This window comes from Danio rerio, chromosome 15, assembly GCF_049306965.1.
Source record: "Danio rerio strain Tuebingen ecotype United States chromosome 15, GRCz12tu, whole genome shotgun sequence".
Classification (NCBI taxonomy): Eukaryota; Metazoa; Chordata; class Actinopteri; order Cypriniformes; family Danionidae; genus Danio; species Danio rerio.
This window is the reverse complement of record NC_133190.1, coordinates 26,235,357-26,492,500: the sequence shown is the minus strand read 5'-3', so window position 1 is coordinate 26,492,500 and position 257,144 is coordinate 26,235,357. Positions and strand designations below refer to the sequence as shown.

The 257,144-nt window shown below is 35.9% G+C and overlaps 8 protein-coding genes across 79 annotated transcripts in view; 5 read left to right on the top strand and 3 right to left on the bottom strand.

Annotated features, from left to right (window-relative positions):
• myo18ab (myosin XVIIIA b) overlaps positions 1-76,915 on the bottom strand; it is a 173,054-nt gene extending 96,139 nt beyond the window's left edge. For 12 of the 50 annotated variants that reach the window (XM_073923711.1, XM_068213726.1, XM_073923733.1 and 9 more), the window contains exons 1-13: positions 76,836-76,915; positions 72,276-73,434; positions 21,588-21,830; positions 21,049-21,095; positions 18,569-19,765; positions 17,848-17,940; positions 17,580-17,645; positions 15,202-15,324; positions 10,796-10,861; positions 8,098-8,185; positions 7,582-7,688; positions 4,659-4,835; positions 1,170-1,380 (exon numbers count right to left, since the gene is read on the bottom strand). In XM_073923711.1, coding sequence (XP_073779812.1) covers positions 1,170-1,380; positions 4,659-4,835; positions 7,582-7,688; positions 8,098-8,185; positions 10,796-10,861; positions 15,202-15,324; positions 17,580-17,645; positions 17,848-17,940; positions 18,569-19,765; positions 21,049-21,095; positions 21,588-21,624 — 2,212 coding nt within the window. In that variant the 5' untranslated portion in view covers positions 21,625-21,830; positions 72,276-73,434; positions 76,836-76,915. Of the gene's footprint in view, positions 1-1,169; positions 1,381-4,658; positions 4,836-7,581; positions 7,689-8,097; positions 8,186-10,795; positions 10,862-11,984; positions 12,174-15,201; positions 15,325-17,579; positions 17,646-17,847; positions 17,941-18,568; positions 19,766-21,048; positions 21,096-21,587; positions 21,831-25,175; positions 25,312-72,275; positions 73,435-76,835 lie in introns of those variants that run through there. The other 38 variants (XM_073923744.1, XM_073923750.1, XM_073923745.1 and 35 more) reach the window with 12 other exon arrangements.
• A 5,150-nt stretch (positions 76,916-82,065) lies between these two features.
• On the top strand, positions 82,066-102,702 carry appbp2 (amyloid beta precursor protein (cytoplasmic tail) binding protein 2). Of its 2 annotated transcripts, none has more exons than XR_012390372.1 (13): positions 82,066-82,433; positions 88,805-88,893; positions 91,149-91,300; positions 91,393-91,516; positions 92,887-93,055; positions 93,135-93,224; positions 93,304-93,371; positions 93,456-93,561; positions 93,652-94,682; positions 95,353-96,698; positions 96,866-97,056; positions 99,434-99,599; positions 101,638-102,702. XR_012390372.1 is itself a non-coding variant. In NM_212633.1 (13 exon segments), coding segments are annotated over 13 exon segments (1,761 nt in total). In that variant the 5' UTR covers positions 82,120-82,295; the 3' UTR covers positions 101,895-102,680.
• Positions 102,703-105,845: 3,143 nt separating this feature from the next.
• Positions 105,846-113,245, bottom strand: si:ch1073-145m9.1. The gene is made up of 6 exons (XM_005157607.6): positions 113,023-113,245; positions 112,771-112,866; positions 111,193-111,305; positions 110,984-111,107; positions 108,593-108,765; positions 105,846-107,073 (listed from the first exon to the last, which is right to left on the bottom strand). Exons 1-6 carry the CDS (start codon positions 113,060-113,062, stop codon positions 107,008-107,010), a joined length of 612 nt encoding a protein of 203 aa, XP_005157664.1. The 5' UTR covers positions 113,063-113,245; the 3' UTR covers positions 105,846-107,007.
• Positions 113,246-116,329: 3,084 nt separating this feature from the next.
• Positions 116,330-208,439, top strand: usp32 (ubiquitin specific peptidase 32). Of its 21 annotated transcripts, none has more exons than XR_012390853.1 (35): positions 116,330-116,520; positions 132,705-132,832; positions 142,055-142,160; positions 143,595-143,713; positions 149,265-149,424; positions 161,071-161,202; positions 161,457-161,564; positions 164,484-164,599; positions 164,941-165,003; positions 181,331-181,414; positions 181,553-181,614; positions 182,060-182,162; positions 183,842-184,025; positions 185,354-185,532; positions 186,407-186,547; positions 187,087-187,204; positions 188,510-188,664; positions 189,358-189,439; positions 189,582-189,656; positions 190,025-190,163; positions 190,856-190,961; positions 191,046-191,219; positions 191,358-191,532; positions 191,615-191,766; positions 194,354-194,465; positions 194,563-194,759; positions 194,840-195,024; positions 196,100-196,186; positions 196,279-196,399; positions 197,038-197,229; positions 198,586-198,838; positions 201,581-201,999; positions 202,084-202,176; positions 205,722-206,213; positions 207,797-208,439. XR_012390853.1 is itself a non-coding variant. In XM_073923707.1 (34 exons), exons 1-34 carry the CDS (start codon positions 116,463-116,465, stop codon positions 205,893-205,895), a joined length of 4,752 nt encoding a protein of 1,583 aa, XP_073779808.1. In that variant the 5' UTR covers positions 116,330-116,462; the 3' UTR covers positions 205,896-208,439. The 21 variants fall into 21 exon arrangements, 7 of the variants coding, with proteins under 7 accessions (XP_073779808.1, XP_068069824.1, XP_686236.6 ...); XR_012390851.1 differs by having other exon boundaries at positions 205,722-206,317; positions 206,826-208,439; XR_012390852.1 differs by having other exon boundaries at positions 205,722-206,388; positions 206,892-208,439.
• A 661-nt stretch (positions 208,440-209,100) lies between these two features.
• On the top strand, positions 209,101-217,834 carry si:ch211-167j9.5. The gene is made up of 11 exons (XM_688510.9): positions 209,101-209,186; positions 210,384-210,465; positions 211,133-211,334; positions 212,691-212,829; positions 212,908-213,006; positions 215,183-215,343; positions 215,447-215,584; positions 216,694-216,805; positions 216,894-216,993; positions 217,413-217,512; positions 217,598-217,834. Exons 1-11 carry the CDS (start codon positions 209,171-209,173, stop codon positions 217,649-217,651), a joined length of 1,203 nt encoding a protein of 400 aa, XP_693602.5. The 5' UTR covers positions 209,101-209,170; the 3' UTR covers positions 217,652-217,834.
• Positions 217,835-232,065: 14,231 nt separating this feature from the next.
• Positions 232,066-235,393, top strand: tmem97 (transmembrane protein 97). Its single transcript, NM_001326398.1, has 3 exons — positions 232,066-232,288; positions 232,378-232,522; positions 234,830-235,393. Exons 1-3 carry the CDS (start codon positions 232,175-232,177, stop codon positions 235,102-235,104), a joined length of 534 nt encoding a protein of 177 aa, NP_001313327.1. The 5' UTR covers positions 232,066-232,174; the 3' UTR covers positions 235,105-235,393.
• ift20 (intraflagellar transport 20 homolog (Chlamydomonas)) lies at positions 235,278-240,635 on the bottom strand. 2 transcript variants are annotated; one of them, NM_001001833.2, is given in 5 exon segments: positions 235,278-235,966; positions 236,766-236,869; positions 236,939-237,024; positions 237,135-237,305; positions 240,568-240,635. In NM_001001833.2, coding segments are annotated over 4 exon segments (399 nt in total). In that variant the 5' UTR covers positions 237,262-237,305; positions 240,568-240,635; the 3' UTR covers positions 235,278-235,884.
• A 323-nt stretch (positions 240,636-240,958) lies between these two features.
• rad1 (RAD1 homolog (S. pombe)) lies at positions 240,959-244,978 on the top strand. Its single transcript, NM_200898.1, is given in 6 exon segments — positions 240,959-241,021; positions 241,655-241,859; positions 241,943-242,051; positions 242,126-242,384; positions 243,677-243,775; positions 244,145-244,978. Coding segments are annotated over 5 exon segments (840 nt in total). The 5' UTR covers positions 240,959-241,021; positions 241,655-241,664; the 3' UTR covers positions 244,323-244,978.
• The last annotated feature ends 12,166 nt before the right edge of the window (positions 244,979-257,144 follow it).

Here is a 257,144-nt window from a genome sequence, read left to right as displayed (position 1 = left end):
ATTGTGTACTTCATAGTACCTTAAAAGTGTGGTCCTCAACCATTAGGTTGCAGACTGGTATCGGTCCATGAATCAATTGGTACCGGGCCACACAAGAAATCGTTAATTATTTCCGTTTTATTTATTATCCGAGTCTGAACGATCTTTAATTTTGAAAAATGACTATTTTTCCGCTTACATCTCGGCCACTTGGGCGCCCATAGTTAAGCCATAAGCAGCAAAATGAGCAAGAATTAGACATCTTTGGTAAGTTTCTTAGCTAAGGGGAAAGGGCCAAGTGAAGGACCTGTTAACTGCCAAGGAATGGATTCGAAACCTTTTTGCCCACAAATCAGTTGAATCCACCATGTCTGTACAAGATCAACTGTCGGATATTGCAAATGAGGGCGGGCTTTTAGGGGCCGTTCGCGAATTACATCTTAACTAAAGTTCGCACAAGTTCGTTATTTCCAGTGGAGGTTTGTGGTTTGTGCACACTCATGTCTTCCAGATGCACCCATGAATGAATGCCACAAGCACGAGCGAGTGACAAGAACTGACCGATCACATTCATACTTTGTAAGAAATATACACATTTCGGTAGACTAAATCTCAAAAAAACACAGAACACTCGTGCTCTGTAATTTTCTCTTTAAAACTTGTATCCGAGTGACAGCAATGTTTTGTCAACTTGTCATCCTCTGAGAAAACGGTTGACAGTCACCTAGCAACCTACAAACCACCTCCGCTACCCTCCCTGGTCCACAGTAAAATTGTAAGCTTTGATTGTTCCACGGTGATAAAAAGGTTGGGGACCAAAAAGGTTCAAAAGCGTACCCTACTCTACAAAAAATGTCCTTTATGGTACCAATGTGCACCTGTTGGGTACTAAACTGTACTTTTTAAAAAGGTACTACCCCAAGGCCAGCTTTTGTTCTTTTATTTCTGCGTGTGTAGAATAAATAAAAACTCAAACTGAATTTAAATTAAAAAGCTAAAATATATTACAAAAAATATGGAGGCTTAAACATATATAATCTTTTCGGAATTAGGTTCATATATATCAATAAAATTCAATAAAATTTAATAAAATAAAATAAAATAAAATAAAATAAAATAAAATAAAATAAAATAAAATAAAATAAAATAAAAACTATAGCGATTAGTACGGGTAAATTTTCCATACGTACCCGTAAAGATCTTTCCAGTGCTGCCTGCTATAGACACCAGGTACTGGACTAAATGCTGGCAGTTTGTGGTCTTGCCACTGCCGCTCTTTCCCAAGAGCACGATGGACTGGTCCTGTCGTGTTGTCAAAAGGTTTCTGTAGGCGGACTGGGCCACTGCATATATATGAGGAGCCGTGTCCTCCCGTCGACAGCCTTTGAACATGTGCATCACCTGAAACCACAAAAAGAAAAATAAACTTCAAGCTCACTAACAAACACATTAATATCCTTAATGCCTCTTGTCCAAGTCAAGAGACTTGCTTAATGAAGATCACTGTGGGAAAAAGGAAAGCAAGTAGCTTACAGGCCAAGCTAATAATCGAACAATCTAAATGTATTACAGTGTTTATTTTTCTGTACAACAGAAAAGTCAATAATAAAACCGTAAAGCCTCAAATGCAAACCAATAAACATTCATTTTCCAATGAAAGGGAAATCAATAGCTGTTAATTTGAAAAGAAACTTGTCGTGGACTGCCTCTCCAGCACAAATGCAATAACATTGTCAAATACATCATAGTTTCAGCTTCAGAATGCACAAAACACTCCACACAGCCCCTAATTAGCTTGATCCATAATGCAAAGTCATTTAATTGGGACCGATGACCGAAAAAAAACCTCTCCTCTGGATTGTGATTGCATTTTATGGGTAGTAGTTTATCTTGCATGTAATCCAATAAAGCTCATTAGCAGATTTCAGTCGCACATTTCCCAATGCGTTTAACTGATGAAGGGACAGCTGTATAAAATATAGTACCCATAATGCATTACATTCCTTCACACGGCAGAGCAACATGTGGTAAATGGTGTTTTTTTTTCATGTTAAAATGGGTTTTGTCTTAACCATCAGTGATTAAATCGATATTAAATGCGACAAACATTAGTTTGAATAGAACTAAATAGAGTCTAAATTAGATTATAACCCTCACCATTTATGTTGAACATGTGCGTTCCACTACACTGAACTGTCACTCAAAGCAGTTGCCATGGATACTACTAACGTCTGGGGAAGGTGCATTAATTTCAAACTTTGATCAAAATCAAAGCCCCTTTAAGGCAAGTCATTTCATTTGACAGCCATCTTTGAAACGCCTCTCGGGCAGTGTGCTCGGGCATTCTGTCTGAATGAGGAAACATCAAATTATCCAAAACTGTTTGCCAAGCTTACGATTACATTACTTATTTGTAATCACCAATAAAATTAAAGAACAACCGTCTCATACTTTATTTCTAAATGTTTGACGTTCTTAAAACTGACTTCAAGGTCATTAGTGAAGAGAGAATCACATTCTTGAAAGAAGGCATTCATAAAAATGTGCATTGGCATTATGAGATGCCTAAGAAATGCTTATTCTACCAAGTAGCAAACAATTGGCTGTGGCTAAGAAAAGGATGGCTCAAGAGAAGGATGACAAAGGATGAAAGGTATAAGAAACAGTAAAAGGAATTTATGAGCGAGATCATTCAGAGAGGAGATGCTGAGGAGGTGAATGGGATAACGCTAAACATGGTAAGCTAGGTAAAACACACCAACAAGGCATAGGTATGGACAGGGCCGGAGCAAGCTGAACTGCTGCTCTAGGTAAAGGATGGTCACGCTGCCCTCAACCCTAAAGTGAAAGCGGGTAGGGGTTTGGAGTGTGGGTGAAGAGGGTAGTGTCGCGGACGCCGCCCTCTCTACTCTGTTGCCCTAGACGCAGATATATCTGAGGGCGCAGGTGGTGAGGGTAGTGAGCGGACACTGCCCTCTCTATTCTGTCGCCCTAGATGCGGATATAACTGATGGCGCGGAGGGGTGAGGGCAGTGTTGGGGACGCCGCCCCCTCTATTCTGCCACCCTAGGCGGCCGCCTAGGTCACCTCTATGGACGCGCCGGCCCTGGGTATGGGGCTGAATCATGGATTCCCCCATTTATGAGTTTTATTTTCTAGCGTTGATTAAAGTTTGTTGATTGTTGGTATAGTGCTTCAACTTTCGAGATTCACTTTTTTTTTTCTCTCTAGTTCTTACAGTGGTTCATCATGATACTTTATTGTGTAATGGTTTTATAGAATGTGAACAATAACTGAATTGTGAACTATTAGTGAAAGAGCTGATCATTGTTTTAACCAGGATGCTACATGGCGAATCTCCTCCAGGAAAAACAGAGACTCTTTGTTTACAAGTTTTTTGGGTGATTTGAATAGCTGCTATTATGTGATGTGCGTTTGACAGAATAGACTGTACCTTGCGTTAGTTTCATACAGATTACAAAACTTTCCAGTGTAGTGGGTTCATTTAAATGTTTCTGTAGTGTCGCATTGTGTATGGGTAGACAGACTAATTGTTTGTAGCAAATTTGTCACTTCACGTTACGTCAAGTTAGGACCAAGCGGCTACATCCCGCTTTACCTCGTGAAGCCAATACGGATGTAATTGAAACTGCAATTCACTGACTCGCCTTTGGGGGCTGGCTCCAGGATCTCCAAATATTCACTGGCTACAATGCTAAATTGGCCAATTTTACAGCTGATAAAAACATGTTTACAGCCTGGTAAAAAGATGGTTTTGATGCACATAACTAATATTATCCTTGAATTTTTTTTATAACTCATCGGTTTCGTTTTTATTAAGTTATATTAGGTCTGCATAATTAAGAGCGTGGCCACTTGAGTGACAGCTCTTACTGATCACCGCCACGTCATTTCAGCTGATTCCAGCTGATTAGCCCATGAACTCGGCATATATATCGTATTTTTGTTTTGTTTTATGTGGCTTTTTTTGTTAGATTTACACTGTCAATTGCTTTTTGGAATTTTTTCCTACAATTATCAAAAAATATGGCATGCTGTGCACTTGTGTTCACAAACCATTCAAGTTGCCTCCATTTCCCAGGTCAGAGAAATTATATACTTGTATACAATATCTATAAATATATTTGTTTTTTTTAAGATCATGTATCATTTCTATTTTTCTTTAGACCTGTAACGCACTCCAAAATCTGACAGATTGGTTAGCTGTAGGCTATCAAACAGTCATCTGAAATGTTGTCATACAGTTTTATGCCTGGATTCCATAAACAGCCTTGCATTTATTAACACAGACTTTATTTTAAGTATTTGAAAGTAATTCACAAATAGTACAGTATAGTACACAACAAAGCACATGTGGTCAGAACATAAACGAGCAAAACACTAGCAGGCTTCTGTAGCTCTGCTCACGCTCCGCCTCTGGCCTTTTTAGATAAACCCCAGTCGGTGCGATGACACGCAAACAAAATGGTGACGGTTGGCCACGCCTACTTGTAGCTTTATTTGTGTTCTTCAAAAACCCATGGTTGACATTGCGGATACTACATCCATATCTCTTACAGTCTATGGTTAGGACATGAAAGAAAGCAGGTTTTTTCACAATTGATTGCATTTTTGGATGCTACATAACACAAAGTCATATTTGGATGCAGGGGTCTCACCTTTTCGGAGTACATGGATGGGGCGCTGATAGGGTTGACAATCACCATGTTGGGCCCGGCGTGTGTGTGGATGAGGTTTCCTCCATAGCGCTGACGCAGGGAATGCATGACACTAGATTCATTCAGGTAGAGCAGAGCTGCCAAGTCCTCACAGCGGTCAAATGACGGCGGGTTCGCCTGGATTGAGGGGGATCAAAAATTACAGGTCACAGAACTTAATAAGCTGACTGCTGATGAATTAAAAGAGTGGGAAATCTCCTTAATATGACAAAAAAAAAGAGAGAGTGTAAGAGGTTTTAAATTGATGTGCCTAAGTCGTAATAGCCTCAAGACTGGATGCCAAGTCTTTAATGCAATTTAAAAAGTTGTCAAGCTCAACTCTGAATCCAGCTTCGCAACTCCCTCCTCAAACAGATGGTTCAAAAACTTGATTAGAGGTCAGTCTTGACATTATGGAAATGATCAGCTTAGAGCTGCCCTTCACCGGGAGGCATAAAACACTGTGCCAAGCAGAAAGTGAAGTGACAATATCTCCCAGCATATGTCTCATCAAGGCAGAACAGTGCAAACACTGAAAATGGCTGTGCTGACCTGCCAAACGATTCTATTAAAACTTGTATGCGAGTCTGGTTTAAAAATCAGGCCAAATCCCACCTGTTTCTCTATGACCCATATCCTGGCATCATTTTCTACCACCTGTGCCTGTCTAACCCTCACATGACTTTGGTTTCAGGCCAGATAGTAGCCGAGTTCCGCAAATAACCCACTGCACGAGCCCTGCTGACCTGAAGATTCATCAAAACACACAGATATTCTGATGCTCAACTGCACAGACAAAAAGAATCACTGTTTTCCATTGTGAATGGGCAATCTCTGAATGTACTGCATGGCTTCTGCTCCATTTTAAGATTGGAGTCAAAAACAAGCTAAAATAAAATATTTTAAATTGAAATTATTTTCAATTAAATTTAAAAAGAAAGAACAACTTGTGTGCTTAAAGAGTAATGAACTCAGTACAAAAATAACGGCAAACAAAACATCTTGCAAATGTCCAATCCCAAAGCTTAATCTTTGGTTCAAAAATAGACTATATTAAAGCCAATCTGCCAAAACGACAGGAATTTTTATATTCACACATTAAATACTTTGTCTCCTAGGGGGTTGAATTTGGATTTTGAGTTGAAAAGTTTTTGCAATTGTATGTATGTTTATGTATGTATCTATGTGTATGTGTGTGTATATATTTTTGCTGTCGTTTTCAGTTTTTTTCAATTTGTGTATTTTGTTCTTCTTTACTTACTCATTGGTTAATTGGGATGATTATTGTTTGCAAGTGTGATGTGTAAAGTTTGACTATGGCTGAATTCGAAATCGCATACTTCCATACTATATCCTCTTAAAGCCCAAAGTGTTTTTTTTTACATGCATTTTTTATTTCTCTTTGCTATTTGGGCTTATTGGAACTTAATTAGAATAAAAATAAAAATAAAAATTATGTCCATATATGTGTGACTCATGGTCTGAATTGACATAAAACACTTTTTCCTGAATGTTTTTTAATGCATATATAACCGAGTTTTTTTAATGAACTTGCTTTGAATATCAGAGAGTCAAAACTAATTTTTTTTAATTATTTCCTGTTTGACCTAATGAAGGCCTTGCCCTATTATAAAATATCTTTCGAGAGGTAAAGTGGCAGTGTGCAGGTTTTTTGGACTTTTTCTATTGTGTTTGGCTTGATCGAGCCAGCCCCTTCAGGAATTTCCTAAATAGGCACATACTGATGCTTTTCTCTCCAAATATATTACATGACAATGTTGCTAAACTCCAGATCAACCACAGATTATCACTGCATGTTTAGCTCCACCCCCAATTTCCATATACAGTAGCTTAACAATAAGTAAAGCAAACAAATGGCTTGCAGACAATAAGATAGCTCAGAATTTTATAGAAGTATATTAACTTTATATTTAATGAAGCTGAAAATGCAATGCTGTGCTGATGAAATTATATCCAACACTAATGCAGGAGTAGGGCATATATCGAATTGCAATAAAACTGATGTGGATAATAATAATAAGCTCTGAACTTTTTTAATTCTATGCTGATCTGAGAGCCAATTATATAGCAGAAATGTGCAACAATGGGAATCTAGAAGTGTGCTGATATTAGTCATGTGCCGAAATGTGATGTGCCAAAAATGATCAACCACCGAATATAGGTTTTGTTTTGGACCCTCTAATTTTTGTGGCTTCAGTCAGTGTTGGGATACTCTTTTAAATCTGGAAGCATTAACAACTGACATCCAAATATAGAACGTTATTGTTCAATATGGAAAATAATTAATCAAGATTGCATTTTTGCATATAGCCCAGCGCTATACTCAAAATTGTCTGTCTTGTGTTGTAACTATTGCTTAGTCTCTTATTAAAGATCATTTGGTATGTGTGTACTTGGTATTTATGCAGTTTTACCCTAAATCATTGCAGCGTCTGTCTAAAAAGATAGTAGGTTGTCAAACATCCATACAGTGGTTTACAACAGCATGTAAAAACAGTGACCCTTTTAAATTATTTTACATTTCCAAACTGTTAGACACTGATATCAGAGGTTGTTTACTTCTAAGCCTATACCATGACTATTTAAATTGTGCGATTCGAAGAAGCAGTTCAAAACAGTGCAGAAAATAACTTTTTTTTTTTTACACACACAAATCTTAATTGTTTTGGTAATAAGGTTACTGAAGGTTCCATTCAGTTATGCTATTTTAATGAGGTCAAAACCTGCAGGGAACAAAAAAACAATGAAATCTATGACATGCATTAAAATAGAATCCATTTCAATCTAATAACAACCCTTGAATAAAATATGTTATGTGTGCATACTGAAATGCCAGTAATGTGATGAGCATCGCAAGACTGACCTTTTCTACGTCATCCTCATCCACATCCAGTACAGTCCCATCGTGCTCCAGTTTGATTTTCACTTTCCCCTCGGGTAGACTGCCAGCTTCTGTCTTCACCACAGTGGCTGCGAGGACAACAGAGAACATTGAGGAAATGCACACAATATCAAAATGAAACAGAATTGTAATAGTCTTTTAATATACTCCTGCCATTGAAGCCCACATTATGTTAGAATCAAAATCGACCCCATTTTCTTTTGATAATAAATGTCCCCAGTATTATTTTGTGTGAAACATAAGTGCACAATATTCCAAAGAAGAAAACGTTTCCGTAATCTTTCATCAAAATGTAATAACGTTCTCCATCTCCAGACGACGTTATATTCCACTCTGGCTCAATGTTCTTTTTTTACACAGAAATGTGTCAAATTTTATAAGTTAAATGAGCAGGGAATGCTATTTCATGTTGTCTTCAACTTAAAATAACAGCGTTCTAGTAATATAGATATCATTTCGCATGGCTTTTATACTAACCCAGAGAGAATCCATCCTTGTGGACCAGCCACACTTTCTCCGAGCCATACCATGCTTGCTCCGCAGCAATCTGCTCCTCGGTCTTCACCTGTAAAAGAGAACAACACCAGTCAGACTCATTATTGATGACTTTACACAGGCCCTTTGACCAGCAGCAATGTCACTGATGCTTTAAACCCACTCCATGCAATGGTCCACACTTATGGGATGAGGATAAATATCATTTAATGGTTCTTTTTACCCTGATTGGAAACGTCTGCTGACAGTACAGCTAACAAAAAGGCATTGTTCCCCAACATCTAAACTGGAAAATAAGCTTAAAATGTGGTGGGTTGTCATGCAAGACGGGGTTGAGTTTAACTGCAGGTATAGACGAAGCCAACTCGGGCTTCAAATGATAGACGGGGTCAGATTACAAGCCTGATGTTCTGGTTGTCTGGGCATGTCTGATTCCACCGCACTCATGCTTGACCTACACACACTGGTCTGAACATGAACTCTGCTGCGGCGAAGGGCTGACAGTGAGAGATAGTATATCAGTGATCCATGATGGGATGGAGTTGTGTTCCAGTTCACATGCTTCTCCTCTGGTGTTTGGTTAGTATAAGGTGTTATGATTGAAGATAAACCAGTGCGCTCTACAATTACAGTTGTACGGGAGGGGTAGAAAACACTACAGTATGACCACTCTCAGTGCAAGTTAAAGCTGCAGCCTGTAAGTTTTGTGTCTTTTATTGTCATCTCTGTTTGAAACCTGCAGTTGTGGATATTTGCCAATGTGGATACTGCATTTTGGAGGAACTAATTCTATCTTTATACTCAGTTTCACCCAAACAAGAATTTTCACCAGAGAATGTCATCAGAAAACAGTACAGTTCCACTACTTTTGTAACTGAGGTAAAAAAAAAAAAAAACTGTATTGCTAAGAATAAATAAAACTAAATACTAATAGCTAATAAATCAAACTATGACCAATTAGCTTATATAATATTAAACATTTAATTTGTATTGTTGGACAAATGGCACCACGCTTTTTTTCATCAAAATCTACCTGTGCAATATGATAATATATATCATAAAGTGATTGTTTCACTTTATGTGCTATTATTTATTCTGTGCTGTTGCAAAATGCATGTTAACTGTAACATTTTTTTGTCATTTGAATAAGCACAATTTTACACTAATTTACAATAACTATTTCTAAATACATTTTTAATTTGAAAAACAGCTTTTTTTAAATAACCACCAACCATTAACAATCCTAAGCATGTCATTTTAAAGAAAATCGTGAAATGAAAAGGGACAATTAATTAATTGACAATGTAAGCCTTTGACAACTAGCAACTAATTAATTGACTAAATATACTGTAAATTTACCTTTTTATTTATAACCCTTTGTTTACCTTAGGTGGCCAAACAACATGAGACAACATTTTATTTAAACTAAAATAATAATATCAGAAAGAACATCTTACAACCACATTAAATCAACAAATTCCTCTTGACACAACAAAGATGGCCAAGAAAAAACATTTTTTAAGTTAGCATTTAGATAAATTGACTGTTTATTTATAAACTGACTGTTAACAAAGCATAGGAGATGGCATGAATACAATGAAATTAATAATATTGTCATGAGATTTTAAACTAAAACCACCAATAGGTGGAGTCAAGTCTTCGTCTTTGTCACTGAATGATTCATTTAATTGAGTTGTTCAAACAGCTGATTTATTCACAAATGTCTTTCTGAATGGACAACTGAATCATTGTCTCATGTAAAGCTCAAGATTCATTTAGAAACAAAACATGGAATGGAGATGTACAGCGGCTGAGCTGTTTGAAAGCATTTAAGACATTTGGACAACAGTGATTCTAAAAATACATTGCATCATTTACGTTGTCATTTTAGGGATAATAATGGTTCATTTTAGAAACAGGGAACCTAAAAATCATCCGTAGCTTAGATATTAACTTTGTTGCGTCTCTGAACTGCTCTCTTAGATGTTGTGAAAATTGTGCGAAATGACGCAATGAACTGTATTGCGATTGTGCATGGCACCTTATTTCAATTCCGAGTTCTGATTGGTCAATCATCATTGTTTATAAGTCATAAATTACCATAAATAGATCATTTTAATATTTAATGTGCATGATAAGTTTTACATTACATACACTCTGGATAGATCTGGATAGTAAAGGGGAGGTGGGGTTTAAAAGGGGATGTCATTTTTTGTCCATAAGGGGGATGCCATCCCCCCTCAATTCGAGCACTGTGTATATTAAATTATACTGTAATATGAGATGTTTGTCATATCACCCAGGCAGTCCTACTACAAATACAACTCCAATTATAAAACATTATTTACAAGCGCACCACTGTGAATTGGGCTAAAGTAAGAAGACAATTTTGAACACTGGCTGGTCTACCAAATTTCATTTTATATCATTTAAATGTTACGGGCTGCAACTTTAATAACAATCCAATGCTAATTAAGTGTTAGATGAACCCACATATTTAATTTGGCCAGATTGTCTGATCTGATAACGGCAGGCAGCTCTATTTCTGGGGTTTGGGTGCTGTCAATGAAATGGGATGGGCAAGAACACAACACTCCACAACACAAGGGCAAGTCTGACACAACAGGTCAAGGGTGGGATTATGAGGGTCACTACAGCACACACACAGCAGAAAGCAGACCTTAGGATGAGCGGCAGCAGCATGGTCTGCTTTTAGGATTGCCACAGGATCCTCCTCCACCTGTTCCTGTGAGACGGCAGGTCAGCATGAAGGGGCAAGAGCAGCGTTAGACATCATAACACTTTATTACGGCATCTCTCAAGCACACACTCATTTATCAATTTAACAGCCCAGCTCAGCACTGCACATTTAAAGCATCCTGTAAATAAAAAGGGTTATTGATCATGTTATATAAGGCACTGCAGACATCTTTTAGGAGGTAAAAGAAATTAAAGAGCCCATATTATACATGAAATAGGGTCATATCTTGGTTGTAAGGGTCTCCAACAACAGTCTAATATGCATGCAAGGTCAAAAAACACTTTCATGGTCTTATAATCTGCATTTATTTTTATCTAATTATCCCAGCGACTCCTGTATGAATCGTCCAGTGATTCATTTGTTCCCAAACCCCTCCTTAGCGCGAAGCTAATCTGCGCTGATTGGGCCGATGACAGTCTGTCGCGATTGGTCGACTGCCTTCAGTCAGAGAGGGAAATGGCCAATTGCTAATCAGCAATTTAAAAAGTAATCACAGTTCATACACGCTCGATAGTGTAGGCGTGGACATTAGCTGCCACACTATGGCGAGTGGATAGTGCCACGGATAACCGAACGAAGGAGACAGTCGTGTACTCGCCATACCACACACACACAAAAACACACACACACCTCCGGATGACAACGCTCCCGCTTCAGCCCGCACCCGCCAGGTTTTAGCCTGAGAACCCGCTCCGTTTTCTGCCCGCCGCGCCCGGTCCCGCTAGAGCGGAGAACACAACCAAATATCACCCAGTATACAGTCCAGACAGCCAAGCTGTCTGAATAAAAACACACACACAGCACAAAGTACACAAAGCTCGTTCGTTCGTTCGCTCTCCCTACCGCTCTCTCTCTCTCTCTCTCTCTCCCCGCGCCAGATTTCTGCGGCGCGGGAATACATTTCCGAATAAATCGCGGGAGCAGAACTCTAGCACGGAGCTCCATAAACAAACAGCACGCGTCGCGTTTTTAACGTGACTTTGCACGCGATAAGATAATATATCCAGTTAACCTGATACAGTACACGCGGTTACAAGTAACAAATCACAACTAAATACATTTGCAAGCTAGAGTAAACGAGGCAACAACTTTAACCGCACGTACTTACACTTGAGAAATGTAGGAAGAAACCCATCCTGACGTCCATCAGTTACTCTTTACTGATCCTTCCTTTAACAAACTCAGATGAAGTATTCTTTGTAGCATGTTGCTTCCAGAAGTTTCCAACTGCTTGGTTATAATGCTGAGGTTTCATCTTTGGGTAGAGACCAAGTGTGCCGCAAGCCTACGTTTGAGTGAAGGTTTCGGCCGTTAGATCGCCCCCTGGGGGCTGGCTGCAGTACAAGTCATAAAGCCCGCCTCCTCCGTGTTAATGAAGGAGACTTGAGCCCAAATAAAAAAAAATATTACACTTGCAATAAAATGTCCCGAAAGATAGTTCTGGTCGATTAAGGCACTGGTTATTGTGCTGAAATAGGTGCAGATCTTCATTTTTGTAAACAGTTTGTTTTTAGCAGTAATTTAATGCTGGGCGTGTCATCGTGATTGACAGCTGTGATTTACAGTTTCTCAAAGCGCGGCGTCTGAGCTTCGGCAGGAGACTGAAGTAGACTGAAGTGTTATTATTCGATTTCTGTGTTATTTTACCATGACAAAATGAGTTCAGCAGTAAACTATAGTTTCTGACATACATGATCCTGGTGGAACACTGTTTATTCGCTAAGTTCAGGGCTTTTTCGGGCTTTATTAGTTTGCTGATACACGCCTAGCCACCCAGATAGCAAAACACAGTTCCGGCTAGATTCTCGCCTGCCGGAGACTTATCTCTTAGAGCTCAGACTGACTAATGTTACCTCTGCTGGACCTACTCCGGATGCCTGGACTCACTACCCAATTCCAGCCCGAGTCACTCGAGCCAGATGCGGCGGCCAAGCGAGCAGGCGCTGCCGCATGCGAGCCGGAATCAGCCCGCGACGCCGCGAGTAAGTTATGCGCTGCGGCCCGGAGCTGGCGCGATTGAATATATAAAACCCTCATATTTGTTAACGTTATTACATCCACTTGTGTTGATATGACAGCAAACGCATGCTGAGAAGTTCGGGGGGCGTAGTTGATTTTACATAAAGCGTTTGATTGGAAGCTCGACTCTGCTCATTTTCGCGGCTCCTCCTCTGGCTCCATCAGACAGTCCTTCTGCGCATGTCTGGCTCCAATTTCAGCAGTCTTTTGCGACAGTTTGTGCCCGTCAAGCAGGCGTTTTACCCTCAAGGCGTTCAATGGGAAAAAGGGCTGTCGCGTCGTCCATATTTTTTACAGTCATTGGTAGAGACTCAATATATCCATCTGCAGTGTGACTTCAATCGACCGGCATGTTTGTGTGCGTGTGTTTGTGGGTGTGCGTGTGTTTGTGGGTGTGTGTGTGTGTGTGTCTGGGTTACTGCGTCAGAGGGCGGGGCCTCAGGTTTGAAATCTCCCGGGTTTGCGCGTGCACGTGAAAAACTTTGTTTCGTTCGTACGTCATGGCGAAACACCTAATGAGTCGGTATCAAGGCGACTCGTTTGAAGCACTATGATTCGACTCTTTTATAGATGAATCAACAGTTTTAAACACTGTATTCTTACAGATTTAAGCCTTAGCTGGATACTTCACTTCACTTAGAGCTGTGTTACACACTACATGGAGGGGAATTTTCAAAAACCCATAATATGGGCTCTTTAAATAAATATTACGTATGGAAAAATCTCATGAAAGCAGTCAAATACAGGTCATATTTAACATGACACAAGTCACATTTAACCCTCATAAAAACTGCGCTTAAAAAGCTGTCATGTTTCCAGACATGTTTATTTACATTTTTAGACAACACAATACCAATGCAAACTTCGGAAGAGTTTGGTGACCCAATAATAGGGCTGGGCGATTAATCGAAAAGTAATCGTAATCGACAATCAGAATCTATAATCAATAAAATTTTTCCAGGACATTTTTTTTATTACTTTCCCTAACATGTGTAGAGTCACATGACCCCGCTGTGTTAAGGCTGAATTATACTTATTATATTATGAATTATACTTATAATATTATACTTCTGCCAAGGACACGAGTACAGTCCGGAGCAGCCTTTGCATACCCACGCACCTTTTAAAAAAAATTGACTTACACATAATAACGACAAGTAGCTCAAGCTTTTGTGATTGGTTGGTTTGGTAGCTGTGATGATGCATAGAGCCGCATTTTATGCAATGTGTGTTTTAATTTTAGTTGCTTAATTATTTTAAAATCAAGTAATGCACTCTTCATTCAAAAATCTCTCACTTGTAATATGTGAGCATATTTACTGTACAAAACTTATCAGTAAACCATGAGGACAAAAACATAAATTAAAAAAATAGAATAATCATTCATTAATCATAATCCAGTTAAAATGTTCAATTAATCGAGATTTAGATTTTAGGCCAATTGGCCCAGCCCTACCCAATAATGACATTTATTTTTGTTAAGGAAAACAAATTAAGACAGCTTTACACCTTTAAGATAATGAAAGCCTTAAATTAAATTATGCAATGTAAAAACTAATACATTAGGGCTGGGCGATTAATCGAAAAGTAATTTGACATTCATAACCTATAATCAATCTAATACTTCCAGGTTGATTTTTTCAAATAATTAATGAATCGTAATCAAGTTAAAATGTTCAATTAATCGAGATGTTAGGCCAAACCGCCCAGCCCTATAATATATGATTGTACGCATGTATATGACAATTTTCATGAGATTCACCCATGCAATTATTTGACAGCTGCATTCAATTTCAATCCACATGGTCTGAGTGACTATAGACATCTACTGTAAAAATACAATAAACAAAACCAACAGCATTGTTAGCACATATGCACACCAGGATATAAGACAGTATATTGGTGATATGAGGTAATGTATAACTAAGGTAATGTAAAGCATGAGGCATCAAAAGTTGATATTCATGAAGACAGCAACCAATCAGAGAGCACACCCACAGCTATTCAATAAAAGCGGATCAATTGTACAGAAGCAAAAAATGACACATTTTCAGGGTTTCATGCAGTCACCATGCACCTCATAAAAATGCTAGCTTAAAATGATCATTCATAAGCAACACACAAACAAACAATCCAAAATATGTTAAATAAGCAAATACTTCCTTTCAGCTAGCTAAAATGCTAACATCTAGCAGTAAAGTCATAAATCATTTTTGTCAGACAACAGTTGACAATGCAAGCACAATTGCATATATAGTCATGATGAGGGTGGGGGGGTGAGTTAGAAAGAGGAACAGAGGGCTTACACTCCAACAGGTCATACGAGCGCACACTCCTGCCAAGCCATGGAGGGGCGCAGTGGGGGAAGAGCCATCCCTAGAGGGGCCCTGTACCTGAGACGACGCAGAGGCACTGGCCACAGGTTCCAGCTACACCAGCCAGCCAAACAATCACAGCCAAAGTGACAGCAGTAGATGAGAGAGAGAGGAAGAAATGAGACTTGTATCCAGATGAAAAGACAGCAGGCACATGAGGGTGAGATGGACATGCATGAACTGATGAAAACCTGTTTGCTAGAAGCTGTGCAGAAGACAGCAAACATGAAAAGGGGATAAAATAGGGCCTAAAAACAGACGTGGGGTTTAAGAGACCCATCACTAAAACATCAATGTCTAAGCTCAGTAGAGGATGCTAAGGCTTTTCCAAAAGTATTTCAGAAAAGGAAAAACGCCTATTTATTGGTCTTAGCAAAGCAGCCATGATGCATAATACAATACAAGCTCATGTCTAACGCCTAGTGAACTGCTTTGTTGTATACTTTCTTCTGCATATAGGCACTTACACTATAAGGTAGCATCCCAAATATACAGGGCCTTGAAAATGACAGAATTGGGCTGAAATAGTCCAAAAGATTAGCGCCAATAATCTAAAAGTAAGCTATATAGACAAAAAATACATAGTATATTTTAGAAATTTGGGTAACACCAAGTCCAGATGTTTAAAACTATGTAATTCATTAGAGCAGTGGTTCTCAAACTTTTTTCATCAAGTACAACCTCAGAAAAAAATTGGCCAAGTACCACCATGACGGCGAGGCAGATTAATTCCTATCATAGGAATATTTGTGGCAAGGCGGTGGCGCAGTAGGTAGTGCTGTTGCCTCACAGCAAGAAAATCGCTGGTTCGAACCTCGGATGAGTCAGTTGGCATTTCTGTGTGGAGTTTGCATGTTGCCCCCGCGTTCGCGCGGGTTTTCTCCAGGTGCTCTGGTTTCCCTCAAAAGTCCAAAGACAAGTGGTACAAGTGAATTGGGTAGGCTAAATTGTCCGTAGTGTATGAGTGTGAATGAGTGTGTATGGATGTTTCCCAGAGATGGGTTGCAGCTGGAATGGCATCCGCTGCATAAAAACATATGCTGGATAAGTTGGCGGTTGATTCCGCAGTGGCGACCCCAGATTAATAAAGGGAGTAAGCTGAAAAGAAAATTAATGAATGAATGAAGAATATTTGTTATTGTCAGCCAATTTAAACATTATAAATAGTTTGAACATTAACACTGCACTGTGCTTATAGGTAAAAAATAAATGAATAAATAAAAAGTCTAATTTTAAAATGTGCTTTTAAAAGTTAACGAAAAATGGTAGACAACAGTTCTTAAAGTAAAAAGAAAACTGCTCTGCTTAAATGTAAAGTATTCACAAATAGTAACCTATTCATCAAAACCTGAAAAATGTTGCTTTGACCTCAAAGATATAGGCTATATGTCATCATATTCATATATAAACCATTTTTAAAACCATAACACTTTTAAATATGTGTTGCATGTACACATGACATTTGTATATCTTTGAAATCGAAACATTAACTAGCGTTTTAAAATAAATCATTTGGAATTAGGCATTTAAATTAGAAATTAGATCTGCTGCACGTCATTTACAATTCACAATTCACAATTTATACATGATTTATCCATTCATCTTAAGAGAACTGTGAAGATTATGTTAACCGCAAACAGAGACTAACTTTAATTAGGCTATATTCTAAAAAGTCGCTTGGGTCTACGTTCTGTGTCTTGCGACATTTGAATCACATCCAGATAAATTGTTGATTTTTAGCATCTGATAATGCGATGAACTAAAGTAAACATTCTAAGAACACCGATGTGATCGTGCGCTTTATGGCACAGCCGGAGCTGATCACATCAGTGTAATCGTTCATGTCAAAGGGTCAAAAGTGTGTTATTATTTTTTTCTTTCATTATTCAGTATTTCTTGGCGTACCACTAGAAGGAAGCACATATACCACACAGTTTGAGAACCACCGTACTAGAGCTTTTGAATATAGATATAAAATAGTTCTAAATACTGAGAAAATAACTATTACATATGAAGGCAAGATGTAGTTACTCTGCTTGTATTAATGTCCTTAAATCCCCTTTTCCTCATTAACAATGTAGTGTATTAAACCGTTTCCCCTTGAGTATTTAGTCAGCATAAAAGCTGTCAAGCCTTAAAGTGCCTTATTTATAAGCCTACACTCAGTGCAGTTAGAGCCACGTAAAACAGTCTTGATAAAGCACATTTTAGCAGAGAGAGAGAGACACAGAGATGAAAAACACCAATCAGCAGAAATGAAGAAACAGAAAGTGAACAGAAGAAGAGGAGAAAGAATGGCCAGGCATTACAGATGCAGCGAAGATCCTCTCCAGCCGTCTCTGTGCTTCTTCTGTGGGACTCAGTGGCGGACTCTCCTATAGGTCAGACCACCAAGAAGGGGTGAGTCTAACTATGCACATGGCTGTGTTATTGAGAAATGTTATGTAGCTGACAGCAATTTATTCAATAGGATAAATTGTAAAAGCTTTACAACAAAATCTGGATGGAAGCAAGCAAAGTGTAGTGTTTATGTTAGCCATGCTCCACTCCGCAAAATGCATGTGCACACAAACACACCTTTTTTGACAAGGTTGGTAGAGTGGGTTTAGAAATGTTTCCAGGAAAAGATCTCCCTGCTGAAATCGGGGGCATATGTGCAGCTGTCTTCACCTTCAAATATCATGTCCAAACCACACACAAAGTAATAAAAGTCAAATCCTTTAAGGGATTGATGTCAGTAACCAATCAAAAATTAGTCCACCAGCTTTTCCTGGCCATGCAGAGAACCAAACCACAACCAAGCAACAATCAAGCTTCCATTACACTGTTCTTTGAAACAGAAATAACACCACCAACTCCTAAAGATGTAGTCTACTGTCTATAATCTTGCTAGGGTCCACACAGAAGCAAGTTTCTCTTGATCTTGCCCAAAACAAGTTAACGAGTTTCTGAGGTTGACTGATCTTAACACACTCCACTACTGAATTGAAAGATCTGCTAAAGCTACAGAGACAAGAAAGGCCACTCAGAAAAAAAGGAGAAGAAGGTAGTAACAACATATGTCTTAATCATCAATACCTCCAAGAGATACAAACCACAAGAATATAGACAGAAGGTGATCTGTGTACTAAGGAAACAATGTAATCAGCTAAAATTAGAGTAACATGCTCATTTGCAGGCAAAACCAGGTGGTACAACTCCAGAACTACTGGTACAGGGCATAAACATTAGTACACTCATCACACGGTTAAATTAAGTAAAGCAACCCATGCATCCAAGTTATTAGCGTGACCAATACCTCTGGTTTCTTTACAGGCATCTGTTTTTGGGTGGGAATGAACCCTGTTGGAGGGGCAAATGGATCTTTTTTGGCAGCTGGGGGGTTAGGAGTGTTGCATTTACCAGAAGCGATTGGAGCAGAGGTAGCAGCTGTTTTGGGGACAGCAGGTATAGAACTAGAGATAACAGGCAATGTTTTGGGATCTGGAATTGGAGTTGAAATGGTAGGAACAGAATTTAAAGAAGCTGCTTTCTGTGTAGCAACAACGCCTGAAGGAGAGGAGAGGGTCGGTGGTTTTGAGTTGGAGATAAATCCTAATGGTTTGGGTGCAGGAATAAATCCCAATGGAGAGAGTGGATTGGGTTTGGGGGGTGGGATGAATCCCGCTGATGGAGAAACAGGAGACTTTGTAGTTGTTGAGGTAGTAGCAGGTGGTGATGTCTGTTGCTCTTGTTTTAGAGGCTGGGAGGGCTCCATCTTGGGCCCAGTTTTATGTGGTGCTGGTCCAGAAATTTCCTTCTCTTGAGATTTTTCTACAGGTTTTACATCTTTTTCTACAGGATCATCCTTGCGGATCCGTGGACGAGGTTCCCTAGTTCTGCCTCTCGTCATCAGGCTGGTTAGTCCAGCAGCAATATCGTCTCTTTCCTCCTTCTTTATGGTATCATGTTTGAATGAGAACATGGGCACCTTCACAGCTTTTGGTACAGATGCTGGTTCAGGTTTTGGTGGTCCTAAACTGTGTTTAGGTTGTTCCGGGACCAAGGCTGCAGGTTGAATTGGTGTGTCTTCTTCACAAGAAACTACCCTTCTAACAACTCTGCGCATTACCTTCACCACGTTCTTACGTGTCCCATCCTGCAAGTCCTCTACGAGTTCGGGTTGGCTGGTAAAAGGTGTAGTCTTGACACTGCCATTGACAGCACGATTGACTTTGCTTTCACCATTCAAAAAAGGTTCAGGACTTAAGGAGTACCGAGGAGGCTCTGGGCTTTTGAAGCGCTCTGGCATCTTGGGCACTTCAGAAAACCTTCTGGTCGCCATCTTGTCTCTGTTGGGTGAGGGGCTTTTAACACGTCTGAACTGAGGCTGGGACTGGACCTCTGCTGGCTTGTCCTGAACAGGCTGAGGACTCTTGGTACGCAGAAGGCCTTTGCCAGGCTCTAGGCTGGGCACTGACTGGGAGCGGCTACTCAGGCTGCCATCACTGTCAGACTGTACACCCACACCCAGACACAGTAGATGCAGAAAAGTCAAGAAGACAAACAGATTTTGAAATCAATATATTAAATCAATAAACAGAATGTGATCAACACACTCAAAGGTTTGTTTCAGTTATTTCCTGTTTTATGACTGAAGCCCTAAATTTTTTTTCTGATGGCAGCCTTCCAAACAAAAGTTAACACAGTAAATATTGTATATTCTACCCAAAAGACAAAACTAAATGAAACCAATATGCTGCCCAACACAATAAACTAGGTGAAAGGGAAGAAGAATGCTGATTTCTATTGACATTACACAACAGCTCTGTATTCAGTAGATAAGCAGAGGAGGTGAACTGCAGCATAATTCACTTCATGCACAGAACATGTTTTCAAGCTTTGTACACTCAGACTGAAAGTACACCCTTTCACCCTACCCTGCTGTTTCTTGACTCCTACACACTTATCCAGTAGATTCTGTCACTGTATTTATGATATATACTGAACACACATAGACAAAGATCTGTCAGCAGTAGTATGTAGCTCATTGCTGAATACTATTTTAATGCTACTATAAACACTCTGCTTATTACAAAACCTTTTAAAATGTAACAAATTCCTCTTATAAAAAGAGAACACAAATGATAGATGGAGGCTTTTGTTGAAAATCCACTAACACTTCAAATCACACTGAGATACTGACTCAGAACTTTAATTAAGGTGGTTTACTGATAATAAGTTTGCTTTTCCAGGGTCTTAATTTAACCACAAAAGCACAGCTGGTGAAGCACAGCAGCTGCACATCAATCAACAGAACAACAAAGATTCAAACAAAATGTCTCCATCTTCAAAACCATTTAGAGACGAATTACTATGCAGCAGGTGTGATTTTGAGAAATCAATGGTTCATATACATTAAATAAATTATGTTTATATAATTCTACTGGGAAATGATCGGCTCTTAAAGAAATAATTTTTCTTTAAGTGTGATGCCACCTATACAGGCTTCCTGTGACAACAATTTAGCATCATGTGTGAAAACATAAAGACTTGGAGCTAAAAAAAAAATAAAAAAAATAAATAAATAAAAAAAATAAAAAAAATAAAGACTTGGAGCTGGCAGTATATCATAATGAACATAATAACTGCAAATTTCAAATTAGATATGTGCAACTAACAATAAATAGACAGAGTGCTTTTCAATTTGCATTTCTTCTGTTTCAATAAGAACATCAGTACTCTCTAAAAGTGCTGCAATACTTCATTTGTTAGTATGCAGAATATCTGGCCACTTACATTGTCTTTTGAGCCCTTGGGGATTGGCTTGTTCTCTTCTTTGATCTATAAACGTCCATGTGAAAAGGTCATTAGCATTTGACTAAGAACAATAAGTCTATGCTGTGCTAATTATGCAGATGAATCCAACATATTTCATGCAGGATATATATTTTTCAAGGAAGTATAACTAAATTGAAGCTTAATAAGGCACCAATTTACAGTGCCTGCCATTTCTAATTATACATTTTAAGCAGAAGCATCAGTTTACTGCCATGTGTGAGTCAGTGGCAGCTTTTCAAAATGTAATCAAAAGAGCAGTGTCAGAGAGGTACACTCTCCCATGACGATGAAGCATTTTCACACAGCGATTCGAGTTTTCCATCTGCCCTGAACACATAGATACACATGCATGCCTTGAACAGAGACTGTTAGAAACTGTGCAGTCATGAACCGTGCACATGGCACCACTGTGCATTGCTACACATTTCATGCACACCACCTAGCTGATGTCACACAGTGCAGAAAGATGAAAATGGAGAATGGAACATCACTTTCCTTTTGCTCCCAGAAGGAAAAGCGTGATGAGAATGCCATGCTGGCAACGCTGCTGTCATGGGCTGGGCCGGGTAAGGGTTTGATGAGGGAGGGAAGACGGGGTGAAAAGATGAGTGACAGATGGAGCGACCAGCAGACAAGAGGCTGCCACAATGGATGCTGGTCTTCACAGTTATGTTATATGAGGTCACAAACTTCAGATAAACAAGACCCACAATGCTGGAAAGAGGAGGCGGTTCTTGGCTCTGTTGGGTAAAAACAAGTGGTTAAACACACTGGGATCTGCCTCAAGTTGCATAATAATTTACGTTTGACATTAAGGAAGGATTCAATATTGTAATTTTAAGACATGAAGGCTCATTGCACAGCTGCGGTCTGAATTCAGTGACTATCAGTGCTGTGGACGCTGGTTAATAATGACACAATTCAAGTTCTCTCTAAAGGACCCACAAACTACTTATATTTCACATTTTACATATTTAACCCTGCCAAGCATTGGTTGAAAGCCTATAGTGTATCAGACAATATTTTATGATTCTTTTTGGACGTATAAAAGTCCCTGATCACCTTGGACTTGTTACACCTATTAGGCATGTTTTTCAAAATGGACAAACAGGGTCTTAAAAGTTGAGCTTGTACAATTTCAACCACTCCTAGTGGTAGTAAAAAATGTATTCGGCTAGACTGCTTTCAAAGAGCAGACACCCTTGTAGTTGACTGCATTTGAACAGCTATCTACTCTCTGCTTAGTGATCTCATTCTTAAGAGAGCTTTACGGGACCTGCTGTTAAAGTGTACTAGCTAGACACGACTCTAAGACATTGCGTGCATTCATTTTAAAATGGCATGTTAAAATTTAAAAAATGATCCTTCTCCAGACTCGGGTGTCCAAACTATGCTGCTTTATGATGAAACCTGCATTTTCTTATATATTTATTATTTTTTTAAACACAATTGTTTGTAGAGCAAGTAGTTTGACCATTTACTGCTGTTTATTATATCGACAAATAAATCGGAAGTATTAAAACAATCCCAGAAAAAGCTGCCGCATTGCAGAATAAAGAGTGTACAGACAAAAAAAATCATGATACGTGACTAATAATGCTCATTGGGCATCTACAGTATATTTGAGGTCTACCATAGGGCTGCACAATATATCGTTTCAGCATCGATATTGCAATGTGTGTGTCCGCAATAGTCACATCACAAGATATGCAACGTTGAGTTGGGATTATAATTGTATAATATAGTTATATTATATCATATTATAAAACCATAAAGCACTGTTTATTTTACTTTTTTTCGTTGCTTTATTGTAATTACTCTTGCGATTTTATTTTTTATACATGATTTACACCCCTATTCAATCAACCCAATCTAAATGAATGATTTTTCACAAATAGAGCTATTCCAGCCATCTAATGAAATTGTTTCCATATCAACATATATAATCGCAGCTAAGCAAAATATCGCAATGAGAGATTTTTCCAATATGATGCAGCCCTAGTCTACTATTTTCTGGTGTAAATGACATGCAAGTGTGGTCTGAAAGTTGAAAAGCACCATGTTCTCTTACTGGTCATGATTACAACACACCAACAGTGATTGGCATAGTTTTTCAGAGGTTTCAGCAAAAACAAAAAACTGTGGTTTTCTGAATAACATGCCATTGCCTCGTTTACATATCAAAGTTTTGCAAACTTATTTCACAATAACAAATTCAATCAGAAAAGGCTTATCTACACAACCATACACCTCAAAAAAAGTGTTCACGTCAACAATAGAAAACTCCAACAGTAAACAAAAACTACTTGTAATCCAATTAACCAAAAGAGATCTTGAGCCTTATTTATTCAGTTACACTATTTTGGGATGATACATGGGTGATTTAACAACAGAATTTACTTTTACTTTCAGCCAAAATTATCCAGATAGCTTTTGCTTATAAGCACAAACAGATTTCAGTCATTTCCACGCTACCAGTTCAGTATGAGCTGCATGGATTACTCTGGGATCCCCCATTAGGCCATTATGCTGTAGCAGCCGTTCTCTCCTCTAACCCCATTTCCAGATCAGCACCCTGGTCTCCACTAAAGCCCCTCACGCCACCAATGACCCTTCCCCAGCCCTCCCAGCCATCAGACACACTGCAGCTATAAAAAGTTACCCGTGGCATGCTTATCTGTTGACAGAGCACTGTGATACTGACAGCAGACGTTTTTTAAGAGCAGCCACATGGGCATAAACCAGCTAACATTATACAACACACTGTAGGCCAGCTGCAAAAACAATACTTCAACTTTACTATTATTATTATTATTATTATTATTATTATTATTATTATTATTAATATTATAAACAGCAGATTAACACTGAAAATGAAGCATTAATAATGCAGTGTAGTTTATTTCGAATGATGAGATGTATTTATTCCTTGCTAGCTTCTAGCATTCAAACTGTCAACAAGTCATAAAGAAGACTTTAATGACATATTATGCATTGGAACTTAGCTAACGTTCAAAACAAAAACCAAAACCCTCTCAATCAAACCAAGCCTGTGTGAACACCGTAAATCTACTGGCTAGAACTGCTGAAAACCCCAAATAAAACTTTTCAGATTGTATAGATCTGGATTCTAGTATTATAACATGTAGTATTACCATTTTAATAGGACAAAACATAATAACAGATCATTTGTCCATTTACAACAAGATTACATATAGTATATATAAATTAAAGTGGCTTTATCAGTTAACAGGGGACTTTAGAATTAAAAACCTAAGAAATTAAGGACACAAGGTTACACTGTAACAAAAAAACAATGCAACTAATGCCATGCAGATTTTAACCAACAAAACTAAATTAAAATCCTGTACCAAATTATAGTTGACCTGATAAGTAACCTATACCAAACAGACTAAATCCAGGTCAGCGATAGCAATTTGGCTCAACAATGCAGACATAAAATGATATAAATGAACAGCTGAAAGTTTATGGCCACATCAATTAAAGCTTCAGCAGACAGACTGTGAAGCATATGATCCAATGCCTGTATACACAAAATAACCCACTGACTTCATCTATCAAACACTTGACAGTAGCTGTTTTGAAGTGAAGCATTGGAAAATAGCCGCAGAAGTCCGAAAAATAAGGCCCATTTGAAACATTCATCTCAAGAGGCCAATAACAACCAAAACTTAACAGCTAAAATGCCACTACCTTTTTCCACATGAGCAAACCAACTCAAACAAAAGCCTCTATTGAGCATGGCAGACTTCAGCACAACAACAGAAATGCCAATCGAGCACTTCATTCCACTTTCGGAAAAACACAATGACTCTACAGTAGGAGAAAACCTCTCTTTTAATTCACATTTTAAACAAAAAATATATGAGACTCACTGGATTTAGCATTAGCACTTGCTCACCGGTCACTGGTCCCAGCATGCCATCACACACAAGCCTAAAAATAGGTGACAAATCAGGCCTGAGAGCAGACCACAGCAGTGCACTGAGCCCCACAAAACTCTTCAACAGGTCTAGATCTATTGATGCCCCATTCAGGACCATGAGCAGCACTCGCCGCCTTACCTGAGATCCCTTTACAGCAGCTCCAAACAGTCAGCGTACCTCTCTTACCAAGGTCAGAGTAGAGCCAAACGCCAGCCTAAAGTGGCGAGACGCATGTACGAGACAGTCCTGAGAACCAAAAGGCCCACGTCACACTAACCGGCAGCCTTCGGTGCAAAGCGATAGGCTATTCCTGACGCTGCTCTGTCAGAGGAGGAGCAGGAGCAAGACAGCTGTCGTGGAAGAGGGTCTAAATATAAAGCCCCAAGTACCACCGCTGGTACTTTCTCCCCACCCCCAAGAATGCAGGCCGGGAGATGGACAGCTCCACAGTTGCTTCTCCTGCTCAGCTGTTCCAGAGAAAACGTTGGTGCGATGCAGACGTGCACATGTGAGGCTGTCAGAGGATGTTTTGAAGGCTGCGCTGCTGATGCTCTTAAACTTTGAATGACGATGCAAATTTGATTGCTGGAAGATTCGGAGCGAGCATCAAGGAGTTCGCTCTTCTTTGTCAGATACAGAGGTGTAGGGCGGAGAGGGGAAACAGAAGCGCCGAGAGAGAAGCTTGAGGAAATGACGCAAGGCCTTGGCACTTCCTATATACAGTCAGAGTTCAAACACTGGAACGTATATCAGTTTAAGAGCAAAGACTCACCATTGTGCCACTCCACACCTTTGCTGTATACTAAGATTGCATAGTTTATTTGATCCTATAAGATCTGAGTGATCTGTTAGGTTTGTATTCAGTGAGCATTTCTGTAATGTATTGAGATCTTAGGCCATTTAGTGATTTATAGACAAGTAGTAATACTTTAAAATCTATTCGAAATGCAACTGGGAGTCTGTGTAAGGACCTGTGGACAGGTGTGATGTGCTCTGTTTTTTGGTTTTGGACAGAATCATGGCAGCAGCATTCTGGATGAGCTGCAACTGTCTGACTGTCTGTCTTTTTGTGAAGACCAATGCGGAGGCTGTTACAGTAATTCACACTGCTGCTGGCAAAAGCATGAACAAGTCTTTACTGGAAACAAAGCATCTAATTCTTGCAATGTTTTTGAGATTATAGAATGCTGATTTAGTTACTGCTTTGATATGACAATTGAAACTCCGATCTGACTCCAGAATCACACCAAGATTCTTGACTTTATATTTTGTTGTTTGAGCCTTAGAGTCAAGGTCTGCATTCTCTGTTCCCAAACGCAATGACTTCAGTTTTCTCTTTGTTTAACTAAAGAAAGTTTTGGCACATCCAACTGTCAATTTCATTAATGCATTGGCAGAGGGTGTCAATGGGGCTGAAGTCATTAGGCAGTAAGGCTAAGAAGATCTGAGTATCATTAGCAAAGTAGGAGATTTGGTTCTTTCTCATTATTTGGCTCAGTGGGAGCAAATAAAGGTTAAACAGGAAAGGTGCCAGAATTAAACCTTGAAACTATAACTTACGATAACAATCCAAAAACTAGTACACCCAAATGTGTGTGTTATAGAAAAAATATTACATAAAAAAAAAATCAAAAGCAGCAAAATAATAGTAAAAACTTTTAGAAATTTTGTAGGTTGATTTTTGTTTTTTGCAATATTTTGCTTTACTTTAATTGTATTATCTTTCAATTTCTAAATATTTTTGGTGACTAAATATTATTTTAATAAATATATCCGTTTAATAAATCTGTTTTGATTAAATGCACCTAATACATTGCCTATATTTACTGAGAAATGGATACAAATATTCTTTTTTTTTTTTAAATGGGATGTACTCCATACAGTTATGCGGAGCACTATATATTGCAATATGACAATTTCACCAAATGACTTGATGTCTATTTGGAAAGAATTGATCATTTTAGATGGATTGGGAATCTACAGGCATAGATAAACAAAATAAAAAAAAAAGTTAGAATTGAAATTAAAAGCGTTTTTTTTTCGTTTTCCAGTCTAACACTATTTAATTAAATAAAATAATTCAATTGTTCATTCACTGATTAAAATGTTTTAGTTACAAACATTTTAGTTACATCGTTCATCGCTTTTAAAATTACAAATGGAACAATTTCTTATGAATGCTTTACAATGCATAATACAATCACAGGCCTAAAAAACACATGCAAATAATAAATTAAAATCCAGACTCGACATTGCATAACTTCTGATGTGACTATTGCGTATGATCACATTGCAATATGCTAAAACTATATATCGTGCAGTCCTACTGTATGAGCACAGAGCAAATAAAAAAGGTTATTTTTGAAGTATATCTCCAACTTTCAGAGTTGGCATTCAAATTTCAAAATGACTAAAAGATGAACAGTTCTGAAAAATCCAAACCTAGGCATACACGAGTTTTCTTCTTCGGAAGAACAAAATGTTAGCTGAAACTTTGGATTTGATCATTTATGAAATAGATTTCAACAGCTACAGGCAGATTGAAAGTGAAAAGCATTTCTTAATTTTTTTGTCAACTATCCCTTTAAATTCAACAAAAGCAACAGCGTGTATGTCATCGTATAATCCTGTATACTTGTCAGTTATATTCTTTATTAATTAATTTTCTTTTCGGCTTGGTCCCTTTATTAATCTGAAGTCACCACAGCGTAATGAACCATCAACTTATCCAGCATATGTTTTACAAAGCGGATGCTTTTTTAGCTGAAATCCATCACTGGGAAACATCAATACACTTTCATTCTCACGCATACACTACGATCAATTTAGCTAACCCAATTAACCTGTACCACATTTTTGGACTTGTAGGGAAAACCGGAGCACCCCCACGTGAACATAGGGAGAACATGCAAACTTCCCACAGAGATGCCAACTGACCCAGCCGGGGCTCAAACCAGCGACCCTCTTGCTGTGAGGAGATTGTGCTACACACTAAGCCACCATGATGCCATTTATATGCTTTATAAGCCTTTATATATATATAAGCCTTTAAAACTATTCACAAAAATATTTTAAATAAAGCCTGTTCTTCTGGACTTTATGTAGTATTAAAATAATATTTAATAAGAAATATTTTTCAAAATATTACTCTGCTTTGGTGCAAATAAATGTGGATTTTAAAACAAAATATATTACTATACTCAAACCTAAACAAAACCTGAACAAGTGTGAATCTTCACATAATCCATGTGAGTGCTAATTCACTGAATTAACAGTCACTCCTTGCTAACATTATTAATTAATACCATAGGCATTTTCTAAAGTATAAAAAAAAGCCCAGAGAATTAATTAAGAATCTCTGCTCAAAGCGTGGCTTTCTAAATCAACAGGAAACTGCAGAGCTCCACTGAGCTTAGACCATTCTGCACAATCCATGCTTTTAGCCAGGAATCACTGCCAAAAATCAATCATTTCCTCTGTGGTAAGAGGAGAGTCACTGAAGTAACACCATCACCCACCACTAGGAGGCAAAATTTCCAGTTTCAATTCTCACCAAGTTGTCATTCAAACTAACAAGCACAAGAGGGCACCACAACCCTTCTGAAAAGCCCAGCAGTGGTCAACAACACACCCTTTCAAAAGCGACCGATTGTTTTCACCTCTTTCACTTGTGTATTTTTCACTCCCAGTATCGTTTTCCAGGGTATTGCAATAATAACAATAGCCTGGGGATTCGGTGTCGTGTCTCGCATTCAGAAAAGGCTCTGTGGGACATAGAGGAGGTGATGGCACAGGCTCTGCAGATGGTGCTGGTACAGGCCTGTGGCGGATTGGGGTGTGGCGTCTGTGCTACGGCACGTCCTGAGGAGGACACGACACACCCACCCGTGGCTGTGTGAATTAATAGACCACTTTGACGGGGGAGGGAGAGGCAGACAGGCTGAAGCGGAGCTGACACTGCGGGATGATCTGAGAAAGACAAGAGAAACTGCATTCGGATTGGGTGAGGAATGTGAGCTATGAGGCTGTCAGTCGGGGATAATGAGCAGAGTATGCAACACTGAACAGCCAGGAACAAACGAGAATACTCTCACCTCTGCCCAGTGCTGTCAGCACCAGCAGGTCAATGACACCTCACTGTGCTCTCTGATGATGCCTGGACAGATCTCAATTCTGTCCCAACAAGAGGTTTCATAGTACAATATTATCTGCGGAATGCACCTCAGATATTGTGTAATACTGTATTTGAATTGCTGACATCATTATACAATAATTCAAAACAAGAGCCGTCCGAAATCTTGGCCTTTTTTACGATTAGTACTTTTATAAGAATGCATTAAATTGACTTAATGTTTTTATAATTTTCGGCTTTTCGGCTTAGTCCCTTTATTAATCTAGGGTCGCCACAGCGGAATGAACCGCCAACTTATCCAGCACATGTTTTACGCAGTGGATGCCCTTCCATCTTCCACATTCATTCACACACAAGGTACACACACTACGGCCAATTTAGCATATCCAATTTACCTGTACCGCATGTCTTTGGACTGTGGGGGAAGCAGGAACACAGAGAGGAAACCCACACGAACGCAGGGAGAACATGCAAACTCAAGAAACACCAACAGGCCCGGCCGAAACTCGAACCAGCAACCTTCTTACTGTGAAGCGACAGCACTAACTACTACGCTACTGCGTCACCTATGGCTAATTAATCTAAGCAAAAATGATTTAAAATGCAGGTGTGATTCAAAGAATGAGATCTAAAAGTCATGAACAACAGCTTTATCTTACATAACGCCCAGAGCAATTACAGTAGCACTAGTATAAACCACAGAAGCGGGTTCTGCTCAAACACACACAGCTGCACAAAATCTCCACCACACCCAGACAAAATCCCTTTATCATATATGCAAATCATCTTCCTGTCGCCAGAAACTCAAGATAAATGCATTCATCTCACTCCAGAGCTGCAGACAAGCAAAACACACATCCACGCAGAAAAAGAAAATCAAGATCATGGATAGCATGAGGCACTAAATCAATGACGTGATGCCAATTCAGAGGGTGTGAGTGAGTGGACAGAGCTTGTCTGAAAACCCTGACAACATCCTGAGTCATGCAAGAGCTGCTTACAGCCAGAAATAACTAACTGCAAACAAAGATCTGTAAAACCCCCTGGGTGGACACCACAGAGAGGGTCAAGAAGACAGACGAAGAGGGAAAGTTAAGCTAAAATGATAAATAACAGATGAAGAGAAAATACCTGCAGCAGCATTAGTCCATGAAAAGAGAAGAAAGATTGCGAGTAGTGGCTCAAAGCTGAAACCAGAGAATCTGAAAGCCAAGATGGAAAATATACATAACGCCCACCCGTACAGAACCAATGCCAACGTTGGCCTCATTTTTCCCTGATCATTACTGCTAGACATTCTCATTACCAAAAGACGCTGAGAGGAAGTGACCTCAAGAATGGGCAGCAAGTTAAAACACACACACACACCTTTCTTATGTTCTGCTGTCCCAGCAACTGCAAACTGAAATGTGACCTTAGATGTGAGGGAAACAATACAGCTGGCATTACACATGATGGTACAACATGATGAATGTCTGATCCTTCTGATCTTATCCTCAGGGGGTGTTTGACAACTGGCCAATGTAAATGGTAGGATACTGAGAAAATGTGTGATATGCAATACTGTTGTTGAGTGTTGACAACGATATTTCTTACAAAATAACTAACTTTATAAACATTTTTTTATTATCAATTTAAAGAAATCATTTATTTATTTAATGATAACACTAAAATAAACAGGTAACAGATCATTTTCTGAGCTAATTAAACACACAAAAACACATTTAGACTTTAAAAACATCACAAATGACTAAAAAACCTCAGCGGACATTCTTATTCCTTTTGGCTGTAGTAAATTTTCTTTCTGGTCTCCAAGCATTAGTATTTATTTTCAGCTTTATTTTCAACTAACAGGACCTACTGGGGAGGCAGGGACAAAGGCAGTAAAGGCCCCATTTGATTGGTCAGATTTGGATAAACAATGCATGCAGCACACAAATGCTTAGCACATAAAAAACAAGAAGACTTTAGACTTATTAAATATGTCTCAATCCTGATTTTGTACCCATTACTGTTTTTATTATAGTTTACCTTTCGGTTTGGTGGATCTCAGGCTTTGTTGTATGTATTTCAAAATCTAAAATGTTCAATAAAAAAATATTTAAAAAACTATAAATAAAAGAACACCTCAGACTGGCCAAAGATAACTGCACATACTTTATGAATGCTGGTCTTTCTATTTATTGTAAAATGAGGAAATGCAACTTTTGGATAAACAACAGAACACAAATGCTTGGCAGAAAATATATTGAATTTATTGCACTTCTCTTCGATATTGATATTGCATATACTATTATCATGATAATGATCCTTTTTTAATATACTGTATGGCACAGCCCATTTAACAGGCACATTTTCCCTAGACATTGAGCCTTTCAGTATATCACAACAAACAGAGAAGAATGAAGGCTTGTTCATGACATGGATGCGGCAAAATGTGCAAAATAGAAATGAAGCCACATGACTTAAGACGGTTAGGTTTTCTAGGTTTGCTTTAACCAGATCCCACTGCAGAAGCATTACTACAGGCATCCAAGATGAGAGCACAGTATAATTAGTGACTTGATCAGTCACAAGACTACACACCGCCTTGAATAAAAAAGGGTGACATCAGCGATTGGAGAAAATCTGGTCCAGCAGAACTGATCTCAATTTCATTGTTTCTTTATGCCATTTACTTTTTTTTTCTTTTGTAATAAAATATAATAAAATAAAATTATTAAATTATAAAAAAAATAATAAAATAAAAAATAAAGATTAAAAAATAATATTAAACAATTTTTTATTATTAATTTTAATTAAATAAATAAATAAAAATAAAATAACATTTTAAATATTATAAAATAAGTAAATAAAATTAAAAATGTAAATAAAATAAACATTTAAAAAATATATAAAATAAAGAAAAAAATAATAAAATAAAAAGTATTATAATAACAATAAAATCTAATCTAAAATAAAGTACAAAGAGCAAAAGGCAAAAATGAAAGGTAATGAAAGAAAATAAAGTTGACTTTACAAATGAGGAATAAACAAAAAACAAAAAAAATCAACAATTTTTAAGTAAACTAATATTCTACTATTAGTTTGGTTTGATATTTTTTTTAACCCTGAACCTAACCCATAACAAAAAAAAAAAAAATCAAAAAAATTATGAAACAAGCCCAGACCAGCACTCCTTACTATACACGTTTACACTTATGACAACAACCAAAAACACCACATTATGCCTAACCTGAGCATAGAGTAAATGAAGTGGAAGGTGAGTATGAATGACAGAGTAAAGAGAACATGAGAAGCAGGACTGTTCGGCTCCACTTCAAACGCTTCCCGCAAACTCTTTTCAAACAATGAACATTTCTGTGCATAACTGGGTAATTTATATGAAAATGGTTATAGTCGTGATGTGCCGGCAAAAGCGAGTTAAGCACACCTCACTGATCCAGTCATGTTTTGGCACAGCTCAAGGGTACCGGCTGGCACATCTGGGTCAATGTTACGAACAGACCCTCCTCCTTCATCACAGGATGTGACTCAAGATGTTGGATTCCTTAAGATATACACATACACACAAAAGCAGATGCAATGCCAAGCACTTATTAAAAACCTGTCACTAGCTGCTAAGTAAAGCAGTTAATCAATCCCATTCATCTGATGCTGCCGTCTGCTTGGCAGCTAGAAATATAAAAAGACAGATGAGAGGAAATTGCTGTTTATGGAACAAATTTTAGATGTTGAAATGTTCTGGAAATTTGTAAGATTACCATTTAGCATACTGCAATTTAAAAAGGTCAATCTTTTTTTTAAGCAAGAACACATTAGACTGCCCAAAAAAAAACTGCACAGACTTCTACACTTCAACAACGCTTTACTTTTGAACTTTCCATTTGTTGTAAAATAATGAAAAGCAACTTTGTCTCACTATTGTTTATACAGCACAGTTTTTTATTATTAATAATAAGAATTCATCAAAAGCATATTCAATGCATATTCATCTATTTATTGCTGCTGAATCTTTCATACCACAAAAATCTAATTTTATAACCAAAAAAATACATGTCTTTGAAAATTACAGCATTTGTGCCTCAAAACGCTGAAAACTTAATTATATATATATACACACCCACACATAAACATTTCTGTGTGGAGTTTGCATGTTCTCCCCATGTTCGCGTGGGTTTCCTCCAGGTGCTCCGGTTTCCCCCACAGTCCAAAGACATGCGCTATAGTTGAATTGAATAATTTAAATTGGACATAGTGTATGTGTGTTAAAAAGTGTTTCCCAGTGTTGGGTTGTGGCTGGAAGGGCATCCGCTACGTAAAAACGTGCTGGTGGATAACTTGGCGTTTCATTCCGCTGTGGTGACACCTGATTAATAAAGGGACTAAGAAGAAAATCAATGAATTGGCCACAAGTAAAGAACTAGTTATTTTTTACATTTTAAAATGTATACTCATTACTCAGTCAAAAATGTACTCATATGATAATTTTTCAAACTTTTTGAACTTCAGGGCAAATGTTTTTAAATATTTTAAAATATTAAAATCTATGACTTAAAATACAAAAATATTATAATACAAAAGTATACTATAGTTTATTGCTGTCAAACATTTAATGTCACCCAAGATAAAAGTTTGTTTACATAATATATATATTTACACTGTGTTTTTAATATATATTTAAATTTATGTATATGTATATTTATATTTATATATATATATATATATATATATATATATATATATATTCACACACACACACACACACACACACACACACACACACACACACACACACACACACAAACACACGTTTAAATACACGCAAAAAAATAATAAAAATATGCAAAAGTATTTTGTAATAAATATATGTGTGTGTGTGTGTGTATATCATTCATTAACATAATTTTATAATATAGTTATTCATGTATCCAGTCATCCAATATAATCAATAATAAACACAAAAATATACACGGCATGTACAAATATATTTTGTAAATATTAGCTTTTATCTTTATATTATTAGCTTCATCTTCTGCTACATTTATTCTGCCATGGAGGGGTGCCACACCAAAATTCATTCCCTCTACGATTACATTTCAGCTTCTCATTCATATAAGCGAGTTATAATCGAACCAAAACGTATTAAAAGGTAAGTGAATTACAGCTGAGCAAACTTTTTGTAATAGTAGTAGTGCTGTGCATTATTTGTTTAACCCTTTATTTATTTTATTTGTTTAACCACCGCATAGCTTTCATTTATAATAGATAACAACACAACTCACTTTAAGAACACAGTTTCCATAATTATACTTTATTTATAGATAAAGGTCTATGGAGCTGCACATTTTAACTAGCTGGAGCTTGACCGTATCACTTTACTTCAGGATGCATCAATGCCATTCTGTAGGCCTATGGTGACATTCATAAATATTTCTAACAAGCGCAATAAATGCTGGAGACATATTCGTTACATAAACTAACTGATAATGTAAAATAAATGTAACCCTGTGACATTTCATAAATAGCCAACTTCTTGCGCATAGGTAGTTAGAAGATCTGAGTAAAAGACCTGCCACCACAGCTGGAAAAAATCCTAGAGGAACCATCATCATATGAAACAATATACTTCTTATTTTGTCCATACAATATGTTATCATACTGCAGCCCTATCCCCAGGTCAACAACAGCGGTGTATTCATTGTGTGTCTTTGCCTATGTTTAGTGCCAGACTCTTTTCCTGTGCACTACATTATACACAGGCTGTGTAAAGTGTGGATTAGCTGATGAAGAGCAGACCTGTGTAGAGCTGCTTGACAGTAGCCATTAGACCAGATAAGCAAGACATTTAAAGGTCCTGTAATGTGCATATTTTTTATTCGATGTTTGACTGAAACACAAAGAGAGGGCGGAACAGAGTTGCTCCTCCCCTAGCGTTTGGTCTTTCTCACAGCTCTGCCAGTGAGAGTCTTTGAGCTCAAGCACATCAAATGAAAAGCAAACGAGAAATGTCTTGAAGGAGCGGGGCACGTCAGATACTAGAGAAGATTTGATTTGTCAAGATTTGATGAGAAACTGAATTATGATGTGCAATGGCAATGTTGTCATCATCAACTTTATAATACCTCCAGAGAGCAGATATACTCAAGGTTTCTGCTTCAAGCTGCTTCTGTGTTCTACTTTGCTGGCGTTTAAAGGGGACATATGGTGAAAAATCTACTTTCAAGCTGTTTGGACAGACATATGTGTAGGTATAGTGTATAGACCATCATATCGGGGTGATATAAACACACCCAGTACTTTTTTTTCTCCATTTAACAACACAGAAATGGTGGACCAATTGGAGCGGTTTTCAGACCGACTGCAACTTGACGTAGGAGTGCGGTCCCCCCGCCCATCAAATTGATTGACAGCTGTGTTCTAACATGTCCTGGTAGTCACGTGTATGATCACGTGTGTGTGAACTTTGTAACGACATTGTGTGTGACTCATCGTTGCAACTCCACAACAAATGCATTAAATACTCATTGGTAAAGTTCTTACTGTAGTATTTCTCACAAATGATAAGCGAGATCTTCCTTTAAGTCTGTCGGTTGTCTGATGCAGCCGAGGGAGGAGATTAAGGCACGCTAAAAGGCACGTAGAAGCGGTGGGCAGCAAGGACTAGCCTTAAAGGCGCAGTACAACAAAACCGCTACCTGATGCTAAAAGGTATCAAATAGAATTTAATAAAAGGTATGATATAAATCTGATGGGTGTTTTAAGCAGAAACTTTACAGACACATTCTGGAGACTCATATTAAATCTGGAAAAAGGGGCAACCTAGGTGCCCTTTAACCAATAGCATCTCTGCAACTAAGTGATGTCATTCCGCACACGTTGCTGTGTGTGAAGTCAAGAAAGAGGTCTAACGCTGTGCCACCGCATAATTATAGATGTGTTAAATAATAATCAGAATTTATTTCTGATCAGTAGGTAATGTCTGATTTTGATCAAGTCTGTAACCGCATATTTAGGCCCGATTTCTGATCACATGATCGGATCTGGACATCGCTATAATTTATAGTAAATACTTTAGTGTTTTTTAACCATACTGATACCGATACCTCCAACAGAGATAGAAATGTAGCAGCTAAAATGTTGCTAGAATTGTTTTTTATGTATGGGCGATATATATATTGCATCACCAAAAATGATTGAGATGATATCCATGTGTTGTGTGATAAGTCTATATATTGTTTATTGTGACTGGCCTAATGGTTAGTTTTGATTTCATTTGCACTTTAAGAAACTGTTATAAAGTCAAGAAAACGTGGTGAAGACTCTCATCGCTTCGACTTTACAATTCCGGTTTGGCACCAAATTCAACGTAACCCGAAACAAGTTTGGATTTTGCTGGTGTCCAACATAGACCCCAAATGTGGTGAGTTTCAGCCTCTTTATAGCCACAATAAGCATTTGTTTAGCGGCCAGGCTAATTCTGCCTGTCTGTGCTAATCTTTGAGGAATGCAGGGGGAAATACGGCCACATTTACAGAACTTAAGGAATTTAGCTGGCCCTTCACCCCAGCTCCGGGTCAAAGGTTAGGAGTGCGTTTAACAGGCATGAGCGCATCAGGGACCAATCAAAAGTTTGCTGGACTTTGTGTGTGTGATGGGTTCACTCCAGTAGCAAACTCTGTATCAAACTGACAGCTCATCGGCTGGAAACATATTGAACTTGTGGTATTACATAAACGCCAGTAAAGCGGCGGCGGTTCCCCCGTGAAGCAAGCTAGCACATGTGAACTCCAGCTCAAGAGCTCTCAAAACGTCCGCTTGGAAACACTTCTTCTGTTCTAGGAAAGAATCTTCCCAATGTTTGGAATAACAAAGAATAATTGTAATCACAATGTTTGAGTATCGCTGTGGAAAGAGCACAATGAGTCAGAAGTGAATTGTTTGCGGAGCAGCGTTTGCTCTGAATGTGCCCTCAGATGAGGAATGAACGTTTCAGCTGTTTTGGCGGCACTTGAAATGTCAGGCTGCTGAACTGGCGCTGGGTTCGGGATGACAACACTAGGGTTTTTGAAGCCAGGGTCAGTTCCGCTATGAGGATAAACCACACCACGCTGCACTGTGTCTGGACTCTAGAGCCCAGTGCATTCTGGGACACATAGCTGTGGTTACAGTAATAGAGTGAGATTTAACAGAGCAGAAACCAGAACCAAGAAGATACTATTATAAATGAAGAAAATCACTAATGCAATATCTGTAAATATTACTAATAACATTCAAAGTATTAAAATGCAAATACATTTATGTAGCCTATTTATAAATATTTGATACGTCATTTAAGGACTACATTTCTACCATAGAAACATTCACTTTAACAGTAACATTAAAAAGAGTGATAATAATAATATAAAAGTGATAAACTATATTACACAAATAAAACCAACAAATATATAGTAAGAATAACATTAAATAAACTCTGATATGAATAAAAATGACTCAATTATTAAAATAATATAGCAATGATTTATAACAGATACATACATAATCACCAATTCAAGTATGACACAAAATATTTGTGTTCTAATTAATTAATAATAATAAAGTTAAAAATTAAAATAAAGAAACAAGTAAGACTCTATAGGTAAAGGTGTCATTCAATTTGCTCATTTAAATAAATAATAAATAATAATAATAATAATAATTATCATTATTATTGTTGTTATTTTATTATTATAAGAATATTATTATAAAATAAAACAGAAACAAGACTCTTTAGCTAAAAATCTAAATTTAAAAATGCAAATTTAAATAAATAATATTAATAATTATTGTTATTTTATTATGATAATTCCTATTATTATTATTATTATTATTAAGTTATAAAATAAAACAAAGAAACAAGTAATACTCTTTAGTTTTAAAAAAAGCTATAACTAAAATGGCAGATTTAAATAAATAATTAATAATATTATTATTAATAATTATTGTAATTTTATTATCATTATTATAAACTATAAATAATAAAACAAAGAAACAAGTAAGACTCTAGGTAAAAAAAATCTGCATTTAAAAATTGCTAATTTAATTAAATAATAATAATAGTAATAATAATAATAATAATAATAATAATAATAATAATAATATTAACAGTACATTAAAATAATATAAAAATGTGTGCGTGCATGGTAAAATACACATGATATCAGTATATTTATATGATACGCGTGTACATATTCATGTCGTCGTAGCATCTAGTCAGCGTTTTGTTTTTATTGTCTGTATTGTTTTCTGATCCAGATATTGATTACTTTCAGCCGAATATTTGGATTTCCTGTGCTGGAAGCTGAGTGGAAATCACACAGAATGACAACACACAAACAATCCGAAATGCAAGGCACATCTCCATTTCCCTTGACCCAGAAACACATGATCACATGGACCTTTCTGAACACACCCATCTAGTTTCAATCATGCTGAACAAAGCCACAATTACCATCATAATTGCATTTTGCCACCACGCGGTCACCAACCGTCTGCTCATCTCTTTAATAGGCTCGGATGAAAAGGATGGCTTTATCAGACGTACGTCACATTACCATACAGCGAATACAAGACTGTTAAAGAGAAGAAACCTTGCGTCACTTAAATTCATCAGTAAGATGACACACAGACTATTTTCCAGCTCAATGACAGCCTTTTGTCCACATGTAACGGACTCTAAAAGCCTTCATCTAGGATTCAGTGTGGTTTTATGCCAGCGTCTGTTTAGGCTGAGACACTGGCACTTAATCTAGGCAAAACCAACTGCTTCAGGCCTCAGATTCTCTGTCAAAAGCCCAAATTCACCACAAAAGTGTTTCTCATAAGTTTTTCATTGGTAGACACTGGAAGAAAGAATAGCAGAGATGTCATTTTAATGAATAAGGAAAAATGTAGGTCATATAAACTTTTTTTTTAATTCAGACAAACAATTGTTGAAGCATCCCACAAAATACGTTTTGATTATTAATTTACATTTATAAATACTTCATTTATTATCTTAAACATATCATTATTACAATTTTATACATATTTTTTTATTTTTACATTATTTTATAATGAAAAAATATCATCATCATATTTTATCTAAAAACCTACTCAAGAAATTATTGATTAATAATTATTTATATTTATAAATACAAGTAAAGAATGAAACAAAGAAAAAGTGTTTTTTTATGAAAAATTTTGGTCTTATAAACATTTTTTTAATTTTTTTTTATCAAACAAACAATTGTTGAGCCAATCATTAATAAAGTATGGCACAAAATATGTTTTTATCATTCATATACATTTATAAATACTTCAATTATTATCTTAAATATATTATTATTACTACAATTGAATACAATATTTTTTATTATTTTTACATTATTTACTATAATAAAATAATATTAATAATAATAATAATTAGTAAATATTTAAGTAAATAAAGTAATAAATATTTAGATGGAATATTATTATTTTGACGGAACCGTCTGACTTTTCTCTGTGCTACCCTCAGGCAGACGGTTCAGCATCCTTCCACACACCAGCCGACAAAAGGAAAGTTTCTTTCCTCAGACTATCAGGCTGATGAACACTTAACACACCTCACACAGACTCTTCCATACCCCTCTCTGCACACTGTCAATATGTAGCATGCACTGCACTTTAACCAACCCATCCTTAAAACAATACTGCCAACAACTATATGTACACCTATTCATTGTACATCTCGCAGCTTACACTGTCCTGTTTGTTTGGGAGTATGCTGTTGTATTTTGCACTGTCCTTGTATTTGCACTGTCTTTATTTTGCACTGTCTGTAGCCAGCACCTAAGCTTTCCACTCATCATAGCACACGTGCTGCTGATGATGTGACAATAAAAGTGATTTGATTTGATTATTGTTATTAACAATAATAATAATGATAATAATAATAATAATAATCATCGTCATTGCCATCATCATCACCATCATTTTTTTATCTAAATGCCTAGTCAAGAAAAGATTAAATAATAAATATTTGTATTTACAAATTGTGAAAAATACTCTTATGGTTTTTTTAAGTGCTTCTTTAAATGTAAAATTGTGGTCTTATAAACATTAATTAATTTATTTTTTAATCAAACAAACTATTGTTAAACCAATCATCCAAAAGGTGGCCCTAGACAAGATCCATTTTACAAACAGACAAAACTGAAAATAAGCATATTGATTTGATTAAATTACATTAAAAAATATTAATAATTTATTTAATAATAAATAAATTGATAAGGAAAAAAGTATTTGTTTAAATAATAAATGTATTTGAATTTAATATTTTAAATATAATTTTTTTTTTTTACTAAATTTAACAATTTTTTGTATAAATACAAAAAATAGATATTTATTATTCAATTTAAACAGCAGAAAAAAGCATAATTTAAATGAAAAACAAAAATAATAAAAGAAATAACAACATTTGAAATAAATACCTTTTTAAATTAATCCGCTGACTAGAACAAAACACAAAGAATAAAAAATTAAAATTAAAATTAATTTTATGAAAAAAATGCATGTCAAATTATAATGAATGAACAAGTGAAGGGAAGATTAATGAAATCGAACTTTGAAACAACAAGCTATTTTAGTTCTCAATTGATCATACTGGTGGATGAAAAGCGTGCTGCTACAGCTACAGTTCCATCAGGCATTAATTGATCGCCCCGGCTTGCGATGTCAACCACTGTGCCGAGCGCAATATCCAGCTATTGAGCAAATATCAAATACCAGCACTATCCCTGAACCCTTAGAGCAAGCTACTGTTCCCAAACAAACAACCCACGTTATTTGTTTTCCATGAAAGAGAGAGAAAGTGAATCCATGTGCTCTGTATTCTTTCATTTGAAGTTGCTCTCAGTTGACCCTTATTAGGTTTTTGCTTTGTGGTCATTTCAAGTCACGATACAGTGGCATAAACAGGAAGAACACCTGCCGGTTCCTCAATACATGAAGAGCATCCCAGGCAGAAAAGAGGAGCTTCCTGTCCAGACTGAGATACACAGCAGAGGCGCTAACTGCGTAATAAATTTCCTACTAACACCATTGACAGAATCATATCCACATCAGCTGCTTGGCTAGCTTTACTCTCATCTATGTGAGCAAATTATTGTATGAGTGCTTTATGTTCTTTTGTGTCAGCGTGTTTATCGACCCCACTTAAGGAGTCATCTAGATTGCATTGTAGCGCTGAACCTTGAAAGTGCTACTGTAAGTACATCAACCATTGCTGAAATCTGGAGAATGTAACATTTAAAAAAATATTTTAAATGATTTGCAAAAAGAATATAGTAATAGTTTATATTATTATTATATATCAAAACAATTCAAAATTTAAATTGATACATCTAAAATATGTGCCTTTACTGAATGTGCACTGTTACATCCGGCAGATCACACTATTATGTCTTTCTTTTCTTTTTAATTCCTTTAAAACATTCAATTTATTTTATTCCTTTAGTTTGTTTTTTATTGGTTTTTAAGAATTTCTATTCTTTGTTTTTATTTCTTAGACTTTAAATTAGACTTGAAATTGTGTATTTTTTGTCCTGTCTCTCTAATTCTGTTGCACTGTAGAAGCTCTGTCACGAAAACAAAATTCTGATTCTGAATCTGAAATGCGCTATATAAATAAACTTGCCAAAAATACAAATAAATAAACAAATATTTTTGAGTTCAGAATATATCTCTGTGTTTTTCCTACAGTACAGCAATATTCCACATTTTAGTAAAATTGCTGCAAAAACACTTGAGTCAGGATTTTTGGGTTATTCATGGTCTGCTGAAAGTAATCTGATAATTCTAATAAGTTTGCTTAAAATGTAATTTAACATTGCTGATATCTGAAGAATGTATGAACAAGTCATCAATTTTAAATGATTTGTAGCAATAACAATTTATATTATTATTCATTCAAACAATTGAGAAAAATTTTACTGAAATATCTCAAAAAAATATTATATACACGCACGCACGCACCGCGCACGCATATTTTATTAACATAATATAATTTCTAAATATTTGTTTGTTTTACAAGCTCTTAATAAATGTAAAAAAACATTTGTAATTGTGATTTGTTATATTAAATAAAACTAAGTATTAACAATACATTTAACCATGATATTTAACAGATCATAGTACAAATGGTTCACCAATCAGTATGAAACAAAAAATAAACATTTTAAAATGTGATAAAAATAAAGATGTTTAAATATTAGTTTAAATCCAAAAGTGAAAATATTTTTAAAAAATCTAAATTCAAAATAATATTTGCACAATCCAAATTTATGTACATATATTTTAGATAATATATAACAAATCATGTCACAAAGTGGGTTCACCTATAGTGTTCATTCATTCATTTATGTTCTTTGTAGCTTAGTCCCTTTATTAATCTGGGGTCGCCACAGCGGAATGAACCGGCAACTTATCCAGCACGTTTTTACGCAGCGGATGCCCTTCCAGCTGCAACCCATCACTGGGAAACCCATACACTCTCATTCACACTCATACACTACGGACAATTTAGCCTGTACCCAATTCACCTGAACCGCATGTTTTTGGACAGGGAAAACCGGAGGAAACCCACGTGAACAGGGAGAACCTGCAAACTCCACACAAAAACGCCAACTGACCCAGCCAAGGCTCGAACCAGCAACCTTCTTGCTGTGAGGCGACAGCACTACCTACTACGCCACTACGTCGCCCACCAATCAGAGTTAGAAACTGAAATAAATGTGTAAAAAAAAAACATTTTAATATTTGTATTATTATTATTATTATTTGTTGCTAATATTTAAATATATTTTTAAATACAGTTAAAATAAGAATTATTAGCCCCCATTTATATATATAATTATATATATTATATATATAATATTTTAAATGATGTTTCACAGGGTAAGGAAATTTTCACAGTATGTCTGATAATATTTTTTCTTCTGGATAAAGTCTTATTTGTTTATTTTGGCTAGAATAAAAGCAATACTACATTAAAAAAAAAAATTATATATATATATATATATATATATATATATTTTTTTTTTTTTTTTTTTTTTAAGGTCAAAATTAGCCCCTTTAAGCTATATCTTTTTTTCGATAGTCTACAGAATAAACCAAATCGTTACAATAACTTGATAAATTACCCTAACCTGCCTAGTTAACCTAATTAACCTTGTTAAGCTTTTAAGCTGTATAGAAATGTCGTGAAAAATATATAGTAAAATATTATTTACTGTCATCATGGCAAAGATAAAATAAATCAGTTATTAAAACTATTATGTTTAGAAATGTGTTGAAAAAAATCTCTTTGTTAAACAGAAATTAGGAAAAAAATAAAAAGGAAAGATACTTATTCAGGGGGTTAAATAATTCTGACTTCAATCGTACATATATTAATAATAATTATATATTATATATAATTATGTATGTATATACAATATAACATCAAACAGGTAAAACTTTGTCCCAAAAGAGATCAAGTCTACATAAGGCTAAAAATTCCTGCTCTAAATGATAATTCAATTTCATGATTACATCAAGAATGGCACAAACAACTGTTTGAATGCTGAAAGCAGAAAACACGATGAGCAAAGAAAAAGCACAAACAGAAGCACAAGGACATGAGGCGTTTGTGTTTGAGCAGTTTCTCCTTCACGACTGCGCAGTTTCAGGTATCAGCTGCACAAAAGCCCTTCATTAAACATGACAACCTTCACTTACTCAACACGTCAAGTGTCAACAAACCTAAAAGTGGTCTGTTTATAAAGTGACCAATAACACATACAATCCCATCCACAAGGATTTTTTCACACAAGACTACTGGTTTTTAAATGATGGGTTGAAACTTTCATTTAAAGCAACAGAAACAAACGAATAATTTTGAATAGGGTTCAGGCCCGGATTAAGAATTCAGGAGCCCCTGGGCACATTGTCTTGTAAGGCCCCCTACCTGGCCGCACCCCTATAATTGAATTAAAAAATAAGAATAACACAAAAAAATGTAATAAAATGAGTTTAGAATTTTATAATTTAAATAAATGTTATAAAGTACATATTTTTATAGTCTACAAAGATTTAAATTATTAAAATACTAATAAAACTAGTGAAAATTCACGTTTTTTAGTATACTTGTTCAAGTTCACAGAAACAGTACTAATATATATATATATATATATATATATATATATATATATATATATATATATAGACACACACACACACACACACACACACATATATATATATATATATATATATATATATATATATATATATATATATATATATATATATATAATTTTAAGGGTATTTTTAATATATAACTTCTACAAACTTACAAAGCATATTATTGGCATAGCATGTAACACACAATGCCTCTCCAGTCCAGTTCTATGAGTCTGAGTCTTTCATAATACACATTTATTAATGATTTACTGTCTCTCTCTCTCCTCCTCTCCCTGTATTTTCTCTACTCTCCTCGTGATGAAGAGTAGACAAACAGCATCAATCAACTTGATTATAAACCTTAAAGTATCCGAAATCATACACACACACACACACACACACACACACACACACACACACACACACACACACACACACACACACACACACACACACACACACACACACACACACACACACACACACACACACACACACACACACACACACACACACACACACACTACCTCTTCTCTCCTGTCTTTCTCCCTTTCAGGGCCTTCGCTCTCTCTCATTTTTCTGTCTGTCTCTATGACACAATGAATCCAGTCAGCGCTGCCATTTGCCTCCTGGTTAATGCTAGCTTACTCATCTAACGTTACCATAACGTCTTCTTCTCATTGATGATGAACAGAGTTCTGAAAAGAGCGACTAACATTGTAGATACAAATCAATTCTATTAAGATGTTGCTAATGTTTAACACCAGGTGGAAAATAACTGCTTATAGAATATTATACATATGAAATAGGATAACAATATTAACTAACCCATGAGGCACTTGTGACTTTATTTTTATTTGTAATAGGAAGGATTTTTTTTAAATAATGCAAATGTGATATATTTACAATCTGATATGTAATGGGGAGAGAAAAGTAGCATGAGTTCAGCAGATGGTGGATTCAAATCGGGTTGATGACCGATCGCTTCAAAAGATGCTGCCGTGCGCTTTATGAGTTACGCCATTCATGCTCTTGTTTGCTGCACTCTTTTCTTAACTAGTCTCTGTCAATCAGACATAGATGTGCGGAAACTGTAAATATAGCTTTTTTCCAACTAGGTGCTTTATTTGCACTTAGCCTAAAAAGACACTCCGAAATTGGCTCTTTTTTTCCCCCTGCAGGGGCCCCAATTGCACACGGGGCCCTGGGCCTGTGCCCATAAGGCCCATTGGTTAATCCGAACCTGATTGGGTTGAGCTACACTTTTACACTTTTTTTTAAACACTTTTTTTGCTGTTACGCTTGATTAAATTACATTAGTATTACAAGCACATTTAAAGATTTTTTTTTGAGTTAACTACATTTTTGTTCGTCCAGATTATTTATCTGTTTTTCCTACATTAGTGTAATATTCAATACTTTAGTTATATTTCTGCAAAAACTCTGTTTTTTTTTGTTATTAATGGTCTGCTGAAAGTAATCTGATAATTCTAATAAGAATTCCAATATAATAATTCCTTATAATATTGAATATACACTGTATATTGTGTTCATAAAATAAATAATAGCACCTCAAATGTATACAGTTTTTTTAAACATGCATGACCATGAAGTGTTTACAACTCGTCAGAAAGCAAAATGCTGGATATAGAGATTATGCAATTATTCAGCGCCACCTAAAGAGGCACAAGGTCAGTTGAAATGTATCTTTTGTTAGATTGATGTGCATATTGTGAAATTTGTGAAAAATGTTTGTAATGAGGCAACAAACACATGTAAACAACTGAATATAAGTGTTTAATGGTTTGCATTGTCATATTACTCTGATTTTTATTCAGTGAATGGATGCCAATAAACTTTATAAAACTCCTCTTTCATGCAGAGGATGATATTAATTCCTGCTATTTAAAAAAATTATTAAATCACAAATACAACACTAAACAGTATAAGTAAACCATTATATCATCCACAACACAACTCAGGAGCAAACTTACTCACTCTGGTGGCATATAAATAGCTCACTCACTCCTTCTAGCTAAAATAAACTTCTCTACCAATTGAAAATCTGCGCTTGTTAACAGTGGATAATGAGTTCCTATGAATAAACGTTTTATTTTCATTTAAACAAACCTATTATGCCCCTTGTACAATATGTTAAATAAGTCTCTGATGTCCATAGAGTGTGTATGTGCAGTTTCAGCTCAAAACACCACACCAATAATGCTTTATAACTCTTTGAAACTGCCTCTTTTAGGCTTTGATCCAAATTGTGCTATTTTGGTGACTATCGCATTAAAGTCAATTAAGATTGAGCTCTTTTCAGAAGAGTGTGGAGCTACAAATGCCTGTGTGTCAGCATAGTGGCAAATTCAAAAACAAGACTAATGTCTTACACTAATGAGGGAGAGATTATTATTAATGGGCGGAACTTTCCTCCGTTGACAACATGTACAAAAACAGAATGTTAATCAAAGTGTTTCCTCAGACTGTTGTGATTATAAAAAAATGAAATCAATAAGTTTTTGTCATTAGAAGCAGGTTATACTTACAGACTGTTGCCACACAACTGTTAAAAGCCCTTAATAAAGTGATTTTTAACTAATGTTAACAAACAGTTTATCTAGTTATAACATTATTTTAATGTGTCACAGAAGTAACTCCCATAATTTAGGCACATCATCATGGTGCTTAGAAAAAAGGTGGATTACTCATGTTCCTAATTTCCTCTCTTTTCCTCATAGCACAGCTTGCATGCCCAGACTCGCTCTTTCATTATTCAGTTTGCCTGTAGCAGGTCTCTTTAAATAATTGACACTGGCAAAGACTAAAGCGGTACGTCAGAGATCCTGAAGTGCACCCTGAAACCCCATAACCCATTTCAGCGAGGCCAGACCACCAAGCCTCGCCCTGGCGCAAAAAAAAATGCATCATAACCACAAGGGCTTCAGATGCACTGCCAGACACCCTCAGTGAGACATGCATGTCCCATAATGACACGACACTGAGGCTGACAGAGCGGATCTGACACAGGGCAGCCAGCGGGACAGATGGGTTTGAGCTGGTAACCCAGTCTGTCTTGTGGATGCTAGAGACACAGAGTGTGGGTAATAGAGAGAGTGTGTGAGTTTTTTTTTACTGTACCCATAGTGCACTCATTCACCTCCTGTAAAAACCTCAGGTTCAAACCTCAAACTGAATCAAGATGAAATTATGGTTGTGATCCAGTATTCTTTTTTGAAGAAACACCAAAGTTGAAAAAAAAAGTGAAAATAACTATTGAAATGAATGTAACAATCAATGCTCAGTTGTAAATAAACATTTAGATAGTAAACAACACCATTTTATGCCAATTTTTATGACTTTATGTTTTTTGTTGATTTATAAAATTTAAATAGTGGCAGGAATAACCACACTGTAAAAACAAAATTGTAAATAGTTTTCCGTATTTAGTGATACATGTTTTGCACTAATTTATGCTTTTTAATTGCATTTTGGGGTCTTGATTCTTGAACTTTCCTCAAAAAGCATTTAAATGTTAAAAATTTTTAAAGTGATATTTGTTCATTTTTTAAATTGTTTTAAGTTATATATTTTCTGCGTTTGTGTTGTAAATTACAGTACAAAAACCTGGTAACAAACCGTCAGTACTTTTTCCAGTTATTTTAAACTCAAATATCCATATATTATTTCTTAAACTATATCTCGTCTCAAACAAATGTCAATAAACGTCACTGTTAATCTGTAGAGTTTCAATTTTCAACAAGTGCTGATATAAAACTCCCATAATGCAATTGACAACCTTAAAAAAAAAAGAAAACTTCATGTGAACCACAAAATACAGAACCCATTAATTAATGTATATTTTTACAGTGTAGTTTTCATAACACATTTATGAAAACACACAATCAATTAATTATGGTAAATCGAAAATATATATTCATTATAGTGTATGTTAATCAAACTGCTTCTCTTTTGTTTTATCTTTCTAGTTGATGATCAGTCTATGGTTAATGAAAGGCTTTTGTGAGTAATCAGCATAGTAATCAGTAATTGGGTCCCTGTTCAAGTCATTAATTTTGTTCTTTGTGTGCATCAAAAAGTGCTTTGGTCAAAACCTTTAAAATGTCAGTGCATCATTTGATCATGGTGTGTTAGTTGTTACAGAAGGCAAAGCAACAACAAAGCACAGTAGTATTTAAATCACTAAAATATTTACGTGCTCAAATCAAAATATACAAAATAAATAAAATAATTATTAGATTAAAACAAATCATGTTGCACAAAAAATAAATATGTATTATCTATAAAGTAACATTTAAACAAAATTATTTTAAGTAATATAAAAATGGTCCAAAATTTTAATAATAATTAGCCCTTCCTCCTTTCCAGTTGCTTTGGACATATATTATAAAACAAATTATATAACATTTTTTAAATAATTGTTAAAATATTATTAAAATTATTATTTATATAAAGGAAAATAAACATGTGGATCAGACATAAGCAGGCCTCTTGATCACATGTTGGCTCTGTACTGCCATAATAAATGCTCAGTCAGCAGTACTCCTGGGCTATAAAAGCTGAAATGAGGATTTCCCAACTCGCAATCACTCTCGCAGTTACTGGAACATCTGGAAGATAATCCAAATAAAGCTTGTTTCCGTATTACACTGCTTTACTGTGGCTTATCTCCAGGGGAGGCCCTTCCTCGATTACAGATTGTGCCGTTTACCAACTGGGATGATAAAGACCTCCGTTACTGGGGTAAACTGGTGGAGAATAGCCTTAGAGAGATGCCAAGACTCGCACTGCTCCCTCCCTTGGATGGACGCTCTGATAAAAGGCCTTTTTTCAGGCCTCTCCAGTCCCATGATCAATGGTGAGGGAGTGATGTAGTGAGCAGCATCCATAATAAGCCACTAGAGTCAGCACAGGATATCACTGACACGCACTGCGTTTAATTTTAACCAACAAAGCCAAGCCTATGAGTCTTGGAACAACATCCAGAGAGAAACAATAAACCATGAGCCATCAGGAATCGCTGGTATTTGAACCCAGACCACAACCACCACGCTGGACTGCATGGAAAAGAATAAGCCCGGGGCGATGAGCATTCCTTTCCCTGCGCTCTCTGCAAATTGCTTCTATTTCCAGGGGGTTATAAATTGCAATTTATAGGACAGAGCGTCCATGTGAGGCTTTTCACAACATATTAAGTTATGACTGCATGGGGTTTGTTTCGGATCCTGTGTATTAGATTGCTAAAGACACATTCTGTCATGAATGCGTTGGATAAAATTTTTTGAAACTCACTGCGATTAGTAAAGATTGAGACAATCAAGCAAACAGTAAGCGTTTGTACAGGCTAGTGTGTTTGGTGTGTTCCAAACATCACCTCTTATTAAGCTCATGTCAGAGAGAGTTTGCCCAGCTCTTGCCCAGTAGAATCAGAGTCGACCATCAGTGAAAGACAGTGCTCTAATTGGCTGTTCAACTTTGAATTAGAGTGCAAAAACAATCATGAGGAAACTAAGCAAACATTGCAAGTCAAAAGACGAACACAAAGATGCCAGCTGTCATTTAATTATATATCCTAAATGTTTGTAAGAATTATGGATTATTAGACCTTTGGATGAGTAAATCCCGTTGTGGTGAGCGCGAACACTGTGAAAAAGATATTTAAAATGCTTCTTTGTTTACAGTTTGTAAGCATGAAGCATTAGTTCTGGATTGCCTTTGAGGAATGACACCTCTCAAGCAGGAGCAGAACAGATTTTTTAGCTTAAGTCTGCTGTCGTCTGTTTGGTGTGTTCATGCATAGCTTTTTGATCTAGACAAGACCTGACGCAACCAATGCGAGCAGACAACATGGTGGGTTTGGTGAGTCCCAGGTTTTAGACCTCTCCAACTCACAAACTTCCCTCCAATATTAATAATAAAATTGCACATTACATTGTGTTATTAACAATATTTCTACACCTACCCCAAGCCTAAACCCAACCCTCACAGTAGCATGAGTGTCACCATAGTGGGCGTTACAATGTCAACTACATATTGGACCTAATACAATACATCCTCATGCTAGAGATTTTAGCGAGGACATCTTGGAAAATCTTGAAAACAATAAGCATGTCAGTCCTAAATTTAGAGTACATTTCACATAGTGTTTTTTTTAACTTGCTCTTAAATCAGTAAAACTTTAGAAGAGAAGAAGACTCCTATTGGCCCGTTTCCCGAGAGTGGTAGAGTACGGTACGGGTCATCTTTAACAGGTTTGCGTTTCCACTGCCAAAAGGGTACCAAGGGTGTACGACTAAAAGTTTCAGTTGACCTCTTTCTTGCTTAAGGAAAGTCAAAGTAAAGCTGTACGGGTCGTTCATGTATCATATGAGAAGCTCTTCTTATAAAACGGATGCTTTATACGCATAAATACTTGTGTATAAGTGTTAAATTACTAAGCTTTCTATGAGCATGATTTGATTGTAATTGCAGATCAATGATAGTGCGAGCTAGAAAACTGTAATGTCTGCAATGATATAAAATAAATAAATAAATGCAACATATGTGAACACATACAGACCGTTACAGTCTCTGATATATTACCATTTACAGAAAACCTACACACAACATACATTTAGTCCTTATTTGGGTTCAAAAACAACATGCAACATATAACCCAGACATTGCAAACCTCTCATCTGTGTGTTTAATCTTCACCAGCACATGTAACCTCTGTTAGAAAGTAATTCTGTCATTCAAACTTCATAATAGTCCAAAAGGTGACAATAATAATTAAACATGGCAGTTTGTTCATGTTTTAAGTTGCTGAAACAATCATTTGCTCCTTTGTTTTGTCGGGCTTCTCTTTTGTTTTTTCACACGTCAGTCTCACGTTTGTCCGTTTCTGAAAGGATCGGATGTCAGAAGCACTTCATTATTCACGTGCACGTTGTTATCATCAGCTCAAGAAGTTTGTTATTTCAAATATAGACGCGTGGCAAGCACAAACGATAAAGCGAAACCACTCGTGCTTTAGACAGCCTTGTAAACAACTATGGGCAGAGGATAGATTCCGCTTTTCTTCTTGGCTTTGTGGCTGTTCATCAAAACGACGACAAGGTTTATTTGAGCTCGGGTCAACCATGGCTCATTATAATATGTATATATTATTATGATGTAACATCTCGGCTGTGTATTTAAAAATGCCGCTTCCTTTGTTGTCATTTTACTGCTCGTGCACAAGCTAGTGACGTATCTCTGTAAACCAATAGTGTTCAGCTGCGCGTCTGGCTCCGCCTTTAGGTACCTTTTGACGTTTAAAAATGGCCATAAAAGTGTGCCGAACCAAACCGTATCGTACCACTTAGTGAAAACTAACCATAAGTCACTAAGACTAACGACAAATATTTTAAAATGCATTTTCATTTTTTTTTTTATTGAATATGGCAACATTTTTATTTTGAAATGTTTATTATAAAATATCAATATAATAATCGCACTCCACAAAGTTCCTATCAGTAAGTCTCTGTCAGCAACCCTTCACCTCTCTATCAGCCAATCACTGTCTGAATAGTTAGTAATCGTGTTGACATCTTCCATACAAGGTCAACTCCCCCCACACTATAGCTCAAGACTTCTCTCTATTGCTTAGTAAAATTTTCTTAGCAGTTTTATGAAAAGGTTTTAAGAGAAATTTCCCATCTAAAAACTTCTACTGCTATTTAGGAGAACTCTTAATGGTAAGATAAAAAGTTTTGTTAATATGGGTTTTGGTCATGTGACATTGACAGATTTTAACCACAATTTTCTTGCTCAAACCCAATAAGATGTTTGTTAGAGCTTCCAGAAACAAAGAAAAAAGACACAATCAAACTTGTGGGTGAAAGCTTACTTCTAAAAGGCCAAATGAAAATGCATGTATGGCGTGCTGCTGCATAAACCCTCGGTGAGCCTTTAAAGATATATATTGCTGAGAGAAACCGCAGCTCTAGATGTTGAGAACGGTACGATCCAGCAGCCTCAAATAAATCCAGGCTGCAGTGAAAACAGCTGAGCTGATACATGAGATGCTGTGGGATGTAGGATGTGGAGTGGAAGGAAAAAGAGGGGAATTCTCCTTGTCGAGGCATACAGAGAGGCCTTTCTCCAGGCTGGGGTGACAGCCAATCACAGCGTTTTCACTAAGATCCTGTGCTGAGTGGGTCTGACCATGCAACACATGCAAAATGTTAATGTGATATAAAGTGGGCTTTCAATGGAGCTCTCTGTTGCTTTTTCATCCTGGACATTATGAGCAGACGGACCAAAATAAAAATAGAAATAGGGCTTTAGGGGATTTTTTTTTTATCATTACATTTTATAAATCCATATACCGTTCCAATGTTTGTGGCCAATAGGAAATTTTAAAATGTTCCTTGTGAAATCATAGTTTACAATGTTTCTTTTGTTTACTCACATTGATATTCTTTAGGTGAACAATTAATCTGTGTATGAATTAATCAAAATCTAACCATTTGCTTTCGCATGAGGGATGGTCCTTCTCCAATAAATTAAGGTTATTATGATGTTTTAAATATTTAGGAACATTTATTGATAATGCATTGACATTTGCTGCAAATGTAGAGTGCATTTTTTAAAAAGCAATGCAGAGATTATATCTCATTAGGAGGTTACAACAATTTGGTGTGAGTCAAGATATTCTAGAGAGGGTATACAAGAACTTGGTTGAAAGTGTTAAGGAATTAAGGAAAAGCAAAAACTATGTCTAGTAAAAATTGCAAGTGCAATTGTAGGTGAAGCATGAAGACAACCAAACTATATTATTCAATAAGAATTAAACAAAGTACCTTTTATTACTAAGCTATTGAACAGAATTATTGTTCCCATCCTTTAAATATAAAATTTCAGCTCTTGCCATCAAAAAGAGGTTTTGGGCAACCTCAAGTAAAGAAAAATGTGTATCAAATGTCCTTTGTGCTGACTGCCATTACAATTTTAAATACTGGGTTTTAGGTATGTATAGAGTTTTAATTAATAGAGTTTATAATGTAATTTAGGTGATGACATTGAATGTATTTGTGTTGCCTGTTTTATTGTGATATGTGTAATGTGAACGCTGATGTGGTTGTGTGGTGAAGCCAAAGATAAATTTCCACATGTGTACAATAAAGAAAGTAAAATAAAGTTTGATGGTTTCAGCTACAATATTCATAACCACGTCCTTTTTACTGTTAGTTTGCTATGGAATGACGCTTAAAAAGAAAGCTCAAAATTGCATTTCAGTTGGAAGTAGGTCTGTCACGATATCTATTTTTTGTTGTATGATATATAGCACCAAAATTCATTGCAATAAAGTATATTAGTCATTTTAAAAAGACCATTTTATGCCACTCATTTTATAATGCCAGAATGACAATATACCAGCATACTAATGCAAGTAGACTCTTCCAAAGAACACATTATATTTTTTGTTGAGAATATTTCATTTAATTATAGTAATTTAAACAATTAGGCATTGGAATCAGAATATAAAAAACACACATTATAAACAAATAAATAAATAATAATAATGATGATCAATGCTAATAAAAATGTTCAAGGTAAAAAAAAAAACTAGAAAAAAGGAAAAGATCTAGTTATCTAGTTTTCAGGCACCCATATGAAAATATACTATAGTAATTACCATATATTGACACTGACACCTCTAATACAGCAACAGAGATTAAGAGGTTGCAGCTAAAATTCGGCTAAAATGTTGCAGATATATCTAAAAAAAAAAATTGTATGTGCGATATATTATAACATATTTCTAAAAGGGTAAACTTTAAAAAAGATGATAATTTAAATATTACATTTAGTAATTTTTCTTTATTAAAGAAACAGGAAATTATCGGTGACAGGAAGTGACATCCTATGTCGTCAAATTCATAACTACACTAAATCTCCAAACGCTAAATTCTTATTGCGCAAACAAATCTCAATGCTTCATTTTGCTTTTGCGGACTTCCTGTTTTACAGTGTGGGCTGACAGTATGGGAGGGGTCTGACTGCAGCAGACCACTGTGAGACCACTTTCTCATGACATCGATGAAAGGTCCATCCTGACAGGAAGCATCGCAGCTCTAATGAGCCCGAAGTTGGGGTTGCACTGCTCGTCTTGTCTGCCCATTTCTGCTCGATCTCCTTCCTCTGGAGACTTCCTGTCTAATTGTGACCATGGAGAGCGAAAAACCAGCTGGCATAAACATTGAGAGCGTTACTTCACATGCATAAACTAAAACACACAAGAAAAATCTAACATTATAGAGGATTCTTCAAAGAATCCCACGATAATGTAATTTCTGTTATTATTGATGTAAAGTACTTCATCACCCTACATGCTCTAACAGTAACGCTACATCTACAGGGTCAATGCTGGAAGGGTCAATGCTGACAAAAATAAAAAGAGCTTGTTATGTAATCCATAACTGTTAGAACAGAATGGCATGAAGCTGAACATTCCCATAGAGTGGACTCAAGCGTAAAGATGAAAAATGTTGTTCTGGCTTCACCTCTCTCCATCTGATCCTGCTTTCTCCAGAGACCCAGTCGGGAAGTGTCATGTTTGTTCCAAAGCAAATTCCAAAAATACCAAGAATGGAACTTTAGGGAGGAGGAAACATTTCCAAGCCAGTCACAGAAACAAGCAACGAACGCAGCTCAAGTCATAATCCTTTTAAAGGGACAGCTCCCCCCAAGATCAAATCATGAACTCAAGCTCATGTCGAATATAAAACGCTTAAAGCTTCTGCAGGACACAGAAGGAACGATTTAATGTTAAACTACAGAAAGAAATTCACAGGAGTTTTGTAACAACATGAGAGCGAGCAAAATGACAGAACTGTCATTGTTTGATGAAAAGAACCATTTCGAAGCTGAACAAATCCATAGCTTTAATTAGTAATTTTCTTTAAATGTCAACTCTGGATGCCAGACCTTTAAAAACATTGACAGTAATATTTTCGGTTTAAAGTATTTAACTTAAATTTACAGAACAATTTGATTTCATGAACTGATACACGGTTAATATACCAACCCATCTAGGTACTAATATTGTCTTTATACTCTTGTTTACTGACAACTAGGGTTGGGTACCAAAACCAATCCGAATTAGGAAATGAATATTGGTGATATATGATTCAGATTCATCAACAAACATGATCACAACTTACTGCATTCATAGGGAGTCAGAATGATCGCAAACATTATTCCTCAATGAGAAACCTTGCATGTACAAATCATAGGGAAATGAGACCATTCTTAGTATGATGTAAATGCAGCAACTACACATCCTCTGATGGCAGCAAGTGGTCTAATTTTAGCTAAGCAGCTAGCTAGTTATAATAAAATCTGCGTAAACTAGAAGTTCCTTAGACTTCTATTTCAGTATGTTGATGGTCTTCCAACAGAAACTGAATATTGAGTAGGGTGCGAGAATGTCTTCTTGCTCATCATTCACTCATAGCAAACTAACAGTAAGAGAGGCGTGATTAAGAATATTGTTGCAGAAGCTGTCAAATTGACATCAACAGAGAAGCACCACCATTTTTCACCTAAAGAATACAAGCAAAATAAACATTGTCAATTTTTATTTTACATAAAATTTAAACATGTTTAAATTGTAATGGGGTATATGGGCTATGTCCAGGAATCAGAGAGTGAAATTCAATACATTTTAAGAGCTTTTTTAAGAGTCTTACTATACATTTTAAGACCTCATGACCACTAGATTTCAACCGGTAACATTGGCTACAATTTAACTTAAATATGTTTACTAAATAACTAATCCTAAACTCAACTGTTATTCATATACTGAACAAAAATGCTAATCCAGCAAGTGGCACCTAAAAGAGCATTAATAATGGCGTTGCCTTGGTTACTGCAGTAAACGAAGCAGTGTGACCTTAACTCTAGCAGGATGTTATCGATTTCATAAACTACACAGCATCCCAGTATTCACAGATTAAATTCAGGCAAACTTTAGTATACTGATTCAAATACCTTGTAACTCCTTAAAAAGTATTGAAAAATCTTAAATGTTATTTTATAAGGGCCTTAAATTCCTCTAAAATGATTTATCAACCTAGAATACTTTTCAAGACTCTGCAGATACCCTGTAAAATTCGTAAAACCATAGTATCGCTAACATTTCCACTTAGTGCCCTAAAACTTTTGCGATTAATTCAGCAAATTGTACGCAATCACCTCCTTGGCGCCTCCATGTGTTTAGCAGGATCTATAATCCACAGACTGCAGTGGCGCAGAGCAGAAACAAAGGATAATTATGTGTTTATCAATAGATTGTTATAATATCTGCATCTGTGCAGTTCTTTTTCATTTCATACAATTTAAAAGTAATGTCATTGGGATCAATAAGTTAAAGTTTACATTGCGCACACCATCAGACCACAGCTGTTTTCTGAGGTAAAAATGTATCCCTTAACACCTACAAACACATACCTTATACAATGATCATGTCACTATTTTAATTTAAAGTTCATCTTTAAATACAATACATTACAGTGCTGAGTGCATGTAGTTTTGTGAGGCATGGGATGATAACCGGTTTCAAGGTTTACTGCGGTTTGGAAAAGTCAAGGTTTTAATACTTCTAAAATGTTTTATTATATCCTTCCTGAGGTATATATAAGTTTTTTTTATGTGTTGTAAAGAAATTGGTGTTTTTGAAACTAATGTAGAGAGCAAAAATCAACGATTTATTATAATTATTTAGCATGAAAATTATGAATTTCAAATAAAATATATTGTGTTCAATGGGGGGTTTACTTAGACTTTTAAAAGATAACTTATTGTAAAGCAGTAATCACAATACCCTGGTTTTTTATCCAAGGTTATCATACCATTGGAAACTTATACTGGCCCATGCCGAGTAGATTTACCATACCGTCATGCTCTAAAAGATTAGACAACACTCCACACTCAAGTCGATGCCGTTTTACTGAATCGGAGTGATTGACAGAGATAGAAACATGAGCCGTTTTAGCATTAAGCCTAAATATAGTTTTGTAATAACTCAAATCATTAAATATTTGTAATGCCTTAGAGTAAAGGTTTTTAATGAGCTTATTTTTAAAACAATTATTAGAAATGCAAACAGGAACATTGTGCTTGTACAGTAAACAACCAGTGAGTGTGTGGGTTATCATTTTCAGCACTGCTATCGAAAAACCAAACGATACCCAACCTATCGACAACCAAAAACAGGTGTTGACAAGTCACATGATGAAGCAAAGCTCATCACAAAAAGCTTTTCCACAACATGGCAGCGTCATTCACAAAACTACTAAACACCATCATGGTAACACATTGAGTTTGTAAATTGATATTTTTAATAAAAAGTAACACATTAATGTACTAATGTGATGAACTAAAGTATTGAATAAACATTAATTTAACAAAATAGGACACAACCTCAAACCCTATTGTCCAAAACAAAACAAGAAAAAGTTGAAAATAAATGAACAATCAAATAAATGTTAGGAGTCATGCATGAAATTCTTATTGTAGGCCAAAAATAATTAATTTTTCATTTTAAAGGGAATTTTGCTTTTCAGTAAACTGTTCCTTTAACAGAGAAAAAAAAGACACAATCAAAAATACAAGCTACTGAGGAGAGCCATTATAAAACAATGCAGAAGGACTACTGTAAAGGCCACACGTCAGCTCATTCACATGAGAATAAATGCCATTTAAATCACTTTAAAGCTTATCTCAGATGACGTGACAGGCAAAGTATTGAGAGACTGGCTCTTTTTTCCCCCAGTTCCTGTGCGAGGGCTTCCTGAACACGCTCAATTACTTCCCTCATATCACACTCCTGCCTGGCACACCCAGCATTATGACACATGGCACTCTGCCCTAAAGGTCAGCAGTCAAATTATAACAGGATTACTGTTGGGGAGTAACTAACTGAAGTGTGACAAAGCACTACATCGCCCTTTTCTGACACACTGCATTATGATAGCAAATTCACAATTGAGCAGAATAGAAAGCAAACACACACCACTTAAAACACACTTAGCTTTGCAATAGCTTATGTATATTGTTCTGTGCATGTATTTTGTTTGATAAATGCAAAAAGTGAGTTTTCTTTGAGCAGGTAAAATAAAAGGTACAGTACATAAATCTAACCCACGCGAATGCAGGGAGAACATGCAAACTCGACAAACACCAACTGAGCCGAGGCTCAAACCAGCGACCTAGCAACCTCCTTACTGTGAGGCGACAGCACTACCTACTGCGCCACTGCGTCGCATCTATAGATATTTTTATACATTACAATACAAGAATTATTGTTTTGCTAAGTAAAATATCAAATTGTTTATGAAAAGTATCGTCAATGCACAGATGCACCTAGATATCGAATTGAACCAAATCGATAGCATGATAATATATCCTATTCCATGATAATATATATATATTTATATATATATATATATATATATATATATATATATATATATATATATATATATATATATATATATATATATATATATATGATAATATATAGCATGATAATATATATATATATGACACAAAAATCAACTTATTTCTCAATTTTGACTTGATGTATGTACATATGTTAAGACTAGGTTTAAACTTTTTTGTTCTCGTAGACTCATGGCTGTTAGGTGATATAATCATTATTCTTGGTCTGTTTCTGGTTGTCTGTCAGCTTCTGTTGTTTGTTGGAAAGCACATTGGCCAACAAAAGTTGTAAAAAATTGTCCTATAAAAATAAAATCATTGTTGCACGCACATTAAAAAAGGTAAAATTGTAGGTAAAGCAGAATAAGAGTTATTTAAATCTAGGTTACTTTATTAATGTGATATATTTTTTTAAACCATGCTACACTTAACATTAATAAACGCTGTAAAATCAATATTGCTAGTTTATATACCTCATATCTCAAGCGTGTGGTTTTGGAGAGATGCAATAAAACATTGCAGCGGTCCAGAAAAGGCTATTGTATAACTTCAGAGATCAGAAATGTTGAAAAGATTGAGATAAAATGAGAGCCAATCAAATCAGGATAGCTTCCTGAACAGAGCTCATGGTCTTGTGGAGTAAAACAACACAGCAAGAGCCAAGAGCTACACAGCCTGCACTGCACTCAGAGGATGGGTCTCAATCATGAGTGAATGTGTTTGTGTGTCCATATCAATATAAAATACATCCAGTTCAGTCTCTAAGATAGGGATGCAATGATTATTATAGATTTTGGTTGTAGGATTATAGTCTGAGGAATAATCATGGTTTCACAAGTATTATACTTTCATTAATTTCAAAAAACTACTTACTTTACAAAAATCAAATAAAAATGAAATGTAAATGTGATTATATCTATTTATTGCTGCTTAGTAACTAAATAATACAGCACAACAGAATAATAAAAATTAACAAACAATAGTCCATTTCTCTCTTTGAACCTAACAATAAGAGAAAAAATTTTAGATTTTAAAAATAAGTAATAATTGTACACTAAAAAAATTAATTGAATTAAAAAAGAACAATGAATTATTAAATAAAATTAATACTTTTTAAAAAGTATTTGTATAAATGTAAATCTACAATATATGAGCAAAGTTATTAAATGAACTTTTGTTATTATCTGTTCATCCATACATAATCATTTCAATAATTTGTAATAATTCGTCTAACACATCTTTTGTTTAAATTGCACTGAAAGCTGCTACAGCGTGAGATATTTTCAACTGGGTGCGCCTTGAAAGCGCATACCTATATGGGATATAATGAATCTGTGCGTGGAAAAGATGCGATATGTGAACAGCCTGCTACTGCTGTCTCAGCCATGGTTAATCCAGTGTGCATGCGTATTAGCCATACTATGTGCACAGTTGGCATAATTTTTTTTAGTTGCAGCAGTTTCGTTGCATGCAACAGAAACACAGCGTTGAGACGCCATTACGATTAATTAAAAAATAATTAATTAATTTATAAATAATTTATTTATTAATTCCAAAGCACAGTTAATAGGGAAATCAGTTAATCATTGCATCCCTACTCTAAAATATGACATGGTATTGGACATACTCAAAGTAATATAAATAATGATATACATACACACGAGATTGCAGACAATGACCATTGAATTTTGCATAAAACAAAACTTAAATGCACAGCCTCTGATAGCTTATTGCGTTAGTAGAACCTTTAATGCTGAGTGCATCCACAGTGAGGCTAAAGTGCTTATAGGAACTTGTTATACTTACAGCCATTGATTTTCCCCCATAGCCCATCCATTAAAAACACAACACATGACATATACATGAACACACTAAACTGTCTCTACTCTCAAAGCAGTCGCATTTCTATGATTCTCGTGAAAAGGGTATGCAAGAAAAAAACACACAAAGAGTAAAGTCATATTATCCATGGAGTGGTAACTATCATCATTGGTTGAGGGCCAGAGTGCAGAGTTGAAGATTTCCAGCATCTAGGATTTCTGTGGTTGTTATTTTACATACACTTGCATATGAAGAGCCTAGCTTGGTAAAATTGCTCACAGACTGTTCAGAAGCAATGCCAAGGCAACAGAAGTACCAGAACCCACAGGCAGAGAAAGCGAGCGAGAGAAAAAGAAACAAAGAGAGGGAGGAGAGTGGGAACGCTTCAGCCGCGAAACAATTTCTCAAGTTAAAATGGATGTTAGCAAATCATAGAGAGGAAAAAAGTAGCCAAAGTCACCTAATTAATAACAGATGACTCCATTCAAGCACACGCTCCAAATCCCCCTCCTGTCGACATGTCTATTTTTAGCACCAGGTTAGTGATGCAGAGGTGTTTGCAAGAGTTATGAGTTATTCAGAACTGGACTGAGAATGCAGTCCTATTTAGTACGAAGTTAATTTGGTTTGAAGTAGCAAACAAGGCTGTACTGCTATTCGTTATGTGCAGAAAAAATAAATTTTTTTACTATCTAAAGTTAAAATCTTTACTATCAATATTAAATATAAGAGAGACATTTTCAAGAGCATTAGACAAACTGATGATGGGACAACAGGTAGGCCATTAGACAGACTTGCCAAATGTCTAACAGAACAATATACATATAAAAAACAAAAATCACACAGAAAGAAAGAGAAAGAACTATAGACAGACTTAACTAAAAGACTGAGGGACCAAACAACATGGAAGGACTGACAGACAAAACACAAAGATAGACAGAGAAACACACAAAAAAACTGTTTTAAATGATTCAAGACCTACAACACAATATTTCGGTGAATTTAAGACTTTTTATGAACTAAAATTTTGTTAGTTCCCCTCTGACACCCTATGCCAGACATGCACTCTCAGACACAAGAGGCTTTTAACATCTAGGGCTCAACGATATATCCTTTGAGCATTGATATCGCAATGTGTTTATGCACAATAGTCACATTGCAGGATTATATTATTTATTTGTTTATACAATAATGATGACGTTGTTTTATGCTTGTTTGTTCAATTTCTGTACATTAATACTGTTAGACTCCACAGAAAACCATAAAACCACATTTCATAAAAAAAAGACTTGATCATCCCAAATCTATGTAAATGAATAAAATCTTTCCAAATAGAGCTATTCAATTCATCTGGTGAAATTATATTCATAATGCAAAATATAATGGCATTAAAATAAAATATCACAATTTCTGATTTTTCCAATACTGTGCAGTTATATTCTACACCAAGGGTGCTCAACCCTGTTCCTGGAGATCTACCTTCCTGCAGATTTCAGCTCCAACCCTGATAAAACACACCTGCCTGTAATTAAGTGCTGTTCAGGTCCAAATAAATTAGTTCAGGTGTGTTTGATCAGGGTTGGAGCTGAACTCTGTAGGAAGGTAGATCTCCAGGAACAGGGTTGTGCAGCTCTGTTTCTACATCTTTCCTGTCTTTAACCCTGCCCCTCACAGTCACCTCACTTGCTCTATTGAGTGCATGAGTTTGAGATTGAATGTGCTAGTCTGCAGCCAGACACTATTAGGACAGAAAGACAGACAAGCCTGTCGTACACTGCAACATGTTTAAAATTCTAAATATTGTTTACCATGAGTGTACACAACATCGTAGCTTTTCCGAGACTGAATTCTTGTCCAGTGTGCAACCGACTATACAAAGGGATTGGTTGCGATTAAGTATATTCAGTAAAAATCTAATTCCCCTTTCTGCTATTCAAAGTCACATTTGAATGTAAAACTCAAAACTCACTTCAAAAAGAAGCATTTTGTTCCCTAATCCCAGAACAGTTTGGAATGGAGTCGACAACAGATTAAAGACTGGTTAAACTGCATTGTGGTCAGTTAGCACAATGAAACGCATCAAGCTAAAAAAGGCCACAATTATTCCACAAACAGTGGAACAGAGTTTTGGATAGAAAACAATCATTCACTGACATCTTTTCCACTTAAGTCTTCACGTTAAGTGGAGAAGAAGGGAAGTACAGCAGTGTGGTGCAGAATGTCCCCGGGGTGCTGTGGGCCAGTCCTGCGGCAGGGATGGAGCCAGTATGGCCCTGTGTTTTGAGTGATGAAAACTACAGTACAATCACGACATGCCACACACTGCAGCCGATGATTACAAAAGCAGACAGCAAAACTGACATTTAGGATTGCTTATTAATTGTGATGAGACATACTGTGATTAGCAAATTACAACGTATTTGAACATTGTCAGAAGTGCGTATGTGGGAAAGACTCTTTTGAGAGACTGGTACGTTAATGAAAGCATAGCTGTGGTTTTGTTGCAGCCTCCACGGTGTACTGGTAATGATGGACCTCTGAGGTTTGTTAACTGCAAAGTCATGCTTTCACATTGCCCGTAAAACAGCATGATGGCACGTTGAGGGTGGGTGTCAGAATGTTTGCATCAGTTTGTGTGTGTGTGTGTGTGTGTGTGTGTGTGTGTGTGTGTGTGTGTGTGTGTGTGTGTGTGTGTGTGTGTGTGTGTGTGTGTGTGTGTGTGTGTGTATCTGTGGGCATCTGGTGCACAGCTGTAACTCTTCGGCTGACATGGTGGAGTGCAACCTTGCTGGAGGTCAGTCAGACGTAATGAACTGCCACCCATGACGATTCCTGCACAGTCACTTCAATGCAGCAGAGTCAGCAAGCAACCTTTAGTGCTGAAGATGCTGAAATACCTGCACTAACGGCAGACTTAACTACTGTACTTCAAAAATGCTAAGAAAACAAAACGGAAAAAGGGAAACTTACAATTAGATGTAAATAGAGCTAATTTTAAAGGATTAAAGCTGAATTAGCATATTTATTCATGCATATTCCTTTGGCTTAGTCACTTATTTATCAGGGGCTGCCAAAACGGAATGAACTGCCAACTATTCAAGCATATGTTTTACGCAGCAGATCCCCTTCCACCCACAACCCATATTGGGAAACACCCATACACTCTGACATTCACACACACACACACACACACACACACACACACACACACACACACACACAAAATCGACCTTCTTGCTAAGAGGCGACAGTGCTAACCATTGAGCCACCGTGCTGCCCCATATAAATAGCATATAAATTCATTTTAAAAGTTGATTTATTTTGTTAAATTATTATTTGAGTCAGTAGGCTTTTAATGTAATAATATGTTTTAGTTGCTCCACTGTTATGGCAGCTAATTTGTAAAATTGTGCATCATTTTACACTGAAAAGATTACAAAACTATTTATTTTTTAGACTTAAATCATGTTGTAAACTAATGTAAGTTACTGTTAGCTAAAATATTCAGTAACTGAAAAAAGTCAAAAATAAACTGATTAAATTTAGTTCAGTTATCTAAAAACAACTATTAGTGTTAAATTATAATGCTTAAAATAGGTTATATAAAATAAATAGAAATTGACAAAAAAACAACAATCCACTGTAACAAAATACAATGTATAAAGCAATTAGTTACATTTCTTAAAGGGAGCACAGTAAAAAATAAATCAATCAATCAATCAAAAAAGCAGGGTTCCACACAATTGATTTACAATATCAGAACAAAATCAAATCAAGTTAATTGTTTTTTAAAAATTTAGGTTGATTGAACATAATTAAAAACCGAAACACAGTTCTTTATTTTTATTTGGAAAAATTATTTTTTTTAAGTAGTTTTACCAAATATTTTTTAAACCAGTTGCCTAAAAAAGTGACTTAGTTGACTTAACTTGAAAAAAGTTGACTTAATTTTATGAAAAGCACAAGTACAATAATTATAGATAGTTTATTTATTTATTTCTAAGGAAACAGGATTCCTCACTGTTTTATGCAAAGTCAACTAATCGCTTTAAAAGCAAATTGTTTATTCACTTCTTAAAGTCAATTGAATAAGGCAATAATATGATTGATTACATAAGTTGCTTTAATGAATGTTTTTTTCATGATGCCATTTTACATGTTATAGCACATAATTTGGTAAATTCGATTTCGTTTTAGTTCGATTATAACTTTAGTCGGATTAAGGTAACCAAAAATCTGTTTAAATGGTAAAATCTTAATCAGAGTATTGTCTTAATGGTATAAAAATTCCATTATTGGTGTCCATGTAAACATACTCACTGAGTATTTTAACAAATTTGCCTCATTGCAGGATTGCCACTGATTTTTTTTAAGCAAAAGAAAGACAATTGGATTTTGATTTAATTAAACAAAACTGCAATAAAAAAAAATGTTGTTGAAGATACTTTGGGACAACCCTAAAAATGTCTTGCTCCTTAGGAAGTCCACAGACTACACCCTGTATGATGGACTTAAATGTCCACTGCTCAATAACCAGAAAAATGTGATTCCAGGCCTAGATTTGTGTCAAAATAGACAATTCGACTAGACAGAGAGCAGCTTGAGTGCTGAAAATAGCCTATTTGTACCTGTTTGTTTCAGCAGGGTTTGTGCTGTCTCTACTCTGGCTTCCTCACAGCCATCTCAGGACATCCTGACTACACTCCTCAATGCCTAGAAGAATAGAGGACTTCCTGCATGTTCGCTGCGTTCTCTTCTAAGGAATTGGGAACAGCAGGAATAACATGGCATTCTTCGGGAACTCCAAAGACATTCTTGCAATGAAGGGGAAGTTCCTATTTGCATTCTTCAGCAAACTCGATTACAAAAGAACGTCAAAAATATTTTCACCAATTAAAATAGCGTGTATGTTATTAGGGATTGAATTACCAAGCCAAGAAAAAAAGAATAGCTCTATAAATTGGCAAAATCACTCTTGAAGTAGATGGCTATCAATAAAAAAAAATCATTCAGAATTTACATTTCTCCTAGAAACAAAGTCTAGGAGAATTGTAGTAAGAAAAATCTAGAAGTTTCCTTACTACATAAGGAAAGTACTACATAGGTCTGTAAACTATGTCCTAAAAAAATGTGAAAAGGCCAAATTTCAACAACAAACCATAAGTCATAGAAAGTAAAAAGTCCATTAAGAAGTTCTCAATGACTTTCTGCCTGACATAACATATGGTTGCTGCCTGTGGTGAACTCCCTTCACTTGACTTTTGTTTGCACAGGACATGATTGTTTCACGGTCATCTTTATTTGAATTGATGATGAAGCTTTAGCTGTTTGTTTTCCAAGACAAAGGGGCGGTGAATGGCTCCCGCTGCTGTGTGAGGCCCACAAATCAGTGCAGTACTCCAGTTATCACACAGTCAAATAACCGTTTTTAGACTTCAGCATTGAATGTGAAAATGAAAGTGGAGCTCCTGCCACTATACATCAGCGGACACTGTGTGGAAAGAGTTCACAGTTTCAAATTTCTGGAAACTCACATTTCCAACAACTTCACCTGATCAGTCCACACGAAGACTGCTGTAAAGAAGGCCCAGCAGATCATGCACTTCCTGACCCTCATGAAAAAGAGTAGTCTGAGTGAGAAGCTGCTATCCACCTTCAAACGTTCATATACTGAGAGCTTCCTTGTGTACTAAGTAAAGGCAATCCAGAGAATAATGAACACAGCACAAACAATCTTTGGCTGTTCTTTTCCTCTTTTGAAAGAGATTGCAAACACAATATACCTCTCCAGAACACTTCAAATCTCCACAGACTGCTCCATCCTAGCCACTTACACTTTGAACTATTGCCCTCAGGGAGACTTGATGGGGGTCTTAAAACAAGGACTAACAGCCTGAAAAACAGCTTCCTTCCAAAAGCTGGCTGGTCTGAATTAATCAGGACATTTTAAATAATAGTATGCATGAATATTTATTTATTAAGAACTATGAAGCAGCTGATTTTAAAATGTAATTGTATTCGCTTGGTCCAATCACAATGGACCCTTTTCACAAGACTGTTATGATGCGTTTAACAATCATTAGCATCTTAAATCCTTTAAAGTTTTTAACATTTAGATTTTTTTTAAACGTATGTATATTTATATGTATTTATATCATCATCGTTGCATCAAATTACACAAAAAAACACGAATTACTGCTTATGGGAGGTGTTTCAAATGCAGCGTCTATGAACAAGTAAATGTGACGTTGTTCCCTCTTCTGGTTACCCTTATCAGTCTCACATTATTTTTTTCCTTTTTCTGAAAGTCTTGATAACACCCAGCAATGGTCTGAAACTTAATTACTGGAGGGCCGCAGCTCTGCATAGTTTAGGTCCAACCACTTCCAACTCACACCTGCTTAATAGTCTATAGTAGTCATGAACACATTGATTTGTTGGATAAGCTGTGTTTGATTGATGTTGGAGCAAAACTGTGCTGAGACCTATGCCCCACTACTGTAAAAAATATCTGAAAAGTAACAGTATTTTGTGATTCATGTTTTTATTTTTTTTATTATTTATGCTTTGGAATCACATTATAAGACCTCAATCTTTCTTCTGACAACTTTAAACTTTGATGGAAGAAGTCCCTTTTATGAACATTTTAATAGTTTAAAGTCATTTAATGTCTGGGTTGGCGTTTTATTTTATGCTGCTTTATTTTAAACCTCGTCATAAGCTGCCATTATACATTTCTTTTACGGACTCATTTATTTATATATTATTTCTTATAGTACATTATGTTATTTCAAGCTACTAAAATCTCAATAAAAGTCACTTTGTTCAACTGTAGAGTTGAATTTTTAACATCAAAAGTTGACAGAGTAGAGATCAAGGTCCTTTTTTACAAGCCCGTCATGACACGTTTAACAGTCATAAGCATCTTTAATCCTTGAAAATTTTTTATATTTAGATTTTTTTAAATGTATGAGCACATATGCATTTATGTATGTATTAAATCATCTTTGCTTCAAATGACAAAAAATGAATTATCGTGAGTTATTGTGCAAGGCGTTTCTAATGTTGCGACTATGGGGGAGGACAGGAAATTTTACATTATTCTCTCCTCTGGCTTGTGTTATCAGTCTCACACAATTTTTTTTTGAAAGTCATTATAACATCATCTTGGAGTTTTCCTTTTATTATTAAAGCAAATAAGACTGTAAAAAAAAGTTGTTGTAATCTCCTATTCACTGCGCTCTAAGTTTTCCCAAGTATGACGACTTCCGCTAGTGAGAAACAAGGAAAAGTGAAAAGGGTCCATTTGGAAATTCACAATTGTAAACAGACGGAACACACAAAATATGGAAACTGTTAATTAACAGATATTTTTATAGTGTAGTTGAGTTTTTGCTTTATTATTTCAGCAAATAGGATTGTATAAAAATGTTTGTTCTACTCTCCCATTCACTGCGCTCTAAGTTTACCCAACTATGACGACTTCAGCTGCTGAGAAACCCTGAAATGTAAAAAGAGTCCATAAAGCTTCATTCTACATCTACTCAAAGTAAAAAACAGAAATAAATAACACAAACACCGTACTTAAACAATGACAAGCATCAGTAGAATTCAGAAGTGACGTAAACAGAAACTTCATTTCAATGGAACTGTTTTGTTAGCCAGAATAGCCACAAATAATAATGATCTCATAGGCTGATATATTTTAGTCATTATAAACAATCACTGCTATTAGTTCCACGTACTAGAGTACATCCTGTCCATCCTTATTTTAAAACGGCTCCGCAACAAAAGCACTTCAAAATGAATGCTCTCAGAGGACATATTAGATGATCCAGACAATGCCTGTAGTATTATGGCTTGCCAAAAGACAGAACAGATTATGATGGTTGTCCGAGAGACAGCGATAGACTGTGGGGCGAGAGTCAGGGAGACCCACACTGAACACTCCCACTGACCTGAGGCCATGTAATCAACCATAATGAGTGCAGCGGGAGGCTGACTAAGAACTATGCAGCAAAGCAAAGTCCCTCTTGTTTGTTGGTAAAACCCAAAATAGCACAGCAGACCCACTCTGGTATGAGATGGAGGTGCTCGCCAATGGCCAATTTGCAGAAAACACATGATGAGCCGGCCGGTTGTAATTGTTACGAGATGGTCTGTTACCAAACGGATGAGTTCGCTCAAAACTTTAAGCTAAACAAATCTTGGGTTTCCTGGAAGTGCTTAATTCACAACAAATCTGACCTAAGAATGGAAGGTAAAACTATTGCATATAGGAAAAACCCATTAGGAAGCTCTTTGCAAACATGTGGTCGCATAAACAGACACCGCTGATGATCACTTTATTTTTCTAAGCCCATTACAGCACTATAGTTCCATTAGCCTGAAGTTAGTGCTCGGGTTAAGATTTATAATGGACACAAACTGTCATCTTGAGCGCAACTTTCCTTAGGCTACACAGATCATTTATATGTAGTAATGAAGTTGATGATGAAAAAGGTGCTTTGTCTTTTAGGGCTGTCAGGCACCTGTAGGTCCTTTCAGCCTGCAGGATTACAGCTGTTCTTCACCTGCTGTAGGCCATGACGGACTACAAAAAGACCAGGGTCTGTTCAAACACGTACAAAAACACTTAGGACTCATTTAATACAGTTCATTCCAATCTTGCTGTTGTGGTTAACACATTGTAAAAGTAATTTTCTAAGCCGGAGATGTTTCTTATCTAAAGCATTAATATACTGATTTCTTTTTTGCAAACACAACCGAATGGTTCTATTTAGATGTGAATTGATTTAATAATGTACTTTTTAATTAGAATAGCACTTTGAGCATGTATATACAGTTCAAGTCAGAATTATTACACCCCCTAAATTATAAGCCCCCCTGTTAATTTTTCCCCAATTTCTGTTTAACAGAGAGATTTTTTAACACATCTCTAAACATAATAGTTTTAATAACTCATTTCTAATAACTGATTTATTTTATCTTGGCCATGATGACAGTAAATAATATTTGACTAGATATTTTTAAGACACTTCTACACAGCTTAAAGTAACATTTAAAGGCTTAACTAGGTTAATTAGGTTAACTAGGCACGTAAGGGTAATTAGGCAAGTTATTGTGTATTGATGGTTTGATGTAGACTATCAAAAATATATATACAGCTTAAAGGGGCAAATAATTTTGACCTTAAATGTTTTTTAAAAAATTAAAAACTGCTTTTATTGTAGCAGAAATAAAACAAATAAGACTTTCTCCAGAAGAAAAAAAAATATTATCAGACATACTGTGAAAATGTCCTTGCTCTATTAAACATCATTTGGAAAATATTAAAAAAAAAAAAAAAAGAGAAAAGAAAATTCAAAGGAAGGCTAATAATTCTGACTTCAACTGTATATGTATATATGTCAAAGTAGTTTACTGACATTAGTGTGATGGCATTAAAACCAGTTACAAAGTTCTAAGGAAGATGATGTAATCACTTGTACCTTAGTTGTTACTGTCAAGAAAAAAATGTCAAAAATAAACCTTTAAAATTCAGAGCCTTGTAGGCTGTGCTCAAACATGTAGCTCAGTTGTACTTCAGGTAACCCGTGTTTGAGTCCTGGTCTCATCCCGCTCTCTATGGCACTTCACTTCTTGTCAGATTCTATACTGTTTTCAATGACAGCAACATGCCAAATCAGTGGTGTAGACAGAAATGTTATAAAATTAGACAAATGTGGAAACGAAAAGCATTAAATACATTACTCTGTGTTAACAGCATTTGGTGCTAAAGTGTGAATGTAGCGATATGTACAGTAGACGGAAATCCGTTATGTGTGCAAATAGCCGATCCGCTTACTTTAAAACAGGTTTAACAAGTTTCATGTGACAAAATGACTAATATCATTTATATTATATACAGGATTGGATTTAATTCAATTGTATAGGGCCATGCTGGGGTATGCAGCAAGTACAGAACAAGAACAAATTTACAAAGGAATAAAATGCTTAAACTATGAAGATTACCTATTAAAATAATTTTAACTAGATATGCTATTTACATTTAAATGACCCAAAAATTTAGAACAATAACGGTATAATATGTTAATTACATAATTCTTTTATTTATAAATTAAACTTTTAATAGTGGCCGTCCGTTATAAAATTATAACAAAATTAAATCAAATAAACATTAAATACTGAATTACATTTTGTAATTGAGCGATATTTCGAGAGATGAGATGTTCTTTAATATCAAACAAAGCCCAAAGCTCCATGTGAATTATTACAGTTGAGGCTACAAAGTTTTGGTAATTCATGAACTTAAAACACCGCTGAATAAAAGTATAGATTTTTAGGATTTAAGAATTGATAATGGTTTATCAAAATGAGAAATTTATATTCGTTTATGTAGCACAAGTACATACCCCAATACATTACCCCTAACCTCATTTCACATTTAATTAATAATTATTTAAATAATAATTTAAGTGCAAATACTTTAATGAGTTTAGTTTAGAGGTTAGCATTTCTAGCTCAAATAACCCTCAGGAGTTTTCTAAAGAGCCGTCCAAATGATCATGAACTTCCAATTGATAAAATTCTGCTTTAACCCAAAGAAATAGCAGTTGGAAAGAAAACCACCAACAATTTCTCTTACATAATTCAAATGAACTTTGATTAAGGCCATGGTTTCGAATCTTACTTGTGTCACCCCTCTCTTCTATGCACTCAAGTTTCACAGAGGTGTCATCAATCAACTTCAGAAGGTCTCCTAACCACGTTACTTAAAAGTGTTTACCAAGCAAATAAACATTGCTGCTGAATCCTAGGAATGCAATGAGCTGCTATCAAGGAGTCTTACATAATGCCCTCAGCAGTTATTGTAGGAGGAAGCTTTGCAGTCGTCCCAGAATCAACATGTGCAACTTGGCAGGACAGCACACTACATTGGATCCAGCCCAGTAGTGGCACACATGCTGAATAATAAGGACGCAACCTCCACCCATTTAATGAGTGCCATTCTTATCTATCAACCAACAAGGAAGCAGTGCATAACATGACAGATAAGTTTCAATGGTTTCACTCTGTCAAGGAAACACTAAAGAGATTTTGATTTGAAGAGATTCATCACTCATTCATCACACTCCTTTCACACAAGTAAGTGTGCCTGGACAATGTCTTTCTCTTAGTACCGACAGCAAGTGCAATTTATAGCATACCAACACTGTGATATTGCATGTGAAGTTTCTATAGGCAAAATGTCTGAATTCGCTGCCCAACTCTTGCACAACAACCTGAAGAAAAACACAAACAAAACCATTTCACAGCCTGTCATTAAAGTCATCACTTGTGGAAAGCTGGAGGGGGAAAAAAATTCTGTTAGACACATTGTGACAGATGTTCGTCCTAGAAAGGAGTCTGCTTCCTGTTGCACAAGAGCATGTTCATCTTAAATGATGTGCTTGTACTCGCGAAAAGAGCCAGTTGGCTCCACATGTGTAAGAGCTGGGCAGGCTTGTGGGGAGTTGCCTGGAAAGCCTGTGATCATGAACGAGAAAAGAAAAGAGAAAGTATGGACTTACGTCAAATGCTTCCCGCCGCAGCCCTTCAGTGTTTCTCAGCCAGCATCGGCTCAGCTCGCTTAACTCCAGGATAGGCTGAACTTTAAGGCGAACTGTGTCGCCTGACTGCCGAATCATCTCCACAATCTCATCCCTGTTCTTGTTCTCCACATTTCGCCCATTGATCTCCACCAACCTATCTCCGGGAACCAAACCAAGAGCCAAATCTTTGGTGCCAGCACCTGGCTCCGCAAAGTGGACCACACGTCGATACACTGCTCCATCTGTGCCGCGGTCCAACATTGTGGTGCGCCGCAGAGAGAATCCGAAATCTCCAGTGTTCCGCCTTTGGAGAACCAACTCCCGAACTTCAGGCGTCTGCGGTGGCACGACAGCAGGCAAGCGGAGATCTGCAGGAAAGGTCTTATCCACAATCTCAGGAATCTGCAACTTTTTCCTAGGAGGAGGCTGCTGCGGCTGCTGCTGAAGCTGAAGCTGAAGACTTGGCTTACGCTGGGGATCAAAGATCTTGGATTCCACCTGAGGAGACGGGGCAGCCGAGTTCTGTCCAGAAGGGGTTGAACCTTCAGACTGACTTTCATCTTTATTCCTCTGAGAAAAAGAGAAGCGCTTCATGATGGAACCCATTTGCGAGTTCTGCATGGCAAGAGAGCCAAACCTCGCTGCCCTCTCCTTAACAGAGCTCCTGTGGCCATCTTGGCTGTAATCACCCTTCAGATCATCGCTGGAACTGGCTGCGCTGAGCTGGTCTGCATCCAAAACCATGCTGCTTCGGTTGCTGAGACCATCCGACTCTATGTCAGTCAGGTTGAGCTCAGTGCTGCTGGCAACTTTAATAGGTATCGGGTTTGAGATCTCCAACTTGTTCCGGGAGTCCCGCTTGGAGCTCCGGTTGAGGTTGAAGAAGCCCCGTCTCATACTCATCTCATCAAGGCTTCGGAGCTCAGCTGCAGACATCCGTTCCCTCCGGTCCCTCTTGTCCTTTTTCTCCTTCCTAACTCCATCCTTCTCCTTGTCTTTTTTCATCAAGTTGAACATACTGTCCCCAGAAGTAGTCTACGTTCCACTAGAGAAGCTCCAATGTTTTCACAAGTTAGAGATTTTTCCATACAGAGACGGAGGGGTTTCTGTACGTCCAGAATGGATTATTAATGGCTCCCTGGAGAGGGAAAAAAATATCACACCATCAACAATTGTAGCACTATTTCATTTTTCTTTGCACTATGAAGAACTGAACTGCAATTGAACACTGCACTGAAACACGCAAGTGCTTTGTGTAAAGGTAAAGCTGTATTATGTAACTGAAATCACAGAGTGGCCCTCAAACAAGAAAGAACCTCCTGCAGCAATGGTTTGATAATATGGATCAGAACAGCAGCAAAATGTACCGTTCTTACTGTAATGAAGACACTGTGCTATTATTATTTCACTATAAGGATTTGAAAGAAGTTTAAGACATTAAGGGGGTGCAATGAATGCCACGGGCCTCGAACATTCCTATTTTCCCACCAGCGGGAGACTTCATCATCCAAACAAGTTCCATTAACAAGGGGCCAAATTCTTCCCCATAATACAGGAAGGCAATTCAGGCAATTCCTCCCCATAAAAGGCATGACGCAGGCTTAACGTAACATGATACTACCTATTACTACCTAGCTACTATACTAGTTCTACTACTAATTATAATTTTTTATTTGACATTACAATACAGAAGCCAGCAAAAATACTAGTTAACCCAAACTAATATAAATCAAGGGACTAGCATTTCATATGATAATTAATATTACTTTTTAAAAGGCATTAGCACAATAAATATAAGGGCAAATGATAATAATAATAATAATAATAATAATATGATTAGGCATGGGGCGATAACCAGTTTCAAGGTTCACCGTGGTTTGGAAAAGTCAAGGTTTTAAAACAGCAAATATTTTCTGTTATACCGTTCCAAAGGTTTATGTAAATTTCTTTAATTTTTTTTTTTTTATGTGTTGAAAATAAATCTGTTTTCTTGAAACCAATTAAGAGAAGTCAATGATTTATTTTAATTATTTAGCCCGACATGTTTACTTTTTTTAAATATTATAAATGTTTCCTAAAATAAAATATATTGTGTTCAATGGGGTAAAAAAGTAGTTTTTTTACTCATACATTTAAAAAGAACTTATTTCAGAGCAGTAATCATAATACCATGATATCGTGGTATTTTTATCCAAGGTTATCATACCGTCTGAAATTTATACCGGCCCATGCCTAAATAGAATGTCATTTTAAATCACTGAAGACATCAGTTGGCTCAATTTTAAGCCAAATGAGTTATTCTTATATTCATTTGAATGTCTTTTTAATAGCACAAAATATATATATATATTTTTTTTTTAACAAGCTCAACTGGCACAAACTACAAAAGTTAAAGATTATGGTTTTCATTTACGTCATTCATTCATTCTTTCATTCATTCATTTTCTTTTCGGCTTAGTCCCTTTATTAATCAGGTGATGCCACAGCGGAATGAACCGACAGCTTATCCAGCATATGTTTTTCGCAGCAGATGCCTTTCCAGCTGCAACTCATCACTGGGAAACATCCCTACACACTCATTCACACATAAACTACGGACAATTTAGCCTACCCAATTCACCTATACCACATGTCTTTGGACTTGTGGGGGAAACCGAAGCACCTGCAGGAAACCCACACATACAAGGAGAACATGCAAACTGCACTCAGAAATGCCAACTGACCAAGCCGAGGCTCGAACCAGCGATCTTCTTGCTGTGAGGTGAACGTGCTACCCACTGCGCCACCGTGCAGCCCCGGTTTTAATTTACATAAATTTTAAACTGTTTATAAATTATGTAAGATATTTATTTCAGAGACAGCAACATAAAAATGATTCAAACATAATTTTAATACATTGTTTTGGAGCTCAAGAGATGTTATTATTCTTGTGAATTGTTAAAACGAAATGTACGATTCATATTTTTGGTTAGTTTTGTCTAGAACTCTTATGTAATGTAACAACTAAAATGACTTTTTTTTTACTAATAGGGATATTTCTGGTCACTATACTTTTAAACGCTAACATTTACACCAACTCCTTGGCTATATTTGTAACTATTACAACTAGGGTTGCACAATATTGGAAAAATCTGACATTATTAAATTTTGTTTTTCTGCAGTATATCCTGCGATATGAATATCATTTCACCCGAAAATAAAGAAATCATTCATTAGGATTGATTGGTGAGATTTTTCAAGGTTGTAAATCATGTAAAAAAATTAACAAATTGCAAGTGAAAAATAAATACAATAGAACAACAAAAAGAGTTAAATAAGCGATGATTGACTGATTGATTGATTGATTGATTGATTGATTGATTGATTGATTGATTGATTGATTGATTGATTGATTTTCTGAAGAGTCAAACAGTATTCATGTACTGAAGTTGAATAATGAAATGTAAAATCACACTGTATAGACTTCACTGTATTAATTCAGTTAAATATTTTCTCATTAAAGTTACAAATGTAATTTTGTGTGTGTGTGTGTGTGAATATTTTAAACACTCTTGAAATGCCTTGCAAATGAAAAACTTTAACTCTGTTATGTTTATACTTTGCAATGCAAATCTCAAATGTTGTGGTGATCAACTCTAATCCCAAATCACCATTGCATATCCTGCGATGTGACTATTGTGGACACACACATTGCGATATAAATGCTAAAACGATATACTGTGAGGACAATATTTTTGATGTTCATAAAAAACATAAATAAAATAACAGAAATGTTGGAATATTGTAAAGAAAATTACTCAAAAATTACATTTTTAGTCTGACAGTCTCTGGACTTTTGCTTATCAATTTCTGTAAGTAGCTAAATCATTTGTTCCATTACCATTGATAACAGATCAGCAGACTCCATATGCACTTGACCACTGACATTGAAGTAAAGTGTGCACTGTCCTCTTTCTTTCACATGTATAACGCTACAATATATTAAAGCATTCTGTTATAATGTAGGCACTAAAGCTGCGGTTTGCTCCAATGTAACATTGACGCATTAAAGGCCAGACAGATAAAAAGCCAGACGAGAGATACATGAAAGGGAAACACGTGAGAACAAGAAACATTATATAAATTTGCCCGGTCAGTCAACCGGAGCAGCGACAGAGACTCGTCAGTCATTTGAAGCAGCAAAGCCAAACGCTAATGCTCAAGAACAGCCGCTAAGCCCTTAAATTAGCTGGACACCGACTAAAACTCTTCAACACAGACCACCAGAGTACGCGTATTTCTGCATGAAGCTACCAAAGCCGTAAACCCGTACGAGGAGTGAATGTAGATATTGTCCGGCTACAGTTAGCAGGTCGGTTAGCATGTGTAAAGTGGCTGATAAGGGTCCTTTCTTCGCCTCTATATCCAGCAGCGGACTGCTGTTGATCCCATGCTCACATCCCTGACATGAGATTCTACCTCCTGAAAATAACTGTATGTTATGTTGTTTAAGGAATTGAAATATACATAGATGAATACATAAAAGTCAGCTGGACTCACCGTTGTGAGATATCCAGTTTTTGTCAGGGAACGGGACTGTTTCTGTTCGCTGTATCCTCTAGATGGGCGCAGCTGAACGTGAGCGGGCGAGCACTGTTGTAAATATATAGTGATAAAGGCGGTAGGTTGGCCTCATGCTGCTTATTGTTCAGTTAGAAGAAACGGTGACCCCTGCTGGCTGCCATAAACAACTACAGATGTAGGGGCATGGTCAATGGAATACTACAGTATTAATATTATATATATATATATATATATATATATATATATATATATATATATATATATATATATATATATATATATATATATATATATATATATATATATAATTTTTATAATATAATTATAATATAATTTTGGTGGTGGTGGTGGTCAGCAGTCAGGTAACTCATTTCAGAATAGGTCCAGGGACATATAAAGCTGGCACTGACTATTATTATTATTATTATTATTATTATTATTACTATTTATTAATAAAACGAGAATACAAATATTTTTTATAAAAAATAAAATAAAAATTTGGTTTTGCTTTGGCAGATAACTAAAATAAGGTAAAGTTAAACCATTTTTGAAAGACATTCGTCCATTCATTTTCTTTTCGGCTTAATCCCTTTATTAATCTGGGGTTGCCACAGCGGAACGAACCGCCAACTAATCCAGCACATGTTTTACACAGCGGATGCCCTTCCAACTGCAACCCATTACTGGGAAACACCCATACACACTCATTCACACACATACACTACAATTTAGCTTACCCAATTCACCTATATCATATGTCTTTGGACTTGTGGGGGTAACTGGGTCTGGATGCAGACCTGGTACAGTGCAATCTGAGATGCATCCAATGCTTTTTAATGCGCTCACCCAATACCTGTCACAGTGATGTCACTCCATTGAGTGCATTGTGTCTGACATTGCATCACTGAGTGATGCAATCTCAGCTTGCATCATAAAGGCTGCATCCAGATACTATTGGAAACTGGAGCATCTGGAGCAAAACCACGCGAACACAGGGAGAACATGCAAACTCCACACAGAAATGCCAACTGACCACGACTTGAACCAGCGACCTTCTTGCAGTGAGGTGATTGTGCTACCTACTGCACCACCATGCTGCCCTTTTAAAAGACAATTACAAACTATTTTAAAATAAAGTGAATAATCAAAACTAAAATTGTACAAAATGCAATGAAGTTGTGGGCACCCTTTATCAATGTGTATAAGAGTGTAATGAGATCCGAAAATTTTGGAAAGAGATTCTTATCATGATTGGAAAATTATTTGAAGAAAATGTACATTTAGTTCCCAAATTATGTTTATTTCATATACACTAAACCTGGATCTGAACACAAGCAAACGCAACTTGTCCATTTTAATTTGCTCTAAGCGAAGCGTGTTATTGCTTTTAATTGGAAAAAAACTCAAAGGCCATCCTGTGTCCAGTGAATTAAAGAAATGACTAGCAATCCCTCTCTGGAGAAGCTGACATACACTATTGAAGGAAAATTACAAGATTTTTATAAAATATGGATCCCCTTTCAACACTTTTTTGAAACAAGTGGATCAGGCATTTTTGATGTTTGAGCTTTTAAACCCTTGTTGGTGTCTTTTTGTGTTGTTCAGATGTCCTACATTTCAACAACAATTAACACGTTTGTTTAACAGGTAACACTGGAAAGCTGTGAAATACAAGATACAAAAATGCACTGAAGATTGTTATTATAATTTTTTTATTATGTTATTTTTTATGATCATAAATTACATTAGTTTTTATTGTGTTATTATTACTGTTATTATGACAACGCAGTGATGCAGTAGGTAGTGCTGTTGCCTCACAGCAATAAGGTCGCTGGTTTGAGCCTCAGCTGAGTCAGTTGGCTTTTCTCTGTGGAGTTTACATGTTCTCTCTGTGTTCACATGGGTTTCCTTCGGGTGCTCCAGTTTCCCCCACATTCCAAAGACTTGCGGTACAGGTGAATTTGTGTAGGCTAAATTGTCCGTAGTGAATGAGTGTGTATGGATGTTTCCCATTTGTGTTGCAGCTGGAAGGGTGTGAAACATCTGCTAGATAAGTTGGCAGTTCATTCCGCTGTGGTGACCCCAGATTCGTGGGGGGACTAAGCCGAGAAGAAAATGAATGAATGAATATTACTGTTATTGTTAGAATTTATATAATTTATTTACATATTTATTTATTGTCTATTCACTTTTTTGTCTTTATTCATTTTATTTATTTAATTTTTTATGCTTTTTGTTCTGTAGTTAAAACAAAACCCAATAAATATATTTTGGGGGGGAAATGACAAAAGCACTTAACAAAAACAAATAAAATTAAAAAGTAAAATATGGCATCATGGTGCTCACAGCGATTCGAGTTTGATTCCCAACTTAAAGTCCTTTGCCGACCCTTTCCCTCTCTCTGCTCCAAATACTTTTCTGTCTGTAACCTCCACTGTCCTATCCAAATTAAAGGTAAAAAAAAAACTAAAAGAAAAAAATGTACAATACATTATTACTACATTATTATTCAAATATTATTAATATATTTAATATTTATAATATTAACTATTTTTTGTTTGATTTGTTTTATGCAGATTTTTGATATATAATAAACAATTACTAAATGCAATCTAAGTAGTATTAAAAAATTATATATATTTCTATGTTTAATTTTTAGAATCTGATTAAACAATGCAGTAATAAGTAATTTAATCATTTCCTACACTGTATATTTATTTTTTTATATAAATTTATATGAATAATTGCAATATTATATACAGTAAAATATCAAAGGTATTGTTGGTTTGAACTTGACCGAGATCTTGTGCTCATGGTGTTCATAATTAGATTAAACACTGATTAAACATTTTGCCTGCCTTTTCGCTTAAGCAATTATACATATGAAAACCAATATACACCACAGTAATTAGTTGAAATAAACTTCTGAGAATTAATATTTTTTATTTAAAAAAATTACTTAAACATTAAGTGACGCATTTTAAAAATAAATTGGGAAAGACATTTGAAAGTGATTCTGGTCATTTAAAATACTTCCAAATATTCAAATGATATATTTTGTCCTTTTGAGGCGCTGTGTGTTTGATCATAAATTAGTCATACAGTACTCTGTGGTCTGCTTTATATTTATTTATATCAATGATTAGCTAATAACCTTTTTAATTATTTATTCATTGTAACGTTAAAACCTTTTTAAGTAGTACATTTAAAGATAACTAAGAAATTATCATTACGCATTAATGAAAAATATTACTGTACTTAGATTAACCATGCATACTATCCATATGGCACTAAGGAATGCATAAAAAGTAATGGTACAATATATAATTTAAACGAATGGTATCCATTCATTTAATCTGAAATGGGGGCTTAGACAAAATATTTTTATGTTACAGCATCTGAGATTTTAACACAATGTATTTTAAAGATGCTGAAAAAAATGTATTTTACTAGTTGTGGCCAGCAGGCGATGCCCGTGAGAAACTTTCAATTCATTTAGGGAAAACATACATTCTGCATCTCCTTCTATTCTATTCTATTCTATTCTATTCTATTCTATTCTATTCTATTCTATTCTATTCTATTCTACTATTAAGCATAATTATATTGTTGAAAATAATATTTATGTAACATGTCTGCTGATCCAAAACATGCAATAGTTTAATGACATTTTTTTTTCAACAAAAAAATGTAAGTTTTAAAGTTGCTTTTTATATACTAGTGCTGCCTTTGTTCTATGTACAGGGGTTGGACAATGAAACTGAAATGCCTGGTTTTAGATCACAATAATTAGATAATATTTTGTAGAGCCTCCTTTTTGCAGCCAATTCATTATCAATTTGTCTTGGGAATAATAGATACAAGTCCTGCACAGTGGCCAGAGGGAGTTTGAGCCATTCTTCTTGCAACATAGTGGCCAGGTCACTATGTGATGCTGTTGAAGGAAAATGCTTCCTGACTCACTCCTCCAAAACATCCCAAAGTGGCTCAATAATATTTAGATCTGGTGAGTGCGCAGGCCATGGGAAATGTTCAACTTCATTTTCATGTTCATCAAACTAAAGTGGTTTGGTCATATTAAGATAGCGATTCTTGACATCATTCTTGACATAACTTTTTTAAAGATTTTAAGAATTTCAAGAAATTTACAACACTTTCCCGTGTTTATACACAGATGGCCAAAAATAAGAAACTTATTATCATTTACTCACCCTCAAGTTGTTCCAAACCTGGTATGGGTTTCTGTAGTAGTTATAAATACTTTAAATTTTTTTAAATGTTCTTAAGATTTGTAATTCAATATATTGCAATAGAAAATGTAATCTTATGTTTCTGTAAAATGTATCAATATATCATTTAATGCCAGAGGTTTAATATTAAATGGCCTTAAGTTGAGAAAAAGTTAATTAAATGTTTTAGAGATCTTTTTACTGTGTTTATTTCTGGGTTCTACCATTTTGACTTTTTTAATTTTTCTAGTTTTAAAATATTTTTATTATCAGAAATTTTAGAAGACATTCACCTCTGATTACATTTTTTTAAAGATACAAACATAAAACCTTAATTTTTACAATTAGACATTGAAAAAAAAGAGAGAATAAAAAACAACAGTCATGAAAAATATAATTCCTCCAACCAACCACCCACCAGTGCTATCCAGTAATAAAAGTAGATACTAAAGGCATAGAAAAACATTCATCACAAGTTTGTTGAGAGTAAATAAAAGGTGACCCAATTTTTTCAAATAACCAAATGTCATCTATTAGGGTATACCAGTTTTTTTTCCAGATGTAATGTACCCGTTAACTCTGTCAGTCATAATTTAAGAGTTGGAACTTGTATTTTCTTCCAAAACAAAAGGATACATTTCTTTTGGCAGAGATCAACTCATATGAAACAATCTGTTGTTGAACCCGTGTAAGTATCAAAAATTCTTCAGAAACTCTAAATATAATTAATAGAATCTGGACTTTTTACATTGTCATGCAAAAAAATTAGCAAATCGTAAAAACTATTTTTTAAGTTAGTTTTGACTACATCAGTACCAAAATTCCTAATAAATGTAAACTAACAGTCAGAAAGGTTCTGTCACAAACCTTTAATCACTTCTGAGAGATTTCTTCTGTCCTCCCAGCGGCAGTTGTTTTGAACTGCAATCAAATGCGCGTTCACTGAGTGCAAGCGCTACGTCATTGCCTAAAGTGTCATAGAGTGGGCGGGGCATCTCGATCGGGGATGAGCTTTAAACATGAGAGCATAACCAGGGGGTTGTGTTCTCTATCATAACAGCCCATTTCAACCTCAAAAAGCGCTTCCAGCCGCGGGGGTGTATGAGGAACACCAGAGTAAAGCGTTTTACCTCGATCAGGTAGCGAAGGAGGTGAAAGTAGGAGTGGAAGAGGGGGGCTGTGGTTGGATTTAGTGAAAGAAAACAATATGGCCGCGGTGGAGCTGGAATGGATCCCTGAGACCCTTTACAACACTGCTATTTCAGCCGTGGTCGACAACTACGACCAGTCGCGACGGGACATCCGATCTCTCCCCGAAAATATACAGTTTGATGTGTACTACAAGGTAAGAAGCACGATGATGGAGTTCAGGGCGGAACAGCCGTCAAAATCATCTGACACTTTTTTACTAGCAGTTAGGCTAACAAAAACTGAATCAACCTCTCAGTGGAGCACTGGTTAGGAGAAATTCGAGCTACGAGACCATTTAACCTGGTTAAATCCTGGTTTACGAGTACATTCATATTTCTGTGTGGCAGTTAGACTGTTAAAACCTAAGTGCCCACTGTTTAGTTATCCTAGCTTGTAGCTTATCTACTACTGTATGAGATACAGCTCTCTGGGTCAACACTAGTTAACCATACAGTACCATGACATTTCACTTTTTACCCTTTTAACCTATTTATGATTACTAGGTCAGTGTAATATTATGGGACGTTTAACCAAACCCGTGTTTTGAACGAATTTGGCGAGTGTCATCTGTAAAAACGGTTTGTTACCAACTGCTGTGAATACAATAAATGACCACTGTAACGTTACAGTAAGATAAAAACAGCAATGCAGGCATGGTAACACTATAACAAAGTTCCGTTTGTTTACACAACCCTAAATCTTTTCATCTTAATTAATGGAATTGTAAACATTTGACCCTCTAATACATTCCTTAAATTCAAAATATAAGTAACTAATAATACCTGAATACATTAACTTGTTATTAATACTTCACAGTTGCATTTGTATTTAACATTGTTGCTCATGGTTAGTGTGTATGGATAGATAGCACAGATGATGTATTTTTATCTCCGTATATTAATTTTTGTTAAATCATTTTACCGCTTTGGAATTACAATCGTCTATCTGCATAATGGGTGTTTTTAAGATATGTAAAGTTCCTGTGACTTCCTTATGGTGAAACCCATAGGAGAAACACTTTTCTAGATCTAAGCTCTTAAAATGTACACGAACACACCAAGTATGTGAATACATTTTCCCAGAATGAGAATATGTGAATGACTCATTTTTGACAAATATCAGTTTAAACCTTAATTCGAAAGTTGCAAAATGTTTTAAATATTCAAATATTACACTGTATTTGTGTTTTAGGGTTGTCACAAAACCATTAATTAATCTTACGATACTATACCAGCTGAAGTATCACAATAGCAGGCAATTTTGCGATACTGTAATTCATAACTCAAATTATAAAGAAAATGGTTAGAAATACTATATTTAATGGTTTAATAAGCCTACTTAAGGCCATAATTCATTATTCCCTTAAGGTCGAAAAGTATTCTTTGCACCCCACTTCACTAAAATCTTTTCATTCCTTTTGTTTATTTTGTAGATAACTGACCAACAAAAATACATTAAAACAAAGATACAAATTATACAGAGTGAAATTTGTTACAAAAGATCATTTTTCAATCAAAATTAGGCCATATGAAGTGGTCAAAAATTGTTTCAATGTCTCCTGTTGCTATTTTAGATTTTTCATCTATTCTTTTTATCAGTCTTATCAGGTAACAATCCAAAGTAATTCTAAATTTCACTTTGTGAGTTGTTCTTTTAAAGAGATTGTCGTGGTTGTTGTAGCTATTAAATCGTATTAACAGGAACAGAAATGAGCCGATTCAGATGTGCGTTTGAACTGAAGTGTTAGAAAACCTGCAATAGGCTACCAAAAAAGGCATGAATTATACACAGTTTTGCAACCTTAAAGGGCTCCACACACTATTCAAATAAAATGGTTTACTGTTGGACACAAACTTGAGCATTTTGGTGACTTTTCCCACATGCTACATTATCTATTGTAGATAGACAGTTAATGACAATACTACCGTTTACAAACTCTATTGGCACTTCCAGTAATTTAGGACCAAAGTATATCAATACCAACCATAGTACCGGTAAGCGGTGCAACCCTAGTGTGTTTTATTTCTACTTTGTAAAACCTGTTTGACTTTCCCTCTTATCGTTTTTTTTTCATTTAGGCCTGTCACGATATCTATTTTTTGTTGTGCGATTTATTTCACCAAAATGTATTGCGATAAACAATATTATTGTCATTTTAAGACTGCTCATTATATAATGCTTGAATGACAAGATAATATCATCATATTGCATGTGCACTCTTCCCAAGAGCACATCATATTTTATTCTCAAGAAGATTTAATTTAATTAGTCATTTTAACAGTTTAATAGTTGGAATCAGACTGTGAAAATGCATATCCTAAACAAATACATAATAATAAAAAATGTTTTCAAAAAAATCTGCTACCAGATCTATGTTCAGTTGTCAGACACCTACATGAAAATATACTATAGTAATTTATAGTAAATAACTACTATAATATAGTGTTATAATTTACTACATTTACTTTATAGAGTGTTTTTAACCATACTGTCACCTCCAATAGAGATGTTGCATAATCAGCTAAAGTGTAGCTAGAATTGGTTTTTATGTATGGGTGATATATATTGCATTGCCAAAAATGATTAAGGTCATGTCCATGTGTTGTGCAATAAGTCGATATATTGATTATTGTGACAGGCCTAATTTCATTCACCTTTTTTAGATGCTTCATTCTGACTGGACCGATTCTACTGTTTTGTATACAGTAACCATCAGAGTTTGTTGTCCAGAGATGACAACTCGCTGAGCATTTGCAGTAGTGTTCTGTGTTATGAAACTCCATTTGAGAGAGAGGACTCAAAGTACACTTCACAAATCAAGTTTAACTGGAACCCAAGAAACCTGGAAAGAAAGTCAATTGTTCTTTCTCTAGGTCGTTTAGAGACTTTTGAGCTGTTATTTACTTTTAAGAAAAGTCAGATCAGCTTATATGTTAGTGGACCTCAACCTTAGAAAACCTAAGACTAGAAATTATATAAAATAAAGTTCTTTGTTTTATTGTCTAGCGTTTTTTTTTTTTTTCAAGAGTGAAAAAATGAATTAAATCTAATAAGGCAGTGGATGAATTTCTAATTTTCTGTTTGTTCATTTAAGCTGTAAAATATGATATTTTGAATAAATGATAGGTAAACCTAATAATATCTTTTATCATACCAACAACACTGGAAAAACACTCAAAAGAACTTCTGAAGTCAAGAACTTCTAAAATCACTGACTTAGGATGGTTGTAGTTATTAGTTTGAGATTTGTGCCTGCATGGGTTAAATTTCTGTGAAATTCTACCCATTTAATCATAGTATAGTCGTCAGGCCGTTTTGTATGAAGGTAATTCAGTTGCGTAACTCGAGAGCTTGCAAATGTAAATGTGAGCACTTGTGATAATAATATTTGTATGTGTAGGTTGAAATGTACACTTACAGCTCTGATGTGAACAGCTGAAATCCTCGATTTGCACACACACACAACAATCCACACACTTGTGTTTTAAATTGGAAGTTGCAGATTAATAGTTGTGTATTTGTAAAATGTCATTTACAAATACAAAATGACAGACACACGTGTGCACGGCAAATTTGACTGCATCTTCGCTCTACAACCACAGGTCGGCACTCACAACCTCTCAGTTTTGTCAGTACAACTACAAATCTCCCGCGCTCTGACTTTTGCTACACATCTCCCGCGATCTCTGTAGCAGAACCCATCTGTGCACTTGCAAATGCAGAGGCGTGAGCAGCGCGGGGCGGGGGAGGGGCGGGGCAGGTGTAAAGCTGTTTGATTGGCTGATGCCTGACCAATGAACAATGCCAGCAGCCAACAGGACTGAGGTGCAAAATAATCATTTCCCACGATTATTTTATTATTTAGGGTTTATTTCAACTCTTTTCTGAAGAGATTCTTGTTAAAAATCATTAATTTTGCGGAAATGTACATACCAGTAAAAGAGCAGCAAAGCCAGTTTATTGGCTAGAGCCAGCCAATGAGATGGGGCGTTTCTGTTTGTCAGCACACAGGGCAGCTCACGTTGTTGGAGGCCTCGAGCAATCAGAGGGTAAGTTATGATTTTTAATAATTATCTATATGTTCAATACTGTTAGCTAAGCTAAGGACTGTGCTAGGTGCTTCTCTAGTTTGTTTTTTTTTATATAAGAAACAGTTATGAGTTATATATATATATACTTCAATTTATTAAAGTTGATGCTAGTTAATATTACAGTGTGCTGTTGCATTCATTAACAAAGTTGTAGATACTGCAGTATATACAGTATAATACAGTTTACTATAGTTAGTATGGTTCAAAAACGTAATATTATTTGCTATAAATACTATTACAACTTATTTCATGTGGGTTGAATCGTATCTTTAGAACAATATAACATGATAGAAAGCAACTCCTACATAACTCATAACTGTTTCTTATATAAAAAAAAAACAAACTAGAGAAGCACCTAGCACAGTCCTTAGCTTAGCTAACAGTATTGAACATATAGATAATTATTAAAAATCATAACTTACCCTCTGATTGCTCGAGGCCTCCAACAACGTGAGCTGCCCTGTGTGCTGACAAACAGAAACGCCCCATCTCATTGGCTGGCTCTAGCCAATAAACTGGCTTTGCTGCTCTTTTACTGGTATGTACATTTCCGCAAAATTAATGATTTTTAACAAGAATCTCTTCAGAAAAGAGTTGAAATAAACCCTAAATAATAAAATAATCGTGGGAAATGATTATTTTGCACCTCAGTCCTGTTGGCTGCTGGCATTGTTCATTGGTCAGGCATCAGCCAATCAAACAGCTTTACACCTGCCCCGCCCCTCCCCCGCCCCGCGCTGCTCACGCCTCTGCATTTGCAAGTGCACAGATGGGTTCTGCTCAATGACTGTAAAAAATATGGACGACGCGACAGCCCTTTTTCCCATTGAACGCCTTGAGGGCAAAACGCCTGCTTGACGGGCACAAACTGTCGCAAAAGACTGCTGAAATTGGAGCCAGACATGCGCAGAAGGACTGTCTGATGGAGCCAGAGGAGGAGCCGCGAAAATGAGCAGAGTCGAGCTTCCAATCAAACGCTTTATGTAAAATCAACTACGCCCCCCGAACTTCTCAGCATGCGTTTGCTGTCATATCAACAAAAATGGATGTAATAACGTTAACAAATATGAGGGTTTTATATATTCAATCGCGCCAGCTCCAGGCCGCAGCGCACAACTTACTCGCGGCGTCGCGGGCTGATTCCGGCTCGCATGCGGCAGCGCCTGCTCGCTCGGCCGCCGCATCTGGCTCGATTGACTAGGACTGGATTCGGGCAGTGAGTCCAGGCATCCGGAGTAGGTCCAGCAGAGGTAACATTAGTCAGTCTGAGCTCTAAGAGATAAGTCTCCGGCAGGCGAGAATCTAGCCGGAACTGTGTTTTGCTATCTGGGTGGCTAGGCGTGTATCAGCAAACTAATAAAGCCCGAAAAAAGCCCTGAACTTAGCGAATAAACAGTGTTCCACCAGGATCATGTATGTCAGAAACTATAGTTTACTGCTGAACTCATTTTGTCATGGTAAAATAACACAGAAATCGAATAATAACATTTCAGTCTACTTCACTCTCCTGCCGAAGCTCAGACGCCGCGCTTTGAGAAACTGTCAATCACAGCTGTGTATCACGATGACACGCCCAGCATTAAATTACTGCTAAAAACAAACTGTTTACAAAAATGAAGATCTGCACCTATTTCAGCACAATAACCAGTGCCTTAATCGACCAGAACTATCTTTCGGGACATTTTATTGCAAGTGTAATATTTTTTTTTATTTGGGCTCAAGTCTCCTTCATTAACACGGAGGAGGCGGGCTTTATGACTTGTACTGCAGCCAGCCCCCAGGGGGCGATCTAACGGCCGAAACCTTCACTCAAACGTAGGCTTGCGGCACACTTGGTTCTGCTACAGAGATCGCGGGAGATGTGTAGCAAAAGTCAGAGCGCGGGAGATTTGTAGTTGTACTGACAAAACTGAGAGGTTGTGAGTGCCGACCTGTGGTTGTAGAGCGAAGATGCAGTCAAATTTGCCGTGCACACGTGTGTCTGTCATTTTGTATTTGTAAATGACATTTTACAAATACACAACTATTAATCTGCAACTTCCAATTTAAAACACAAGTGTGTGGATTGTTGTGTGTGTGTGCAAATCGAGGATTTCAGCTGTTCACATCAGAGCTGTAAGTGTACATTTCAACCTACACATACAAATATTATTATCACAAGTGCTCACATTTACATTTGCAAGCTCTCGAGTTACGCAACTGAATTACCTTCATAGTTTTGTTTAGGAAGCCAGATACTTCATATCACAAACAAAATGTAATTGGCACGCATATTGGTCTTGCACAAACTCTTTCTCATTGTACATTCTGTCTTCATAACGGCTACTTTCCTGGATTTCAGGGTCTTGGTATCCTCAAGGGAAGGCTTGAGTTGTCTTTGTTGTGTCACATGTACAATAGGGTCAGCGGTCTCACATTTCTTCATGTGTTCCAGCTTTACCAGCAAGGCCGGCTCTGCCAGCTGGGAGCGGAGTTTTGTGAGCTGGAGGTCTTTGCTAAAGTGCTCAGGGCCTCTGACAAAAGGTAACCGAGTCCACTCTTGTCTGTTTGTCAAAGTAATAAAGTCCCAAAGCCATACCATATTGATGTATTTATGACCGTGCTGTATGACATTGAGTGTGTGCGTGTGTATTTTGAGCTGGTGATTCAAATCTCACATGATGTATGGAACAAGAGGTTATCCGTTTCTTTGTAGAGTAGTACAAATAGTGATAGATTTTGTCGCAATAGTGTAAAAAAGCTCATTTATTGATTCTCAATATCACAGCAATGGTGCAAATGTGCTTATTTATGCACTCTTTTAACTGATAATTCTAGGTAAATTTAAAAAAAGAATAGTACAGAGTTCATACGGTCATGGAAAACCTGGAAAAGTCATGGAATTTTGACATGTCATTTTTTAGGTCTGGAAATGTTTTGGGAAAAACAGAAAAGCCCACAAAGTTATGGAAAAGTCATGGAAACAATATGAATAGACATTAATAAAAGTGAGCGATTGCTCCATATTTGAAATTTCTTATTTTAAATGATCTTCTATTGGTCTCACGCAATCACCTGATGTGATTTTGCAGGTAAGAAATCACCCAGCTTGAACTTGTAAATGCAGTGAAATGCGAAACTTGTTGCACGTGCTTGTGTTCTGGTCCACCACATTCACATGCCTATGAATGGAAGTCTAAATGAATCGATTCTTGCAAATAGAGAGACTCCTATTTAAGCAATCTGGTGAAATGATATTTGTATCGCAATATACAGTTGAAGTCAGAATTATTAGGCCTCCTTTGAATTTTTTTTTTTATATTTTAAATATTTCCCAAATGATGTTTAACAGAGCAAGGAAATTTTCACAGTATGTCTGATAATATTTTTTCTTCTAGAGAAAGTCTTATTTCTTTTATTTCGGCTAGAATAAAAGCAGTTTTTAATTTTCTAAACCATTTTAAGGTCAAATTTATAAGCCGCTTTAAGCTGTATATTTTTTCGATAGTCTACAGAACAAACCTTCATTATACAATGACTTGCCTAATTATCCTAACCTAATTAGTTAACCCATCAACTGTCACCGGTACCCATCAATTCCATAGTAGAAAATAAATTTCTATATTCTCTAGCTACAACAAACTATTTTTTTCCTTGCCAAAAATGTTATAATGTGTCAAAAAAGCAAAACATAGCTGTATAAAATACTCTTTTTATTCAACAAAAATGTTTAAAAAAATATTTCCATGCATCTAAAACTATACACCGTAGTCTGTACTGGCTAATGGTCCCAGATCACCAGTTAACTTTATATAAATAGAGAGGTAATCTCATATTAAAGCAATGTTATTGTAAAGGAAGATAATTAAACCATATTAATAAAAATAACTGTAAGCAAAAGAAAACTTAAAACATTCTGTGTGCGATAATGAAAGGATGATCAGACTTACACGGTTAACTTTAGGCATATTATCTGTTCAAAGAATAGATGAAGTGAAAGCAGCAACCACTGCTGCTTACAAAAAATCTCAAGCTTTTGAAAGCACCAGGACTGTGGGTGGATGAGCAACACTTTTTTCCAGTCTATTTAAAAGAGACCAATCGCACCCGATGTGTTTTTAGACACGGTTGCTTTGCGCAAGGAAACGGGACACTGAAGCTTTTTGAGCACAGATGTGATGCGCGACACCAAAGCCCTCATCAGTGCATCAAAATCGCCTGTGTCTCACTGTGCGCCTGATTGTCCTCTCATTTGCTATTAATTTGCTTTCTTTTGCTCGCCTGAACAGTTATCATTCGTGCTGCTTCTTTTAGGGTAACATTTGCACACGTATCGACGAACAGTCATAAACTAAAATTCTTATCTTTAATGACGAGGCAGCACTGGCAATTTAAAAATTATTAATTTTTATTATTAATTTGGCTGTCTAACCCACCACAGCTGAAATCTGACACATTTAGCAGGTTAACAGGTGTTAATGTCAAGCCCTGGTTATTGTGCAAAGTGTATGGCATGCATAGTATATTATATAGGGCAAACTGATTTGAAAGTATCAGTTTTGATTACAATAAAACCCTCATATTATCCCAGTATTATCACCATTACAGAAATATTTCCCCTAGTAATATTATAGAATATTAATACATTATAGTAGGTGTCATTGCAAAGAGTAAGAGAAACATCCATGTTCCTTCTTTTAAATAAATATAAATAAAATAAACAATATTTTCTTATATATTTTTAAGGCTACAATATTTTTAAGTCTCTTTAATCACTGATTCATATTTGTTTTCTTCAGGCACCTCCTACACCACTGCTTCCAGGCGTTGATGGACCACGGTGTTAAGGTAGCTTCAGTCCTGGCAAACTCCTTCAGCCGCCGATGTTCATACATCGCTGAGTCTGATGCACATGTGAAAGAGAAAGCTATACAGTTTGGCTTTGTTTTAGGTATGCTGCTTTGTGACTCACTCTTGTGCACTTTCAGCTTGTAATGACAAACTCTTGTAATAATATGTTGTTGTTGTTTTTTTCCATCCCAGGTGGCTTTTTATCAGATGCCGGTTGGTATGGAGATGCAGAGAAAGTCTTCCTGTCGTGTCTCCAGCTGTGCACACTACACGATGAGGTTCTTCACTGGTATCGTGCCGTAGAGTGCTGTGTAAGGTGAGCTAATGGTCAGCTTCAGTTTCTTCCAGCTGTAAATGGTCATTTTAATGTTGGGTTAATGTTAATTATAGTGAATTAAAAAGATTGATTAATTGAATTTGTTGTATGGAATTTATCACACTTAGGCCCAATCCCAATTCTACCCCTTAGCCTACACCCCTTGTTTTGCTCGTTTACTTGAAGGGGTAGCATATGTTTTGATACATTCATCCTGGCGTTTGTGTTTTACTGTCATATTTTTTAAATATACCACTAAAATAAAAACTGCTAAATTTCGCTATTTATAATCCATAATAACCTTCTGTATAGTAGTCCCACAACATTCTGTCACTCAATCACACTCGAATACCCTGTCAGAAAAGTCTAGTGACTGGGAATGAGATTTTTACAGTGTCTGGTATAATGTTAATGTTGTTTTTGTGTGTTTGCATAGACCAATATGGCCACGGTGTAAATACACAGTACACTTACAAGCTTATTGCCGCATTATATTGTTATGATAACATGATATATGCCTTCTGTGATTCCCTGAAGATAAATACCAAAAAAAATAACGCAACTGGAATAACTACACCAGTCGCCATCATCAATCTCATATAAAGCAGGAGATCACGATGACATATGATGACGTGTGCATATGTTGTAGTGGTGTCCCATTTTTTAGGGGTAAATTTTGAAGCCCTTCCCCTTTACACTCTGTTTCAAGGGCCAAAGGGAAGGGGTACAAAAATAGAATTGGGGTTGCACATTAACTTTTTGTAATATTCCTTTATATTGCGATACATAATTTAGTGTTGAATCTGAAGATTTTTCTGTTCAATGGAATCTGTTATTTTCAAATTGTTTAGGATGAGGGTAGAAATTGAAAGCAATATTTTTAAACATTTTAATAGGCTTTAATTTATTTTTCTCAGTTGTTTTAAGTGAACTTGTCACCTATTGTTTTCATTGTTTTTGACGTTTGCAAGCAGTAAAATTATTATTTATTAATTTTTTTTATAAATTTTAAATTTATAGATAATTTTTTTATTTTTTATAATTATACGTATACTGTATCACTGAGCACTGTATCATCCTCAGTTATTTTAACCATGACTGTATATCCAATAAAACGATCAAAACAATTTAAAAGCCCAATAACTAATATCATTATTATTATTATTATTATTATTTAGAATTTTACATTTACTGTGTTAATTACATAGTTTTTATGGTCATTAGATCTTGGTTGTAAAAAAGCAGAAGAGTGTGTTACTTTGATATGTATTTATATGATATTGTATTAGTTCAAAATGTTAATCAATATTTTTGTAAAAAATAAACATTTTGACATGCAAGCTAATTTTATGCTGATTCTTATGTGCCAGGTTACTTCATGTGCGTAACGGCAACTGCAAATACCACCTGGGAGAAGAGACTTTTAAACTAGCCCAGTCTTACATGGACAAACTAGCCAAACACGGACATCAGGCTAATAAGGCTGCCTTGTATGGAGAACTGTGTGCCCTGCTTTTTGCCAAAAGCCACTATGATGAGGTGAGTCCCCTTGCAACTGTCCCAGAAGTCTGTTTGGAGAAGGCCTGTTCTACATTAATGTTTTCCTTGTGCATTTCAGGCCTATAGGTGGTGTATAGAAGCTATGAAAGAGATCACAGTCGGCTTACCTGTGAAAGTAGTAGTTGATGTTCTCAGACAAGCCTCAAAGGTCTGTTATTGTTGGATGTTTGAGTTATTCAATGTTTCTAATAATGAATCTAAAAAAGTGTCTACATTGATCTCTGCAGGCTTGTGTTGTTAAGCGGGAGTTCAGGAAAGCTGAACAACTGATTAAACACGCAGTCTTCTTGGCACGGTAAGAAATATCATGTGTAGTGAGAACTATCAACTTGAAATAGTTCAGTTTGACACTTCTGAAATATGTTCACATTTTTTTCAGGGAACATTTTGGGCACAAGCATCCAAAATATTCAGATACACTACTAGATTATGGGTTTTATCTCTTAAACGTGGATAATATCTGTCAATCTGTGACCATTTACCAGGTGAGAAAATAATCGCTTTAAATGTGGGTGTGTAAATAAGCCACTTTCTCATTTGTTTGAAAGACTAAAGGCATTTCATTTGTTATTCAGACTGCATTAGATATTCGGCAGTCAGTGTTTGGAGGAAAGAATATTCATGTTGCGACTGCGCATGAAGACCTGGCGTATTCATCTTACGTCCATCAGTACAGCTCTGGTAAATTCGACACAGCACTGTGAGTATATCATTTCTGTCTAGAGAATTATGAACTAATATTCAGCACATATGCTTGGATGTTTTTTAATGCAATCTCAGAGCAGTTAATAACCTTTTAATTTACTGGCAATTGGTATAACATTTAATACTAAATTACATTTTAGTACATTATGCTCATCCTCCAATGAGAGGCGTGGTTTGGGGTAGGCCTGTCACAATAAGGAATTTTTGTTGTGCGATACACAAGCGATATTATTGTCATTTTGAGATTTTATGCCACTGATTATATAATGATTATATAACAGCATAATAATTCAAATAGCCATAAACACTTATCATGAAAATACTTATAAAGCTTAGGGTTATTTATTTAAATTCTATAATTATGGTGGCTTAAGAAAGCCAACATACTGTTATACTACATAAACTTATTCTTCTTCTCTCGTCCTCTTCATATACTATTTTAAGAACGCATCTCCTTTTAGACCGTTCATAAAACAGCCACCAAACTAACTCCAAACCTCTAAACTAAATCAAGTTACTATATCTTTTCCAACTCATCCGACTTATGGTTTTCCGAAAACTGACCCAGAAAATTCTGAAAACTCCCATTGACTTAACATTGGACCAAACTTTGTGACCTCATAATTTTCTGTCAGACTGTCATACAGACTTAAGGTTGGGCTCATTTAACTCAGACTGCCAATCTGCCAATCACCTATGACTTTTCAACTTACTAGCCACACCCTATTTCCCTAGTAACTAATTACGGCACCCTAGCAACTGTCCCATAGATTATGATAAAAAAACTGCTTTTGGCGTTACATTGGACATACTACAAACATACTAATCCATACTAGAAACATACTAATCTATACAAGAAACATACTAATCTATACTAGAAACATACTAATCTATACTAGAAGCATACCAATCTATACTAGAAGCATACCAATCCATTCTAGAAACATACTAATCCATAATAGAAACATACTAATCCATTCTAGAAACACACTAATCCATTCCAGAAACATACTAATCCGTTCTAGAAACACACTAATCCATTCCAGAAACATACTAATCCATTCCAGAAACAGACTAATCCATTCCAGAAACATACTAATCCATTCCAGAAACACACTAATCCATTCCAGAAACATACTAATCCATTCCAGAAACACACTAATCCATTCTAGAAACACACTAATTCATTCTAGAAACACACTAATCCATTCCAGAAACATACTAATCCATTCCAGAAACACACTAATCCATTCCAGAAACATACTAATCCATTCTAGAAACAGACTAATCCATTCTAGAAACACACTAATTCATTCTAGAAACACACTTATCCATTCCAGAAACATACTAATCCATTCTAGAAGCACACTAATCCATTCTAGAAACACACTAATCCATTCCAGAAACATACTAATCCATTCCAGAAACACACTAATCCATTCTAGAAACAGACTAATCCATTCTAGAAACACACTAATTCATTCTAGAAACACACTAATCCATTCCAGAAACATACTAATCCATTCCAGAAACATACTAATCCATTCTAGAAACAGACTAATCCATTCTAGAAACACACTAATTCATTCTAGAAACACACTTATCCATTCCAGAAACATACTAATCCATTCTAGAAGCACACTAATCCATTCTAGAAACAAACTAATCCATTCCAGAAACATACTAATCCATACTAGAAACATACTAATGACATACTAATAACATACAAATGACATACTAAACATACTAGAAACATGCTAACAATATACCCAATCCATATTAAAAACATACTAATACTAGCAACATGCTAATTCGCATTAGCAACATGTTAAGTCATACTAAATTCATGCTAACAACATGTTTTTAGGTAGCTTTAGCAATGTAGAGTAGAAACATGCTAGCAACATGCTAATTCATTCTAGAACCATGGAAATTTATGTTAGCAACAGCCTTGCAACAACTCCCTGTATAGTATTAAATTTAACCTTTGGTAAATGTTCAATTATAAACTTTGTCACTGGTGAGATAGAATGTAAATGTCATTGTAAAATGGCTTTAACGTTATTTGTGAATTTGTAAATATATTTCGCAATGACAAAAATGATTGTGTTAATCTCCAAGTATTGCATGATAATTCGATATATTGATTATTGTGAGAGGCCTAGTTTAGGGCCATGCCTTCTTTTAAAAATCATACATATTCAAGTGAATGAAATCCTATGAATTTGTGCCAATTAGCCACTTGCTGACAATATCTGAAATAGCTGCATTTCTCATGAGATCGGGCGGGATTTTTCCCAATCAAATGAAAAGTTTGTAGATGATTCATGCACAGATGATCAGGTTATGGTTGTAGGTCAAAGACATTCAAGCATCAAAACAATATAAATCTGTAACCTTTTTAAGGATGTAGGGCTCCCCAATCTCAAAACAATTCACTAGGCAACACTGAAAAATACGTAATGGGTCGAAGTCGAAATAGCACTGCTGTTTTTATGAAAGAACACAAACATTCCTCTTATCAGGATCATCATGAAAACATGAGTAACTTTATTGGTGTCATGAGTCACTTCTTGAAAAGCAAGCTGCCACTTCTGTCGATTCAATTCAGTATAAAACAGTATTTTGGTTGTGGAGATAATCCAGTGTGAACTTTTATACCATTTTATCTGTCCCTTGAGTGTAAAGAAGTCCATAAAACAGATGGCCAGTATTTGCCCTTACCTTTAACACAATTAAGTGGTTCTTCTAGAACTGTTTTTCTGTCTGTTTTCATGGAAGTGTTTGTCAAATGAAATGTACCAGTTTCATACTTTGAATTGTACTTTTAGATTCCACGCAGAACGTGCCATAGATATCATAACTCATATTCTCCCTGAAGAACATCTGCTGCTGGCCTCGTCCAAGAGGGTGAAAGGTGAGGCTAGTGCTTTTAAGAGCTTTCATAACTACTCTCATTCACAGCTGCATTACTGAAGTGGCCCATGTTTAATGTATCTGTTCTTTCAGTTAGTTTCTCTACTTAATTTTTTTTAGAATCACGTTATTTTACGCTAATTTGTATTTCTGATGTTGCATCTGTAGCTCTAATCCTGGAGGAGATTGCCATCGATTGCCATAACAAAGAAACCGAGGAGCGCCTCCTACAGGAAGCCCATGACCTGCACCTTTCCTCCCTTCAGTTGGCCAAAAAAGCCTTTGGAGAATTCAACGTTCAAACAGCAAAACACTATGGCAACCTGGGCCGACTTTATCAATCCATGCGCAAATTCAAGGTTCTTATTCATTCGTAACCTCTTAAAGTGCCCAATATTACAGTAAGGTCCATAAATATTTGGACATAAATGAAACATACAAGTGTGTTTTAACTGCAGACTGTCAGCTTTAATTTGAGGGTATTTACATCCAAATCAGGTGAACGCTGTAGGAATTACAACAATTTGCATATGTGCCTCTCACTTGTTAAGGGTCCAAAAGTAAATGAACAATTGGCTTCCATGTTCCATTGCCAGGTGCGTTTGGAATCTGTTACTGTCAACTCTCAATATGAGGTCCAAAGAGCTGTCACTATCAGTCAAGCAAGCCTTTAATAGGCTGAAAAAACAAAACAAACCCATCAGAGAGCAGAAACAGAAAGCCATCAGAGAACAAAAGCTTTAGGCATGGCCAAAACAACTGTTTGGAATATTCATAAAAAAGTAAAAACGGATAAATGGATGAATTCTTAAATGTTTCAGGCAATATTTTCTGTTCATATTAAGCCAAATGCGTCAGAACTCATTGGACAGTGCTTTACAGTGCAGATGGTGAATGACCCAAAGCATACTGCAAAAGCAACCAAAGAGGTTTTAAAGGGAAAGAAGTGGAATGTTATGCAATGACCAAGTCAATCACCTGATCTGAATCCGATTGAGCTTGTATTTCACTTGATTATGACAAAACTTAAGGGAAAATTACCCAAGAACAAGTAGGAACAGCGGACCGGCCTGGAAGAGCACCACCAGGAATAAAACCCGGTGTCTGGTGATGTCTGTGCGTTCCTGTAATTGACTGCAAAGGATTTGGAACCAACTATTAATAAATGAAAGTTTGATTTATGATTATTATTCTGTCCAATTCTTTTTGGACCCAGAACAAGTGGGAGGCACATATGCAAACTATTGTAATTCCTACTGCATTCACCTGATTTGGATGTAAATTCCCTCAAATTAAAGCTGACAGTCTAAAGTGAAAGCACATCTTGTTCATTTCATTTCAAATCTATTGTGTTGGTGTATAGAGTACAAAATATTAAAAAAGTGTCGATGTCCAAATATTTATGGACCTAACTGTATGTTTTCCAACTGTGTGAGCTAAACGTAACAGACCCTGGTTATAGTGGAACTAACGGGTTAGTTGAGCCAAAACTAAAAAGTTCCTGCTTATTTACTCACTCTAGTAGTTTTGCACTTTTGTGAATTCCTTTGACCACAAAACAAGATATTCTGAAGAATGTTGAGAAAAGTAAAACTATTAAAGTCAATGGCTCGTCCTTTGTGTTCAACAGAAGGAAGAAAGGTTTGGAACAAGTGGAGTAAACAATGGCAGAATTTTTATATTGGGGCGAACTTTCCCTTTGTTTGGTTGATTGGATAGCAAGTAGATAGGATATTTCTATTTACATCTGTTTTGGGGGGCGTTTACTCAAAAACGTTTGGTTTTGTATTTATACATGTTGCCTGTCTGTTTAAACTGCAATGGCGTTTTGTAACTGAAAACAGGTTTCAAAGTTGACGTTTTTGAGTAAACGGTGACGTCATGTGCATGAATAGTACGTGTTTAGTGGAGTGTAGATTAAAGGCAAGCGTAAACAAACACACACCAATAGGGGAGTACATAGTAGTGTTGCTCAAGTGTTTGATAACACTTCATCAGCAAAGGGGGGATTTACTTCACATTACAACCAAAATGGAGATGCATCTTGCACACATGGCAAATTATACATGAACATAAGCATCAAGCCAATGACTGCCACTTCCTTACAGGTGCTGTCAACAGAGCCAAGTACTAGCTTGGCTTATGTGATGAAGTGTTTTTGGCGTTTTTATGCCAAACATTGTCATGTAAATGTGGAACGTTAAGGAAAGCAAACTTTTAAAATATTTGGCTACATAGTTGTCGTGTTAATGTAATTCAGCTGTGTCACCAGAAAAAAAATATATATATTTTATTATATATAAAGGTTAAAAATCTGATTTATGAATCAATTTGTTTGTAGTTTTTAATTGTATATTTATTAATGGCATGTTTTTGCCATGAAAATAGCCATTGTTGCTGACATGGCGTTAAATACACATGTATGATATGTCATATTAATGTAGATTTGATGTGTCTTATTTGTTATTGTCTATTATTGGCCCCTTTTATCTTGTTATCTTCTTCCCAGCAGATCTTCAGTGGTACCATTTATACTATGAATACAATCCTATTAAATGTGTTTTCATCTACCTTTGGATGGGGTTGAATGTGAACTAGCTCAAAACGTTATAGTTGCACCTTGTGTTTTTTCAGGGTCTAATCATATTTTAATGCCAAGTGTAAACGGGGCAAATGAGTGTTTTTAAGCTTGTCATTTGGTTGACTGACCTTTCTGTGGTGTGTTTTGTTATGCAGGAGGCAGAGGAGATGCACATCAAGGCCATACAGATCAAGGAGCAGCTGTTAGGACAGGAGGACTACGAGGTGGCGCTGTCAGTGGGACATTTGGCCTCGCTCTACAACTATGACATGAATCAGTATGATGATGCAGAGCGCCTCTACCTGCGCTCCATCGCTATTGGTGAGGATGCGTAATGCATTTTGGATGAAAATGTATGATTATACAGTATCATGCTAAAGTTTTACATTGTTTTACTGATGGTTTATGGATATATGTGACCTTTTACCAAAAGGGTCTTAGATTTGAGATTTATACAGGATGAATAAATGATCTTTCAATTGATGTATGGTTTGTTAGGATAGCAGTTAGGTTAGAGTTTGAATTACTTTGGTTTAGTTGTTTAAGACAATGCTGGAGAGAGGCTGTTTGTCCTGATCTGAGCTGCATTGCTACACTGTAAATCCCAACAGTCAACTTAATCAAATGAAATGCGTGTAGTTAACTGAAAATTGACAAAGTTAATTCTATTCATTTGAAAAGAGTTTTGAACTTAGTGTTAAAGGTAATGAGTAGGCCCACGCGGAATCTGTGATGGATTTTTAGTCCATCATTAAGTCTATTTATTAACTTGTGTAAATTGATATTTATTCAGTTTTTAAATACATTTTAGGAGTATTATTGGCTAATATGAAAGTGTTCATTTGATTTATTTACAATACAGCTTGTAAAGTAATATTTTCTGCCTTTTAGTAGATATATTGTATGATAGACTTGATTTCTTTACCAAATAAGTGAATCAATTTTGCATTGTAAACATTACGTAAAAGTTTAAAAGCTATTATTTTTTATTCAGCATATTAAGTTTTTAGTTTTGTTACTCACAAAATAATTCTGCATAAATCCGCAGATTTCTTACAAAATTCTCTGCAGAAATAGCAAAAAATGTCCGCGAATTCTGTCTGGCCCTAGTAATGAGTTAATTAAATACCTCATTTCTTAAACTTAAATGGATTAAGTTCACAGTACTCATTAAGACTGGTTTTTGAACTTAAATGGTTTGCTGCAATCCATTTCCTCAAATGGTTTGAGTTACCTTAACTCTTTGAGTTTTAGAGTGTACTAATGTTGTTGGCAATACTGTCTGAATTGATGGAATTGTGAATGTTTCAAAGTACAGATAGGTTTTAATGCATTATGCTAATCCTTCTAGAAAGGACTTCAGTGGTAGTTTTCATTTTCAGCATGATACTGATCAGGTAATTGCAGTGAAATCCTATTTGGAGAAAGAAAACAGCTGATGAAATTCAGGCAGTAATGAACTTGCCTCCACAGGGTCCAAACCTGAATATTGCAGAGGATGTATATGAGTCTGGTATAGTGCTTAAAAACGTTGCACCGTACTGTACATTTATCGGAGGTGGAGCAGTGGGTAGCAATCTCGCCTCACAGCAAGAAGGTCGCAGGTTCAAGCCTCGGCTGGGTCAGTTGGCATTCCTGTGTGGAGTTTGCATGTTCTCCCCATGTTCGCGTGGGTTTTCTCCGGATGCTATTGTCCAAAAATGTGCTATTAGTGAATTGGGTAAGCTAATATTGTCTGTAGTGTATGTGTGTGAATATGAATGTATGGGTGTTTCCCAGTGATGGGTTGCAGTTGGAAGGGCATCCGCTGCGTAAAACATATGCTGGATGGCGGTTCATTCTGCTGTGGCGACCCCAGATTAACAAAGGGACTGAGCCAAAAAGAAAAAGAATGAATGAATGAATGTACATTTATCGGCGCTATCAGTTATTGGGGTTTGTTATCTTTTTGGTTATTTGATTGGATATTAAATATCAAATAACTGAGGACCACAATGCAAACTTTTGGAAATGGAAATTGATATTTTTTGTATTTCAATTTTGACAGTTTTTAAAATATGTATGAGTTATTCCTATTGGCCTGTCAAATAAAAACAAACAAAACAAATATAGAGTCATTATGGTCAAAATAATTGGTCAAATTAATAAAATCAAAGATGTCAAAAAGTAAAGTAAAAAAATGGTTCATGTTTCAACTTCAGAAGTCATTCTAATTAGATTTTTTTTCTGAATGTTTAATTTAAGTTTCAAAAGAACATTTAAAAAAGTACCAAGTGTCTGTTCTGTCATTTTTAATGACTTTACCACATGTTTAAAATAGCAACCCCAGTCATTTGAATCTATCTGTTGTTTCCTTCAGGCAAGAAGCTGTTTGGGGAGGGTTACAGTGGACTGGAGTATGACTACAGAGGCCTGATAAAACTGTACAACTCAGTTGGAAACTATGAGAAGGTATTTGAGTATCACAATATTCTGTCCAACTGGAACCGTTTAAGGGACAGGCAGTTTGCCGTAGCCGATGCGCTGGAGGACGTCAACACAACCCCCCAGTCCACAGAGCAGGTGGTGCAGTCTTTCCTGCTTTCCCAGAGCCACGGAGCCGGACGCTTGGGCTAACACACCCAGCGTTCACTTTAAAAACACATAGATGTGCACAGCCACCCCCATTTCACACATTCACACCCATTTATTCACAAGTAGTCAAGGCAAGGAGGGGAAGTTTGGAGAGCTCTTGAACTGTCAGTTCACAGTTCCCATAGGCCCATTTTCCTTGAAGTGGGAACATAAACATGACCATGCTTAAACACTCACCATGGACAAGAAACCATTCTTCAAAGAACCATTGAATTATAAAAATAAAATAAAATGAAAAAGGAGCGAGGATGGAAATCTTCGAACCACCGCTTTTTTTTATTTTGTATTCGAAGGAGTGTTGCTCCACATACAGGAATACCTATCACTGCATCTGCTATTTGTGAAGAAAAGCACTCGACCGAGTGAAGGAACATCCGTAGATGTCCGTGTCCCCATTAACACAAGGATTAGCGCTTGACTTCATGTAATGCAAAGCTTTGCATTCGAGGATTACCTGCGTGCTCTCTGGGAAATGAGACCAGCCATGTTACATTATGGACCATTATGTTCATTTTTTTTGCTTTTTTTATTATTATTATTAATTCATGTCACGTGTGGAATTCATGGACCAGTGGATTTACGAATGCTCCAGCTACCTTGTTTTAAGTTCTGGTTTTGTATTCCCTTAGTACTGACATAGCTTGTTTTAAACTGCCAATAATTTATATGCAAGGTATGCTACAAGTTGTAGGTGTAACGTTGCAAGCGGATGAGCCAAACGGAGTTCTTTTATTAATAAATACGAGCTAATTGCCATATTATTAAAAAGACGAGGACGAGTTTTCACAAAGCCGGCTTTCTGTCACAGCGCCTTATTCACTCAAGCACACACATGAAATAAGCTGAAGCGGGGATAGCTTCGGGACCAGGTTTCCCAGGTCGCTGTTGTTTTCCTTTCAGAGCTCGGCCGCGGGTGGCATAGATTAACACCCCTGTCCCACTTCCAGCTGACTGGACAGGCTGAAAAAAGGGCTGAGCGCAGCACCTGTCATTGTAAAGAGGCTCCCTTGTAGAGGAACCTGCGCTATAGTGAATCCACGCACAATTGTGCAATATTTGCTGAACGCACCTGTACCACTCCAAATCCAATCAGTCGGACTCATTTCACTGCCGAATATATCCAAACGTGTAACCAAGTTGATTTAATTGGCACACTTTACAGAGAACTCACTTTTGTTTGTTGTCGTTGGCAGAAACAAAGCCTTGCTCCAGGCTAGTCATGTAGAATGTGATGTTAATGTCGTGCAGCTTTTGAGCTCCCGATCACTCCAGCTCGAGCTAAAGTCCCAGCCTTAGTCTTAAAGGACTCTCAGCTGGTGGGATCTACTTTTGTCAGCCTTTCTCAAGTCGCTTGCTTTGAGCGAAACCAGGTTGAGCCTACAACCCAAGAAGGAGATCGCCTAAAACATGAGGGACATTTTCACTCTTTTAAAAAAATTAAAAAAGAAATAAAATACATTGTTGTTGCATTTGAGGCTTGATCGTGAAGAATTCAAGATGTTAAGAGGAAGGGAAATGGAATAATATTGTAACTAAATAAACTGTGACCTCGCAAAACCCTTGTAAGCGAAATTCCGTTGGCGGTGTGTGGTAAATGGACTGAATGAGTTGGGTTTCTCATATCAGCCTACGAGTGGGAATGAAATGTGAAAACGGTGCACGTGAGAAAACAAGTAAGCTGAACGAATCTATAACGTAGCTCTGATGGCTTCTTTCTGAATGTCGATTCAAGGGCTCATTCGTCAACCTCAAGTGGCATTTCTTGTTCAAATCCAAACTGTTTCTCCATCAAAAAAAAAAAAAAAACGAAGGTGCTTCTGGGTCAAATGGTTCCTTTCTTTGCATGTTTAGCTAATTGTAAATAGATGTAGATGCATAGCTACGAGTGGTTCTTGTCCCAGTGAGCTCCAAAAAATCACATTGAAATAAGTGTTCAACTGATGGAGGGAATTAATAAATAGCATCTTCAGACAAGAAAACCAATCCTGACACTATATAGCCCTTCGAAATCTGCCCTTAGAGAGTTGGAGAACGGAAAGTATGGGTTGACAACTGTTTCAGCGATGCTAATTATCTTTATGAAGTCCTCAGATGTGCTGCCATGTGTAGATTGTGATTTAGCCAAAGTGCTGTTTAAAATGGACGATGGCGATCCTTGAAGTAACAACCTATGAGTGGATGTGATCTCTTACCATTTAAAAAAAAAAAAATTTAAATACATATTTCTGTCTATATCCATTGGAGATGCTCTGTTGATTGAGTCCAATGGCAAATTGTGTTACTATTTAATATTGATGCTGACTGTTACCCTGGAAATGTCAGTAAGTTGTGCCACAGTGAGCCTCTGCTTGGATTATTCTTCAGTCATTGGCTTTATGTAACTCACCCTCAGTAGAATCTGCTGTACATTGTACATCTGTAACCACCAAACCATTATTAAACTCATTTGTATCCACCATTGTGAAAATCTGTAACTAACTCTAACACGAAAACAACAACAACAAAACAATATTAAGCTGTCTTATAGACTACAATGAGCAATATTGCTTCTGAAGTATTAAAAGTTGCTTTATTTTTTGCCTTTACGTGATTTTTCTCCACCTGTGTGGAATGTTCGAGTCTTGGACTTGAATGTGATCCTATAAAAAACACTCTGTCGGGGTGGGTTGATGGCTGAACAGAAACTGAAGAATAAAAGACTGTACTCAGATTTGTAGAAGATGTTTACTCACTTGTTCACCGTAATTAATGTCATATTTCATTTGTATCATTTCTGCCAAATTGCTGAATTCATCCTAGAACCTAATGAGATATTTAATATGTAATTAATTATACACTACAGATCAGTTTGGGGTCAGTAGGAAATTAACACTTTTATTTAGCTTTTAATTTATCAAAATATACTGAAAATATATATATATATTTTTTTAAATATTATTTGTTTTAAAATTAATTTCAGAACTTTGGAACTTTCCATACTCTCAAAAAATTATTTTTGCTCCTTGTTTAAATTACTTACTTAAAATTTGCTGAAACAACACAATTCCTGAGATTTTTTTTCAACATGTTAGCCAGCACTCACACCTAAAGTTAGACATTTACACCACACTTTAAATCGTAACAGTTCTTGACCACAGTGAGCTACAAACAAAAGGTATTTTAGGTATCATTGGAAATTAGACGCTTTGAGCTTACTGTGGTTCATCTGGAAGGTTTCATGATCAAATATATAAAAAGGTATACATCAGGAAGTAATGAGAAAAAAATTGTACTGTGTTCAGTAGTTCAGTATTTGTTTTTTTTGTTTGTTTTTTTTTTCTTCATTATTTGACGGCATTAACATCCAAATCAGGTGAACGCTGTAGGAATTACAACAGTTTGCATATATGCCTCCCACTTGTTAAGTGTCCAAAAGCAACTGGACTATTGGCTTTCAAGCTGTTCACTGTGGTGTGTTTTTCACGCATTATCCCATTTACAATGAGCAGATAAAAGGTCCAGAGTTCATTTCAAGTGTGCTGTTTGCATTTGGAATCTGTTACTGTTAACTTTCAAGATGAGATCCAAAGAGCTGTCACTATCAGTCAAGCAAGTATTAAAAAGTGAAAGTTTGATTTATGATTATTAATCTGTCCAATTACTTTTGGATCCTTAACAAGTGAGAGGCACATACGCAAACTGTTGTAACTCCTATTGCGTTCACCTGATTTGGATGTAAATACCTTAAAATAAAAGCTGGCAGTCTGCAGTTCAAGCAGATCTTGTTCGTTTCATTTCAAATCCATGGTGTTGGTGTATAGAGCCAAAAATGTTAGAATTGTGTTGCTTTCCAAATATTTATGGAACTAACTGTATAATCACTGAGAGTTTTAATATAATATTTTAAAAAAATGTAAAAAGCATTTTAGAAGCTAAATAAATAAAACATACACATTTCAGATTTAAAGTAAAACGTAAAAATTTTATTTGCATACTGGTTATTTTTACATTCAAGCATTTAAAAGTTACTTACATTGCATATATGGGTATATATAAAGTCAAGCCCAAAATTATTTACACTCCTGGCAAATTCTGACTTGGTTACTTAACCCTTTGACTGCCCCTCTAGCAGATGATTGACCATGTTTTTACCGTTTTAAATAATGTCTGTTAAAGTCGTTTAAAGAATGACTGTTTTAAGTAAGCGTTAACAAACACAACATCATTGTTACAAAAATAATAATAATAATAATTGTGTTGCACTACTACACTTGATTTTGGTTTTATTGTAAAAAAAACAAGAAAACATTTTAAATGAAAATCTGAAATATTTTATGGCATTCCTCAAAAAATAAAGGTAATTTAGTATTCAGAAAATATTTTAGCAATTTTTTTTTTTAATAAATTGATCTTACACTTCATATTTTCAGATTTGTCATAGTATATATATTTATTACAGTACTTTTACCATAAATCGACATAAACCATTTGGTAGAGGCTTATATTTTAGAAATTATGGGATGTGTTGGAAAAAACTGCATCAAGTGTGTTAACTAGTGACATTAGGAGTTAAGAAATGCAATCCATTTTTCTCTTGGTGGGGTAGTAAAGGGTTAAAGAACTATTCTACTTAAACAAAAAAAGAAAATTTTCCTCGATGCCTGTTGTACATCATCTTATCTTTTGAGAGAAGCATGTGTCATTTCCAGACAAAAGTAATTCTTGCTGGTTAAATAAATGTAATTTGCCAGGGGTATAAATAATTTCAAGCTTGCTGTAGATGTAGTAACAAGTACATTTCATCAGTTTTTTCATATCCTGAGAATTTAAGCCATAAATTTGCCATTATTAACCCCATATACAATAAATATACAACAAATGCATTGACCAAACCTCACTAACAATGTATCTATTACAGTGCAGTGGGCTTCTCTTTCTAAACACTGCATTCCAGGACTCTGGCATAAATATATCTCACTTTAAAATATATTCAAGTGAAAACAACATTAGTACGCAGTAACATTACCTCCTTGATACGTTAGATTCAGCATGCTCACTCAAAGAGATGAAGTGCTTTTCAGGTGCAGTAGCCTCATAAAATATGAATCTTAGACTTTTAGTTGTTCTTTTCTTCCTCTTCATCTTTCAGTAGACATTTCAGGTGGGTTGAAATGCACCACATCTGCAAAATCACACATAAACAGTAGTGTATTTACATTCAGGTAACTCTATTGTAACTTAAAGCTTCTCTAATATGCTTTTTCAGAAATAATTTCAAATACAGTGTGTAATGAATGTAGCTTTTTGTGAATGTAGACGCCAAGAAAACACCAGTGATCGTCTAATTTACAGATGGAAGGAAAAATTATTAGCCCTCAAAAGATTTCCCAAGTAATGTCTAGTGCTGATGATACACAGGGTAATGTTTTGAGCAATGTTTCTGGGCAATAAAGGAGAGCACTGTTGTTTGACTACTTTATTATTAAGAATAGGCAACAATATTGAATTTTTGTATCCCACTGACCTACTTAGTGTCTCACCTGATTGCCCATTGACGGCAACATTGCTCAAAACGTTGCCCAGTTTATCATCGGCATAAGAGAACAGTGCAATTTTCACAGCATTTCCTATTATAGACCTTTTTCATCCTCCTTATGCATACACGCAAAGCATAATGGGTATATTTGTGTTCTATGAAAAATGTCTATATTTTCTTCTGGAGAAAGTCTCATTTCAGTTGAGTACATTTTACAAATATTATAGGGTGAATATTAATAGCCCTCTTAAGAAATGATCTTATCTCTTTGCTAAATAAGAAACCACTGTTTACCAATGACTTTCCTAATTAATCGAACTTAATTCGATTAAGACATGACGATTAAGACATGACGTAGGAGTGCGGTTTCCCAGCCCATCGAATTGATTGACAGCCACATATTAACATGTCTCTGTAGTAATGCCTATAATCATATCAACAAGACAGGATGTGCGCAAAGCAACTGTGATACAGAACTGTGATCTGTTCAGCTCACTGTGATGATCATCAATCTTCATCAAATGTGATCAAGTTTTACAAGTTTAAAACGTTTTTAAACCAGATTATGCTTCTATTGAATTACAGCGATTTTTATCGTCTTTACTTGATCACCACAGCCGAATGTCAGAACAATTATAAAAGAAGACGTTTCAATCCCGGTTTGTGGATGTTAAATCAGGTTTATTGTGTACATTAATATAACGTATGTCCATACAGCAGTGGATATTAACCTGTATCCTGTCACATTTGCCATATAAAAACAGTATAAAGTTAAACTCGCGCGCTGTGTGTCTGTGTACATGAACTTTGTAACGACATTGTGTGTGACTCATCGTAGCAGAAAGGCTTGATTTACTCCACAACAAATACATCAAATAATCATTGGGGAATTTATTTCTGTAGTATTTCTCACAAACGTTACTTGAAATCTGCTTCCTTCACGTGCTTATATTATATTAGACTTATATTAAGTCTTAAAAAAGGGGTAAAATAGGTGCTCTTTAGCTTAATTCCTTTGTTGTTCCAAAAAAATGTGATGGTGTAAAAAAACACTTTTTTTTCCAGCTACACCTAATGTAGGAGACTTTCAAAACAAAATTAGGAATGTCTATATATAACAGCCACTATTTTAATGTATAAAATGCTGGGTAAACATGCACTTCACCTCAACTGCAAAGCCCAGCACTCGTCCTGCTGCAAGCACCAGAATCCCCACAATCTGCAGCCAGTTTGGTGCACAGAGAGCCTGAGACAACACCTCATGCTGGAAAACATACAGCCACACGGGCAAAACATGGAGCCCTGCTACTGTCAGAATGCCCAACGGAGTCTTGAAGCCTGCATGAAGGATAAACAGGATTACATGAGGGCACAATCACATAAAAACACACCGTGTAAAAATCTGCATAATGATGATCTACTGATAATAATATGCAAATTACAGAACATTTACATATTGACCAGCATAAACTACCAAGAGCAGCATGAAAAAAAATCGATTCGTTAGTATATCCCAACTAAGACTGGGTATGAATTCAGACGTCTCACTTCGATTTCAATATGACTAGCAAGCTCTCCTAGCAAGAACTGCTGATTTTTTTTCTTGGGTTCCTAATTTGATTTAATGACAATATATTTGATATGGATTTTGATCATGAAAATTTCATCACATTTCAAAGCATGAACAATTAATAATCATCTTATTTTGCCAACATAGTACTTATGCAAAAAGCACTGCACTAGTGTATTTATTTATTTAGTATTTACTTCAAGAGTACACACTTAGCTGATGATTGGTAATGAGCTAGTTTGGCATGCTGTCCCGGGAGAGAGCCCTGAGCACATGAGATCCTCAAGCCCGGGGCTCCCTCCGAGGGGAGTTTGAGCTCAGCTAGATCTCCTTATACTATATCTTATGCACAAATAATAGCCTAATGTAAAATATAAAAGCAAAACATCAGTAGGCCATTTGTATTGGGTACACCTTGTAGTATTGAGGATGAGTCGTCTGCAAATGTCATATTAATTTGGACGGTCTCAGACATTTGTTAGCAAGAACTTTGGTGCAGATAATGCACTACGGCAGGGTCGAGAAAATTAAATAAAACCATATTTCAGGTAACTATCTTGGTGTTTCCAGGATTGCTAGCGCTGCGACCCAAAATGTTTGGAGCTTCCTCACCTGGGTCCAGTATGCTTGAGTCATTACTATTAACTGCTGAAGGTGAATCAGCAAGACTCTGGGCATACTCACACTAGGTACAGTTGCCTTGAACTGAGCCTAAGCATGCTTGTCCCCCCTCCCGTCTCCCCCAATGGCCCGCACTCGCATTACATTCAAGCCTGGGCACGCTTACGTCATCCATGACCTGCTTTCGCTTAGCTCATTGGAGATTTCTTCAGCTGAATCATTTAAGTCGTTTGACTTAACGACTTAACAATCAAACAGATCTTCCACTTTTGACGCTCATAAACAATCATTAAGCCCTCGTGCTGCAGGAATTAGGAGGTTTGCTGAAGGTGCAGCTGTCGTGCAGTGAGGGGTTTGCGTCTTTAATAAACTACGAGTTTGTGTTCGTTGAACAGTAAGAATGATTATTAAATACATATCAAACAGTCCCTTAAAAGTCACGTCTCGCTTTCAGTTTTGGGCTCAGGCCTGTTTTACACTCACACACAAGTGCCACGACAAAGAACAAGTGAACCGCACTCTGGCACACCTTTTCCAACCGGACCAGGGCCAAGTGAACCGTGCCTGTGCCCGATTCAGAGCACTCACACTTCTCAAACAATCTGGGAAACGGGCCTGGGCACGTTTCAGATAGCATAGAGTGAGTAGGCCCTCTGTCTTTTTTTGTGGAGTACGAATTACAAATGTGACCATTTTTTTTGTCAGCCAGGGGATAAAATGAATTTTTGAAACATGATCGTTCTCCTAAATGTCCATTGCTAATTTTTTTTTTAAATATGACAAGACCTCCACAGAGCTTGCCCCCCCCCCTTGTGGGCCGAGACCCCCCTTGTTGGGAACCGCTGCTTTAAAGTACATATGAAATAAAATAACCATATTGATTTTGTTAGCTCATAATGCTAGTTTTGTGGTGAACAATTCATCTTTAAGAAAAAAATGTCCTTGTAATATAAAAATAGAAATCTGTAAATGCACTTCCTATTAGTTTTCAGTTCAATTTTCAGGTCATGTCTGTCTGAGGTATTGAGTTTGGCTAACATTCTTAACCACGCCCCTATAACTGTCAGTTTTGACAACAAACAGAAATGGTGAGGAAGAGGTGTCTGTTAGCTTCTAATAGCTCTCTTCAAACACTTTTTCCTTTCTTTCTGAATGTAATGGCTACGTTTTGCAATAAAAAAAAACAAGCCAAGCCCACTGTTTTCTCATTTAACTTTACATTTCTCCAGGAACTGTCACAATACAAAAAATAATAATAATAATAATTATAACACGGTCATAGCTTCCGGTTTATGCAGACTTATACTAATACATACTATTATTATACTAATATTGAAATAAATAAATAAATAAAAATCAACATACCATTTGCCATCACAGCTTGCACCCAAACCGGACTCTCTGAGAAAGAATTCTTCCACTGTGCACCTCTTGCATTGTGGTTGCACACAAATACACACCACTCCACTGAAGACACCAGCCAGCCCCACTTCACATACACATAGCATACAGTCATAGTACAAATGCACTTATCACAAAAAATAGGCTACATGTCCCATACTGACTGAACTTACATCATAAAGCATGTTCCAGATCATCCCACGTCCTACATTATCAATGACCACGTCCAGCCATGCACCAAACCTAGAGGTCTGACGCAGTCGACGTGCCACCCATCCATCAACCCCTGACACAAAGATAACATAATAAATCAATGGGTGCACAGTAAAATTCTTTAAATACACTAAAACTAATAAGTGACCAAGTAAAAAATACTGTTTGCCAAAGGTCGTACCGTTAAGGTGTAAAAGTTAGCATTCGGCGGGACATGAAAACTTCCTGATAAGATTTATGAAGTTATGTGTTGCATGAACATATATTTTAGTTCAGTTAATTATAAACAGTTTAAGCTGTTTATGTTAATGAGAATGAAATTAAATGTAAAAAGATAATTAGCTATTTTAAAAATTAAGGGAGCACTTGAAAATTCTTAGTTTCTCTGGAGTTGGAGAAAACCTTTTTTAATTAATGAAAACATTTGTTATTTTACAATTGTTATTTTCTGAAGGACAGAAACTACATGAGAACATTTGTTTTATGTTTAATCAGATCTTTACAGAATAAAAAATATATATTTTTATAATGCATCAAATAAAATGAGTACCATTAGATAATTATATTTAACATCAAATTGAATAACATTGTTTATTTTTATATGTTATATTGCTGTAATACTTATTTTAAGACATCTTGTGGCCCTATTGGAAGTTTACTGAGGCCCCCTAGTGGCTTAGGCCCGTATTGAGAAGCATTGCTGATATGTTGAAGTCAGAATTATTAGCCCCCTTCAATTATTAGTCCCCGTTTATTTTTTTCCCCAAATTTCTGTTTAACGGAAAGAAGATTTATTCAGCACATTTCTAAACATAATAGTTTTATTAACTCATTTCTAATAACTGATTTATTTATCTTTGCCATGATGACAGTAAATAGTATTTGACTAGATATTTTTCAAGACACTTCTATACAGCTTAAAGTGACATTTAAAGGCTTAACTAAGTTAATTAGGTTAACTAGGCAGGTAAGGGTAAATAAGCAAGTTATTGTATAACCATGGTTTGTTCTGTAGACTATAGAGAAAAAAGCACTAGGGGCTAATAATTTTTACCTTAAAATGTTTTTTTTATTTTTATTTTTTTATGTAAACTGCTTTTATTCTTGCCAAAATACAACAAATAAAACTCTCTAGAAAAAAATATATTATCAGACATACTGTGAAAAAGTCCATGCTCTGGTAAACATCATTTGGGAAATATTAAAAAAACGAAAAATTCAAAGGAGGTTAATAATTCTGACTTCAAGTGTAAAAATAAATAAATAGGTCAAGAAATAAAGGTTCCACCAAGGGGTTCTTGTTGTAATTTCATAAAATGATCATTTTGAGTTCATAATTTAATAAAAAAAGTAAAAAAAAAAAAACATAATATAATATTTCAGTTAATTGTTTTGTCATTGAATATTTTACTAACAACAGAAGCTTTTACAATTTTGCATGGATGTTAAATGTTCTATTTGAAAGCACAAATGTCTGTAAAGAACCTTTATTTTTAAGATTGCATGTATTTATATAGTCGGATATGTGTAGTACTTACCATCCAGAATAACAGATAACACATACAAGGGCACAAAACAATGTGGGTCTCTATACAGAATCCAGGCAATGAGAACAAGAAGGATTCGGATGTAACCTGGAAAATCATGATAGTTAAACAAATTGTTTTACTAAGAAAAGTAATGTCATTAAAGTATTTAGGGTGATTTCAAATTTGCTAAACAAATTGTGCTGCGTCAAAAAAAAAAAAACCTAACAAAAAAAAACAGCAACATGTTATGGATTAACTCACCAATTAGGTTGGGAACATAGAGAATGACCTGGAAGCCCATTTTACAAGCGCTCCTGCAGCAGGCGCGTGTCTACAGTTACAGTCTTCTGTGTCATATTTACACAACCTTGCGTAATCTATGTGAATAGCAGCTATTCAAAATAGCATTATGATCATAAACGTTTATTTCATACTGCAGGTGCGACCTCTTCCCCATGTGTCATTTACAATAGAGCAGATAAACAGAGGTCACTTCCGGCTTTCTGACAGACTGTACACGCGTCATTTAGGTTGCAGTAAAAAGATGTCTTTAGATGGCGCTAAAAGATCAGCGCCTGAATATCAATGCTGAATATAGAGTTTTTGTTACTTTAATTGAGATTGATGAAAGGTTAGCGCTAAATGCATATGTGCAGCCTGCTGATGTATATCTGCATAATTACTTGTCAAAACTGATTTTAGGTTGATCACGTCCTTTAAGAACAAAAGTCAAGCCAAGCTAGTGATGCTTCTATTATGAACGAGATTAAAAAGTCTTACAATCCTTATTGTTAACTGAAATAAAGTTAATCATAAATAAAAGGTATTTTTTAAATCCTTAAATAACAATAAATAAATAAATACATAAGTAAGAAACTATTAACTGGCCAAACAAGTTATACAAATATTTTCTTTAAAATATGAAAATATAAGGTGTTTGCATGTTCTCCCTGCGTTCGCGTGGGTTTTCTCCGGGTGCTCCGGTTTTCCCCACAACCCAAAGACATGCCGCACTAATAGGTGAATTGGGTAGGCTAAAATTGTCCGTAGTGTATGAGTGTGAATGACTGTGTATGAATGTTTTCCAGAGATGGGTTGCAGCTGGACAGGCATACGCTGCGTAAAACTTATGCTGGATAAGTTGGCGGTTCATTCCACTGTGGCGACCCCGGATTAATAAAGGGACTAAGGCGAAAAGAAAATGAATGAATGAAAATATAAATAAAAATCCAGATATTAATAAATACATTATAATGGTCAATAATGAATATCAAATGTGCAATAATACCTATATAAAGAGAACCTAAAATATTTTAATAATTTGCTTAGGAAAAAAAAACATGCAGCTCCTAGTTAAAGCAAATTTAAAACAGAACATTAAAAATGTATTGTTAATAATAAGAGTCCAACAAGTTATAAAACCCACATTTTAGGAAGCTGATCAAATTTACTCAAAAATAGCTGAGGCTTTCTATCTAGAGCAAACATGTACTGCCTCCACACAGTACACAATGCCAGAATATTTTTTTCACCAGGAAAAAAAAGTTGACTCATGAAAGTCTTCTATGCAATAGCATGAAGAGCTTTTGCATGATTTCTTGACAGAACAACGGTTGTGTAGATGACACACAAAGTACACACAACGTTGAGTAAAACTAAAATAAAATAAAAATATGTATATGTTATTTTTATATACTCATTTATGAATTCAAACCACAATAAAACCAGTTGTTACTGTTTACTAAAACTAAAGGTATTGCAATTATTTGTTAATAAAAAAAAGTTTAACAAAAATATGATACTATAATACAATAATATTTATATAAAAACATTAAACATCAAGTAAAATTAAAATAAAACTTGAAAATATTTATACATTATTTCTATAATCATTCATTAATTTTCCTTTTGGCTTAGGCCCTTTAATCTAGGGTCGCCACAGCGGTATGAACCACCAACTTATCCAGCACATGTTTTACACAGCGGATGAGCTTCCAGCTGCAACCCAACACTGGGAAACACCATAGACTCTTGCACACACTCCCCACGCCAACATGAGGAGAACGTGCAAACTCCACATAGAAATGCAAACTGACCCAGCCAGGGCTCGAACCAGCGACCCTCTTACTGTAAGAGATTGTGCTAGCCACTGCGCCACGTGCTACCCATTAATTGTATATACTCATTTATAAATTAAAACCACACCCAAACCAGTTGTTACTGTTAACTAAAACTAAAAGTGTTAAAAAAATTTTGCCAATTGAAAAAAAAACCAAAACAGAAATATACTATATATATATATATATATATATATATATATATATATATATATATATATATATATATATATATATATTTATTTATATATATATATATATATGAAAATATATTAAGTTTATATACTCATTCATAAATTAAAACTTAAAGTTAGTTTAAATTTAAATTTAAACTTAAAATTAAAAATAAAGTTAGTTTACTAAAACAAAAAAATATTACAATTATTTTTGTCAATTAAAAAACTAAACAAGAGAAAAAAAAGTATATATATATATATATATATATATATATATATATATATATATATATATATATATATATATATATATATATATATATATTCATTCATTCATTCATTTTCTTGTCGGCTTAGCTTCTTTATTAATCCAGGGTCAGAATGAATTTCAGCAGAATGAACCGCCAACTTATCCAGCATATATATATATATATATATATATATATATATATATATATATATATATATATATATATATATATATATATATATATATATATATATATATATATATATATATATATACATGCTGGATAAGTTGGCGGTTCATTCTGCTGAAATTCATTCTGACCCTGGATTAATAAAGAGGCTAAGCCGACAAGAAAATATATGTATACACACACACACACCCTTAAACGTCAATTAAAATTAAAATGAAACTTAAATATTGGAAAAGATAATGCATTTTAATAGTACACGATCAATAGTGTTGTATAAATAGAACCAAAAACAATGCTACGTCAAGGTGGAAAAACTCTTAAAGCTACATTGTAAAACATAATAAATTAAGTAACGTTATAGGCTATAAAAAAAACTCGAATTTTAACCATATTTTTGGTATGTGATGAAAATAATGAAAAGCAATAGCCGAGGCTCTCCAGAGAAAGAAATTTGCTGCCTCCACACGGTGCTCCGTTCCAGAAAAAGACATTAAGTTGATCAGAGTCATCCTTTCATAATTCGCTTTTTAATTACAGCATTCCATTTTATTATCGCCCAGTATACACCATGCACTTTTAAAATAAAGAATGAGGTGTTGTTGAGCTGATGCAACGCGATGCAAGCCGGTTTAGGGGCCTCCTTACAACCACGCAAATTTCTAATATCTAAAATCAATCACGGAAATTAAAGTCGACTGCACAACAACCGGATGAGGGAAGCGTCAGCGCTGCGTTTCTTGCGCGAAACTGACGCTCATCCGCCCCCTGCACTATGATTGGACAAAACTCACGTGATTCAGTATGGAGGCGTCGGCGCTCGGACGCGTCACTCGTTGATAACGCAAAACTACCGCTTGACTTGATAGGAACACCATACCGAGGGTAAAAAAACAAAACAACGGAAAACAAGGCAACAGGCACCGGTCTCACTTTGCACATTTCTGACATTGCCATGAAATGAGGGCACCATGGGCGCCAAAGAGTCACGGATAGGCTTCCTTTCGTATGACGAGGCCGTTAAAAGAGGTAAGAGGTTTGAGCTTCAGCGATTAACGGCGGTCAGTCAGTTACGCGGCTGCGCTAAGCTAGCGTTAGCAGCGCTAGCCAGCTAGTTAAGCCCACATATTAACTCTTTCTGCGAGCTAACAAGCCTCGACCTGTCATTTCACAGAACTGTTATGCGAAGTAGCGGGTGGTAAATGTCTTGAGGGATGAAGGTGGGGCTGTTTGGGCTTGTCTTTGTTTTATTGGTGTAATGTTGTTGTCAGTGGTTGTGTCCCAAAACCCAGTGAGTTGTGTGCTTAGATTTTTCCGCATACTATTCGCATTCCTAAACTATCGAGATCCCCCAAAATCAGGCAATGTGAGGTTTTGACACGCAGTCAGTGTCTATCTAACAGCCGACTAGAAGTGTAACTAATCTGGGTGGTGCTGGAGCGTCTACACTGACAAAACAGATTTCCCTAATCTGTCAACATTTCTCAACACCACCGTGGTGTTTATCATGTACCCTGTCGCACTTTATCAGCTCTCTCTTCCTAAGCAGACAGTAGAAGTGCTTTCTCTGACACACTCAAATCAGATTTTTGCACTTACTACTGACCGGAGGATTTCCATCGCTTTACCTTCCGTTATTCTTGTGGTGGTGTTATTTAGGGGTGATTTTCACTTTCATAGGGAAGTGGGGTTTCTTCAAGGCTTGTTAAGCAACCGAAGCACCATTTAAGTCTTGGCTTATTTGATGCTGTTTTTGAAAGTCCGGTTGACAAGTCATTGACAGCTTAGCTGTGATCAGCTCAGATCGATCAGCTGTGAAATGTGTCCTCATTTAGGATGTAAACAAATATTTAAAGGGAAGTTCCTCCCTGTAATAAAGTCCTGCCACATTTACCTATTGTCATACTGATTTTAAACCTTTATGGCTTTTTGTTGGCTACATTAATAATACATTTATCATTTAAGCCTTGATTTAAGTGATGATGTTTTATAAAGTCATATTGACAAGTCATTAACAATTCCTATCAACTATGAAATGGGTCCTCAATTAGGATATAAACAAATATTTAAAGGGAAGTTACTCTCAGTAATAAAGTCTTGCCACATTTACCCATTCTCATATTGTTTTTAAACCCGTATGGCTTTTTTATTGGCTACATAAATAAGATTTTTCAAGACAATATTTAAGTTTTTTATAAGTTGTTATAATTATTATATATATATTTTTTGGTCATTTATTGTCTGAGTGGGTCACACTGAAATCACCCGAGGTTGAACAAATAATGCTAGAATTGTATTTTTGTTTCATTTGTCCAGTGACAACTGGTGATGATAAGGCATATATTTTGATGATGTGTATTGGAAAACTGTTTAATTAAAAATGTATCCTTAAAAGTGATCACACGTGAACACAAATTAATAGAGGAAGTAAATATAACTATTCAAATGATATGCACTACCTCTGCAATTCATTGGCCTTATATTGATAGATTATGTATTAGGCTCTATATGCAAAGCTAGAGTTTTAAAGCCAACGATAAACTTCTGGTGAAGGTTTAATGTGACTATTTTAAATTTCATAAGGTGTTTTTGCAGCATTTACGTTGTAATGTAATTACAATACATTCAGTTAAAGAGACTTAAGCATTCACTTAGTTGTTCACTTAGTTGTAAATTGTATTGGAAAAACTGAGGTAAAATATAATATTTAAAAGACATGGCGAGCGGAAATGGAGTTTAACGCAGTGCTTTTTATCCAATCTGAGACCCACTTCATAATGTATATCTAAATGACAGTGATATCACTGATATAATATCACTGATTTTTAAAGAAATCAGATCTTAAACATGACAAATTTGTAATGGAAAGACAGTTCACTGGAAGCCCTTGTGGTGCCTGGCTGAAAATTAAAAGTCAGTGTGCGTATAGCCCATTAAAGTAAAGATAGTTTGATTAAGTGTATTTGAGCCTACAGAACTCATCCACCTATTATAAATATGTATTTTCAGTGATCGAATCACAAGTGGACAGCCGAAATGCATCACTATTTCTACTTAGTTATTAGGTTGCATTCACATGCATGTCTTGTGACCACTTGTGTTCAGATCGTGGAGACCCTTCCTTCCTTATTTCATCAGGCTCAACATCAGTTTGACAAGAGAGCTGAGTGTGATGCATGACAACTATTGAATCCCATGTAACACAGCTTATGAGTGAGTGTGAAAGCCAGCAGAATGTGGATGACACCTGCATCTTTGATTGTAATCCATTTGTTTTGATATAACGCAGTGAACTCTGAGTACCTTGTTTTGATGCACTTTCTCTGAACAAGTCCCAAACTGATCACATGTTCGGTCAGTAGGCAGAGAGTAGGTGGTCTTTTGTCACTGTTTGAATACATTTGACCACATGAGCATTACCCTATGAAAACAGTTTGATCAAATTTTGATTGTGATCGTCACACAATGGGGTCGGTGCACAAACCAAAAATATATCATAGATCCTGTTGTTTACACCGATGATTAGAACTGTTTGCTTTTTGATGGGACACAACCCAATCTTAATAACAGGTGTAAATCTGACCTTAGACTGACAGTGACAAATACATGTACTGTAAATTAGTCTCTGTTGTGGCATAAACAAGGTCCTGAATTTGTATTCTTGATTTTAAGGCTCTGCATCTGCTTTTTGTTTGTTTGGGTGAGGATATAAGTTAGTGTTTACATTGAATAAATGTCAGCATACTCTTGAATTCTTCTGCCAGTAGTATTCAGACCTCGTCATAACTGCTCTAGTGACCTGACCACAGATTCGGGTTTCCATACATTGATAATATCCAGGTTAGGTGTCTGACACTGAAATCTGTGTGGCAGTCATGCTGGCAGTCAGACTGGGATCTCTTGATGCTGGTGTGTTTATGTGCGTCTAGTGGTTAGAGCTGATACTGGCACCTGAGATCAAGTGCGTCAGCACTGCTTATCTTTCCCCACCTTGATGAATAAGCAGAATTTAGCTGAGCATTATTTGCATCTTTGTTTCTCTTACCAGGAAACCACAGACCAGGATTTACATTCTGGCCAAATCTATAGCAACTACAGCGGAATTCAGTCGCTTTTTGCCTCTTCGTCTTGTTGACATAATTGCTGACATAATGTTTCACAAGCTAAACATGGTCTCCTGTGAGTCACCCAAGAGTGTTGAATTAAAAAAAAAATAGTGTGTTTTATTCCACAGTATTGTTTGTTCTTGCATGTTGGTGGGGAGAGGGAGTTAGCTGGCCCTGAGCCCGTTAGCAGAGGTAGAATTACCCTAATTGTTCCAGCTGCACCCACACGGTGGTGGCACATTTATTACAGCTTTTTGTGCCATGCTGCCCTACAACCAATGTTGCTGACATCACTTCATTACAATAAGGTAGTGTTGAGGGGGAATGGCGTTCACATCAGCATTTTATTCTTAGTGACATTAATGGCTTGTTCTTGATTGTGTATTGGCTTTTCTTAAATTCTAAATTATGTATGATTGATTATATTGAAATAAAATTAATAGTAGTACTTTTTTTAAATGCACATTTGACACAACTTGAGTTGATAGTAATAATGTTTTGAGCTTGAGATAGGAGATGCTGATGCAAATTGTTCTTTGATGGAACAGATTATTCTTTAATAACAACCTTTCCATATTGTTTTTAATATTTGCAATTAATGATAACCACAGGTATAGGACATACACTTAAAAGTAGCTTAACTTGGTGGTTTTTACAGTGATTATTAGCCTAAACAGTTTACAACAGTAAAACTGCTTAGTAAACAGGTAGGAAAACATTTATTTATTTTTTGCATTTTTGCCTTTATTATGATAGGACTGTTTGTGGATTGGAAGTGAATCTGTAGAGAGAAAAGGCTCAGTCAGTGAGCCAGGACTCTAACCAGGGACACTAGAAGTGCAATATTTGTACATGTCACAGTGGCACCAGTGAAACAAAACATCATTATGTCAAAATCTGGAGCACTTAGAGTGCATACTTCTGCCGAGTTCAGACTGCATGATTTTAGCCATGATTTTTACTCGCTGGTTTTGAGAAATTGTTGACAAATGGCTGAAATTACAGGCAAATCAGTGCTCGTTTACTCGAGCGACAATCACACAGAGCAAATTATCAAAGACGCGATCTGACAGAACGCTGATCGCTGACACCCTTGAGCTATTTGGCATGTTAAATATCTGGAGCTGTTGGCTCTTCAAAATCATGCTGTGTGAAATGTGTTGATTTTAAATAACATCGGCGATTAGTTACAGCCAATGAGAGAGCAGCATGCAGGTCAGTAATAAGTTGGGGGAGGAGTTCCGAAAGTATAACCACAATATTACCATTCCTGGATTCGATGGAAGAAAAAGGCTTCTTTTTGGTCTATTTTGACCCAAGAAATGGTGGTAAATCTAGTGTAAATTTGGCAGGGGCACCTATTTCTGTTTGACGAGCAATACCACAACCGGGTTGAAAAAGAAATTTTGTAGAGAAATTGCTAATACCCTTTAAAAACCAGGTCAGCAAAAGAAGTATATTTTGCTATCCCATTAGAAAATACCCCACTTTCTACCCCACAACCTCTTTTTCATTATGTAGTAAATAACAAAAGATATACTACGTAATTTCTCGCATGTGTTTGGTTGTGGGACGTAGTTTGCAGAACGAGACAAAGTTGTGATTTAAAGTTGCCAGCAATTCATCTAATTGTAATGTCATGCAGTGTGAAACCCTGTGTCGCTGATTCATCTTGCAGAGTAAACACTGCAGTGATGGAATGCTGCTCCAGATAGTCATGCAGTGTGAAACATCTGTGACGCCACTTCTTTGAAAATCGTGCAGTCTGAACTCTGCATTAGGGTGTATACAAATACTCCTTTATTCAAAATAGACCAACTAATAGGTTTTCGAAATGACTTGACTAATCAATTTTAAGAAGCTAGATATAATCAAACTGGTTTTGGGATCACTTGACCTCCAATTTAGGGCATGTTTATGTTCCGTGTTCTTGCATTTACTTCTTCAAAAGGTGGTGCAGTAGTTAGTACTGTCCTCTGACAGCAAGGTGGTCACTGGTTTGAGTACCTGCCGAGCCAGTTCGCAATTCTGTGTGGAGTTTGCATGTTCTTCCCTTGTCTGCGTGGGTTTATTCCGGGTGCTCCGGTTTCCCCCACATTCCAAACACATACGCCATGGAGGAATTGGATAAACTAATTTGGCCGTAGTGTATGTGTGTGAATATGAGAGTGTATGGGTACTTCCTAGTTATGTGCTGCGTAAAACATATGGAATAATTGGCGGTTCATTCCGCTGTTGCAACCCCTGATAAATAAGGGACTAAGCCAAATGAAAAGTATTCTTTTATACAAAAAATACACTTGTTTGTAATTTGCAAGTGGGAATTTTACAGGTACTGTGACAGCTATAAATTCATAAACACATTTCCTGGAAAATGATGATATATTGTGCAACATCTAATTTGTTTATGAGTTCACACAAATCAACATTTGTTTTGATTATTACGTCTTTTTGTAGAATAGTAAGCAGGTTTCCGAATGTACATGTAAGCATACATGATACATACAAACATTATGAAACATAACAAAAGGGATGTTTGCTTTCATTAATAATATTACAGCTGTGTCATTCTTTAAAAAAGGTCTTGGAATCATGAGCATGAAATTTACAGTTCACTCCAATGCTTATCCTCAAAGATTTTTCAGTGGCTTTCCTCCAAGATGAACATTCAATACTATTCTGTATTATAAACCCTGTCGCCTGGTGCCCACAGACATTGTTCCCGGTCATACGGTGAACCCAGGCAGTCCCCTGTCAGCATGACTGAGCGAGAGTCCTCTGAGATTCCAGGCCATCGAATCCATCTGAGATAATTAAATGTCGTCTTCAGGAATTCATGTTTATTTATACTGTTTACCTATAATGGTCAAGCGTCTCATTTGTACTCTGCTCGTCCTTGGAGTCTCGTGCCTAGAATGTAAGGTTGCCACCACCTACAGACCTACATTGAAAAAGCTTGCGGAGAACTCAAAGTAGGTCATGTTTCTGGGTAGAAACGCAGTGAAATGAGTTTTACTGTATGATCCAGTGTATCCTGCAGGCTTCCATCAGTAACTCAGAGCGTTATGGATCTGACTGTCTCTGCTCTGAGGGGAAGCGCTCTGACTGGACGAGGAAAGGGAAAATCAAAGCGGCTGTGAATGCTTTAGCAGTCTGTCGCTGTGCTATTTCAAAGAGGAGACCTGTCACTGAATTCCCCCAGGCAAGACGATATTTGCATTTCCTCGTTTCTTTTTCATCTCGTTAACATGAATCTGTTCCTCTCTGTTGGAAAAAGGTTTGCGTGTCTTAGAGTTTTCTGTTTAGAGATTATTTTGGAAATATTTATTATACGCAGTAATGCAGTCAGGTTGATAGTAAAAACAGGGAGTGTTATTGGAAAATAATTGAGGTCATTATAGCAGAGAATATAGGTTAATTTGCTTCAGTGCTGTACTGTGATAACTTGAACTGGTCCATAAAAAGTAGAACTTTAACTAGCAGTTCCAAAGTATATTTTCATATACCAGTGGACTCATTTTTCTTATCATTTCTTTTATATTATTATTATTATTTATATATTTTATTGTTTTTTTTTATAATTTAGGAAGTGTTTGGAAAATTGTTTGCCTAATTCCAAATTTTTTTTTTCTTCATTTTATTTATGAAGTGTTTGGAAAATTGTTTACTTAATTCCAGTTTCATCTTTTTATTTATTTTGTTTTATTTTATTTTATTTTATTTTATTTTATTTTATAGAGGTGTGAACCTACACTGATCTCACAGTTTGGTTCGTTATGGTTATCGTGCCATCAATTCGGTGCATCACGATGCATTGATGATGTTTTCCATACACAATTTGATATTTTACTTTACAACACAACAATTCTTGTATTAAAAAGTCACGTGATGTCATTTTCATCTGCTTATCTGATGCTGGGTCGGAGGGGCAGCAGTCTTAGGAGAGAACTCCAGACTTCCCTCTCCCCAGACACTTGCTCCAGCTCCTCCAGTGGGATACCGAGGCGTTCCCAGGCCAGCCGAGAGACATAGTCCCTCCAGTGTGTCCTGGGTCTTCCCCGAGGCCTCCACTCGGTGGGACATGCCTGGAACACCTCCCTAGGAAGGCTTCCAGGAGGCATCCGAACAGATGCCAGAGCCACCTCAGCTGACTTCTCTCGATGTGGAGGAGCAGTGGTTCTACTCCGAGCTCCTCCCGGGTGACAGAACTCCTCACCCTATCTATAAGGGTTAACCCTGCCACCTTGTGAAGGAAACTCATTTCAACCGCTTGTATCCGAGATCTTGTCCTTTCGGTTATGACCCAAAGGTCATGACCATAGGTGAGAGTAGGAATGTAGATTGACCGGTAAATCGAAAGCTTTGCCTTTTGGCTCAGCTCCTACTTTACCACAATGGACCAGTACATTGACCGCATTACTGCTGCCGCTGCACCGATCTGCCTGTCTCATGCTCCATCCTTCCCTCACTCATGAACAAAATCCTAAGATACTCCTCCACCTGGGGTAAAGACTTTCCTCCAACCTGGAGATGGCAAACCATCTTTTTCTGGTGGAGCACCATCAGCATTTATAGCAAATAAACAAATGTTAATATCCCGCTCGCTTTATGAGCCCTGCCGAGCGAGTTCTTACACCCCTATGATTGATCATGCGCTCAACAGAAAGAGCTTCGATTGGCTCTAACGCCCTGTAGTTGTTCACCGATGAGTGACGATGATAAACGACGGCGGGAATCACAGCTGATCCATCATAGATGCAGTGGAGAAAACTCTCTGCAGACACGCTTGTGTCTGTGTCCAAAGGCAACTCTGAAAAAGTCGAGAGGAGAGGAAAAGTCAAAAGGGCCAAAGTGAGAGAGAGAAATGGAGTTTACTTTCATTTACTTTTTAGCAAACACATACACAGTGAATTGGGGAGAGTTTCTGCGTTTAGTAGCTGGAGTGTGGTTGCACCCAAACTCTGGAACTCTCTACCACGCTCACTCCGTTCTGCTAGTAATATCTCTGAATTCAAATCCCTACCTAAAACTCACTTATTTTCTGAATGCTTCACTTCTGATCGGCCAAACTGACCACTTTATCCGATCCACCTGCACTCTGCTTATTCGTCTCTTAGGTCTTGTTTTTGTATTTCCAGTTTGTTATATTTAACTTCCTGTATGTTTGTGTTTCTTTTATCTGCTTGTACTATCTCTTTTTGTCGCATTCTTTGTAAAGTGTCTTTGAGCTCTGAAAAGGCGCTATATAAATAAAAATTATTATTATTATTATTATTTTAATTACTCGTAATCGCCTCCCTCACCATAGTAAGCTACCGTGATATAGTGCATATGAGATAAACAACATCAGTACATAATAACCGAATATCATCTATTAATGAACCAATGCCGAATTGTTCGCGTTTACATCGTGGTGCACCGAAGAAACATTTTAATTTTGACACCCCTATTATTTCATTTCATTTTATTTAATTGTATTTTATTTTATTTATGAAGTGTTTGGAAAATTGTTTACCTAATTCCAAAGTTTCATTTGGGTTAGTCCCTTTATTAATCAGGGGTCGCCACAGCAGATTGTACTGCAAACTTATCCAACCCATGTTTCACACAGTGGATGTCCTTACAGTCGCAACCCAGCACTGGGAAACATTCATCAAACATTAGCTTATTCAAATCACCTATACCACATGTCTTTGGACTGTGTAATGAAACTGGAGCAAGCGGAGGAAACCCACGCAAACACGGGGAGAACATGCAAACTCCACAAAGAAATGACAACTGACATATTCAGGGCTTGAACTAGTGGCCTTCTTGCTGTGACGCAACAGTGCTACCCACCGCACCACTGTGTCAGCCTTTTTATTTTATTTAATTTCATTACATTTCATTTCATTTTATTTTATGAAGTGTTTGGAAAATTGGTTATCTAAATTTTAAAGTTTTATTTAAATATTATTTTAATATATTTTAAATACTGCCCAGTTTTGCCTTGTAAGGACCTCAAAAACTGGTCAAGCATTTTTCCTGCACATGTACAGCATATTTCTGCTGCATAAAACATTTTCATTGTCATCACCTTTTCACTGGAACATCTGGTGCCATGATTGTGTTTATGAATTTAGTATGTTGTTTACCTCATTTATTGACTTTCACCTGCAGAAAATTATACAGAATAACCATACTACATCCAGGTCTATTAAAATGCCCGGGGAGAGCCTGCAGGCATATATTAGCACACATCTGCTGACCTGTCGACTTTGAAGCATCTCAAATGGAGCGGTGTGCTTGACAGTATGAGTATTCTGCATCACAAGAAAGCACATTGACCAACCTCAACCTTTCCCCTTGTAGAGTATTTTGATCTATAGGTTTTGACCGGGGTGAGTAGATGTCATTTGTGGATTTAAAGGTTCTCTAATGCTTTGTTAAAAAAAAAAAAAAAGTCTTTAGTCCTGAGGAGTTTTTATGACCCTCCGAGCTCTAAACTGTTTTCTCAGGCAATCCTTTAGGGTTCTCTCCCTGTGTCACTTCCTGGAGTATTTCCTTTCATGATATCTTCATATCACAAAATACTCATTTCTTCCTGGTATTATAAATTGTGACAAGACTGTTGAGTAAATATGCTTGCTTGGTGGTAGAGTGATGTAGAGTGCTAAGGTCAGATTCTAGAATTAAACCTCCATTAATTTTTTTCATAGGGAAATTGATTTTGAACAATTGCCGTTTAAAAACAGAACAGAGGGTGTAATTGATTGTATATAAGTTATATATAAGTTGTATATAAGTACAACTGTCTTAATTTTTTTCACAATTTTTTCAAATTTTTTTTTATCAATAATGTTTAATAAAAGAATTTGTTTAGAAAATCTTCATTACATATCATCACACAGTTGAAAAAGTCATACTAATCAGAGATTTGCAGTGTGCAAAATGCAAAATGAGTTTGTTTGTTTGTTTGTTTGTTTGTTTTTTGTAGCTCTGGGCACTTCCATAAAGCACCACAGATGACGCAACAGAGTCACACTCACTATTATAACTATAGACATGTTTATTGTATTTCAAGATATTATTGAAGTTAATGTTTTTATAGATATAACTAACAACTTATTTACTTATATGTTTTTATATTACTCCATATTGTTTAATTCAGTAGTTTCATTTCCAAAGCTTTGTTATTTTATTTTACTTAACTGATATCTCTTTTTTTTATAATAGTAGTAATAAATAACAATAATAAGAAGAATACAGCTTTAAGTACCTGACAGATATGATACTTACCATTTCAATAATTTTTTTTTATCCTGATTATAGTGTGACAATATCACAACATCTAAACTATCCACAAGTATTGCTTGTCAGCTACCCTTTCACAGTAGGATATAAACAATGCTACTTTTCAATAACTCATTGAAAGAACTTGTTTAAGTTTAGCACTTAAAAAAAAAAAGTTGTGATTTTGTGAGTTGTTAGTATAATTATGTTTTTTTTGTGATTTAATGTGTACCTGCAATAGCCACATCACAAGATTAGATTGTTTATTAAAGATTAAAAGATTTTATGAAATTGTATTTTGTATTATTAAATAAAATTATTTATACAATGATGACCATGTTATTTTACATTTGATTGCAGTTGAATATATTGTTAGCTTCACACCAAAATCTTAATGCACTGTTTATTTTATTTTTATATTCTTTTATTTTTGCAAATTTCGATTTTAAAAATGCTTAATCACCCCAGTCAAATTACATTCTTGAAATCTTTCCCAATAGAGCTATTTAAATCATCTACTGTAGTGAATTTAGATTTATATCACAATATATCGCAAGAAAACAAAATATTGCAATGTCAGATTTTTCCAATATTGTGCAGCCCTAATTTATTGCAAAAAGGATTCCTAAATATCCTGAGGCCGACAATTTTATCACAGAGATGAAAGTTCTCGTTTGAACCTATTTTTGGAAGCTTAGCATTGTATGTGGTGAATGTGATTTACAATATTCGTATTTCTCTCTAGATCTTCAGTACAGCACATAAAGCGTTCTAATAAGCACTGTTCCAGCTCAAAGTATCACTTTAGTGCTGAAATTGTACTTTCACTAGATTGCATGCGAGGTCTGTCTGTTGTAATAAATTTTAGTATCAGTGAAGTCACATCACGCACAACATGCAACATATACTGAGCACTGACAAACAGTCAGAATTAACCATTGACTAAACATTGTTTAGACTTGACATACCAAGCTGACAGTCAGTTGTCATTGAATGTTTCTCTTTTTAGGTATTTGATGTTACACACACACAGAAAAAAAATATTTCTTGGTGTAATTTAATTGAATTATGCACACATTTCCACTCATTTAAATTGCCATAATTTAACCTGTTTTAGTCAAATGAAACCTAAAGCAAAATTAATTTTGAACCAATGACGTCAAATTCATTTTATTTGAGTTACATTGTGACTTAAAGTTGCCTGGAACACATCTTTCACTTGTGGAGGCAATTCATCTCAAACATTTAATTTTGACAACCAAAGTTTTCTGTTATTTATTGCAGTCCAGACTCCTTTAATGCTTACTGTTGACTAAGACTGACCTCAGAACTAGCATTAGCACAGTTATGTCCCACTGAGTGAAGCAACAAACATTAATGGTGTTAATAAAGCTGCCACCACCCAAAACATGAATGCTACTCTTCTGCAAGGCAGTAACCCCAACATTCTTCTAAATCTTCAAACTACATAAAGGGTAAACGTTAACAAGTCTTTCTCGTAACTTAAATCACCTCAGATTACTTTTATTGTCACATTTTCCTCTCTTAAGGCAATTCCAAGCAAAACTACACATCCATTACACAGGAAGTTAAACCAACACAATTGCTTCATGTTGTCCCAACACAAAATGATTAAATTCATTAAAATGTTTCTTTACACACTAAAAAAAGATTCATTGGATTTACTCATTTTTAAGGTAAGTGGTTGCAAACAATTTAATTGGGCTGAATTTAAACAAACTAATAAATTTAGTAATGTTCAACTTTATTTGTATGTTTAAATTCAGCCCATATAGTGGGTTTCACTCTCCTTATAAATAATTTAGTAAATCCAATGATTAAACACAAATTGTCCCAAAAATAACTAGTTTGAACAAGAAGCAAAAATGTCTTACCATTTATTTATTTTTAACAAATATTTTATTATTAGTACTTAGACTTCTTTGGGGTCTTCTTGGTCAGTTGAACATGTTAAATCAGTATGAACGATGAGGAAATGATGAGAGTTCTGATTGGCTGTTAATTTTAACAAATCAGTGAAAGTGTTTGCTTTGGTTATGGTTTGTCCATTTGCAACACTATTTTTAATTTTCCTTTAAAGTTTTACAGAAATAGATTAGGTTGACCCTTCAGTCAACTTTCATCACCATTAGTGCTCCTGTGACTTGATGTTTCTGAAATGCAAAAACTTCTTTATTTCAGAAGATCAAAATAAAACCAAGCCATTAACTTTCAATTTTAGATTTTAACTTGATGGTCTAGAATAGATTATCTTATGAACCTTTTAGTGAATCAGAAACAGTGTAACCAGTGTAGTTCAAACAAATGATTCTTTTGAGTCGAGTAATAAGCATCAATCAGTATAACAAATCAATCACTAAATGATCTCACCGGATCAGTCATAAAAGCAGCACCTGACTCACTTAATGAACTCCAAGTTACCATAACATTCAGTGAAATCTATTTTTGTGCATTTAATAGAAGTGAATTGAAATCAGCGTGCTTTACTGTTTGCTTATGCCTTATTGCGAACTATATTTAGAAGAAATGATTTTTAGTCAAAATATACATTGATATATTTATTTTTATATATATTTTTTCCTTTTTCAAAACAGTTCAGAAAGAAACAAGCAAAACAATACCAACAAAAAACATTTTTAAAGGAACATGGAAACACAAAGACATGCAATACAAGTGTCAAAGGTCACCAAGTACAATCTTATTTACATTTGCATTTATGGTTAGTAAAATATGGTTGCTATAGAATTTTGTTAAGAGTTACGTATGAAACATCAACAGGCTCCAGATATATGTAAAATAAAAGTACCACAAAATAGTTAAAACATTAAATTTCCTCTCTTTACCCCAGTATTTAATAGGCTTGTTGTCTCAAGGAAAATGTCAGTACTTCTATATCATGCACCTCTTTTACAATATCATGCAGTTCACCTACAGACAGAGGATCTTCCTTGAGCCATTTCTTTGTAATTGCCTTTTTGCTAGTTGTTGGTAGTATATTAGGAAGATATGCATAATTTTTTTTGTTGGTATTTTTGAAGAGTAAATTCCCAGGATTAGTTTTAAAATTATATTAGATTCAATCCCATTATCGCAATAATCTCTTTATTCAAATCTTGACAATAGGTGTGTATAATATTAAAATCCCAAAATATGTGGAAATGATCAGCCAATACTTTTCCACATTTTCCCCAGCATTCATAATTTTTTTGATCTATAGTTTAAAGGAAATTTATTTTAAGTGTCATAAAGAACCTGATTACATTTTTCCAAATAAATTCTCTCCATGAATCTGAAATAATTGTGATCATCTGTGTTTCCACAAATAGTTAACCATACTTATTTGTTATAATTATATTGGCTTCCTTTTCCCATTTCTATTTTATATACATTGTTGACTGTTTCTTTGTTAATGTCAGACAGGAATAAATTCTTGATAGTAGTTTCTTATTAACTTTCTTTTTGTAAGTATTTATAAATACCTTTACTACCATACATTGAAATTTTGGAAATATATCAAATGTCAGGAAAGCATCAGACTCCGTAATAAGTTCATCAGTGCTCAAATGACTGTCACCCAAAATGACTGATTAGAGCACAGCTGTTTGGCTTCAATGATACACTTACACATGTTATTACAAGCATTTATCATATTACAAGCGAGTGGCATTTGTTGCATGCTTTAATTGTGAATGTACTATGTGCGGCATAAAATCAAGCATTTCTAAGTCTACTTGGATGTCTATGTAAGTGGTGTTGCGAAGTCAAAGTCCACTCCGTTCTTTCTGAAAAACATTTCTGGAAATCTGTTTGCAGAGAGCATGGTGTCTTGGCCCTGACCCTGTTATGGATGGGTCAAACAGAACAGTGCTGTGGTTTATGAGCAGGTCTGTGATGTATTGTGCTAGGCAGTACAAGGCTATGAGTTGAAAGAACGAAGCAGCAGTGGCCTCCTGTAAGTGTCCGGGTTGAATACAGGCTGCAGAGGCAGCCATGTTTAAATGGGATGAGTGCGTGTACAGTATGTGTGTGTGAGAGAGAGAGACGAAGGAGTATTGGCTGTAGTCCCTTTCTGCTATCATAACTCAACATGCTCTAAGCTACAGAAGAGAGTATGTGCGAAGATGGCCATGACTTTGACTTGTAAGAAGGTTGCTTGAGAGTCAGAGATGCCTTTCTCAGGCCTAAGGTCTGTTAGTACCAAATGTGAATTTTGTTGGCAGGATAAAAAACTAAATGAAATGATGAACTGCTTCATTGCTCAGGGTTTGTAGAGGAGTACAAAGAGCCTCATGCACCTAGAGATTCAGGTGTCAATCTGGCATTATATAAGCCCCTTTCACACAGTGATACCGGTAAATATCTGGAAAATTTCCGGAACGACTTTACCGGTATATTAAAAAAAGCGCTGTTCACACAGGCGAGAATCTGAAATAATTGTGATCATCTGTGTTTCCACAAATAGTTAACCATACTTATTTGTTATAATTATATTGGCTTCCTTTTCCCATTTCTATTTTATATACATTGTTACGGAAATTTTCCGGAAAAGAGCATTCACACATCCATTCCAAAATACCGGTAAATTCTGACATCATTCACCACAAATGAGCTTTTATACGGCTGCGCTTGTATTTGTAAACATTTGACTAAATTACAAACTCTGTGCATGATCAATATTGTGAACAACTTTCGCAGGATCACTTTCGCATGTCGAGATGTTCATAATATGTGCGTGTGCAGGCGCTCACAGGCACACGCAAAGCTTGAAGGTAAACAAACAACGGCTTATCATAAGCATCTCATCAATGATTATTTACACAGTTGGCATAAAGAAGAACATATAAACGTGATCTGACTAACTTCTAGCAGCTAAATGTGTCTGGAAAAATATTCAAAGGTTTTTATTCTCACAAACCGCGCGGACGTAAATGCGTCTGACTGTTGTGATTGGCTAAAGCAGACGTCTTACGTCAGCACGTTCTAGATGTGCACGCGCTTATTATGGTAATCTTCCTTCTGCATTCACACAGCGCAGCATTCCGGCAAATTGCCGGTAATGTTACAACTTCTCTTTCCGGAAAATAGCCAGAACGAATTTACCGGTATTTTCAAAAAGGACCTGTTCACACATACAACCTTTCCGGAAAATTGCCGGCAATTTTCTGGAAAGGTCTGTATGTGTGAAAGGGGCTATAGTCATATATTACTGACTTTATTTATGGCTATGTATGAATTACATTTCACAATAGACCAATTTACAAACACCGATCATAGTCCTGAAAATGTAGCCATCAGAGGAGTAGTCTCCATGGGAAAAGAACATGCTTAACTGTCGCCAACACGATGGAAGTCCTATCTCTGATATCATCCAAACACATTTTTAATATGCAATATCCTTATAAATAAACTGCGTATTTGCTATTAAAACAACTAAAATCTCGCCTATGAAGTCTCAAAAATACAACAGCTGCAGTGTTTGTCAAACTATAGTGAGTTTAGTCCTTGCTGTGATGCACATGGGTGAAAAGGCTGGAACAGTGCTGATACTTGAAGAATATCGCACGACTATCGGATTAAAATGATTATATTATCTTTCTAAAATATTCCAATGAAAGATATTTTAAATTGAATAAATTTTCTAAATTCGTACCTGTCAGAGAAAAAGACATTTTTGACTTGTTTTTGAACATTTATCGTCATTCAGTAGCAGATGCAAGCCTGTGTTAAGTACATATATAATGATGTGTAATGTATAATATACATGTATAATAATGAACCTCCTTTTTAAATTAGTTTTGTTCATTCTTTTCACAGTTACCGATGTGGAGCTCAAACGTCTGCGAGATGCCTTTAAGAGGACCAGTGGCCTGTCAGTGTATATGACCCAGCAATGCTTCTTCAGAGAAGTCCTGGGCGACGGAGTGCCACCAAAGGTTGCAGAAGTGAGTTCAACGTGATCATCATCACAACACCTCACAGCACCATGATCTATCTCCATCCTCCTACCGGTTGTTTTAGTGCTGCTTTTTCATGTGTTACAGCTCTCTGATTGATTGGTCGGTTCCCCTGGTATATTTCTGGCATGCCACAAATAGAAACCATTCATTTTGCAGCCTGTTTACTGTATCTCAGATGAATCTAGATAATATTTTATGCTCAGACTACATACTTTAGTATGCAGAGACAAAAAATAAATATATATATATATATATATATATATATATATATATATATATATATATATATATATATATATATATATATATATATATATATATATATATATATATATTTATTTATCTGATTGTCACAGCAGTCGTTATAAACTTAGAGTGTAAAAGTTACAGCATGCAGTTCCCTACTGTATATTTGCTGCTCTTTTGCATTGATGCTGTTTCACTAAACTATTTCCCTATTCATGCGTAGTTCTGTTTTGGTTTTCTGATGCTCTAGATACCCACAGTCATGTGGTTGCCAGTTGTAACCTAGTGAAGCACTAACTGGAAGAGTGGTGCTTGATGTTTAAACGCACTCACACATCATCATTTGACATTTAAAGACTTCTCTATGACCTAACCACTGTAACCAGCTCTCTACCTGCCTCCTGTATCTATAAAAGCAGTCCTCTGCGAGACGAATCATACAAAGATCCCCCTCTATTTTAGCAGAAACCTATCTGGACCAGACTTTTACTTGTTGTCATAGGAACTAGTATTTGGAGACCAGCCTGGCTAGTTATTTTCGGCTTGTTACTGTGTGGCTCTCAGCCAAGTTTTATTGTGAATAATGTATCCGATCAATACTTTGAGATAGCTTTATAATGGGGCATATCTCTTTGACATTTTAGGGTCAATTAAAAGAACTCCTTAAAAGCAATGGAGTTCTTTTACAGGAGTTGACTGTAAAGTCATGAATCTGTCTTCAGGTATTGTTTATATGAACTTTCAGTCATGGCAGCAGTCCAGCGAAATTCTTTCAGCAGCATAAAACTGCCACTCATTCAAGGAATGCAGAAAGAGAGAGAGAGAAATTGCGATGTATTTTTAGCTCTTTTCCCACAACCTTGCACTGCGACTGATCCTGATTCTTGCCAAGCATCTTGTGATGCTTTTATGGAGTGGATCTGCTGAGGTGCTTCTTTCTCAGCACGCCACACACATATATCTATCACTTAGCTCTCTGTGCTGGTTAACCAGGGCTACAGACTGCAACTAAGTGGTTGCATTGTTTGACCTTTCTTTCTTGCATGCACAACTACACTTTGTTAGAGGTTGTGCTGGTGCCACCGCCAATTTGTCTGGTAAGTGCTGCTATTTCTGTTGCATATTAGATACATCAGAAGTCAAATGCAACAAAAGCAGAATTAAATCATTTACAAAATGAGCGCAGATCAAGCTGGAAACATGTGCATTTAATTAAAGACTGACCTGTATTTATCTTAGATCGAATGAGCAGCTATTTTGAGTATAGCAATCCATAAATCACCATGATGTATGAGTGATTTTTGGAATGTTAACAGAATATGCAGATATAGTAAAAAATGTTTCCATTGGCCTCAGCGTAATATGGAAAGTTATTCTTTTTTTTAAAGATAATTTGTGGATTATGCACCCTCTGTAACATACGTGCAAGGAATGCTACGCCAGCATCACATAAGCAGTGTGTTCACTTTAGATTTGAACTTGTGCCTGTTTGGTGATTGTGATTCAATGATTCTGACTGCCAGCTTTAACATTATGCGAGTACAGAATCAGATGTCCTGCATGGGGCACCTGTCCATCACATCCTAAAGCTGCGGTAACACTAGACTTTTCTCCCAATAGACTTCCATTCATACACGTGAATGCGTCAGACTGGAAACGCAAGTTCATGCGTCAAGTTTCACAGTTCACTGCGGTGCAAAGTTCAAGCTTGGTGAACTCTGACCTGTGAAATCGCATTACTTGCCTGCATGAGACTTGACTGATGATATCAAAACATGACCTCTCTGGAAAGAAAAAAAAATAGAGCAATCTCTCGCTTTTTTTTAAATGTCTAATCATCTTGTTTAATACCGCCCCTTTTCGCAGCGTTGTATGACAGAATTTCACATGCTCAAACTCTAGTGTGACCGCAGCTTAATTCCTCTGCACAATAAGAAATTAAATTTGTTCGAGGCAGTCTGGTATTTGAAGACTAACAAAGTGAAAGTTACTTCTGTTTATGAATAAATTTACATTTTGCATTTAAATAATTAGCAAACACTTTTATTCAAAGTCGCTTACAAGTAAGCATAAAGTATAATCAGAAAAGTAAATAAATAATCAGAAAATAGCAGTATACGAATCCTATGAAGTCTTACGCCGAGTTCAGACTGCGTGGTTTTAGCCCTGATTTTGACTCGCCGAGAGGTTTTGAGAAATTGCAGACAAATGCCTGAAATCACAGGCAAATCGCTGCTCATTTATACAAGTAACAATCACACAGTGTGAACTATCAAAGACACGATCTGAGAGAATCGCGATGAGTCGTGACACCCATGAGATATTTGGCATGCTAAATATCTGGAGCTGTCTGCGATTCAAATTATGCCATGTGGAATGTGTTCTGATTCAAAATAACATCGACGATTAGCTACAGCCAATTAGAGAGCAGCATCTACTTTTGTGGGTATCTGCACGTCAGTGGGAGGTTGGGGAGAAGTTAAATTATTTTAGGTCTATTTGGATCCAAGAATTGGAGGGAAAACTAGTGTAAATTTGGCAGAAGCGCCTGTGCCTTTTTGACGTGTCGTCTGACCAATACCACAAATGGGTCAAAAAGGAAAAAAGTTGAGGAGAAATTGCTATTTCCCTCCAATAAGGCCAGGTTAGCAAAATAAGTACATTTTGTACCCCTCTAAAGGTTTTTTCTCATAATGTACTTAATAAAAATTTATAAACTATGAGACCTTACGATATTTATATGTAATTACTCACGTGCGTTTTGTGGACTGAGACAAAGTTGTCAGCGATTCTCCTTTTGTAATGTCAAGCAGTGTGAAACCCTCTGTCTACGATCCATCTTACATTGAACACACAGCGCACTAGCCTAGATAGTCATGCAATGTGAAAATATTTTTGACAGGACAACTTTGAAAATCGTGCAGTCTGAACTCGGCATCAAGCATACAACAGGGTGGTTTGTCGAGCCCACTCACCTGCGTGAAGCACCAGAAGAATTGCACAATGTTAATAAGAAATGGTCTGGTGCATATGAAGGGGCAATAGTGTGTCACCTACAGATGGTTTATCAAGCCCACTCACCTGCATAAAGCATATCCAGACGTAATTGATAAAGTCAGTGTTGTGTATCAAGGAAATTACCATGGATTCACTCTTTTTATGCTAACTATAACTGTTATTGTATACTAATTGTTATTTATCTTTATGAATGGAGACATGCATTAAACGTATTACAGAAGAAGTGAAAGGCAGTTATATAATGTAATTTCCATTAGGATTTTTAATACTATTTTTTAATGAATACAGTTTGTTTGCAAAACCATAAAATTTTTACTCTTTTTATTTATTTAAATAGTAAAAAAACATACATTCACTAATCAACATTACTAACAACACAATATACATATAAACATAGTGCTTTAACATTGTGTACATATAAACAAAGACAAAAAATGAAGACAACATCAGTACAATACAAGTAAAACCTGACAGCATCAGCATCATTTTGTCCACTTTAAAAGTAATTTAGTCTGCACCAATAGCCGAGTAGTTAGTGCTCTGAGGTACTCACGGCATCCCGAGTTCAATTCCCGGCTTGAGATCCTTTGCCGACCCTTCTCCTATCTCTGCTCCCCACACTTTCCTGTCTGTAAATCTCTACTGTCCTATCACTATAAAGGTGAAAACCCCTAAAAAAAATATTATACAAAAATTGAAGTGATTTATGAAAGTAGGCCAAATGGCAGTGAACTTGGACCCAGAACCATTTAAATTAAGTACAATTTTTTTCCAAACTAAGCAAATGCAACACATCATTTGCCCACTTTTCAAAAGATGAGGGAAATGATTGTTTCTAATTGATTAGAATCAAGCATCTTGCCAAAAGAGTGACGGCAATGCAGTCCAATTGACTTTTTGACAAATTCTTATTTTCGTAAGCAATATCAAAGACAGCAGTTAAGAGGTTTGCACAAACATCTTTACCATATATTTTAGAGTAAGATCAAAATATTTGACCAATATACAAATAATCTGGGACATAACCAAAACATATGGGCTAATGTAGCAGGGGACTGCTTGCATCTTGTACAGATGTGGTCAACAGAGGAGGAATACATCCTTGCCGGCTTGGCCTTGGAAAGCCGAAGTCTATATACTACTTTAAATTGAATAAGGCTATGTCTAGCACAAATAGAAGATCTATAGATTCTATATATAGCCTCATTCTAGTCCTCGTCTGTCAAACTGATATTAAGGTCTAGTTGCCAGGAGTCACGTGTAGATATTTTTTGCAATGTTTTCAGGGGAATAAAAATGAATTTTTATATAAGTGAAAATAAATGTGTGTATACCCATCTAAAGCATATCTGCTATTGTCATCTTGATCTAAAGTCAGATGTGCAAGAGGAAAAATGTAGAAATATGTATTTAGGCTAGGCCATACCCCACTCTTAACCAGTGCTATAAAATCAAATACTGGACACTATCTGTAGAACTCTCTGGCACAGGTCCTGGATCTTTCAAATATTACCTGGAAAACCTATTCACTGGCCATTGATTAGATGAAAGTTATGATTTCCCTCACAGATTCAACGTTTAAATTCCTGTACTCCACCCTATCTTGATGCACCTCAGAGTCGATATATTATTCACTTAACCTACATGCACCAGCATGAGCGTGCGGATGGCAGGTAGTCAGTGTCTGCGTCCCTTGGATGATTAATGTACGGCCTGCAGGGTGCAGATGACATCTCAGGCTGCGTCCATCATGAGGAGGAACCCCGAGCCCCCAGCTGCTCATTTCATTGCTGTGATAAGTGGATCAGTTCCCCTGAAGTCAGCCCACAGCCAGCCAGCCAACACCTCACACTGATCTTTAGCACCCGCTCTCATTAAATCCCTTGCCGCATCGCACATTTCCCCCTTTTTTCCTCCCACTTCCTGTCTGTGCACGTGTCAGCCTCTGGAATGCTCTAGTTGATCATTACCTCCACCTCACTGTTTGCTTTACATCAAAGGGTGATGATTACACGCTATGAAAGCGTGCTGCATGATTCATTTTGAAAGCTGTTTTCGATATGAATGGCTTTTGTGTTTATGTTATGTATACGTACAATGCAATTCCAGGAACAAATTGATTTAAATGAATAAAGAAAAACATACAACGATCATTTGGCATGCTGTCAGAGCAGCATATGAACCAACTTTATCATCACAGTGATGATATGTGTGTAAACAAACTGCTCGCAAGGAAGCAATGGGTGCACATGTACCAATTTCCACCCAGAAGGACTTTGGAAAAAGCTTGTGAAGTGACAACAGTTGGCTAATAGTGCCCTATGTTAAGCTGGAAGGTTTTTGTGGTAATTTTAGCCTAATGATATTGCAGTACAGTGCTGACAGCTTGTGTGAGGCTGAGTTCTGACTTCCTTTCTGCCCTCTGGACAAAACTGCAGCCGAATCCACTGAGGCCAGAGCTGTGGAGATGGGAGACAACACTGTTCATTAACCAGACCTTAACTTCATTCAGACTCACCACCAGAGTCCAAAATTAACACAGTGCAACACTATATATAGATTTGAGGGTGAATACTTGGTCAGTTGGTTAGTGAATATACTATACATTTGGCTAGGAAACTGGATGGTGCCGATTCATTGTTTATTTTTTTTTATATATAATTTAAATATTGTTTGTTTGTTTTATGATTAAAATATAACTAATCTAAATTTCTGGTGAATACAGAATAACTGGTCAGTAAATTTTTTAGTAAATTTAGCATGGAATTAACAATATCCCTTGCCTAAAAACATTTGTTATAGTGTATATAGTTAGGGCTGCACACATGAAAATATAGAAATGCGCTGCTGATAGCATAGACCACAATGAAAACTTGTTGGGGGCCCCTAAAGATTTATAAAATTTTATAGAGATGCAAATAATAAACATTAATTTATCAATTTCTGACAAAACAAGTGCATAAAAATACTCTGAACACATGAAAATACAGAAATGCACTGCGAATAGCACAAACCACAATGAAAATGTGTCGGGGGACCCCAAAAAGTTTATAGATTGTTTATTAGAAATTATGGAGATGCAAAAAGTAAACATTAATGCATCAATCTCTGGCTAAACATGTGCATAAAAATACTCACAACACATGCAATTATAGAAATACACGGAAATAATACAGACAAGAACGAAAATATGTCGGGGGACCCCAAAAAGTTTAAAGATTGTTTATTAGATTTTATGGAGATGCGCTCCCACTGCCGAATCATGCCAATCGATTTAGCATTATAACATCTTTGCTAAAAGATATTTAGTCATCTGGTGAAATTTCATTCATGTCTCAATATATATCGCAAAGTAAAATAAAAAATTTTAATGTTAGCAATATTTTCCATTATCGTTCAGCACTATTAGTTTTGTTATTTTATTGTTATTTTTTAAAAAATTTTTTACTTAAATTTTTATGTTTTTGTTGATTTTTATTTACATACACATGTGTTGTTAAGCATTTAAGTATATATAAAAGTATTAAGTAGAGCTGGTTGATTAGTACAGAAGTCAATTTTCTTAAATCACCATACAAAATCAATAACTATGTTTCCATCCAAAAATGTAAATTGAATTTATGTGCAAAACTGGAATAATAAAAGATGTGTGAATAAAGCAGCGTTTCCATCCAAAAAGTCAAAGAGAAAAAAAAAATCACTTCCTAATTAATTAATTAACTAATTTTGATGCAGTAGGAGAGGCTGCGTGAAACTTTTCTTTATTTAATAAATGGCTTGCATCTCAGAAGATGATGCCGACATATAATGAACACGTGGTGGTGTTTAAAGGTCTGAGATACACAGCGCAGATGCTCTTGACAGTTCTGGAGGTAATTAATAATATAATAACTCTAATACTGAAATGGTTAAGGCGTTTTAAAAAGTCCAAATAAGCATTTCAGATGTTTTACAATGTGCTCAGCCTGCTGGTTTGTCCATTCACACACATTTTTACCATCAAATGATCTCTTATAACAAAATCACATGACCTTTTAATGCGCACACTGGAATTTATTCAATAAACTGTTTGTTTCATAGTTTTTGCACTCATTTTCTTAAAAAAATGTCCTACGCAGTCAGTTATGCGCATACATTTTTATGCGCATTTTCAACATTTATGCGCATCTTGCCATTTTCATCTACCTATTTTTTTATCCGCATAGCCAAAATGTGCATAATAATAGGTAGATGAAAACATAGCTAATGTATGTTGTAATATAATTATATATTAATTATATTTTACCAATAATGATTTAAAAAAACTTTTAATATTCTTGTTGGATGTTGAGAATGGACTTATGTTTAGGTAAATAAACATTTACTGATTTATTTGCTTACTTGCTTCCCCAAATTCTTTTCAATTTTTAAAAATGTTACTTAATAGCTAACAAGTATGAATTTTCAATCCTGCTCAGCAGCAAAGCTTTCCTCTGGTCTTGTTTGTGCTTGACATTTACAGTTTGACAAAAGACTGATACCACAGAAGCAGGCTATCTGTCAATTTGTTTACATCCCTGCTTTAACACCAGCGCTAATTGCAGGAACTTGACGGTATTCTTGTGTTTTTCTAGTAAATGTTTGTCTTGTAAGCCGCAGAGCTCTAGACTGTGCTGTAGGCTTCTGAAGGCATGAAAATTGTATTTATATGTGGTGTTATGGGTAAGACTTGGTGCCAAGCTAGGCATAAAAGTGTCTTATGTGTGTGAGAGATGTCTCAGTAGAATAGAAATGATCAAAAGCAGGAAGAAAAGCATTTTACTGGTAAACCTCCCACTGTGCCACATTTTGCAGGGATATTTTTTTCACACTGCAACGCATTATACATAGTCCTGCAGTGCAGGCAGAGACAGAATGCCATGATTCCTCTGTATTAAACAAATTGTTGTCAGCTGATTTGTTAGGAGATAGTCTAGCAACCATAATCATCAAGATGTTTCTCTGAAATCTCAGCACAAATCAAAGGTCTGAGATAATGGCTAACACCAGGCTGTTGTGTACACCAGTAGTTTTAGTAATAGCAGAGCGATTGGAAGATGGTGACATGTAAAAGATACACGTTTTAATTTCAGCTGCATGTGTTTAGCTGCAAAATGAGTATGTAAAAAATTGATTTATTTAATTTAATTTAATTTAATTTTATGTAATACACTAAGTGTGATCTATTTAATTTAATCTGTTTAAATCTTACTGATTGACCTTTGGGTAAGTTTTATGTACAGTACAGTGTAGTTTTGCATCATTTCCTGTGGAAAGGGGCATTCATTTTCACAATGGCTGAGTCATTATACATCTGAACTGTTTCAGTTTCTACGACCGCATTAGCTAACTCTATTTAATTGTAACTAGCTATCTGGTTTGCTGCATTGCCACTTATTTGCATAAAGTTTAGTTTAGCGGCAAAATGTTGGCGTTGTGCCATTGATGCCACCACACTGTTATTAAAAAGCAATTACTGCAAAACGCTGTTAGTGTGAGCACACTGGAAGTTGTTTTTTTTCCCAGGATCAAAGGCAAAGCTCATCCAGTTTTATAGATTTTAAAAAGAAATGTGTCCCAGAAAAACAGTTTGAGCAAACTTTGGCATATATATATATATATATATATATATATATATATATATATATATATATATATATATATATATGTATATGTATATGTATATATATATATATATATATATATATATGTATATATATATATATATATATATATATATATATATATATATATGTATATATATATATATATATATGTATATATATATGTATGTATGTATATGTATATATATATATATATATAATTTTTTTTTCTTAGTTGAACTATACATTTAGATAATGATTTTATTATGAGCCTTTATAAGGACCATATGTAACGTGCATGCTTCCTTAATGTCTGTTTTAGGTGATCTACAACTCATTTGGTGGCACATCCAAAGGGCTACACTTCAACTATCTGATCGTCGGCCTGGTTTTGTTAACAAGAGGGCGTGATGAAGAGAAAGCCAAATGTAAGTGTACGGACGACTGTCGTGTCCACCCAACCTTTTTATATTTTGTTGAGCATTATAAGTTCTGAACCTCATTGTTTGAACCTTTATGTGCATTATGCATTAGGATGTATTATTATTATTATTATTATTATTATTATTATTTTGCTTTTCTTTTTTTTATGGTAGTTTACCCAAATACGAAAATTTACTCAATATTTATTCTGGTGCTTTATTCAAAACTTTATGAAGTTTTTTTTTTTTTGTTGAACATTTAAATTGAAGAATGTACAAAACTAGTAGCTTGAGAAAAAAAATATTTTGCTGCTCGTTCAAACTATTTATTCAATATGAAATTGAAATTTAAGTTGATATAACACAATTTATGGGACAATATAATTGTTTTATGTTCAATCCACTTAAATAAAAATAAAAAGATTTGTGTTGGGACAACATGGAGGAATTGTGTGAAACCTAGCATTTTTTCAATGGATACCGTCTAGGACTGCACAATATATTGTTTCACATTGTTCTCACATCTCATCGCAAGATATGTAATTTTGAATCTGAATTATGGTTGACCGGGAGCTACAGAATTGTATTCAATTACTGTATTAATGCAGCATTTAAATGATTTATGCAAAAACAAAAATGTTTTTCTTTCTTAGAATTTTTTTCTTGTTTCTATTCCAAATATCTACATTTGAAAGCGAAAACAAGATTATTTTACTTGGCGAACTGACAGATAGTTTTTTTTTGTTTTTTTTTACGGAAAAACTTGATTAAAGATAAAATGATTAAAGAAAAGTTCAAAGCAAGACAATATTTTACTTGACCTAAGAATTTTTATATATTTGGAATCGAAACGAGACAAAGCAGAGTAAGAAAAGCATATTTTTGCATTGTGATTATTCAGTTTCTTTACCCTGAATAATAATTCTTACTTCCAAATATACAGAAAATATATATATCAAAATACCAGATTTTTCCAACATCATGCAGCCCTAATACAGACTGATACTGATATCAGCATTGTGTTCAATAGAAGAAAGAATCTCAGACACAAGCAAATGACGGATAAATAAATGATGACCGAGTTTTCATTTTGGGTGAACTTTCCCTTTAATAGCCTTGGTGTGCTTTGTATGTTGTTTATTTTGTGTCACATGAGATCCCTGAGGGATTTTGTTAGGAACAACAATCTAAACAAGCACACCTCAGTCTCAACATATTTAGTCATCCAGTGGTTTTTAGATTTGTTTCGCACTGTGTTTTTCAGGCAAACTCATAGCCTCGTGCACACTTGATTTCCCAGTCTGATGTTCCCTGTAGTTGTTAGTGTCTGCTCTGGTGTGTCCTGCTGTGTCCCTGACAGCTGTGATTGATGTGGCAGTGCCTGCTAGAGCTTGATAAGGTGTTTGGGTGTATTAAGCAGCTTGTCTTCTGCATTCACAGACATCTTCAGCTTGTTCGCGAGTGATTCTGGCACCTTTGTGGTCCGGGAGGATGTGGAGAACATGCTGCGCTCAGTGGATGGGGAGGTCCCGCCTTCTCTCAGGAAGTGCTTTACTGAGGTCAGAATAGAAAAACAATAACTACTGTCTCACCTGTTTGACATAAATAAAAGACACTTCAGCTCATATCTCTGAATTACAAACAACCTTAAGGTAGTGTTCTTAAGTTTATTTTTATCATTCATCGTACTTGCAAAATTTCTTATAGTCAGTTAAGGCCCAATCCCTATTCTGTTCTACCCCTTAAGCCTGGTTTATACTTTTGCATCAAGTGATCGATATGACCCACATCGTATACAACACGCGTAGCTGTGCATTCATACTTCTGCGCTCTGTTTCTGTTGCTCTGCAATAACACTTCTGAAACGCTAGTTGGCAGTGGGGTGTTTATGTTCCTCTGTGTCGAGTTTCTTCACTGGTGTTTTCTTTTTATCGAACGCTTCCTTAATGTACAAGTGGATCAAAGTTGTTCATTTTGAGGCAGGAACCGGCAGACGTGCAACAACTTTAACCATGAGGTAAACACAAAACAAAAGTTTTCATCCGGAGCTCCTTCACGGGACGCTACACTTGTAAACAATCGCTCAATCAGGCTTGCGCGGCTTTCGGTCCCACCCAGACTCGTCATCGCTACCAAGCTGACCAATCACAGAGGTTGCGCTATGCGTCGTTGCGACGTGTAGTTAAATTTTTTAAATGGTGCGCGTCAGCCAGTTGCATATGCGTGCACTTGATGCAGAAGTATAAATCAGCCTTTAGCCCTTCCCCTGTTCCAATTCACTTTAGCTTGAAGGTGCAGGGCTAAGGGGAAGACTAGATACGCCTTCAAACTGAGGTTTATCAGGACCACACTCGAAACCAAGGGGTACGAAAATTTCCTAGAATACACCATGTACAATGGCAGCATGGCTGCACAGGGAAGAAGATGCAAAAATTAGTATTTTTTGTCATTATTATGAATTTTTACAACAAACAAGCACATGTTTTAATACCATTATAACCACGTTCATGTTGTACGGTCATGCTTTAAAAAAAAACTGAATTTCACTATTTATAAGCCCTAATAATAACTCTTGTATTGTAGTCCCAGAACATTCTGTCACTCGATGACACTCTGATACCCTGACTTTTCACAGTGGCTGGTATAATGTTGATGCTGTTTTCATAAAATAACATGGCCACGGTGTAAATGCACAGTACAGTTATTATCTTATTGCCACATTATATCAATATGATAATATAATATCGTTGCCTTCAATGATTTCCTGAAGATAAATACCTAAAAAATAACGCAACTGGAATAACTACAGCAGTCACGATCGTCGATCTCATATGAAGCAAGAGATCGCGATGACATATGATGATGTGTGCAGTGGTGTAGTGGTGTCCCATTTCTTAGGGGTAAATTTTGAAGCCCTTCCCCTTCACAGTCCATTTCAAGGGGTAGGGGTGCAAAAATAGAAATGGGATTGGGCCTAATGTCTGTTAAAGGAGCAGTATCAACAGATATTAAGCAGACAGTCTATTAATACTCAAATGAGAATAAGTAATTGGCCTGTAGTTGCAGTGCAACTTTTAGTCAATAAAATGTGCAATAGTGACCATCAAAATTAAATCTTACCGAAACTGCTAAAATGTCCACTGGAACTAAACAGAAACCTAAACATTTGACACTGACATTGAAACATTACACAGAATATATCTGTACACAAACACTCTCACACACACACACGCACATGAATATTCACCTTATTCTTTGTGTACGAGCGGGCAAATTTTTTTTTGCTGGAGACTTCTGCTTCCATTCACTTCCATTCAATTTTACACATTCAAAAAGGATAACGAGCTGTTTTTTTGTTGCATACTGATATTGTCTTATTATATTTTTGTGCTTCCCACACATAGACTTTACTTGGGGGTCTGCCCATGGGTCTGACCATTTTCTTTTCAGCTTAGTCTCTTTATTAATCCGAGGTCGCCACAGCGGAATGAACAGCCAATTTGTCCTGCACATGTTTTACGCAGCAGATGCCCTTCCTACGGAACCCCGGAAGGGACGTAGTGGAGGAGAAAAAAATTGGCTGGGTGAAAAAAAAAAAATGGGTGAAAGAAAAAAATGGGTGGGAGGAAAATATATATTTCTAAGTTTTTGCGTTCTCTCGCAAAGTTTTGCGTTCCCTCGCAAAGATGTTTTGCGTTCCCTCGCAAAGTTGTTTTGCGTTCCCTCGCAAAGATGTTTTGCGTTCTCTCGCAAAACTGTTTCTCCACAAACACTTCCTGTTCACTTCACTCACGTAAACCCTCCCGTTTTTGCTGAAATTCTCCCATATTTACCATTCTATCCCACTTTCTTTACATTACTGTGCGCTGATTGTCGTCTTTCACTTTGCAACCTCTGAACCAGTGAATGCATGTTTAAGCGCTGACTGACAGACGCGCTTCGTACAATAAACTGATCCCAGATCAGCGTCTGTACGCGCCATTTAAAGGGACACTTCTGTTATCAAACAAGTGCGCAGCAAATGAATCTCATGTTTTGTTTAGTTTGATAACAGAGGTGTCTCTGTAAGAATGCACAGATCTATAATGAAAGCAGTCCATTACTTTAGATACTGTTTGTGCTCATTTAAGAGAAAATAAGCTGTTTAAAATAAAACATGCAGGACGGAGATCTTTCATATTATTCAGTGTATTTGTCTGTTTAAACATACACCCGCTCCTCTGTAAATGGCGTGTACACACGCTGATCTGGGATCAGTTTATTGTACGAAGCGCGTCTGTCAGTCAGCGCTTATACATGCATTCACTGGTTCATAGGTAGCATACGCACAGTAATGTAAAGAAAGTGGGATAGAATGGTAAAATACGGGAGAATTTCGGCAAAAACGGGAGGGTTTACGGGAGTGCAGTGAACAGGAAGTGTTTGTGGAGAAACAGTTTTGCGAGAGAACGCAAAACATCTTTGCGAGGGAACCCAAAACATCTTTGCGAGAGAACGCAAAACATCTTTGCGAGGGAACGCAAAACATCTTTGCGAGATAACGCAAAACATCTTTGCGAGGGAACGCAAAACTTTGCGAGAGAACGCAAAAAACTTAGAAATATATATTTTCCTCCCACCCATTTTTTTTCTTTCACCCATTATTTTTTTTCACCCAGCCATTTTTTTTCTCCCCCACTACGTCCCTTCCGGGGTTCCGTACCTTCCAACTGCAACCCATCTCTGGAAATTTTAGTGATATTGTCTGTTTTTAATTCTTTTTTGTCATTTATTTTTCATTTGCTGTATATTTTATTAAATTGATTGTCAATATATGACATATTTTAAACATTAAAATGCTTTGGCAATATTGTACAAAATGTCATGTCAATAAAGCAGCCTGAACTTGAATGAGAGATATAGAGGAGCAGATTTTACCTGTCAGTGGGTGAACATGGCTCCTGAATAGCACAAAAGAGATTTTAAAAATGTATTTCAAGTCTTTTTTTTAGTTTAACTTATTGAAAAGAAAAAAGTTTAAAAGAGATGATGATAATAAAGATAGTGGTAAAAATCAAATCAAATTATGTTTTGTTTGTTGCATATAGTTATTTATTTAAGTGATGTGGGTAATAAGTGTATTTTAATTCGGCTACCACCACAAGTATGTTGCAAACCTGTGGGAACTGGGAAGCACTGATTATTATCATAATATATTATTATTATTATTATTAGATTTTATTCTGCTTTGGCTTTATAGTCATGCAAACACTTGTCTGTAGAGCAAGTGGTTTGACCATTTTCTGACATTTATTATTCCTAATCATTTCTCTCATAGGCAACTGGATCTTAAGCTCTAAAACAAGCACCCTTCCGCATTGTCAATAGAGACAATATACTTTGTTGAAAAGACATGTACATACCGCTTGAAGTGATGGTTAGGTTACTATTGTCATCTTTATGAGTGAGACCAATATGGTAAGATATACAGTGCATTATCATCTCTGCAAAAAGATCTTTTTAGTAATGTAAAAATATTTTAAATATCTGTTAAATATTTTAGATATTTGTAAAATGTGATGTTTCTATTATGTCACACAATTTCTTAGTTTTTCTGTTAAATAACATTTTATTTATTTATATTTATATTACAAATGAATCCATAAAAACATATATAATATTCAGTTTAATTGTAGTAATATTTATTTATTCAACTCTATTAATATTATTTACTAACAATCCTTTTTTTAAAGTAAAAATATAAATTAATGTTATTTAAATAAATATATTTTAGTAATATTAAAATAAAAAAATATTTTATATCATATCATTTTATTTTTGTTTTATTTTACGTTGCTCTATAGTACATATTTAGTATTATAGTACATATTTAGTATATATTAGTGTATATTTTTTATATTAGTTTAATGGGATTTGTATAAATTTTCATTACACATTTACTTCTATTATTTGTAAGAAAATGACACGTATATGTATGAGGCCTAATAAAAAAAATAATATTTCACTGCTCTACAATATGCATCACTGTGCAAAAATGTCACTTTCAAATGTAACCACTTGAGAGAGTGTCTTCAAGAAGCTGCTTTACAGTCCAGATACGGCATCTCTATGTGGACGCAAAAAAAAAAAAAAAAAAAAAAAAAAAACAGAGAAAAATATAGTGGAGACACAACCACAGTCTTATATGTCATCTTTTGGCTAACACATCAATAGAAATTTCACTGTTGGACTAAATCCAATTGGCTATTTACTTGCTGAAAAATGGATTACACAAACTCTGTGTAACTCGTGACACTTATTTTAATGATTGCCAGATTATATACACACACACACTCATATATATATATATATATATATATATATATATACATATATATATATACATATATATATATACATATATATATATACATATATATATATATATATATATATATATATATATATATATATATATACATATATATATACATATATATACATATATATATATATATATATATATATATATATATATACATATATATATATATATATATATATATATATATATATATATATATATATATATATATATATATATATATATATATATATATATATATATATATACATACATACATACACACACACACCATACCTCTAGAATGGTTAGCCCTATTTAAACTTATGTTTAACGGGAGCTTCCTCTGTTACAGCGCTTGTCTAATAATAAGATTAAAAGGTTGACGGTGCAAATGTTGCAGCCGACAAGGTCACATAATACGGATTTGACATACATTCGCTCCTATTTGTTTGTTTGCTCTTCTATGAAAAACACTTTCTTAGCCAGCTTCACTTCTAGATTAAGGGAAAGCCACCAGATGCAGTACTTTGGTTGTTTGTTGTTTAGCAAGACTCTCTTATCTCTTTACCCAACCCACTCACACAAACATATCTGCACGCAACAGAATTCAGTCCACATTAATAAACAGAAAATTAAATGAAGGGAACAACTAAAACTGAATTAAACTTCTGCACTCTTCTGTCATGCTTGCTGTTTAAGTTTGTCATGGCTTCCTTGAAGAAATGCACTTTAGTGTTTAATGTTTCTGTTGTGTTTCTGTCCAGGGGGAGAAGGTGAATTATGAGAAGTTTAAGAGCTGGCTGCTTCAGAATAAAGATGCTTTCACGTTCTCCCGCTGGCTGCTGTCAGGTGGTGTGTGCGTAACGTTGACTGACGACAGCGACACACCCACCTTCTATCAAACCCTGGCAGGTGTCACTCACTGTAAGTGTCACTCTTCTCTCTCAGTACTGTCTGAATGTCCACTATATAATCTGTGTGTACTTGTACTTCATGCATTCAAATCTCTGTATGCACTTGAAACAGTTGGATCATGGAATATTTTTCCTCATTCTTTTTTTTTCTTATGGTGATTCAAAGATTTTTTTGGAGCATCGAGTGTTGAGACTTTTTCTGAGGTTTGAGGTTAAAAGCATCAAGATCAAGATCATGTACTAGCAATAAGGCTGTAATGATTCACTTAACTTCCAGTTCGATACAATTCATGATACTGATATGAAATACATTATTAGGGATTTCGATCAATTACATTACATGCCTAACTAGTTACATGGCTAACTAGTTTAGTATCCTATTATTCTTTTAGTTTTATTTTTAAATTGCGTATAAGTGCAGATGTCACTTGTTATTAATTAGCTGTGATGTTACGCCGAGATAGTTTTGTCCACTTAATGTCCAGTGGTCAATGGAAGTGCGTCCTACAAGCTGACTCTTTTTTTTTTTTTTTTAGTATTGTAGAGTTCATGTATTCTCATAGCAATAGTTCACATTGACGGTATGGTTCTGATTTATGATGATGGAGCTGCAGTCTGTGATGATCCATTTAGTGATGGAATGAGTTTGCTTTGCAGTTGTTTTGTGCTGTTGCACTCATTCAGTGTCCTTTGATGAGCTCGGCAGGTTAACGCTGTCTTGGCACTAGCATTTTACTGAAATATGTTTGGCCCTATGATTGCATTTTAAACTTGTGCTTCGGTGGAATGACAGTGCATCACTACAATAAGTTTACAGAACTATAAGGAAGCTTTTTATAATGATTCTTGCCATTTGGCACACACATTGTGTTTTGATCCATAATATATTACCTTATTATCCATCATAAAACTATATGGCTGCCATGACAGCAAGAAACGAGTCAAACCTTATCAAACGATTAATTTGCATTAAAGAAATATTAACACATTAATGTTTTCAGATTAATCTCATGCATTAACGTTGACAGCACTAATATACGGGACAAAAGTCTTATCACTTAAGTTTTAGGAACAACAAATAATAACTTGACTTTTAGTTAATCATTTGCTATCAGAAGTGGCTTATATGAAAGGCAAAAGCCTCTAGATTATGCTTATTTTACCAAAATAAAATAGGATCATGCCATGATTTTTAATTATTCAGTTAGAACAGTATGGTCTGACTTTGCTTAGACAAGTCTTGTTATGTAATGGAAATAATGTACAGTATATAATATAAAGTCATGGTGCAGGGGCAAAAGAATTAATGTTATGGATGACTCCCATGAGCTCGGACTACTCCATCCATCTCTGCAATGACTCAAATAACTTTATCAATAAGGTAATCTGGAATGGCAAAGAAAGCATTCTTACAGGACTCCCAGAGTTCATCAAGATACTACTGGATTCATTTTCAATGCCTCCTCCTTCATCTTACCCCAGACATGCTCAATAATGTACATATTTGGTGAATGGGCTGGCCAATCCTGGAGCACATTGACCTTCTTTGCTTTCAGGAACTTTAATGTGGAGGCTGAAGTATGAGAAGGAGTGCTGTCCTGCTGTAGAATTTCTGTTGAGGGTCTGAAACCCTCAGGTGTGTGTTAACACAATGCCCATCTCACAGCTAAAGTTTAGCCAAAATTGGGACACACAGTAAGACAATGATCCCTAGCACACCAGCAAATCTACAACCAAACAGCTGAAAAAGAAAACAAAGAAGCCTCAAAATCCAGACCTCATCCTGAGATGCTATTGCAAAAGAACTCCAGCATGAATTTAAAAACCTGCCTTCAGAACCCAAATTCTGCTCTCCACACTTCCTGAGTTCTTTATTTTCCCATAGTGCTTTGAATACACAGAAAAAGCCTGGGTCTGTCACCCTTTATAGGCATCAGTTTTCAAAAGTCTGTGTTATCATTAGGCTCATCATTTAAATGCACTGGAGGCATTGTGTGTCACTGAAGCTGACAGTAATCTGCTCTTTCATAGTCTGTGCTGGCAATGTTTAGGTGAGTTGCGAGTCTCATTTTGTCCAGTTCTCCCTCTGACAAAATCAGCAAATCAGTCGGCCTGCCCTCCACCGGGAGAGAGGCATCTGTGTGAGATAATGGCGAGTGACAGGCAACACTTCCCACTCAGTGAACACACACACACACAGCACTTGTACACACTGGGCCCTGCTGCAGCTGTCACTGCCACCCAGCTATTAAAACCAGACTGACACGGTGAAGGAAATGGCTGCATTCTCTCAGAGACCGCGAGCCGGCACAGTGACAGAAATCAGAGCACCAGCTCTTCTCGTGAAGACAATGATTTATTTAAGTGCTGAAGATCTTCCACATGCTCAGTCACTCAGTGCTTTTGCTATCATAAAATCGTAATGCGGGAAGCCTGTAATGCGTTCTGTTCTATCTATGCTGTACGACTCAATTGACAACCCATTTGCAAGTGACTAGGGTTGGGTATCATTTGACTTTGGTCAATTCCGATTACGCTTGTCGATTTTACACGTACCGATTTTGATTCTAATAGATTCAGTTTTCATTCCAATGTAATAAAAATCTCATTAATTTTTTTAAAGGTATCTGATTCTTAATCTTAAGTATCACACTCCAGAATTGGAATTGATTTTTGATTCTCAACCCTTCAAGTGTCCATTCTGTGACTGCAATAATATACTTTCAAAATGGCATTAGCAATATTTTTAAAAATAATTGTTTGTTGTTGTGTCTTTCTGCCTCTCTGTCTAGGTTTTAATTTGCTTTTTGTCTAATGCCGAGTTCAGACTGCATGATTTTAGCCCCGATTTTGGCTCGCCAACAGGTTTTGAGAAATCGGCAACAAATGCCTGAAATCACAGGCAAATTGGTGCTCATTCACGCGAGTAACAATAACACAACTATCAAAGAACTACGTGAACTATCAAAGATGTGATCTGAGAGAATCGACGATGATGACACTCGTGAGATATTTGGCATGCTGTCAGCGATTCAAATCACGCCGTGTGAAATGTGTTCTGACTGAAAATAACATTGGCGATTACCATAATATGCTATGGATTGAAAGGTTTTAAAGTGTTAGTCCATGGCATTTCGGGCTTTTGACAGCCAATGAGAGAACAGCATCCACTAGTGTGGGCATCTGCAGGCCAGCTGGAGGTTGGGGAGAAGTTAAAAGCGCTTATTTTTAGTCTATTTGGATTCAGTCTATTACATGCAGTGTGAAACCCTCTGTCGGCGATCCATCTCACGGTCATATAAATATGTAGCCTTATATGCCTTAACATTTTTGGTGTCTGTTAAGTTTTTAATATCAAACTGAAAATAGGGACTTCCTTATTTTATTTTTCATTTTATTCGTTAAGATATTGAAAAAATGTAGCCAGAGTGATGTAAATGATGTTATAAAGTACACTATTCCCTTTGAAGTTTTACTCGACATGTCCTTGAGAGTTTTTTTCCATATCAAACTTGCGAAGTCTGAACTTACAAGCAAACGACTCATGACTAAACTTTGTGTATAGGCTACTTAATATTGAAGAAAAACGCATGATTGCTGCAGCCACACCTCCGTTTTCAGATATCTCTGTTTTCCTCCATCCACACTGACATTTGAAATCCAAAACGGTCTCTTCAGCATTTCCAAAACACTCAGTTTTTGGTGTTAGAAAACTCCAGAGTAGTGTGTACTGAAGGCATAACCATAGAAAAACGTATGTATTTTAAAACAAAAACTTATTAGTGTAAACGGGGCCGGGTCACTGGTGTTCTAACAAAGAGCTGAATGAGTTTTAGAGAAAAGGACAGTATAGACAAAGTATATTCTCTCTGTCTGTCTGTATTGCTTTCCCTGTCTTTTTTTCTCTGTCATTTTGTACTTTCTGTATTGTTATAGCTGTCAGTTGGTCAATTTGTCTGCCTATTTGTCTACTAATAAGTTTATCTGTGTTATTCTATCCATCATTTATTCTATAGTTTCTAATATTGTTCTACATTTCTCACTCTCCCTCCTGATTTCTCTTTCTAGCATTCTGTTTATCGATCTGCCTGTCTAAGCTTGTGTGTGTTTGTGTGTGTGTGTGTGTCATCTTTTCCACTATAAAAATTTTTTTTACTGCCTACACTGAAAAATATATTCATTTCATTTACAAAAAATATTTTAAGATAACTGATTGCAGACATTTTATATGGGCTGAATTTAAACAAACAAATAAAATTTTGTAATATTCAACTTCATTTGTTTGTTTAAATTCAACCCATGTAAACTGTTTGCAACCACTTAACTTTAAAAAAAAAAAAGTAAATCAAATAAATCATGTTTTTCAGTGTTTTTTTCTTTCTGTTGTGCACAGTTTTGAATTGTAAATGTACAGTCACTGGCCACTTTATTAGGTACACCCATCCAACTGCTTATTAACGCAAATTTCTAATCAGCCAATTACATGGCAGCAACTCAATGCATTTAGGTATGTAGACATGGTCATATGATAATCTGCTGCAGTTCAAACCGAGCATCAGAATGGGGAAGAAATTTTAAGTGACTTTGAACGTGCCATGTTTGTTGATGCCCGACGGGCTGGTCTGAGTATTTCAGAAACTGCTGATCTACTGGGATTTTTAGCACAACCATCTCTAGTGTTTACAGAGAATGGTCCGCAAAAGGGAAAATATCCAGTGAGCGGCAGTTCTGTGGGTGCAAATGGCTTGTTGATGGCAGAGGTCTGAGAAGAATGGCCAGACTGGTTCCGGCTGATAGAAAGTCAACAGCAGCTCAAATAAACACTCGTTATAACTGAGGTATCCAGAAGAGCATTTCAACATGTCAAGCCTTGAGGCGTATGAGCTACAGCAGCAGAAGACCATACTGGGTGCCGCTCCTGTCAGCTAAGAACAGGAAACTGAGGCTACAATTTGCACACTCACCAAAATTGGATGACAGATTATTGGAAAAATGTTGCCTGGTCTGATGAGTCTCATTTTCTGCTGCGACACTCGCAGATAGGTTCTGGATTTGGCATCAACAACATGGAAACATGGATTCATCCTGCTCTGCATCAACGGTTCAGGCTGTTGGTGATGTAATGGTGTGGGGGATATTTTCTTGGGACACTTTGGGCCCATTAGTACCAGTTGAGCATAATGTCAATGCCACAGCCTACCTGAGAATTTTTGCTGACCATGTCCATCCCTTATTTAAGTGCTTTGAGTGTCTAGAAATGCTCTATGTAAATGTAGGAATTATTATTATTATTAATTATTATGACCACAGTGTACCAACTTCTGATGGCTACTTCTAGCAGGATAACGTGCCATGTTATAAAGCACGAATCATCTCAGACTGCTTTCTTGAACATGACAATGAGTTCCCTGTACTCAAATGGCCTCCACAGTCAACGGATCTCAATCCAATAGAGCACCTTTAGGATGTGGTGGAACTGGAGATTCACAATTATACCAAATTAGACCAAATTCTTTGAGGAATTCTTCCAGTACTTTGTTGAATCTCTGCCACGAAGGATTACAGCAGTTCTTATGGCAAAAGGGGGTCCAACGCAGTACTAGTAAGGTGTACCTAATAAAGTGGCCGGTGAGTGTATCTCTTTTTAATAATGCCAGGATATGTGAAAATATAACTGAATGAGATCTGCCTACCAAGATTGTCTCAGTAGGTAGCTTAGAAGGCTTTGAGATGTAGCCATTTATACCAGGCAGGAGCAAAGCAATATTGACAGGCATGTTCAGTTCATGAATTAAAACAGTAGCCCATGGCTTGCTTAAACAGCATACGCAGCAGTTGTTTGCCTTCGCCGTAAATCATTTGACATTATTGGAAGGTCAATTTATGTGCATTTCTGTGTATCAGTAAGATTGTGATTGATATTTGTCTATAACATATTTCTCCATTACAGAATGAATGCACAAGGCTGGGCTTTTCACTGCGTCACAAATCAGGATACCTATATGTACAGTTAACCTATTAGTGTTGTCCACAAACACAATATAGAAAGAAAGAACACATAAAAGCAAGTGATTATGCAAATGGATCAGTAAAATTAGAAGAAGTTTGCTTTGTCAACCGAGGACAGCTTTGGTTGTCTCTAGCCAATCAGAGAAGCTACATAGACAGCGCAGGGTAATCTGCGACCCGCTCCAGATTATCCTCTTAGCTCAGTGAGAGGGCTGTGTGTGTGCTGTCGGTGTGAAGCAGTCATGATCTGTGTGATCTGTGTGGCTTTATGGGTTCAGTCACTTTCCAGAATACGCCTCACACCAGGCCAAGTGCGAACAGGCAAGAGGCCTATACCAAAGAGCACACTGATGACCGGGTGAGCATTTTCTGTGAGAAAGAAAGGGAGTTGGATTGCCCAGGGAGATGGAGAGTACCTGTATTTTGCCAACATAATGGCAGCTTGTATGGAGTTCTCTATGGTACATGCCATATCTAACAGCCAGAGACGTGACATGTGCTGTGGAATATGGTATGGTTCTTCTGTTGCCACTCTGATAGAGTCGCTCCGTTAGGTGAGTACTGCTGTTTTGGAGGTGTGTAGTTCCCAAGGATAAATTTATTTGATTACAGATACTGAAATACAATAAAATTATCAATTGTTAATACCATTTAGAATGTGTTTTCTGCTGTAATGTATGGGTCTATTTAATTAATTCTTTTGATGACATTGATGAATTTTCAGCAGGATTAATCCAGGTTTAGTGTCATATTATCCTTCACAAATCGTTCTGCTGATGAGAAATAATATGCTAATCTGATGCACAAGTAATTTTTCTTATTATTAATGTAAAACTAGTTGTGCTGCTCAATATTTTCCTAAAAATTATGATCGTTTCACTTTCAGTTGAAAGTAAATATACAATGTTTATTATTAACGTTTATTGAAATCTTTTATTTAAATTAGTTGTTTAATTGAACTAAATTTGACATTTTATAACATTTATTGTACAATTTTTATATTTTAATAAGAGTTATTTTTTTGTCTTTGCTGATAAAAATGATTAAGTTTTTAAAAGATCAACTTTATTTTTATTTTAAACTTTAACTTTATTAAAATATACTTTACTTATTTATTAATATGTATGTTTTATTATTCAGTTTTTTATCTGATGCACAAGTCATTTTTCTTTTTATTAATGTAAAACCAGTTTAGGCGCTCAATATTTTTCTAGAAACTCTGATTTCCAATTGCAGTTGAAAGTAAATATACAATGTTGCAGTTGAAAATAAATATACAAATGTTGCAGTTGAAAGTAAATGTATAATGTTTGTTTTAATTAGTTGTTCAGTTGATTTTAGTTTGACATTTTATAACATTTATTATTAAATTTTTACATTTTTAATAACAGTTCATTTTAATTAAATCCGCTGCATAAAACATATGCTGGATAAGTTGGCGGTTCATTCCACTGTGACGACCTCTGAAAGCGACCAAGCCAAAAAGAAAATGAATTAATGAATTAATTTTAATTAAGTTTCTGAAAAAAAATCAACTTTATTTTTATTTTAAACTTTAACTTTATTAAAATAAACTTTATATCTGTATTAATATGTATATTTTATCATAATATTATTTTCTGAGCAATTGAATTTGCATTTATAAATATATGCTACATATAAAAATATGTTTTTGCTAACAGTGAGCACCATATTATGACAGCATTGATTAATCTTTGTCAATATTAGACAGTTCACAGTGGAAGGTTTATGTGGTATTGACTATCATTGTGTCTCAGTACAGGCCTGTCATTTTTGCTCCGTCATTGGATGTGCGATTTGTCGCTTCTTACAGAAAAGAAAAAGTCATATAAATGTGGCGCAAGTAATGGGTGAAATGGATTTTGACAGCTTGAAAGGCTCAACGGTAGCACACGAGCCTTAATGCATAGCTGGACAAGAGGAAATCACGGACCACAGCTCGCTTGAAATGAACCACATGATGCCTCATATTAAGATGTACCACAACAATCAAGCCTGTAAACAATCTGGATGAGCAATCCGTACGGCGCTTAATACGTATTATAGATTAGAAGTCTCTGTCCAATGCACAAACACAGAATAACACTCAAGCAGTTTTTCAGCTCCCTGCAGCCCTCCTCAACTAATTATTGTTCTTAATAATAACGCTGCTCTGAATTATGATAATTCTTGATCACTGCATTAATTACACGGCGCATTGTAATGAAGCTACATTTCCACTGGGAAATTTGTTTATGTGGATGCTAAGATGTGAAGCCTGTATTTACTCCACTGTTTCCTTTATGTCATAATAGATTTCCACTCATAACCGCCTCTCAATTGACACCGAATCATTGATCGAAATGTATGTCTGAAGGGTTCGTACCCCAATAAATCCCCTAAATGCTTGTTGTTTTTCCTTTCATTTTACGTCCCTCAGAAAGTATAGCCATTCTCTCCTAGAGCATTATAGGAAATAATGGCTATTGACCCAATCCTATCAGACTCCCAATTGCCCGTCAAACCATAGAGATTTAGCAGTGCTTCAGGAGTCTGAGATAACAGCGGAGATCCAGGGCCTGTTCATTAAGATGCCTTTCATTCCTGTCCCGAGAACCCCCCTAGGATATGCTTTTTGTATGGATCAGTTTGCTCATTTATTTATTTATGAAGTGCATTCACTAAAATGTATTGTGTTGTGGGCAATAAAGGCGAGGTAGGAGGAGTATAAAATAAACATCAGGCTAAACAAAAGATCAGATTTGTATTGCTGTGTTTTGACACTTGCCTTATGTGTGACGGTCAGTGTGGGAGGGACAAGAGCAATCCTATTAGCCTAAGCTAGAGATTATTGCAAAGCAAGAGAGTTGACCTGGGTCCTCTTAACCTCAACACACTAAAAGACTGGACTATATATATGGAGGTGCTTGAGTCATGCTTTCTCTTAGATGTAGTTATGTAATCGCTCATCATAAATGTTAATTATCCTAATGTCAGTCACCACAGACCACCGACCATGTCTTTTTCTACATAAATAATTTGCCTGAATATTAAAATTGTATTAGTGTATATGTTTCCTGATGTCATTACAAAGTTGAACGCTGTTATAATAAAAGGGAAAGCTCGGAAAATGACAAAATAGTGCTATAAAACTGTGGACTACAGGGGTGGTGTGTTTGAACTCTTTTTTTACTCATAAAAAAAAAAAACCCTGCTTGCCTTAAATTTTTAAGATGAATCAAATTAACCTTATGAGTCCATTGAACTTATGTTATGTTAAACTCACTAAAACAGCTCGCGTAACTTGTGAAATTAAGTTAGAACATGATTAACTTTGTTTAACAAGTAACAATGATCTAAAAACATATGCTAATCATATATTCTTTTTCATTCATTTAATCATTTTCTTTACGGCTCAGTCCCTTTATTAATCTGGGGTCGCCACAGCGGAATGAACCGCCAACTTATCCAGCATGTTTTACACAGTGGATGCACTTCCATTTGCAACCCATTGCTGGTAAACATCCATACACACTCATTCAAACACATACACTTTTTACAATTTAGCATACACAATTCACCTATACCTAGGGCCAGACAGAATCTGCGGATATTTTTTGCTATTTCTGCTGAGAATTTTGGTAAAAATCTGCGGATTTCTGCGGAGTTATTTTGGGATTATCATAACTAAAACCTTTATATGTGGAATAAAAACATTTTTTTTAAAACTTTTATTTAATGTTTAAAATGCAAATCCAATTAGATTCACTTCATTTGGTAAACAAAGCAAATCTCTCATATAATATCTCTACAAAAAGACCAAAAATATTACTTTACAAACTGCACTGTACATAAATCAGATGAACAATTTTATATTAGCCAATAATATTACTGTAACTAATTTAAAAACTGAATAAATATAGATTTACACACATTTACTCAAGTAAATAAACAGAATTAATGATGGACTAAAAATTTGCGGAATTCTACAGAAAATCTGCGAAATTGTGCGCCCGCAGATTCTTTGTGGGCCTACCACATGTTTTTGGACTTGTGGGGGAAACCAGAGTACCCAGAGGAAACTCAAACGAACACGGGGAGAACATGCAAACTCCACACAGAAGTGCCAACTGACCCAGCTGCACTCGAACCAATGACCTTCTTGCTTTGAGGCGTTCATGCTACCCACTGTGCTGCCCCCATATAATTCTTTACATATTACATATTAAAACTCCTGTCATTTTCACTGTAGACTAGTGTCATGTATTGTATGTAAATCTTTTGAGACACTCTTTTATGTGTTTTCCTTTTACGCGCTATAAAATATTGTATTTGAGGTTTGTGTAGGTTGATACTTTACCAGCATTATTTCAGTATATGTATTGAAATGAAATCTTTTGTATTATGTAAAATGTTGACATCGTCGTTGATGAATAACAGTCTTTTAAAATGATAGACAGCACATGATGAGTTTCTTGAGCACAGTATTTGTTAAAATCAGCATATTAGAAAAATTTCTGAAGAATCATGTGACGCTAAATATTTCTCTTTAAATTGCAGGAATAAACTGCATTTTGCATTACACCTATGATATTGGGAATAACTGACATTTTAATATTTAGTTATTCTGCAATATAAATAGAAGACTGTCTGATGAAGAGCCCGTGTGCTCAAAATGTTAAGTGCTTTTGTGCATTTTTTTCAATACAAATATATTTCACATTCATTATATTTGTTTATATTTTTACATAGATAAGGAATGCATTTGCATAAAGTAAAATCGGGGCTTAATTTGTGCTGGAAATTTGTTTACAAATTTGATCCGGCACCTCTGAAATCTGATCCGGCACCTCATTTTACCAGTCCCCCCTGTTAAATCCCCCAAGTCCTTACTTTCACCTCCCTCCTCTGGTAACTCGGGACCTCACAATTTTCTAATTAAGCACTGTATATTAAAAACAAATTTTAAGCACAAATTGATACAAAACAACTAAGTAACAAGTGAAATAAATAAACAGAATTTAAATAATCAAGTGTAAAATAGCATTGTATACAGTGGTCAACATTTGAAGTGGATCCAAACCTTTCATCAAAGTTGTCCTTGGACAATTCAACAGCACCCCTTCACAGGATAATTTAGAAAAATGTTTTTGATCCACTTTAAATATATTGATTGTATAAATAGGTACAATAGATTTGTGTTAAAGCTATATATTTGATCATTTCTTGTGCCTAAATGGTTTAAACTTAAAATCTTTCAGTTACAGGCCTTAAAAAGCTTTCGCTTAATTAGGGTTAAACTTTGCATGTGTTCTGAACTTTGATTTGTGGTTATTTGTAATCCCACCTTGGCATTGTAGATCCTGCGATGGTACTATTGCAGATTTCCACATTGCTATATCGATGTTCGATATGATTTTAATCAGAAATAACATTTCACAATTTTGTTGTTGTTGTTGTTGAATATTTGTTGTTTTGATTAAATAAATGCAGTGTTGGTTAGCAAAAAAGACTTAAAAAATACTCTCAGCCCTTAATGTATATGGCACTGATATTCAGTTACACATGTACTACATGCTTAACCGATGCTTGACACCGTGTAATTATTTCAAAGAGAATCAGATTTCTCGTGTTTCCTTTCTTGCAGTAGAAGAATCAGACATTATCGACTTGGAAAAACGCTACTGGCTGCTGAAAGCTCAATCAAGGACAGGCCGCTTTGATTTGGAAACCTTTGTCCCGCTGGTCTCGCCCCCTATTCATGCATCGCTGAGTGAAGGTAAGACCGAATTCATTATGCCAATTTTAAAAGCTTCTCAAATGGATTGAGACACACATACGCACCCATCCACACACTCCTTGTATGCTTTGAAAACATTTGCGGTACCCAGGAAAGTCACGCTTCATCTTATTTTAGTAGAAGTGCTTTTCCGCTTTTGAAATGTATTGGATCATTTGTGATAAAAGATCTCCAAAGAATCCAATTACTCATTCTGGCTAATCTAAACACTGACATTTTCTCCCATTTGCCAGGCTTGTTTCACGCCTTTGATGAGAATCGGGACAATCATATTGACTTTAAGGAGATATCCTGTGGGCTCTCAGCTTGCTGTCGCGGCCCAGTAGCGGAGAGGCAGAAGTGTAAGCTTTTTATTATTGCTTATCATCCTCTCTTAGCTGTTCACCCTATTTCAAGGCAGATGCAGGATTATTGTGGATGTTAGAGGACTTTTTTAATGTGCATAAATAGTCTTTAAAATTTGTATTTAAGCTTAGTTATAAATGGAGAGCACAGAGAAAATATAAAAGATTTATATATGTTTTTTTTTTTTATTTCTTCCTTTTTTAATAGATCTATTTTCTTACTGCTGTACCTTTTGCATATTTGTATTTATTTTATCTGTATTGCTGTTAATGGAGGTGTGAACCTATACTGGTCTCACGGTTTGGTTCGGTTCGGTTACCATTATCATGCCTTTGATTCGGTTCAATTCGATTTCTCGGTGCATCACAGTGCAATGACGATGCTTTCCATATACAGTGTTATATTTTAGGGGGGAGGCTATAACAAGCTCTCTGTATAAACACACAGACACACAGCACCACACTGTCTCTCATTCAAACACATACACAAACATAGACAAAACCAAACAAATAAACCAACTAACACACACACACACACACACACACATTTAAGCCCTCCCAACAGGGAGAGCTCGCGCAGAGCGGAGCAGAAAAACTAAAAAAAAAAGAAGCACTTTTCTGACGGTCATTTACTGAGAGCTCCTCTCAGCGCAAGCTCTCCCAGCTAAACACATATTGCGAGGGCTTAAACGGAGCAGTGCTCGTAATGTTGAGCGAAAAAAAAGAAAGACAGCTGTGAAACAAAACCAGATTTGTCTTTTTGTAGGAAACACACTTTAGATCTTTTTAGAGTAAGAGGTTTTTGAGTTATTGCCGTCTATAACTGAATGTGTGTCAGGAATATCGAAAACAAAACCAACTGAACCACGCTCATTTCTGGCACCCCCCTGGATATACAGCGCCCTTAGCATTTGCCTATGGTGCCTATGCCACGGGCCGGCCCAGAGTTGGCTGAGTGGTGTAAATACTTGCGCTCACCTCCCTCGCCACAGAGCGCAAAGGAGATAAATGACGTCAGTACATAATAACCGGTTAGGATTATTACTGAACTGATACCGAATTGTCCGCATCTGCATCGCGGTGCACCGAAGAAACAATTAATTTTGACACCCCTAGCTGTTAAGTTTTATAAATAATGTTATTTTATATTTCTTCTCATTATTATGATGATTTTTATTTATTTTTTATTTGTGTATTTGACCTAAATATTGTTTTTAGTGCAAGAATTTATTATTGTACTGTTTGATTGACAGAGGAAGAAAATGTCAACTAATTTTGTTTTCTGCTGATAGATTGGAGCAATTGATGATTCTTTATATTTAATAATGTAACTTTCTAACTATTATGCATCAATATAACACTTAAACCTAAATATGTATTTCTGTCAAACGTGTATATATTTTGTTGTCATATGTCATAATGTTTGCACTTAAGATGATAAATCGCAAAAAAAAAATAGGTGACCCTGGAGTGCAACACCATTCTGAAGTTGCATAGATATATTTGTAGGAATATCCAATAATACATTGTATTAATCAAAATTATATAATTATTATTATAATTAAATTATATAATTATATATAATTTTTCTTTAATGTCACAATCCATTAGAATGTTAGGTGAAGATCATGTTCCATGAAGACATTTAGGAGTGTTTTCACACCTAGACGTTCATTTCGGAACCTGTCTGATTTGCACAGTTTGTGCGGTTTGTTTGGCTTATGTGAAACCCACAATCACGCTCGGATCTGCACCAAATCAATTGGTCTGAGATGGCCTGAATGAGGTTGTCTCGGCTCGATTGTAGTGAGAAAGCAAGACAAACCAACGAAGTAACGAACCACTATATAACAGTGTATTATTGTTATGTAATAGCCATATATACAGCTATATGAAGAGAGAATTATGATTAGAGCGGGATGTTATTCGTACCGATAAGTGTTTCATGTCGAATACGAAACCTAAAGCATGCTGAAATATTACTACTATAGGTGCTGTTTATCCATTAGGAAAATCGACCGAAATTACCATCTGATATTTTTCCAAATTTTGATTTTAAAATATTTTGTATTAGGCCTATTGTTTTGTTCATTTCTGCATTGACACCTCGAAAGAAAGATCAACATTAATCTGCTTCATGATCTTACTGCAGTCCCAGTTCATCTGTTACTTCTTTTTATAATTTAAGCCTATATAATGCATACTTTTAGCCAGTGTTATTAAATAGATTGTTTGATTCAATAGATTAAAGAATCCATTTTTACAAAGCTTTATAACTGAAATGAGGCTGTATGAGAAAGTCTTATCTCTCTGGTTTTGGCTTGGTGACAATTTCGGTGTTAAAATTAAACTGCACCTTGTCGTTTATAGTGTCTCAGTTCTCATTGTCACAAATGAAAACTATGACGTATGAGAGCAGAATCCGTTGCTTTGTATAAAATAAACCATGGAACTCTGACCAATGCGAGGTGAGTTTAGTTGCACGTGACTTGTTTTAACTATTTTGGTCTGTTTAGAAACTTTGCCATGTGAAAGTGAACCACACCAAGAACGAAAATAAACATAGGAACAATTTTCGGAATATAACAATCGATGAAAAGCACCATTGACCAATGGCATTTTGATTAGTAATTTGCATTACTAATAGCCTAATTTAGGCAACTTTAAAATTTATTTTCCTAATATTTAAATTTCTTTTAATCCTCTGATTCCAGATTTTTAAACCATTCTATCTTAGCCAACTATTATTATATTCAAACAAACCATACATTAATAGAACATTCAGGTGATCCAAACATCTCAACTTCTGAAATTTTACCTTTACGACTAGTTTTGTGGTCTAAGCTCTCATATTAAGTTTTCCTTAGATGATTTAAAAGCTTTCCATCTACATCTCTTCTTTATTGTCTATTGCAGTTTGTTTTAAAGTGTTCGACGTAGATCGTGATGGAGTTTTGTCCAGGGACGAGATCCACGAGATGGTGGTGGCGCTGCTGGAGGTGTGGAAGGATAACCGAACAGACACTCTTCCTGTAAGTGCAGAGTAGCTTTTAACCTGCTTTTACCTCTGCAGATACAAAAATAAGCCTGTGTAGTTTTAGCTGTTTGGTTTTGTTGCTATACAAATGAATGTGTCTAGTATCTGTTCACATGTATGTATATGCTTATGTGCTGATTAATGCAAATGAGATGCAGTCATGTTATTGCGGTTATGTACTGATACGGGATTATACATTTAAATGAAATTCACACTGATTAATCATTATTGATTTGTGCATTCTGAACTGTCATCGTGGTTCTTGCATCTACTAGAGACCTTTTTCCATGTCAGGTATTGATGATGCTTCATGATTTATGCTTTACTTTGTTTCAGGAGTTTGATTCCAGTGTGTCAGAGATTGTGGAGGACATATTGAAAATGCACGACACAACAAAAGTAATCATCTTTTTTTTATTTTTTTTATATAATGAATATATACATACTAATTAAAGAGTTGTGATGTTAAAGATATCACTGAGTACATTTACATGGACACCAATAATCAGAATTTAATACGATTTAGACAATACATGAAATTCCATGTGGATAGCGTGGTGACGCAATGACATTAATCAATTTATGTGCTATAACATGTAAAACGAGATTATAAAAGGAACATACAAAAAGCAGCTCATGTAAACACCTTAATTATATTATTGTCTTATTCAGATTAAGGCAAATCATTGGATTACTTGTGTTCTTGTAAAGGTAGTCATTGTCAAAATCTTCAATTGATATCATACAACGGACTTTCACCAAACGTTTGAACCAATTTGGCTACAACAGGAAAATGAAAAATGATTGAAAAAAGTTAATTTAAATAAATACTATTGAATTGATGTTTCTTTCTGAGGGGATTGTAACATCCAGTAAATGTTATGTTGATTTTTTTTGATTAGTTAATGTTATTTTTGATTGTGGTTTATTTGTGCTGCATTATATTGGAAAAATCTACCATTGCAATGTTTTGTTTTTCTGTTTTTTTATATATATATATATATATATATATATATATATATATATATATATATATATATATATATATATATATATATATATATATATATATATATATATCGCAATATGAAGAACACATTTTTTATAAGGTGACTTGGAAATCTCTATTTGGATAGAATCAATGATTTTAGATTTATTGGGATGATTCTGTAGAAGAGTGCATCTGCATAAAATATAATAGGCGATCTACAAGCATAGATAAATAGAAAAAAGTAAAAGATTAAATAAACCATGTTTATGGTTTTCTGATGAGTCTTCACAGTGTTCAGGTACAGTAATTGAATTATCAACTGCAAAATAATGCTGTATAGTTATTGTATAAATAATTCTAGTGATTAACAGTTTTATTGATTCTTAGGCAAATTTCAGATTTACAATACAAAATCCAACTCTGTAAAGAATCAAAATTTTACCTTATTACCAAATCCAACCCAAGTGAATCCCTAACTATGACTTTAAGGTCCCTGCTTGGCTATCATTACAGTTAAAGCCTCCAACTTGATATAATGAAAATAAATATAAAATAATATACTAATATAATATAATTATAAAATAATAATAAAGTAAGTTCATATCACATTTAAACTGTCATAATCAGTATATTTCTCACACATTTATTACTGTTCCATTTCCAAACAGGTTAAGTACTTGGACCATTTTTATAGTATAGGTGTAGCTTGTCCATTTGCTTATAAGACATTTTTTTCAAATGCAGCCACGCTAGCAAGTTCTACTGCCCAAGTAGTGAATTGAAGGGGAATCTGAAGAGAAGGGGCATCTTCCGAATTCCAGCTCCTAAGAATTATTTGTCTGTCAATCAGTAAACTGTTCTGGACCCAGGATTTTATCTTTTATTTCATTGTCTGTCCGATAACCTAGAATAAACAATCTAGGACAAAGTGGAATATGCAAATCTAAAACCCAGCAAATGTGTTCATGAACTCTTTTCCAGAAATCCAGAATTTTTGTACAAGACCAAAGAGCATGAACTAAATTTTCGATCTTACATCTCCCACAATAAGGTTTATATTTTAACCCGAGCTTAAACAGTCTGAAAGGGGCCCAGTAAAATGGTGTGTAATTTTAAAGGTATAAGGAGTATTTTAGCATCCCTTGATGCTGTTTTAACATTTTTCCTTGCCACTCTTCGTCATCAAATGTCAGATTCAAATCTCTCTCCCATATTTTCTTAAAAGCCTGTGACCTGCAACCTGCAGTTATTCTTACATCCAGTGAATGTAATAGCATTTTTTTTCCAGTTTGTGATGATTTTTATTTCGGTTAACTTTTAATGGTTTTAGTTTTTCTAATTATAATAACCCTAACCCTATATCAAATTCTAGCATTGAAATGTTTTGTTTTTCTGCCATCTATATCACAATATGAAGAATACAATTTCACCAGGTGACTTAAATATCTCTATTTGTAATAAATGAATGATTTTAGATTGATTGGGATGATTCTATAGGAGAGTGCATCTGCGCAAAATATAATAAACTATGTACAAGCATAGATAAATGCAATAAAGAAAAAGATACAAATGAAATTAAAGCTGCAAGCAGCGATGATAGGGACCTCGCACCCGGGCTCACCGCCGCCCAGTGGCCTCAAGATGACAGAGAAGAGTGAACAACAATAATTTAAGCCAATATAAATAAAGAACCTGGGAAAATCACAGATTTATGGCAAACTTCCTCCTGTCAGCAGGTGGCGCTATAAATGTGACTCAAGATTGGCATGTACATGTCTTTAGGAGAGGAATCTTATCAACCATGTGAATTTTCAGGCAGGTCAGACATTGTGTGGCTGAGTTATAAGGCAAACTTCTTCTGCCAGCAGATGGCGCTATGCCAGACTTATTATTGTTATGTAGATGTGTTCAGGAGAGGACTTTTATCAACCATGTGAAGTTTCAGGCAGATCAGACAATGTGTGGCTGAAATATAAGCCAAACTACCTTCTGCCAGCAGGTGGCGCAATGACTGACTCAATATTGTTATGTAGGTGTGTTCAGGAGAGGAATTTAATGAACCATGTTAAGTTTCAGGCTGATTGGACATTGTGTGGCTGAGTTATAAGCCAAACTAACTTCTGTCACTAGGTGGCGTTATGACTGACTCAATATTGGCACGTATATGTGTTTAGGAGAGGACTTTTATCAACCCTGTGAAGTTTCAGGCAGATCGGACATTGTGTGGTTGAGTTATAAGGACTTCCTGTTCCATGGCGAAGCGTTGAGGTTTGTCATGCCACCACGGACACGCCCCTCTGCAAAAACTCTAGATCTTCACAATATATCATCGCTAGAGCTTTCAGATGACACCACTCAAATTTGGTGCTGATTCGATAAAATTTGTGAGAGGAGTTTGTTACAGTTTAAAACATGTAATTTCCTGTGGCCAGCAGGTGGCGCTATAACTGTATCTGGATATTGGCATGTAAATGTGTTCTGGTCTGGACTCTTATCAAACGTGTGAATTTTGAGGCAGATCGGATAATGCATGCCTGAGTTATAATGACTTCCGGTTTTGTGGCGAATCGTTAAAGTTTGCGAGGCCGCCATGGACACACCCATCGACAAAACCTGTAAAGCTTCGCAATTTAACATCGCCAAGGCCTTTAGATGACAAAACCCAATTTTGGTGTCGATCTGATAAAATCCCTAGGAGGAGTTCGTTAAGATACAACGCCTGGAAATGGCAAAAATGCCACTTATTTGCAGCAGGAAGTTAAAAATATCCCACTTCCTGTAGGGTTTGAGATATGGCTCCAAGAGACTTTTTCGTATGTTTTGGCGTGTTTGAGGTGTGTGCCAATTTTCGTGCATGTGCGTGATTCGTAGATCAGGGGCTCGTCCGTTTAATTTTTATAGGTGGCGCTGTCGAGTCATTTTGCCACGCCCACTTCAATATTGTTATGTGGATGTGTTCAGGGGAGGACTTTTATCAACCATATGAAGTTTCAGGCAGATCAGACTTTGTGTGGTTGAGTTTTGAGGACTTCCTGTTCCATGGCGAAGCGTTGAGGTTTGTCATGCCGCCACGGACACGCCCCTCTGCGAAAACTCTAGATCTTCACAATATATCACCGATAGAGCTTTCAGATGACGCCACTCAAATTTGGTGCTGATACCAAAAAATTTGTGGGAGGAGTTTGTTACGATGTAAAACATGTCATTTCCTGTGGCCAGCAGGTGGCGCTATAACTGTATCTGGATATGGGCATGTAAACGTGTTCAGGTGAGGACTCTTATCAAACGTGTGAATTTTGAGGCAGATCGTGTGATGCATGCCTGAGTTATAACAACTTCCTGTTTTGTGGCGAATCGTCAAAGTTTGAGAGGCCGCCACGGACACGCCCATCGACGAAAACTCTAAAGCTTCGCAATTTAACATCGCCAAGGCCTTTAGATGACAAAACCAAATTTTGGTGTCGATCGGATAAAATCCCTAGGAGGAGTTCGTTAAAATACAACGCCTGAAAATGGCAAAATCGCCACTTTTTCGCCGCAGGAAGTACAAAATATCCGACTTCCTGTTGGGTTTGAGATATGGCTCCAAGAGACTTTTTCGTATGTTTTGGCATGTTTGAGGTGTGTGCCAATTTTCGTGAATGTGCGTGATTCGTGGATCGGGGGCTCGTCCGTTTAATTTTTCTAGGTGGCGCTGTCGAGTCATTTTGCCACGCCCACTTCCGAACCCCCTAAAACCCAGCCATTTACACCGCGTTTGGTGTGTGTGCAAATTTTCGTGAGTTTTCGGGCATGTTTAGACCCTCAAAAGTGCCCCGATTGGGGGCGGAATAATAATAATAAATTAAAGCTGCAAGCAGCGATGATAGGGACCTCGCACCCGGGCTCACCGCCGCCCGGTGACCTTACGATGACAGAGAACAGCGAACAATAATAATATAAGCCAATATATTTAAAAAAAAACTAAGAAAATCACAGATTTATGCCAAACTTCCTCCTGTCAGCAGGTGGCGCTACAACTGTGACTCAAGATTGGCATGTAGATGTCTTCAGGAGAGGAATTTAATCAACCATGTGAAGTTTCAGGCACATGGGACATTGTGTGGCTGAGTTATAAGCCAAACTACCTTCTGCCAGCAGGTGGCGTTATGACTGACTCAATATTGTTATGTGGATGTGTTCAGGAGTGGACTTTTATCAACCATGTGAAGTTTCAGGCAGATAAGAGATTGTGTGGAGATTGTGTTATAAGACAAACTACATTCTGCCAGCAGGTGGCGCTATTAAAGACTCAATATTATCATGTAGATGTGCTCAGGAGAGGACTTTCATCAACCATGTGAAGTTTCAGGCAGATCGGACATTGTGTGGCCGAGTTACAAGCCAAACTACCCTCTGCCAGCAGGTGGCGCTATGACTGACTCAATATTGTTATGTAGATGTGTTTAGGAGAGGACTTTTATGAATCATGTGAAGTTTCAGGTAGATCGGACATTGTGTGATAGAGTTATAAGGACTTCCTGTTCCATGGCGAAGCGTTGAGGTTTGTCATGCCACCACAGACACGCCCCTCTGCAAAAACTCTAGATCTTCACAATATATCATCGCTAGAGCTTTTAGATGACACCACTCTGTTTTGGTGCTGATACGGGAAAGTTTGTGGAAGGAGTTTGTTACAGTGTCAAACATGTCATTTCCTGTGGCCAGCAGGTGGCGCTATAACTGTAACTGGATATCAGCACATAAACCTGTTCAGGTCAGGACTGTTATTAAATGTGTGAATTTTGAGGCAGATCGAATATTGCATGCCTGAGTTATAACGACTTCCTGTTTTGTGGCGAATCATCAAAGTTTGCGAGGCCGCCACGGACACACCCATCTATGAAAACTCTAAAGCTTCGCAATTTATTATCACCAAGGCTTTAAGATGACAAAACCCAATTTTGGTGTTGATTAAATAAAATCCCTAGGAGGAGTTCGTTAAAATACAACGCCTGGAAATGGCAAAAATGCCACTTTTTCGCCGCAGGAAGTTAATAATATCTGACTTCCTGTTGGGTTTGAGATATGGCTCCAAGAGACTTTTTCGTATGTTTTGGCATGTTTGAGGTGTGTGCCAATTTTCGTGCATGTGCGTGATTCGTAGCTCGGGGGCTCGTCCGTAAAATTTTTCTAGGTGGCGCTGTCGAGTCATTTTGTCACGCCCACTTCAATATTGTTATGTGGATGTGTTCAAGAGATGAGGTTTATCAACCATGTGAAGTTTCAGGCAGATCGGACATTGTGTGGTTGAGTTATAAGGACTTCCTGTTCCATGGCGAAGCATTGAGGTTTGTCATGCCGCCACAGATTCGCCCCTCTCCGAAAACTCTAGATCTTTACAATATAACATCACTAGAGCTTTCAGATAACACCACTCAATTTTGGTGTTGATACGATAAAATTTGTGGGAGGAGTTTATAACTCCGTAAATCATGTCATTTCCTGTGGCCAGCAGGTGGCGCTGTAACTGTATCTGGATATTGGCATGTAAACTTGTTCAGGTCAGGACTCTTATCAAGCGTGTGAATTTTGAGGCAGATCTGATAATGCATGCCTGAGTTATAACGACTTCCTCTTTTGTGGCGAATCGTCAAAGTTTGCGAGGCAGCCACGGACACGCCCATCGACGAAAACTCTAAAGCTTCGCAATTTAACATCGCCAAGGCCTTTAGATGACAAAACTTAATTTTGGTGTCGATCGGATAAAATCCCTAGGAGGAGTTCGTTAAAATACAACGCCTGGAAATGGCAAAAATGCCACTTTTTCGCCGCAGGAAGTGAAAAATATCCGACTTCCTGTTGGGTTTGAGATATGGCTCCAAGAGACTTTTTCGTATGTTTTGGTGTGTTTGAGGTGTGTGCCAATTTTCGTGCGTGTGTGTGATTCGTGGATCGGGGGCACGTCCGTTTAATTTTTCTAGGTGGCGCTGTCGAGTCATTTTGCCACGCCCACTTCCGAAGCCCATAACAAACGTAAATTTTCGCCACTTCTGAGGCGTGTGCAAAGTTTCGTGAGTTTTCGGGCATGTTTAGCCCCTCAAAACCGCGATTCATTCCGCGGAAGAAGAAGAAGAAGAAGAAGAAGAAGAATAATTAAAGCTGCAAGCAGCGATGATAGGGACCTCGCACCCGGGCTCACCGCCGCCCAGTGGCCTCAAGATGACAGAGAAGAGTGAACAACAATAATTTAAGCCAATATAAATAAAGAACCTGGGAAAATCACTGATTTATGCCAAACTTCCTCCTGTCAGCAGGTGGCGCTATAAATGTGACTCAAGATTGGCATGTACATGTCTTCAGGAGAGGAATCTTATCAACCATGTGAATTTTCAGGCAGGTCAGACATTGTGTGGCTGAGTTATAAGGCAAACTTCCTTCTGCCAGCAGATGGCGCTATGCCAGACTTATTATTGTTATGTAGATGTGTTCAGGAGAGGACTTTTATCAACCATGTGAAGTTTCAGGCAGATCGGACTTTGTGTGGTTGAGATATAATGCAAACTACCATCTGCCAGCAGGTGGCGCTCTAACTGTGACTTAAGATTGGCATGTAGATGCCTTTAGTAATGGAATTTAATCAACCATGTGAAGTTTCAGGCAGATCAGACATTGTGTGGCTGAAATATAAGCCAAACTACCTTCTGCCAGCAGGTGGCGCAATGACTGACTCAATATTGTTATGTAGATGTGTTCAGGAGAAGACTTTTATCAACCATGTGAAGTTTCAGGCAGATCGGACATTGTGTGGCTGAGTTATGAGCCAAACTACCTTCTGCCAGCAGGTGGCGCTATGACTGACTCAATATTGTTATGTAGATGTGTTCAGGAGAGGACTTTTATCAATCATGTGAAGTTTCAGGCAGATCAGACATTGTGTGGTTGAGTTATAAGAAATTCCTGTTCCATGGCGAAGCGTTGAGGTTTGTCATGCCACCACAGACACGCCCTTCTGCAAAAACTCTAGATCTTTACAAAATATCATCGCTAGAGCTTACAGATGACACCACTCTATTTTGGTGCTGATACGGGAAAGTTTGTGGGAGGAGTTTGTTACAGTGTCAAACATGTCATTTCCTGTGGCCAGCAGGTGGCGCTATAACTGTAACTGGATATCGGCACGTAAACCTGATCGGGTCAGGACTGTTATTAAATGTGTGAATTTTGAGGCAGATTGAATAATGCATCCCTGAGTTATAAAGACTTCCTTTTTTGTGGTGAATCATCAAAGTTTGCGAGGCCGCCACGGACACGCCCATCGATGAAAACTCTAAAGCTTCGCAATTTAACATCACCAAGGCTTTAAAATGACAAAACCCAATTTTGGTGTCAATCAGATAAAATCCCTAGGAGGAGTTCGTTAAAATACAACGCCTAGAAATGGCAAAAACGCCACTTTTTTGCCACAGGAAGTTAAAAATATCCGACTTCCTGTTGGGTTTGAGATATGGCTCCAAGAGACTTTTTCGTATGTTTTGGCGTGTTTGAGGTGTGTGCCAATTTTCGTGCATGTGCGTGATTCGTGGATCAGGGGCTCGTCCGTTTACTTTTTGTAGGTGGCGCTGTCGAGTCTATTTGCCACGCCCACTTCAATATTGTTATGTGGATGTGTTCAGGAGAGGACTTTTATCAACCATGTGAAGTTTCAGATAGATCGGACATTGTGTGGTTGAGTTATAAAGCCTTCCTGTTCCATGGCGAAGCGTTGAGGTTTGTCATGCCGCCACAGACACGCCCCTCTGCGAAAACTCTAGATCTTAACAATATATCATCGCTAGAGCTTTCAGATAACACCACCCAATTTTGGTGCTGATACAATAAAATTTGTGGGAGGAGTTTGTTACTCTGTAAATCATGTAATTTCCTGTGGCCAGTTGGTGGCGCTATAACTGTAACTGGATATGAGCATGTAAGCGTGTTTAGGTCAGGACTCTTATCAAATGTGTGAATTTTAAGGCAGATCGGATAATGCATGTCTGAGTTATAACGACTTCCTGTTTTGTGGCGAGTCGTCAAAGTTTGCGAGGCCGCCACGGACACGCCCATCGACGAAAACTCTAAAGCTTCGCAATTTAACATCGCCAAGGCCTTTAGATGATAAAACCCAATTCTGGTGACGATCGGATAAAATCCCTAGGAGGAGTTCGTTAAAATACAACGCCTGGAAATGGCAAAAACGCCACTTTTTCACCGCAGGAAGTCAAAAATATCCGACTTCCTGTTGGGTTTGAGATATGGCTCCAAGAGACTTTTTCGTCTGTTTTGGTGTGTTTGAGGTGTGTGCCAATTTTCGTGCGTGTGCGTGATTCGTGGATCGGGGGCTCGTCCGTTTAATTTTTCTAGGTGGCGCTGTCGAGTCATTTTGCCACGCCCACTTCCGAAGCCCATAACAAACGTAAATTTTCGCCACTTCTGAGGCCTGTGCAAAGTTGCGTGAGTTTTCGGGCATGTTTAGCCCCTCTAAATCGCGATTCATTGGAGAGAAGAATAATAATAATAATTAAAGCTGCAAGCAGCGATGATAGGGACCTCGCACCCGGGCTCACCGCCGCCCGGTGACCTTACGATGACAGAGAACAGCGAACAATAATAATATAAGCCGATATATATATAAAAAACCTAAGAAAAATACAGATTTATGCCAAACTTCCTCCTGTCAGCAGGTGGCGCTATAACTGTGATTCAAGATTGACATGTAGATGTCTTCAGGAGAGGAATTTAATCAACCCTGTGAAGTTTCAGGCAGATCGGACATTTTGTGGCTGAGTTATAAGCCAAACTACCTTTTGCCAGCAGGTGGGGTTATGACTGACTCAATATTGTTATGGGGATGTGTTCAGGAGAGGACTTTCATCAACCATGTGACATTTTAGACAGATCGGACATTGTGTGGCCAAGTTACAAGCCAAACTACCTTCTGACAGCAGGTGGCGCTATGACTATGACTCAATTTTATTATGTAGATTTATTATGTAGATGTGCTCAGGGGAGGACTTTCATCAACCTTGTGAAGTTTCAGGCAGATCGGACATTGTGTGGCCGAGTTACAAGCCAAACTACCTTCTGCCAGCAGATGGCGCTATTACTGACTCAATATTGTTATGTAGATGTGTTCAAGAGAGGACTTTTATCAATCATGTGAAGTTTCAGGCAGATCGGACATTGTGTGGTAGAGTTATAAGGACTTCCTGTTCCATGGTGAAGCGTTGAGGTTTGTCATGCCGCCACGGACACGCCCCTCTCTGAAAACTCTAGATCTTCACAATATATCATCGCTAGAGCTTTGAAATGACACCCCTCAAATTTGGTGCTGATATGATAAAGTTTGTAGAAGGAGTTTGTTACAGTGTAAAACATGTCATTTCTTGTGGCCAGCAGGTGGCGCTATAACTGTAACTGGATATCGGCACGTAAACCTGATCAGGTCAGGACTGTTATTAAATGTGTGAATTTTGAGGCAGATTGAATAATGCATTCCTGAGTTATAAAGACTTCCTGTTTTGTGGCGAATCATCAAAGTTTGCGAGGCCGCCACGGACACGCCCATCGATGAAAACTCTAAAGCTTCGCAATTTAACATCACCGAGGCTTTAAGATGACAAAACCCAATTTTGGTGTTTATCAGATAAAATCCCTAGGAGGAGTTCGTTAAAATACAACGCCTGAAAATGGCAAAAGCGCCACTTTTTCGCCACAGGAAGTTAAAAATATCCGACTTCCTGTTGGGTTTGAGATATGGCTCCAGAAAACTTTTTCATATGTTTTGCCATGTTTGAGGTGTGTGCCAATTTTTGTGCATGTGCATGATTCGTAGATCGGGGGCTCGTCCATTTAATTTTTCTAGGTGGCGCTGTCGAGTCATTTTGCCACGCCCACTTCAATATTGTTATGTGGATGTGTTCAAGAGATGACGTTTATCAACCATGTGAAGTTTCAGGCAGATCGGACATTGTGTGGTTGAGTTATAAGGACTTCCTGTTCCATGGCGAAGCGTTGAGGTTTGTCATACCGCCACGGACACGCCCCTCTGCGAAAACTCTAGATCTTCACAATATATCATTGCTAGAGCTTTCAGATAACACCACTCAATTTTGGTGTTGATACGATAAAATTTGTGGGAGGAGTTTATAACTCCGTAAATCATGTCATTTCCTGTGGCCAGCAGGTGGCGCTGTAACTGTATCTGGATATCGGCATGTAAACGTGTTCAGGTCAGGACGCTTATCAAGCGTGTGAATTTTGAGGCAGATCGGATAATGCATGCCTGAGTTATAACGACTTTCTCTTTTGTGGCGAATCGTCAAAGTTTGCGAGGCCGCCACGGACACGCCCATCGATGAAAACTCTAAAGCTTCGCAATTTAACATCGCCAAGGCCTTTAGATGACAAAACCCAATTTTGGTGTCGATCGGATAAAATCCCTAGGAGGAGTTCGTTAAGATACAACGCCTGGAAATGGCAAAATCGCCACTTTTTCGCCGCAGGAAGTTAAAAATATCCGACTTCCTGTTGGGTTTGAGATATGGCTCCAAGAGACTTTTTCGTATGTTTTGGCATGTTTGAGGTGTGTGCCAATTTTCGTGCATGTGCGTGATTCGTGGATCGGGGGCTCGTCCGTTTAATTTTTCTAGGTGGCGCTGTCGAGTCATTTTGCCACGCCCACTTCTGAAGCCCATAATAAACGTAAATTTTCGCCACTTCTGAGGCGTGTGCAAAGTTGCGTGAGTTTTCGGGCATGTTTAGCCCCTCAAAACCGCGATTCATTCCGGAGGAGAATAATAATAATAATAATAATAATAATAATTAAAGCTGCAAGCAGCGATGATAGGGACCTCGCACCCAGGCTCACCGCCGCCCGGTAGCCTCAGGATAACAGAGAACAGCGAACAATATTAATTTCAGCCGATATATATAAAGAACCTGAGAAAAATCACAGATTTATGCAAAACTTCCTCCTGTCAGCAGGTGGCGCTATAACTGTGACTCAAGATCAGCATGTAGATGTCTTTAGGAGAGGCATCTCATCTAACCTGTGAATTTTCAGGCAGATCGGACATTGTTTGGCTGAGTTATAAGCCAAACTACCTTCTGCTATCAGGTGGCGCTATGACTGTGACTCAATATTGTTATGTGAATGTGTTCAGGGGAGGACTTTTATCAACCATGTGAAGTTTCAGGCTGATCGGACTTTGTGTGGTTGAGTTATGAGGACTTCCTGTTCCATGGCGAAGCGTTGAGGTTTGTCATGCTGCCACAGACACGCCCTTCTGTGAAAATTTCAGACCCTAACAAAATGTAATTGCTAGAACTTTCAGATAACAACCAACCAAACTTGGAGCTGATACGAAAAATTTTGTGGGAGGAGTTTATTACTCTGTAAATCATGACATTTCTTGTGGCCAGCAGGTGGCGCTGTAACTGTATCTGGATATTGGCATGTAAATGTGTTCAGGTCAGGACTCTTATTAAACATGTGAATTTTGAGGCAGATCAGATAATGCATGCCTGAGTTATAATGACTTCCGATTTTGTGGCGAATCGTCAAAGTTTGCGAGGCCGCCACGGACACGCCCATTGACAAAAACTCTAAAGCTTCACAATTTAACATCGCCAAGGCCTTTAGATGACAAAACCTAATTTTGGTGTCGATCAGATAAAATCCCTAGGAGGAGTTCGTTAAAATACAACGCCTGGAAATGGCAAAAATGCCACTTATTTGCCGCAGGAAGTTAAAAATATCCGACTTCTTGTTGGGTTTGAGATATGGCTCCAAGAGACTTTTTCGTATGTTTTGGCGTGGTTGAGGTGTGTGCCAATTTTCGTGCATGTGCGTGATTCGTAGATCAGGGGCTCGTCCGTTTAATTTTTATAGGTGGCGCTGTCGAGTCATTTTGCCACGCCCACTTCACTATTGTTATGGGGATGTGTTCGGGAAAGGACTTTTATCAAGCATGTGAAGTTTTAGGCTGATCGGACTTGGTGTGGTTGAGTTATAAGGACTTCCTGTTCCATGGCGAAGCGTTGAGGTTTGTCATGCCGCCACAAACACGCCCCTCTGCGAAAACTCTAGATCTTCACAATATATCATCGCTAGAGCTTTCAGATAACACCACTCAAATTTGGTGCTGGTACAATAAAGTTTGTGGGAGGAGTTTGTCACACTGTAAAACATGTCATTTCCTGTGGCCAGCAGGTGGCGCTATAACTGTATCTGGATATTGGCATGTAAACGTGTTCAGGTCAGGACGCTTATCAAGCGTGTGAATTTTGAGGCAGATCGGATAATGTATCACTGAGTTATAATGACTTCCTGTTTTGTGGCGAATTGTCAAAGTTTGCGAAGCCGCCACGGACACGCCCATCGACGAAAACTCTAAAGCTTCGCAATTTAACATCGCCAAGGCCTTTAGATGACAAAACCTAATTTTGGTGTTGATCGGATAAAATCCCTAGGAGGAGTTCGTTAAAATACAACGCCTGGAAATGGCAAAAATGCCACTTTTTCGCTGCAGGAAGTTAAAAATATCTGACTTCCTGTTGGATTTGAGATATGGCTCCAAGAGACTTTTTCGTATGTTTTGGCATGTTTGAGGTGTGTGCCAATTTTCGTGCATGTGCGTGATTCGTGGATCGGGGGCTCGTCCGTTTAATTTTTCTAGGTGGCGCTGTCGAGTCATTTTGCCACGCCCACTTCCGAGACCCATAATAAACGTAAATTTTCGCCACTTCTGAGGCGTGTGCAAAGTTCCGTGAGTTTTCGGGCATGTTTAGCCCCTCAAAATCGCGATTCATTCCGGAAAAGAATAATAATAATAATAATAATAATAATAATAATTAAAGCTGCAAGCAGCGATGATAGGGACCTCGCACCCGGGCTCACCGCCGCTCGGTGGCCTCAGGATGACAGAGAACAGCGAACAACATTAATTTAAGCCGATATATATAAATAACCAGAGAAAATTACAGATTTATGCTGAACGTCCTCCTGTCAGCAGGTGGCGCTATAATTGTGACTAAAGATTGTTATGTAGATGCCTTCAGTAGAAGAGTCTTATCAACCGTGTGATTTTTCAGGCAGATCGGACATTGTTTGGCTGAGTTATAAGCCAAACTACCTTCTGCCAGCAGGTGGCGCTATGACTGACTCAATTATGTTATGTGGATGTGTTCAGGAGAGGAATTTAATCAACCATTTGAAGTTTCAGGCAGATCAGAGATTGTGTGGCTGAGTTATAAGCCAAACTACCATCTGCCAGCAGGTGGCACTATGACAGATTCAATATTGGCTTTTAAATGTCTTCAGAAGAGGAATTTAATCAACCATGTGTAGTTTCAGGCAGATCAGACATTGTGTGGTTAAGTTATAAGGTAAAATTCCTTCTGTCAGCAGGTGGCGCTATGACTGTGACTCAATATAGGTATGGGGATATGTTCAAGAGGGGAATTTAATCAACCATGTGAAGTTTCAGGCAGATCGGACATTGTGTGGTTGAGGTATAAGGACTTCCTGTTTCATAGCGAAGCGTTGAGGTTTGTCATGCCACTACATACACGCCCCTCCGCAAAAACTCTAGATCTTCACAATATATATCATCGCTTGAGCTTTCAGATAAAAACCAATTAAATTTAGTGCTGATACGAAAAAAATTTGTGGGAGGAGTTTATTACTCTGTAAATCATGTAATTTCCTGTGGCCAGCAGGTGGCGCTATAACTGTATCTGGATATTGGCATGTGAACGTGTTCTGGTCTGGACTCTTATTAAACGTGTGGATTTTAAGGCAGATCGGATAATGCATGCCTGAGTTATAATGACTTCCGGTTTTGTGGCGAATCATCAAAGTTTGCGAGGCCGCCACGGACACGCCCATCGACAAAAACTCTAAAGCTTCGCAATTTAACATCGCCAATGCCTTTAGATGACAAAACCCAATTTTGGTGTCGATAGCATAAAATCCCTAGGAGGAGTTCGTTAAGATGCAACGCCTGGAAATGGCAAAAATGCCACTTATTTGCCGCAGGAAGTTAAAAATATCCGACTTCCTGTTGGGTTTGAGATATGGCTCCAAGAGACTTTTTCGTATGTTTTGCCGTGTTTGAGGTGTGTGACAATTTTCGTGCATGTGCGTGATTCGTAGATCAGGGGCTTGTCCGTTTAATTTTTCTAGGTGGCGCTGTCGAGTCATTTTGCCATGCCCACTTCATTATTGTTATGGGGATGTGTTCAGGAGAGGACTTTTATCAACCATGTGAAGTTTCAGGCAGATCGGACTTTGTGTGGTTGAGTTATAAGGTCTTCTTATTCCATGGCGAAGCGTTGAGGTTTGTCATGCCGCCACGGACACGCCCCTCTGCCAAAACTGTAGATCTTCACAATATATCATCGCTAGAGCTTTCAGATAACACAACCCAAATTTGGTGCTGATACGAAAAAATTTGTGGTAGGAGTTTATTACTCTGTAAATCATTTCATTTCCTGTGGCCAGCAGGTGGCGCTATATCTGTATATAGATATCGGCATGTAAACGTGTTCAGGTCAGGACTCTTATCAAGCGTGTGAATTTTGAGGCAGATCTGATAATGCATGCCTGAGTTATATCGACTTCCTGTTTTGTGGCGAATCGTCAAACTTTGCGAGGCCGCCACGGACACGCCCATCGATGAAAACTCTAAAGCTTCGCAATTTAACATCGCCAAGGCCTTTAGATGACAAAAACCAATTTTGGTGTCGATCGGATAAAATCCCTAGGAGGAGTTCGTTAAAATACAACGCCTGGAAATGGCAAAAACGCCACTTTTTCGCCGCAGGAAGTCAAAAATATCCGACTTCCTGTTGGGTTTGAGATATGGCTCCAAGAGACTTTTTCGTATGTTTTGGCATGTTTGAGGTGTGTGCCATTTTTCGTGCATGTGCGTGATTCGTAGATCGGGGGCTCGTCCGTTTAATTTTTCTAGGTGGCGCTGTCGAGTCATTTTGCCACACCCACTACCGAGACCCATAATAAACATAAATTTTCGCCACTTCTGAGGCGTGTGCAAAGTTCCGTGAGTTTTCGGGCATGTTTAGCCCCTCAAAATCGCGATTCATTCCGGAGGAGAATAATAATAATAATAATAATAATAATAATAATAATAAACGGAGCAATTCCAATAGGGCCTACGCACCGTTTCGGTGCTCGGTCCCTAATAATAATAAACGGAGCAATTCCAATAGGGCCTACGCACCGTTTCGGTGCTCGGTCCCTAATAATAAACGGAGCAATTCCAATAGGGCCTTGCACCGTTCGGTGCTCGGTCCCTAAAAACCGAGCAATTCCAATAGGGCCTACGCACCGTTTCGGTGCTCGGTCCCTAATAAGCAATGCTTTATGGTTTTCTGAGGAGTCTTAACCATTTTCAGGTACAGTAATCTAATAACTCAATATTAAATAATGCCTTTGTTGTATAAATAAGTCTATTAAATTAATCTTTATTTATATTTTGTAATGCCTGAGTGCTTCAAAAATCCTCATACAGTCATAGGCCTCAAAAACACATGCAAATAATTAACTGTAATCCAGCCACAACATTGCAGACTATTGTGAATGATCACATTATGATATCGATGCTGAAACGATATATCGTGCAGCCCTAAGTTACACTCTATCTTAAAATAAATAAATTGGGCAGTAACCTCTATCTTGTGTTTTCCTCACAGCAAGGACATTTAACTCTAGAGGACTATCAGATATGGAGTGTGAAAAGTGCCCTCGCCAATGAGTTCCTCAACTTGCTGTTTCAGGTCAGGATGTTGGCACAATGCAACCAAATCAAAAGTGCCTAAATCCTTCCAAATCCTTCCACACAAATGTGAATCCAGTGAAGTACGCTGCTAACTTGGATCTCGCCTTAAATGTCTTGTTAATCTGTTCGTCATCAGGTGTGTCATATTGTCCTGGGCCTGCGTCCTGCCACCCCTGAAGAGGAAGGCCAGATCATTAGGTGAGAAAACTGTAGGATGCGGCGATTCTGAAAGTCGGCTTCCTTTCAAAAGCGTCCCTACGGAGCACTTTCTGTGTTTTAAAACAAGGCTTGTGAAGGCTGTATTGTATTTCACTCCTCCTCATGATTAGGATCTGTCTGTTTATAAGGATCCATAGTACCTCCCGTTGCCTCTATCAGTGTTTTCGAAAAGGCAGAGATGGAGAACACAATTTCATTTTCAATTAGGTTTTCCAGCAGTACTGACGGTGCTCAAAAAGACACTATAAATACTGTACCGCATCAGCGTGTCAGGTTTATTGCTTTGGCTATTCTGCCCAAGTCTATTATTGATGCCTTATGACAGTAGAAATGTTTTGTTGGTTCATTTTTGGTGCTCTGTGTAAATGATAGCTCTTTGACTGACTGAATGTGTATCTATGCTGATTTTTGTGTGCCTGCACAGGGGTTGGTTGGAGAGGGAAAGCAGGCACGGTTTACAGCCCAGTCAAAACTGGTTCCTGATCTCCATGCAGTGGTGGCAGCAATGGAAAGACTATGTCAGATATGTGAGTATTCTTTATATAGCAAGGAAAAGTGATCATGTCATGATAGATTAGCCTTCCTTTTACTTTTCTTGAAGGCCATTGATTATACTATTCATAAACACAACAGCCTAAAACAGAACTATGACCTTTCTTTAAAGCAAAGTTGTGAATATAATGAAAAAGACTTAAATGTAATGTTATGCGTTTAATGTGAAGCGGCGCTGACAGCGGAGTGCAGATCCAAACACAGATTTATTAAACTGAATGGTCAGGCAAGCAACAGTCAACACAGGAGCAAACAGATGTATACGGGAAATCCAGAGTCATGGTCAATACACAGGCGAATGGTCAAAAGGCAGGCTGCATACAACATAGACAAACAATGCGGGGGTCAAAAACAGGGCAAAGCAAGGCAACGGGAAACGCATTGTAATGTTCACAGTGACAGTATAACAAGACTCAGCAACTAGTGTGTGTGTCTGTGCTGCTTTTGAAGTCTGTCTAATCAGTCTTTGAACAGCTCCCAGCTGTGTGAGTGTAATCAATCATGATCTGGAACAGGTGTGTGTGTGTGTGTGTGTGTGTGTGTGTGTGTGTGTGTGTGTGTGTGTGTGTGTGTGTGTGTGTGTGTGTGAGTGTGTGTGAGTGTGTGAGTGAGTGAGTGAGTGAGTGAGTGAGTGAGTGAGTGAGTGAGTGAGTGAGTGTGTGAGTGAGTGAGTGAGTGAGTGAGTGAGTGAGTGAGTGAGTGAGTGATGCATGACTGGAACTTGTAGTCCATATAATGGCAGATTTTTAATTCTATGCAATCTGTGTGTTAACTAGCGATCTGTAAGGATGAGATTACTTGTGATTGTGACAATATGAGCCCTTTATAGTGTAAAATTATTAGACCTGAAATTTTTATTTTTACAGACATTAGATGTTCACAAATTAGTACAGTAGTGAAATGTTTTATTATTTTTTTCTTTTCTTTTAGTAATGCAGAACATATGGAACAAAATTTAATAATAATAACCAATAACAATATTTAACCAGGTAAGTCAGTTGAGAACCAGTTCTCATTTACAATGACGAGCTGACCAAGACATACATAAAAAGCAGATACGAAGCAGCAGTCACACTATACAATAACAATTTCACACATATAGATAGTGACATATTAAACCAAGGAAAACTAAAAACAAGCACAGTGATCTTGTACTATTAACTGGATTGAGTTTTTAAAGGATGAAAGTGTAATGAAAGTGTTGCGCTTTAAGGTCTGTTGCAGATGATTCCAAGAATCAGTAGCAGAAAACTGAAAATAGTAGCCACCAAATGAAGTGTGAACTTTGGTTATACAAAGGTTAAAAAATCTACTAGAGCGCAGATTTCGACATGTTTTCTGAATGTTAAGAAGTGACCGTAAATATAGTGGAGTTTTCCCAATAAGAGTTTTGCAAATTAAAATAAACCAATGAATTTGTAGATGTGATTGAAGAGAAGGCCAATTAAAAAAGGAATAAAGTTGACAGTGATGAGTATCAAATTCCGCACCAGTAGCAAAACAAATTGCTTCATGGTAAATAGCATCCAGTTTGTGAAGGAGAGTTTTTGAAGCTGATATATAAATTAAATCCCCATAATCCAAAATTGTTAATACTGTCAATTTGACCAAATGGTGCTTTGAATTTTTTCATATGTAATCTGTTGTGTTCCAGGATAATAAGTCGATTGTCATGGAGCAGCCATCAGTGCAGGGCAGCGGGATGAGAAGTTCTCAGTCTGCTGCATCTGTAGAGCCTATCCTCAACAGAATTGGATTAGTGGTTCGCTCCCCCAGTTCCCCAGAAGAAAAATTCCCTGACAACATCTCCAGCTCATCAGAGGCTTCAGAGAGCACTGGTAATAGTAAGTACTTTCTCTGTCGCTAGAGTTAGGAGTACAAATTAAAGCTTTCAGTATGTTTTTTTTTTTTTTTAAAGAAATGAATATAGTGTTGCAATGAGTATAGTTGTTGCAAAATAATAAAAAGGAGGGGTGAAATCACCTGAGTTTTCTGAGAGAGAGAACAAAATGGGAGATGGATCTGAAATATGGGAAACTCCCAGGAATTTTGGCAGGTATTAATACTCATTAATACCTGGGTTGCCATCACCCTGTGCTAATGCACATTTTGAGAAAAATTGCATGAGAAAAGAGTGATGGAAACACCAGATTTTCCTATTTTGTTTTTATTATTTCATGTTTATTGTTAACACTCATTTGCATACAATCACACAATATTCCAAGTTACATTTGGACCTCAGTATGAGAAATGACATACAATTGCCATACATTATTGCCAGGTGTACTAAGTATGCATAGTACTCAAATTCATCTATTCATATTCTTTTTGGCTTAGTCCCTTTATTAATCAAGGGTCGCCACAGCAGAATGAACCGCCAACTTATCCAGCATATGTTTTACATAGCAGATGCCCTTCCAGCTGCAACCTATCACTGGAAAACACCATGCACTCTCATTCACACACATACACTAAAGCCAATTAAGCTTACCCAATTCACCTAAAGAACATGTCAGTTTTTTTTTTGTTGTTTTTTTTTTAAAGAAAATTATTCTCTTCATCAAGACACTATTTATTAAATGTAAATGTTTCCTCTGGGTCCTCCGGTTTCACCCACAGTACAAAGACATGTGGTTCAGGTGAATTGAGTACAGACAAAATGGTCCATAGTGTACAGTATGTGTGTGAATGAGTGTGTATGTATGTTTCCCATTGATGGGTTCGGCTGGAAAGGCATTCGCTGCATAAAGCATATATGCTGGATAAGTTGGCGTTTCGTTCTGCTGTGGCAACCCCAGATTAATAAAGGGACTAAGCCGAAAATGAATGAATGAATGAATGGTCACTCATCGCCAAGGGGTTTCACAGCTATTTTAGTGTCTTTCTTTTGTGTTGAACACAAAAAAAAATAAAAAATTAAGTAAATTGGAAACCTGTAACCTGACTTCCAGTGCACCAGAATATTTTCTTTTGTGTTCAATGACAGAACTTCAACTTTTGGGTGAACAATCCTTTTTAAGGCAGGGTCACTATTATAAGATAAAAATTGATGAATACATAGCTAAAGAAAAGTGATTAAAATCAATGTTCTAGTAAAATAAAGTGACATAATTGAGGCTATAATAAGACCGTCTTTAATTAAAGTGTATTTTTTTTACTTCCTCAGGCCTAACCCCACACATCAGCTCCTCTGCCACAGACGTGTGCTTTGCTCGGCAGCACAACATCTCTGACAACAACAACCAGTGTTTCTCAAGCGCCAATGGCCATTTGCCTAACAGCTTGGCCGTGCAGAGACCCGGTGCGATAGACAACCAGCCTCTGGTGACCACCGAGCCCATGAAGGTGAGCCGTAGCAACTGAAACCATTGAAATATGAAATGTCAGCCCTAGTGCATTTAAAAGTCCTGCAGGCAAAATAACACCTTCGAGTTGTGTTTTCTTTTATCTAATTATAGCTGCAGAGCTCAACACTACATTAAAGTGCCATTTTTTGAAATTGAAATCGTCTGGAACAAATTAATCCTCTGAATGGTCTGTAGCATTTGTGTTCGAGAAAATGAAAGTCTTTATGAGAAGCTAAAAGCATTATGACTAAAACTGCTTGCTTCAGTAATGCCTTGTCACAAACACATTTGCACTCTTGTATTAATGTAACACGCCGTATTATCATTCAAATCGTTCTTTGATACGACGCATAGCAGTATTGAAGCCAAAAAGCACATTTTCGGTCCTTTCCACCCCTTCATCCAAACTCTAGCTCTCATTTGTGTCATTTGACCACATGTGTCAAACTGCAAGAGCCCTCCCCTGCAAGAGTGAAGGAGGTCTGATGATATTTGACTTTTGTTTTACTTTGATGGAATAATGAGGGTTTACCTGATCAACCTGATGAAATGATTCATGTTAAAATAACCCAGAGAAGTAACATCTTTTTTTACATTTAAGCAAATACATGTATTTATTTGTTACTTTAATAAGTTATAATGAAATAAAGAGACAGTTATTTAATATGGTAATGATATGTAACCTTTTTACAGTCTTTTCCGGCCCATCCAGGGCAGCTATAATGCTAAATTGGCCTTCTGTGAAAATTGGTTTGTCGCCCCTTATTAGAGGGACGTTCACATTGCCTGTGATTTATTTAGTAAAGGAAGTTGTCATTGCACAGGTCTATCAGTATGAACTCCTCTTGAGTGTGTGTCTATGTTTTATCCAGGCACCCACGCTGACTATGGAAGGAGGTCGACTGAAGAAGTCCCATCAACTGTTGTCTGGCCGGGAGTTTGAGACGGTTCCAGAGCCGGTGTGGAGAGCACTTTACCACTGGTATGGGGCCAACCTTAGTCTGCCCCGACCGGTATGTATCCCAAATCCCATCAATGGCACCAACATGGGCATGTAATTTATGCTTCAGTGAATCTCAGTTCTTTGGCTTTTCCTTTGACGCACAATGTTCTTGATGGCGTGACGCATGGTGTCAAGTGAACGCTGTTGGATATTTCTAAACCTGTTTCCTGAATACAGATTGCGCTTCTGTGCAGGGGTGTTGCTAGACATAAAGCTCAATTGGGTCACAGCTCCCCTCAAAAGAAATAAATAAATAAATTGCATATATATATATATATATATATATATATATATATATATATATATATATATATTGTTTTTGTTGTTTTATGTGATGTATTTGTTTGCTATATGTAATACAGTCGTAAATAAGAAATGAACATAAAAAGAGCTTTAAAATCTAAAAATGCTGTAGATGTCAATCTGGCCATTTAGCTTTTCATTTTTATTCAGCTAAATAAAGCTAATCAGGTGGCACCCTGTAGTGTTTTAAAAGCATGCATCTCTCTCTCTTGAGCACTTATACTGTCTATTTTACTGTTTCTTCAGGTTATCAAGTCTACAGTCAAGGCACAGCCTGAGCTAGAGCTCTTCCCCCTTTACCTTCTGTTCCTGCGACAGCAACCGGCCACACGGAGCCCTCAGTCCAACATCTGGGTCAATATGGGTATGAGCAGCCTGCGAATGTTCCCTCCGCATATGCCCCGAGGTAACGTAAGCCAGCAGCAAGAGAGAGGCTTCGTCCCCTGCCTCCACCAGCACCCCTAATCTTCTAAATACACCTACCAGAATGACCTGTCCGGATTACTCCTCATCCCAACGCCTTCATCTTCTGAGTTCAGCCTTAGATTTAAAATATATATATATATATATTATATATTTATAGCATACAAATTTTTTAAATGAGATTTTACAGCAAAATGAGCATTTACTTAACCTCAACAACCTTTACGAAATTCTGCTTTTCTGATGAACACAAAGGAAGATGTTTTAAGAAGGATGAAAACTTGTAGTCATTGACATTCATAGTAGGAAAAAGAAAAACTGCTGAAGTCCACATTAAAATATTCGATAAAATACCATATTTTGTGTTCAACAGAAAAAAGAAACTCAAACTGTTTTAGAGAAATTGGAGGCAGAGCTCAATGACAGGTTTTTTACAGTTTTGGGTAAACTATCCCTTTGTGACCGAAATATGAAAAAATGTACATTAAATGTTGTGAGAGGACAACACTGACCTATTACTAGCCTTATTTTTTGAGTCCTAAAAATTAGTTGATGGTAATCTACAGTAATTTAAGGTCTTGTTCGGCACAGTGAGACTAGAAATATTGTATATCTCTCAGTCATGGCTGTGAGGCTCAGAAGACTGTTTGATGCGGGTAAAGATGGAAGTTCTCTGGCTGATTTCCTGTAATCGTTTGCTTTGCAATCATATCAATCTTTTTTTTTTTTTGTCTCAAATAATCATGTCTCTTATGAAATCAGTAAGTGCTACACAAATCTTTAAATGTATTTTCTTTTTGGACTAATTAAAAACATTTTGCTTGATTTTTATTTACATTACCCAGACTAATGAATTGATGAATGTTCCCTATGAAAATGACCTTTGCCCTTTCTTGCTGCTACCTTACAACTAATCCTCAGTCTGTCGATCAGGTATTGGGATGTGTGTGTGTGTGTGTGTGTGTGCGTGTGTACATATTGATCTGTTTTCTGCTTGTCACTGGTTGATTTAATAGTGTGCATATAATGATTTATATATGGACTGGATCTTCACAGTCTTGTTTTAAAAACTGCTTGACTACTTTAGGTAAAATAAATCTTTTTACATGGTTTAAAAAAGTTTGTTTTTAAATATATAATAACAAAGCAAGGTGTAAATGCTTTAAGGGGTATATTTGAATTTTGTAAACGTTTTATTGCATGTCACAAAGAGAATGCTGATGACTGCTCTTCTTTCCGAACACAGGTAATGTTCCTTCTCCCAACGCCCCGCTCAAGCGAGTGCTGGCATACACAGGCTGTTTCAGCAGAATGTGCACCATTAAAGACATTCACGAGTACCTGTCCCAGAGGTTACGCATCAAAGAAGAGGACATGCGCCTCTGGCTTTACAACAGCGAGGTGGGGACCTCTTTAAGAGATACTGGATTAAAGAATATCAAGAGCCATTCAAATGCAAATATGTCCTCATTATAAAGACGCCAGTGTTACAGCAGTGATCTTTGAGGAAATACTTCAAAATGAAACCTACTTTCTGGATCATCCATTTTTGTGGCCAATATGATTTATCTGTTTTTATTGATTTATTTATTTATTTATTTACATCACAGCCAACATGAACAATCTTTTGTCAATGATGGCTGGCATTCGGAGGGTAGCATTTTAATTCTAGAGATCATTTGATTGGACAAAAATCTGTGTAGTGCAAGAAGACTCATTAATATTTGAGCATTTTGCATATATGGTATTATTCAACAGTTTGAAGTTGGAATATTTTTGTTGCATTGCCTTATGCCAAGTTTTTTAATCTATATGACTATAAAAAGCAATCATATCTAAAACATTTTGATCTTTTATGGCATACAAAGCTGATTTGTTGGCAGTGATTACTTTAAAAATGTTTTCAACAATATAAAATACCTTGTCACTTTTAATTCATAAATAATGATATACTGTAGGTACAAATAGTTTTTGTAGATGGATACAACTAAAACCATAGGCCACAATATTTGTCTTTTAATTAAAGTGTTAATAATGTAAAGTGGGTTCATTTATATTGTGCGCTAATCTTGTTTTAAATTGTCTTCATATCAGAATTACCTCACTCTCCTGGACGATGAAGATCACACTTTAGAAAGCTTGAAAATTCCAGATGAACAGCACTTAGTCATTGAGGGTATGTCTGTGACATTTATCTGTCTTAATTAAAGTCTTATCTCTTTACACATGCGCTGAGCATTGTGGATTAAATTGCACAGCATGCACCATTTTACTGATGGACAAGGAAGAATTCATCAAATATCTTTCCCTTTCTCTAGTTCGAAACAAAGATATGAGCTGGCCAGAGGAAATGTCTTTCATTGCAAACAGCAGCAAAATCGACAGACACAAAGGTAAAAGGGCTCAGAAGTGTTGAAAAAAAATCTATGCAAATTGGAAGGTGGCCAAGCCGTCTATAAATGTCAGAATATTTACCCGAGTTTGACCTTGCCTAGATGGCGCTATATTACAATTCTTTGTATTAAAGCGCATCAAGTAGATTATTAACACAGGAACAAAAGCAGCAAGAGTCCAAGAAGCAATTACATAACAAAGCCATTTAAAAGTCATATCAAGACGGATATCAGCTCTGACATTTTAGAGCTCAAAATGTTGCCAGAAAGCTTTCTGAAATACTGAGTTATTGAAATTCATGGAGATGGTACTTAGGTGGTAGTGCCTGTGAAGTCATGACTTTTATTTTACCCCATTTCTCTTGCAGTTCCTACTGAGAAAGGTGCCACAGGTTTGAGTAATCTGGGCAACACGTGCTTCATGAACTCCAGTATTCAGTGTGTAAGCAATACCAAGCCCCTCACTGAGTACTTCATCTCAGGGCGACACCTTTATGAGCTTAATAGGTAAGGAAACACAACCAATGTTCTTTTTAAACTCAAACATTTAGAGCAATGGTCTCAAACTCAATTCCTGAAGGGCCGCAGCTCTGCATAGTTTAACTCCAACCACCTCCAACTCACACTAGCTTAATAGTCTATAGTAGTCTTGAATTATGATTATTTAAATCAGTTGTGTTTGATTACAGTTAGAGCAAAACTGTGCAGAGCTGTGGCCCTCCAGGAATCTAGTTTGAGGCCTATGATTCACAGCAAAAAAGTTTCCCATACATATTTCACTTTTGTTTCAAATTGGTTAAACCCCAACTAATCTCACTCGAGACCAGAGCTTCAGTCTCACTCTTTTATTGGCCAAAGACTTCCTAAAGGCTAAAGCAGCCAGTGAGTAGAAATCCTGTATGATTTATTCAATCAGATGATCACCTCGAAACTCCCAAAGTGTTTTTAAATTTGTGTCATGTGCATCAGACATTCAGCCAGCAATGTATGGGTGTAACAATGAGGGCTGAGATTAAACCATGACCAACATTACAGTTCTTGGTTAAAAAGTTACCTCCGTTCATGAGGTACTTTATGCAGATTCACTTGTAAGATATCGTTTAAATTTGCGCAGATTTAGGAAAGTGAATTAGGCAACCTTTTCGGAGTAGCAGTCATCTGTTATACCCTTTGACCAATGATCTTTCTTACCCTGACAGAACTAATCCAATAGGAATGCGTGGTCACATGGCCAAATGCTATGGTGATTTGGTACAGGAACTATGGAGCGGCACTCAAAAGAATGTTGCGCCTTTGAAACTTAGGGTGGGTTGTTAATGTCTTAGTAATCATAAGAACCAAACCAAAGTTTGTCACTTTGTAAATCATTTTGTTAAATCTTTTTTGTAGTGGACGATAGCAAAGTACGCGCCAAGATTCAATGGCTTCCAGCAGCAAGACTCCCAGGAGCTTTTGGCCTTCCTGTTGGATGGGCTTCATGAAGACTTGAATCGTGTGCATGAGAAGCCGTATGTGGAGCTCAAGGACAGTGATGGACGGCCGGACCATGAGGTTGCTACAGAGGTCAGTTTCAAACTTTTGTTTTTCAGCCCATGCCAGGCTCAACATATTATCTAAGCACTTCTAAATGGGCACACTGATGATACGCTAATGAAAAATCAGCATCTTTACAACCTGAAGACATCTGCCTCTTCTTTTCAGGCCTGGGAAAACCATTTGCGGAGAAATCGCTCTATCGTGGTGGACCTCTTCCATGGGCAGCTCAGATCCCAGGTGAAGTGCAAGACCTGTGGCCACATAAGCGCACGCTTCGACCCCTTTAACTTCCTATCGCTGCCTCTGCCAATGGACAGCTCCATGCACTTAGAAATCACAGGTGAAGCCAAGCAGAGGGAAAACACTTTAAAACACATCAGCAGATATCAGAGTCTTACCTAAAAGCTTTTCTTGGTTTGCAGTCATCAAACTTGACGGCTCCACTCCAGTGCGATACGGGCTCCGTCTCAACATGGATGAGAAGTACATGGGGCTAAAAAAACAGCTGAGCGAGCTCTGTAGCCTGAAACCTGAGCAGATCCTACTGGCCGAAGTTCACACGTCCAACATCAAGGTCAGTTCAACTCACCACAACAGACAATAGCTGCATTTGCGAAGAAACCTATTGGGATTCACTGTATCGAAAAACCTAAACAGATAAATAATTAAATAATTGCCTATGACATTAAACAAACAGCAATCTTACAAATCTACTGCACCATTAACGTGACTTAAAACAATAAATTCACATGATCTGATCTGCTCATCTAATGTATGAACATCACAATTGAATTGAGCAGATTATAAAAATATATATTATGTTGGTTATGTTGCTTTTTTGACTACATTTGAGTCTCTTTTTTTGTCAATGATATTGCATGTTAATATAGTCACTGTTAGTATCCAATGCGACCGATGTAATTGTGTCTTTGTCTCAGAAAAAAACAGGTTGTCAATGATTTTTTTTTTTGCCAATATTAACAAAAACTTCCTTCTTTCATCTTCGCACAATTGCACGGACTACACCATTTCTCTCACAACCTGATGCGGAGAGGCTAATCCATGGCTATATCACATCACATCTTGATTTTTGTAATTTACTTTTTGGGGGTTTGCCTACAAGTTCTCTTAAAAGATTACAGTATATTCAAAATTCTGCTGCACTGGTTCTGACACACACATCATCCCGCCTCCATATTACTCCTGTACAACAACTACACTGGCTTCCTATTAAGTCACAGATTTTTTTAAGACCTCAATTTTAACCTTCAAAGCAGTGCATGGGCTAGCAACTTGTTACATTTGTGACCTAGTGACTGGTCACTCCTGCCCACAGTCTTCATTCGGCATCAGGACTTACCCTGTATCAGTCACGCTGTAAATTCAAGACCATAGGTGGCAGGGATTTCTCATACAGTGCAGCTAAGTCATAGAATGCACTGCCTATCAGCATTAGGAATGCCTCTTCTCTTGACTGTTTTAAGAAACTTTTTAAGACTCACCTTTTTAGCATTGCTTTTAACTTTTATCATTTTGTTAACCATTTTATTCTATCTAATGTCTGTTTTTATCGTTTTGTTGCACCTTTTTAGTTGTTGTGCTGTTTCTGCTATTGTGAGTATTTTGCCTTGTAGTGCTTTGAGTAAGAAAAGTGCTTTACAAATAAAATAATAATTTTTTTTATTATTGACTAAATGAACACTGCTAAAGTCCTTTTTTACAATGTGAATGAAAGTTAAATCAGATATGACCAATTTTGATTGTTTTGGTTACAAGACATTCTTTTTATATATATATATATACATATATATATATATATATATATATATATATATATATATATATTTTTTTTTTTTATTAGTTTTTGAGACATAGAAAAACAAGGAACAGACAAACAAACTCATCATGAAACAATAATCTGCGCAAAATGTCAAATAAAGCATTAAACAAGGGAAGACATACTGTATAAGACATATATGACCTACAAAAAGACACAGCAATGGATGTAAAAACAGAGAAAAAACTTACAAATCTTAATAAATTAAACAACATTATTAGTCTTTATAGTGTTTTAGGGGAAAAAAGACTGGATCCCACATTTTATCAAATTTCGCAGAGTTCCCAGAAGTGCTATATCTAATTCTTTCCAAATGTAAAGTGGAGGTGAGTCCAAGATGCTAGCAAGAAAAAAAGAGGCCTAACATTTTTTTTTTTCAAGAAACAAAGGATAGCTTTTTTAGCCATGATGAAAATACTGTACAACTGTACTGGACAGGTTACCATACATTTCGGTTGATGTAATTCTTTTATTGCCACCAATGTTTCCTCTAGTATTTATTCCAGCTGTGGCAGCAGACTCTGTTGGGCCTTTTACACAGATCTACCAACTACTCAAGATGGCATTCATGCAATACGAGTATGCAAATCTCTTTGCTTGTGCGCCGATTTTCTCTGTTCGTGCACATAACTTTTTGCACTTCCTCAAATATATGCTGCTCAAGTGCAGACTTTCTTGTGCGCTCTTAAATAAACACTGCTGAAGTGCGATTTAGTTCGTTTATGTAACAAGTATGTCGCCAACATTTATTAGATTTGCGGCATTAATGCGTCCTAAAGTAAAGTGAAATGGCTATAAACTCCAGCAAGATAAAGTCATTTTGTGCAGAACCATGGACCTTTATCTTTAAAATAGAATTATGGAAACTGTGTTTATCTTAACTGAAAGCTACGACGTGTTTGCTGGCCTACACATTGCGCAGCCCTGTCAGTCAATCAGTCAGCATGTCACCTTAAAGGGTAAACAAATAACGAACAGCACTACTAAGATTACAGAAACGTTCAAGCTGTTATAATTTGCTTACCTTTTAATACGTTATGGTGCAATTATAACCTGCTAATAAATGAAAAAAAATGACTGAAGGTTTTGAAGGAGAAGCTGTAATGTAGCCGTGGTGGGATGAATTTTGGGTGTGGTGCCCCGCCATGGAAGAATGAATGTAGCAGAAACCATGGCCACTGTTTTTTCAATTCAATTAAAAACTGATTATTAGTTATTACACAGTTTATGTAATGATTGTGTTAAGTACATTGTTTGTACATGCAAAACATAACTGTAAAATTCAGTAATCCTGGTTTTTAAATAAGTTGTTTTTTTACTCTAGAACTTTCCTCTGGATAACCAGAAGGTGCGACACTCTGTCAACGGCTTCCTCTGTGCGTTTGAGATCCCTGTGCCTGGTTCACCCACTTCAGTCACTTCTCCTGTTCAAACAGGTAACAAGGATTGAATTCTGAATTCTCTCATTAAAAGCGTAATTTTGCTTTATTTTGAACACTCTTTTTGTTGTTGACCCATCCATGTTGTCATTAGAAAAACCACCTATTGCCAATGGGACAGCAGGAAACAATCATATTGGAAAGTCTGGCCTGATTCCTAATGGTATGCCCAGTACAGTGGTCCCCTGCACCCTTGAGAAACCCCTCGCCAATGGTATCCCCAATGGCCATGCTGTGCCAGTGCAGGACAGCCCATTCATTGGCTACATTATTGCCATGCACAGAAAGATGGTGAGCATTCACTGATATATTCACTGTTGGACTTCACAAGATGGTCGTAAGCATCCTAAATGTGAGGTCTGTCCCTGCAGATGCGGACGGAACTGTACTTCCTGTCCTCTCAGAAGAACAGGCCCAGTCTGTTTGGTATGCCTCTGATTGTGCCATGCACAGTGCACACGAGTAAGAAGGACCTGTATGATGCTGTGTGGATTCAAGTGTCCCGACTTGCAAGTCCACTGCCGCCGCAGGAAGCCAGCAACCATGCTCAAGACTGGTCAGTGGCATCATGTTTGTTTGTTTGTTTGTTTTTTATTTTGTTGTTTATGTTTTTTTTATTTAAATAGATAGTATCAACTTAAGTGCATAAAAAAAAAAAAGATAACAAAAACAAAAAAGGTAAATACAATACACACAATACACTTTACTTTGAACTTGCGAAAGAAAATGTTTCAATTTTGTTGTGGAGCAAGGACTTGGTCTATATTTGACAATAAAACATGTTCTTGGATATATTTCTCAGTGGCATCATGTTGAGGATTGGTTTGGAATGTTTGGTTTTTGTCAGAATATGTTTGACTTGCACCCAAAGATGTATTTATAAAAATATATACATGTGAAGTGTTATTGATGTTTAAAATTAATATTTAAGGTTTTTAAATAGTTATGAGTAAGTCATTTATTTCATTTTTTAATTATTTATTTATTTATTTATTTAAGGATGAGCTCTGAATATTAATCTGGAGATCATAATTTTAGTTTTCTTTAAATAGACAGTTCCTGAAAAGAACATTAAAAAATATATCTTTTAAAATCATAAATGTCTGCGATTTTTTTTTTATTTAATTTTTTATTTTTTTTATTTATTTTTATTTTTTTATAAACAATATGAATCTTCACAAATCAGTGTATTAATTCATTTAAAATGAGCAAAATGTGAACTTTAGTAAACGTTATGATGAAAAAGATGTAATGAAAGTTGTGGTTTGAGTGGTAGGCCTTTTTAATGGAGTCATTTCCAGATCCCATTTCCCCTCACAATTAGTTCCCCTCCTTTCTCTATTGCCTGTGTTAATAAACATTGTAAAAAAAAATTGTTAAACACCAGGAAACATATGTTAGAGCCTTTATTAAAAAGTTTGTGCCTATTGAAACTGCAGCTATTTTGTTTTAAATTTTAACTAATCATTACAACTTATAATATCATCATGATATGATTACATTTCATAGTCCCTTAGTTTTCCTTAGTTTGGTTCACGTGGACAAATCTATTGCAGGATATAAATTTTACATCATAGCTTGTCTGTTTTTGTCTATTCTCTTCTGTTTTGACATGTTGTGCTCTTTTCCAGTGATGACAGTTTGGGCTATCAGTACCCCTTTACGCTGCGGGTGGTGCAGAAAGATGGTAACTCCTGTGCCTGGTGTCCCTGGTACAGGTTAGGCATTTAGTTTCAGCAGTTGTGTATTCACATATTTCACCGCAGTGTAGGCTGTCATGACTGACAAGGGTTGTCGGTGACTTTGCCAGGTTCTGCAGAGGCTGCACAGTGGACTGTAATGAAGACAGAGCATCTTTGGGGAATGCCTACATTGCTGTAGACTGGGATCCCACCGCCTTGCACCTTCGTTACCAGACGTCTCAGGAAAGGGTAAGTGTTATGAAGATGTTTAATGATTTTCAGGGTCAAAATCAACCCATTGATTAATACTTAAGTCAGTTCAAGGTCGGTTACTGTGCAAAGTCTTTCTGTACTGGATTCTGTTGCTGCACCGCAGGAATTGATGTGTCCCTTGAACACAATGATTACTCTGCCAGTGCTGTCATTTCCTGTGAAGAGATTAGTTTCCATCTCACATCCCAGCTGGGAAAGCCATTAAAATCATATCATATGATTAATTGTTTTCTGGGTCTGCTGCTTCTGTTTTACCTTGAGCAAGATCTCCTGATAAAGCCGCGAGCTGCTAATTATTATCTGTCGTTACTACTTGGCACTTTCTAAGCTGAAAGAGCTTTTGCAAATGCAAAGCAATTGCAAATTAGCTGTTTACAATTTGGAGATAACAAAATAAAATTTGCACCTTCTTTTATAGTGCATTTCAGACCAGATTTGTCCATTTTACCATCCATCTTACTAGAATGCATATAATGTTTAATTGTACATTAAAAATAAATAGTATTCTTAAAATCTAACCACATTCAGATTTAATTGAATCGTTACATAGTCCACAGCTCTGTTTCTAAGTAATTGTCATTCTGTTAATGTGGGTCCATTCATTGCTAATACAGATAGTTGAAGAGCATCCCAGTGTTGAGCAGAGTCGACGCGCTCAAGCAGAGCCCATCAGTCTGGACAGCTGTCTGAAAGCCTTCACCAGTGAAGAAGAGCTGGGAGAGGACGAGCTCTATTACTGCTCCAAGTGTAAAACACACCGCCTGGCCACTAAGAAGCTGGACCTCTGGAGGCTGCCTCCTGTACTGGTAAGAACAATAAATCCTTTGCAGGAACTGTATTAAAAATCCCACATTTCTCTTAAAAAGCCAACCTCTATTTTTATTAACAGTAGAAAGCTCATGCTGGTTAATTCCCAGAAGTAAACTTGCTATGTGCATTTGTGCATAGATTTGTTTTTCTGACCAAATGCACATTGTATGTGGTGAATCGGGGTGAATGAGCTTTCAGCTACTACGCACCTTACTGCTGGAATCAGCTTTCAGAAATGATCAGATGTGTTCCAACTTTTGGCACATTCAAATCAAGACTGAAAACACATCTGTTTAGCTGTGCCTTTACTGAATGAGCACTGTGCTACATCTGACAGATTGCACTGTTATATTTTTCTCTTCTGTTTCATTATTTTATAACACATTTTATCTGTTTTTATGTTTTTTACTCATTTTTATTATTTGTTTTAATTTTCTTATACTTGCTTCTTTTATTTTTGTTTATGTAAAGCACTTTGAATTGCCATTGTGTATGAAATGTACTATATAAATAAACTTGCCTTGCCTTGCCTGTGCTTGTGTGCATGTATGTGCACTGGAATAGTTTTAGTTTGTCCACAAGGTGGCAAAAACAAATCCGGATGTTGATTCAGTGACTTCAAAAATAACCACTGAACGTGACATATAAACAGCCACCCACGCTGACATGTGCTAGTGTGTTAGGATTAAAAATAACTGAACTTTGTTCTAAGCACACGCGCCTGTGTATAAAAAATGCAGTTAGCAGATGGCATATCTTATGAAAAACTGAATATGTACCATACAAATACACATTTACGGCTATTATGTTATTTAAGATATTGATAAAGAGACTGCTGTTGGCAAGTATAAAGTAAGCCATAATGCAAAAAATATGTGATTCATAAATATCTAAATAACTAGAGTATCATTATAGAATATCATTAAATAACTAGAGTATTAAGTATTTTTATTTGACAAGTCTCATACATCCTGATCCTCAAGCAGTATGAATAAAACTTTCAAAAAACATAAAATAGGTTTTAATAGGAAATAGGAAAATTATCCTGTAAAGTTCTATTCTGTAATGAATTATTTTTATTAAATATATATTTAAGAATATTTGAATACCATAAAGTGTGTATTTAAATTGATCAAATGTATTTAAAAATATATTAAATTATTATTATTAAATAATTATTAAATTATTTTGCTTTAGACAAAATCATTTTTAACTGAAATCTTTTCTCCGTTAATATTTATGATAAGCCAGATATTTGTATTTATCACAAAAAAACTTGAACTGTATGTCGTAGCAAGCTTCTCCTTCGAACATTAAGTGTCAATATCTTTATTTTCTGTGTTTCATTTCAGATTGTTCATTTGAAACGCTTCCAATTTGTAAATGGTCGATGGATCAAGTCTCAGAAGATTGTGAAGTTTCCACGCGAGAGCTTCGACCCCAGTGCGTTCCTTGCCCCACGGGAGGTGTCTCAGAGCCTTGGCAGCCTGCAGAGCCTGCAGAGCGAGTGCCTGGTGGAGGAGCTCCAGAGGCTGGAGAGAGGAGACTCCTCTGTGTCCTCCATCTCCACCACCACCTTGGCCAGTCCTCCCATATCTGGCAGAGGTCTGTCTCACTTCCTTTGCTTCTTGCATGACATTGGGGGAAATTATTCTGTGAAATTTTATTCTGCAATATACAGTTGAAGTCAGAATTATTAGCCCTCCTCTATCTTTGCCTCAATTTCTGTTTAATAAAGAGAAGATATTTTTAAACGCATTTCTAAACATAATAGTTTCAATAACTCATCTCTAATAACGGATTTATTTTATCTCTGCCATGGTGACAGTTCATAATATTTGACTAGATATTTTTCTGGACACACAAGGGTTAATAATTTTCACTTCAGCTGTATAATGTGATATGAATGCAACTTCTCTAGCAGGTTTCTGCGGGGTTTTAAAGTCTTAAAATGTCTTAAATCTCAAAAACAAAATTTTAGGGCTTAAAGTCTTAAATCGACTGGTCTCAATTTTCCTGTTAAAATTTATTTATTTTTCTTATTATTATTGTAGACTGAAGTAATTGCTTTGTTTTGTTCTATTCTTGGTAAGGATTATAGGGTTTATGAATGGAAATGTTTGAAAATAAAAATAAAATATTCAAACAAAATTATTATGATTGTATTATTAAATGTATACATATTTTTGATTAAAGTGAAAATCTTTTCAAAAAAAAAAAAAATCCTTAGTATTTAGCCTTGAATAAGTTTCAAATTTCATTCATAATGTTCTTAAAAATGTCAGAAAAAGTCTTAAATTTAACCAGATAAAACCTGCAGAGTTAATTGAAATGACTCGTTTTTATTTTATTTTTTTTTATTTATTGAGATTATTTTGTAGGGCAGTGCATCAGCATGAAAAAAAAACAAGTTGCAAGCATGGATAAAAAAAAAATAGCAAAGAAATAAATACAATAAATATTGCTTTGTGGGTTTCTGAGAAATCTGATTATTCAGTATAGAAATTAAATAATCAACTCAAGTAACACTGTATAGTATTCATATGTATACATAAATAGTTAAATACAATTAATATTAATAATAAAAATAATTGTGTTTTGTATAGCACTTTCATACTTGAAATGCAATCTAAGTGCTTCACAAGCATAAACTAATTTTAAAAAACAACATCAACAGTGAAATCAAAGCTTTAAATGATTTTAGCGAGTGTATATACAACAACAAGTGACACAAAGCAGCTATGAGCAAATATCAAAAGCAAAATATAACCAAATTCAATTAAAAGAAGTCCTAAAAAATAATAATAAACAATTAATCATTGTTAAAGCAAACTTTATCCTTTCTTGTGTATGAATTCAACTTTACAATGACTCCACAAATTGCATGTTCTCAGCTGTGGTGCCTGGTTAACTAAAATCCTGACATCAAAAATCCTGAGATGTGACCATTGCAGATGTGCACATTAGGATGATTGTGAAGTTCTAATATGAATCAACATTTGACAAGATTTTATTATTATTTTTTTTTATTGTTTATTTGACAAAAAAGTACAATACATTGCAGGTATTAAATGACAAAGGTAGTTTATTTTTTCCTTTTATTTTATTTTTTTAAACCATACACTAATTTAAGACAGAGACAAAAAAAAACATTAGAAAAATTTGTAAGAAAAATAAATACATTAAATAATAACATAAATAAATAAATAAACAAATAAATAAATAAATAAACAAAATAAATTGATTAATTAATTAATTAATTAAAAAAAACCTATGGGGGTTGGAGGAGGGAATGTTGAGGGGATTCATGGTTGGAGGAGTACATTAGTCTCAATATGAATTATTAAAGTGTCCCATGTTTTGAAAAAGTTTTGTTTGATCCTCTGAGAAAATTTTTGTTTTTTTTCTGTTTTCAAAAAAAACTCTTTTCTGTTTTTTGGTATCAGTTTAAAATCTCAAATTCTGAAGACCAAAATCGTCTCAGTTTATCACATGATCAGAACATATGGGTTAGGTCTGCCTTGCATGAGTTGCAACGATCGCATGTTTCATCTATATCGGGGTATATTTTAGCCAGTTTCGTTTTGCTCTAGTGAAAACGGTAAAGAATTTTCATCTGAATTAGATTAAGATGCGCAGATGATAAAGTCTTGTTTATAATTTCAACTGCTTTATCCCAAGTTTCTTCTGAAATATTAATTCCTAGTTCTTTTATTCATTCCATTTTAATCTTCTATAGTGTTATGTTACGAAATGTCATAATTAAGTTGTACATTTTGGAAATGAAACCCCCTGGGGGTGTACAGGGGTCTTTATAATCAAGTTCAGTCCAGATTCAGCAGTCATTTGATGAAATACAGAGCACTGGGTCTGAATAAAGTGACAAACCTGAAGCTATCGAAAAAAAGTCTCATTTTTGAAGATTGCATTTTTTAATCATGTCATTGAAATTGACAAAAATATTATCAATGAAAAAATCTCTACATATAAGTATGCCTAGGCCCTGCCATTAAAAGGAGCATCTAGCTTGGCTGCTGGAAAAAGATGATTATTACATATGGTTTCTAAAAAAAAAAAAAAGTTTGTGTATTAAAATGCTTGTCTAAATCCACTGGACCTGAGGAATATTGTGATGGTAAGAAAGGTGACTTCAATGTAATTAGTGCTGGTAGTGAAGTTGATTTGCAAGACTTAGCCTCTGCTTCACACCATGCCATATGTAGGAACTGTAACCAATAAATGATTTTCTGTATATTTGCTGCCCAATAGTAATTTAACAGATTTGGAAGAGCCAGTTCTCCATCTCCTTTGGGTCTTGACAAAATTTGTCTAAACGTTGTCTTTTAGCCACCCCGTGCTCCATCAGGAGGGTCGGCAGTCCCCTGAGCAGAAACAGCAGTCCCGGCAGCAGCCCCAGAAACACAGGCCGAAAACAGGGCCGCTTGCGTCTTCCCCAGCTGGGCAGCAGACATCGACTCTGCAACAGCAAAGAAAACCTGGAAGCCTGTAGCACCAACAAGGAGAGCGAGAGCGAGGCCGAGCAAAGCGCAGTGACGGACGGGGAGAATCTGACCCCTGATGCCAACACACAAGACACCTGGTCACTAGACGCCTCCAGCAACGACTGCGATGTCATTATGGTGAATGGACTAGGACAGGACAGCAGTCAGAGCAATGGACATTCAGAGGTCAGCGCCGATCTGGACACCCCTCACCAAAGAAATGACATCTGCCTGGAGTCCCTGTATAATTTATATGCAATCTCAGTAAGTGATTCTTGTGTTGCGCGTTTCATTATGGAAGATGTGCCTTGGCAAATTGGTAAACAAGCCTCTCTGTTTTGCTTTCAGTGCCATTCGGGAATAATGGGAGGGGGGCACTATGTGACTTATGCCAAAAACCCCAACGAAAAATGGTACTGTTACAATGACAGCAGCTGCAAGGTGAGATCTCAGCTTCTGTGACACTTTACACGTTTCCATTATTTGAGTCTTTTACTGAGCAGAGGTGGAATCAGTTTCTGCAAATATGGAAAATGCTTAGATGGCAAAGTTTGTCAAAGTATTGAGACTTTGGTTTTGAAGTTGAAGCTAAAATAATTGACAATGCAGCCTTTTTACTTGATCTATTGTAGCAATTAATCTAGTTAATCAACCTGAGCAACCTAATTTGGTACTCACAGTTTGGTTCGGTTATGATTATCATGCTGTCGATTAAGTTTGTAGGGATATTTTACAGTTTAAACCCAAAGAATGAGCAGTCTGTCAGATGATGAAAATAAATAATTTATTTGTGATTATTTTCTCAAGCTTTAACAAAACCTTGATTTGTACAATCAAGGTTGTAATTTCCCCCAACCCCTTGAACCTTTCCGCCAAAATGAATTAGCAAATAATAGAAATTAAAATATAATTACAACAGGAAAAGATAAAAATATAGCAAAATTGAAAATATTAATAATAATAACGATAATAATAATAATAATAATATCAATAATAATAATAATAAATAAATAAAAATAATACAATAAGTTTAAATATATATATATATATATAAAATAAAAAATAAACTTTACAGTATTTTATGTATTTACAATTATACAATATCAAATGTGAAAATAATTTAAAAAAAAGAATTACCTACAGTACATAATAATACAAATTAATAATCCGATACATTTATAGTGGTCTTCTACATAAACATGAAAGAAAACCATATTGGTGATCACAATTAAACCTGTTTGCACAGATTTTTTCATATAAATCAGTTAAAGGAGAGAGTCTTTCTTTTTCAAAATATGTGATCATAGGTTGCCATGTCTCATACATTTTTGGACAGATCCCTTCATTAAATGTTTAATTTTCTCTAATTCCAAATAGAAAATCAGAACACACAAGCTGCTGATTTCCATCAAGTAGTATTCTTCTCCTTGGTAACAAAGTAGCGAAGGCCATACAATTTTTTTTTCCTTGTTTGTCAACGATATTTTGTGTTCTGGTACACCAAAAATAGCTAACTCAATGCCAGGTTTTATTTCTAAATTAAAGGCATAATTTAATGGTATTTAAAAATTTGTGCCCAATAGTCATTCAACATTTGACAAGCCCAGAACATATAGAAAAAGTCTGCCTTGTCACTTTTACATCGATCACACACCTCGTCAGTCATCGTGGTGCACTGATGATGCTTTCCATAAACAATTTGATATTTTACTTAGCAACACAATAATTATTGTATTATAATGTATAAATATAGTTATATTTATATATTAATTGTAATAAAATTTTGTCATTTAATTTATGTATTGTACCTTTAATTTTACCTGCTCAAAGAAAACACTCTTTTTCAATGTATCAAACAAAACTAAGATACATGCACAGAACAGTATGAGCATTTATAGCAAATAGAGAAATAAATATTATCCAGCTTCCTTTTTGAGCGTTGTTCACTCTTAAACACCTATGATTGATCCCACGCTCAACAGCAAAGGCTGCGATTGGCACTGTTCAGCAAACAGTGACACGGACATGGATGATAAATGGATGTGGCGATCAGCTGATCCATTACAGACGTCAATGTGGTGGAGAAAACCCGCTCTGCAGACACGCTTGTGTCTGGATCCACAAGTAACGTTATATTTTTGTGACAGCCGAGACAGGAGATAAAACGTTACCTCACAAGCACACTAGTAGGACAAAGTGGCCACAGAGAGTGAGAGAGAGCTGGGATCCGTTGTAGTTGGCAATATTTTTCATGAATTTACATGTTTTATTTTCAATTTCTAAAGATGTTCTGTGACTAAAATATTTTTTTATAATATTTTTTAATTAATATATCTGTTTAATAAATCTATTATGTTTAAATGCACCGTGGATAAAAATATTCATTTTCAAAATAGAGTATACTTATTTATGCTGAGCACCGTATTTCTACTTTTACTCCACTGTTTTCCTTTAAACTGCAGTCATTATCATTTTTCTTGACTATGGGGATTGGCTGAGTAGAAAAATGACTCCTGTGATTTTTATCCAATTAAATCACAAATAGAAAAATCACAACATACTGAACAACCTCAAAACGTGGGCGGTTTAAAAATGAGCAAACCGTTTGGAAGCATTACAAAAAGTGTCCAAGAAGATGTCCTAAATCTTTACACGCAATGACTGTTTAGACTGCATGTCACTGATGAGAATATGATGGATGTTTGTTACTGAATGATGACTGAAATCGCCAAATTGCCTTAAACAATAGCTAAATGCACTACAGAATGTTACGTTTTTACACAAATAAACACATCAACACATCAACCTTTCACAGCGTAATACTCACTACTCTTGAGTACTTTTAAAAGGGCTACTTTTTACTCATAATTTTGTAATATTTACAACAGATACTTTCACTCCACTTGCAGTACATTTTGGGGCAAGTAATGGTTCTTTTACCATTTGGTACTTTCCACCACTGTCCATTAGTTAATGCTAGTTAATCTATTTACCAACATTAACAAATAATTGGTCACACATTTATTACGGTATTCATTCATCTTTGTTAACGTTAGTTAACATTATTTAGGCTAAATAATATTAGTTCATGTTGACTCTGTATTGACTAATGTTACAGAGCACAACTTTGACTTGGAATAATGAATTAGCTGGGCTCACAAAATCTTGTAGCCTTAAGTCCCAGGGCTATTGTTTTTTCAGTCAGGCTACCAAAAGCTATCTAAACCTTGCCTGGCAGACTATCAAGATAACACACCAGGCACTGTGTCGATAGCTGTTGGTAGCCCAACAAAAAAAAAAAACCAATAGCATCAGGACTTCGGGCTACCAGATTTTGTGAGCCCTGATTATTTAATGTTGAACTGTAATTAATGAATGCTTTGCAAGATTATTCATGCATAGTTAATGCTAGTAAATACATTAACTAATGTACCATTGTTCTAAAGTATTATCATAAAATCTAATAAAACATTCACTATACGTGTTGTGGAACCAAAATTAGAATTTACATATAAGAAAATTGCATTTCATTGGTTTAAAAAAAAAAATACAGGAAAAATTTGTATTCATGACCTTAAAAAAGTAATACTAAATACAAATACAATATTATATAAAATAGTGCTCAGTGATATTATATTTGCTCTATATCTAAATATCACTCAGATTATAATAATAAAGATTAAAGCAAATCAATGTATTATTATATGAAATTGAAATGTTGTTTTTGATGACGGGGTACTTTAGCATTAAAACTGAAATGATCTTTATTAATGAGCCAACATTATTAACATTATTTATGTTCCTGGAGTTTGAAAAAAACACACTTGCACAAAGAAATGAAAAGGATTTTAAAAAATGAGTGTTTTCATTATAAACATTGTTGTTTTAAATCAGAATTTTCAGTCTTGAAATTTGCCCTCTAAAAAGTCACCGACTAAATGTTTTGTGCAAAACTTAAAACAAATTGTTTGTCATCATCTTTTCAGGAAGTGCACTCGGACGAGATTGACACAGATTCAGCCTACATCCTGTTTTATGAGCAACAGGGAGTGGACTACTCGCAGTTTCTGCCAAAAACGGAGGGCAAGAAGATGGCAGACACCACTAGCATGGATGAAGACTTTGAATCTGACTACAAGAAGTACTGTGTGCTGCAGTGACACCACATGAAGCTCTTCCACATGAAAGACACTAGAGGGGTCTGTCAGTATGCTGTACGCCTCGCCGCCCCACAGGACCGCCATTTGTGAAAGCACAAAATATCAGTTAGCCGACAGGCACGACACCGCCGCTGACTGCGCTTTCAAAATAGAGGTACCTGACACTGCAGATACACCAGGGAGAAGGCCAACGAGTGACAACTGTAGCTCACCATCACGTGATTGTTGCCAAGCAGACAAAAAAATATCTCCTAGCCAATTCCTCCATATCAGCAGACAGACAGACCAAACTGCTCTTTCACATGCCAACCCACACAGGTGAATCCAAAAATCAAACACTGCTCAATTTCAGAATGCTGATGGAGAAAACAGGTCCTTTTTAATTCGAAAATGGTTGGTATGAATGATACGTTTCTCTCAAGGTTTTGTTGGTTAATTCCTTTTTTTTTACGGTGACCGAAAGACGTTAACGCTCTGGAATTTAAGAAAACACATGCATATACAAAAAACACTAGCAAATTAAGAAACGATCTTCATCAGTTTGACAGCACACGTGTTGCAAATTCCCACAGTGCAAACCACTGAATAAACGCACTGCATTTTGTCACAACACAAACAACTGAATTAACGCACTGCATTTTGTCACAACACAAACAACTGAAGAAACGCGCTGCATTTTGTCACAACGCTTACAAATATCCATGTAACATAACGAAAATGTTTCAAGGGGACCCAAAAACATGACGGACTCTGCTGAGATATGGATGTGGTATTATGCTGTGACTGTTGCTCAGTCAAGTTGTCGGTGGTCTTTGAAATATTGGAATTTTTTTGTTTGATTGCTATATTCCATTGTCTTTTGCACTTAAACTTAAACGTTGCGTTATTAAAGTTGTTTGCGTAGTGACAAAATAGAGCGCGTTTCTTTAGTTGTTTGTGTTGTGACAAAATGCAACACGTTTCTGCAATTGATTGCATTGTGAGAATTTGCAACACGTGCGCTGGCAAACAGATGAAGATCGTTTCTTAATTTGCTGGTGTGTTTTTGTAATCTCATGTGTTTTCTAAAATTCCAGCGTGTTTAGCTTTCTCAGCCACCATACTTTTTCCATAAGTTCCATACACTACCTCACATCTTTCATAATTTATTGGCCAACTGTTCATATAAAAAATCAATGACAGTATTATATCATCCGAGGGCAGTTGAAATCATTTACTTTAATTAAATTGTCATCAAGAAAGATTTCTTCCAACCAATTGAACTATCCTCCCTCTCCTCTGCTGCCAAATGATGCTATTTTTGTTGTTTTAGACCTTATTTAAAATGGTTATTTCCAGATTTTGATTCTCTTTAGAAGAGTATATGTAAATCTTTTTTCTTTTAAATTTTTTATATGTTTATTTTATCTTTTTTTTTTTTAAATGCAGTAGTTCACTTTGCCTAAACGCGTTCGCTTTCAGCTTTAGTCTGACCAAACCATGTCCTTTCAACAAAAGCGCAGCTTTTCACACGTTTTCTTATTACCACTGTACGTTCTTGCTTCACAAAATACTGTTGACCGCAGACAGAGACTAAAAACAGCTAGCGGAAACATATCTTATGGATGAGACTCCACATGTCCAAGCCAAAGTGTTGAACCGGTCATGTACATAGTTTGTGGCAAGCTTCGAAAGCCGTTAGATGAGAGCGTCTGTCGCGTGAACAGTATTAGCACAGGAATCTTTCACACGCTTTGCTTTTAGAGAACAGCATTCTCGCTAAACTGCTGACGGTTGGGGATGTCTGTGGCTGCTCCAGGTTATTAGTAGCATTTCTTCAGTGACTCTTGCTGAAAGAGCCCACCTTAATTACCACTGTGAAAAGATGAAATCTGAAATACTGAATGGCTCTTATTTTTCAGCGACCCATCAACCCAACGAGCTCCTCCTGCGAGGGGACGTTAAACCTTTCAGAAATCATCGGGAATCATTCAAAAGCACCCATTTTGCTGCTGTACTCTTCATGGATATTCTAAATATTTGCCATCAAATAAAGGTGTATCCCTGTCGGAAAAAAAGAAATGAAGTAAACACACAGCTGTATTAATCAACTGTCAACATTTTTAGGTGTTTTAACGTTTAAAGAAAAAGAGAGATCCAAATTCAAAGCTTCAACTGAAAATTGGCCGAATGGGGTTTTAAACATTGGCTTTTTTTGATACAGGGATAATTTATTCAAATGGCAAAATGATCTCTTTTCCAAGTAGTGCAATCAACTACTGATACGTGTGTCTTCGTCCATGTCGTTAGTCCTAATTTCTGTTAAATTAATTTTGATGCTAGAGATGTATTAATTTAATGAACTTTATTTTGTAAAGTGTTGTTTAAAGAAAAACCGATTGACATTGCACTGACAAATGTACATAAATGTTTTGTAAATACGCCAATGAAAACGATGATGTATTTGAAAATGAACTGTACAAATGTACTTGTAGTTGTATATGGAGTGACGACGTTGATCTGTAACAATTATTCAAGAAACGAATTAAATGCAGCCAAATGCGAGTCTGTTGTCTTGTGCGTTTACTGAATGATGCGAGGTGTTTCCTTCAACAGAAGCAAAAGGAAACCACACACCTCCTCCTCCTGCGGGCCCTGTAGAACGTCCAGTGCCATCACACAGGCCTATTTCCTTGAAGTCAAGCCACATTTGACATTTAAACTAACCTAAGGTGGGACCCTTCCACTCGCTTTACCATATTTTCCATGTGAATATTTCCCTTGAATGAAATATACAAATGATTTAGTGAGAATCGCCTCAGAATTGTTGTGCGCTTTTTGGGCCGCAAAGAGAGTTTTTTTTAAAGCATGTGCAGCCAGGAAGTGTATGCTGTTCTACTTTTAGAGTGCTATAAACCACAAGTGCTGAAGAATTGTGGCTTGTTGTGCTAAACAGCACCTCAGCCTCAGTGGTCTTCATGCATGCTTGTGTATTGTTCTTCTTGTTCAGAAGAAGGTTGAACGATGGTTCATGTTGCATAATGAGCTCAACCTGCCAGGGAGCTTTTTCTGGTCTTTTTCTGATCACAGAAGATGTTTGCTATTTTAAATTTTGCATGTGAATGTATGAGGAGACAGTGACTGGTTGATCTTTAAGGTATGTATTGTGTGTTTAATTAGAATTTTGAAGAGGCTGTGCGAATTTGAATGGACAATGTTTTTCCTGTGCCTTTTTCTCTTTTAGTTCTGCTAAAAAGTCTCTCAGATGACTAAAACGTGATGCTCTCAGTATCATTATGGGAGATATTAAAGGTAGGTTTAGCTTACAAATTTTTTACACTTGAAGGAATTTTTGTGTGTTTTTTTATATATATATATATATATATATATATATATATATATATATATATATATATATATATATATTTTTTTTTTTTTGTGTGTGTGTGTGTGTGTGTGTGTGTGTGTGTGTGTGTTTTATGTGTGCGTGTACAGTTTAGGACAAAATTATTAGCCCTCATGTAAAATATTTCAAATATTTCCTAAGTAATGTTTAACAGAGCAATTTTTTTTCTTTAAATAAATAAAAAAACACTTTCTTACAAAACATTTCAAACATTTTTAAAAAGGTTAATACTTTGTCAGCCCCCTAAGATTTTTTTTTTCTTCTATTATCTACAGAACAAACCATTGTTGTCAAATTACTTGCCTAATTAAGCTAAATTGCCTGGTTAAACCTAGTTAAGCCTTTAAATTGTACGTTAAGCTCAATACTTGCAAAATACTTGTAAAATATTACACTTTATTATACCAAAAACAAAACAAATAATTGATTAGAAATTTGTTATGAAAATGATTGTTTAAAACTGTGTTTTTTATATTTAAAAATCTGTTAAACATCACTTGAGAAATTATTGAAAAAAAGACCTACGATTTTAAAGGAAGGCTAATAATTTTGTCTTTAACGGCTTGTCTTTAACGGTATACAGAGAGAGAGCTGTATCATGTAAGTTCATTTATATATTTAACATATAAATAGTTTAGATGCAAAAACCTCAAAATGCCATTTGATGTTTATTTCTAAAATTAGCATTTTTCTCCTGTGTGTAGGGCTTAGTCGTTTTACTTTTACAGTGACGAATTAAATTCTTTTCATTGTCTTTAATGTGAAATAACTGAACGTAAACATAGAAGGCTGACACACATGCTAATTTTAGGAGAAAATTTCACACAGCATTTAGAGGTTTTTGCATCTGAGCTCTTCATATGTACATAACTATATTAAGCAATAGTTTAGTTTAGTATAAGGCTAGCGAATCGTGGTGAATTACACAAACGTTTATGTGAATAGAGAGAGAGACAGATCATTTTTATATTTAAATCTTATGTATATATAACATATAAAATGTTTTGCTTCGTGAGCATTGGATATTTGTTGTTTGTGTCTATCTAAAAACTTGCTGTTTTTTATTTCACTTCGATCATATGAAATTCTCCCCGCCTGCACAGATCCTGGATTCATAATTCTAATCAGCGTCTATGGTGTTACCGTTTTCTTCATGGCTGTACTTGGGTTCCTCTGCTTTCACAAGTATATTTAACTTTATTATAACACACATTTTGATGCGTAAAAATTTTTTGTGTGAATATTAAACTGTAGATTAATATAGTGTAATTAAGAGAGCACAAGAAAATTCTCATGATTAATAATTAATAATTGTGTGTCAAAATAACAAAAACGTGATGTTTTCAGATAAGTGAAAATATCAGTGTTTGGTGGACTAATGGTGAAATAAAAAAGTATTGTCATTTATAATGTTTCATGTTAAATTTGGAATATTATCAGACCTTTAAATGAACAGAAAACAAATATTAACGTTTTACAGACAGCTAGTAAAGCTGCACAGTAAATACAGAGATACTGAGAATTGTCAAGAGGTCTCTAAGTTTTTCCATAGTTGTGTGTGTGTATATACTGTGTCTGTAAAAGAGTTAATTTGCTAAAACACAACCACTGTTTCAGAAATGTAGTTTTGCAATTGATGTTTTGCTTCTCAATACAAAATATAAAAACATGATTTCTGAAAATGACCTAAAATGCTGCTATCTGTTTTGCAAATGAAGTCATTGTATTTTTCTACAGTAGTATAAAAATGAGCAGATACTACCATTACAGCATTTTCATCAATACGTTAACTAGTAATATGTATAAAATAAAACAATATTTTTAATACATTAAGTCTCTGTTTCCTCCGCAGATATCGGTCATTGAAGAAGACCATAAGGGACCTGAAGCAGGGGAGGCCGACTGTGATCCCTCGAGCAGCTTCTCATGATTCTTCACCTCCGTCCCCAAATGTCCTGACTCTTCCAGAGGCACCAGAGCCAATCGCAGAGAGCCCGTTACAAAGACAACAAACCAAATCCAGCTGCAAGTTTCCTTGGAAGACTTCACAACAGGTTTTAACTGTGCTCATTTTTAAATCTTTCAATTCAATTCATCTTAGTGCGTTTACAATGTAGATTGTGGCTTAACATAGAAGTTCTTGCAAAATTGAAGTTGAAACTGTGTCAGTCCAGTTTTCAGAGTTGAAGTTCAGTTTAGTTCAATTCAGTGTGGTTTAGTTTCACTGCTGAAAGTTCAAACACTGAAGAGCAAATCCATTGATGATTTTTAACTGGATATATTTTGTACTTACATAATGTACAGTTGAAGTCAGAATTATTAGCCCTCCTGTATATGTTTCCCAGAAAGATATGTTAAACGGAAAGATTTCTAAATATTATAGTTTTCAAGAGTTTGCCCTTAGCTGAAGATTGATTATGAAGCTAGTTTGGTATGCTGTTCCGGGAGAGTGCCCTGAACTCGTGAGGTCCTCGAGCCCAGGGCTCCCTCCCATTGCCATGTAGATTGATCCTGTGAAGGTGCTGTCAATTTAGATTTGTCCAATTGCTTATGTTACATGTTTTTTGGTCTGTGGGAGGAAACCGGAGAGCCCGGTGAAAACCCTTGCAAACACGAGGAGAACATGCAAACTCCGCACAGAAATGCCGACCTAGCCAGGAAGTGTCCGAGCCGGTGACATTCTTGCTGTGCGGCCGTGGTGCTAACCACTAGGCCTCTGTGCTGCCCTGACAAGGAAATGGGAGGAGTAGGGGTGGAAGGGGGGATTCTTCAAGATGAAGATGGCTGAATTAAGATACTCTGGTTATTTATAGTGATTAAAGAGTTGTCTGATTGGGAAATCAGTGTTAGCTTATGTGGACCAGGTGCTATCAGTCATAAGCACGTGCTCCTCTCGAAATTAGTTTATAAATAAACTTCACTTAATAGCTCATTTCTAATAACTGATTTATTTTATTGTTGTCATGATGACAGTAAATAATATTTGACTAGATATTTTCAAGACAATTTTATACAGCTTAAAGTGACATTTAAAGTAACTGTATAATGACGGTTTGTTCTTTAGACTATCGAGAAAAAATAGCTTAAAGCAGCTAATAATTTTGACCTTAAATGGTTTTTAAAATATTAAAAACTGCTTTTATTCTAGCCGAAATAAAACAAATAAGACTTTCTCTAGAAGAAAAAATATTATAGAAAATACTGTCAAAGTTTTTTTGCTTTGTTAAACATAATTCAGGAAACAATTAAAAAAGGAAGGAGGGCTAATAATTTTGACTTCAACTGTATATGTGATGCAGATAATGACTATACATGATGAATTTGCTCTAAAGAATGTAATTATCATCACTCTAATAGGAATTTAAATGTATTTTTTAAATGCTCAAACAACGTTACATGATTTTCTTTAGGTTCCACGGTTCACAAAAGAAGACCTGAACCTTATTCAGCTTATAAAAGCTGGCAGAGAAGGAGTTTTTTACAAAGCAAGGATAATAAGAGGCACTTGCAGAGGCCACTCGCTGATTACGTGCAAAATTGGAAAAGAAGGTAAAACTGAATGCACTCAAATAATTCAAAATATGATCGTCTTTTGAGCTGTTGTTTTAGATGCGCTGTCATTTGCAGGTATGACGTCTAAACAGATGGAACATGAGGCGTCTATTATGAGAAAGCTGGCGTATCATAAAAATGTGATGCAGCTGCTGGACTGGAATACGGCGGAGGGTAAGTCAAGCATTTTGTATTTCAGCATTACACGACTCTTATAATCTTTAAATGCTAAAGAGGAACTACCAAACTAGTTGGTAGTGTTCTGAGTGTGCATTTAGCACAATGTGTTGTGGTTTTAAAGGTGTGAACTGTGACAGTCTGTTTCTTTAATAGGCCACTCGATTTGAGGCTTTTTTATGTCCTTAGCAAAGTGTTGCCTGCTGAAGTGTACTAATATATAGTTAAATCAAAGATTGTGGTGGCTTTTTTTTCTTATGTAGAACAATTAAAGATGATTTAGCTGAATCCATGGTCATTGGCGATTCATGTAATGCGAGTTAATGATCACTCTTTTTGAGATTTCAAAATCCTTGGATACAAACTAGTCCAAATCAATCCATGTGTGTGCCTTCAGATGATGTCTTTTAAAGGGAAATGATAAGTCTGTGCAAGAGATTAAACAATATTTACTGAATTTTCAGCATTGATTCACAGCCTGGGCGAACAGTTTTCGGTGTGCACAAAAGTGTAGTGTGATCGTTGACTTGCATTATACCAATCGCCTAGGACTACAGATACTATAAAAGGTTATGTTCATACTAAATAAGACCTTCTTAATTCACAACATACATACACGATTTATTTGTTTAAGATTATTTTTAAACAATTTTAAGAGATTAGATATTCTTTTATGTTAAGGCGATTATGTTCAATTTTTATGGAATAATGCAATGTTTACTTTAAATGTTTAGCTCTTCATATCTTTATTTTTGAAATTCCTGAATAATTAAATGAGCATCACCCACCTCTTTAAGAACATCTCTTCTCTGATGACGTGTTTATTAATGTGAAGGCGGGACAACAAAATGTCACTCAAATGAGATCCAAAGCACAACCATCCAATCAGTTTCCTGATGGAAAATCTCATGTCCTACTCTACTTTTGTTTTCTTGTTTGAGAAGCTATTTTACTCACAACATACAGTATGTCACAATCTGCTTATATTGAGATTATATGGAATCCTGATTCCAGCCTCTACTCGTTTTAATTGAGAAAAATAATAGCCATTTATGACAACTTTTTAGTTGTATCACACATCAAAGCTTTTTTTTTTGTTGTTGTAATATTATAATGAATTGTAAACAATGGATTACAGTCTGGCTAAGATTAGGCACTGGTTTAAACATTATTATCATAACTTTCAATAGTATTTCAGCAAATTATGAGCGAATATTAGTAGTACTTACTGTTCACTTTTGGCATCTGATAAAACATTTGGACCCAAATACTGTGAAGGGTCACTTCAGATTTAATGGGATAGTTCACCCTAAAATCAAAATTCTGTCATTTACTCACTCTTTAATGTCCCAAACCAGATTGAATTATTTTGTTCTGTTAAGCACAAAGTAAAGTTTTACAAACTAATTTTGAGAGAAGCATGTTATGTGATTGATTGCGGCTGGTCTCTCATCTGTATTCAGCAATAATCCAATCTGATTGATCCAAGCCTAGAATAAAAAGACTGATTTTAGCCCTACTTTCTCATTTTCGTTTTGGAAGAAACACCCCTTCCACCCCATCTCCTCCTTTTCCTCCTTTACCAGGGGGAGCTCTCAAGACTTACCTGATCTCAGATCCCCTTGCATGCTGCACATCGATATATTTGCTCTTCAGTGTTTAGACTTTCAGCAGTGAAAATTAAACCATGTGAACTGAACTAATCTAAACTGAACTTTAACTCTGAGAACTGGACTGACACTGTTTCAATTTACTATAATCTTCTATTTTTAGCTGCTTTGACACAATCTACACTGTAAAAGTTCTAAATAAATAAATAAATAACAACAACATGATAATTGTTCAGACGGGAGCCTTGGGCTCAATTATTTCCAAGCTCAGGGTTTTCTCCTGGGACAGCATGTCAAACCTTCTAATACCGTCAAGCAATATCTAAGTGTGAACTCTTGAAAAATTACATTAAGAAGAATTTGGAAACTTGTAACAATTGACCATAGTGTTTGTTTTTTCCTAACAGGTTTGCAAAATTATTCTTATTATTCTTATCTTTTGCGAACAAAAAGTAAATGATGACAGAATTAAAATTTTTGAGTGAATTATCCCTTTAACAAGCGGACTGCTGCATCTTACAAAAAACTAAATAAAGTGGTTGTTTGTCTGTGTGTTTTTTCAGAGCCGTATTTGCTGATCATGGAGTTCATGAGCTACGGGACTCTTCGCACATTTGTTCAGAAACACAAAGATGAACTAAGTGCAGACCCAGAATTGCAACGCCATTTCACGATTGCGTCCTACCACATCGCCATGGGCATGGAGCACTTACGCTCCAAAATGGTACTGCAAACTGCCACAGTACCAAAAAAAATTCTTAATGTGCATTCACCATAAACACAAATGAAAAATGAATGATATTGGATGATCTCTGCGCATCATTTAGGTGGTGCACTGTGACCTTGCATTAAGGAACATTTTGGTGGGTCGGTTTCCATGGGAGACGAAGGTGGCTGAGTTCGGCTTGGCCAGAGACTTGACCCGCATGAGGAGCAGACGCAGCAGCAGGAAAAAACAACACAAGGTGAACTAATCATACTTAATTAATTAATTCAACATCAACTCTGATTACTGAAAATCCTGAAATGTTCAGACAACTCAAAGCATTCGTGTAAACAAATAAAAACATTTTGTCTGTGTGAAATCATAATTTACAATGTTACAATTTTGCTAGCACACAAGGTTATTCTTTAGGTGAACAATGGAGTATATTCACAGCTAGTGTTTTACAGCCAACGATAAACTTCCAGTGAAATATTTTTGTGACTATTTTCAATTTCATAAGGTTCCTTTTATAGCATCGACATCATAATGTAATTACAATACAATCCATTAAATGAGCATTCGTTTAGTTGTTTAAGCATAAAATTAGATGAAAGACTGTGTAAACACAAGTGCTGTCAGTAGCAGAAGACTAGCTCAGAAATTCCATTGAAAATACTGGGGTCATAAATTTACATATTTTAAAAACATAACAGGGAACAATGGAATCTAATGCAGTGCTTCATGTTCGGTCTGATACCCACTTTATATCAAATATCATTCAGGCATTATTTTTAAAAGAAATCAGATCTTAAACGTGCCGATTTTGTCTTGTCGCTATTTTGTCTTGCATATACCCCATTAATCCATGGAATTTAATTCACTTGTAATCTTCAATCAATTCAATCAATGGCCATTTGCTTCCGCATTTGGAGTGGCGGTCCTTCTCTTTTAGTAATTTGTGCAGTTTGTTTCCATAAACGTCACTTAAACTCCAATCTATATGATTAAGTGTTAGTTAGCAATAGCATGTGTTAATATATCTATAAAAGAGACTATTTTATGCACTTGCATGATTATAGTTGTGGATCATGCAGTATATTCAGCTTCAAAGTTTTGTCAACTCATCCTCAATCTTCATTCACTCTTCACAGCAATGGTAAGTCTACAAATTACAACATAATAGAAGAAAAAAAAATGTAACTTTAAAAAAAAATGACTGACTAATTTATGTCTTCTTTTGTTAATCTTGTGCAAAAACAGCAAGAATAGCACTTAATTTCAAGACTTACTTTCCTGATGCAAAGAAATCTACATTTTAAATTCACCTGAATATAATAACGTAACTTGTTTCTGTGAATGTGATTTCAGGAGCGTGTGCCCCTGCGCTGGTACCCTCCAGAATACTTCCGGAGCAACTACTACAGCTTTAAAGGAGACGTCTGGGCTTATGGTATTGTGCTGTGGGAAATGCAGATGTTCGGTGAGAAATACTGTACTTGTGAGATTTGGTTGATTTGTTGAATCGTTTTGATGAACGTGTTATAGATATTGGATTTTATGTTTCACAGGCACCTTGCCATACTCAAACTTAAGCACGTCTGAGGAAGTGGTGTACAATATCTGTGCTGGACTAAAGAACCCAATCCCCAGAACCTGCCGTCCTGAAATGTAAGTCATACACAATCAAGTCCATTTTGTAGAAAAACGTGTATAATAAAATATTGTATACATTAAAAAATGTTTGAAATATATCTTGAAAAGGCAGCACGGTGGCTCAGTGGTTAGCACTGTCGCCTCAAAGCAAGAAGGTCGCTGGTTTGAGTTCCGGCTTAGTCCATTGGCATATCTGTGTGGAGTTTGCATGTTCTCCCCGTGTTCGTGTGATAATTTCAGGTCAACAGCACTCTTAGAAATATGTTTCCTGAAAAAAGTGATGTTGAATGCTTATTACCCCCACTGTAAAATGCAGAGAACTGAGTGGATGTAGTATCAGAATTGTAACAAAGCTGCAGCTTCCACTGCAACGTCCTAGACACTGCCAGTATTTTTAAACTTGGTGCTTTTGTGTTTTATATCTTATAACGTAGGGAACAGATCATACGGGACTGCTGGTCGGATCCATACACATCTAGACCTTCATTTACAGACATTGTCAAGATCCTGGAGAATATCGTGGAGAGCGATGGGGTGAGGCATATTCATCTTTGATCCACTCGTCACTCTTTACCTTTGTCCTGCAGATAAGTGATTAAACATTACTAATGTGTTGCAGGATTACGTGCACATCGACAACCAAATGATCTTGAATGCAGAAGGGATTAATTAAGCAAAACAACACATCGTTCTGAACATCAAAAATCTCATTCTTTGTATGCAGGCATACTTTTTGTTTAACAATGTTTGCAGTTAAGAATTTAATTGTATGTAACGCTAACAGCCAAAAGGCAGTATTATTGACGCGAGTCATTTTATAAAAAATTTCTTCTAAATAAAGTCAGTGTTTTATTGTGATTAATTTGCTTTATTTTAACACCATGTAATTTAATAAAAATATATTTTTAATTAAGCTTCTATTTAAAGTTAAGTGTTATAAGTTAATTTTATATTAATATATTAAGATAATTTTATAAATATGTTAAAAAAAAATTTTAAAAACACTTTAGCTTAAATGTGCATGTTTTGGCTACTTTCTGAAATAACAAGTTACTATAATCATTACTATTGTAAATGCTTAAGGGATGTTCTACCAGAAACCTACTTTTTCACTTATTAAAAATGTAACAGGGCCTGACTTAAGCTTGTCGTCTTCAAAAAATCATACAAAAACAAGCATGTAATCATACAATTCAATAATAGAAGGCATCCTTGATCACTGTCAGCTTCACCTCCATCAAATGACGTCACTTCTGAGTCATAGCCTTAAAGTGTATCGCACACATTTTATGGTGAATTTAATGCAAATGTGACTGGACTGACAGAACATGGAGACAATTGTAAATTTATTTGTATTATATATATATATATATATATATATATATATATATATATATATATATATATATATATATATATATATATATATATATATATATATATATATATATATATATTTGTAGAATTGATTTAAAATGTGATGTTTAATCAATTAATGTGAATTAGAACAACTTAAACTTGCTATTTCTATATTTTTTCTAAAATACAGTTTCTATCATAACAAAAACTTCTAAAGCTGTTGGTTCAATTGGGCTGAGGAAAAGGACAATGACAGGGTTTGTACATTTGTAAAGTGTTTTTAATAAAGAACAAAAATCTGAGAACCAAATGAATGACTTATTACTTTACAGAACAACTCACAGAAATCAACCATCAGGCCATTTTAGACATTTTTGGGATGAAATACATTTTATTCACTGTATTTTTGTTTTGTTTTTATGGACAGAAAATGTATGTTTCTGGTAGAATTTCCTTAATAATTGAATTTATGATTAAATAATGACATTATTTTATTTGAAATTTGCAAGCAAATTTGGTTACATTTCATTTTAAGGTACAATCCTCACTAATATCAAACTAATAACTATGGCTTTTGCCTCAATAAACTCCTAATTTGCTAATTCTTAATAGTTATTAAGGTAGTAGGGTTTAGGTGTTGGGTAGGATTGGGGATGTAGAATAAAATCATGCATGCACAGTATGTACTTCATAGGTAAAAATAAACAGGCAATTTAATGATAGACAGATAACTTAATAAGCCATTGGTTAATAATGAGAAATTGGTCTGACTATTAACTAGTGGCTTATTAAGTTACCTGTCTATCATTAAATTGCCTGTTTATTTGTACTTATGAAGTACATTTACCCTATTTTATTTTAAATTTCAAAGTAAATTTGGTTACACTTCATTTTAAGTTACAATTATCGCTCTTAACTGACTACATTAACTATGACTTTTGCTTCAATGAACTCCTATTTTGCTGCTTGTAATAGTTATGAAATTAGTAAATGTGCTTCAGTATTAAGTAGGGTTAGGGATGTAGAATATCTGTACTTCATACGTATAAATAAACAGCCAATTTAATAATAGTTGGGTAATTTAATCCACTAACTTAACTTAAGCCTCTAGTTAATAGTGAGAAAATGGTCTTTAGGCTAAAGTGTTATCGTAAATGTGTTTAAATGTTTATAGAATAAAACAAATATGAGTCTAATGAACAATACAGAACCTTACCTTACCTAATAAATCCAGAGAAACGGACAAACTTCAAATGGCTGTATATTTAAATGTTTATTTTCTTCCTCATATGCTAACAATGATTTTACTTGAAACTAAAATGACTTAAACCAGGTTACATACACATTTATTTATTACTACTAAAATTCCATGACTTTTCCAAGACTTTTCCAGAACTTTCAAATACATTTTCATGACGTAATATTTCGTGTAATGTCTGCAAATACATGGTACAAAATAAGAAAAACAAAGACGTTCAAATTTATTACAGCATATCATAGAACACGGAACAGTCTATTTTGTTTGAATTTGTTTTCATATCTATGTAAAATTGATTTTGATGATGCTTACACAGCACAAACAATGTGAGAGCAATTTTTTGGCCAAGGACAGAAAATAAGGGCTGCACAACATATAATTTCAGCATCGATATCGACACAATAGTCACATCACAGGATATGAAATGTTGGGATTATAGTTTAATGTAGAGTTTAATCATAATGGAGTAAAAGTTTATCATCCGCATGCATTTTTAAACAGATAGTTTACCCAAACATGAAATACCATTTCCTTTACACCCTTCACTTCTTTCAAACATTTATGTTTTTTCTTTTTTTTAATGAACACAATAAGAATATAATTAAATAACTCCTGTAGTATTGAAACAATTGAAGTGTGATTAAATAGTATTTTAATCCTTGAGTAAACTGTCACTTTAAGGACCTGTGACTGTGAACATTTCAATATTTCAAATTTTAAAACATCCGGACACAGGAATTTTTTTGTAACTTTATTAAAGATTAAATAATATACAATGAAGACTATGCAGTGTTGATAATTCAATATCTGTACCTGAATAGTGAATACCTAAAAACTATAATTCACTTTTATCTTTACTATATTTTATTTATATTTGCTTGTAATTTGTTTGTTATATATTATTCGAGATTCACTCCTCTACAAAATCCCCCCAATCAATCCAAATAAACCTGTTAAATCATCTGGTGAAATTGTATTCACATCGCAATATATCACAAAAATACAAAATACCATAATGTCAGATTTTTCCAATATTGCACAGCCCCAATTCAAGTATCCAGATATTTGTTGAAGTAATTTCCATGACTTTTCTAAACCTTTGTGGGTTTTTCTGTTTTTCAAAACTTTTCCAGGCATGGAAAATGCCATGTCAAAATTCCATAACTTTTCCAGGACCGTATGAACCCTGTAAAACTATACTAAAAACTAAAATGCTTTTACATACCAAAAAAAAAGAAACAATGCTCATCACCGAACATCTATTATTTTGATGGTAAACAGTGGTTGCTGACATAGATGTATCTTTTTTTTTTTTTTTTTTTTAAAGAGCCCATATTATACATGAAATAGGGTCATATCTTGGTTGTAAGGGTCTCCAACAACAGTCTAATATGCATGCAAGGTCAAAAAACACTTTCATGGTCTTATAATCTGCATTTATTTTTACCTAATTATCCCAGCGACTCCTGTATGAATCGTCCAGTGATTCATTTGTTCCCAAACCCCTCCTTAGCGCGAAGCTAATCTGCGCTGATTGGACCGATGACAGTCTGTCACGATTGGTCGACTGCCTTCAGTCAGAGAATGAAATGCCCAATAGCTAATCAGCAATATAAAAGTAATCACAGTTCATACGCGCTCCACAGTGTAGGCGTGGATTTTAGCTGCCACACACACACACACACACACACACACCTCTGGACGACAACGCTCCCGCTTCCGCCCGCACCCGCCAGGTTTTAGCCTGAACCCGACCGCTCCCGCTTATATTTAGAATTTCTTGTCCCGGTGCCCGAACCGCCCCGTTTTCTGCCCGCCGCGCCCGATCCCGCTAAAGAGCGGGGGAGAACATAACCGAAAATCACCCAGCTAAACAGTCCAGAGACAGCCAGACAAAGCTCTCTCTCTCTCTCTCTCTCTCTCATACGCGCGCACTAACACATACACACAAGCGCCAAGCAGACACTCAGGCAGGCAAAGCTCTGTCTCATTCGCATAGCAATATCCACGATATTGCTAGAAAGCCCGCTCCCGTCCCAAATTAAACCTGTTACCGACCGCTCCCGCGATTGATTCGGAAATTTATTCCCGCGCCGCAGAAATCTGGCGCGGGGGCAGCCGCGGGAATGCAGACCTCTACCACGGAGCTCCGTAAACAAACAGCACGCGTCGCGTTTTTAACGTGACTTTGCACGCTATAAGAGAATATAGCCAGTTAACCTGATACAGTGCACGCGGTTACAGGTAACAAATCACAACTAAATACATTTGCAAGCTAGAGTCAACGAGGCAACTTTAATCGCACGTACTTACATTTGAGAAATGGAGGAAGAAACTCATCCTGACTTCCATCAGTAAGTTACACTTTACTGATCCTTACTTTAACAAACGCTGATGAAGTATTCTTTGTAGCCTGTAGTTTCCAGAAGTTTCCAACTGCTTGGTTATAATGCTGAGGTTTCATCTCTGGGTAGAGAATCGATAATGTCCATCTGCGGTGTGACTTCAATCGACCGGCATGTTTGTGTGCGTGTGTTTGTGGGTGTGTGTGTGTGTCTGGGTTTCTGCGTCAGAGGGCGGGGCCTCAGGTTTGAAATCTCCCGGGTTTGCGCGTGCACGTGAATAACTTGGTTTCGTTCGTACGTCATGGCGAAACACCTAATGAATCGGTATCAAGGCGACTCGTTTGAAGCACTATGAGTCGACTCTTTTATAGATGAATCAACCGTTTTAAACACTGTATTCTTACAGATTTAAGCCTTAGCTGGATACTTCACTTCACTTAGAGCTGTTACACACTACATGGAGGGGAATTTTCAAAAACCCATAATATGGGCTCTTTAAAGTCTAAACACTTTAGTAATATAGTGTACAACCAAGCACAAGTGGTCAGAATACAAACGAGTCACAGGTGATAAAGTATTAAGGTGCGTTCGACATGAAGCTCAGCTGCAGCCGGTGATCAACGAGATTAGCCGAGCGCAGGCGGGGCGGAGTTGAAAACGGAGCCGTCAAGACGGACAGCTGGACACTTCGGGACTCAAAGTTGCTGCAGTCATGATGACCGATCACATGGCGTCATCATATTTTTTTGTTATTTTTATTTATAACAACAAAACATTTACAAATAAAACAGAATACAGTCTCTACAAACTGTAGTTCCTTTTTAAACAATAAGGGAGAATTATGAATAAAATATATAACAAATGTATGAGAGAAATAAGAGGAAATGAGAGGTTAATATAAACATAAAAACGAACAGGTCTATTAAATACAAAGCAATAAGCATAAATTCTAGGAGTTAAACATCAATCTTTAGGCTAATACTTCTTGTTTGAATCTGCTAAAAAAGGGTTTACATATATGTACATTTATAGATATAAAAATTTCCCATGTAAAAAGCAAAACAAGGTGTTTTTATTAGGTCTTAATAAATGACATTATTTTGGATAATGAATGAATTTTCAAAAAAGCATTTTAATCCAAAAAGATTGTGTTGAAAAGAACAAAAGGTAAAATAAGTGAGCTATGTAGAAGTTTCCCAGAAAGAGCAGGTAGCCTTTAAACTGCTAGACAGGAAATAAAATATATATTTATATTATAATAATAAAACCATTTTATAATTATTTAATAAAATAGTTCTTTAATTTGTTAAGAGAGCTTTAGGGGGGCAGGATCAATGATGATGATTTTCTTATTTCAAGTCTGTAAGACTTATTTGAGTTCATATATAGGTTATTCACTAAAATATACACTAAAATATATCATTTAAATCGTTCGTGGAGATAAATGCAGTAAATAGTCTGTATAAAAAAGTTAAAAATAAACCTGTGCAAACAAGCTAACCTTTATAACCAGATTATTTAACAAAAGATGATACTGAAGTAAAATATTTGTAGTCTTTTAATAAGCAAGATGTGTACAGGATAGAGAGGGTGTGAAAAGTGAATTGTTTGTTTTGAAACTTTTGAATCGGAATTTGTCCAATAATAAACCCGAAATACACGTGTTTGTTGTCATGTGGTGAACTCGGCCAATCGTGTAATATCGGTGTCGTCATCAGAGCTCCTGCAGTCGCTCTTCAGAAGCTGCACGGTCTGAGTTTGCCGTCTGATCTCGGAGCGCTGTCGCGGTACTTTGATGCCACATGTGACAGTCACGTGGCGTCGGCGCAGCATCAATCCGGACAAGATTTCTAACCAGAATGCACCGCTTTAAGACAGATTTCGATCGATCTGCGCAGCGCTGCATGAAGTCGAACGCACCTTTAAGCATTTCTCCCAAAGTAAAGTGTGTCTGAACCAGGTCCAAGCTAAATGCCAGCAGGTGTCTGTAGCTTTGCTCACTCTCCGCCTCTTTGCCCTTGTTTTTTTATTTATTTTTTTTTTTTATTTATTTATTTATTTATTTTTTTTATTGAAAATACAAAATCCAAATACAACAAAATGGGATTCAACTTTACAACTTGTGTGTTATATATGGAAGGCTCAACACAAAATAATATACAAAGATACAAATGTAATATACAAAAAACATTCAAGTTAAATAAATCCAATAGTGAAAGGAAAAAGCAAAAATTAAATGAGTAAATAAATAAAAATTAAGTACAACATATATCATCTATGGCAAGTTATATATAACAAATAAATTGAACATTTTTAAGGCATTTTTTGTTTTCATTTTAACCAGGGCATCTGAAAATATTTTAAGTTCTTTTTTAAATACAATAAGTAATGGAGGAGTTTTGAAATATCTACATTTATGAATAAAATATTTGGCTAACACAATTATCATATTTATCAAATCGTGCAAAGTAGAACCATCTTTAGTAATTCCATATAGTACATTTTGTAATGTAAAAGTCGAACCTTCAGCAACCACGTTTTTTATTATCAACCAGTCTTGTACTTTTTTCCACAATGATTGAACGGCGTTGCAAGAGAAAAATATGTGTTCTGTGTCTTCACTAAAGTGTTTACATAAATGGCATGGTGAGTTTTCTAAGTTAAATTTTAGGTGTAAGAATCTATTAGAAGGGTATATATCATTTAATATTTTAAATTGTACTTCTTTTGCCTTGGGGAGAATTGGAAATTTAAGATAAGTTGTTCTAAAATATTTAACAGTATTTTTATCCACTGAATGAAATAACCTATTTCTTAATACTTGATAAGGGAAACAAGATTGGATAATAATTTGTCTTAAATGTTTATTAGTGCAAAGTTTATTATCAAATTCAATCTCACCAGTATATAATAAGGGAAGGACTGGAGTAATTTTCGAATAGGATAGGTAACTTTTCATTAACATTTTTATACCTGAGGGTATAGCATTAATAACAGTGAAAAATTGCTTTGGATGACAAGCAAATCCGTGTCTTAGAGTGAAAGTATTGTAATCTAGAATATTGCCCCTTCCATCCATTAAGTCTGTTACTGACCAAATATTTTTATTTAACCATTCTTCATAAAAAATGGATTTGTTCCTGTGTAGAATATACTTGTTATTCCAAATAGGGGTATTGTGAGGTGTAAAATTGTGTGTGTGCGCTAGTTTCCAAGACAGCAAGACTTGTTGGTGGAATGCTGAAAGCTTCACTGGGAGTTTAGGCAAGTCAAAATCACATCTGAGAAGAAATCGGATGCCACCTAGTTTGTTAAACAAGGCACAAGGAACAGTGTACCAGAAACTCTCAGTATTACTCAAAAACCTTTGAAGCCATTTCAGTTTTAACATACTATTCATACTTTCGAACTCAATAATATTAAGACCACCTTCTTCATACGATTTGATAATATCAGATTTTTTAATATAATGGGTTTTGTGTCTCCAAATAAAGTCATACATTTTTTGGTTACTTGTTTTTATGATTGCTGAAGAGGGAGCTAAAGCTTGAGCAGGATAAATTAGTTTTGATAGATATTCAACCTTGGATAGAAGAATTCGTCCAAAAATGGAAATATCTCTCTGCAGCCAGCAATTCAGGATACCATTAGCTTTATGTACTTTATTTTCAAAGTTTTCTTTGATGTTAATGTTTGAATCTTTTGAGATCAAAATGCCTAAATATTTCACAGTTTCTTTTACTGGGATGTTAAACAGGGATAGATCTGGACTAGGGTGAAGAGCTAAAAGTTCACATTTGTTTAAATTTAATTGGAGGCCAGATGCTTTACAAAAAGAACTAATTAAAGAGATAGCTGGAGAAATTTGGTCTTTATTTTTTAAAAATAATGTGGTGTCGTCCGCTAGCTGACTAATTCCTATTGTTTTTCCGAAAATATTTAATTTCTCCACTGAATTATCATATTTAATTTTTGTAGCTAACATGTCTACCGCTAAAATAAATAAAAACGGTGACAAAGGGCACCCCTGCCTTATTCCGCGGCCAATCGGAAATCTATGTGTAGTGCCAGAAGGGAGAGATACTGAACTATTCATATTTCCATATATCATTTTAATAATATCAACAAATTTATCACCAAAGCCAAATAATTCTAAGGACTTGAAAATAAAAGTGTGCTCAATCATGTCAAAGGCTTTCTTAAAATCTGAAAAAAGGATAAAACCATCATCCTCTATTAAGTCACAGTATTCTACCAAGTCCATCACCAACCTTATATTATTATGAATCGACCTACCTTTCAGAAAGCCAGATTGGGATTCGTTAATTAAGTTATGAATACCTTTTTTTAATCTATTAACATATGCGTGTGTAAAAATTTTATAATCACTGTTGAGTAAAGTGATTGGGCGAAAGTTATCAATCAATTTTAAGTCTTTATCAGGTTTTGGAATTAGTGTGATTAAACCTTGGTTCATACTTGGACCTAAAGAACCATCTTCAATAGATTCACGGAAAGCATCAAATAGTAATGATCTAATATCATTCCAGAAAAATTTATAAAAATTAGCGGTGAGACCGTCAGGACCAGGAGATTTATTCAATTTAAGCTTTTGAACAGCAGAGTCAAGTTCTTCAATTTGTAAATCGGCCTCACAGCCTTCTCGCCACTCGTTGTTGATACGGGGAATATTAGGTAATATTTTATCAAAAAATTCATTTAAATCAGAATGAGAAAGGTTGGAAGAATACAAGTCACTGTAGAATTTAAAAACATTCTCCCTGATTATAGTGGGGTCTGAGCATTCTGTGCCATTTATTAATAGAGAAAGTATAGAGTTATTCTGTTGTCGTCTCTTTTCTAATCTACAGAAATAAGAAGTACTTTTCTCACCTTCTTCTATCCATTTAGCCTTAGAACGTATATAGGCACCCTTAGCTTTTTTAATGTAAAGGTTGTCAAGTTCTAATTGTAAAGAAATTATTTTAGTCTTTTCTAATTCAGTTAATGTACTATCATTACAACATTTATTAATTTCGTAAATAATATTAAGTTCCTGTTGTTTCCTGACTTTGGCAAGTATTTTACTGTAATTAATAGAGAATTCACGAATTTTATATTTAAGAAATTCCCATCTGGCTTTATTAGAACTAAAATTGTTACTGTTTTTAATATCTAGAATTAGCTCCCTTATTTTTAGACAAAATTTTTCATTATTAATTAAGTCAGAGTTAAATTTCCAATAACCCTTAGTTTTTGATGAGGTATGATCTGTTTGTATTATTAAGGAAATGGAACAGTGGTCTGTTAAAGGTGCTGCAGACATTGTACAGTCTTTAGCCAATAAAAGTAAGTTATCTGATAATAACCAATAATCAATTCTTGATTTGCTGGCTGCATTGGGTCTAAACCATGAGAATTGCCTAAGGCTAGGATGAAGATATCTCCAGACATCAATTATTTTAAGGTTAGAACAGAATTTGGAAACCAAGGGATTTAGCAGAGAAGATGTGCTTTTAGGAGGATATCTATCATAAGTTTCATCCGGTACCACATTAAAATCTCCACCCACAACAATATTTTCTGTAGGGTATGATCTCTTTAAATCGGAAATTACAGAGGATATTTCCTGCAATAGATTTTGATTCAATTTAGAATTATTGTAACCATATACGTTTACCAGAATGAAAAAAAAGTGCTCAATATCTAACACCACTGCTAGCCAATGTCCATTAGGGTCATATTTAGCAGAAATTATTTTCCCTGGACAGTTATTAAATAAAATTGCAGTACCAGCCGAGTGGGAGGAACCATGGCTAAGTAAAACTTTATCTCCCCATTGACTAGACCAAAACGAAGAGTCTGAAACAGTTGAGTGTGTCTCTTGTAAAAAAATACATTGAGAACCATTACTTTTACAAAATAAGAACATTGCTTTACGTTTGACTTTGTCTTGGATGCCCCTGACGTTAAGTGACATGAGAGAAATTTTGAACTTAACTGGAATCATAACAAAAATAGCAAAAGATGAAATAAAATAACAGAAATTTGTTCACAAAAGAGGAAATCTCAGAACGGGTGGTATAAACCCCAAACAGTTATAACCACAACAGAGCATACCTCCCAGCCTAGCGTTTCTTAACAGTCATATTTCAAACTGTCCTACCATAAAAAGGACAACTACACAGTCATGCGGCGTCAATGCGCTTCCCTTCAATATACCCAAACGGTCCACGGTAGTAGGCTATCTTTCCTGCTTTTCGCGCCTGATCGATCAAAGGCCACAGCGCAGCACGGGCCAGCCGGTCCTCCCTCGTCATATCCTCCGTGAAACGAACTCCGTGGTCACGGCACACAGATGAATTTTTAGTAGACTTCCAAATTTCGTCCCTGTATTTACGCATTGTGAACTGCACAATCACTTGCCTGGGTTTACCTAACTCCTTCTTGCCAACTCGGTGCACTGTGTCAACAATGTCTTCTACTTTATGAATCAAATGCGGAGCAATTTCAGCGATCATGGCAATCGTTTCTTTACGAGCATCCTCCTCGGGCTTCTCTTTCATCCCGTTGATCCGGAGATTCCACCTCCTTTTATATCGCTCTAGCTCTGACGTTCTGCTCGCCAGGTCTTTGTGTGATGTTGTTAGAAATATGAGTGATTTGCTCGCTTCTGCACATTTTTCTTTGCAATCTTTAATTTCAGCGGCATTGAATTCAACCGCCTTAGAAATCTCTGCCACCATGATACTGTTCTTTCGCATCTGATTCGCCATGTCTTCTAACTGTTCATTTTGTACGTCAAAACGAGCTGTCAGTGATGTTATGGCTTGCAAGAGAGTTGCGTTAGTGATGTCATCATCATGAGGTTTTAGCTTTTTTTTATCGTTGTCTTTGGTCGGGGTGAAATGGGATGCATCACGCCGTTTGTCTGTTTTAGCCGTCTGTACCTCCATTTCTGGATCTGAGGCCGCGTCCTTCACTGAAGTGATGTATATCTTTGGGTGGGTAGTCTGCTGTGAAGATTTCGGCATTTTGACGATGTAAAACACCCCTGTGGTGTTTAAAAGTTGTTTTAGGTAGGTGAAGATGAGAATTTTTGAATTCTAAAGATAAACTAGAAGTTACGCTAGGCTGCTCGGTGAAAACGCATGCGTTCAGCCCGCCATCTTGTCCCCTCCTTCTCTTTGCCCTTGTTTGGTATCCCGCCGTCGGTGTGATGACGCGCTAACAAAATGGCGACGGTTGGCCGCGCCTACTTGTGGCTTTTTTTTTTTTTTTTTTTTTGTAATTAATATACGAAAATGAGAATATATAATCACAGTATGTTAACAGGAAATCGAAGAGACAAAAAGAGCAACAATTTTGGAAAAAGAAACAACAACAGATAACAAAAAAATAAACAAACAAACAAAAAAAAAACAGGAGTTGTAAATACATTACAAGTTAAAGAAAAAGATTATATAATTTACAAATTTCAGTTGTTTTTAAAGCCTTTTTTGTAAAAGAGTTAGACACTGTTTCAAAGTAATACTGCATTTCAGTAAGCAAAATATTAAAAAAAAAGGTTTTTGGTTTGAAAATTTACATTTATGGATATAAAATTTTGTTAATAAGACAAGAAGGTTAAGAAAATATGTTTTCTTTTTATGTAAAGCCCCCGTTCCATAATCAACAAAACCAAATAAAACATTCTCCCACAGCAAGGAAAATTCCTCATCAACATTCTCAATTATAAAAAGTGAGAAGTCTTTCCAAAGCAAGAGTAATTGCATTGCCAAAATAAGTGAACCAGGGACTCAGGGTGCTGCCCACAAAATGAACAATTAATATTAAGATCTTTTTTATATCGTACTAAAAGAGTATTGACTGGGTATGTACGGTGAATAATTCTGAATGAAACTTCTTTTATCTTATTTGTAATTAAGTAGTTATTTGGGATGAGCCATATTTTTCTCCAATCAATATCCGAAACAAAAGAATTCCAATAAAAAGTAACATTTGGAACTGATACAGTTCCATTAAGAAATAAAAAACGTATTGTTTTGTTTGAAGAAGCTGCAGAGAAACAATATTTTCCAATCATTGTAGTAGAAGGGTCTAAAAGAGGTAAAACAGAAGGATAGGGGATGCCTTGGAATAATCTAATAACACCAGATGGTATAGCATCAAATACCACAGCAAATTCTTTAGGGGGGATGGGAATATTGAATCGATTAAGAAATTCGTTATAATTTAATAAATGGCCATTTGAGTTAAATAATTGACTAACAAGCAGAATATTTGCTTCAAACCAGCGCTGAAAGAAAAGAGATTTGTTTTTATATACAATATTTTGGTTGTTCCAAATAAAATATTTGTGAGGAGAAAAGTTGTGCTTGTATAATAGTGACCAGGCAAGAAGAAATTGTTTATGAAATTGAGATAATTTAGCTGGTATTTTCTCAACCTTATAATTACAGAGTAATAAGAAATTAAGCCCTCCAAATTTAGAAAATATGTAATTTGGAATAAAATTCCAGATTGAGGTTGGATTTTTGAGAAAAATTTTTCCCCATTTAATTTTGATAGTATTATTAAATGTACAAAAATCCAGCATATTAAGACCCCCATTCTCAAAGCTATTCATAATTACCGATTTTTTAATATAATGGATACCATTTTTCCAAATGAAATTAAATAATATTTTATCAGTATGATTTAAAATGGATTTGTCAACATGGAGAGATTGAGCAGCATATGAAAGTCTGGAGATACCTTCCCCTTTAGTAAGAAGAATTCTTCCCCTCAAAGATAAATCCCTCTGGAGCCATAAGTTTAATTTTCTACGAGTTTTCTCAATAATAGGATCAAAATTAATAGAGCATCTAACTTTTTCATTTTTACAAATAGTGATACCCAAGTAAACTATATTATCTTTAACTGGGATATTATTAATTGTAGAAAGACTAGATTCTTTTACTGAAAGTAATTCACATTTAGATAAATTTAAAAAAAGACCAGAAGCTTTGGAGAAGGATTGAATTGTATTAATAGCAAAGGGGACACAAGATGCGTCTCTTAAAAAGAGAGCAGTATCGTCTGCTAATTGGCTGATTTTTAATTCCCTTTCCGCAATGATAATTCCTTTTATGGCACTTGTTTTAATATATTGAGAAAGTACTTGAGTGGCCAAAAGAAAAAGATAGGGTGAAATGGGACATCCTTGTCTGATACCCCTCTGAAGGCTAAAACGACTTGAAGTACCAAAACAAAATTTCAAGGAGCAATTACTGTTAGCATAAAGTGTCGTGATAGCATTATAAAAAAAAATCACCAAAACCAAATTTTTTAATACAACGAAAAATAAAATTGTGCTCTACCGTGTCAAATGCTTTGTAAAAGTCTAGAAATAATATAAAACTTTCATCAGAAATAAAATCAGAATAATCAATTATGTCTAAAATTAATCTTATATTATTAGAGATTAATCTGTTTTTTAAGAAACCAGACTGCGATTCATCAATTAAATAACTCATTACCTTTTGTAATCTTTGGGCAAAAATTTGAGCTAAAATTTTGTAATCGGTATTAAGTAAACAAATTGGACGCCAGTTCTCAATATGTAGTGGATCCTTTTTGGCCTTTGGAATTAGGTTAATTAAACCTTGTGTTAAAGTAGGTGGGAGAGCACTTCGCAAAAAACTCTCTGCATAAACTTCAACCAGGAAAGGAGCTAAAGAAATAGAGAAAGTCTTGTAAAACTCATTAGTAATACCATCATTTCCTGGTGATTTATTAACTTTTAAAAGGTTTATGGAATCAATTACTTCTTTTATAGAAATAGGTTCATCACAGCAAATTTTATCACTTTCCTCTATAATTTTCAGGTCAGTTATCGAATCTAAAAAAGAGGATGTAGAAGTATCATCTGATTGACGGGTATAAAACAATTTATAAAAATTATGACAATATGCCATTGATATATCTATGAGTTGCTGCTATGGTAGTTTTACGATTGCCCCATGAGCCAATGAGCAGTTGGGAATCCGCCCACTCCAGGAATCAACCGAGCCGATTGACCAATTGGAAAACAAGGATTAAAAAGATCCGAGCCAAAGGACGAATCAGGAACAGAGGATTAACACGCTACTCTACTCTTCCCACTGACGCCAATCCACCGCTGCTAAACCACCCTGACGGAGGAACAACCTGTCGAAAACACTTAACCCGTCACTTAAACCAGACAATTAAAATGTTTCTTCGCGTCCTGGAAATCATATACTTCATTTACTTCGCCTCGCACATTCCAATTACCCTCCTGGTTGATCTTCAAGCTTTACTTCCCGAACATGTATATCCACCTGAGGTAAGTTCACACTCTCAGCTGTGTTTGTCATAGAATAAATGTAATTCTTTAACGTCAGGACTAGGTAAACATTATTATCTGCGTTACAGCTGATCAAGCTCCTGCACTGGTATGCTGGTGAATTTAAGGACCCGATGATGATGGACCCTCCTGCGTGGTTCAAGTCGTTTGTGTTCTGCGAGGCGCTCGTGCAGCTGCCCTTTTTCCCAGTTGCAGCGTACGCCTTTCTGAAGGGTCAGTTCTGCTCCGGTCAAACCATCACTCCTGTTATAATTTGTAGAAGCGATTTTTAATGTCACAACAGTGACATCTAACGGGCATAAGGCTTCATAACTAAACCAGAGTTGTATTTAAAACGACTTTTAAGCAATTTATCTACAGGGATTTCTGGAATTTTCAAAGGACTGATGTTATTCCAGACATTGAAATTCGGGAAATATTATATTGTTGTTGCCTGAGCCATGGATATCAGGGTTTTTATTGTCATATTAAATGTTTTTTTTTTATCAAAATGCTAATTTCTAACTATTTTTGAACTTTAAAAAGAGGGAAATTTATCATAACTTAAGGTTAAAACAGCTGCTATAGCAGTATTTATCAATATGTGGAGCTTTTTGGATTCTAGCAACTAATGGAAATAAGGTAAAACAGGAAATGTGTTAGGACTATTGTTATCATTTACATCCCTCAAAATTATCTATAGCTTCGTCAACTGGCAATCAAATGTAGTTACCAGGCTGTACCTTGATGGTATCTATTCAGTGCTCCAAACAACAATTGTCTTTTTTTCAGTTCATTATAGATCATGAAAATTCATCTAAGTCGGGGGATATCTGTGAAAAGTCAGGCAATTAGATATTTGGCTTAGAGTAAGTGGGAAGCATGTTTCTATACAATGCACAAGTGTCTATTTTCATGCTATTAGTACTTATTTCTCGTATCCTTTCCATGTAGTATTATTGCTTATTTATTAGTTACATGTGTTCTTTTAGGTAGGGCTAGTACCTTTTTAAAGATACTGGTACATATTGTTATGTACTAGATTGCTTTAGATCAGGGGTGCCCAAATTCGGTTCGTTGGGCCAGTATCCTGCTTAGTTTAGCTCCAACTTCCTTCAACACACCTGCCTAGTTTCTACTATACATAGAAAGAGCTTGATTAGCTGGTTCATGTGTGCTTAATTGGGGTTTAAACTAAAGTTTTGTTAAAGTTTAGTTTGGGCATCCCTGCTTTAGATAGAAGTACTTATTGCTTAAATGTTATTTCAGAATTGACTAGTAACTGCTCTATTGTTACGAGTATCAAACCACATTTTGTTACTAGTACATTCTTGCCATTGGTGAGGACTTGTTATAACAGGTTAAGTTTTTTTTTTATTACTTATTCATTAGGTGCTATTTTTTAGATGCTAGTATCTTATTTTAAATATAGCTGCAAGCAGCAAATAAAGGGCCAAGCAGTCCAAAGGCAGAATGAGCAAAGCAGTTCAAGAGCCAAAAGCAACAAGGTTAATGTTATTGTTTTTTAGCTTTTGATCAATAGGTGGCAAAGTTACAAATTTGATATGTTGTGGTCAGTGTTAGGTGACCATGAAGAACCTAAAGTTTGGTGTCAATATATTTAAGTATTGCAGAGAGACTGCCTCATGCAGTTTGGAGTTATACCAGCACTTTTGTTGAAAAAAAAATCAAGAGCTATTTATTAAATACTAGTATCTTTTTTAATTGCTACATGTAACAGTTCCTGTCTTACTAGTCTGCTTTTGGTTTTTTTTTTTTAATCAGCTTACAGGAGTCCCACTCTTGACCAAGTGCCACATTTCCTGACCTTTACTGACTGAAAAGCTGCACTTCAATGGCTTATAATAAAGGCACTACTGTCCTTTGTATAAAATTAAAATAGTTTTAACTTGACTATATTTTTCCATGAATTCAGAAGCCATCGTGAGGGCCAACAACAGATAATTTTAGATTTTTTAAATTGAAAGAATCAAGTGCACCCAGTCTTAGAAGACTGAGTCAATTTAAGTCGTTTTGTAGCTCTTGAAATTGACATTTTCCTGCCTTAGTTAACAGGTAAAACTTGGTGACTGCATAAGCAACATGAAAAAAAATAAAATGGCACTAAAAAAAAAGATTAACCATTAACAACTTGGTTAAAATATTATGGCATAGAAAAAATAAAATGTTTTGACAAATGGAAACTAAACTTAAGCAAACAAGTTAATTATATTTAATGAACATGTCATTTATTCAAGGTCATTTATAACTTTAATAGTGCAGTGAAAACTTTTATTAATATCATTTGTCTATATGTTTCCCTTTTTTTTCTTTTTGCATTTTTAATTCACTAAGATCTAGCTGTTGATTGGGAAGTGACCTAAAGATAAAGAGGAGATGCTACTGTCTATAATTAAGTTGGTATTGGGATGGGTTCTAATAAACATGATATTGGTTTAGATGCAGTGAAAGTAATCCATTGTCTTCTACTAGCTAAGGTCATATTATTCCAGCTAATTATTGTGCTCGTCTGTTTAATAGGTGGCTGCAAATGGATCAGAACTCCAGCCATAATTTATTCTGTTCATGTGGCCACCACTCTGGTCCCAATTTTAAGCCACATACTTTTCCACAAGTTTCCTTTGAGTCCACATCCGGGACCCCAAACTTTGAATGAACGTCTGACCCTGGTGTCCATTTATGCTCCGTACCTCATCATTCCCATTATGATACTGCTCACCATGCTCTTCAGCGCAACTTACAACTCACCATCTCTGAAAGGAAATGCTCCCTCAAAGGCCAAGAAACAAAGATAAATGCCAGTTCATCTTTCTACACCCTAAATTAGAGCACAGTATGTATTGATCAAATCCCAACAGGGTTGTTAGTAGTCATTATTTGATAAACGTGATTTAATATGTGCCAAATTTCTCAATTATATGTGACCATTTTTTAAGCTCTAGAAATTGTTTACCGATGACAGCAGATGTAAATGCAAAATATATTTTTATTCAAATGTTCTTCAGATCTTTATGAGCTTTGCCCAATGTTGAGATTACACATGGTAAATGTAAACAAGTAATAAATGAACTTACTTTTCCATAACTTCTACTGAAATTATTTTGGTTTGGTCCCAATAAAAATATCATGAGGATATGATATAATAAAAACGACATGGGTTCAAGTCTCAAACAGGAGTTGTAATCATACAGAAAACAATAGATTTACCTGAAGATGTCACATGATGGAATTATTTACAGTAACATGCAAATACTGTATTTCCCTATTGTAAAAAAAAAGATCAGATTTACAAACTAATTTTCATATAAATAGTATAAATAACATTTGTATATAAATAGTTTCATCTGAGATTATGATCTATGGTTGGAAAGATTACAAGGATGTGCCTCCAGGAACTGGCCATGCAAAAGCACTCAATGCTGTGAGGTTGAGGCTGAAACAGACGTCTGTTGTCTGCCATAACTGCTCAATTCAGTTCATCTAGTTTGAGACCTTGCACTTATTAGGAAGTCAATGTGAATCAAGATGCATAGCATCATTTTTCCTGTCCAGCAGAGAGAGGAAACACAGTGCTCTTATTTCTGCAGTATAAACTGATCAATGAATTCACTCTGCTCAGCTTCCACTTTCTGAAGAGCTTCATATTCTATTCGATACCTGCAAAACAAAAAGACTTTTTAGTCTTGAAGAGAAATTCAGAGCATAAACACAATGCTGTTCACTACTTGAAGTGGCTGTATGCAACATTCAGAAACCCTTGTCATAAGCAATATTGGTGGCCTAAAATGAACGGCATACAGTTCTGGGCAGATTACTTTGAAACTGTAGTCAATTGCTGATTACTGATGATCATGAAGAACTGTGGTTCATTTTAGGTAATGGTTTATGTATTTCAACTACTTTTAGATTACGAACTTTTCACTTACCAACTGATGTAACCACATGTTTATTTTGCTAGCACGCTGAAATTAATCTGTGCTCTGAATTAGTCAATTCAGTGAAAAAGATGTTCAGTGTTTTGATATTCGTTAATTAAATTCTGACCACTTACTATCTACACCTCTGATTACACAAGTTTGGGTGATATATGCTTAACCACGCCCCTCCAACAGTTACTTTGCTGTGAGTGAAAGATAAAAGGAGGAGTCCAAAATGTATGTATGTATGTAAGTATGTTTCATTATTTTAAAATGTTATATACTTCAATTCCAAGTTACAACCTAACTTTCAGAATCTGATTACGTAATGCAGATAACATGTATTTAGTTGCTAACTAGCACTGTGCACATGCCAATGCAAATGCTGTAATAGATTTATGGTGATGCTCTTTCTTTTGTTCTCTTTTAGAAGTAACAAGTTGGAAATTACCATGCAGTAACTGAAAAATGACTGAAAAATAGAACTGAAGAAAAATATCAGACCATAATGATGTATTATGATGTATTATCATATTTACCTTTCCAGTTGCATTTTCTTCTCTGCAATCAGAGCCTGAAGCTGTTGCTGCTGGGCTTCCCGTTGCTTTTCAACCGATTTCAGCAAATTTCTTGCCCCTATGGCCTGAAGGTGAACCATATATAAATACAAAACGCAAATATGCACTGCTAATAGTTTAAAACAACAACGTACCTTCATTTTTTCAGTTTCGGCTTCCTTCGCAAGTTCATCCACAAGTTCAATAAGTCCACCTACAATTTTCTGAAACTGTCCGATCTCTGTTTTCAAAAGCAAAAGGAGAAGTTATTGATCTGGACTGCAAAAAGCAAAGAAATTCAGTTAAGAGAGATAAACTTCACAATGAGATTAAAAAATAAAAAACACTTACTGTCGACAAACTCCTCACATTCCTCTTTGAGCTCAGTTGTTTTCTGGCTCACATCAGGCTCAAGTACTCGCAGTTTGTTGAGCTCATCAAAATGAAGACCAGCCTCTGCTAACGGGTCTTTAGCCATGACCAGAGGACCGTAACCTGCCTGTGTGACTCAATAATGGCTGATAATTATACAGAAACAGAAGTATGTTAAAAGAAAAATATGCATAATTTTATTGTATTCAATACTGACAAATACAGTGTTGATTTTGCAAAGTAAAATGTCTAGACGTGCCAGTATTCAATAATATATCACAACGATAATGAACATACATGCTTTATCACTTTAAAATAAGTAATAATTACTTATTGTTATTGAACTTTCAGAATGCATTTTAAGAATATTCAGTTTGCTGCTTTTGCAATGATGTTCTAAAAAACTTTTTCGCGTTAATCTGATGTACAACATGGCTAAAATGTCATTTAATTAGTTTGAAACGATGTTTTGCTCTGAACATTTATATACCAGCAGGGCCGGAGTGGGACTGCTTTTTAGCCCTGGAGTTTCAAGCCTTAGACCGGCCCACCTCAGTTCACGACTGACTATATTAAAATAACGTCATTTCTAATTTAGTTTCTAATGACAATATACAATCTTTTTCAAGGACACAGCTGCTTTAGAAGTTCAAATGTTTTTCATAAATATGAGAAGATTAAAGGGATAGCTAAATCTCCAACACTATTCTTTACAACGTCCTTTCCTGCAATATCCGAATATATATTCTGTGCAAAATTCTTTATAGATATCCAGTCCTTTGTAAGGGCGGTCACACAAAAAATAAAATATGTACACCTACATAAGTAACCCAATCAGTATTATACTAACACTAAAAATGAAAAGAAAAAAAAAAAAAAGATTATTTAGGTGAGGTTCGAACTCGGGTTGGCAGCGTTGTAACGCAACGTGCGGACCATTTGACCATTTTTTCTCCTCTTTTTAGATTTCTGATCAAGTTATGTCAGATTTATTAATGTACTGAATCATCTGATTTTCATTGAGCAGGTGTAATATTCACTAATATTAATTATTTGAATTCTTATATTCACTTAGGCGCTGCTGTCATCATTAACCTGCAGGCTGCATTTTGCTCACGGGGCTGCTAGAAAATAAATAAAAAGAGCGGAGCTGCGCCAAATAATGAATAAAAAGAGTGAGGCTATGGTCAATAAAAAAAAATTTGGCCTAGTGGCCAAAAAAAATGGACTGGCCCTCCCGGAATTCTCCAGATTAGCCAATCCGGGCCAGTATACAACTATATTGACATATACATTGTTTGTGTGTGTGTATTTGTACAAAGACACAGTTCTAATATTTTGTGCTCTATACAGAAACACAAATTTAAATTGAAACAAACAAGATGTGCTTTAACTGCAGACTGTCAGCTTTAATTTGAGGGTATTTACATCCAAATCAGGTGAACGCTGTAGGAATTACAACAGTTTGCATATGTGCCTCCCACTCGTTAATGGATCGAAAGTAATGGGATAGAATAATAATCATGAATCAAACTTTAACTTTTTAATACTTTGTTGCAAATCATTTGCAGTCAATTACATCCTGAAGTCTGGAAGTCTTCACCTGATTTGAATGTAAATACCCTCAAATTTAAACTGACCGTCTTAATTTCAAATCCGTTGTGTTGATGTATAGAGCAAAAAATGTTAGAATTGTGTTGATGTCCCAATATTTAATGTTCTCACTGTATATATACTGTATATATGTATGTATATATATATATATATATATATATATATATATATATATATATATATATATATATATATATATATATAAAATCTTTTTTAGACACTAGGTCCAATAGTACAAAAGACAATATAAACCACACAATACGTTAAAAAATACAGTTATGCCAATATTTTAAAGGTGACTGATAAAGCACCTCCATAAGCCTAGGGTTTAACATTAAAATGCTATTCTGAGAATTCTCTTATCGACAAATAAACTTATAGATCAAATTTCTCATCCAAAGCAAAAAATGATCAAACTCTTACATCACAAAATAATTCACCTGTACTACACCTAGGCATGGGACGATAACAGTTTTCAAGGTATACCATAGTTGGGAAAAGTCAAGGTTTTAAAACTGCTATAATTTTCTGCTATACAGTTCCTAAGGTATGTGTAAGATTTTTCATTAACATTTTTTGTTGTTGTTGTTTTTTGGGACAACAGTATCTCCAACAGAAAAAAATATTCAAAGATACCTGTTAAATTGTAATGAATTAAGTGTTTTTAAAATAAATAAAGACAGCAGAAGTCATGGATTCATTTGAACTTTTTAGTCTGATTTGTTAACTGCTCCTAAATATTTGAAAAATAAATATTGTGTTCAAAGGGGGGAAAGTTTTAGTTTTTTACCCAGACATTTAAAAAGAATATATTTCAGAGCAGTAATCTTAATACCGTGAAACTGATATTTTTTATTCATGGTTTTCATACTGTCAGAATCCTATACCGGCCCATGCCTAACTACACCATCTATGTTTTTAAGAGAATCTCCATACAATCATTGTATGCAACCTGGAGCTTATGGACACTTTATTTAATTATACCACAGAGGAGCTGTGTATAAAGAACTGCAATAAGTTCTAAAGAGGTTTAACTTTTAACCTGCTCCGAAAACTTTCTCCCTAGCAAATTTGCTTCAACATATAACTTTAAACGTTCCCTGTACATGTACTTTTTATCACTCATATCTTCTGTAATGACATGCCCTAAATATTTAACAGCCTTACTAGCATTTAAATTTTGCCGTGACATCATGTAAACACTCCTTTTTAACCTAACCTTTTTTATTATATTGCACATCATAGTTCTCTCTCTCTCTCATATATATATATATATATATATATATATATATATATATATATATATATATATATATATATATATATATAAACTTATTTTTATCACATGTTAAAGCAACTCTTTATTCCACCACACGAAGATAATACAATATAACGTGATAAATGCTTTAGCAATGATAAACAAAACAATCTGATTCCATCATGACAATCTCTTGCAATAAAGCATATCCCAATTCACAATGAGCTAGCTAACGGATTAGCTAGTTAACGTAGCAGGTTCATTTGAAGTAACGTTACATGAAACTACCACAGTCGTTACATTGCACCAACCACGTAAGCGTAGAGTATGTTTACTTAAAAGAAGAGGTAGAGATGCTATTGTTCACAAAATTCGCTTTGTTGCTGATATGGTCTGGTTGCCATTGAGATAGATAAACACAAACAAACAAACAAACCAGCTGGGAACTCCACAATCTTATTAAACTGTATATACAATATTTACAATTACTGAACAAAATGGCACTTTATAAAGTAAAATAAACTAGTAAATGTCATAACCCTACCTGACTTTTGTTTGGTTATGTGGCACTTCTGTTGGACCGACCGACCGCTTCCTCGCATCTGTCTGGCGACGGCCCGTCCAACTCGTGATGAAACGGAGGGGTGTACGAGTGCATCTTAAATATATTTATGTTTGAGATCTCGCCTTCTTTAAATTAAATAAACACCCTTATGTCTCATAAATAACTGAATAAGCGGTTATGTTATCTGTTTTGCAATAGTGTAGTAACACAAATTCATAGCCAACTTTAAAAACCTACCCCCTCCTAATACTGTAAACGTTTATGTATGAACTCGTCCTGCAGTTCTGCATCAGACCCATATGCGCGCGCGAGACAACTGATGGGAAGCTAAACTTAGTCAAAATCACAAGAAGAAGAGCTAATGGCAACAATTTAAGGGCGCCAAACTCTAAAATGATATTAATTTGTCATATTTCATATATCTAACAGGTGAGTTCAGCAACAGGAACATGTACTGTGTATGTTTAATGTTCGCCCTTTCACGGCCTGACGCCATTTTAGCTAACTAACTTAGTAACGTTAGTAACTTACAACTAGTTGCCAATATTATGTTTATTAATTCTCGTCACAATTTGTAAACAGCTGATAGAAACTTGTTCATGTTTCTGTTAAAGACATTTTCAAGTTCATTAGAAAAATTAACATTCAGATATCTCGTTTTTTTAATAAAAGACGGCGACAATACATTTTTCTGTGTTTAACTTGTTTTTAATTGTTATGGATTCCATATTTTAGTATTATAATTGACAATTATGATTATGTTTGCATTCAAAATAGAACATAGTAGCCATTCTAGCACACATTTAAACAACATTAGTTTTACTTACAAAACAAGTTAGAAAAAATAGTACAAAACAAATATGAAAATGTTAAAACTTCAATCTGATATGCAAATTTGATGTTTTTTTTTTTCCATTTAACGATTGTTATCTGTAAACTATTGGACCAAATACTGCCTACATTCTTTAATTAAATTTAATATTTTAACTTTTCTGTGAATTTATTGTATACAATATTTACTACTTATTTATTTAACATTTCTACTTTGAAATGTCATTACAGATGTAATAACATGCCTCTGTCAACTCAGTCCCAATCCGATGTTGACCAGTACATCCTGATAGCCAGTTTGGACAATGCAAGGAATCTGTCCAACATCCTAAAAGCCATCTCTTTCAAGGATCATGCCATCTTCAATGCAACACAGAATGGGTTGAAAGTCACAGTTGAGGACTCCAAATGCCTTCAGGCCAATGCATTCATTCAGGTTGATGTTAGCAGACAAATTCAGACACTTTCTGCTGAGAACAGTTGAATCTTTAAGCATATTTGTGTATTTTCTGACATCAGGCTGACATCTTTCAAGAATACATCATCAAAGAGGATGCAGTTGGCTTTCAGGTTAACTTAACTGTTCTTCTCGATTGCCTCACCATCTTCGGGGGAAGCACAGTGCCAGGTGTGTATTACAATTGTGATCCAGTCTTTTTTTGGGAAATGTAACATAATCTTTGTTTTTATTTTATCATTAAGGTGTGTGCACCGCCTTGAGAATGTGCTACAATGGATATGGATATCCACTAACTTTGTTCCTGGAAGAAGGTGGTGTGGTCACTGTATGCAAGATTAACACACAGGAGCCCGAGGAGCCCATAGACTTTGACTTTTGCAGTACAAACGTGACCAACAAGGTGATTCTGCAGTCGGACAGTCTTAAAGAGGCTTTCTCTGAGCTGGACATGACCAGTGAGGTTCTGCAGATTACCATGTCACCGAGCCATCCTTACTTCAGGTACAGTAGTTATGAACATGACATGTTTGAAGTGGTTTAAATAAGGGATGTCCAGATCACGTTTTTTTTTTTGTTTTTGCCTCCGAGTCATTTGATTTTGAGTATCTGCCAATACCGAAACTCGATCTGATACTTTTATAATGCATTAAAAAAATAAAGAAGAGCAAAGAAATAAATCCAGTATGTTCCTTATTTTTTATTTAGTTCACTGTATTTTAACATTTAACAAAGATCACTTCTGTGAGGTAGCTTGAACAATCAAGTAATAAGTAACATAAATTCTTCACTTTTGGACTTAAGTGCAACATTAAATATTTAAAAAATCTAATATTAAACCAAAAAGCACCTTATCTTAAAATACTCAGCAGGCAACGCTGCTGTTTCTGTGTGAAGTTAAGAAAGAGGTCTAACTCTGTGACATCGCATAACAATATATGTGTTAAAAAAAAACAAATATATATATATATATATATATATATATATATATATATATATATATATATATATATATATATATATATATATATATTGATCTTGACATCTCTAATTTAAATGTTTATTTTTTTTCCATCTGATAAAAAAATGCTTACAAGGTTTCTTTTATTTTTATAAAAAATTGAAAAATCACAGTACATTTGTGAAATCTTCCCACAATTTACAGTATGTGTTTGCATTGTGATATTTAAGAATGCTGTTCAGTCCTGTGATGGCAAAGCTCAACTTCCAGCACAATGTGTCCAGTCTTCCACATCTCATGATCCTCCAGAAATCATTCAAATGCACTGATTTCCTATTTAAGAACAGTATAAGATTTTTTAGAAATGGTTATTGATACAGTTTTTGTTTAATGGAAAGCTCAAATGAAAAGCATTTATTTGAGGATAACGTTATTTATTTTGATAAATGCAGGTCAGAATATGTTTTCCACTTTTAAACCTTTGGTGATATGATATAAGCATTCAGGGTTTTTTTAACAAATGAAAAAAACAAACAAAAAAATTTGCGGTTTGTTTTTTATTTATTTATTATTAACTAATTTAATGCATTTTAATTAATTTATTTATTTGAATATATGGTTCAAATAGAAAAATAATAAATGTAATTTTATATAATGTAGGTTAAGTGTTTATGTTATTAATTCATATAATTTTGTGAAAAATATTTATTTTTGACTCAGAATAAAAGCAGGACACATTTATATGTGCAAGGAAAAATGATCTGAAGCTGCTTTGTACTTTTTTTGCTTTCGTGCTTGTAAAAGCTTTTAAAAACATTTTTCCTTTTCTTCCTAGATTATCCACATTTGGTAATTCTGGAAATGCCCATTATGATTATCCCAAGGACTCAGACATGATGGAGCTGTTCCAGTGTACAAAAATACAGACCAACAGGTAGCAAAACAGACTAACTTTTCACAGTTGCCTTTTGGTTCTCTTTTTGTTTAGTCCAGATCAAAAACAAAAATGATATGGTTAATCCAGGTTCACTTAGAACTCAGATGACCATTTTGTTCACCTAAAGATGCCAAACATAATGAACCTGTACTTTAGTTTGGTCAATGTTTGCAATTGTTCCACATTTCAATATATGGTGCCTGGTCGTCTATGATCCCTGCTTGACAACAGACATCTAGTGATGTGAGAAATGCTGTTCAGCAAATTGCAGTATCATTGCTAGTACAATATACTGTACTCTGGTACAGTAAAAGCAAAGTAAACAAAGTCACTAAGATTTATTCACTCTTACATTTATTCTCAAAGGTATAAGATGTCCCTGTTGAAACCGTCCACAAAAGCCTTGGCCCTGTCCTGTAAAGTGTCGGTCAGAACTGACAGTCGAGGCTTCCTCTCTCTACAGTATCTCGTGAGGAATGACGACGGTCAGATTTGTTTTGTGGAGTACTACTGCTGCCCGGATGAAGAAGTGGAGGAGGAATAGGTTCATGCATGATGATCTCCTTTTTTAGGTTTAATAATGTATATAGTTTGTCCTGCACTAATGTTATCATTTATTAAAAATAAAATATAAAGTAATGTCATAAACCAAATAAACTTCTATCATTGAAGAGATAGTTCATCCTAAAAGAAAAATGTACTTTCCAATTTACTCACCCTCAAGTGTTTCTGTTTTTAAAACATAAAAAGATATTTTGAAGAATGTTGAAAATTAGTAGACAACTGGAATCTTCTAGTTTCCAAGATTTTTTTTACAATTTTCAGTTGCATTTAACTGAGGAAAGAAATTTAAATATGGTGGAACAAGTTGAAAGTGAATGAATGATGACAGATTAATTATTTAGGGTGAATTATCCCTTTAATTAGAAACATTCTATTAAGTTTGGACGATTCCCTGTGTGATCGGCAGGGGGCGCGAGGGAATTGTATGTTAGGCTTTTACTGGAGCAGCCTGATGTTTTAATAAATATGAAATATATATGTTAAAAATAGACATGTTTTCAATTCTGCTTTTAGTATTCTCCTAAATATGTGTCTGTGTATTCACATTTTATGAATGTTCCAGCCCACAAAGTACAATTTCAATTGTTCCTTGTATATTTACAGTCATCTAAATGATTAGAATACAACAAATAAGTTAATCTGTTGTCTCAGCCTGTAAATGTTTAATGCGTCTTCATTTTCTTCCACGAACGCGTTGTGAGGCAAACAGGCGGCTTGATGTTGATTCCGGCTGAAAGACGGTCCCAGAACTGCGCGCGCTCGAGCGGCCGCCTCGCTCGCGACCAATCGCTTCTTCACTCGCAGCTGTTGAGGCAACACTGTTTCCGGGCAGAGGAGCATCACAGGAGCAAAACAAGCGCACTTCTGTCGCCCTCTCATCTCAGCGGGTTCCTGCCCTGATGCATGAGTTGCTCACTGAAGCTGCAGAGAAACCCGCCAGAAACAGGCCAGCTACTGCAAATTATACATTTATATCGACACTCTTACAAATGAAGCTGCCAATGGTTCCATTAACAACTTTTACATTTATAAGGTTCATGAACATAAAAATGTTCTTTATTGCTGAAAATTATCATTTGGATTATGAAAATGGATATTTGAAGCGCTATTCAAACCCAAAAAGGTTTTTTTTTATGGCATTACTAAAAATCTTGTTTTGTTTTTGCTTCTTTCTGCCATCTTTATTTTTAAGAATGATCAGCTCTGTTTAAGGCTACAACTAAGAATAAGGTGTGAAAAATGTCTTAAATTTCAAAAACTGACTTTTAGGCCTTAAAAAGTCTTAAATTCACTTAACTATTTTGTTGTAGGTCTTAAATTATGTTAAACAGGTCTTTATTTTTCTGTGTCTAAGTTAAACTACCCAATCACCAATAATCCATCTCAAAACTTTGACATGTGATTGGTGAAATGGAATGGAATAAATCTGAAAAATGCATAATTATTTATCATTATTGGCTCAGTATATTTTTTTATTACAAAATTTTATCAGAAAGGACATAATAGGTTTATCAAAAGTGAAAGCAAAGACATTTAAACCGTCAAATCAGTTTTGACAAATGCTGTTCATTTGTGCTTTCTAAAAACCAAGAATAAAGTTGTTTTAGTTTCTAAAAAAAAAAGTTCAACATTGGAAATATTAAGAAGTTTTTTTGTGAACATATTGTAAGGATATCTGATCATGGAGACACTGAACACTAATAATGTAATGAGTAATCAGACTTAAAGTTCTTTGTCAAGCATTGCCATCACATGAGTCAATGACATATTAAAATGTATTATAGAAAAGCAGTTTTTAAAGTTGTTATAGTAATTCCCAATATTATTATTATTATTAAAAAAAAATGCAGCATTGGTGAAAAACAAGTTCAGAAAAATAAAACAATTACCGACCCCTTATCTTTGAGCATTAGTGTATGTTTACAGTACAGTCATATATTATAGCTACGCATGTGGGCTTATACTTTCCACATCTTGTAAGATAACCCAATTTTCCCTACATATGGAAAACAACAACAGATTCAGCAAAACCTACTAAAACATGTGAGGTTTCAACTTAAACGCACTGTACCACATCTAAGGCAACACTTAAGGTGTAAATATATATATATAAATATATATATATATATATATATATATATATATATATATATATATATATATATATATATATATATGTATATATGGTTTGTTTGCATTGACAGTTCCATAAAGAGTCTTTAACACCACTGGAAGCTACTCGTTACAAAAATAAATAAAAATGCAGTTGAGACAGTTTATTTGAATTTAGTCTAGCTGAATTGTTACATTATTTCCCCATGATTAAAAATACAAAAAGTACAATTAAAAAGTAAATTATAATTATATAAACGATTAACATTTTATCAAGATCATGCAGAAGTGCGCTCCTTTTGCGATTGTTTTAGAACTTCCAATTCAGATGCCTATATGAGAGAAATGACAAGGGATGATAAACAGCAGAAAACAGTCAAACTACTTGTTCTGCAAACAAGTGTCTTCGTGACTATACAGACAAAGCAGAATAATACAATAAGGAAATATCAGTTGCAGCATAAAAAGCTGTTTTTAACTAAAATTTAGGACCTGTGAGGGGATAAACACTAGTAGGATTTTTTTCTAATGTGAAAGGAAAAGATTTTACTGTCATCAAAGTATTCCAATTTACCTATTTCAGCCACATATTTTAAATAATGTATCAAAACAAGCAAACTGGTTTTATAGGTGCACTTTTTTCAACATAACATTTCTAAACATTGCTAAGTATATGCAATAATTCTCTCCAGGTGATTGTTCTCACCTTAAATAAATTACTTTTAAACAAATGCTATTGTAAGGAAGATAATTAAACTATAGGCAAACAGAGTTAAACATTAAACTATTTGCTTAAAGTTTCTATTGAGGTGGATTGCTGTTGATTGGATGATTTCGGCCTGAATGAGTAGCTTTTTAAAGGCATAGGGAAATTAAGATCTGTTTAAAATGATTTAAGACCTACAACACAATATTTCAGTAAATTTAAGACTTTTGTAAGGCCTAACATTTAGTTTTAGGAATTTAAGACATTTTAAGACCCCACGGACACCCTGTTTAACATTTAAAAATCAATAAAAGTGAATAACCCTGGATGTTTCGAGCCAAAAAGACTGCAATGGCTGCACCCACAAATAATGTCAATAGAGATGCCTTTCACATTTTAAGAGAGGAGTCCCTCACATTAGCATGATCACATCCAGGAGCAGATTTAGTGATTTAGTGGCCTTAAGCAATTCTAGCTATGAGGCCCAATAGTTTGTACTTTAATTTATTTTTAATTGATTTATTTTGCTGTTATTTCTTACATCACTCAATCTCCTTTTCTGTATTTTGTCTTAATGCAAAATAATATGTAAAGCATCCTATAAAATGTTTCAAATAATTTGTTTTCTTAAAATGAATTCGCAACTAAAATAATTTATATATATATATACATATATATATATATACTGTTTTGTAATAGTTTTAATGACATTTTATTCAATATTTTACTTTTTTTTTTTTTTTTTTTTTTTTTTAAACTAAATCTTCACCTAGTTTGACTGCTGGACTACTTCATGATTGAGGGTGGGGGACATATTTGCGCAAAAGTTTAAAAAAGTAAACTTTTTTTTTTTTTTTTACATTGTTAACATCCTTGTCATTCAAAATATGATAGAAAATTATGTTATAAACTTCCCAGTGATGGGTTGCAGCTGGAAAGGCATGGGCTATATAAAACATATGCTGGATGAGTTGACGGTTCATTCCGCTGTGGCAACCCCTGAATAATAAAGGGACCAACCCAAAAATAAAATAAATGAATGATGTTATTTTTAATTTATAGGTCCAGTTTTTACTTATAGGTATTTATTTGGGGCCCCTCAGATTTCTTAGGGCTCTAAGCAGCCGCTTACCTTGCTTATTGGTTAAATCAGCCACTGATCACACCTCAGACTGTGCCATTAAAATCTTGCTTATTTAAGCCTTTTTTAAAAGGATTTTAACTCTGTAAATGAGCATCAAATCCCCCAGCTGCACTGACCGCTCAGACAGCATCCAACAACAGTGTCCAGCGTAACTAAGTAAACACTGCCCAGAGTATCATTTGATGCGGGCGAGCAACCTGATCCAGGGCATGGCTCAGAGCAGTGATGTCACGAGGATGGCATGACTTTGTGCTTTTTAAACACAAGCGCAGCGCTCGCTGATGAAGAGGGCGATCCTCTGCCCACTGCTCTGATAAACAGTCTTGACCTAGCAGTGAATCAGCCGGTGTCAGGTTCTGGCTTTTGTAAACTCAAACTGGCCAATGAGCAAACTGTTGTGACTCTCCAACAATTAGCAACAAGAGAACCCATGGGGGATGAAGAGGAGGTGCAGGGCTTTCAGAGCACAGACCCACACGGGACAGTGAGTCATCAGACTGTCTGTTACCTTAACTGTACACACTGACTGTGTGTGCACTGTATCCTACCTCTTGTACTTGAATGAAAGCTAATGGTTTTTAGGGTTCTTACACTGAAAAAATGGCATGGAATGATAACCGTTTTCAAGGTTTATTGTGGTTAGGAAAAGTCAAGGTTTTAAAACCACCAAAAAATTTGGATATACCGTTCCCAACTAAGGTTTTTTATGTGTTGTAAAGTAATCGTGTTTTGTAAGCTACACTCAAAAAATATGTTTGATGCTGTTCAAACTACTTATTTAAATTGAGCTAAAAAAAACACAGTTCTTGGTTTTTTTTTTTTTAGAACAGCTTAATAGATTTATGTTCTATCCATTTAAATTAGCAAAAACAATGATGTTAAACTAATTAATTTGGGTTGGGACAACATAAATGTATTATGTGGAAGTCAATGATTTATTTAAATTATTTAGCCTGACATATTTACTGTTCCAAAATATTATACATTTGAATTGTAAATTGAAAAGTAGTAAAATGATTACTGTATATTGTGTTTAATGGGGGGAAATGTATATCAAACTAATACCGGCCCATGCCTAGCTTCAACTTTTTTTTTTCAACTCTAGTTTAGTACAGTTTTCAGTAATAAAGAAAGTTATTCTTTCATTCATTCATTCTCTTTTTGTTTTAGTCCCTTAAAAGTTTCAGCAAAGTTAAGCTGAAAAACTAAATCCATTTAGGTGCAACAAGCTGAAGTAATTTAAGATGATCTAATGGATTTTTCTGCAGTTCACATTAAAAATATATATTTTAAAGAATTTTTTTTACAGTTATAAAGTTTAAAATTAATATGATTTGTTCTACAATAAAACACTTAAATAGCTTAAGCAGTTTAACAGTTGACATTGATTTTATTGTTTAAAAACTTTTTTGAGTGCGTATAAAGTTTGAAATCTTTTAGTTATAAATGATTATTGTATTTTGTTTTAGAAAAAAATGTAAACAGTAATATGAAAGCTACACACACTTTTTGCTTATAGATTTTTGCTACAAAAAAAATTTCAAAGTTATATACAAATAATTTAAAAACCAAAAACATAATAAAAGAAACCAATAATAAATAAATAAATAAAATAGCGTGGCGTAGTGGGTAGCACTGTTGCCTCACAGCGCTGTTGCTATTTCGGTGCAGAGTTAGCATGTTCCTTTCGTGTTTGAGTACTTGAGTTTTCTCTGGGTGCTCCAGTTTCCCACACAGTCCAAAGAAATGTACAGGTGAATTGAGTAAGCTAAATTGCCTTTGTATGTATGTGAATGAGTGTGTATGGATGTTTCCCAGTGATGGGTTGCAGCTGCTAGGGCATCCGCTGTGTAAAACATATGCTAGATAAGTTGGCGGTTTATTCCGCTGTGGCGACCCCTGATTAATAAAAGGACTCAGCCAAAAAGAAAATAAATGAAACGATAAAAATACAATTTCAATGTTTCTACTTTAAATATTTTGTTTTATTTTATTTGATAATTAATTTTTGTATCAATTCCTGATTCAAACTTTTAATGTAGATCAAATTGTAACTAATTATCCTCCATTGGTGCTTACATGCTCCATTAAATTGCCATCTAAACTGTTGATGTGTGACTCTCCACATAAACAAATGAGCATGAAATTGATACGTCAACCAGAGCGCAGTCTGCAGAGTCAGCTGAACTGAATCCTCCACAGTGAACATGACTGGAGTTTGACATTCCTCCACTCTGTGTTAAAAATACCCCACACCAACAAGCCATTGTTTGGGTACTGCGAATGTCAGTAGGGGTCATGGAAGCACCAGCTGGTCTTCACAGCCTCCACAATCCACCCTTAAAACCCATTAATACTGCTGTCCCTCCGCTTCAGCTTGCAGCCATGTGTGAAATGATCCCTATGATGGAGATGAGGTCATGCAGCTCTGACATCACTGCAATTGACCAGCGCTCATCAGACAATAGGCTGTTTGTCTCGGTCCTAGGAGAAAGCTATGAACATCGCACCTGTGTGTTTATGGTTCTGCTCTTTTCTTCATGTTGATTGTTTTGTGTAATGTCATGCACCGCATAGCGGATGTTGAAAAATGTAACCTTTTATACAATAATTAGAGTGAATTGTACATTCAGGAATGTGTCAAAAATACCTCAAGTTATAGTATTAAAAGGCTGCACATGACAGACAGAAGGCACTACACACATGAGATGATCGACATACACTACTTGTCAAAAGTTTGGGCTCAGTATGATTTTTAAATGTTTTAAAATAAGATTCTCCTGCTCATCAAAGCTGCATTCATTTAATCAAAAACACGTTTAAAACACTTATTTAAACCAAAAATATAATTGCACTATAAAAGAACTGTTCAAAATGAGTTCATAATTTAATTTCATAATTTATTTCAGTGATTTTTAAAGATGAATTTTCAGCTTCATTACTCCAGTCTTCAGAGTCGCATGATCCTTCAGAAATCGCTCTAAGATTTATTATTATTATTATTAATGGTAATAGTAATAAAAGCAATAATGACTGAAGTAATCATTTTATTTGAAACAACATACAAGTAATAAATAAATATTTAACAATTTTACTTCTTTTTATTTAATAAATGTCGCCTTGATGAACAGAATAATTTTATTTAAATTGTTAAATAAATGTAATAATAATAAAAATAATACAATTTAATAATATTTTAAAAATACCTTAAAAAAACAAACTTTTGACCGGGAGTGTAAATGTTTAGAAAAAAACAAAATATAAATAGTTTGAATATAAATTAATTTGAAAAGTCTGCAAGTTCCAAATTAAATATGACATCATCTATTGGGTAATGTGAATAACTAATGTGCATGTGTGTGTACATTTAATCAAATAAATATACACTGATAGCAGTATTTTAAAAATAAAGAAAACAACAAAACTGAAAATGCACCATTTCAAATAATTAAACACAAAAACATTGTGTAGGCTGTATAAGAAGAAAAATGAAAATGATCATTTGTTGAATTTGCAGCATTAGGAGGTCATATTGACTGTAATCAAAAGCTGTTTCAATCTATTTGGATCAAAACATCCATTGTACTTTTTTTGGATAGTTTCTGCTTGAATTTCTTTGCAGGATGTTAGAATAGTCTCACAGAGCTGTTATGTTGATGCTTACTTCCTCCCACCCTCATATATGTTTTGCTTGGGGGTTCCTCAAAAGTTCTCTATAAGCAGTGTTTGGCAAGCTGCTTGAAAAATGTAGTGAGCTAAGCTAGCTACATTACTTAAAATGTAGCTTAAAAGTTACCCTCTGGGAAATGTAGCAAGCTAAGGTAACTTGGCAAGCGTAGCTTAGCTTCATCTAAGCAATTTTTGCAATTTTCATTTGTAAATTGAAGCAACTTAAATCTAAGTCAATCATATCTTTGTGATCAATAAAACTGTCAATGAAACATATGAGGCAGAATTGTTCCGGTATTTACTGTAAAAAATATGCTGTACCAAACAGAAACAAATTATAGTATACAACAACAAAAACAAAACATCCAATAAAACCAGCTGTTACACATTTAGAATAGTATAGTAATTTATAGTTAAGGTAAACATTTGGGAAAAAGCATTATATTGTGTACATATTTACAACTCTTCATTAATGAATTACACAACATAATGTAGTATCATAGAAGCTATCATGAACTAATAGTAATTACCATAGTAAACTTTGCTACATCTTAACATGGACTGTACCTCTCAAGGTATGGTCACAAGGAATCCTGCTTCAGAAATAACTCCTCTTAGTCATCTTCCTATTAAGCAAATTTCTCCTTTTAGCCTAATTGGTGGGTGACGTCACCGACCAGAGTGAGAGGTGGCAGTAGCGCACAAAAAAGTTTGTTGTCGACCACCGTAAAACAGGAAGAAGAAATCATCATTCTTGCCATTATATGGATTTACTTTCATCAGCTAGACACTGGCCCCACAGCTCAGTGATTGTCACTGCCATCACTTATTGTTCCGCGATAGATAAATGTAGCTTGTGTGGACACTACTGCGCTACTTGACAAAAAAAAAATAGCTTTGCCACTGAAAAGCGATTTGATTTAGAAAGTAGCGACGCTACCACCACGCTACTGAGAAATTTAGTTAAGCTAGTAGTGTAACTGTCAATAAGGTTGAGTTTAGGGCCAGATGATGGCCACACCATGAGTTGCTACTTTAATGCCTGTAGCACACAATGCAACATTAAGTATTCTTTGCAGCACGCGATGGTGCATTCTCATGCATGAAGATGATTTAAAAAGTAGACCGACTGCACATGCACTCTTAGGGCGTACTTACAATAAGTACAGTTGCCCTGAACCATGCTGAAGCGCACTTGTCCCCCCTCCCCTCTTCCCTGACGGCCTGCACTCACACTGCATTATTTACCTTCTGAATCGGAGCATGCTTACATCATCGATGATGTGACTGTTCAGCGCTCTTGCTCAGCACAGTGGACATTGCTTTATTTCTATCTTTTGTATTATTTCTAGTCGTTTGGGTCACGTATTCAAATATTTTGAGAAACCGATCCACCACTTTTGACGCTCATAAGTTACAATAAAAGTCCTCGTGCTGCACATATTGTAAAATGTGATGGACTTGTATCTTTAATAAACTATGACAGTTCGCATTCCTTGAAAATTAAGAACGATTAATAAATGTTGCATCTTCAGTTTCGGGCTCAGGCGCACTTTGCAAAGCCCAAATAAACTGCGCTCTGGCGCACCTCTTCCAAACTGGGCCAGGACCAGTCAACTGCGCATGATTCGAAGCACTCGCACTTATCAAACAAACTGGGAAGCGCGCCCAGGCACAGTTCAGATAGCCTAGGGGGAGTGCACCCTCAGACACTATTGGATTTTAATGGCTACACCTACCCCGTCCCTAAACCCAGGGGTGCATTTAGGGACCCTCCACTCCACCCACTGCAACCTTTTATTACCATCAGTTCACTGTTAAAACTATGCAGCAACATTTCAGAAATGTGCATATAAAGAGCCCAATTAAATATGACATCATCTATTAGGTAATATGAATAATTAATCATGACCCTGTAGGCTTCTGTGATGAATCTGCACTCAGAGGCGTCCTGAAGCACTAATGACACCAGTGTTAATGTGGCTGCATGCACAAAACAGCACGTTCTCTCTTCTCTGTCAGTTCCTTTCATTTTTCATAATCCTTTATGTAAACAATCACAAATGTGACTGAAACCGGCTTTCAACTGAATGTTCTCTCACTTCTGTTTCTTTACTTAGAATTGTTGAAAGAAACCTGTAAACAATAAACCTCTATAATGATTGTTGCTTACATTGTGGGTGATCCGGATCCACGGCGTTCATGTTAAATAATTAATCTCACATTCATTTTCAATCATAAATGAAAGAAAATAAGATTGTTTTCCCTTCAATTTCTGTTTGTGGCATTTGGTATGACACTCAATGCATACACATGGTTGAATGTATACGTGCATAATGTGTCATTTGAGAATCAGCCAGTTTGAGCAAACCGTTTGAATGAATAATTCAGTGAACCGCTCATTAAGACAAATATGAATCACCTTCTTTTAGTATTTGGATTAAAAGTTTGCGTACAATCTAAATTCATTATGTTTATTTTGCTAGCTCACATTGTTATTCTTAAGGTGACTAATTAATTTTTTTTTGTATTTCTTTCAATTTATAGTCTGACCATTTGCTTCCAGCCAGTGGCAATATTTCTGTTGACGTGAATCTGAGGGCTTCCATAGCAACTATGTATTAATATCCTTAACTACGCCTCTCAATTGCCATTAGTTTGCTTTAAGGCAATGACTGTAAAAAAAATATGGATGACGTAACAGCGCCTTTTTCCAGTGAATGCTTTGAATGCAAAACACCTCATGACTGGCAAAAACTGTTGCCAAAAACTGCTAAAATAGGGTATATGCTGAGCTAGTGTTGTTCCCATACTGATAAACTTTCGGTGACCTGCTATTGTGAGGTTTTTTTCCCGTAAATACGATTTCTTTTACAGCATCGATGTTGCAATGTCATTTAAATACAATCAGTTAAACAGAAACTGGCATATAATTAGTTGCTCAAGCGTTAAACGAGACAAAAAGGCGTTTGCTCGAATGCCCCCATCAGAATCGGCAGTCTAGCACAGAAGCTCCATTGAGTAAAATAAATGCTCATATAAAGACATGGCAGGGAAATTGTAATTTAATGCAGTGCTTCTTGTACAATCTGAGACCCACTTCATATCAGATATCACTCAGCCAGTGGAGATCGCTAATTTTTAAGGAAAACAGACCTTAAACGCACCTATTTTGCATTGGCATACAGTTCACCGGAAACGATTAACCCAGGTTACTGGCAAATTAAAAGTCCTATTAGCATGTTTATATACCCTATTGGAGCCTGCATGTACAGAAAGAATACCGGATGGAGCCAGAGGCAGAGCAGCAAAATCAAACCTCCAATCAAACGCTTGTATGTCAAATCAACCACGTGCATTTATATTAGCAAAAGACAGATACAGCAAGATTTCTAAATATCAACAGGATATTTACACATCCCATACACGCACTAAAGAAAATAATCCTTATCAATTTGTATAATAAACTTAACAGTAGTAATGTCAACTCAGCTGCTGCAACATGGCTTGTAACATTATATTGTTTACTATTTTTCCTAGTTTTCATTTGGTTTATTTCATTATATCTGGCAAGGAGGAATTTACATTCATTTTAATGTTTAGTTGGTGGTTTCAAAAATAAATGCCAACAACAAGTGATGTATTTAATGAATATATTTACAGTTCTGTTTATTATATAAGAGTCTGTTTCTAGGATATTGATATTTTATAACTGCAAATTCAGTAGATTAACTTGATAACATGCCAAAACTAATTGTTAGAGATGTCCTTTAAATCAAGTTCAAATAACATCACAGGAGATCGATCTAAAATTAGGCTGACATTAGTTTTGTTTTCCTAATAATTATTTCAGACCTATAAAAAGAATCACTGCTAGATATCGATCAACTGTTTTTTCCCGCATGTCTAACATTAGTCATGTATCAGCCCCTACTTTACAGAATAAACAGTGATCCATCAGATCCTGTACGTCAGAAAATATAGTTTACTGCTTAACAACTCATTTTAATCATGGTAAAATAACACAGAAATCAAACATTGGTCCTTCAATCTCCTCCCGAAGCTCAGACAGTCTACTTAGAGAAACTGTCAATCAGAACTGTCAATCACGATAACTCGCCCCTTTTTTATAGCATTAAATTACTGGCTGAAAAGATACTGTTTACAAAAATGAACATCTCAACCAATATCAGCATGATAACCAGTGCTCTAATTGACTACCCATCTTTTGGGAAATTTTATTGCAAGTGTAATAAACTTTTTTGGGGGGCTCAAGTCTTTTTCGTTAACATGGAGGAAGCAGGGTTTATTACTTTTACTGCAGACAGCCCCCAGGGGGCAATCCCCAGCCAGGAGTGTCACTCAAAAGCAGTTGCGAGGCAATTTTGATATAAAGGAATGATGAGCAAAAGAAAGCTTACTCAATACTCAATATTCCTCAATATTTTCGCAGACTTTATATACGAAATCAAGCAAATGGTCAGAATTTGATTGAAGATTACCAAAAAAACATTTATTTTCTGCAGATTAAGTTTAACAGAATAGTTATTTACAGTAAAAATAACAACGTGAGCTAGCAAAATAATCTAAGTAATTTTTAATTTTATACGACCTTTAAAAGTGTAATTTAATTTATTTAAATTAGCTTTTCTTTGGGTTTGTCTTTATAATGATAATACCTTACATTTATATAGTGCTTTTCTGGACACTTAAAGCACTTTTCACATTGGGGGAATCTCCTCATCCACCACCAGTGTGCAGCATCCATCTAGATGACACAACAGCAGGCATTTTGCATCAGACCGCACACCAGCTGATTGAGGGAGAGGACAGAGTGATGAAGCCAATTATGATATGGGGATAGTTAGGAGGCCATGATGGACAGAGGGCAGATTTGGCCAGGATGCTGGGGTGAAACCCCTGCTCTTTTTCAATGGACATCCTGGGATTTTTATCGACCACAGAGAGCCGTGCCTGAGCATAATCCCCATCACTATACTGGGGCATTAGGCCCCAAACAAACCACAGGTTGGGCGCCCCCTGTTGGTCTCACTAACCACTTCCAGCAGCAACCTGGCATTCCCATGTGGTCTCCCATCAAGGTACTGACCCAACATTGAGTTAAAACAACCCATCATATTTTTTTAAGTGTTGGCATTATCATACAAACC

Excerpts from the sequence above, each read along its gene's own strand:
- tmem97 (NM_001326398.1), top strand. The coding sequence starts at position 232,175 with ATGTTTCTTCGCGTCCTGGAAATCATATACTTCATTTACTTCGCCTCG. Across the intron at positions 232,289-232,377 it reads AACATGTATATCCACCTGAG|CTGATCAAGCTCCTGCACTG; the intron begins GTAAGTTCACAC and ends TCTGCGTTACAG. Across the intron at positions 232,523-234,829 it reads AGCGTACGCCTTTCTGAAGG|GTGGCTGCAAATGGATCAGA; the intron begins GTCAGTTCTGCT and ends TCTGTTTAATAG.
- ift20 (XM_005157577.5), bottom strand. The coding sequence starts at position 237,261 with ATGGCTAAAGACCCGTTAGCAGAGGCTGGTCTTCATTTTGATGAGCTC. Across the intron at positions 237,025-237,134 it reads ATGTGAGGAGTTTGTCGACA|AGATCGGACAGTTTCAGAAA; the intron begins GTAAGTGTTTTT and ends TTTTGAAAACAG. Across the intron at positions 236,870-236,938 it reads CCGAAACTGAAAAAATGAAG|GCCATAGGGGCAAGAAATTT; the intron begins GTACGTTGTTGT and ends GTTCACCTTCAG.
- si:ch1073-145m9.1 (XM_005157607.6), bottom strand. The coding sequence starts at position 113,062 with ATGGGCTTCCAGGTCATTCTCTATGTTCCCAACCTAATTG. Across the intron at positions 112,867-113,022 it reads CTATGTTCCCAACCTAATTG|GTTACATCCGAATCCTTCTT; the intron begins GTGAGTTAATCC and ends ATGATTTTCCAG. Across the intron at positions 111,306-112,770 it reads GTTATCTGTTATTCTGGATG|GGGTTGATGGATGGGTGGCA; the intron begins GTAAGTACTACA and ends TCTTTGTGTCAG.
- si:ch211-167j9.5 (XM_688510.9), top strand. Across the intron at positions 216,994-217,412 it reads AGAACCTGCCGTCCTGAAAT|GGAACAGATCATACGGGACT; the intron begins GTAAGTCATACA and ends CTTATAACGTAG. Across the intron at positions 217,513-217,597 it reads ATATCGTGGAGAGCGATGGG|GATTACGTGCACATCGACAA; the intron begins GTGAGGCATATT and ends AATGTGTTGCAG.
- usp32 (XM_068213722.2), top strand. The coding sequence starts at position 116,463 with ATGGGCGCCAAAGAGTCACGGATAGGCTTCCTTTCGTATGACGAGGCC. Across the intron at positions 165,004-181,330 it reads AAATGCACGACACAACAAAA|CAAGGACATTTAACTCTAGA; the intron begins GTAATCATCTTT and ends TTTTCCTCACAG. Across the intron at positions 181,615-182,059 it reads GAGGAAGGCCAGATCATTAG|GGGTTGGTTGGAGAGGGAAA; the intron begins GTGAGAAAACTG and ends GTGCCTGCACAG.